The 288,358-nt window shown below is 32.6% G+C and overlaps 6 protein-coding genes and 3 long non-coding RNA genes across 9 annotated transcripts in view; 5 read left to right on the top strand and 4 right to left on the bottom strand.

Moving 5' to 3' along the window:
• The first annotated feature begins 18,392 nt into the window (after positions 1-18,392).
• Positions 18,393-20,090, top strand: LOC126889860 (uncharacterized). Its single transcript, XR_007700198.1, has 2 exons — positions 18,393-18,902; positions 18,957-20,090. It is a non-coding gene; the product is annotated as an uncharacterized LOC126889860 (long non-coding RNA).
• LOC126889858 (uncharacterized) lies at positions 20,087-22,176 on the bottom strand. Its single transcript, XR_007700196.1, has 2 exons — positions 21,980-22,176; positions 20,087-20,388 (listed from the first exon to the last, which is right to left on the bottom strand). It is a non-coding gene; the product is annotated as an uncharacterized LOC126889858 (long non-coding RNA).
• A 9,571-nt stretch (positions 22,177-31,747) lies between these two features.
• LOC126889853 (uncharacterized) lies at positions 31,748-35,517 on the bottom strand. The gene is made up of 2 exons (XR_007700191.1): positions 35,246-35,517; positions 31,748-32,029 (listed from the first exon to the last, which is right to left on the bottom strand). It is a non-coding gene; the product is annotated as an uncharacterized LOC126889853 (long non-coding RNA).
• A 3,024-nt stretch (positions 35,518-38,541) lies between these two features.
• LOC126889849 (zinc finger MYM-type protein 1-like) lies at positions 38,542-60,218 on the top strand. The gene is made up of 2 exons (XM_050658535.1): positions 38,542-39,156; positions 56,580-60,218. Exons 1-2 carry the CDS (start codon positions 38,922-38,924, stop codon positions 59,054-59,056), a joined length of 2,712 nt encoding a protein of 903 aa, XP_050514492.1. The 5' UTR covers positions 38,542-38,921; the 3' UTR covers positions 59,057-60,218.
• Positions 60,219-120,211: 59,993 nt separating this feature from the next.
• LOC126890752 (zinc finger protein 25-like) lies at positions 120,212-197,951 on the bottom strand. The gene is made up of 6 exons (XM_050659923.1): positions 197,600-197,951; positions 187,364-187,766; positions 179,058-179,606; positions 151,216-151,420; positions 138,968-139,399; positions 120,212-121,637 (listed from the first exon to the last, which is right to left on the bottom strand). The coding sequence occupies exons 1-6, from the start codon at positions 197,759-197,761 to the stop codon at positions 121,391-121,393; spliced, it is 1,998 nt and encodes a 665-aa protein (XP_050515880.1). The 5' UTR covers positions 197,762-197,951; the 3' UTR covers positions 120,212-121,390.
• On the top strand, positions 128,650-131,105 carry LOC126890754 (uncharacterized). The gene is made up of 4 exons (XM_050659925.1): positions 128,650-129,351; positions 129,447-129,646; positions 130,291-130,530; positions 130,588-131,105. The coding sequence occupies exons 1-4, from the start codon at positions 129,116-129,118 to the stop codon at positions 130,896-130,898; spliced, it is 987 nt and encodes a 328-aa protein (XP_050515882.1). The 5' UTR covers positions 128,650-129,115; the 3' UTR covers positions 130,899-131,105.
• Positions 134,539-136,090, bottom strand: LOC126890753 (uncharacterized). Its single transcript, XM_050659924.1, has 3 exons — positions 135,539-136,090; positions 135,273-135,481; positions 134,539-135,195 (listed from the first exon to the last, which is right to left on the bottom strand). The coding sequence occupies exons 1-3, from the start codon at positions 135,789-135,791 to the stop codon at positions 134,578-134,580; spliced, it is 1,080 nt and encodes a 359-aa protein (XP_050515881.1). The 5' UTR covers positions 135,792-136,090; the 3' UTR covers positions 134,539-134,577.
• Positions 197,952-203,500: 5,549 nt separating the features above from the next.
• On the top strand, positions 203,501-255,136 carry LOC126890819 (WD repeat domain-containing protein 83). Its single transcript, XM_050660011.1, has 5 exons — positions 203,501-203,664; positions 210,333-210,546; positions 232,551-232,807; positions 236,730-236,838; positions 252,568-255,136. The coding sequence occupies exons 1-5, from the start codon at positions 203,598-203,600 to the stop codon at positions 252,827-252,829; spliced, it is 909 nt and encodes a 302-aa protein (XP_050515968.1). The 5' UTR covers positions 203,501-203,597; the 3' UTR covers positions 252,830-255,136.
• An 11,047-nt stretch (positions 255,137-266,183) lies between these two features.
• Positions 266,184-288,358, top strand: part of LOC114336298 (uncharacterized) — a 233,738-nt gene continuing 211,563 nt past the window's right edge. The window contains exons 1-2 of the mRNA XM_050659806.1: positions 266,184-266,369; positions 280,179-280,445. Coding sequence (XP_050515763.1) covers positions 266,309-266,369; positions 280,179-280,445 — 328 coding nt within the window. The 5' untranslated portion in view covers positions 266,184-266,308. The remainder of the gene's footprint in view (positions 266,370-280,178; positions 280,446-288,358) is intronic.

Below are 288,358 nucleotides of genomic sequence, written 5' to 3'. Positions count from 1 at the left end.
ATCACATGAACAGAGAGAGTTGATACGCATTCCTATTTTAGCTAAATGTGCAGGAAAATTGCCATGGTTTAATCTTAAGCGACTTAGGGATGTGGAATAAAACCGAGTAACGTGATAATCAAATATATGTGGGATATTTTGCGGAAGTTGTGGGTATATGTAAGTGTATGGATTCCTCGAAGTTTGTACAAACTTAAGCCAAATAGTTTCCCATTTCTTTCTTAATTTTTTATGCAATTCTGGAATGTAATCTCTGGAGATTGTTAAATCTACTATTTCATTTAAAGTTACCGAATTCTTTGCCATTTCATCCACTATCTCATTTTCTTTGATTCCAGCATGTCCTTTTACCCAGATAAAGACTAAGTCACTACTATTATTTTTAAATCGAGCGATTGTCTTTCTAATATGGCATAACAACTCATTGTTGTGTTTTTTGGTTATTGGTTGTGATATTGCCTCAAGAGCAGATAAAGAATCTGATAGTATAACCGTGTCTCCAAAGTTCTGTTCAACCGCGTAAGTTAGGGCTCTTTCAATAGCATAAAGTTCGGCAGTGAAGATAGATGTATATTTAGGTAGTCTAAAAGAACTACCACTTTTTATATTAGAAACATAATAAGGGCTACCTACACTATTACATGTTTTTGAACCATCTGTATAGATGTATTTATAATTAGAAAATTCAGATAAGATTAATTTTATAATTTTATTGTTTTGGCATGGTAAGTTTCTATATGTAGGTTTTATGATCTTTGGAAAGATTGCGATTTCCTCAATAGAAAGGTTATATATGGGTAATATTTGTTTAGTGTTAATGCTAAAGTTGTTAGTTTCTAGATAAGCATCTGTAAGAGGGGGAGAAGTTTTAATTCTCCAATAAGAATTTGTTAAGTTATATTCAGTGAGACTGTTAATTTTACTTAATAATTTATGTGAGTCTAAAGTCCTGGTCTTTAATAGAAACTTATTAGACAAGAATTCTCTTCTAAGGTTTAGAGGAGGTTCCTGCGCTTCTGCTAGAATTGCAGCACATGGCGTTGACTTAAACGCACTAATACATATACGTATTGCCTTATACTGAATATGATCGATTTTTGATAAATTAGATTTTGACGATGAACCATATAAAAAGCATCCATAATCAATGATTGACCGAATATACGATTTATAGAACATTAATGCTATCTTTGGGTCGGCACCCCATCTAGCTTTACATATGCAACGAAGCATGTTTAAACCTTTTTCGCATTTGTTGATAGTGTGATTCACATGGAGTGTCCAGGTTAGTTTTTTGTCCAAAACCACGCCCAGATACTTATGGTGAGAGGATACATTAATATCAACATTACTTAAATTTATACTGGTAGGGGAACTTAACCTATGTCTAGTGAAAAAGGTGATGCTAGATTTTTCAGGGGATAACGTGAAATTAAAAGCCATAGACCATCTTTTTACACATTGCATTATCAGTTCCAAATCGCATAAACACTCATTATATGATTTACGGCTGCTGTATATACAGAAATCGTCTGCATACTGAATAATTTTAATTGTATTATTTGTTTCATTTAACATGTCATGCAATTCTGCAGTATAGATATTAAAAAGTACTGGACTTAGGACTGAACCTTGCGGAATTCCGACTGATAATAATCGAGGGCCGTAAATGTGATTTTCTGAATCTCGAATGAAAACTTCTCTGTCCCTATACAAATCTGTGATTCTTTGTGCGAATTTATAATTTAGACCGTATTTTATGAGCTGAACAGTTAAAATATCAATATCCAGAGTATCATAAGCCCCTTTAATATCTAAAAACAAGCATGCCATTATAAGATTAACGGAAAGTGCATTCTGAATGTCGGAAACTAATTGAGCTAATGCTTCAGAGGTGCCTTTGCCTCTGCGATATCCAAACTGATTAATAGGTAATAAACAATTACTTTCAAAATGCAATTCCATTCTTAATTTGATAATTCTCTCAAATGTTTTTGTAATGTATGATATTAATGAAATTGGTCTGTAAGAGTTAGGTAGACTTAAATTTTTTTTGGGTTTAGCAAGTAAGCAAATTACAGTTTTTTTTAAACTTTGGTCATATAATCCTTGCAACCACCAACTATTAAAAATATTTAAAAGAATTCCTTTAGCAATTTCAGGCAAGTATTCAATCATTTTATATGTAATGCTATCAAAACCCGGTGCTGTACTTTTAGATTGTTTGATTGCTAATCGTAATTCCTCCAAACTGATAGGCATATAAAATGATTCATTGCATGCTACATTACTATTGAATTTACTGAAGTCGATTTTATTTGATGCAAATTTGGGAATAAAAAACTCAAAAAAATCGTCCACCATATCAGCTGATATACTGCCCGATCCCGTTGAGTCTTTGTTTGATATTTTTTTTATAAATTGCCAAATTTTAGTAGGGTGCGTGTTTTTATTAATATTGCTTATGAAAGATATCCAGCTATCTCGAGCTTTTTTAGAAAATAGTAATTTAGTTTGACTAGCTACATTTTGATATTGACAATAGTTTGTATAGTTTGAGACACGTTTATACTGGTTCAGGGCTTCTTTTCTGCGACGAAACATATCATAGCATTCGGTCTCCCACCATATTGGACGTTGAGTTACTTGTTGTCTTGCTCTTTTTAGGGGAATAGTTGCGGATGCTGCCTCTGAGACCTTTTCCATAAAAATAGAGAAGCTTAGTAGATTGGAGTTTAGATTTTGGTTTGTACTAATTAACGAATTTTCCAGTATAGTGGAGTATGCAGACCAATCAGCTAATTTATCATTCCATTTAGATGCTGGATTTTTATTTATTATAACTCTATCCCTAATAATTTCAAATTTGATTAAGCAATGATCTGAACCTAACGCATCTGGTACGACATCCCATACACAACAATCACTAGCCAAACTAGCAGAGCAAAATGTAATGTCTACCGCCGAAGGTAGCTCTTCTGGACGAGAAATTCTAGTTGGTTTACCATTATTGAGAACAACATAGTTATTGTCATCTAAGGCTTCTACTAATTGATTACCACAAGCTTTATTAATATGAGATCCCCAAAGTGTATGATGGCTGTTAAAATCGCCACAGAAGATAACAGGAGAATTAAATTGCCGAAAGATATTTGACCAATCTGATTTAGAAACATTTAATTTAGGTGGTTTATACACCGATACTATGATATTTAAGGACGGAAATTTAACTGCGCAAAGTTCTAAATCTTTTTTATATGCAAAAGTAATAGGAAAATTTATAAATTTAATGTCTTGGCGAACTGCAATGGCAACACCGCCAAAGCCATTTGCACGATCCTGTCGGATAATCTTATACCCTTTTAGTTTAAAAGAATGGTTTGGTTTTTTGAAGGTTTCTGATAAAGCTATAATATCTACAGGATTATTGTGTAAAAAATTTAATAAACTTGGATGGTTTTTAGAGAAAGAACGAATATTCCATTGGATAACTTTAATGTTTTTACTATTGGGTGTACTTATCTTATTAGTGGATTGAATCATCAGAACAAGATTCAATATCGATTTCTGGAATTAGATTTGAAGGACTTAATATAGAGGAGATCATATTTCTAATATTTTCTTCTAAATTGTAATTTGTTTCGGATGAATCTGAATTAACTACTTGTTTAACTACGGTTATTATCTGACTTGTTAGTTTTTCCTTATATTGAATAAAGTCATCTCTGTGAGGATTTGGTATGATGGGATTATGTGAAGATTTGGTTTTTTTTTTATTGAAAATGGGAAGAAGTAGGCAGAGACGGAGAAATAGGTGGAGACTCCGGAGCAGGATGGCTTACGTTTTTTCACTTGTCTTTTGGGTGAAGTATTTCGAACAATGGGTTTACGTAGCAAAAAGCTAGAATTTGGAGTTTGGGACGCACTGGGGAGTGGTAGAGAGGGAAAATTAGTGGAATTATTAAGAACAGAAAATCTATTATTTGTAGAAATCTTGGCATAAGATGGATTATCATGCAATCTTTCAGCTTTTTTAAATGTAATATTTTCTCTGGCCATGAGTTGTTTGATATTTTTTTGTTTCTTATATACTGGACAATCTCTGGATGTAGAGCAGTGTTCATTATTTTGGCAATAAATGCAGAATTTTTCGCAAGAAGAGTCTGACGTATGATTTAGGCTAGAACAGTTTCGACAGTGAGAAGATTTGGTTTTACATTGCTTGGCAGAATGCCCATATCGCAGGCAATTAAAACATTGAACAACGGGGAATATATATGGTTCTCCAGAGAAATTGCATAAATTAATTGTTATATTTTGAGGAAGTTCATTTCCTACAAATTGAACAATAACCATTTGTCTGTTTACATATGAAATATTCCCGTCTTTATCTGTTACCTTTCGTTTCATGCGTTGAACTTGAACCACCTCTTTATTAGATATTATGGCATTTTTAAATATTCCTCAGAAAAGTATGTGTCAATATTCCTCAACACACCCTTCTTGTGTGTAAAAAATTTGGGTATATACGCTACTAAGTTATTATTAGACATAATTTTATTATTAACTAGATAATTAGCTTTTTCATAAGACTTAAAAATAACTTTAACGCGATTAAGACCAATCGATTTGATATCAAGAACATCGGATTTTATATAATTGTCAGTCAACAAAACGTGACCAATCCGGATTGGGAAAATTCTTCCCAAATGCTTATCAGTACTCTCAATATATACAAAATATGGACCTTTATCCTCAGTTCTATATCTATTATTTAAATCTATAAAATTATTTACATACCTATCCTCCTCTGCGTCCTTATTTTCGGGTGGCGAAGTGCCACCCGAGGTCTCATCCATTATATATTTTTTTAATCACTTACCTAACCTACCTATTATAAACAATAAAGAAAATTAACAAAAGGAACACTAATTAACACAATAACACACAATACACCGAGAACTGCTCGTTTGTATCGTTAAAATCAAACTATTAAACTGCGGAGAATAAAAATTCGTGTCCACACTTTGACAGTTATTTGACAAAATGATGAAAATCGGTAAGAACGTAAATTCTATTTAATATCATTGACATCATTTTTGATGTGCTGTCGTTTTAGGTTTGCAGAATGAAAAGAAATTGTTCAATGTGATAAACTTTCTATGAACAGTCCTCAATATTGTTATATTAACTTTTAAATATGTACTTTACATCTTGAGGAGCAGGCCTTTGCAGAAATACTGAAAAGTAGGTTGAAAAACAACGCAAAATAAAATAAACGAAATATGTCTTGAGATTAAACATTCCAGTTGAAGGTGTGTTCTTTTTTAAACTGGAATGATAATTTTGTAATTCTGTAGGCACATCTATTGAGAAGTTACAACCAGTGGCAAAGTGCCTTAAGGGAATCTATGACATATGTAATTGAAGGTATGAGTATATAGGTTTGTTCTAGCAAACAGTCAAACTAGTCAGAAACCGTCAGCAAACAGTTGGTCAGTGAGAGAACAATACAGTCACCAGTGCTATCCCCTCTACTCGCGCTGGTCGACTATTCGCTAATGGTTTCAAACCGTTTGAAACTGATGCTAGAACAAACCTTATGTTTCAAATTAATTGTTGAATGATTCTGAGAAAGTGTAAATTTTTTTCATGAATTTGGTACATAACTGTCTTTATCTAAACTCTAAAAACCATTGACATCTGTTTTGAAAAACCATGTTCCTAAAAACCATTGATAACAAATATAGACGGTTACTTCTGCATTCGTTGTATCATCTTACTACCCTATCCATAGTGAGTCTAATTTTTAAATCTATAATTGTTTACGTGCTAGTTTTATAAAGATGCTTCAAAAATCTATATGGGTCTTACTAGGCAGCACAGCCATGCCTTTAATAGCTTTTCCAATTATATTTTCAATATGCTTATTCTTGTTAAGATTGCGGGATAAAAAGACCACTAAATATTTGAGTTCATTTTTAGGTATCAGCATTGGCTCTACAGTCCATGGTGGGTCTTGGCCTGTTCCAGAATCAGCTTCCACTCTTTCCTATCCTTTGCTTGGCTTTCCAATTTCTCACTCAAGCATGAATTTTTGGTATATATGTCATTATATTGTGATAACGACCAGATCTATGAAAGAATAGTATGTTGTTAAAGAAGATTGTGGTGACAGTATTCATGAATATCTGATAATATTGGTTAATGTGAGTGGAGTCCAAAATAGGGTTTAGGCTGTTATATAAAAAAACTAGGTCATTAGCATATGGAAGTAGGGCGACATTATCTGGTATTAAATTATGTGAATGAGAAGAATTAAACCTAAAAACTCTATTTATTCTGCTAATCAATATGATTTTAATATATTTTAATATAAAACATATGTTATTCTTTCTAGGGACATTTCCTCTGAAGGAATTACAATTATTTGCCAGTATGTCAAATGAATTTTCAACATCAGTCATACTTTCATGAATTTATTGATGAAAATAAAACTAGTTACATGATTTATTATTTACTTCTAAGGGATTCTAAGATAATATGTGTAAAAAGTCCAATATGCAGTGATAAGCATGCTAATAACTGGCAAAATATGGGATATAACGCCAAAGATGGGAAACATGGGTTGCATTCTGAAGTGAAAAGAGATGAAACCGAGAGAAATTATCGATATAAACATATAAATTAACATTACATTACATAGTTTCCCACCTTTAGATGTATCAGATGAGTATGAGAACTGTCACTATGACAGGAGAATTTTATAAAATACCCCTGTCACAGACATCTAAAGGTGGGAAACTGTAATGTTATCGTCAGCTAAGAGTGTTAACCTGCTAACTCCATTTTTCACTGTGAGTGATATTGGGGTAGTTTCTAGGTCTGTGTACCTTCATACCATGTCCCACAAGCCCGCTGGTTCCACTGTAGTTTAGAGATAGCTATTTCTATAAACTACATTGGTGTCGGCGGGTTTGTGGGGTGATGTATGAAAATACACAGACCCAGAAACTAGCCCAATATCACTCAAAGTGAAAAATAGAGTTAGCAGGTTAAAACTCTTATCCGATGCTATGTTAATTTATTCGTTTAAAACGATAATTTCCACTTCTACCAGTTTCATCTCTTTTTATCTCACAAGTTAATATGTTTTCCATCTTTTGCGTTATTTTGCCGGTTATTAGCGTGCTCATCACTATATATTTATGATTCTGTGATTTCTCAATATGATGCTGAGTAGGTATAGATGAGCATCTACAACCCTTTCAAAACAGAAATTTATGAGTACATGTTATGTTTTATGTACGTAATAAACTTTATTTTAAGGATGAATTTGAAGTGCTTGTAGGGAATATATGGGTAAAAAATAAAATTGGGATTGTAAAATTGAAATTCTCAAAAATATAAGTTATAATTCGAATGTATTATTTTTTTCTTCTATAGAAAAGTCCTCATTAGTTTCCTCATTAGCTCTTTTGACAAGACATCAGTACTTCGTTTTTTAGATTTCTCACAAGGATTCAGATCCGGAAGATCCTGCGTAGACGCCAGTACTTGCTTAATTACTTATTCCTCTTCACTCCATGCGGAGCATAGGGCGTCAACTGTCTGCCTCCATTCTGTCTTATCCTTTGCACTGATCTTTATTTATGTCCAAGTTTTCCCAATAGGGCTTTTCATTCACAGTCATTTGTTTCGAGTTTCTGTCATATGTCGTATAATCCGTGTATATTAGTATTATACAACATATGACAGCAGCTCGAAGCAAATTAATGACAATCGATGAAAAGCCCTATAGCATTAATTTCTTTTCCACGTTTCTACGGGTCTACCTGGTCTTCTCTTTCCATGTGGTGTATATTCTAGGGCTTGCCTCGCTATGTCTGTGTCAGGTCTCCTTAGTGTATGCCCCATCCAACTCCATTTCCTTTTGCATATTATTGAAGTTATACTTCTTTAGGCGCGATTGAGGGTGAAATTTTATTAATCTGCGCGCATGCGCACACAGACAGTACGGAGTTCGTTACTAAATGTTTTAATTTATGTATGTATCAGTCCAGAAAAGGTGTGGAAAGAATATATTATTAGTGTTTTCAAATATATTTTTCTACAAACGTGTTAAAAATGCAATTTATAGCACTCCATAGGAGCGTTAAAAATGCTGCTTTAAAGCACCAGTGCTTTAAAATTTTTAAGGCACTGCAGTTAAAAGTGAATTGTCAAATTGTGAAACGTCAAAATATTTATATGGCTTGCAAATTGTAGAAGCCTCGGAGGTGTAACCAGAGAAGGTTCCCATTGTTTTCATTCTGGTAGGATGTAGAATAGCACTACATATGTTGTTTTATATGCCATTAGAGTGAAAACTTATTATTTTTGGTAGCAGTTGCCGCTAGGGCATCTATACCATTTCGTTCGTTGCAATCCGGGACTGCACGCTGGGGTTTGTTTTGGTTGGATCAGGGAGAGCAGCACTCTCTGATTGGACTAGAATATGGTTCGGCTGTATTTTCGTTTTGCAACGAAATTGAAAATGGTTATTCATTTTTGATTTACATTTACTCTGTGTGGAGTATGAAGGGAACCATTCTCGTTGGAACTTTACCGCCCTGAGCAGATGGGACGTGAATTGTAAATTGTAGAATTCCCTCATCTTCCTTAGTCTCAGCATCCGTATGGCTTGCAAATTGTAGAAGCCTCGGAGGTGTAACCAGAGAAGGTTCCCATTGTTTTCATTCTGGTTGGATGTAGAATAGCATTATGTTGTTTTATATGCCATTAGAGTGAAAACTTAGTCTTTTTGGTAGCAGTTGCCGCTAGGGCATCTATGCCATTTCGTTCGTTGCAATCCGGGACTGCATGCTGGGGTTTGTTTTGGTTGGATCAGGGAGAGCAGCATATGTGCCTCCTGATGAGAGACTAATAAGTTTCGAAACCGGTAGAGGTGCTTGCAGCACTCTCTGATTGGACTAGAATATGGTTCGGCTGTATTTTCGTTTTGCAACGAAATTGAAAATGGTTATTCATTTTTTTTATTTATATTTCATTTATTAACATTAATATTAATAACACAACTTGCGCAATTTGAAAAAGATGGTTTAAAAGGTTTTTTAAAATTGAACTTAAAACTGTATTATTGCATTTTTAACACGTTTGTAGAAAAAAACTATTAAAATTTGTTAGAATGTACAAAAATAAAAGTAGATGTTATTCTACATATAGTTGTTATGATTACGTATTGACAGTATCCGCTCCGAGCTTCGCTGGTATCGCCACCTACCTACAGGATTACTAGTATAACTTTTACCGGAAATTTTCTGGAAAGAAAAAAGTGTTGCCTATACTCTGAGTTTCGCTGGTATGGCTGCTATCGCCATCTAACGGTTGACTAGTGTTCCTATTTCGGCCGGAATTTTAAAGAGGACAGTAGAAAAGCAAATAATAGCTGTTTCAAACTTATTATTTAATTCTTATCGTGTAATATTTACAACGTAAAGAAGTATTTGGATTGTAATCGATAATTAATAGCAGTAAGTACAGAATTTATTATTCATTATGATTATTTTTAAGATTTTGCTTATCGTTTTGAAGTTTATGTTGACAACTATTAGAAAAAATTTATTCTGCAAAAAAGTATAATAATTTAATATAATTATAGTATAATACTTTTTAAATATTAACTTATGAATGACAGTTACCGGCATCCTACGTTTGCTGTGATTGGTCGTTATCTTCACTCATTCAAATTTTTTTTTTCAGGATTGGATTGTAAAATTAAAACCGTCAAAATTCGAGAGTGTGCTAACTGATCCTTTAGCTCAAATTTTTCTACCGTTTTAAAATTAAAATTGTGTTTACTTACTTTTTTCTAATTGCATCAATCCATTTTTGTCGTTGAATCACCTTATGCTTAGCGACAGGAAAGTTGTAGAATACACAGTTACTATTGTAACCAGTATTTCGACACTCTTTAATACAACAACTTTCGTGAGACATTTAAAAGCTATAATATGCAACTCTTAAAGCAGAACGTCAAAAAGCAAATTTCCAGTAAAGGTTTACAAACTTGTCACTACTGGCGCTCGCGAATTTTTAATTATCCCCTCTACCTACGAGCTCACAGCGTATAGGCAGTTTTGATGTAATGTCAAGAAAAATATAAAACTGGAATGTCAGTCAAGTTCAAGTAAAAGTTTTTGTAGGTATTGTCCTGTAATTGAGAATGAATAAATTATAATTGTTGATATATAAGACGTTTGTAGAAAAAATATTGTATGATATACGTGTTAAAAAGTACATTTTTAAGGCACTCATGTGAATTGCAGAATGAGCGAAGTGAATCTTTCACACGAAACTTTCACATACGTGCCTTAAAATTGTACTTTTAACATTTATATCATAAATAACTATTATTATAATTTTTGTGTATTTGGACTTGTCTACCTCGGGAATAGGATAAGTAATATTTAAAGTATTTTATAATTCACTTCGTCTGTTTTTCACTATGTCTGAGAAATCTTGTAGCTCGGATAAACAAAAGGGTATAGCTCAGTGGTAGAGAGTTGGACTGGAGATCAAGAGGTCCCCGGTTCGAATCCTGATGTTTTCTAATCTTTTTTTAATTTTTGGTATTGTTTTAATAAAAAATTTTGGAAAGTAGTAAGTAAAAATTAATTTAATCTTTAAATAAAATACAAATAAACTGTCCGAAAGTATATTTATTTCATTGAAATCATATTTAGAAGTATAACTTCTTACGTGCGTACAAAGTACACACACATTCTTTTTCTTAGATATACATAGGTTTCTGGTTAGTTCTTGTCCATAGCTCTTGGTTTGATATACGGTTTGGCCAGTAAATGTTAAGAATCTTCCTTAGGCATTTATTTATGAATACCTGCATCTGTCCAATACATTTTCTTGACACTTTGCAAGTTTCTGCTCCATATAGTAATACAGTCTTCACGTTGCTGTTGAATAGTCTTTCGGTTTTAATTGTCATCTGATGTGAAGACCACATTTTCCTTATCATATTGAATTCGTTTGTAGCGTAGACGCCAGTATTGTACTATTTATTTTTGTACTAAGACAAATCACAGAATAGGCCATCAAGTACAATAAACCAGCATATCTATGTTTTATAGACCTGACAAAGGCTTTCGATCGCATCACAAGTCGAAGACGTCTTACACTTACTGTATAGAAGAGACATGCCAATCAATATTATACGAACCATCGAAAACATATTTCCATAATCGAATACAGGCAAAGACAAATGGAAAACTAACACAGTTTATACCAGTACAAAGCCGAGTCAGACATGGTAACCCGTTAAGCCCACTGCTCTTTAATGTATCTAATAATGGACGAAATAATAGAAGCAGTATGTAAAGGTCATGGTTACAGAATGGGGAACAAACAACTCCAAATATTAGGTTATGCAAATGACGCCGTATTAATCGCCGAGACAGAAGACAATCTCCAAAGATTAACTTCAATACAACAGCCAAGAAATACAATATGATAATATGAGCAGAAAAAACACATGTGTGACATCTAAATACCCACTACGAGGTAAAATCGAAATTGATGGGAAAATATTAAAGCAGGAAGCAAGGTTTAGATATCTGGGAATAGATATACACAGTTACGGAGATGTTGAAGAGGAAGTACGACAACAAAGCTTAAAAGCAAGTAAAGCGGTGGGATCTCTTAATGACATAATCTGGAAGAACGAGCACATAAGACAAGACACAAAAGCAAGAATCTATAAAGCAGCAATTAGACCTATATTGACATACACGGCAGAGACAAGACCTGACACATCTAAAACGAGACGACTACTAGAAACAACCGAGATGAAAATACTTCGACGAATATCAGGGAAAAGTCTGTTGGATAGAGAGAGATGCGAAAACATAAGAAGATCATGCAATGTAGAAGACATAAATGGATGGGTGACAAAACGGAAACTGGAGTGGAACGAACACATTAGTAGAATGGCAGAGGATAGGATAGTACAAATAGCACGAGATAAGTCACCAAATGGATGAAGAAGTATTTGCAAACTAAGAAAAAGATGGTGCGATAATTTAAACAATTTAGGAGGCTAATATTGAAGAAGAAACAATCTTTAAAGCCTACCTACAAGAAGGAAGAAGAAGAAGATTATAAGCTGTCATTCGACACTTCATTGTCATTCAATCTGTATTAATAATGGAAGAGTTATATTTGCGGACAGACAGTCATGAAACCAAAAATATATATTTATTCTCCTCTTGCTACGGCGCGTCGAATAATATATCGCTTGTACTATACCGGAGAATTTAAAACCTTATTTCCGATTGCATTTTTAAAACTGGAAGTCCTATGCCAAATATCTCACCTTTAGTACCATCTTTGGATTATAAGCTTTCATCCGACACCTCATTTGTCATTCTACTTGGTATAATGACTGAGAAGTTGTGTTTACGGACAGACGGACGTACATATATAATTCAAAGCTTTCACATTTTTTTCAAAATCGAGTGAAAACAATGTTTCTTTAGAAATCCATAAATAGATTCGCTAATAATGAAGAAACTAATTTGCAGTAGTTATAGACAACCTTCATTAGTGGAGTAGGCACTAGAAGAAGAAGATCAATGAAGATAAACTAGAGCCCATTGTTAGACCAAAATTTTGTTTATATAGAAAAAATTATTTAGTTGAAAATAGTAGGTACATACATAATCTCAATGAATCCATTAAAGCTGATACATTTTCTTCAGAACAACAATAATAATTATTTAGGAAACTATCGATAAATTGTCAAGAGCTTCGTAAACATTAATTGTAGAAAAGTATTCCTTATTTCGAAAAATCTATTTCAAATTTGTCCTATTTATTTTCGAGCAGTGTATCAAAAATAATGTTGAGCAGTATAACACACGCTGTTATGCGCTTGCGTCCGGCTGCAAGGTCTCGAGTGGTCTCGATGCGCAGTGGGAAAAATGAAACATTTTTCCACGTACACGTACTTCACGGCAAGTGACTATTATACCACAGCACACCCCCACATAGCAATGCAAGTTCCGTGTTAACGAGTGAAACGACGATTGTCGCATCAGTCAGTGGTCGGGAGCGTAACTATACGCCATATGGCGGTAAATTCAAAAGACCTGTAAAATTAACTGGGATTGAGAACTCATTTTAATGTAAAGGATAATCAATATAACCTTAAAATAACAAAAGAAAACAAAATCCTTATCCTATACGATAATATTTATATCGTTGATTGATAAAAATATACCTGTATGTATTTATCAATCAACGTTTATAATTCGTATTCGCGGTGTGCAAGTACTTGGAAGGGAAACGAGAAACGACCGTGCGCGAGTCGCGGAGAAATATTGCAACTATCTTAAATAATTCATATTGTCAATTGAAATTGTCAAATTGACGTATATTTCATACCTTCTGTCATTGAAGCAGAAAAATTATATATTGCTCCACAATATCGATATGATATGCAATTATTATATAAAAATAAATTTAATTAATTGTATTTTGCTTGCAGTACTGCATTTTAATAACTAATTTTATTTACTACATACAATTGTTTACGTTTGCATAACATAACCTACATCTTATTTTTCTTTCTTATTATTTTTTTGGACTATGGCCTTGACAATTATCCAGTAACCAGGACTAATATAATTGGCCAATATAATTAAAAGTGCGAATAAAAGTACAGAGCGTAGAAATAGGGGTCGCTTTGCCGAACTTGCACGGTCCCAATCTATTTGGATTTTCTTGTGTTATTTTGAGGTTACATTTATTTTCCATTACATTAAAATGCCAAAGTGGTTAAAAAATTAAAGAATAAAACATAGAATACAATCTTTATTTATAAAAATGTTTATATGTATGTTCATAAAATATGTTTATTATCAATGTAAAAACTTAAAACACAACTACCTTATTACACATTTATATTTACACAATATTATTTATTCATCAGTTTAAACCACACCAAAATTGTACACATTTGGAATAAAACACAACTGCTGTAATTCACTTTACACTTTTTATTGTTGGATGCACTATTTAAACTCTATATATTAAAAAATAAAACAAATAAATATGGCGTCGTATTTTTCTCAAGGAAATGAAAACACAACGAAACGAAAGTGACAGTGGTGACAGAACCTGCTGTGGACAGAACGAGCGAACGAACAACGTGCAGAAATGAGACTAGTATCGCCATCCCGTGCCAGGGAGCGAACTAGCAAACGTGCGTTGACCTTGAATATCCCTGTTACATTGCTAGCTATTATACTGATTGTTGTATGTATAAACCATGGCCATATGGCCATGAGCCGATGGGTAGAGGGGATTTGACAGCTTTCGCCAGCGCTGTTAGTGGCAGTTTTGTGCATTTATCTGATAAATTTAAATGGCGCGCCATGGGTAGAGGAGAGGGGATTTGACGGTTTTCTCCAGCGCTGTTAGTGCGGCGTTGCCACATTTAGTAGATTTCTACATTTTTGGTAGATTTTCGATATTTTTTAAAAAATTCTAGTAGGCAATATTTTTTAGTAGAATTTTGGTATATTTCAACATTTTCTTATGACTAAAATAAAATTTGCTTTTTAATAGTATTTACCCCATTTCTAAATTAATTTTTAGACATTTTGTTACAATTTCCCAATGTCATTACCGAAAATAAGATTCAGGGGTGGGATTCTGTGTACAATCGCTAACACCGCCGACCGCTTTCTATCAATGTCAATATATTTGAATTTTTAGTTTTAATTCAAATATTTTCTTGTTTTACTAAGTGTCACTTCAGCATTCAGCAAAAATTCAAATATTTTCACGACAATTGACATCGATAGAAAGCGAAGTGTAGATATCTACAGTGCACGGAATCTAGCCCCAGCACGTAGATGATGAATATTAAACAGAAATGAAACTGGATTCTGGTGTAACAAACTTGCAGATTTCAAGTAGCAGTGCAATCAGTACCTATTTCAGGTGTTATTGAAGAATTCTGGCATTCGGTGAGCCTGTTAGAAGCTAACGATGGAAAACTAAAATATCTAATTATAATATATGTAACTTTGCAAAACAACAAATGTTGTGTTTGCGTATTTCTAATGTAAAATGCGAAATAATTGTTTGAAGAATGTGATCCAGACATGCAGATGTTAAAATCAGTGGATGACAAAATATTATATACAAATATTAAATATGAAACTGATAAAAATTAATTATAGTTGGTCATTTTGTTCCCCAGTTAAAATATAAAAAAGTTTGGTTTTTGTTTACAAACAGTCATATTAATTTCTAGTTAAACTCCCTCCGTGGCTCAGTGTGCCTACCTTTGGATCGAAAGGTCCGAATGGTCGTGAGTTCGAATCTCACCAGGGTAGAGAATTTTTCGTTTATTATAAATTAATAAATGAAAATAGTTTCTATCCTTGTGGGATTGGTACCCACCGGAGGGACCGCTGACGTTCGGATACAATTAGCGTCTCTGCAAAGACAATGACATCGACTTTGCAAAGTAACAAGACACTTACTCAACACACACTACACATAACACTAGCTACCTAATTGGTAAAATCCACTGTACCATCACCATGCCAATACCCATTAGTTGTCGAGGTATTGGCTAAATAAAACAAATTTCTAGTTAGTCAGCTGTTATTTTTATTATAAAATGTCCTAAATTATATACAAATATATTAATAAAGTTTTATATTAGTATAAAGTTTTATATTAATAGTATATTTTAGTTTTTGATAAGTAGATTACTAGCTAAACTTTACAGTAGATTTTCTAAATAAAATGTGGCAACGCTGTGTTAGTGGCAGTTGGCAATGTCAAAAAATATAAAAATGGAATGTCAGTCAAGTTCAAGTTTTTGTAGATATTGTCCTGTAATTACGTTTGTAGAAAAAATATTGTATGATATGCGTGTTAAAAAGTACATGTTTAAGGCACTCATGTGAATTTGCAGAACTCGCTTCGCTCATTCTGCAAACTTTCACATGCGTGCCTTAAACGTGTACTTTTAACACTTATATCATAAATAACTATTTATTCAAAAGTTTATTGCGATCATCAGTTGTAATACGATTAAAACCGGAAAAAAATCTTTCTCATTTTACGTTAATAGAAACGGGTTAACACATTATTTTTGCAAAGTTACATTTTACATACATATTTTAGTTTTCCGTCGTTAGCTTAATTTTAATAGCCTCACCGAATGTCAAAACTCTTCGTTATATAAATATTACCCGAAACAGTACTGCACTGCTGCTTGAAACAAGAAAGTTTGGTATCAGACTCCAGTTTCATTTCTCTAATCTCTGTATTCATACCTACGTCCTGAATCTTATTTTCGGTAATGACATTAGGAAATTGTAACAAAATGTCAAAAATGTAAATATTAATTTCATTTTAGTCATAATGCATAGCACAGAAAATGTTGATATACGCTCTGAGCTTCGCTGGTGTCGCTCCTAGCGGTTACTAATTCAACTTTCACCGGTAATTTTTAAATTTATTATTTAATTTTTATCGCTTAATATTTACAACGCTAAAAAGTAATTAAATTGTAATAGATTTTTTTAAGATTTTGCTAATCATTTTGACGTTCTATTGATGAAATATTAATTTCTTACTTCGGATACTTTCACAATTATCATGTAGATGGCGCCAAGATTAATTTATAATTACATATTACAGAACATTAAAAAACGCAAATTCAGTATTTAAAACGTAAGTATATTTAAGGTAAAAATATATACCACAGCTTTGATCAACTAATATTTTTTTATAATTAATGTTTTTAATTTTAATTTAAAATTAATCACTTTGACATTTATGTCAAATTTCCGGTAAACTTTTAAAGACTTGTCACTACTGGCGCTCACGAATTTATAAATATCCCCTCTACGGACGAGCTCACAGCGTATACAGTGATGAGAGCGCTAATAACCGGCAAAATAGCTCAAAAGATGGAAAACATAATACATTGAGAAACAAAAAGAGAACTAGTGCAGGTGGAAATTATCGTTAAGGCCGCGTCCCGCGATCAAATAATTTGAGCAAACTGAAAGTGACAGTTAGTGACGTCACATCCTGAGTGTTCATTGTGGATAATAATGAAAAATTTTAATTTTAAATAAAGTACAAACAAGTTAGACAACTCAATACAAAAAATTTGATCAAACTAGACTGATAGTGAGAGCACAGATTTTTAGAATTTCAAAAAAACTGCAATTGTGACGTCACTTTGACGTACTTCCTCAAGTACGTCAAGTTTGCTCAAACTGTTTGATCAAATTATTTGATGGTGAGACGCGGCCTTTATAAACGTCTAAAATACCATTACATTACATAGTTTCCCACCTTTAGACGTATCAGAGGTATGACAACTGTCACTGTGAGAGTAGAATTTTATAAAATACTCCTGTCACAGACGTCTACAGCATAGAGTTATATATTAGCATAGAGAGAGTGTCATTCAGAGCGAAGTGACGACACCATCTTTTTTATTTGGATTAGTGCTGTTTCACTCTTATGCATATTAAAGCTGCTACAGTTGTCCTCCTCTTCCGTGCCTATCTTCACACTGAATGTCATCATAGATTTTCGATACAATGTGTTAGAAAGAGATGCAGCAAACCAGTCCATGAGATCTTGTCGTCAGGAAGCGCGGAAGGTAGGCTCCCTCTATGTTAATATATACCTCTATGGTCTACAGGTGGAAAACTATGTAATGTAATGTTAATTAATACGTTTATAACGATAATTTCCACCTCCACTAGTTTCATCTCTTTTTGTTTCGCAATGTATTATGTTTTCCATTTTTTGAGCTTTTTTGCCGGTTATTAGCGTGCTCATCACTGTATACCAAAAACCTACTAAAAAATATTGCCTACTAGAATTAAAAAATATATATCAAAAATCTATCCAAAAAGTAGAAATCTGCTGAATGTGGCAACGCTGTTACAAAATAAACGAAAGGCTAATTAACCCAGGCGGTACCGACGTTGCCAGATTTTCTTAACTAGATTTTAGGCGCGATTTTTGAATGCGAAACATCCTCTTTCAGGAAACATTCTAACCATCAAAATGAAAATTTTAGAAGTGAGTATTTGTTTTGAGTAAAGTCTTCTCCCTTCTTAACAAATAAAAATGAAATATTTTTGTAGTTATTTCTTAAAAGTAATAAATAAGTACTTTGCATATTTCATTCCTTCATAGCAAGGAAGACTTTATTTAAAACTTCACTTGTAAATTTTTTATACTGACAGTTACGATGTTTTTCCCGTATGGGCTCAATATTAAAGCAATAGCTATTTGTATAACAAGGGAGGAAAGTGCTACTTTTCCTCCCGAGAATGAAGTTTACTGCCCGACGCGTAGCGGAGGGCAGTAATCATTCAAGGGAGGAAAAGGCACTTTACTCCCATGTTATACATATGGTTTTTCCACCTTCCTCAAATAACAAGTCATTTTTTCATTTTTACTTAATTTATTTATGTAACTAACCAACAAAAATTATTAGAACTAAAACTAACAAGTACGTACAATATAACTGTCAACTGTCAAATATAAGTCAAAATAATAATGTAAACATAAATCAAAATAAAAATTTACGGTTTTTTACCATTCTGCAAAATACAGAGTGTTTTATAAATAAACGTTAAAATGTATAGAAACTTACGTAATAGAAAATAGATATTGTACAGGGCGTCAATAAGTTACATTTCATGAATGAAATACCATGACGTCACTTTTACTTTTCCTCCCTAGGGAGGAAAAATATTTTCCTCCCTAGGGAGGAAAAGTACAACTTTGCTCCCTACAATCAGGTCCGGGAAAGTATACTTTCGGTAGAGGTAGGTGGAAAAAGAATTTTCCTAACGTTTCTGTTTGACTAAAATTAATTGTAGATTTTTCAAGAATGAAGAATTAGTGGCGCACACAATATTCCTGCTACAAGAGCTGATATGAATATTACGAGGCGCAAAAATGTATTTTCATTTTGATAAAAAATAAAATTATAGACTTATTTTGAAATATTTTCCATAGGTAGTATTTGCTAAATTTTAAGTAAAACGCGCCACAAACTTCATGAAAGGTACTGTATTGTGATACTCCCTGGCTATGTTTTAAATACTTACTAATATTTTTTCATGTCTACCTACATATTTTTTATGCCAGATATAAATAATTCTGTAGTATTGCTATGATGTTTAAATTCAGATCATTCTGATTATTCACTGAAGCCATTATTAATGAGTCCACAAATACATTCCTTTTTGTATATGGAAGAAAACAAAACAATTGAATCTCACTCACTTACAGTCGGAAAAATGAAAGAATACACATGAACGAACATATAAAACACGCTGTATTTTCCAGTCACCGTGTCACAAAGAAAATTGTCCAGTGCAAGTACATGTAACAATAATTATTACATGTACTTGCGCAGGCCAATGTTTTGTGTGACACGGTGACAGGCGTGTTTTATATGTTCGTTCATGGGTACTTTCATTTTTCCTACTGTACATTAGCTAAAACAGGAAAGGTTTTCTATTTTAGTCAATGTAAGTGTACACAGTTAAATTGATTCAATTATTGTTCTATCCTACAGAAATATACTATAATATAGAGATTGAGAGAGATTTACCAAAGTTAACACATTGACGAACAGTGCCTCAAATGGATAAGTAAGTGTTGTGACACTCTATTGAATTTTGCGAAGTAGAATAGGAAAATTGCTAAATTTCTTAGCGCTTATAGTTTATGGAAACAATTTTGACGTTTTTTTGTAAACATGTGGACGATGACCATGATTGTCATGTCATATTTCATAATAAGCATCTGTAGATATATTGTGACAAAAATCTAGTGATTTTTTGTCATAACTTGTTATTTAAAAAATGTCTATAGACCTTGTGTCACATTTCATCAATGGAAATTAGACGTCTATAGACATTCTGTCCATCAATGTGTTAAAGATGTTTGCTAACCTTATAGAATATTTTTGTGTTATGGGGAAATAAAAGAATCATTAATATACATGTTTGATTTTTTTATTCTTTATTTAATTGTCCTTTGCATAATTTAATTTTTAAATTTAATAAATTAATTTCTTTTCTGTGTCTCTCTTCTGTCATTTTCTTTTGTCTGGCCTGCTTCTGTTGTGCCCTTTGTTCCTCCATTTCTATGTGGATCAGTTGATCTATGTTGAGTATTAGCTTTGTTCTTTGGTGTAATAAATTCTCTACTTTATTATTGGTAGTTTCCTTCTGGGACTGGCTTTTTTCTAAGAACGCAGGATTGGCATCTCATCAAAAATCTCCTAGATGTTTGCGTTATCTGCAATTAATTTTTTTATTTAGAATAAATTCAGTTGTATAAATATGTGAAAAGTGTCACTAATAAATATTAAAATTAGCATATAATAATTAACTCCTGAAAAAATATACCAGGATTCTATATTGTTTTGCAAAAAATTACAATATAACCCAGAACATTAACAGTGTAAATTAAGTTTGAAAACGGTCTTTATTTCTCATTTGTTGCATTTTGGGCTTAGGCCACTTCATCTCATAGCGTCGTATATAGTATTGGATTTAAATAAAATAGTATATGTGTCACAGTTCAAGTTGATTCTTAGTTAGAGTTGACTATTCCTAGTTTGAGTCAACTCAAACTAAAACGAGCAGTAAGAGTTGATTTGAAAAATTAAATCTTTTACTAGCTGAAGTACATTCTTCCTAACTCTTGTTAGTAAAAGTAGATCCCCGGAAAAAGAGAATCAGCTCTTACTAGTTTGAGTTGACTATTCATGGATCTATATTCAGTAAATGTACATTCATACGTGCTTTTTTATGCATGCGCATCTCTTTGTGTTGACTATTATTAACTTATCACGATTTGAACATACAGTAACAAAGATGTAATATTTTATTTCATGGATCTATTGTCTGTATTCTTGATTGTTCCGCTTCCTGAGATTTTTACAATATTTGAAAGCTTAGATATCGATACATTTTTGGTGAAAATCATGTTTTTCCATTAAACTAATGCTATTATTGTTTAAAAGGTACTGCCAAAGTGTAGTAAGCCTAGACTTACTTTAAACATAATATGTATGACTTACTTACATTTTACTAAACATAGGCTTACTACACTTTGGCAGTATCTTCTAAACAAGAATAGCGTTAGTTTAATGAAAAAAAAAAAAAAATGATTTTCGCCAAAATGTCACGTTACTTTGCCAAAAATGTATCGATATATTAAGTTTTTATTTCTTTTTTAATTTTATATGTTTTAAATAGTTTTAATAAGTTACATTCCTGTTGATGGTTTTTAAAATGTAGCACACCCATGTGGATATTTTTCAGGAGAAGCTAAAGAGATGAGCGTTTGAGGGCAAAAGTAAATAATTTGACACTATCAAAAGATTAGTATGAAGAATACATTAAAAAAGTAAGAACTCTGAAGGATGAATCTACAAAAGATAGTAATGATCACATATTGTTAAAAAGATAAATGTTATTGAAGTGCATAGTGCTAGTTGACTTAAACTAGGAATAGTCAACTTCAACTGGATAATCAACTTGAACTGTAACATATAATATAAAGTTACTTGAAAACCTTTATTTAAATTCAACAATCCAAGTGGTAACAAGATTACCACTTTTTCTGTTTCATTAGCTATTTTGTCTTCTTTACCTACAAATCAACAGTTTCCACTAATTTCTATAGATTTATCTCTTGTTCAAGATCTTCACTCTTCAATAAACTTAGCATATAAGTAATTTTGTTTTACTTCTTCACCATAATCAACCTTTTCTTTCTATTGTTTTCTGATTATTATAATATAGAATTGTATTTTTGAATCTCATGACTAACATATAATTATTCTTTTTAAGTTTTAATTCCATGATTACTGATTACTTACATTTCCTTCTTCCAATTCCACAATAAAAATAAAATCATCTTAACATTTTGCTAGCTCTGTGACTTCTGTCATGTACTGTGCTCTGTGACAAGAAAACAACAACAAATAACTCATAACCTCACATTGCCTGTGACTTTGACAGAAGGATGAAGATATCAACATTTGGCAACGTCGGTACCGCGTGGGTTAATTAGCCTTTCGTCAAAATAAACACAACTGTCCAACTCAAAATTCAATTGTCAAATATTCTTCTTCTTTTCAAGTAGCCTTGTACCACATATATTAGCGATCCACATTATGTGTCGCCATCTCTAATTCCGGAAGCTCACTATATATATGGAACCAATTTTTTCCATTGAGTTCGCAGCCCATGGAACCAATTTTTTCCATTGAGTTCGCAGCCCATGATCATGATGTCATTGCATTTGATAAACTTCATAAACTGAAATGGCGGATAATATGGATTTTTCAAAAAAGAAAACAAGATATTGCAGCTGTTGTATTGATTCATGTAAAAATATTGAATATAACAGTACTGGATGCAGTTATTATATTCGGAAACATTGCGTACATGTCCTGCATCAACTAAATCCTTTCCTTTTGTGGTGTTGCTGATTGAAATTGGAAATCATGGGAAATAAGACTTGAATCCAGTATAATGTTTAATATCCATTTTGATAGAATTCAAACAAATTACAATTCATACAAATTACAAATTTTAATAAGCAAAGCAGTAAGCACACAAAAATAAACAGAGGTAACCACAAACTATACATACTCATAGACGTTTCACGTAAATTGTCAAGGTCAAGACAGCAAATTAGTTACCATTCCAATCCAGAGATGTCGCTGTCAGTCCATTCTCTTGTCATATTTAACAACTGACAGTTGACAATTAAATTAATTTGTTATTTATTTTTATTTTACAGTTTGTGGCTTAAACATTTTATTATAGTGGTGTTACGTTTTTAATTAGATTTAATCACAATTTTAATCAATTGTATTAACCTCCTCTCCGTTTTTGTGAGTATAATTTTTAGTTTACATTGATCATCCCGTGTTGTGTTTCTCCACATTTAAAAAACAATATAATAATAGATCCTGAAACAGTTTATTCCAATAGACAAGTGTGTCATCAACACTTCGGGCCTATATATTTTTGGAAGTTTGTAAAAGATTATAAGGTATTTATCTAAACAATCATCCTACAAGATTCTTTCAAAAATTTTCATTCAACTCAATACTTAGAGTATGGAAAATTTTTTACCCTCTCCCTGGAGTGACCGCAACGAGAACGAAACTGAAGCCAAAACCAAGTTAGAACCAAACACGAGTGCCAGTGGCGTATCGCGTAGGCCAGAAGAAACTATATAAAACTACATAATTAAATAATATTGCTCGTAGGTTTAGTTCAATTTTCTATTTTTATTAATTACACAATATTATGCATGGCTTACATAGAAAGATTGAAACAAATAACAGTATTTTAGTATGTTGAACTTTTATACCCACTCAAAATAAAACAGGATTAGGAATTAGGGGATGTGACGAAAGCAAACTTTTTGAATTATTGATTTATGATAGATATCTTTATTTCACATAGGTCGCAAAATTTCGGCTCCAATACTATATTTAAATAGGATTTATTTTTTCGAATTCTGAGACAAAAGTTACAGGGGTGAAAAACTAAGAGACAATTTAGTGTGATTTTTATTTTCAAAGATCTCATTCAAAAGAAACTTTTTATTTATTCTGAGGGACTTTCAGCCCTCGGTAATAATTTAGTCTTTCATTCTGCGTTTAAATTTTTCAAAAGTATTACTTTTTTCAGTATAGGGCTTTTCATTCACAGTCATTTGTTTCGAGCTTCTGTCATGTGTCACATAATATTAATATATCTACGTCATACGTTATTGATATATAACAATGATACAAACTAGAGACGTATGACGTAGATATATTAATATTATGTGACACATGACAGAAGCTCGAAACAAATGGCAATCGATGAAAAGCCCTATAGGGCTTTTCATTCACAGTCATTTGTTTCGAGCTTCTGTCATGTGTCACATAATATTAATATATCTACGTCATACGTTATTGGTATATTGGCTGTGAGTTTCGACGGTAGCGCTATCTCGCGGTTTGAAACTTATACTTTTCTGATAAAATTTATGTATGTGAAATATACAAAACGAGAAAAATAGATACTTATCTAGAAAGACACAAATTATGAACTGAAATATTATTGTAACCTGATTACTAAATGAATACACAGATATAATAGTAAAATTAATTATGTTTTTTTATTTTATTCATTATAATTTTAATATTTAATATATAAGTTCGTGCGACTGGATGACTGCTTACGCAAGAGACCATTGAGGAAAAGAATAAGTTTAAATGAATTATTTAACATTTTAAATGTTACCTCTGTTTATTTTTGTGTGCTTACTGATTTGCTTATTAAAATTTGTAATTTGTATGAATTGTAATTTGTTTGAATTCTATCAAAATGGATATTAAACATTATACTGGATTCAAGTCTTATTTCCCATGATATCCAATTTCAATCAGCAACACCAAAAAAGGAAAGGATTTAGTTGATGCAGGACATGTACGCAATGTTTCCGAATATAATAAATGCATCCAGTACTGTTATATTCAGTATTTTTATATGAATCAATACAACAGCTGCAATATCTTGTTTTCTTTTTTGAAAAATCCATATTATCCGCCATTTCAGTTTATGAAGTTTATCAAATGCACAAAACTGCCAACTGCCACTAACACAGCGTTGCCACATTTTATTTAGAAAATCTACTGTAAGTTTAGCTTACTAAAATCTACTTATCAAAAACTAAAATATACTATAAAACTTTATTAATATATTTGTATATAATTTAGGACTTTTTATAATAAAAATAACAGCTGACTAACTAGAAATTTTTTTTATTTAGCTAATGCCTCGACAACTAAAGGCCCCGTCTCACCATCAAATAATTGACAGTTATTTGATCAAACTTGACAGTCAAACTTGACTAGTGACACAAACTATACATACTAACTGTCACTTTGTGTCACTAACTGTCAAGTTTGATCAAATAACTGTCAATTATTTGATGGTGAGACGGGGCCTTAATGGGCATTAGCATGGTGATGGTACAGTGGATTTTACCAATTAGGTAGCTAGTGTTATGTGTAGTGTGTGTGTTGAGTAAGTGTCTTGTTACTTTGCAAAGTCGATGTCATTGTCTTTGTAGAGACGCTAATAGTATCCGAACGTCTGCGGTCCCTCCGGTGGGTACCGATCCCACAAGGATAGAAACTATTTTCATTTATTAATTTATAATAAACGAAAAATTCTCTACCCTGGTGAGATTCGAACTCACGACCATTCGGTCCTTTCGATCCAAAGGTAGGCGCTCTTACCACTGAGCCACAGAGGGAGTTTAACTAGAAATTAATACCTGTTTGTAAATAAAAACCAAACTTTTTTATACTTTAACTGGGGAACAAAAATGACCAACTATTATTAATTTTTATCAGTTTTATATTTAATATTTGTATATAATATTTTGTCAACCACTGATTTTAACATCTGCATGTCTGGATCATATTCTTCAAACAATTATTTCACATTTTACATTAGAAACACGCAAACACAACATTTGTTGTTTTGCAAAGTTACATATATTATAATTAGGCCCGGTCTTTTCACCTCCGAATAAATATTTATTAGGAAGTTTATCCGGAAGATTACATGTAAATCTGTCAAATAAACCTCAGAATAACTTATTCGAAGGTGAAAAGACCGGGCCTCAGATATTTTAGTTTTCCATCGTTAGCTTCTAACAGGCTCACCGAATGCCAGAACTCTTCAATAACACCTGAAATAGGTACTGATTGCACTGCTACTTGAAATCTGCAAGTTTGTTACACCAGAATCCAGTTTCATTTCTGTTTAATATTCATCATCTACGTCCTGGGGCTAGATTCCGTGCACTGTAGATATCTACACTTCGCTTTCTATCGATGTCAATTGTCGTGAAAATATTTGAATTTTTAGCTTTAATTGAATTATTTTCTAGTTTTGCTAGTTGATGCTGAAGTGACACTTAGTAAAACAAGAAAATATTTGAATTAAAACTAAAAATTCAAATATATTGACATTGATAGAAAGCGGTCGGCGGTGTTAGCGATTGTACAAATAATCCCACCCCTGAATCTTATTTTCGGTAATGACATTGGGAAATTGTAACAAAATGTCTAAAAATTTATTTAGAAATGGGGTAAATACTATTAAAAAGCAAATTTTATTTTTGTCATAAGAAAATGTTGAAATATACCAAAAATCTACTAAAAAATATTGCCTACTAGAATTTTTTAAAAAATATCAAAAATCTACCAAAAAAGTAGAAATCTACTAAATGTGGCAACGCTGCACTAACAGCGCTGGCCAAAAACCGTCAAATCCCCTCTGCTCTACCCATGGCGCGTCATTTAAATTTATCAGATAAATGCACAAAACTGCCACTAACAGCGCTGGCGAAAGCTGTCAAATCCCCTCTACACATCGGCTCATGGCCAATAACAATGATACAAACTAGAGACGTATGACGTAGATATATTAATATTATGTGACACATGACAGAAGCTCGAAACAAATGACTGTGAATGAAAAGCCCTATGTCATGTGTCACATAATATTAATATATCTACGTCATACGTTATTGGTATATAACAATGATACAAACTAGAGACGCATGACGTAGATATATTAATATTATGTGACACATGACAGAAGCTCGAATCAAATGGCAATCGATGAAAAGCCCTATAGGGCTTTTCATTCACAGTCATTTGTTTCGAGCTTCTGTCATGTGTCACATAATATTAATATATCTACGACATACTTTATTGGTATATAACAATAATACAAACCAAAGACGTATGACGTAGATATATTAATATTATGTGACACATGACAGAAGCTCGAAACAAATGAAAAGCCCTATTGGAAAAAAATGAACGCCATGTCAGTGGTAATATTTTCCAAATTGAATATTCGCTATCTTTGTCGTACAACGCACTCAGTCGAACAGAATGTGCTGACAAGACAGCGGCAATTTTAGATATTTGACACGGCTTTAGGAATAATAATAACGTTTGATCCAAAATTATTGTCACCATAGGTGGCTCTCAACGACAGAGATAGATATACAGTGCATGTCTGTTCTTAATTCAGATATACTACTTTCCAGTTTACGTCAACTTTGCAGTGCACGTCAACTTAACAAAAAAAGTTAGGTTATGTAGAGATTTTGGTGGTGGACATATACACCATCCTGTTTGATTTTATTTATTATTGTTACTTATAATTGTGCTAATTCTTTTTATTTTAGATTAAAGTTCTGTGTTAAAGGTTTTGACTGATTTTTTATGTTTTATAACGTTAATCAAAATTAATTGATAAAAATTCAGATTAAAACAAGACATACGTAATTTTTTGCACGGCTAGTTTTGATCCAATAATTCTGTATCGCTCGTTATCGTGAGTTGTTTATTAAATAATATTGATATTCTTGTTCTCATGATCATTTTTCAGTGCGTCACAGTTTTTCGATTTCTCTCTAATGAATTAAGTTAGATGAGACGGAAAAAGCGGTGGCTCCGTGATTAAACACAAAAATAATGCAGCATTACAATGGTTATATACATAAGATGTCTATTCCTAACCTACGTTTGATTCGTTGATATTTAGAATGCGCGTTTTTTCTAGCCAATCAAATACACGTATTACGAACATTTGACGAAAACTTCGTCCATTTTGGCCATTTTTTAGAAGTGTCAAAGAGTCAAGTGACGGTTATTTGTCAAGTCAGTATTTTGTGTACCTGTCATTTTGAAATTTCGAATTCGACTTCCCTTGTGTTTCATAACGTTTTTGTGCATTATTTTGTGTTTTGGTTTAGAATTTAGTTCGTTAAAAGTTAGTTTTGTATTTTGGTTTAGAATTTAGTTCGTTAGAATAAATATATTCTAATACTCCAGGTCATTATGCAAGAAAAAGATCCATAGTAAGGAGACGTAACTCATGGCTGAAGAACCTTAGGAACTGGTTTGGATGTAATAACAATGAATTATTTAGAGCCGCGGTTTCAGAAATAAAGATCGCTCTGATGATTGCCAACTTTTGAAGCGGAGACAGCACCTAGAGAAGAAGATAAAAACACAGTTTATGGATAGTTTTGTGTCATTTTTTAATGTTTCCATATTTATAAATTTAATGAACAATATTGTTTACTTTTTAATTTTATTCTCCTTTATAAAAAATACCTACATGTTAACATATTGTGTAAAAATCAAATCTACTAAATTACTAATTAATTTAATTCCACGAGCTTTTCACCTATGGCTAAGTACGATTCAGGCATCTGTCAGATTCGTCAATAATTACATGAAATAAGTCTCGACACACCCAATACAGTATATGACGTCATAATTAATGACGCACTGAAAAATGATCATGAGAACAAGAATAGTGTATTGGCTAAATAATTTAAGACGTGAAATTAATAAAAAGTTATTTATTGTTTATTATTTATGGAAGATCCCAAGCAGAGACTACACCAGGATATATATTGTGATATAAGCATTTTGTTGTTAAAGATATTCAAAATTTATCTAAGCGTTCCATAGTAACAATATATTATTAAAAAAATCACTTTTCCTCTTTTCTCGATTAAGTATTATCTTTTATGGCATAGTATATAAATTATTATAATCACTGAATACATAGTTAGTGAAAAATTATCATATTAATTAATTTAATTAATAATTTAAGCGATGATACAAGTAACAGTTATCCAAGAACATTCAAAAGTCATCTCAAGTTAATGGTGACAATGTCATTGTCAAGTAATGTTTATGTACGTATCCATACCAGTGAAAACTTTACTATAGTATTTTTACTACAAAAGCTATATTACGTAGGTCAAAATTTTTGACGTAAGAGAACTGTCAAAACATTAGATTGTGACTTTTCATTATTGCCATGTTAATTATAAACATGGCAATAATGAAAAGTCACATTCTAATGTTTGACAGTTCTTTTACGTCAAAAATTTTGACCTACGTAATATCGCTTTTGTAGTAAAAATACTATACATATATAATTTGCCGTGTAAAAAAAGAAAAGTAGAGATAGCCGTAAAATATTTGCGCCTGTGCTCTTAAATAATTTTTTTAAATATAAACAAAATAAAATCAAACAATAAAATATTTAACCACAAAAAAAGTCAATAATATGTAATAACAATATACGCTATTAATTCCATTTTCGAAGTTGCCACAATATATTTTATAATTTCATTTATTTCGTACCGTTTCGTACCTACACCACTGGTAAAATGGTGATTTTTTATGTTACTTTTAATTTTACATGTAAATTTTTCTCATTTTATAACTTAACCATGTAATTTTAATTATGTAATAAGGTACATTGAAGTGTTAATTTTCAAATTATTAACCATTTAAGAGGCAATATCTAAGAATATAGGAGTATTTATTGAATTTTCATCTACGCACACATAACAGAAATATTTATTTACCTGTAAAATGTAGTTCCCACTTATTTCCTACTGCTGTCGCTTTTACAACCGTAAGCCGAACACATCACCACTATAAAGAGTTAAAAAAATTGCTAGTTTTCACTCAGAAATCGCACAAAAATCACTAATAAAACAAGTGATGTCAAATCTCAATGAGAACCAACCGTATTAAAATAAGGATTCACTTTCGTTCGAAAAACAGATTGCGTGTTAGATCTCCGGAGAGGGTAAAAAATTTTCCATACTCTAAGACTCATATCAGACGCGGCTAAACACAGTATAGGTATTTAGTCCATTCCGAAGTTGTAGTTTTGTTTTGACATTTCCCTTCTGACATAACCTATATGTGTATCATAAAATAATATAATATATTATATACATGCCTTTTTTGCCTTTACACTTACTTGTGAATTGATTTTTTGTTTTATTTATTTACTGAATATAGAGAGACTTTTAAACTGTCCAAGGTTGTTCTAGCTTTGTTGTTTTAAAATTTGTGATGTTTGTTATAATGATAATAGGAGTCTTATTTAAATTGGTGCATTAAAAGGGATTTATTATATTATTAGCACTAATTCCAAATGCGAATATTAGAGCAGGGCATTTAGCACAAAATAAATCGATTTTTAAATACAGCACCTAGAGATTTGCAACTTTTTGTATTGTGTTTAGGATGGTGTCAGAAAAAAGGTATACTATAGAAAAATGGGTGGAAATGACCCCCGGTGCTCAAAAATCCTCCACACTCCAGAAGACAACATGTCTTAGCAGTGATCTTGGGCACCAGGTAGTGCATCCAGAGGGTGACGTGACCATAGACATGTTTAAGTCTCTAGACACGAAAAGTTTAAAGTCTCTAGGTGCTGTATTTAAAAGTCGATTTATTCCTATGTTTTTAGTGCTAATGGTCTATATGTTTCAACACTATATCATGCCCAAAACACGCCATAATAATGTGTTTTGAAATGTCATAGAAACCTCATTTGTGACATTATTTACTTTTAATATTATATGACTACTGCATATGCATCCAATTTTCTGTAATTCTTGACGTTTTCGTAATCGAATTTTATCTGCACATTCTTTTGGCACCATCCCTAATTCCTCTAATTTAATCTAATAGCCTTTTAATAGTCTAATGAGATATGATGTAAGGTCCATCTGCACCGATCTGTTTAATGGATTAAAATTATTTGATGTAATTTAGTATGTTTACAAATTATAAAAAAAAGGGTGCCCGATATAATTTTGTTTTGACTATAATTAATGAATAATTAAAAAATTACTTTTTTTATATATTAAACAGTTATTTATGTATCAAGGGCATTAAATAGATGTTTATACCCTAAGGGCGACAAGCTTATAAATTACATAATTATGCATGTGGTGAATATAAAATTTTATGTCATAGCGGTTCATTGCGTCAGTTAAAGTTTTAATTTTATAATATAATAAATTAGAAGAAATACTGTATCGCAGCAGGTATTTAGTACTGTTGGTAGAAAAGTGATGTTGGTTAGCAATTTGGTATTAACATAAACAAAGTTTTTCTATGTGAAATTGTCAAAAAAGTCAGAATGCAAGAGAAATTCGATATTTCTGAAAAAAAGCCAATAAAGCGACTGAGAATCTATTACCAAATAAACGTATCTATGACAAGGAATACGCTAAATTTCAACCATGGATGACAGAAAATAATACTGAATGCGTAAATGAGACTGTACTACTGGCATACACTGTACAGGACGACCAAGAAAAACATGGAACAATAGGATAAGCAAGATTCTCAAAGAAAGAGGGAAGACATAGAGTGAGCCGAAGGAACTAGCTAGAGACAGAAAAGAGTGGTGTACATTTGTAGAAAAAAATTTAAGAGAGCTTGTACACCTCGACACCTTCGGGTATAAGAGGTTTTCGATTATGTATGCATGTTAATTATAGTCAGAACAAAATTATATCGGGCACCCCTTGTTTTTTATAATTGTTACCATACTAAATTACATATCCAATAATTTTAATCCATTATTAAACAGATCGGTGCAGATCGACATTATATTGGATCCTCTACTATAAATAAAAGATCCAAAGTACCAACAATACTGTCAGTAGTCTTAAAATATATTTATTAAAACATACCAACTGTAGAAAAATAATATAACTTATCAAATCTGTTTATTTAAAAAATACAGCTACTATTTATAATTATTATAAATATGATTTATACGTAATCATTTGATTTTAATTTCACACTATCACTTTGGACAGTTATAGTCTTTCTGGCATTATTCGAATTTCACTTTTATCCAATTGCGGTTGCAACTCCAATAGAGTCATGTAACAGTTTTGTAACTTGATTTGTGGACGTCCGTGAGAGCGGTTGCAACTCCACTGGAGATTCCTGTGGCAGTTCTGTACTGGAAACTGTGTCAGAGAAATCCTAAAAAAATATTTTTGTTAGATTCCAAAGCCACAAGAATAATGGAAACATATAGCAAAGGAATTTGAAGCAAGATTGAACTTTCCCCATTGCTTCGGTGCCGTTGACGGCAAATATGTGCAGAGTATTCTACCAAATGGGCAAGGTTCCTATTTTTATAACTATAAAGGATTTCATAGTATGGTTTTGATGGCAGTTGTAAATGCTAATTATGAGTTCATAATATACGAATTTGGCATGAATGGGAGAATTTGTGATGGAGGTGTTATAGAGCAAACAATATTTTACAACAAATTAAAAGAAAATACATTACAAATTCCAGTCTTTGATCGCCTCAGTGGTTCAGATAAAATGCTTAGTGACGTGTTTATTGGTGTTGAAGCTTTTGCCTTAGCTCCACATTTCTTAAAACCGTTTAATCAAAGAGAATTAACAAATGAACGCAAAATATTCAATTACCGCCTGTCAAGGACAAGGCGAGTTGTAGAAAATGCCTTTGGTATTTTAGCTAACAGATTTTGAATTTTCCATACCACTATTAATTTAAATCTAAAAACTGTATATATCATTGTCATGACATATTGTGTACTCCATAACTTTTTGAGAATTAAATATGCTTCAACCTATACTCCCATTGGAAGCTTAGACGTTGACAATAGGAATGGTTTAAGAACAGAAGATTCTAATCTCATTGATATGCAGAGATAACATTATATAAGTATTTCCAGGGACGCCAAGCAAACTAAGGATAAACTTTTTTTATGGTATTTCAATAATGAAGGTAGTGTACCATGACAAAATAGCCATGGTGTAATTCATAATATAGTTTAATTATAGAATTTAATTCAAGTTCTAAATATTGTGAACGTAGATATAGTTTAATAAAGAAATTTTTTTAAATTAATCATGGTTTTTAATTGATAGAAACTTACAAAATACCTTTTCAGGTAGATATGATTATTCCACAAACGCAAATATGCAACAAATATGTGTGTCAAGTGTCAACAATAGAAATAGCAGGAAATTTCTTAGACAGTTAGAAATTCGATTAGCATCTTTTATTTCGACAAAAATTTGGCATCCATGCCCAAAATTCTGCTTAAATTTTTGTAGAGAGTAGAAAGACTTCCGGAGTGGAAATTGAAACACCAATCAGTAGTAAATTAAGAAATGCAATTTTCTTTACACCTACAACAGTGGCTCAATCCCATATGAACATAATACTACATTAAATATGCCACAAGAAAACAGTGTCAGAACTTAGCAGAAATACATAAGTTGATTAATTATTATATTCTATTATTATAAGTATATAAATTTTTTTTGGCAGTAGTACCCCAATATTGCAAAATTAAATACTAAAATGGTAAAAGAAATTTATATGATTTAAAAGAATTCTCTATTTTAGAATGAACTAAAAATATAAAAATAAAATATTGCCTCTTTTAATTTTTCAATCATTAAAGTGTATGCTTCATTCTCTACTTTTCACCTTCCATAATGCATGCCAGCTCAAAAATTTGTACAACTCTTCAATTAAGAATAGGTTTGCAATGCTTCTAATATCACTCATTTCGACTGTCCACCTTGAAAACTTTTGCCGGACTGAACTTCTGACCACACTTCAAGTAAAACTGCACGGGTAAAATCTTCAGCATGTTGACGAGAGTACAGGCGGCGCTTGGAGGCTTACATGTGATACCGTCTTGCTGCTCTTACCTGCGCAAATGAGTCTCTGCAGACATGGTCTCAGGCAAAACGTAGTGTGTAGCCAGTGTATTATACTACAGACCTCAAGGCTCTGAGGATAGTCAGCATAATTTAGATTGCACAGATTTCTGCATTATCATTATGAATGATATATGTACAACGTTATGCTGTCATGACATTTGCAAAAAAAATTGTTTGTATTGATGGTACCTATGGAACTAATATTGGTGAAGGCGTTGCTGTGACATACATGATTTCAAATAGAATGAATACTACAATTTCTACCTAATAATATCACTACAGATATGTTTATGAGAGATATAATGGAAACTTTTTATAACGGATGGACAGCAGTGATAATGTGACAGCTGTGTCTAATCGATTATTTTGTTCCTGGTACATTGATTGTGCCTGGAAAACTAATCTAACAAAAATTTCTGTAGTTGAAAAAAGAATGGAAGTATGTATACAAGTGCTTGAAATTTATACAAAGTACTTTAGAAGTTAACAACTTTTAAAAAGATTTGTTGAATTTTCCAACTGGAGAATGATTCTGGTACTGTTAAATTTTATGAGTACCTGAGTAAAAATTATAGTTTGAATACTAAGTCGGGGTTCTACTGTTATAGAAAGGAATTACTAACAAATACAAATATGTACTTGGAGAGTATGCACAGTATTATAAAAAGGTGAAACAACTAGATAAAAGCATGCATAATTTGACACACTACACTCGAGATAAACAAGTGGAAAGACTAATTCAGATAACAAAAGGGTTGTAAATATGTTTTGATTTAATTTTGTCAACATTTTTGTGGCTTTCAGGAAAAAGGACTGATTGATTGACTGCCATTAATTGTAGCCACAAATTATAAATTTGATATTGAAAGTGTGGAAGGAAATGATGAATTTAAAAAATGGATAATTAAAAATAAAACAAACTCAAAAATATGTACTGTTACAGAGAAACTGTTTAATGTATGTTATCTTGTCAGCTACATACTATGTAAAATATGCTACCATTCCTACTCATGTACTTGCCTTGATTATTTTATTAAATTAAATTCAATCAAATATTTGCCAGCACATTCACTACCTTTGTATTACATGAGTCACACTAAATAATTAAGTTCCAAGCAGTGATATTTGGGAAGAACTGGAGTCTTCAGCACCTACGCACACATCAAAAACCGAGGGATAGATAGAAATTACATGAGATACTATCTGCTCAGCACTGTAAGTAATTGCATTAGGTCAAAAATGCAACAGTGAAGATATTTTAATGACAGCCGTTAATCAAATTAAAGCTGTGAAAGCCAACAAATTTCACGTTGATCCAAATATGAGACTTGAGAAAATTCAGAAAGGGTGAAACAGGTGTCATTTTCTACCAAGAAAAAGACAGTGTCTACGTCTGGTAAACTATTAAGGAAGCCCAATATCGCAGAGTCCTCCAATTTGAATGAAGTATCCTCTAAATGGTATGTATTTGCATAATGCCTGTACCTATGTGTTGTGAGTACACAATTAAGTAATCAGCAAACTGCATGTCCATTTCTTGTTTAAGTTCACCATTATCTATAAATAGTTTTTCGCAGATTTTAAAACAACAAAACTAGAACAACTTGCAACAGAACAACTCCTCTATATTCAATGAAACAAGAATCAATTCAATTTCAATATACAACTCCTTGTATACAACACAATAAAACACAAAACATAGGTTAGGTTAAATAAAACGGAAATGTCAAAACAAACTACAACTTCGGAATGGACTAAATACCTATTACCTATACTGTGTTTAACCAAAGAATACATATCTCTCACAAGAACCGACACGGACGGCGATTCTTTTGTTGTTAGCATGTACTTAATTTTAGTATCGAGTTGGCAAGTGTACACGCGAGTACACTGAGAAAAGTCTCGCACATTTCTGGCGTGTATCAATAAAATTTTAGTTGCACTGAGAGAAAGGTTGCATGCAGGGCCGGCTTTTGTTGACATTCTTAATATGGTGGAATTATTTTTGATTTACAAAAGGTTGCAAATACAACACAAAGTAATGGTGAGAATTATATTGATTAAAACCATGGATAAAATACCTTTTTTATCCTGATTTTAGCATTGAAAGACCAATAATAAAATATATTATAGTGGCGTGACATTCACTAATTATTCTTTTTGGCTTATATTGATACAACGATACAAAATATAATTTGTTGTTTTCACCAATTTTGAAAAAGTGTGAACAAGTTGGTGAGAATTTGAACGACTTGGTGTGACCTAATAGGCTGTCTGTCCGTCCGACCGCGAATATAACTCCTTCAGTCACTATACCAGGTAGAATGACAAATGAGGTGTCAAATGAAAGCTTATAATCCATGGATGGTACTCAAGGTGAGACATTTGACCTAGACTGTCTGTCCGTCCGACCGGAAATGTAACTCCTCCGTCACTATACCAGGTAGAATCACAAATGAGGTGTCGAATGAAAGCTCATAATACATGGATGGTACTAAAGGTGGGAAATTTGACCTAGGACTTCCGGTTTTAGAAATGCGACCGGAAGTACTCTTTTTATAGTGATATATTATTCGACGCGCATTCGCAAGACGAGAACAAATATATACTTCTGGTTTCATGACTGTCTGTCCGTCCGACCGCGAATACAACTCCTCAGTTACTAATACAGATAGAATGAAAAATGAGGTGTCGAATTAAAGCTTATAACCCATGGATGGTATTAAAGATGAGAAATTTGACATCGGACTTCGGTTTTAGAGTTACAACCGTAGGTACTGCTTTAAAGTCACTCAAAATATGATATGAATGTAAAACAAGATGACAAAATTAGTAAAATCGTAGATCAATCGACGCAAAGTTACACGAAGAGTTCCAATATCGACTTCCAGTTCTACTTTCGATTACTTTGGGTGAAAACCTAGGACCAATTACTTGTTTGTCGAGGTATTTCCTAATTCATTATATTCGTTATTTCGTAAAATAATCGAAAAATAACAGCCGTTGTAACCGTCACGGAATCCAATTCTTTTTGGATGACAAATGTTCGTGATTAACAACAAGAAACTGTATGTTAAAATCGAATGTCAATATTTTCAATTTTTATTGTCTTGGAAACCAGCCAAAACATTCCGTACATTCCAGCCAAAACCAGCCAGTACATTCTTTAAAGTCGAATATCGGGGTAAATAAATAAAAAACCAATAAGTATTGTACTATTTTATTTCTATAAATATAAAGATGTAATAACTGAAAAAATATATATAGTATACAATAAAAACTAATAAGCAATCGAGAAAAGAGAAAAAGTAATTTTTTTAATTAATATATTAATTAATATATATATATATATATATATATATATATATATATATATATATATATATATATATATATATATATATATATATATATATATATATATATATATGGAAACGTTTTGATCATTATGGTCAGAAGCTTATATTCCATATGAAAGCAGCCTTTAGCTTTTTTTGTTGGATCGCAAGTATAATCAAGATAATGTAAACCTATTATGAAGAGTGTATTGTCAATTATCAAGCATTAACTTGAATGTTGAAACAATTTCAAGTGATATTGGATCAAACTTTTTGAATTAGCTAAATTATATAATGTTACTCCTGAAAATCCTGAATTTCAAGTAGTCAGTCATAAACTGTTTTATATATTTGACCTAAGTTATTGTTTTATACAAACTACAGAAACAATTTAATGACACATAGTTTATTAAATTTAATTTAGGTTTGCTGATAAGAGTACTTTATGGAAGTTTTTGTGAGTATTGGATTCTCAACTTTTTAAACACAGCACGTGGCTTGTGGAATGAACACATATAAAATATGACTTTGTGCTCTTCCTGCAGATGCATTTGGTACAGTAGAGGTCAAAGAAAGGTTAGAGAATTTGTATGATATTTTAGATTCAAATTCTTTGTGAAATCCCAATAAATACAAAATTAATTTTTTATACGTTAGTTTATAGTTCATGAAAAAGCTTAAAATAATTAATTCACATAATCAAGATATCTCAAAAAGAATTAAATTGTATAAATGTTGGAAAATAACAATTAATAGTTGTAGGCTATATAAGAAAATATATATAGAAAATAAGTCTATACAAAATATTATGAGCTACAAACTGATACAAAAACAAAATACTAACGCCAAGCCAAGCCAAACAAAAAACTGTGACAACAAACGCCGATCCTGTACAAGACAAATGTCACCAAAATTATTTGCTATTCATACAAATTGAGAAATGGCCGATCTGGCACATGCGCATAAAAATTTAGTTCATAGATAATCCGTTTGTGTCGGTTCTTGGGAGATATGTATTCTTTGGTTTAACCGTGTCTCTCATATCAGTGCTTTCACGTGACACATGGCAGTAGTGTTTATAGCATTTTGAAAACAAATTGGAACATTTGAAGTTTTCAGTAAAAAATTGAATAAAACATTGAATTGTCTTTCTGTTGTTTTAATTTCCTGCGAAATTTCATCAAAAATCCCGCAAAATTTATAATTTGAAATTCCTATTAGTTCCCATTCCAATCAAGAGATGGCGTTAATTCGATCCGAAAGATTAACATGGGCCCGGATTACGTACACTCGCTACGCATCGTATCCGCCATGTTTTACCGTAGCTCCTTATGGGAAAACATGGCGGATACGATTCGTATCGAGTGTTCGTCCGGGCCATGGTCGTGAAACGTCTATGAGTATGTATGGTTTGTGGAGGTAACCTTTAAAATGTTAAATAATTCATATAAACTTATTCTTTTTCTCAATGGTCTCTTGCGTAAGCAGTCATCCAGTCGCACGAACTTATATATTAAATATTAAAATTATAATGAATAAAATAAAAAAACATAATTAATTTTACTATTAATTCTGTGTGTTCGTTTAGTAATCAGGTTACAATAATATTTCAGTTCATAATTTGTGTCTTTCTAGATAAATATCTATTTTTCTCGTTTTGTATATTTCACATATTTCATTTTATCAGAAAAAGTATAAGTTTTAAACCGCGAGATAGCGCTACCGTCGAAACTCACAGCAGCACAGCAATACTGTGCACTGTGGCTGCACATGTGGCTGTGGCTTTTTGGTTGGATTGGAGTTGCTGTTATAAACAAATTAAAATGGAAATGGAAGTAAAACAAGAAATTAGCGAGGACCCGTGTAAAATACAAATAGAGAATAATGAGTTGGGTGATGCTCTTTTGGATGGCTTTAAGTGTGAAATTAAGCAGGAATCCAATAAGCAACATGACTCCTATGATTATTTAGACATAAAGGAACATTCAATAAAGACTGAAATAGAACAACATGCAAGTAAACTTAACCCATTTGAAGAAAACCAAAAAACTGAAAAAGGTTAGTAGCAATATATTTAAGTAGTCCCATAACTATCATCAATCGGCCAATTAGGGAATCAGGTCCACTGCTGACATAGGCCTCAATCAGTAGTGTCCTGTACACTGAGCCACTTGTCAGTCCATCTAGTCCATGGTCTTCCTCCTCTTATTTTATAGTTTCTGGGCCTCCATTTCATGATTCGTCTTGTCCACCATCCACCTTGTATTCTAGCTAAACACACTGCCTAGTTCCACTTAAACATCATGATTCTTTTGATGACGTCTTGAACTCTTGATCTTTGTCTGATTTGTTGGTTTGTTATGTGGTCTGGAAGGCTTACGTTCAGCATTGCACACACCATGGCTCCTTGTGTAACACAAATGTTCTCAGATTTTTTGCCGTTAAGTCTCTACTCCATAAGTTTGCATGGGCAAAACACATGTCTGGATTATTCGCCTCTGTATTTCATGTGCTTGATTGTCTCTTCTTATTTTGATCTCGTATCCCAGATATTTGTAAGTGTCTGTTTGTTGTATGGTATTATTGTCAATAGTTATATTTCCATTCATTATGAGATTTGTCACAAGTTTAGTTTTCTCAAAGTTTTTTTTTTCATCCTCTTATCTCAGATAGAGGTGTAAACGAATATGTCATAGAAACTGTATCTTGTAAGTTGTCTGCTATTAATACAACATTATATTATATTCACTTCAAATCGTGTATTTTGTTTTTTTTGTAAAGGTTAAAACAGAGTAGATAATGGGGAATTTGCATAAAATTTTAAATTCGAAAAAAATGTTATAAATCACAACAGAATATAATTTAAAACATGTATCAAAGAGAAAAAAGTTGTTTTTGTGTTCCGTTTGGCCCCTGAAGACGATTCTAAATTCAAATTAAAGCAGCTAGCCCAAAACGCATAATGACGTCATATGGTTAATGTTTACATTCTGCACCAACCAAGTAAACAAAATTGTATATAATTTTAAATTAGACATTATAAAGGTCAGTAGAAAATACAGTTATGTGACGTCACAAGTGTTTTTGATTGTTTGAACTATTCATAGAAAACTTGTACTTTTACACAATGGTTTTATTTTCCATAGTATACTTTCTTTCCTTTCCTTCAAAAACTGTATCAAACTCCAAATTCAACAAACTGGCATATACAGTAAATCCTCTATTAACTGACATAATTGGGGCGGGGGGAGACCTTTCGGATAACAAGAATTTCGGTTAAAAATAACATTGTTTTCTGTATTCTTCTTGTATCAAATTACATAGTATTCTTGGTCAAAGTTGTCATATCAAGGTAATGTGTTGTATATTTAATTGTGTTTTTTTGGTTGTATGAAAGAAATATTGACGATGTTGACAGATTAACATTCAAATTGTTTCCGTTTTTCGATAAAAATTTAATTTTTATTGGCAAAATTGTTGAAACTGTCAGCCATTTCGGTTAAACGATGTTTAGGTTAACAGAGGTTTTACTGTATTATTACAATAACATACAATAAATGTCATTAGAATATAAATATTTTTCCCTTATTCCGCAACGATGAGCTGGCCAAATATCCAAGTAGGTGGAGGCCAATAAACTAAAGAAGGAGAAGACGAATATACCTAAACATAACCATAAATATAACCTTATAGTAAAACTATGTGACGTCACGTGTCCTTTGAACTATTTCGATATCACAGAAGATTTTAAATTTGTATTTGTATAAGTTTTTATGAGTTTTTGAAGCGTGAAATTTTGGACATCTCGTTTTTAAACAAATCAGAACATTATTATGTAATAAAAGAATGTGCAAGTTCCCTATTTAATTGTTTATAATTCGAAAAATGGTACATAACATACTTCATTCTGCATCAATTATTTGTAAGTAAACAATTAAAAATGAATATAATTTTTTAAAATATAAAAATTTGAGACCTTACGATTAGAATGAGACCAAAAAATCTCTTCTAAGTATTGACAAAGTGACTGTACAACCATTTAAAAATTACCTTTTTTTTCTCAAATGGGATAAACTAATAGAATTGTTTAAAAACTACTCAATAAATCGGGCCCATATTTTGCAGCTATAGTAACTACATAAAGACTCACATTGTGAAATGTGCTTTAAATGTTTATTGCTTATTTTAATAATTACAGTAGACTCGCTCTATAACGAGAACTGAAATGGCGTTTGATGGAACAGTTTAATAATACTACAAATTCCTATCTCAAACAGTATTACGTCTATTGTTCAAGTATTTAAGTCTATGGTTAACCAAAATCAACAATGCACCGAACATAAACAGTGTCACATATCGGCTTGTGCAAGGTTGTTGTCCATCTAAGATTTTTATAAACCATAATTTTATATTGCCCTTTGATAAATAAATAGATAGTTTGTCAAGTTAGACTGTATATTATATTATTGAAAAAAAAAGACTTAGTTTTCACTCTAATGGCATACAAAACAACATATTGCTATTCTACATCCCACCAGAATGAAAACAACTGGGAACCTTCTCTGGTTACACCTCCGAGGCTTCTACAATTTGCAAGCCATACGGATGCTGAGACTAAGGAAGATGAGGGAATTCTACAATTTACAATTCACGTCCCATCTGTTCCGTGTGGTAAAGTTCCAACGAGAATGGTTCCCTTCGTACTCCACTCAGAGTAAATGTAAATAAAAAATGAATAACCATTTTCAAATTCGTTGCAAAACGAAAATACAGCAGAACTATATTCCAGTCCAATCAGAGAGTGCAGCAAGCACCTCTACCGGTTTCGAAACTTATTAGTCTCTCATCAGGAGGCACATATGCTGCTCTCCCCGATCCAACCAAAACAAGCCCCAGCGTGCAGTCCCGGATTGCAACAAACGAAATGGCATAGATGCCCTAGCGGCAGCTGCTAGCAAAAAGACCAAGTTTTCACTCTAATGGCATACAAAACAACATATTGCTATTCTACATCCCACCAGAATGAAAACAATGGGAACCTTCTCTGGTTACACCTCCGAGGCTTATACAATTTGCAAGCCCTACGGATGCTGAGACTAAGGAAGATGAGGGAATTCTACAATTTACAATTCACGTCCCATCTGCTCAGCGTGGTAAAGTTCCAACGAGAATGGTTGAAAAATGAATAATATATTATTGCTTTATTCAAAACTACGATCTTGGAGAGGTTAACTGGGACATGATATTAATAAAACATTCTAATCAATGATATGCTTAATATTTTTTACAATGTTCTTTACTCAATTATACACATTGTATTACCATAAAATAAAGTGTCTCACGGGTAGTTTCCAAGAACTCTATAGAATTAAAAAATGTTATTATTTTAAAAAAGTAAGCACACAAAGTATTTAAGGAATCTGGGAGTAGACATGATTATATTACTTTTTCAAGTTTAAGATCACAATGTAAAGTCTTATCTAAAACTTGTTACAATGAATTTGTGTCCAGCTCGGAAAATTCTATTGTCAATGAGAGTAATGTGAAAAAATTCTGGTCCTCCTATATCCATTTACAACGAAAATCTAATTATTTATTTATGAAGAGATTTGTAATCTAAAAACTAACAAGAGTCCAGGACCAGATGGAATACCCCTCATTATTCTAAAGGCATAACTAGACAAGGCGAAAAAGGCGGGTTCGTTGGAGAAAATATTCCCATAAGATTTTTTTGCACAATCACATTCGTGAGACATCCCAGAATAGACAAAAACACATTTTGGACAAAAAAGATCTCTTATAATTTTTCTCTAAAGTTGATCGTTTTTGAGTTATAAGCAATTTAAAATTGAAAAACACGAACAATGGCGATTTTCAAGGCTTAATAACTCGGTTAAAAGTTATTATTATGAAAGTTAGAAAGTGACTAAATTAAAGTTTAAAGCCCCCCTACAAGATCCTGAAGAAATTTTTGTCATTATTTTATTACTAAGCTGTTATTTCTAAGTAATAATAATGAGCACTATGCACGTATTAGGCGGCCGTCTATGGTGAGTGCGAGAGAGATGCCATTCCGGCAGTTCAATGGTGCATCTTACTTGCACTCACATTTACAGCCGCGTCAGTACGATCTTACCGCTCCTTGATAATAATTAAAAATATGAGCTTAGTAATAAATTAATGACACAAATTTCTTCAGGATCATGTAGGAGGGACTTTAAACTTTGATTTAGTCACATTCTCACTTTCATAATGATACTTTTTAACAGAGTTATTAAGTCTTAAAAATGACCATTTTTGCGTTTTTACATAGAGATTACAGAGACCTTTTTTGTCCAGAACGGTCCAAAAAACCTAAAAAAAATTTTTCGGACCAAAAATATTGATTTTTGCAATTTGTTTTAAAAAAAATTGTTAAAAAAATTTGGACCTCTTTTCACGTGGGCGACTTTTTGAACCTTATTCTGGGATGTCTCACGAATGTGATAATGCAAAAAAATTTTATGGGAATATTTCCTCTAACGAACCCGCCGTTTTCGCCTTGTCTAAACAGATAAAAGGCATAAAGGCAGATTATAACGCTTAGGGCAGAACACTAATTTATAAATTTATAATTATATTTAGGTATATGTAGCTAAGCGATTCAGTGTTAAATGGCCAAATAATTGTCAATGTTTAATATTGTCTGTGATATATTATCATTTTGTGATTTAATTAAGTGTATTTACATATTTTTATAATATATTTTGAGGTTATAATGTATATTTTAGCTTTTAAATTATTTTGTAATAATGGGTAAGGCCCGTAACTAAATAAAAAAACAGTCTGCGAATGTGCTCACCTTTATATTTATTTAATTTTGTTAATTATATTTAAAGTTAGATAATTAAAAAGTATAACTCTCTCAACCAGATAATAATATTATATTCTGTACTGCTAAAGGCTAAAGCCACTTTAAATAAATAATATTTCGTAGATTTGTCGTTATATTGTCTGCACGGTGTCACAACTTTAAAAAAATATTTTTTTTAAATATTTTTAGTAGATTTAATACCCTATTTGGTAATTTTACGCACCCACTAAACTAGTTATTATTCTAATTTTAATAATTCTTGAATTAAACTTGGAAAAGTTCTAGCACAAAAATTATAAACGTCGTTTTATCAAAAAATATGCAATACTCTTAAAACCCACGAAATTTCATTTGCATATCTTAATCAGTTTTAGAGCAATAAATAAGTAAATTATGTCAGTTTGTATGAAAAAATTCAACACTCCCTATCTCAGAAACGAAGTATTTGTAGACATACGTTTATAAAGCAAACTGCCATTATTTTTTCATGAAGGATTACCTCTTAAGTTTACCATTCTTATTTAAGAACACCCTGCATTGACGAAAAACAAGGCTAGTTGTTAAAGTACCTAACTTTTTTATTATCCAACGTAAGCGAATGAATCAAAAAAACAAAATGATAAGAAAACATGAGGCTATAGTTGAGTTTTAATTTCAGTATACATATTATAAATTCTAGAATACATACGTTTCACCGAATTTTCTATACAAAATAACGCAAGGCATTTTTGGAAATTTGTAGGTAGCAATCGTGAAAACAATTGTTTACCTGACTCAATGATCCTGAATGACTCTGTAGCTTCATGTGGCAATGATATTGCCAACTTATTTGCAGATCACTTTTCATCAGTTTATAGTGATATTACTTTAAATTGCAATGTTGACCATATTCAGTGTCAACTCAATATCTCATCATATCATATCCAGATTTCCAAAATTTACGAAAAGCTTTCATCATTAAGTGTCAACAAGGGTCCTGGGCCTGACGGTATACCACCTAATTTTCTTAGGGAATTCAGTTTTGTACTATCGCGACCTTTGTTTCATATATTTAATAAATCTTTGGATGTAGGTCAGTTTCCTTAGGGAATTCAGTTTTGTACTATCGCGACCATTGTTTCATATATTTAATAAATCTTTGGATGTAGGTCAGTTTCCAGACTTTTGGAAACTTTCTTATGTCACACCAATATATAAATCTGGTAATAAATCTAATATTAGTAATTACCACCCCATATCTATTCTTAGTGATATACCAAATGTTTTTGAGAGTATTATAACTGATTTCCTCACCTTCGATAGCTCCAGGATCCTAAACTCTCAGCAATTTGATTTTACTACAGGTAAGTCTGCTGAACTGAGTTTGTTGACCTATGTTGATTTTCTGTATGGAGCCTTGGAAGAGGGACCAAGTTGATTCAATTTATACTGACTTTTCCAAGGCCTTTGACAGAGTGAATCATGAACTCCTGATTCAAAAGCTTAGCTCCTATGGCATAAGTGGACCTTTGTTGCAGTGGTTACAGAGTTATTTAACCGAAAGATTTTAACAAGTCCGAGTAAACCACTTTTACTCACAAACTTTTTCAGTTAAGTCAGGTGTACCACAGGGGTCCCATTTGGGTCCATTACTCTTTAATATATTTATTAATGATATTACCAACTGTTTTCACGATTGTAACGCCTTGCCATTTGCTGATGACTTGAAGTGCTTTAAAGTTATAAAAAATCATGATGCTGCCATATTGCAATTAGAACCGAATAACCTCTCTGCATGGTGTTCACTTAACGGTATGAACCTTAATTCAAGCAAATGTCATGTAATTAACTTTACGTACTCACCACCCAATATTATCAAACTATTACATTGATGGCCAATTGCTCAACACTGTAAATAAAATCAAGGACTTGGGGATTACACTGGAAAACTATCTTTGTTTCAATACTCACATCATCAATGTCATTCAAACATGTATGAAGAGGCTGGGTTTTGTAAAAAGAACAACTCATGATTTTACAAACATATCCAGTATTAGAGTTCTTTACTTCTCTTTGGTCAGGTCTCACCTCGAGTATTGTTCTTCAGTGTGGTCCCCACACTACTTGGTCTACATTAGGAAACTTGAAGAAGTCCAAAATAGTTTCTTCCGTTACATTGCTTTTAAGCTGCAGGTCCCTTCTCCTGCAAGCAGGAGAAAACAAAGGGACCTTTTGCTATTATTCAAGATCTTAATGGTATATGCAGTTGTTCTCAACTACTTAATAATTTCGCACTGTTTGTACCACCTCGCACCACTAGACAAGTGCGAACATTTTATGTACCATTCCACAGGTTTAATTATTCACTTTTTTCGTTCGTACCCAGTGTCTTGAATTTAGCAAACTCCCTTTACAATTTACAACTGTTCGACAACTCCATCAGTCGTTTTAAAAGAAATTTACATGGGATCAATATTTGAGTGAAACGTCTGTAATTTGTTAACTTGGTTTTATGATATTATTTCCTATTACATATTTACTTCTATATTATATTTATATTTCTGTATGTCTGTTTTTTATATTATATTATGTTATTGTTTTTATCTGTACACTATGTATTTATGTAACACTTTATGTTCAATTAAAAAATGTAATGTATTTTTATAGAATTGGGCTTGCCCGTAAAATAAATAAATAAATAATCAACAGGGTGATTGTCAAAACACCGGTTTTCGGTTATACCGTTTTTTTTAAGGTTAAACCTGGCGGTTATAACTGAGCCAAAAAATCGGTTAATCCAAAAACCGGTTTTCGGTTTCTTGAATCATTATTCAATACCTAATAGGTTACAACGTTACATTTATATTGCACGTTAGTTTGTGATACTCCACATATCCATTTTGAATATCAAATCCCTAATAGTTTTCGATATATTGGATAAAATCAATTTTCATTTGGTAACTCTAAAGGGCTGCAAATTTTTTAAGTGCGCATTTGTACTAAGGAAAGTTGGTTTAAATCGATCTATTTTTGGTCCCAGAATATGTGATTTAATTTATGACCTACCTTTTTGTTACTCCCTTTTTAATAAACTAACTCAATGAAAATTTCGACTCCAAATAATATCAAATAATTATTGAAAAATACAAATGGTAGTGAAATTAGGTAAATTTATAAGGGCACTACCCCTTTAGACATATATGTCAGAGAGATGGCGCTGATGACGATGATGAGATTACGCTCAGCGGGTGCAAACCTTGATGTAGGAATGGGACAATTTAGATGTCGTTTCTGGCGGGGTGAGCTGGAGGCACTGCCCCAGCTACATGCGGGCCATGGATGCGATAAACACTACAAAATCGAAACAAGACAACATAGGGTGTCAAACGTGGCAAATGCATATTGCATCTACACCGATGGCTCCAAAACGGAAGAAGGCTCAGGATGTGGAATATACTCCAGATCATTGAACCTTCGTATAAAATGGGATATGGGCAAAAATCAGTCGTGTGATGGATGATCGAAGTTAAGTTTAACGTTTGAGTTAAAGTTAAGATAACTCTCAGGAATAACGTTCCCATAACTATATAGGTGAAATTTGGTGTGATGTATCGCTCGCAGTTATGAGATAGTTATATCATCAACGTTATATTAGAAAGAAGTTTTGAGGAACAAATTCTGAAGTAACAAAGAGAACCTTATGTACAAATAGTACAAGTTAGAGTGAGCGCGAGAGATTGTTCCGAACATACCCGTCGTCGGCTACGGCCGATGACCGAACAGCAAACAGCTGTTTGGGTTCCTTGGTGTTTCTAAGTTGCTTTCAAACGGTAGATAGAAACAGGGTTGCCAGATTGGTGTATTTTCCCAAAATTTTGGGTTAATTTGAAAGCGTCTATTGAAATTTTTCTAAGCAGAAATTGTAGAGGGATTTTTTGGGGGCGGAAAATTATGGATGATTTTAAGGGGTCATGGTAAATTAAATTTGCGAATGTACATAGAACTGTATATTATACTCCCATATAATCGAAGACGATAGGAACTATGAATTATTTCCATGGCCCTCGTTGATATTGTAGTATGAATTTTGCTTTACTGTTCTCTTCATTTGACTAATAATTTATTAAAATGCGGCAACAATTTAAATTTGGGGACTTTGGGGTATTTGAGCTTCAATTTCAAGGAATTTCAGTTTCTAAGTGGGGAATTTATAAAATATCATTTGGCAACTCTGGATAGAAAGCTCAGTAGGTACTTAAAATAAAATTTCAACTTATATCGCTCGATTTGATTTTTGTATAATTTTTAAAATTGTATTACCCTTATATTCTTAATTATTAAATTACTAGCTTCTAAATTCACTTGATTTCTGTCTAAAAACAAGTCAAAAGATGAACCTAACCTTGCATAACTACAGAGTTATCTCATAACTTGAGGTTTAACGTCGCGTTATAAAGTGACCAGATAACTCAAGAACTGTCAAGAAATAACGCAAATAGTTAAGTTAAGTATGATACATCACACCAATTCGATGGTTATAACATAACTACAGGATAACTTTACGTTAACGATAACTTCGGTCTTCCATCACAGGGCTGAATGTCAGCGTAGTTCAGACTGAACTGGCTGGTATCTCCATAGCCGCAAAAGAGATAATCGGGAAAAGTATAGCCGCAAAACTGTAATTATCTGCACAGAAAGCAGACAAGCGCTACTAACCCTGAACAGACCACGTGTCATATCAGGGCTAGTAATGGATTGTCATGAATCACTAGCCCAAGCTTCGAATGGTAACAACATCTTCCTGAGGTGGGTTAAAGGACACAACCGAAATAAAGGCAACCGCATTGCTGACCAGCTGGCTAGAAAGGCAGCAGGCCTAAGACTCTTAGGACCTTGTGATCTTTTTGGCTTGTCAACTGCAACAATCGCGGAAACTGTCAAATGTCACTTCCACACGCAAACCGTAAAAAGATGGGAAGAAGGGCCAGGATGTAGACTTGCCAAGGTAACACTAAGGAACCTTGGGAAGTCAGCATCAGAAAAGTACTTGAGAATGACAGCTACGCTTGACAGTTGGTTTTTTAACTGGCCATTGTCAACTAAGAAAACACCTCCACACACTGGGGCTAGTAGACACATCTCTATGCAGGAGGTGTGAACGATATGACGAAACTGTCGAGCATGTCCTATGTGAATGTCCGGAGTTTTCGTCAATACGAGAGTATGCGTTCGGCGAGCCTTGGCCTACACCTGCCGATATATGGGAGATGTCACCAGGTGATTTGTCCACCTTCCTGGAAATGGCAGGATGGATAATGAACTAAGGACGAAAACCCCCTGGGAGGATGTACAATGGGTCAATTGTGGCCTAAGTGCTGTGGGACTTGACTCACACTCCCTACTCTACAGATACAGAAGACTATAAACGTAATAATGTAACGTATTTATAAGACTATCAAAATTCAATGTAACATCAATACATTCTTAAAATTCTGAACTGGATGTATTGTTTTAAATGTTTTTGCTTTGTTGTATATCCGAAAAAAAAAGTCCATTTTACAGAACATATACAAAACAATTTTTTTAAGTGATTCCAGAGGAATGGTTTTTTTCTTAATTTATTATTGATAAAATATAAGTCTATTGTAGTTTGTGTTGGTATAGTATCTATACAAATATAAAATATAATACAAAAACTAAGACTGCACAACTTATTGATAAATATCATTTTTAACTAAGATTCCGCAATTCAACAAGCAAGACATGCTTAAGCCTGATTCTCATTAGACGTGCAAGGAACCGAACCGGCAACGGCAAGGCACGGGCAAGGTTTTCGGAGCCAATTCACACTGCGAAAGGCCTGTCTCGGGTTGGTTGCTTTGTGTAGTGAACAATGTTGAAATTGAACGTTAAGGCTATGGGTACATAATTCGCAAATATTTTACGGCTATCCCTACCTTTTCTGTCTTTACATAGCAAATTACGTGTAGTAAAATTCACACTGGTATGGATATGTACACATTACTAGAATGTCATTCTACTTGACAATGTCATAACTAGCTTAAAGAGATGGCTTTTGAATGTTCTTGGATAACTGTTATTTTTTGTATCATTGCAAATTATTAATTCAGTTAATAAATGTGATTATTTCATTCATAGGAGATTCTGACCAATAGAAAGCTACAGACATGCAAATTAAGGTGATAATTTTTTATTATTTCATTCATAGGAGATTCTGACCAATAGAAAGCTACAGAAATCTGAATTAAATCGATAATTTTTGATAATCTCCCGTCGTTAAGTATATTACGTCAGATGCCCTTCGTTGCTACGAAAAAATACATTCAGTGACATTAATGACAATTAATGTTTTAAAAATTATAAAAGTGATGACTTTCAATCGTCAAATATTTATAAAAACTGTGTGTTTAATGGTACTTACATAAATAAATTACAATAAAATTTTGGTTTTGAACAGTTTTATTCATGAAATAATCGCAACAAATTGCACTCGACCTCTGAAATTAATATAGAATTTGTGCTCTCGTGACACTTTGACATAATTTCACTCGCCTTCGGCTCGTGAAATTAAAACTGTCAAAGTGTCACTCGGGAAAAATTCAATAATTTCAGAGCTTTTGTGCAATTACTACTGATTATTTCATTCATAGGAGATTCTGACCAATATAAAGCTACAGACATGCAAATTAAGGTGATAATTTTTGATAATCTCCCGTCGTTAAGCATATTACGTCAGATGCCCTTCGTTGCTACGAAAAAATACATTCAGTGACATTAATGACAAATGTTTTAAAAATTATAAAAGTTATGACTTTCAACCGTCAAATACATATTTATAACAACTGTGTGTTTAATTTCACTAATTGGTACTTACATATATAAATTACAATAAAATTTTGGTTTTGAACAGTTTTATTCATGAAATAATCGCAACAAATTGCACTCGAACTCTAAAATTAATATAGAATTTTTGCCCTCGTGACACTTTGACATAATTTCACTCGCCTTCGGCTCGTGAAATTAAAACTGCCAAAGTGACACTCGGGAAAAATTCAATAATTTTAGAGCTCTTGTGCAATTACTACTGATAATTTTTTCACTAGCTATGTATTCAGTAATTGTAATAATTTATATGTACCTACAACAAAAACTAATACCCAATCGAGAAAAGAGGAAAAGTGATTTTTTAATAATATATTGTTACTATGGAACGTTTACAATTTTGAACATTTTTAACAACAAAATACTTGGATCACAGAATATATTTTCATGTATTCTCTCTGCTTCTATCTTCCATAAATAATACACAATAAATAACTTTTTATAAAGTTCACCTCTTAAATCAATTATTTATCAAATACACTATTCAATATTAATTTAATCAACAACTAAAAATATTCCCGATTCATGTCAAATAATTATTTAAAATTGTTACTGATTGTCAGTGTCTGACTGACAATATTCTATTCGACTGAGTGCGTTGTATGACAAAGATAAATTTGGAAAATATTACCACGGACATTGTGTTCATTTTTTTCGAATCCTGAAAAAACTAATAAATATTTTTGAAAAATCTAAACGCAGAATGAAAAACTAAATTATTACCGAGGGCCGAAAGTCCCTTAGAATAAATAAAAGTTTATTTTGATTGAGATATTTGAAATTAAAAATAACGCTAAATTTTCTCTTAGTTTTTCACCCCTGTAACTTATTAAAATAAACATTATAGAAGTTCTCAGGGACTTTCGGCCCTCGCTAATAACGTAATCTTTCATTCTGCGTTTAATTTTTTTTAAAATACTTAATAGTTTTCTTAGGATTCGAAAAAAATGAATCCCCATTTGAATAGCATGGCAGCCGAAAAAACGTACCGATCCTCTTAATAAAAATTGCTCTAATATTAGACGAAGAAACAGAAAATGGAAACAAATATTGCAGAAATAGAAAAAGACGTTGTTGGGTGCTTAAAATGCTAAAGAAACGCACAAAAGAAGGAGAATTTGCAACCTTCGAACTTTTAGACGACCAGACAATTTTTTTTAAATATAACCGAATGACAGTGAATGAATTTAACAACTTATGGCTGCATATTGAACCATAATATTCAACCTAGTTCTTGAGTCACCCATCAGAAAAACCAATGAAACACCAAGACAGTACAAATTACTGCATATGCAGACGATGTAGTTCTACACTTTAACACGACTAACTGAAGCGTTCAAAAACATTGATCCTGAAGCACGAAAAAGGGAGCTTTAAATAAACGAAGCAAAAACGAATGACATGACCGTCAAAAGAACACCTGACAATGAAAATTATATAACAATAGACAACACTCTTGAACGTGTGGATGCCTTCACATATCTAGGCACAGATATCAGAAGAATTCCGTAAGGATTCCGTATTTCCAGAGGGGAATCGTACATACTATGCTAATAAAAGATTGATGACATCGAAATTATTAGACAAAAGAATCAAAATGACTATCTACAGAACATTGATTAGACCCGTATGGTTGTGAAACCTGAGCAATGACGAAAAGGGATGAAGCCCAACTCGGTTCATTCGAGAGAAAAATACTGAGAAAAGTATATGGCCCGGTGCAATCAGAAGACGGCACATGGAAAATCGGTAGAAACAACGAGTTTAATGAATTGAATGAATGTTACGATATTGTACAATTTGTGAAAAGTCAAAGACTGTCATGGCTGGGACATGTGCAGAGCAAAGACAATGAATAAACAACAAAGAAAATATTACAATGGAAGCCGATAGGAAGGCGAAAAAAAAAAGAAAGGGCCAGAACGAGAGGGATGGATGACGTGGAAGACGACATGAAAACCATGAACATAAGACAATGGAGAAAAAGTACACAAGAGAAATCCGAATGGATGGACACAGCCAGACAGGCAAAGACCCCATCCAGAGTTATGATGCCAAAAGAAGAAGAAAAATTGGCGCATATTGAAGAACCTCTTCAAAAACAAAATACTTCTTTTCTCTATCGTCTTTATAAAACTGATTTTAAACAACCAAGATTGCAGATTGCTTGCCGGTAAGCTATTCACACTGTCGTGACCTTCACGGCACATGCTTGGCAAAAATTGTTTCGAAAAGAACGTCGCATGCAAAGCCCGTCGCTTGCCGGTGCCTGGCACGCATGGTGTGAATTACATCCCGTGAAGTGCATAAAGGCTGATTCTCATTAGCATTCAAGGCAAGTGCTCGGCATGGGCAAGGCATCGGCTCGGCAAAATACATTTTACATAAACTCTTATGCACTTCACGGGATGTAATTCACACTATGCGTGCCAGGCACCGGCAAGCGACGGGCTTTGCATGCCATGTTCTTTTCGAAACAATCTTTGCCGAGCACGTGCCTTGCCGTTGCCGGTCCGGTTCCTTGCACGTCTAATGAGAATCGGGTTTAAGATTTTATGTAAAATGTATCTTGCCGAGCCGATGCCTTGCTCATGCCGAGCACTTGCCTTGCATGCTAGTGAGAATCAAGCCTTATTCCCAAATTCATCAAAATAGCCAATTTAGCTTATCAGATTTCTTGAACGAGATTTTAGTGAGTGCGAGAGTCATTAACGAATATAAACATTAAACAAATCAAGAATTATTGATGAATTTAAACAAACAATATTTTTTCTTGGAATTCCTTATTTTTTCAGAGGTAGAACTTTTAACTTATCCGGTTTTCACCGGTTTACTGTAAAAAGGAAAAACCGGTTATAACCGGGACAAAAAAAACAACCGCCAACACCGGTTATTACGAACTAAAAAAAGCGATGTTAGGTTATAACCGGTAGGTTTTTCCCATCCCTAGTAAAAACACAGTTTGATTGATACACCCAATATACAATGACAATTTACCTATCTAGCAACAATATTATTACAGCGATATTGTTAAAGAATAAAGTTATAACATGCAGTGTTGGAAAATTCTCGAGAATGAAAAATCGGAGAATGTTCTCGATATGGAGAATTTTCTGAGAATGAACCCCATGACGCAATTAAGAATATTTTTGAAGATGAAAAATAGGGTTTTAAAAATCATGATCTTATATACAAAATTATGAGACGAAACAACAGTGTTCTTTGTATATAAAAAAAATAGAAAAACAACAGAAAACACAAAATTTCTTTGATAAAAAATGAAATTTTCTTCTTAACGGCAAATAATCGATGTGGTATGATAAAAGATGAGACCTCAGATTCAGAATCTATTTCTATCATTAGCTCATCCCAGTCATCTACAATATGCATTTCAATGTACTGATGAGTTTTGGGATTTTGTTTTTCACGAGTGGCCAGCTCAGTCATGGATTGGTCACGTCTAACAATTTTAAATTGTGAGCAATAAAAGTTGCCTTACGAGCCCGTTCAGCAGTGAGCCGGTTTCTTTTAGAGGAGTGGATAAAAAAATCATAAGTACTGAAACTTCTTTTAGTCGCTGCACTGGATGAAGGCATGATTAATATATCAACTACTATTTTAGTTAATTTTGTTCCGAAACATGTACCTTTTCATCATATGATTAAGTCTAGTTTTTCAATTGATTTTACAACGTATTGTTTTCCAAAAAATCCCTCCTTAGACCGATAAAGTGCCAAATCTGTTATTATTTCAGCCGACTCATCACCATATTTTAAAGTTGCTAAATTATCTACAGACTCAGTTCCTCAACTTGTTCTTCTCTGCTTAAGGGGGGGGGGTATGGTTTGAAATCAACATATCAAGCACATTTTTGTGAATTTTTTTCGAAGCTATGGTATAATTATTTTATTTTTAAATTAAATAAATATATTAAGTACAATTCAAAGAATATTTTGAAAAAATTCAATCCCAAATATTGAAAAGGTGACTTGAATTTGGTGACAAATTTTGACAGGCAGCTCACAAAAAAATGGATTTTGCGGTGGACATTAGAACTCGTCACTAGATCATACGAAACAAAAAATTCAAAAAAATTTAATTAGCTTATGAGTTTTACGAGGTCACAACGTCGAGTTTTTTTATTTTTAATCATTTTTGAATTTTTGGTATCACTCAGAAATAAAAAAAATTAAATTTTTGGCAAAAATTTTGTGAAAATCAACAGATTTATTATTGTTGAACAAAAAATAAGCAAAAAAAGAAAAAATATCTCGACGTTGTTACCTCATGAAATGTCTCAAGAAAATCTGTGCCAAAAAATGCGTTTAAAGTTTTAACAACTGCATCTTCATCTTCTTATTTGTCTGCCAAATCGTAAAGTAATGCACATTGGAATATGTTTTTTGAATCGAGGAGTAATCTACAAAAAAGAAGGCGAACAGTTGTTTAACGTTTCTCACTACGCTCAAGCGTGCTGGCGCGAAGTCGCGGCAAAGCGAGTCGAAGGTAGGGATATTCAACACGCTGTATCTCTGGTAATTTTACTCCGATTATTTTGAAATTTTCAGAGAGTATTCTTGAAAGTATGCACTTTTATTTGAAATAATAAAAAAAACTTAAATATTCCAAACCATACCCGCCCCCTTAAATGAACACCATTCTAAATATTTGCACGTTAATATTGCACCAAAACAATAAATATTGACACTTTAAACACCCTTGCTAGTGGTTCATGGGATTGGTAAAAACAATATACCTACATATTTTTTAAATTATAATAATTTGACCCTTATCTAGTTTTTATTTTTGTTTCGGTTTTTGAAAATATAGAAAATTTTTGCCGAGAATATTCTCGAGAGAATTTTCTGGCCGAGAATATTCTCGTTCTCGAGAACATTCTCTTCTAACATCACTAATAACATGTTAAAACAAGAATGTGTGTGTACTTCGTACGCACGTAAGAAGTTATACTTCTATTATATAATTTGAACGAAATAAATATACTTAACAATTACAATACAAAAAATTAACAATAATTACCAAAAATTAACAATGCCAAATATTAAAAAAAAAAAAAGAAAAAAGTATGAATCGTCCGGGATTTGAACCCGCAATCTCGCGATTTCTCGATCTCTGGTCCAATGCTCTATCAACAAGGCCATCAAGGCGCATGCTAATGACGTTTCAGATATACATAATTACACATCACACAAAATTATAATAAAAAACCTTTTAAACCACCTTTTTCAAATTGCGCAAGTTGTATTATTAATATTAATGTTAATAAATGAAATATAAATATTTTGACGTTTCACATTTTGACAATTCACTTTTAACTACAGTGCCTTAAAATTTTTAAAGCACTAGTGCCTTAAAGTAGCATTTTTAACGCTCCTATGGAGTGCTAAAAATTGCATTTTTAACACGTTTGTAGAAAAATATATTTAAAAACACTAATATATTCTTTCCACACCTTTTCTGGACTGATACATACATAAATTAAAACATTTAGTAACGAACTCCATACTGCCTGTGTGCGCATGCGCGCAGATTAATAAAATTTCACTCTCAATGAAATCGGGCCTAAAAAAGTATCGGAAATCACATAAATCGGACAGGTTTAGGAAATTCGAGACATCAAAAATGGCTCATTTTTAAGATGGTGCGTTAATTTCTTGGAGAAGTGTAGCATTTATTTTCATCTACACTCAAATATTCATATTATAGTTTATTTGTATTTTAGGTTATCTCCAAGACGAGCACAAAATGGAAATTACGGAGACACTAATTGAGGGTTCATCTTGCGAAGGGAATTATATGACTCAACACGCTGAAGGGGAAACATTAAATAAAAATACGACAGTTGCGACTAGACGAAAACCTTACAAGTGTGAAACTTGTTTAAAACAGTATTTTAGTCCAAGTGGTGTGAAAATACATTTGAGAGTGCACACTGGGGAAAAACCATACAAGTGTGAAATTTGTTTTAAGGAGTTTAGCAATAAAAGTAATTTGAAAACCGTCCGAAAAAGTGGACCGTCCTGTGGATTTATGAATAATATAGAAAACTGTGTTTGTATTTGTATTGTGTGTAGTTTATTAAAAAAAGGATTTTCAAGTCGAAGTTATCAAGAGAAAGTGGACATTATTAAGTCTGGTAGGTCAAAGGAGCCCATTAATTTGGAGGCAAAAGTGGAAAAATCGGCAAAGAAATTTACCAGACATTTCCATGTGGGTTTTTATGAAAAATATGAATGGTTAACTGGCTGCAAAATTGTATCAAAATTATTTTGTTGGCCCTGTATTCTTTTTAATACAAGCGAAAAAACACATTGGAACTCGGTCGGCATTACAGATTTAAATAATTTTCACAAAAGTGTAAAGCGACATGTAAATAGTAAGTGCCATTTAAGTGCTACAATTAAAGAAAAAACATTCGGGACATATCGCATTGAACATAGTTTGGACAATCATTTAAAAATAAGCCATAGACTTCACAATGAAAGCGTTAAGAAAAATAGGGATGTGTTAAAACGGTTGATTGATGTAACTTGTTTCTTGGGAGAATATGAATTAAGTTTCAGAGGTCATAATGAAACAAGTGAATCGGCCAATCGAGGAAATTATATAGACCTTGTAAATTTTTTGGCAAAATATGATGAAACCCTAAAAAATCATTTTATTAATTCCACAGTTTTCCGAGGTACCTCAAACAGAATCCAAAACGACTTAATTAAATGTACTGCTGACGTTGTAATGGATCATATTAAAAATGAGATAAAAATAGCTCCATTTGTTTCAATTGCACTTGTTGAAACAACAGATGTAACCAATTTTTGTCAGTTATCCATTGTTGTGCGATATGTGGTTGATGGTATTCCTCAAGAGAGATTTTTAGAATTCGTGAACATAACTGGCGATCGGACTGCAGAGGCTATGTTTCAAATTGTGTGTGATACTATTTCTAAGCTAGAATGTAATTCCAAGCTTGTCGCTCAGAGCTATGATGGTGCTGCAGTAATGGCTGGTCAGTTAGCAGGTCTTCAAGCTAAAGTAAAGGAAAAGTTTAAACATGCAATTTTTGTTCACTGTTTAGCACACAGACTTAATTTGGTTTTATCTCGAGGCATGGACAATATTAAAAACGTTAAAGTTTTCTTTTCGACGCTAAGTGGCTTGGCATCCTATTTTTCAAAATCATCAGAAAGAACGCATGCTTTGGATATGCACGTTCAGAAAAGGTTTCCAAAAGTTGCTCAGACGAGATGGAACTACAATGGACGCTTAGTGCAAACGGTGTTTCAATACCGTGATTCATTGATAGACTTTTTTCAAGACGTTTGGGATAATAAAGAAAAATGGGATGCTGAGACTGTTACTGCTGCTAAGGGGTACTTACATTGGCTTAAAGAAAATTTCGATTTCAATTTTTTGCTAAATGTTTTTGTAGAGATTTTTCCTTTTACTGATATTTTATTTGACATTTTACAGACAAAGTCAAATGACATTGGATTTTGTATAAGACAAATAGATGAGTTTCGAAATACACTAATTAAAAAACGAGAGCAGTTCAAAAATATTTGGGAGAAAACTGTAACTATGGGGTTAGAACATGAAAGTAAAAGAATAAAGATTGCTAATGTCGGCGATAGAGAGACCTCCTATCGACGATTATACATCGAAATTTTTGACAATATCATACAACAACTGAATTCTCGATTTCAAAATTTTAACGAATTAAAATTTGTAGAATTATGTAATTTTAATATATCCAATTATAACTCATCAAAATTTCCCACAGAGGCATTTAATTCCCTACAATTAAATTATGGAAATTTTTTTGATGTCCCAGCTTTGAACTCTCAGTTAAGTGTCGTTTATGAAACAAGTGACATTTGTGAAAAAGAAATTCCCAGGAATCTGTTAAATTTTTTAAACACTACTGGTTTAAATAAGTCCCTGTGTGAAGTGGTCAAATTGTGTGAATTAGTACTAACTATCCCAGCCACAAGTGCATCAGTTGAACGCAGTTTTTCAGTGTTAAAACGCATTAAAAGTTTTACACGAAATTCAACCAGTGAAGACAGACTTTCCAAGTTAGCCCTATTATCTATTGAAAAAGAATGCATTAAACAATTGTCAGAAAATCCAAAATTTTACGACGATGTTATAGACAAATTTGCACTGGTTGATAGGAGAATAGATCTCAAATATAAATAAGTGTTAAAAGGTGCGTGTTGTGGAAATGCCTCGGAATATAATAACAATTATAAATGGAACTGTTCTTTTTAAGTTTAAAGAAACCAAGCCCGGAGTCGAGGTCCGAGCAAGCAATACAGATCGATAAGTCACTAGAAACAGCGGGAATAGAGCGCCTCACGCTGGCCTGCATTGATCGGGGTAGGATTTCGTGTGTGAGTCCTTGTTCCCAGGACTCCCACATGATAAGCACTTTGCTGATAGAGAGCCCCTATAGCGCATCAGACTGCTATCGGGGGGGGAAGTGGATAGGCTGGAGCATTGGGACGGGATGGAGTGACGGCCGCTTCTAGGAGTAAATCCTCTCCCCAATGAATTGTATCACCCGAATGTCTTTCTCAAGGGGCGTGCAAGTCTGGGTTAAACACTATTGCTTGCTTGCTTGCTTCGTTTTGCAGGTAATTTTTTATAGTTTTTGTTTTTAATCCATATAAGTTAACAAGTAGTATAATATTAGGTATATACCTACTATTTACCTATTAAGTAGGTACATATTTATCACATAGTATATATTTTAATCTCGACCCCCGTAAGAAAATAATTTTATACTCTTACTGAATCGCTTCCCCTTCCGAAAATGTCACCGCACGCCACTGGAGTGTACACTGGGGAACAACCTTACAAGTGTGGCATTTGTTTTAAGCAGTTTTCTCAGGCAGGTTCTTTGAAAATACATATGAGAGTGCACACTGGGGAAAAACCTTACAAGTGTGAAATATGTTTTAAGCCGTTTAGTACAGTAGGTGATTTGAAAAAACATTTGAGAGTGCACACTGGGGAAAAACTTTACAAGTGTGAAATTTGTTTTAAGCAGTTTAACACAGCAAGTTATTTGAAAGTACATTTGAGAGTGCACATTGGGAAAAAACCTTACAAGTGAGAAATTTGTTTAAGACTGTGTACTACTGCAACTAAATTGAAAACACATTTGAAAGTGCATACTAGGAAAAAAACATACAAGTGTGAAATTTGTTTTAAGCCGTTTAGTACAGTAGGTGATTTGAAAAAACATTTGAGAGTGCACCTTACAAGTGTGAAATATGTTGTAAGCAGTTTAGTACAGCACGTGACTTGAAAAAACGTTTGAGAGTGCACACTGGGGAAAAACCTTACAAGTGTGAAATATGTTGTAAGCAGTTTAGTACAGCAAGTGACTTAAAAAAACATTTGAGAGTGCACACTGAGGAAAAACCTTACAAGTGTGAAATATGTTGTAAGCAGTTTAGTACAGCAAGTGATTTGAAAAAACATTTGAGAGTGCACAGTGGGGAAAAACCTTACAAGTGTGAAATATGTTGTAAGCAGATTAGTTCAGCAAGTGATATGAAAAAACATTTGAGAGTGCACACTGGGGAAAAACCTTACAAGTGTGAAACTTGTTTAAAACAGTTTTCTGAAATAAGTACTTTGAAAAATCATTTACGGACGCACACTGAAGAAAAACCTTATAAGTGTGAAATTTGTTTTAAGCAGTTTAGGCCCGGTTTTTCAGTGAGCGGTTAAAATTTTGGTTAGCTAACCTAGTTTAAATTTTAACCCTCATTGCGTTTTTCAGTGCTTTAAATCAAGTTTATGAAAATCTCGGTTAGCTAACCAGTTTTTTCTTCTGTTGGCAGCAGTAACTGTACATGCGCATGTGCAATTCAAGAAATAATGATCAATTTGACAGAAGAATAAATAAACAATTTCATAACCAAATTAAAAAAATGATTAATACAATGCAATATCAAGTTCGGAATCTTTGTTTAGTTCATAACGTCTACCTCGGTTTCATAACAGAAGAGAATTAGAATTCCTGAGACGATTTGGACTTTTTTTTCCGATTTTGTTTGTCAAAGACCACGGTCTTATCACTATGTAGTCAAAGATGGCGCCGGGCATACAGACGTGTGTCCAATGTGCTGATAATTTTATTGTAAATACTAAGTATATCGTTTGCGATTTGTGTATTAAACCATATCATTTGCATTGTGCTAAAGTGAAAGATCAAGTGTTAAAAATTAAACAAGATTGTGTTAATTTAAAGTGGTTTTGTGGCAATTGTTTTACGATAGCTGAAAATAGACTTAACAAAAACGAGTCTGAATATCAACTTAATGAAAAGAAAACAAAAGAAGTATTGGAAAAAACTTGTAAGTTAATTGATCTTGTTGAAAATAATGGTACACTAACAAACAGTCAGCGTCAATGGAGCGATGTTGTAAAAACGAAAAAAACCGAACCACTTATTATAAAACCAAAAAATCAAAATCAAACTTGTTTAACAACAAAAACTGTATTAGCACAAAAATTTAGTCCAGTTGATATAAATGTGTCGGTTGAAAATGTTAAATCTTGTGCTAAAGGGTCGATTGCAATTCACTGTAATAATAAGGAGTCTTTGGATAATTTGAAAATTAATGCTGAAAAAGTTCTTGGAGCAGATTATGAGATAAAAATTGCAAGTATATCTAAACCTAAGATCAAGATCATAAATGTCCACGAAAAAGACATTGAAGATATTGACAGCTTTGTTGATAGTTTTAAAAAACAAAATTTGATTGACGGTATAGAAACTTACATTAAAATATTACGTAAATATAAATCGAAAACTAATAACCGTAATGCACTTAATGTAATAGTGGAAATTTCAGCAGATATATTTAATTATCTAATTAATGAAAGGGAAAAAATACATATAGGATGGAATAGCTACAGATTTTTTGAACACGTAAATATTATTCGTTGTTTTCGGTGCTGGAAATTTGGGCATTTTGCAGATAAATGTACTTCACAGGATGTTTGTCCATTATGTGGAGGTCAACACAAAAAAGATGAGTGCAGAATTACTAACGATAATTTTACTTGTGTTAACTGTAAATATGCAAATGAAATTCTTAAACTTAAACATGTTAATTATAACCATAATGTATTTGATAGAAATTGTAGTAGTTATCAAAGACAGTTATTAAAAGCCAAAGAAAGAATAGGGTATAATATCTAGCCATCAAAGACGCCTTCAAATATTACACGCACAAATAAAAAGTGTACAGATAATCTTCTTCTTTCTTGTATTAATGCTGAAAGTTACTATAAACATTGCGATGAAATCAAACTTTATGTTCAGGTATATGACCCACACATTTTATGTTTGACGGAAACTTGTATCACTAGCGATTTTTCAGATTCAGAGCTACAGATCCCTGAATATCTAATGGCGCGTTGTGATTCTAGTAGTCGTCATACAGGAGGAGTTCTAATTTATACGAAAGAATACATAAAAGTCAATAATATCAAAACATTTATTATTGACAAGAGTTTGTGGGTTTTGTCTTTGGATGTTGTAATTAATGGATCATATTATGGAATAGTGGCTATTTATAGATCGCCAAGTGGTAGTATAAGTGAATTCATTGATGTATTTTTCAAGTGGATGGATGATTATTATGAATCACATAGTAGTTGTAGTATAGTCATTGCTGGAGATTTCAACATACATTATGATAAAAATTGTCAGGGTAAAAGTAAATTGAAAGAATATATAGAAAATAATGGAATGCAGCAACTTGTAAATGAATATACAAGAATTTTTAAAGATTCAAAATCTATGATTGATCTTGTCATAAGTAATGACTATACGTTAACTGCTCATGTAGAAAAAATTTACATAATATCTGATCACTGTATTGTCCATGTGCTCAATAATAAAGTAACTAAAAATGAAGTCATTGAAACAAAACAAATTCGTTCTAAAATAATATATAATATGGTAAACATGTTGATTGAAAAAGATTGGGCATATTCTTCGGTAAACATCGATGAGGTTACTGATACTTTCATCAGTAATATCGTAGATGTTTTGGATAGAGTGTCACCAGTTAAAACTGTGGAAGTTAAGAACTTTGGTAATAAATGGTTTGACAACACTTGTAAATTGGCAGTTAAGAATAAAAATCTTGCTTATAAAAGATTTTTGTTTACAAACGATTGCGTAGATTGGAATAACTATAAAATTGAAAGAAATAACTGTGTTAGAATTTTAAAACAAGTTAAAATTAGATTTTATGAGTCAAATATTGATAGGAATAGGGGTAATTCTAAACAAATGTGGAAACATCTCAAACAGTTAGTAGGAACTAATAAAACTATATCACAATTTCAAAGTCTTGAACATGAAGGTGTAACATATAGTGTAAATTTGGCAAACATATTAAATCAATATTATGTTGATAGTATTAAAGATATTATTGTAAGTTTTGACCAAAATAGTGATATTAATTTAAATTTGCAGACAGTTGTTTCATCTGATGTAAATTTTGAATCTTTTGAGAGCATATCACTAAACCAACTATATGATATAATCAAAGTACAATATAAAAAAAATAGTACGGATGAAGTAGGTCTTGATATTATCAAAAATCTATTTCATGTGTTAGTTATCCTTTATTAAATTTAATTAATATGAGTTTAGAGAAGGGCCTGGTGCCCAAGCAATTTAAAATATCAACTATAGTTCCTGTTCCAAAAGTTCCTAATACTAATAAACTTGATCAATTACGTCCAATAAATATGCTCCCATTTTGTGAAAAAGTTTTAGAAATTGTGGTGTACAATCAGCTGATTAAATTTATTACTTCAAATAATATCCTGTATAATTACCAGTCTGGATTTAGAAATTCTCATTCATGTGAGACCGCATTACAGTTAGTTGTCTCAGATATGAAAAGTATTTTAGATACGACAGGGGTCGGTATATGCGCAGTTTTTATAGATCTCAAAAGAGCATTTGAAACAATAGATCGTCATATACTTCTTTTGAAATTAAAGAAATATGGTTTTAACGGGACAGTTTTTAATTGGCTGGAAAATTATCTGTCAAATAGGTACCAAAGGACTAAATTAAATAGTGAAATGTCAAATCCACAGTTAAATGATATTGGTGTGCCGCAAGGCAGTGTACTTGGACCTCTACTTTTCATATTATACATTAATGATTTGGGAAACGTATTAAGCAAATGTAAAATTCATCTTTTTGCTGATGACACATTAATATATTTTTATGGGGAAGATTTTGTTGATGTAGTGGACACGATGAATCGTGAATTGCATTTATTAACTGAAAGATTTAAGTTAAACAAATTGAAAGTCAATGAGTTAAAATCCAAATACATGTTTATTGGTAATAATACTCTTTTCGGGAAATTCTTAAGTTCGGATGTTCACATTAAATTAAATAATGAAAAAATTGAAATGGTTCAGGAAATAAAGTATTTGGGATTCATATTGGATATGGAACTAACTTTTAGTAAACATGTTGATTACATTTGCAGAAAGATAGGGAAGAAAATAGGTTTTTTTCGAAGAGTATCACCATTTTTGACATTTCAAACTAAATTAACAATTTATAATTCGTTAATATTACCTCACTTTTTATATTGTTGTTCATTGATTTATACAGGATGTTCTAATTATGACAGGCTTCAAATTCTCCAAAATAAGGCTATGCGAGTAATATTGAGATGCAATCGATATACTCGAATTCAAGATATGCTGAAAACTTTAAATTGGTTAAAAGTTGAACATTTTATGTATGTCCAATCTATGACATTCTTATTTAAGATGGTAAACCATTTATTGCCTGAGTATTTGAACAGTCAGTTGGTCCCGATAGGAAATGTTCATGAGCATAGCACTAGAGCTGCAAATTCAATAAATTTTTATGTTAGAACAACCAACAAGTCCAGTTCAATGAAAAGCTTGTTTCATAAAGGAATTGTACAGTTCAATAATATACCTTATCACATTAAAAATAGCCATAATGCAACTATCTTTAAGAGATTATTAATCCATTATATTAAAACTAAGACCTAGAAACCAATTGGCAATGTTTGTTGTTCTTCCAGTGTTTTTATTTGTATTTTATTTTTTCTTTTTTTATTTATATATTGAATGTTTCTGATTAATTTAATTTGACAATGCTTATTTCTTTATTTGTTTAGTCTCATGTTTTTAATTTTTGTAATACTTTATGATAATTATACAGCGCTCCTTGTCTTGACAATTCTTATGTAATTTGTACAGGTGTGGAGTGCAATGTTTTTGTGTTGTGTATTATCTATTATGATAAATAAATAAATATCTAACTATTTCAACAGATTGACCAGGAAATACGAAGTGAGACTGTTTGGTAAATAATTAAGTATTTTGATGTATAGACAAATTTAAAATAATCTTTTTAAAATATTACTAGGAATCATGCATTAAATCCTGTTACAGTGTCCGATTTCACCAACGATGCCTAAACAGTTGCCTTATTAAGTAATGCTTATCGATATGAACTTCCTAAGTCAATACTTACGAACAATAGCGTTTCACAATTTTAAGAACTGCTTATCTAGGAAATTCTTTCCTAGGTATTAATTTAGGTACGTTTGAACTATTTTTAATAAATAAAAAGAAGAATAAGATGACATTACCTTACTTTTTGTCATTATTGTTTGTTTGCCAAGTTGGTTTTATTCAGTTTTGTACTGTGATATTTCTCCGCAGACGTTCGGAAACAATTAGCGTCTCTTTGCAAAGACAATGACGTCGACTTTGCAAAGTAACAAGACACTTACTCAACACACACACTACACATTACTCCCCTGACTTAGTGATAAATTATACAATTACGTGGCTAAAGGTTCTAGTTCTAAACCAAAGCCAGAATCAGAGAAAAAAAAATATTTAGATATTTTATTTAGTAGTTAGTTACATAGAAAAAAGTGTTGTGTTATTTGGTAGAATGCGATCTTACCCTTCAAAAAATATGTCACGTATTTCAGCACCTGGAAAATTGGAAGGATACTACAAATCTGGCCTCCACATAAGTGGTCTGTAGCTTCGACATGATAGGTGTGAAATTTTAAACGTTCTTGCTGTTGATTGGATAGGAAGGGTAGCGTTATCTAGCCTCCACGCTAGGTACACCATAGCCTCCATACGGTACTTCCAATATTTAATATTATTTTATTCAAGTGGACAATAAAGGTAAAACACAAACAACTTTTGTTTCTTAATTATTTATTTATACAATAATGTGACATTTTACATAGAAATATGAGTATTTAATTTCGTTTAATTATATGTTTACTTGTTGAATTTATCGGCTGCACACAACAGCTGATCGGCCATTAGACCCAACAACAAAACGCGAAATAAAATGTGTATTTTAAAACTGTTGGATAAACAGTACCTACAATCAGAAAAACTTACCTTTAAAAAGGTACTCGATTATGAAATAACAAAAATATCAAAAAACACGACTGAATATCAGCTTTTTATGGTGACACAAACTAAACACAAACACATCACATAACCGACCATATAAAATAAGTGAACGACAACGAACGAAGAACACGAACACAGCATAGGGATTACGTACACTCGATACGCATCGTATCCGCCATGTTTTCCCCCATAGCGCCTTACGGGAAAACATGGCGGATACGATGCGTATCGAGTGTACGTAATCCGAGCCCTGATTACAGATTCACAGATAGCGCAGGATTTGTCAAAAGTCATGTTCCACCAATCACAATGCCGACATCAGCGCCTCTGACTAAACGGAAGGAAAATAAATACGATTACATGTTTTTTATTAGAGTTAGCGGGCATGGTTAGTTATTTGTGATTTAATTTTTCAAGTCTTGTATGTTATTTGTATAGGTATGTACAGTGAAATGGAAGAAAAGAAAAGAGTTGTAAATTTCACATATGACGAAAAATTAAAGTTAGTTGAATTGTCGTTAATGAAATAATTTTAAAATAAATAATATATTGAAAATTGCTTCTTTTGTTATTAATTTTTAATGACATACTTTTAGTGATATCATGAATGGGTTTTTGAAACACAACACTAGTTTGTTAGGTAGTAGGTAGACTACATAATTTTGTCAACAGACCTGTAAAAAACTCCAAAGGATTTTCTATATTTTCCAACACATATTAAATTGATAATATAAAAAAAATACAAAATTACAACTAATAATATACCTAATATTACAGAATAACAGGAAAATTAAGGTAAGAAGCAAATTATTGACAAACGTCACAAGTACATTAGTCAAAATTGTAAAAATATAACCCGACTGTCAACGATAAGTAATACCTAAAGTTTAGGGAGATCGAAATCCGTATCCTAACGTAAGGTAATGCTTAAGCGGTTTAGGCAATTCTTATCGTATGGTCAAATCCGTTTTAGAGTTAGGAAGTACCTAAACCCACTTAGGTAATTCTTAAATATTTAGGTATCGTTGGTGAAATCGGGCATTTAGTGTAAACATAGGTACATGTTACAGTTATATTTAAATATATTTCCTTATAATTCCTTCCTATATAATAACGGTAATAATTTATAATTTTAATAATAATAATTTCCTTATAATAATAAGGAGGTATTAGAATACTTCCCGCGATGAAAGAAAATATCATAACCCAACTAATCCTTCTGTCACTGTTAGGCAGGTACTCAAAAAAATAAACATGATGCATTCACTGCACCAATGCGCAAGCGTAACCGCAAAATTCGAAGTTAAACCATCTAACGAGGATCGGTTAAAATCGTGGTTAACTTAAACGAGTTTAAGCTCTAATCTAGTACTGAAAAACTGATTAAACATAATTATTTCGGTGACCAAAAAATAAATAGGTTAACCCAGCACTGAAAAACCGGCCCTTACTAGTGCAAGTGTGTTGAAAACACATTTGATGGTACACATTGATAGTGCAAAAAAAACGTTGTATCATAAACAGGGCCTATTTTACCACTAGGCCCTTGAAGCACCTACCTTACCAAATAAATAATATATAATAAAAATAAAAATGTATATCATTTTTATTCAGATGCAATGCGAAGGCAAAACAATCTTATTTTTCACTTAGAATACGGAGAGCAGTCCAACTTTACCTACCTTTTAATATAAATATAATAACTTACCAAATAAATTACATGGACAAATCTCGTTGTCATCTAAATATTCGAGAGATGACACAGTAAAATTTTCAAAAGGAAATATTTACAGCGACCAAAGATACAGTGAGTTAAAGTTGAAAAATCATCAACATTGATTTTTCGCATTTTTGCTTAAAATTTGATTTTTGAGCATGTTCCACCAATTCTAGATAAAAAAAGAATGTGTGTGTACTTTGTACGCACATAAGAAGTTATTCTTGTATTATATTATTTTAACATAGTAAATATACTTAACAGGTTATTTGTATTTTATTTAAATATTAAACTAACTTTCTTATCTACCACTTTCAAAATTTTTTTATTAAAACAACCAAAAATAAAAAAAAGGAATCGTCCAGGATTAGAACACGGGTCGTTTCGATCTCTGACCGAACGCTCAACAACTAGACCACCGAGTCTTCTGTAATTGACACGTAAGTTTCGGATATAATTACACAACACGGTGACAAATAGATTGAGTGGTATCGTGATAAAAATGTTATACCTACATATTTTATTATCTTGCTACAGAAGAAGAGAAATTCAAAGGCACAAAAATTATAATAAATAATACATTTACTAAAAACACTAATATATTCTTTTAATGACTTATTTGCGCTGATACAGATACTATCTTGAAAGATTAGAAACGATCTACATACTGTCTGTGTGCGCATGCGCGCAGATTTATGAAAAATTTTACTCAATCGCGCCTAAAGCAGAATAACTTGAATAAACTTCATATTCGGATTCAGCGACCTCGAAAACATCCAGAATGACCAAAATTTGCCATTCAGTTAGCATGGTCGCTTTTTCGATTTTGGAAGCCTTAAATTAGGGGTGTGCCGCTCGCCTAATAGTTTATAATGTAGGTTTTCCATGGATCAACGTTCTATATGTACTAGTTTAAAAATAATGTACTACTTTATGCATAAAGTATATTTTTAAGTTAATGCATATGCATATAGTAGGGGAGAAGGGGGAGACTTGATCACTCTTAAAAATTTCAGTAAATAAGTAGCATAAAATTATAAAACCAGCAACAAAGCGTAGCTGTTAGTATGTCTGAAGATCCCATTTAATTTCGTTTGTATTAGAATACACAACGAAGAGCACGTGTTTATTACAAGTTTTTTGTCCCTACCGAGAAGTGTTTTCAGAATTATTTCAAGTTGATTTTCTTTAATATTCGTTAAGGTGAGTTTTTCGTATAATTTTTATTTAACACCATAATCATTCAGTTTACGTTTTGCACAGTTTGCAATGAGTTCTAGTTTGTCGTCATATTTTTATAGACAAAAATGTTAAAATTTCGTCTTGGGGGAGACTTATTCCATCTTATCTGGGAGATATGATCCCGGGATCAAGTCTCCCAGAAACTCCTTATAGATGAGTATTTTTATTTTATAGATATGCCACGTGAATTAATACAAAAGGAGGGAAGGAGCAAAGAAAACAGCAGTCGACAGCCAGAAGTTAAAAGAAGCTGTTTTAGACGTTATTAATAACGGGACGTCTCCGGGAAAAGATACGTTCGCCGACAACGATCCGAAAATGTTGAAATAAACTATTATCCTGATTACAAGAAGGCTCAAATATTTAGAAATGCAGAGGAAATATGTTTAAAGATTATTTAGATGTTGCCAGCAAATTACACCATGGCCTTACAACCAAACAAGCAAAAGAACTAGCGTACGAGTTTGCCGTAAGAAATAATAAAAAAATACCTGCTTCGTGGAATAACCATAAGCAAGCCAGTTACGACTGGTTATACGGATTTCTGAAGAGGATGAAGACCTTATCACTACGATCTACAAGAATCTACAGGTCGAGCAAGTCTCGTAAATTTCACGATTGCGAGCCACGCTTCACGCAACCGTGTTTGCGTACTTGTGTTTCGAGTTGCGTGGTCGTGCGGAGTTATATTTACCAATTCGCGCAATCGTACTTGAGACGCTGTGTCAGGTGAGGTGTTTGAAAATTTGTGTAACTTGATTGCTTGATTCTGTGGTGTGAAGGTGGTTAAACTTTTGTTTTATTTTTTTTTGTTTTGTTTGTTTTTGTTGTTGCGAATATATCGCAGAAAGTTTTTAGATGAAGTAATTGTATGATGAAGATAACACAGAAAATACAAGAGGGCAGCACACTTTGAAAAACAACTGTCACAATTTGAAATCAACAATTTGTTAAGTTGTTGTCTTGCAGGTAAAAAAAATGACTTTTTAAAAAAATTATATCTTGGAAACTAAAAATTATTTTTATTTATAATTGAAACATGTAAAAGTATAGTACTCTCAAAAAAATTTCAGCCAAAAATATTCATTTTTGTAGAGTTGACTGCAATTTTTCGACAACAGCCCTTTTTTGCGTGAGCAGCATAACAAGTCCAGTCTCATCTGAAATCAAAGTTTCTTGTAGTTTATACCTCTGGCTAGTGACTAAACAAAGGATTTTTTATTAGATGAGGTCATTTTTGTTTTATAAAAAAAACTACTTTAAAAATGAGAAAAATTGGGGTTAAAAATGTGTTTAAACTTATGTAAAATCTTCAAATTTCATTTTTTTTAATTCCTTCGTTCATATTCTAGCCAGAGGTATAAACTACGAGAAACTTTTTGATTTCAGATGAGACTGGACTTAGTTATGCTGCCTGCAACGCAAAAAAACTTAAACTCTACAAAAATGAATATTTTTGGCTGAAACTTTTTTTGAGACTACCTTAAGTACTATACTTTTACATGTTCCAATTATAAATAAAAATAAATTTTAGTTTTCGAGATATAATTTTTTTAAAAAGTCACTTTTTTTACCCACAAGACCTATGTAACCCCTTAAAAAAATGTTTGGAAGAATATGTTTGATGGCCAAGATGCATACATATATTTAGAAGGAAAGTTCCTGATTTCTGTAGTATAATACATAATACCGAAGAGGAAGTAGCCCTAAGCGCCGGACTCCACTTGCGATTTGTAGTTGTGAAGATTGAACACATTCTTTCAAATAGAAGTCAATCCATGATTATTTAGTCACAAATAGATTGACTTGTATTTGAAACAATGTGTTCAATCTTCCTGATTACAAATCGCAAGTGGAGTGCGGCGGTAATAACACCAAAATATTCCATATATGTCCATAGAAGGTACACAGACATTGAAAAATTCCTGGAATATCCCCGAAAACATGTTCCCTGAACATCCCAGGAAAATCCTGTGTCAGCATTTTAAACATTACCTGAATGTCTTATTGGAACATTCCATGAATGTTCTCTGGACATTCAAAATATATTTTGTAGACATTCCCTGGATATACCAGAAATACAGTGATGAGCGCTCTAATAACCGGCAAAATAGCACAAAAGATGTATTAAGTAGTGAGATAAAAAGACATGAAACTAGTCGAGCTGGGAAATTTAGCGATATTAACTTATACATTTAGATTGTATTGATTGTGTACCACCTTCAGACGTATCAGACGAGTTTGGAAACTACCACTGTCACAGTGACAGTTTTAGTTGACATACTCCTCCGATATGTGTAAAGGTGGGATCAATATAACGTAAATTTAAAGGTTAATTTCGCTAAATTTCCCAGCTCGACTAGTTTCATTTCTTTTTATCTCACAACTAAATATGTTGCCCATATTTTGCCGGTTATTAGGGCACTCATCACTGTACATCCTTGCTGATGTGACAATACCTCCTATCTGTTTTTTCATGAGTTTTGTATGAGAGATGGAAAAACATGTTTTAAGGTCACCTCCTGTGTTCATATGTAAGTTTTGACTTGTTTTGTAGTTCATAGATAGTTTAATTTACTACAAAACAAGTCAAAAAATATCATATGAAAACAGGAGGTGACCCTAAGACAAGTTTTTAGTCTCTCTTACAAAACTCATGAAAAAACAGATAGGATGTATTATTACATCACTGACGATATGTGGCCATACCAAATAATACATCCTTGATAAATATAAACATTTTTATTGAACAAAATCTTTTCATACATTTTTTTAATGCAATTTACTGATATTCCTAAATATTTCAAAAAAATGTGTCACATTTGCTTTGTAAACCTTTCTTTTGCCTTTCGTAGCCACATATTCCGTTTCCTTCCTGGTTTTTTGTAGACCACTTCTCTCAGCTGATTCTAAAAAAAATAAAATAAATGGTAATTTTTCTATCCTTTACATTTAACAATCAGAAGAAATATTATTTACAGATAATGATATGCATAATAATAATAGGTTTGTTCTAGCATCAGTTTGAAACCATCAGCGAATAGTGGACCAGCGCGAGTAGAGGGGATCGCACTGGTGACTGTATTATGTTCTTTTACTGACCAACTGTTTGCTGATGGTTTTTGACTAGTTTGACTGTTTGCTAGAACAAACCTAATAATAATGAATATTTTGTATTTTGACAATGACATCTGATGTGGAAGTCAAAACATTAATAAAATTATTTTTTCAAGTTAACTTTCACATGCGTGTCTTAAAATTGTACTTTTAATACTTATATCATAAATAACTATTAAAACTATCTTAAGAGGAAACAGTATCGATCAACAGGTAGCGAAAATGTGTTCCAAGATTGCGGCTGTAATTTTGAATATTGTTTCAAGATATTTGGCACACATATTCGTAATATAATAAAGAATGGCGGTACAGAGCCCAATTTGAAAAATATATTAATATGTGGAAATTACTCTGTAATTAAATACAATATAAAAAAACGAGCTTGTACCGCCATTAAGAAGAACAAAAAAATACACTTTTTTCAAATACAACTTTTTTATCCGATTTTGTGTTATTTTGGAACTACTAAAATTTTTTATTTCATTAGTAGTTCCAAAATTACACAAAATCTAGGCATCGGATAAAAAAATTTATTTGAAGAAAGTGTATTTTTTTGTTCTTCTTATTGGCGGTACAGGCTCGTTTTTTAAATATTGTATAATTACAGAGTAATTTCCACATATTAATATATTTTTCAAATTGGGCTCTGTACCGCCATTCTTTATTATTTTACGAATACGTATGCCAAATGCCTCAAAAAAATATTCAAAATTAGTGACAATCTTGGAACACGTTTTGGCTACCTGTTTATCGCTACTGTATTACCTTAAAACATTGTAATTTGCTAAACCAGTATATTTTACTCTACTACTACTCTACTAGCTACCTCATTTTCCACTGTTTCTAAAGACTTGTTTACATGGGTAGAGTTTTGAGGAGAGTAGAGTAGTGGTAGTACTCTACCAAAAATGGCTTGATACCATTCACATGAGGAGAGTACAAGTATAGTACTGATGCTAGTATAGTGAAACCGATTTTTGTATTTTTAAACTCTCTTGATTATAAGTGCACCTTAAATTCTTAATTTTTTGCTTAAGCTCGTTTACTCCAAAGCCCCCTTTGCCATTCTTTCGACGATTTCATCCTCCGCAGCTTGCTGCAAACTTTTATTTCTGTAGTATACACTACCTAAATTCCATAAACACTGGTATTCGCCATATTATAGCTCTACAAGTTTTAAAGTTTCATCTTCGGTGAACTTCATTTTCACTATTTACACAAAACACAATTCCAGCCAGAATGACAGCGCCCCCATGTACTCTCCTACCTACTCTATTCTGCCATAATTGAGCGTGTTCCATGGGTAGAGTGTGCAGCCGAGTAGACATTTTGGCAGTAGTGGTGGTCATAGAGTAGTTACTTTGCCATAGGTTGCTAGTCACTCTACTTTAACTCCAACTATACACTCTACCAGCTATTCTACTGTGCTGAGCATTTTTACAGGTAGAGTTACTCTACTCTATCAAGTACTTGCATCATTACTCTACCCGTGTAAACAAGTCTTAAATCTACTGAATGAAAATCTACTTAATCTTAATCTACTCTTAATGAAAAATGTCTAAAATCATTTACCCACCTAGTATTATTGTAGAATTTAAGACAGTCCAGTGCCTTATAAATAATTTCAATATGAATATTTTTCCCTTTAATTCTCCTTTGATACCACTCCATTTTAGATTTTGGGGAACTTATTTCATTGTGTTTATAGACCATATTTATTGAAGGAACCCAATCTGGAGATTGTTATTATCGATTAAGTCGGCTGGTTTTCCTATAAGATTAAAATGTTAACATCTTCAAAAATCGTTACTGTTGTAATTGTAACTTACCAGATATAAAATGATTACAGCAGACAGGACAGGAAAATTTTCATTTCGCTAGTAAAACCTGTACATTGAGATAAAACCATTGTTGTCTCTCAGATACCTTACTTAGTTCTGTTTAAAAGTGAACTTTATCTTGACTTTATCACAATTACTTTGCATTTCACAATTCAAAACACAACACCAATGAAGCATATTATCTTTCTAAATTAATACTTCCAGAGAAAATGTTAAATTAATCTTTGTACAACACAAAATTACAAAGAAATACAACTAAAATTATCTAAAACTCGTTAAAATAAGATTTATCTTTTACACCCAGTAGCCATATTGACGTATTGATTTAATTTTGAAAACGATTATATTGCTTAAGGCCAGTGTGGGAGACTTCTGTATGAGCTTTCCTAACGTTCGGTTGTGTGACAGTTCAGTGTGGAAGTGATAATTCAAAAAAAAAACGCAGGCGGCAAAAACAAAATAGGAACTACATAATAGAGGTAACTAACAAATTTCCTATCTGTTGAATTCCTAAATTTCCTGTACTTTCTTTGAATAAAATAAATTATACATTATCTAGTTAGGTAAAAAAGAGACAGCTTTGCATTACAGGGTTAATTATGGGGGATACTACGGGGGGGGGCTATCCCCCCCGGTGATGAGGAGATGTTAGATAATATAGAAAACACTGAAAATAATAGTAGTTTAAATAATACACCATTGCTTGATAGCAATGCTAATTCAATCACTAATAATAACAATGAAATAAAAAAAGAAAAAAAACATTTCTATTATCAGTACACTGATACCGGTCCCTTTGAGGTATTTATGGAGTCAAAAGGCGATAACGTCGGTAATTATAGTTTTTTGAAATTAGCAAAATACATAAATGACAAAAAAATCGAGAATGTACTTAAACTTAGCAAAAAAGGAAAAAACCGAATTAGCGTTGCTTTCAAGAAATGGGAGGATGCTAATAAATTTGTTTTAAATGACGTGGTCAGAAATGATGGATATGAATTGTTTATTCCGGCAAATAACGTAACATGTAGGGGAGTCGTTGATAATGTAGATACTAGTATATCTGATGCAGATCTAATCAAATTTTCGGGATTGGCTTCGGTCAACATTAAAGTACTAGAAATAAGACGATTTAAACGAAGGTCTAAATATGACAAGGAGAAATATATTGATACAGAAACGGTCGCATTTACCTTTTCGGGAAAAGTAATCCCGAAGGAAGTGAATATATATGGGATCCCTTTTAGGGTAAAACCATACATGATACCAGTGGTTCAATGTTATCGGTGTTTTCTTTTTGGACACACAAAAAATCTTTGTAGAGGGGGAGAAAAATGCAAAAACTGCGCGGAAAAAATACATGAAGGGGATTGTTCGATGAAATGTTTACATTGTAATAGCAGCTTTCATATAAGTACCTATGAGGAGTGTCCAGAGTATGTGAGACAGCGGAATATTAAGGCTGTCATGTCTCTGGACAATCTTTCATACTACGAGGCATGCGAGAGATTTCCTTATGTTTCTACTAGAAAATCGCAAGAGAATAATATATTCAGAATGAGCCAGGAGGAATTCCCAACATTACATAAAACTCAAACAAATAATTTAGAGACAATTCCCATCAATATGCGATGGATAGAAAATGTAAAGAGTAACCCTGAACACCTGTTTAGTAGAAAAATTGAGAATAACTCAAACAAAAATAAAAGAAAGGCTAATGAAACAAATAAGACATACAATAAAGAAGTACACAATCAATATTTATTATCTCCAAATGGGAGAAGCGAAGAGAGAGCTCGTGCAGTAAACAATGAGACTCCTGGATGTTCCCGTACAGAGCAACTAGAGAGGGACACAGAAAAAACACTGAATGCGATATTAAAAAAACTAGATTGGAAACATAAGGAACATATAATCAATTACTTGAACCAGCTATTTATACATGAAAGCTCATCGAACCAAAAGTTGCTAGATTTAGATGGATATCAAGAATCCACTTATTATCCAATGGAACATAAAAAGTTTAAGCAGTAACTATAACAGTCTGAAATATTTCATAAGCGAACATAGACCCAAATTAATTCTATTAAATGAAACTTGGCTAAAAAATAATCATCACTTCTATCTAAGAGGATATGAAATACATAGGTTGGATCGAGGGGATGGTTATGGTGGCCTAGCTACTGTGGTTCATAATAGTCTGGATGACAAAATAGTATATAGGTATAATAACAATGTTAGTAAAATTCAAATTTTAGCAACAAAAATAATAGATTGGGACATTACAGTTATTAACATTTATATCCATCCTAGGGCAAAAATAAATTTAAATAGTTGGGTTGGACGCATAAATAAAATCAGGGGAAATAAAATTTTAATGGGGGATATGAATGCACATAATGCACTTTGGGGAAGTCAAGTGTCTGTTAATGTTAATGGAAGAATAATTGCTGAATCCTTAGAGGATTTGGATCTAGTTTGCTGCAATGATGGGAGACCCACGCGGATTACCCTACCTGGACAGAATGCCTCAGCGGTAGACCTAACACTAATTTCCTCGGAAATTGCAAATATATGCCAATGGGATGTGTTAGAGGATTCTGGAGGCAGTGATCATTTTCCAACTTCTTGCAAAATCGCAATTGTAAATGAAAATATAGTAACACAAAAAAGTCATAAAAGAAATACAAAGAATGTCAATTGGGAGAATTATGCTTCAAAAATAGAAGACTTGATGAAGAATGGGTGTGAAGACTATAATTCATTTACACAAATTATGGAAATGGTGAGTGATGAGGAAATACCTCTCTTGAAAACAGAAAAATCTATAAGAAAAAAGAAAAGCCCTCCCTGGTGGGATACGGAATGCTCTAATTTAATAAAAACAAGAAAAGAAAAAATTAAAAAATATAAGGAAGAAGCAAGCAATGAAAATTATATTGAAATCAAAAAAATATTTGCATACAGTAAAAAAATATTTAAAACAAAAAAAAGAAATAGCTTCAAAAGCTTTTGCAATGGATTGACAAGGGACACACCTCTATCTGAAATATGGCGAACAGTTAAGCTATTCTCCACATATCAAAATGCTGTAATCCCTGCTAAACTTCCCAACAAAAACATAGCTCAGAACATATTAAATAATTTGGCAATTGACATAACAGATCCTGAGTTCACGGTTACCCTAACTAACGAGGATGTGGAGGACATTTCAAGGCAGGAAATAATAAGTGTCATAAATAAAAAGGATAAGGCTACTGGCTTAGATCTTGTAACATATAGCATGATAAACAGACTTCCCCTGGTGGCGCTAGATGCATTGTCAAAAATATTTAATCAAATAGTTAAAAGAAACACAGGTTTTCCACAAGAATGGAAAAACACCCTTGTCATTCCCTTTTTAAAACCTAATAGAGACCCTTTATGTGAGGATAATTATAGAAACATAGCTCTAGAGTCATGTGTAGGCAAAATTTTGCAAAATATAATTAAATTAAGAATAGAACAAATAACGGAAAAAAAATCGATACTAAGCCCTAAGCAGTTAGGTTTCAGAAGAAACAAAGGGTGCAACGATAACTTAGCTTTAACAATTAATTATATTAGAACTGGATTTAGTAAAAATTTAAATACAATAGGAATTTTTTTTGGATATCAGTAGGGCATATGATACAGTCAATATATATTTGCTATATAAATACTTATTAAAGTATGACATCCCAATAACTTATGCAAACTTGATCTTGCAATTTTTGCTCAACAGAAATATCTACGTTAAAGACAAATCAAATAATATATTAGGCCCAATGCAAGCATCCACTGGATTGCCTCAAGGGTCTCCACTCAGTCCAATATTATTCAATCTCTATACTAGATCCCTACATGATTTAATTAACCATGAGATGGAGTGTTTTCAATATGCAGATGATTTTGTAATTCTGGTGCAAGGATCTGATATATACAAGCTAATTAATTCCTTAAATACCCATATAATAAATTTACAGGAGTGGTTTGAGAAACACAACTTTAAAATTTCAGCACACAAATCAAAAGCAATAATATTTAGAAAAAGAAGTTAGGCTTATAACTTCCCACATTTGATATATCAAAATATGGAAATTCCATGGAAAAATGAAATAAAGTATCTGGGATTTCATTTACAGTGCAATTTGAATATGACATTTCAAATTAACGACATGATAACTAAAGCAAACAAAGGAATAAATGTCATGAGAGCAATTTGTGGTACAAAATGGGGAGCTGACCCGAACATTCTTTTGAGTTTATACAAAGGAATAGTTAGATCTCATTTAGATTACGCAGCCAATCTTTTAAACCCCTGCAGTAAAAGTTTGATGATGAGGTTGGAACAAGTACAGAATGTTGCCTTGAGAATCGTAACGGGTTGTCTACGTTCTACACCCATCTTAATATTGCAAGCAGAGTGTTCAGTAACAACGTTACAAGTTAGAAGGGAGATACTAGCACATAAATATATACTCAAACAAATGCCGGAAAAAAACAATATCATAGTAAAGAGTCTAAATAAGCTAAATGAAGCAATAAATGCAAACAATAGATTCTGGAGGAACAAGGTCATACCAGATTACTCACTAGCATATACAAATATACTCAAAAAAACAAAAAACATAATTAGATATAAAATCAATCCTATATATGAGGTAGAAAGAAAAACTCTTCTATACCCCATTACAATTAAAAGTCTAGAATTTGAAAAATATGAAATTGAATCGAACGAAAAGTTCATAGCTAAATATGGTGGAATATATAATAATCATACCCACGTATATACAGATGGATCAATAGACCCACAAACAAATCAATCGGGATTTGGAATTTACATCCCAAGCATCAATTATAAATATTCGTCACGACTCCATAACTATACACAAATCTGCACAACTGAAATAATAGCGGTATACAAAGCCATGTCGGTATGTATTGAAAAGGAAATCATGAAAGCAGTGATCTTTGTAGATTCAAAAAGTGCCTTATCCAAAATATCTAGTCACAAATGGGACCAAATGGATTATGTAACTATAATGACCAAAAAACTACTGGTAGATGCAAATAATATGGGATTTTCAATAGGATTAGAATGGGTACCGGGACATCAGGGGATTAAAGGCAACGAGGTGGCAGATAGCTTGGCCAATATTGGGAGAGAATTAAGAGTACCATATGATGTAAAAAACATCAGCGCAGATATCTTTTGTGTTACAAAAAAGAACATCTTGACTCAATTTTACAATAACTGGTATTCCCAAATTAAAGGTAAATATCCGGACTATTATGGACTGCAGGGTAGTTTCCCTATAAAACCTTGGTATAACAAATGTGGATATTTGGGTAGGAACAATATTACTAACCTTAATCGTTTACGAAGTGGACATTGCAAAACTCCTTGTTATCTCCACAAAATAGGCAAAACGGAAACACCGATATGCGAATGCGGTACTATGGGAACATTGGTACACATCATCTTTTGAGTGCCCCATAAATAAACATAGAGATATGGATTTGTATCTAGAACTAATAAAAGCTGGAATAGACAGTCCAATATCTTTACAGAGCATTTTATATAAACCCTCGAATAAAGTTATTAAGATAATCAATAAATTTATCAAATTTTTTCAAGTAGATCTATAGAATTTTCAAAAAATAATAATAATAACAATAACAATAAATAAATACTTCAGAAAATACAGGGAATCTCCTAAAATGTCAAAAATTATATTTGTATCCTTAAAATCCTTAATCCTAACCGAAGGTAGCCAGCCCTAAACCTATGTGAAAATGTTTGGAAGCTACCCCCAAACGAGAAAAGTCTTAAGTTAACCTTAAATGTTGTAACACTTTTCCCCCTTGTTTCCCCCTCTATCTACAGAAAAACAAGAAGGACAAGGACCAAAAAAAAAAATAGATCTGAAGTTGACAGGACACCTGGTTGTGCATTGCCTTGAGCAAGACGCGCATAACCAATAACATGTACTGGGTAAATCTTAGACAAGGAAAAAAGAGAGGACGGGTAACTCTCATTTAAAACACACGTTCCAAAAGTGAAGCCAGTTTTTGGTTTGTTTGTCACCAGAAACATGGCGGTCACGTCAAAAATAACAATGGGTTGCCAGTGGTGGGTGTTCGTTGAAGGTTAAAATTTCATAAAAAATAAAGTAAATCATCATCTAAAATTCGTAATAAAAACATATGTATGTATTGAAACATATGTACGTAATATGAGCAACTTAATAAAACATTTACCGTACACAAATTCTTCATTTTAAATACATTTCATGTTTTTATTTTAAATACTCAATGCATAACAATACCCCAAAGATACGTCGATGATCAAAATCTCTGGTGTCAGTTTGGCTTCACTTTTGGTCAAGGATTACTCGTCCTCTCTCTTTCCTTGTCTAAGGGGTAAATGATTAAAAAAAAATCGAAACCCAAAAAAAAAGGAAGAAGAAGAAGAAGAAGAAAACGATTATATTTAAATTTGGTAAACTCCGCACGACCACGCAGCTCGAAACACAAGTACGCAAACACGGTTGCGTGAAGCGTGGCTCGCAATCGTGAAATTTACGAGACTTGCTCGACCTGTAGATTCTTGTGTACGATCTCCGGAAGCAACCAGTCTTACTAGAGCAAGTAGCTTCAACAGAAACAAGGTATCAAAATTTTTCATAAATTTAAAAACAGTTCTTGAAAGCAATGGAATTGGACCAGAAGCAATTTGGAGCGTAGACGAACCTGGCCTTTGCAAAACAGGTTGGTAAAATTACGCCAGGGGAAGGTGGAGCAACAGTAACTTTGTTGTGCAATCAACGCAATTGGAAACCATATACCGCCTTTTATGGTTTTTCCTAGAATCTAGAAAACTTTGGTAAGATCTCATGATTGATCTTAGCCCACCAGGGACCACCGGCGTAGTTTATGAAAGTGGATGGATGACCGCTTCTAATTTCATCAAATTTTTGCAACATTTTCAAAAACATGTAAAGGCGACTACCGACAATAAATCTTTAATCATAATGGACAATCACGATAGCCACGTTAGTCTGGAAGCCATAACGTATGCCAAAGAATACGGAATAGTTCTTCTTACCATACCACCACATACGTCGCATAAGCTCCAGGCGTTAGACAGGGATGTATTTGGCCCTCTCAAGAGTTTTTATAATACTGCCTGTGATGATTGGATGGTGGCCCACCCAGGAAGGACAATTACAATATATGAAGTCGGAGGATGCTTAGCTTACGCTTTCCCCCTAGCTTTTACTCCAAGTAATATCGAGAGTGGATTCAGAGTTACGGGTATACGGCCTTTCAATTCCAATATTTTTACCGATGAAGATTTTATGTCAGCGTATGTTACTGATCGCGAAGATCCGGAAAACAAATCCACTTTATCCCAGTTTTATGTTGCACAACCAGCCATAGTTAACAATACCAACGCTCCACTTCTACTGGCACTTTTCACCACCCCTGAAATTATTAGACCACATTCCTCAAGTCGATCCATTTCACATAATCGACAACTACGACGAACACTAATTGAGGACAAAAATCAGCCTTCTACTGGCACTTTCACCACACCTCAAAAATTAGATCCCATTCTGTAAACGGAGATACTTCACAAAATGAACAGCTACAACAAACATCAAAAGAGCACAATAACCATACTTTCACTTCTGCCACTTTTGCTAGCCCAGAAATGATTAGACCCCACCCTAAAGCCAAGCCCAGGACTTCAACAAAGGGTAGAAAGCGAGCAACTATAAAAATTCTCACAGCAACACTAGAAAAACTTGCGCTTGAAGCTGAAGTTAAGGCTAAAGAAGATAAAAAATTAGAAAAAGAGCAAAGGGCCAAAATAAGAGCACTAAAGACCGCGTCCCACCATCAAATAATTTGAGCAAACTGAAAGTGACAGTTAGTGACGTCACATCCTGAGTGTTCATTGTGGATAATAATGAAAAATTTTAATTTTAAATAAAGTACAAACAAGTTAGACAACTCAATACAAAAAACTTGATCAAACTAGACTGATAGTGAGAGCACAGATTTTTAGAATTTCAAAAAAACTGCAATTGTGACGTCACTTTGACGTACTTCCTCAAGTACGTCAAGTTTGCTCAAACTGTTTGATCAAATTATTTGATGGTGAGACGCGGCCTTAAAAAGAATAACTAAACAAAAACTTAAGAATTTGAGGGAATCTTCAAGTTCGGGGGGCAGTGACATTATACTACCATCGTCAGAGTCTGAATATGATTCTAATGATGAAATGCAAGTAGAGACAGATAGTGAATGTGAATCGGAAGCAGAAGGTGACGAGTTTGAATTGAGTGTGCAAGATTGGGTAATTGTCAGCTTTGTCTCCGAAAGAAACCTAGTCCATCGTTACGTAGCACAGATAATGGGAAAAAAGAACGACGATTTTAAAATCAAATTTGCCCAAAAAAGGGATGAAAAAATCTCTAAGTGGCCAGAAACAGAAGCCATGGGTGAAGTCGCACGCGACCAAATTTTAAAAAAGTTACCACGCCCGACTTTTAGGAGCTACAGTAAGCGCATAAGATGTTTTGTCTTTCCTAAATCACTAAGGATGTTCAATATTCGAGAATAATTTTTTTCTTTTATAATTTTTCAGTATAATTTTCTGCCAGAAAGTGTTACATATTTTTAATAACATTATTTGTTATAAGTCATGACTGAGTAAAGTTAGTTTTCAGCATCCAATTTTTGGTTTTATTTTAATATCGTAAATCTGGAAAGACATAATCAAGTCTCCCATACACAAGGATCAACATGGGGAGACTTGATTAGTTTCTCCATATTACGAGATTCTACAAAACTCGTTATTTATTAGCAGTATATTTTTCGGGTGTATAATACCCAAAACTGTGATAAATTTGTAATGTTCCACTAAATTATCAAGGTTCTAGATTGGTTGTAAAAATAGTTATCTGAAAAAATGTAACGGTGGGATCAAGTCTCCCTCTTCTCCCCATTCTCATATTAAGGTGCATTTAAATCAAAGCTAACACAAACAAACGAACGAAGGAACGAATTCGTAGGTGTTCGCTTGGTTATTTGTTCTCTACAAAGTAGAACCATTTACATTGTAGCAAACATTCGCATTCGTTGATGATCCATCCGCAATGTCGGATACAGATTTACTTTGATGATTCGCTGTTTTACCGACATCAGTTGGAACATATGCGAACTCGAACGAATTCGTTCGGTCGTGCTTGATTCGCTGTACAAATACAATAATTTTAAAGAACGAATTCGTTCTTTCATTTGTGTTAGCTTCGATTTAAATGCACCTTTACGCTCATAAAGATTCCTTTTTTCAAAATGATCAATTATAACATGTTTTTTTTTCAATTTGTCGACAAAATCTGATTTGGCGTTTTCAACGTTCCAACATAGCGTTCAGTTATATAAATCTGTATTAGTCATTTAAATAAACACAAACAAATTTGGGAGTTTTTTTTTACACTTGGATGTAGTTCCGGTACTTTATGTCCCGGTTAAACCTCTGTTAGCTAACCGGGGTTTAATCGGGACAAAAATATATGCATAACATAGACATAAACGCAATTATACTTACTATTATAATCAAATAATTATAATTATAATTGCATTTATTACACCGCAAGAGGCCCTAAGAGGTACTTTTCTGTCCCGATTAAACCCCGATAAGCTAGCCGAGGTTTAACCGGGACATAAAGTACCGGCCCGTAATGTTTGATGTTATCCATTGATCCAAACAAACCCTACAATAACTTTTACAATAGGTGCATTCGCGGGTACCTGTCGGTGACAAATTATGCGCACTTTAAAATAATATAAATAATACCGTTTATACAGTTGAGTCCGCGAGTCTTTACGCGTGTGTCATCATTTAAAGCATACGAAATAAGTCGGAAATTTACTAAACGCAACGGCAAGTGGATATTATTCCGATCACGGGTTATAGTGTAAAATTTGACGTTATCAAATAAATAGAATCTCAAATATAAGTTTAACTTTAAAATTTTGGTGCATAATTACAGCTACATTTGAAGTAGCTTAATAAATTATTTTATTATCATTGATTAATAAATAAATAATTTATAAAAAAATTCAATAACATATATTTTCTTTTTGTTATTTTATTCACTTTGGCGGAACCTTAAACACAAGCATTCAACTGTGTCAACAATGAGGTTAGCTTTGTACGTTGTCAAAATTTATCGTAAAATAACAAACTTATCAGAAAATTTCTAACTCCAATATAAGATTAGTTGTGAAAACAACTGTTTGTATATTATAAAAAACTTCAAAATGCAAAAATTCGACAAAATAACAGCAAAAAATTCAACAAAATGACAGCCACAAAAGTAAACAAACCAAAACGTCAGAAATTGTACTTAAAATATGTGAATACATCCCCAATCATCTTTCTTTGTACCTACAGTCGGAAAAATGAAAGAATGGGGCTTTTCATTCACAGTCATTTGTTTCGAGCTTCTGTCATGTGTCACACAATATTAATATATCTACGTCATACGTTATTGGTATCTGGAATGATACAAACTAAAGACGTATGGCGTAGATATATTAATATTCTGTGACACATGACAGCAGCTCGAAACAAATGACAGTCGATGAAAAGCCCTATGCACCGAGTCTAAATCGTTCATAAAAATAACATGTGTTTTTACTTAATAACAGACGGCAGCTGGTTTGTCACTAATTTCATACGTGGAAAATAATGATGCTAAATAAAAAGTATGTGTTTTATCTCGCCAGGTATTAATGACGCACGGGTAAAGACTCGCGGACTCAACTCTAGATAAATATACAAGGTATATCTTTAGGTTTGCTTTTAAACCAAGAGGAGTGATTCAAATTTACCGCGCTGTAATGCTTGTTCTAATGACATTTATTAAATTTTGATACTTTTGGCATTTCAGAGGTTATTTAAGTTATATCGGCGATTTTTTCTGTTTTCGGTGTTATTCCTTTAATTTATAGATTTTTAGTCTGCTTTTATATAAAAAACAGTTGTTTTTAGAACTGTTTAGCGACGTATTAATATAATATTTATGGATTACCGTTGAGGACCGACATGATCAACCAAAAAAGAAGATGTATTTGGTGATTTTTCTAGTGACTTTCTTGGGTGTGAATCTGTCTTTTTATTTACTCCTCCTGGGTAAAAAATAAACCATAGTATAATTTAATAATTAGTTATTAATATTAATTAAAAGTAAATATATCTTGTATTTTTATCTATTAACGGTATTATTTATACTAGGTGAGGTTAGGAATTGTCGGCGACAAATTGTCCAGGGTATCCGCGAACGCAACTACTACGACACCAGTGGCGCACCCAGGGTGGGGGTTAAAACCCCTCCCAGAGCATATAAAAAAATATAAAGAATAGTAGGAAACTAGGACAAGCGAAACTAGGAAAAATAATATATATATAATCGGTTTAAAACGTCCTCCGACGTCTTCCGATTCCCAATCTCCATGCATCTCTATCTTCCCAAAGGTCTTCGTCTAAACCTCTCTCTCGGATCTCTCTGTCTATTCCTTCTCTCCAGCTCTTTCTGGGTCGGCCTCTTTTTCTCTTTCCATGTGGTGACCAATCTAGAATCTGTTTTGGTAGACGGTGTTCTGGCATTCTCTGCACATGTCCATACCACTTTAGTTGTTGTACTCTTATATCTTCGACAATCGTATGTGTGACTCCCATAATCTCTCGTATACGTTCGTTATTAATTCTTTCGAGTTTTGATTTTCCTGCGGCACGTCTCCAGTAGTCCATCTCCGTGGCTTGTAGTGTTCTTTCAGTAGTTGTCTTTAACTGCCACACGTCACTTCCATACATTACTATGCTCTTTATAATAGTGTTGTATATTCGATGTTTATTTTTTTTTTGATATATGTTGATCCCAAATAATACTACTTAGTTGAGATATGGCCCTTCTACCTTGAGTGTTTCGTTTTTTTATAGCCTGATCTGATTTGCCGTCGTCCGTGATTTCTACTCCTAAATAAGAATATTTATTGTTGTATTTAATGTGCTGTCCGTCGTTTAAAACTAGATTCTGTTCGTTGCCACCGATGTTCATGTACATTGTTTTCTCTATGTTAACTTCTAATCCCCATTTTTTGTACTCTTCGATTAATTTCCGAGTCATGTATTCCAGATCGTCATATTCGTTGGCAATCACAATTTGATCATCGGCAAAACATAGAGTGTACAGGTTGTTATTATTTAATTGTATACCCATGCCGCTGCACTTCCGCTTCCAAAGTTTTAATGCTTGTTCCAGATATATTTTGAAAAGTGTCGGCGATAGGCAGCATCCCTGCTTCAGTCCTTTGTCTACTACAAAACCTTTGGAAACATTCGTTCCTATTGTAACTTTGGCGTTGGCGTTAACATATAGTTTTTCCACTGCTGTTATGAGATTTGAGTTAATGTTCGTTTGTCTTAGAGTGTTCCATAACTTGTTTTGGGGGATGCTATCGTAGGCCTTTTTTAGATAAACAAACAAAAAGTGGACTTCTTGATCTACAGCAACCTTTTTTTCTATAAGTTGAGTGATACAAAAAAGGTGGTCTATGGTCGATCTACCAGCTCTAAAACCCGCCTGTTCTTCTGCCTCCATATCAGTGCATTCTCTTTCTATTCTATTTTTGATCATTTTCCCATAGATTTTACTAATGGTACCAGTAACTGCTATTCCACGATAATTGTCGCAGTTTTGTTTGTTTCCTTTTTTATGTAAAGTTGAAATGGTAGAGGTTTTAAATTCAGCTGGAACCTCTACTTTGTTTATGCAGTTTTGAAAGAGTATTGTCATACATCTAGTATTTATAGATTTGAGGAAAGCCTCAAGACAGTGTACCGGTAAATAGACTTTGGGAATCTCTTATAGAGAACAATGTACATCCACAGTATATTAATGCGGTGAAAAGTTTTTACCAAGGAAACAGTAGTTATATAAAAACGAGAGATGGACACTCAGAATACTTTCAGGTTAACAAGGGTCTAAGACAGGGATGCTGCCTGTCCCCTACCCTCTTCAAAATTTATATAAACACGGCTCTGAAGAAATGGTTCAGAAAATGTAAGAAAATGGGAGTACAAATAGAAGAGGGTAATCTGACTACTTTGTTATTTGCTGACGATCAGGTGGTTCTAGCGGAGGATACAGAGGACGCTGCTTATATGGTTCGAAAACTGATAGAGGAGTATGAAGATTGGGGTCTGGAAATAAATACAAACAAAACAGAATATATGACAATAGGCTGCACAGGCGAAGACCTAGACTTAGAAGGAAAAATAATAAAAAACACTAAAGAATATAGATACCTAGGAGTTACATTGACGGAAGATGGAAACGACGAAACAGACATACAACAAAAATTAGGTAGAGGAAGAGCCATCACAAGTCAGATAAACTCATTACTATGGAGTAAAGATATACGAGAAAGTACAAAAAAACAACTATATAAAACATTTATTGAAAGTACAGTTACATATGGCTCAGAAATCTGGACAATAAATAAGAAAATGCAGAACCGAATAAACGCAGTAGAGAACAATTTTTGGCGAAGATGCTGTAGATTAACATTACACGATCATGTTAGAACCGATAGAATAAAAGAAATGATGAAGGTGGAAACAACATTAACGGATACGATAGAGAGAAAACAACTATCCTGGTACGGACACATGAGAAGAATGAATGATGAGAGATTACCAATTAAAACCTGGAGGTGGATCCCAAAAAGAAGAAGGAAAAAAGGAAGACCAAAAAAGTCTTGGGAAAAAGGGATCAATATAGCCATGAACAGAAGAAATATAGAAATAGATTCATGGCAAAACAGAAAACAATGGCGTTCGAATTGCGATAAACGGCCTATGATGCTGTAAAACAGTCGCTATATATATATATATATATATATATATATATATATATATATATATATAACCAAACAAATGAAATAGAGAATGTGGAAAAATCCCCTTACGAATAACTCACACATCCACTCTATATATATATATATATATATATATATATATATATATATATATATATTGTCATGTGTTCATATAGTTTTTCAGTTCCATATTTTATTAGTTCTGAGGGTATATTGCCAGGTCCGGGTGCTTTTTTGTTTTTGAGTGAAGTACAGATATCCTTTACTACCTTTTTCGTGATTCTTATAGGAGATGCTTCGACGCATATGTTTTGGTTATTTTCTTTTATTTTGAATTCCCTTCGATCTTCTTGTAACAGTTTACTGAAGTACATGTCCCATGTTTCTAACGAAATTGGTGAGATTAAATCTTTTTTCTTGTCGTTGGTCCTAAGAGATTTAATAAGTTTCCAGCTTTCTGTACTTCTGGTTCCTCCTATATATGTATTTATTTTTTGACAGTTTTGATCCCAGGATTCATTTTTTTTTCTGTCTTATCATTTGTCTTACCTTTGCTTGATGGTTTTTGTAATTAGACCAATTGGTATCTGTTTTTACACTTAAATAGTGTTCATACTTTTGTTTCTTTTGTTTTATCGCTGTGTCTATTTCTTCATCCCACCAGTATGGAGTATTTTTGTTTTTCTTTTCGTAATATCCAAGGGCTTCTTTTGCTGCAGAGTGAATACTTTCTTTAATGTAATTGTAGTGGTTTTCGATGTTATTGAAATTTATGTTTTCAACTTCTCGTTAAGTCTGTTTTGATACAATCCGGATATTGACCGGATATTATTTTGATACAGTCTGGAAAAATAATCCCCGGACAAATAATCCCCACAAATTTTTTTGGACAAAATAACCCCACAAAAAAATCCCCAAGGAATATTTGCTGCCGAATAGTTCTCTAAAAATTTTCCCGTGAATGCAATCGACTCAAATGTCTGTCAGCCTCAGTGCGTGAGAGCTATAGCAATCGCCATGAAGCCGCTTTTCGGCACGAACATAATGATTAGCAATTAAGATTAAGCCTGAATTGTAATTTCGATTACCAAATTTCGAATTTCAATCCCATGCCAAAAATTTCAAATTTTACATGACAAACGAGTGCGAGTTTTTTCAAAAATCGTGGAAGATATATGTGCCTGTACCTGCTTTGAATAACTATGTTCAAAACATTGCCTATTCCATTCGTGACGAGAACTGCTGGTCCTGAAAACCATAATCTTGATTATAATGGTAAGGCAATAGTGGTTTACTATTGCCTTCCATGTGTCGCTCCTGTGCCACTATTTCCCATTGTCTCACTCCTATTTTTTCCAGATCTTCTCTGACTGCATCTTTTCACCTTTTTGTAGGCCGTCCTACAGACTTTCTCCAATTTGGCCTCTCCCCGAGCAGCTATGTCTGGTTTGATTTTTGGATAAATTTTTCGCATGGCATATTCTAAGGCCAGGTTAAACAACAATGGGGACAACGGATCTCCCTGTCTCAGTCCAGAATTTACACAGAAAGCATTTGATATTTCCCCACCTCTTCTAACTTTTGCAAAGAAGTTACTTACACATATTTGCGTTACCGCAGTTAGTTTCTTGGGTACGCCCAGCTCGACCATTGTATTCCATAGTGTAGGATGATTAATTATTGAATCATAAGCCTGTTTGAAATATATGAAGATCTGATGCACGTCTTAATTATACTACCAATCCTTTCAAGCATTTGTCTAATAGATAAATATTTGATCAACAATCGATCTTCCGGGCCTGAAATCACACTGGTAGTCACCAACTATTTCATCAGCGTATGGTAGTAATCTTTTTAGTAATACATAACGAAAAATATTTATCCATCAGTTTCAATTCACTGCAAGAAACATTTCAGAAACCTGCTTCAAAAGCTATGTCAAAAACCTGTGTTCTGCGTTTTCGTAACAAAGCTAAACATTCTTAATAGCGCAAAAAATTTTCGTGGATGCACACAGATAATAGGCAATGTTTTGAACTTAGTTATTCAAGGCAGAGTGAGCAAAAGCAAGCAAAAGATTTAAGCGAATAATTACAACATGATTCCCACAGCCTTAGATCATTCCCCATATCTTCCACGATTTTTGAAAAAACTCACACTCGTTTGTCATGTAAAATTTGAAGTTTTCGGCATTTAATTGGAATTCGAAATTACAATAATTCATGCTAAATCTTAATTACATACTAATCAATATTGTAGTGCCAAAAAGCGGTATCATGGTCATTGCTATAACTCTTATGCACTGAGGCTGAAAAACATCCGAGTCGATTGCATTCACAGGAAAACTTTTAGAGAACTATTCGGTAGCAAATATTTCATGGGAATTTTTTGTGGAGATATTTTGTCGAAAAAAATTTGTGGGTACTATTTGTCCGGGATTTTTTGCCCGGTGATTATTTGTCTGGGGATTTTTTGTGCAGAGATAATTTGTGGGGATTTTTTGTCCGAACCCCGCCCAAGCCAACCCCCCCCTAAAGGAAAATTCTGAGTGCGCCACTGTACGACACTATACAATATCAAGCACTATTTACAGTTCTCTTACCCCCACTACAGTTCTGTTAGCAGAAACAGGGGAGATGACCCTGGAATTTAAGAGGAGATGGCTGGCTAGCAACAAAATTCATGTCAAAAATATACAGCAACCAATATAATCACCCACTGTTGGAATTAACAGATGAAGTGAACCAGGCATGCACATGCAGTTAAAATTTTGGTCACTGGAGATAGAAAGAGCGTCCATATTTAGTAGATCTAAAACCATATAAATAAATAGTTCATAAAACAGATGTGATAGCTGATTTCATACCAAAATATGACACCTTGTATGGCCGAATCCCCACACAGGCAGTAATCAAAATACAATATTTAAAATAGTAACTGAGAAGTTCTCTAGAAAATACACACTTGTTACACTGATGCATCAAAATGCGAAATTGATCAACAAGTACAAACTGGTTATGGAGTGTATATTCCTGAAAGATTTCTCATTTTCATCTAAGTTGCCCTCAACTATGAATATATGTACAGCAGAAATACATAGTAGCAATTTAATAAGGGTATAAATGTATGCTTAAATAGGGGCATCACTGACATTATTGTCTTTAATGATTTTAAAGCGTTATACAAAAATTAAGTCAAATACATCAAAATAATCTAGGGGACAAAAACAAAATGTGAGATTACAGAAGGATTTCCCTTCGTTGCGGGGTATGCCTCTCAGAGGAAAGGGGGGAAACTTATATGCAAGCGAAAGTTGGTAACAATGCATTTATAGCAAAATACTCGAATCATATCAATCATATGTTTCAGTATTGAATACTTTATAAAAATAAATTATAATAAATTGCGGAATTAATTATAATACATAAATTAAAAATAAATGCTACGGTAAACAATCCTCATTTTTTAATATGTTATTCCTTACAAAAAAAACCTTTAATTTAAGCACAAATAATTAAAAATCGTAAATTTGGGTCAAAAGTTATTAACTTTTTAAGAATTCCCATAAGAGCCCATGTTAAAACTTAACTTTGACCCTTAATAGTAATTAAACGGCACGGTAAAACAATTTTTAAAAAATCAAGTCTTAGTTTTTTGAAGTAAACTATAACATACTAAAATTTCATGCAAATCCTTAATTCTTTGCCGAAGGTGTAGAACGTCGTTAAAAAAGAAGTTACAAACAAGTGCCCCGAATACAAAATAAACATTTTTCTTAGAATTATCGCAATAGCTCTTAAAAAAATTAAGAGAGAACTCCATAAGTCAAAAAATGCTAACATAAAAAAATAAAAAAACTAATTTGTTGGCCCTCAACTCCCAACAAAGTAGTCTTTAGGTTAAGTTAGTATAGTGTATGACCTCCACGGTTATGGATTACTGCCCAACATCTGTTAGTCTAACTTATGATCAGATGGTCAGTGACTTTCTGCGGTATTTTGCTCCACTCCATTGAAAGGTCCTCAATCAAACAGTTGCTGTCTTGTATTGAACGCAATGTTTTGTTGTAAAATACATATGCCCAATATGTCCCATATATGTTCAATTGGATTTAAATCTGGCAATTGTGCAGGCCATGATAAATCCCCAATTTCATTATCTTAAAGGAATGTTTGCAAGACCCTGGCATTATGTGGACACGCATTGTCGTGCGTTAATTGAAATTGGGAACCAGCTTGTTATGCAAAGGTAACAAGGTTCGAGAATAATACCGCGGTAGTCTGTTGCATTTATAAACCGTTCCAGACAAACGAGATTGGTTATTCCACCAAGAGTGATGCCACCCCATACCATTATACTGCTGCCTTGCTGACTATGAATCTCCTGCACGGCGACCAATCGTTCAGCATTGCCAGATCGTCTCCAAATTGTTGTCCGACTCGTATCTGGTGCAAATCCAAATCGAGACTCATCTATGAACAAAGTAGAGGCCCACTCACGTCTAACCCAATTTGCGCGTTCTTGTGCCTACTGAAGTCTATGAGCGCGATTTCCTCTGGATAACACAGGGACTCTCACAGGTCTACGAGCATCTAATCTAAACCTACTGCATGCAGTTTATTTCTAATAAAGATAAAAAAGATCAAGGCAGGTTTTGTTTATATTTGATTCAGAGTTGGACCACCATCTCCATATAGCTATTTCAGCATCCTTATGCCTCATCGGTGAAGCTCAGAAGTCTCAACTCTGAAGGAAATACAAACAATTCTGCCAATTTAAGGCAAACCATCGCAATGCAATGAACCCACCTCTTAAGACGCAATTCAGCGACATCTCTCGTATTACGAGGAAAACAACGAAAAGCCCCAGATGCAAAGTTTACTACCTTTTAAACAATTAGAATAATTGAAATAAAAATATAATAAACAATATTTTAAATCCAAGACTTTTCGTTAATAAACTGCTTTCTGGCTGCATCCCATATCTCCGGATTTTACAATATATAATCACAAGAGACGACGAAAGTAGGAGAAAGCAAATAGAGGACGATTAGGCCACGCATTTACCTTCCCTTCGTCAAGGAAAAGGACCGAAAGACAGTTTCTAAATACTCAAACTGAGTAAAAATGAAAAAGATAAAAAAGATCAAGGCAGGTTTTGTTTATATTTGATTCAGAGTTGGACCATCATCTCCATATAGCTATTTCAGCATTCTTATGCCTCATCGGTGAAGCTCAGAAGTCTCAACTCTGAAGGAAATACAAACAATTCTGCCAATTTAAGGCAAACCATCGCAATGCAATGAACCCACCTCTAAGACGCAATTCAGCGACATCTCTCGTATTACGAGGAAAACAACGAAAAGCCCCAGATGCAAAGTTTACTACCTTTTAAACAATTAGAATAATTGAAATAGTTTTTTTATTTCTAATAGTTTGGCAACTTACAAACACGTGATGGGTCTCTTGCAGCCTCATTTGTAATTGTGATGCAGTTATAGTGAGATCTAGCAAAGCCTGCAACTTAATAAGACGGTCTTCAGCCTGGTTGATTATCCTTGTACACTGCGCAGAAATTTAATATTTTAGTGGGGATATTGAATCGATCTTTGCGGCAGAATCACGAGCTATTTATGAGCTTTCGAAGTGATATAGGTTCGATTTTTGAGCTCATCCCCTTCACCCCCAAACAACCCTTTAATTGATTCAACTGAAGAGAAAAATTAAAATATATCATATCGCTGATATAATTCGTATAACGTATACACTTTAATAAAAATAAACTCTTAAATCACGCGTATTTTGGTTATTGAGCTACAACCCCTTCGCAAAAAAACCACCCCATCTTCCCGGCTTAAGACAGAATTGTACTTAATAGTTATTTATGATATAAGTGTTAAAAGTACACGTTTAAGGCACGCATGTGAAAATTTGCAGAATGAGCGATAGCGAGTTCTGCAATTCACATCAGTGCCTTAAAAATGTACTTTTTAACACGCATATCATACAATATTTTTTCTACAAACGTAATTACAGGACAATATCTACAAAAACTTTTACTTGAACTTGACTCACATTCCATTTTTATATTTTTTTGACATTACATCAAAATTGTCTATACGGTCAATAAGAATTGCAGTGCCATAAGAATTTTTTAAAGCACTAGTGCCTTAAAGTAGCATTTTTAACGCTCGTATCATCATCAATGGTGCTACAGCCCTATGAAAGAGCCTCGACCTTCCCAAGTCTATTACGCCAGTCAGTCCTATCCATTGCCAACCGTTGCCAGTTTGCTGCGCCTATTTTTCTCCCATCCTCATCTACACCATCTTTCCATCTAAGTTTTGGCCTACCCCTATTTCTACTTCCCACAGGTTGTGACAAGGATTCTTCTAGGAGGGTTGTTATGCTGTGATCTTGCTAGATGTCCTGCATATCTTAGTCTTCCTATTCTTATAAGAGATACTACGTCTTTACCACCAAATAATATGTTTATATCTGTGGTATACCTCGTAGTTGTACCTCCTCCTCCAAATACCATTTTCACAGATGCCACCGAATATTCCTCTCAGGATCCTTCGTTCAAATATAAGCAGAAGGTTTTCATCTGCCTTGGAGATGGTCCATGTCTCCGATCCATATGTCAACACTGGTTGTATAAGGGTTTTGTATATGGTTATTTTTGTTTTTTGGCTTAAGTTTCTGCTTCTCATATGTCTACTCAGTCCAAAATAGCATTTGTTCGCTAAGATTATCCTTCGCTTGATTTCTTCCGTCATGACGTTCTCCTTGGTGATCAGGCAGCCTAAGTATGTGAATTCGTCCACCACTTCAAAGGTAGAGTTATCAACAGAGAATTGGTGACCGATGTTTCTGGCTCTATTGTTGGGTGTTGATGCCATCATCTTAGTTTTCTCCTCGTTTACTTTCAGGCCTATATTTTTGAGGCATTAGAGAAGGTGGTATACATTTCTTCTAGTTTGCGTGTTGTGCGGGCAACTAGGTCCACGTCATCGGCATATGCCAAAATTTGGGATGATTTATTAAAAATATTTCATCTGTTGTCTATTCGGGCATCTCTGACCGCCTTTTACAGAGCTATGTTGAAGAGGAGACACGCTAGCGCATCTCCCTGTCGCAGCCCAACATTCGTTTCAAACGCCTGTGATTGTTCGCCTTGTATTTCGACTTTGCAAACAACTTTACGCATTGTAGCCTTAACCAATCTTATCAGTTTGTCAGGGATGTGGAATTCATCCATGGCTTCATACAATTTATTTCTTAGGACACTATCATAGGCCGATTTAAAATCTACGAAAAGATGGTATGTGTCGATATTGAATTCATTGGTTTTTTCCAGTATTTGCCTTAGCACAAAGATCTGGTCTGTTGTTGATCGACCAGGCTTAAAACCACTTTGATATTCTCCAAGAAGCTCCTCTGAATGTGCACTTAGGCGACCATATAAGATGCTCGAAAATATTTTGTAAGCTGTATTAAGGAGGGTTATTCCCCTATAGTTTCTACATTCCAATTGATCACCCTTTTTGTGTAGCGGGCAAACGATTCCAATATACCACTCTTCCGGGATTTGTTCCTCATTCCAGGCTCTCAGTATTATTTTATATATTTGATTAGTCAGAGTAGCACCTCCATATTTAATAAGTTCCGCGGATATACCATCACTTCCTGGAGATTTATTATTTTTTAGGTGTTTTATTGCATCCCGTACTTCTTGAATTGATGGAGGCTCTAATGGTGTATTGTTGGTTGCTCTTGGGTTCGATTGATTTGGATCTTCTACTTCGATGGTAAGTAGTTCTTTATAGTGCTCCACCCACCTTTTCAATATTTCTTCTTTTGTATTGAGTATGTGCTCCTCCTTATCCTTACATAGTCTTAGCCTTGGTTTGAATTCGTTTCTTGCATTATTCAGAGTTTTATAGAATTTTCTTGTTCGATTTTCCTGTTTTAATGCCTCAAGTTCTTCCAGTATTCTATTTTCATAAATTCTCTTTTTTCTTCTATGAATGCACTTCTCTTCCCTTCTAAGGTCTTTATATTTTTGTTGTTTTTCTCGGGTTCTTCTTTGCTGCATCTGTTTATATGCATCGTTCTTTCTTCTTGTAATGTCCTCACACTCAGCATCGAACCAGTCATTGCGTGATAGTGGTTTCTCTGGCCCTAGAATATTATTTGCTGCGTCTTTTATTACTTTTACATATTTCCCATTGTTCGCTGGTTGTTAGATTCTCATTAATTATGCAGTTAGTTTCGATATAGTTTTGAAACCTTTCTACCGTTTGCGGATTTTTGAGGAGTTCAATATTAAGGCGCGTTGTTTTGGTACTTCTCTCCTTCTTCGCGTTTGAGATTCTAGCTCGAATTCTTGTGCCAACTAGAAAGTGATCTGAATCAATATTGGCGCCTCGATAGGTCCGGACATCCATCAAGTTTGAGAAATGTCTAGCATCTATGAGCATATGATCAATTTGATTGTTCGTTAATCCATCGGGCGAGGTCCAAGTTCCCATATGTATTTTTTTGTGTAGAAAACATGTGCTTCCTACGGTCATGTTCTTTGCGGCTGCGAAGGTGACTGCTCGGTGTCCATTCGAATTGGTATTATTATGGAGACTATATTTACCGATGTGTGGTAGATATATTTCTTCCCTTCCGCTTTTTTGCATTCAGATCACCGATTACTATTTTAACGCTCGTATGGAGTGCTAAAAATTGCATTTTTAACACGGTTGTAGAAAAAATGAATTAAATTAATTATTTGACGACTACATATCGTTTAATAATTTATGAGCTCCCAAAATACGGGCATTTGGATCATTGAATTGCAATTTATTTTGTATAATGCAGTCAATAAAGGAAAAAATCATCTATTACCTTCGATTTCGGTGAACCTCCATCGATTTTCACGAAAATTGATGAGTTGTTAGAGTTTAGAGGATACCTCAAGTAACAAAAGTGATATGGTGCCACCTTGCGCTTTTACTCTAGGGGTGGATAAAACCTCTTCTCGGGGGTGAAAATTGTTTTATTAAAAATAATTCCACAAGTAGATAAAGGGATAAATTCTGAGCAAAATTTGTTATATAAAGTTATTAAAATAAATCAATACTTTTTGAGTTATTATAGATCAAAAATTTTAATTTTCGTGAAAAATGTGCATGTTAAAGGGGTTTTCCATAAATAACTCAAAAACTGTAAGTTTTTAGAGAAAAAGTTGTCATTACCAAATTTGAAGCTTTGAAAAACCTATTAATAGATATTAATTCAAAGTGAGTTATACTTAATTGAATGTATATTTTTTTTTCGGCGAGTACTGAAATCTAAATATTTGAGCATAAATAACGGGAAAATGATGCATTTTATAAAATGAAAAATAAGACGACCCCTTCGAAATTTTTAGGAAATAGTAAAAAATAAAAATAGTGAAATACGCCATTTCCACAAAAATTTATAACCCCTATGAGACTTTCTTTACTTTGGCATAAGTATCTAATGACCTCAAACATTTTGACCGTTGTAGAATGCATATTTTTGAAGACATGTGATTTAAAACAATCAGCATTTTTCAAATTTTTGTAAATTACATTTTCTTTTGATAATAACTCCAAAAATACTCCACACACATAAAAATGTTAAACAACAAAATTAGAGATTTTTGTTAGCAACTATTTTACAGTGGAACCTCGATAAGTCGGATTAATCGGAACCGCGGTTGATCCGGGTTATCGAAAATCCGGGTTAGCCGGAGAATATGGTAAAAATTAATAAAATACAAATAAGTATTAAACAAATACACATTATAATTGCAAAAACAAGAAATACATATGTACAATACATCTAACTTACGTACAGTTGTATTGGGACCGTGCAAGTTCGGCAAAGCGACCTCTATTTCTACGATCTGTACTTTTATTCGCACTTTTAATTATATTGGCCAATTATATTAGTCCTGGTTGCTGGATAATTGTCAAGGCCATAGTCCAAAAAAATATTAAGAAGAAAAAATAAGATACAGGTTATGTTATGCAAACGTAAACAATTGTATGTAGTAAATAAAATAAGTTATTAAAATGCAGTACTGCAAATACAATTAATTAAATTTACCTTTATATAATAATTGCATATCATATCAATATTGTGGAGCAATATATAATTTTACTGCTTCAATGACGGAAGGTATGAAATATACGTCAATTTGACAATTTCAATTGACAATATGAATTATTTAAGATAGTTGCAATATTTATCCGCGACTCGCGCACGGTCGTTTCTCGTTTCCCTTCCAAGTACTTGCACACCGCGAATACATTATTGTTTATTTCTTGGTAAAAACTCACTCAAAGTGAAAAAATGTTTGTTTTGTCAAATGAAAATCGGTCCGGGTTAGCCGGACTTCTGGGTTATCGAAGGCCGACTTATCGGGGTTCCACTGTACTTGTTTTTTATTTTTGTAGCATACAATATGACCGAGATAGAAACGTTTAAAGCCTAAATTTTACTGCCAAAACCATGTAACCGGGGGCCTTTAACCTTTTATCTTAAAAAATAATTGATTTAAAAGATTAAATTTAATATAATTTTATAGCCCTTGAAATTACCTTTTAAATGGTTTTTGTATGAACCTGATAATCATATAAAAATTAACGGAGTTATTCTAAAAAAAAAATAACATTTTCTTGGAAACATTTTTGAAGCCTACGTTATCAACTTCTTCTGGAGCTCATTTGATAGGTATTTCTTTTCAAAGTACTTTGACAAGTATTTAGTAGTATAGTAGTGTCAAGTAAGTATATTATAGAATGCATCGTTTCTCCGTTATTTAAGCTTCAATACTTAGATATGAACAGTAACTTTTGGTACTAGCCGAAAAAAAATATGTACATTCTGTTAACTAACTTTAAATTAATATTAAAAGGTTTTTCAAGTAAGGAGTTCATTCTATTTTTTATTAGCTTCAATTTTGATAATGAAAACTTTTTTGTAAAATTTTGATCTTTAATAACTCAAAAAGTATTGATTTATTTTAATAACTTTATATAACAAATTTTGCGTAGAATTTGTCTCTGTATCGATTTGTGGAGTTATTTTTAATAAAATAATTTTCACTTCCGAGAAGGGGTGGTATCCACCCTCTGGGTAAAAGCGCAAGGTGGCACCACGTCACTTTTGTTTCTTGAGGTATCCTCTTAACCACTCGCCAATTTTCGTGAAAATCGATGGGGGTTCACCGAAATCGAAGTTAATAGTTGATTTTTACCTTCAGTAACTGCACAGTAATTTATACAGATGGATCAAAAAAAGATGAAAGTACTGGTTTCGCATTTTTTGTTTCAAACAACAATTATGCAGAAAAATACCGAATTCCGGATTGTTGTTCTATTTTTACAGCCGAGGCTGCTGCCATACAGAAAGCACTAACTTGGTGTGCTTCTAATTATTGCGAGAACGTTGTAATAGTCTCAGACTCTCAGGCAGTACTACAAGCTATTTGTAGCCATCCATTAGATAATTTCCAAAACTCCATTATTCTTGATATCAAAAAAACATTACATAATCTAAAATCCACAAAAAAAAAACAGTGACTTTACTGTGGGTTAAAGGACATCAAGAAATCGTTACTTTCTATTCACCCACTATTACCCAAAAGTATACCTCATTTTAACTACAATTATAACAAAGTACATTCCTCATTAATCTTCTTCTTCTTAACGTGCCCTATCAAGTCCCCTTGACGTTGGCGATTAACATGGCGAAACTGTCTCTGTCTCGAGCTATTCTAAATAGGTGTTCTGCTTTCTTTATTCCTGTCCACTCCCGGATATTCTTCAACCAAGAGGCCTGCTTTCTACCAATTCCTCTGCGTCCTTCGATTTTACCCATTATAATAAGTTGAAGAATATTATACCGGTCTCCCCTTACTACGTGTCCAAAATAGGCCATCTTTCTATATTTGATGTTATCAAGCAGCTCGCGGGTAGCATTTGCTCTCTTAAGGACTGCCACATTTGTCAGCATAGCCGTCCATGGTATTTTTAGAATACGTCTGTGCAGCCACATTTCAAAGGCCTCCAAACGGTTAATGGTGGATATTTTTAATGTCCATGCTTCGACACCATACAAGAGGACTGACCAAATGTAGCATTTAATCATGCGCTTTCGAAGTTGAAGTTGCAAGGTATCATTACAGAAGAATGACCTCATTTTTAAAAATGTCGTGCGGGCTATCTCGATTCTACATTTTATCTCTTTATCTGGATCTAGTTGTTCAGTAATATGGCAACCAAGATATTTAAAACTGGGTACTCTTTGAATCATATGACCATCAACATATAACCGTGAATCTTGATGGGCCAAACGGCTAAATACCATGTACTTTGTTTTTGAACAGTTTATATTTAGGCCAAACTCTCTTCCCACTCTGTCAATGGCATTTAAAAGGTGTTGTAATCCATTCATATCATCACTTAAAATAACTGTATCGTCTGCATATCTGATTGTATTTATCAGAATTCCATTAACCTTCACACCCCATTCCAAATATCTGAATACAAATTGAACAACAGTGGGGACAGTATACAACCCTGTCTGACGCCTCTTTGTATTTTGCATATTTCTGTTGATTTTCCATTTATGCAAGCTGTCGCTGTTTGACGCCAGTATAATTTTTCTATGATTCGTACATCTTGACTATCAACTCCTTTATCCTTTAGTATTTTAATTAATTTGTGATGTTGTACTTGATCAAAGGCCTTCTCATAGTCAATAAATACAGCAAAGACGTCTTTCCTTTGATCTCGGCATTTCTGCAATAACACATTTAGTGCAAAGAGTGCGTCCCGGGTTCCCAGTCCATTTCTGAAGCCAAATTGTGTTTCATCCTGGTCTTCTTCACATTTATCTCTGATTCTACTGTGGATGATACGTAGAAAGATTTTCAAGGTGTGGCTCATAAGGCTTATCATTCTATAGTCGCTACAGTTTTTCGGACGTTGTTTTTTGGTAGGGTTATGAATTCGGACTTTAACCAATCTTCAGGGATATCGCCAGTCGAATAAACATCATTGAAAAGTTTAACTAGTATTCCAATGTTTTCCTCATTTATGAGCTTCAACATTTCTGTAGGTATGTTGTCGGGACCAACGGCTTTCTTGTTTTTTGCCAATTTTATAGCATGTTGTATTTCTGATTTTAGTATTTCTGGTCCTTCACCTTCATCTAAAGTGTCCAGTTCTTCGGGTCTGTCATCATTATACAGTTCATTTATATAATTATACCAGGTAGTTCGGATTTCGTGTTCGTCTATTATCATTTTTCCCGACGAATCGGTTATAGTATGTGGAGTTTTCTTATAATAAAGACCAGCTACTTCTCTAACTTTTTTAAACATATTAAACGTATCATGTTTTTCATTCAACTTTTCTAATTCCTTGCATTTATCCTCCATCCATTTTTCTTTAGCTACCTTTATTTTTTGTTTAATTCGTTTTTGTTTTTCTTTGTATTCTGTTTTGTTATCTTTCAGTTTTCTTCTCTGCTCCATCAATTCCAGGATTTCATCAGTCATCCATTGTTGTTTTTTGTGCCTCTGCATCGTTGTCGTATATTTTTCCATTACTTTCCAGGTAAGATCTTTAAACGTGTTCCATATTTCTGTATTGTTTTCATTTGTTGAATTCTTTAGCTGATTATTCAGGTCATTTTCTATTAGCGTTTTGTTGGATGCTGATATATGTAATTTTGGTATTTTGGGGTTTTCTTCGACTTTTTTGAGCTTCACTTGGATGTCAGCTATTAGAGGGTTATGGTCTGAACCGATATCTGCACCAGGATATGTCGTTGATCTCTTGACACCATTCTTAAATCTCTTGTTTACTAGAATATAATCTATCTGATAATCTATATCTAATCTATCCTCATTAATAACCCGGCTAAAACTTAACCATGGCCTTTTTCCAGAGCATCTACATAGGATTGGAATCTATGAAACTCCCTTCTGTTCGTGTAACAATGAGTCCATCGAGGATCTGAACCATGTATTATTTGATTGTCTTAATCATACGGATCAGACTCGAAACTTATATTTAGGTTTAATTGACCTTAACATTAGCCTTGCAGTTAACATCAGCAATCTTTTATCTTATTCTGACAAATCTATATTTAATATCTTAATCAAGTTTATAAATGATTCTGAGATAAAAATTTAAACATATTTATAACAAAATTCTGTGGCAAAAAGACTCTTTGCCTAATGCCATCTCTTTCTCTCCACACACACAACTGCACTATACGAAAGAAATTGCAATTCAATGATCTAAACGCGCGTATTTTGCGAGCTCATAAATTACTAAACGATATGTAGTCGCCAAATAATCAATTTTAACTACAATTCTCTCTTAAGCCGGGAAGATGGAGTGGTTTTCTTGCAAAGGGGTTGTAGCTCAATAATCGAAATGCGCGTGATTTAAGAGTTTATGCTTAGAGTGTATACGTTATAGGAATTATATCCGCGATACGATTTATTTTAATTTGTCTCGGCATCTTTCCCTTAAGTAGAATCAATTAAAGGGTTTGTGGGTGAAGGGGATGAGCTCAAAAATATATCACTTCGAAAGCTCATAAATAGCTCGCAATTCTGCCGCAAAGATCGTTTCAATATCCCTATTTTTAAGTAGTGCTGAGCCAGCCCTCCCCCCACTAAAATATTAAATTCCTGCCCAGTGTAACAAGCTAAAAATTTTTAATTTGCGGAACATGAAAGCTCATATATCAGCGCTATTTGCTTTTTAATTTTTGTAAGTGGGGCCAGCTCAACAAGGGATACTCTGCATCATTTCCTTGTAAATAAAATAGACACGTTATACATCATTGATTTATTACTGACAATTACTGATTTAATAAAAATAAGTTCAGAACTACTTAAAGCTATTAAATGGATATGACAATAAATTAATTGGAATTACAGCGTAATAAAATTAAGAACTAAAATTATCTGTACATGATATTCAAGTTTCTTGAGCAATTGTTAAGATGTTAATTGGAATAAAACCGATTTACTTTGCCAATTTTTGCAACAAAATTAAAAGAAATGGGCTAATATGCAAAAAAATTTCTTTACATATAAAAAAACAATCTTTACATATAAAAAGGAAATAATTGTATTTTCTAAAAAGTAAACAAGATATAAAAAAATAAATATGTGTTTTTCTCTAAATAAAAATCAATAGATTTACGATTAATATTTTAGTCCTCAGTACACAGTCCTGTTTTGAAAATAATTACAAACGTCTTAAAAATGGTTTAAACTGCTTCTTTTATTGTAATATAATTTTTAATTGTAATCAAAAGATTATATAAAATAAAAAAATATATTTTTGTCAGACGCCAGCAAGATGTCAATTTAGCGCGTTACAGTTTTGTTATTACAAAATTCTTAATTTTCAATTAAAAGCATCTGCTTATAATTAATTACCAAAGATTGTCGACCTCTTGTCCGACAAATTTACAGCCTCGTTTCTTTAGTCCGACAACGTAAATATGGTAATTATAGCAGGTAATGTTTTGCGATTACAAAGTTTCGGACACGAATCACAAGTGATTGAAGTGATAGACTGGAGGGTCCTTTATGCAAATATAACACTGTCGGATAAAAATTCGGTATCAGATAGCCCGTCTATAAATTAATTTTAATTAATTAAGTTGACGTTTTTCAATTCTCTAGTTGTTTTTACTAGTCTAGTCAACGTGGACTTTTGACAATAACCATAGGCGGACGTTTGAATCATTACACTGGGGAACACATTTTTTGTTGAGTTAGATCTGACACTTGTTTTTTACTAATTTTTGGCGTCTGAATCTGAGAATAACCTTAGATTTTGTCTATCACGTCAACTTTTTAAACTGAGGTGCCCATTGAGTGGCCATATCTCACTTTATGAGGTGACCATGCTTTATCTTGATCACCAAATTTCGCTTTAAAATCGGCAAAATATGCTTGTCTGACAAATGTACTAATGTTTGACCTTTGACTGGGAATGGTAAAACTGCCACATATATAAAAAAAACTAATGGGGGCTGTTTTCGCACTTACGACGTGTAGGAGCGGAGGAGCCATAAGGAAACGTTTCAGTTCAAACACACCAAGTAGTTCTATACACTTTATAGTAAAGAAATACTAAATACTGCTAACCGACACACAACGTTTTACCACAGTATAACTGAGTATAACGGACGTAACTGAACAGGAACAGGCAAGTCTAGACCAGTTGCGGTTATCGGAGCGTCATTCCCCCCACCCCCCTAGAAAACAAACGTGACATGATAGAAGAAAACTAAAAACAGTTTTGACACCAGCATGCCTAATTCTATAGAAAACAGCTAAAAAATCTAACTCGACAGAAATTGAGTTTCAAATTGTTCCCCAGTGTTATTAGTTCAATGTTAAACTACAATTTATATATATATATATATATATATATATATATATATATATATATATATATATATATATATATATATATATATATATAGGGTGTTAGTAAATAAGTATGAAAAACTTTAAGGGCTAAGTCTACATGAAAAAATAATGCCGGTTTGCTCTATAAACATATGTCCGCAAATGCTTCGTTCCCGAGATAAGAGCTGTTGACATTTTTATTTCAAACTGCCAATTTATTTACTGATCTAAGACCAGTTGAGCTATGAAAATGAAATTTGGTGAGTTTTACGAGGTAGTTATTGCGCATTTTTTGACATACAATTAAGACTTTTATATTCACCATTGGCGCGCATACGGGTAATAGTCTGAATTTAAAAAAAAAATAGTACGTCACTGAGATAATTCAAATTAAAAATTATTTTAAATTCCATGTTTAATTTTTGATAAAAAACCTTTCTTGCCTTTTTTTCACATGGTGCACCGTTTTTATACAGAAAAATAAAACATCCTAACGGCTATTTTTCATTTTTTAATACATTATATAATAATACTAAATATAAATATAATATGTAATACTAAACTGGAACAATAACAAAAAATATTATTAATAAGTTTTAACTAGGTGCAAAGCTGCAAGAAATGTTTAAAATGATCTCCTTTACAGGTAACAGAAGAATTTTATATTCATCATTGGCGCGCGTACGGGTAATGGTCTGAATTTTAAGAAAAAATAGGACGCCACTGAGATATGTCAAACTAAAAATCATTTTTGAATTCCTTGTTCAATTTACGACAAAAAATCTTTCTTGCCTTTTTTTCATACGAGGCGCCGTTTTTGTACAAAAAAAAAACATCAACGCTTACAAAGTATTTGAGGTAGTTTCCATATGCATAGAAACTTAGTTCAAATACTTTGTAAACGTTAAGATGTTTTATTTTTTTGCATAAAAACGGCGCCTCATATGAAAAAAAGGCAAGCAAGATTTTTTGTCGTAAATTGAACCAGCAATTCAAAAAGATTTTTAATTTGACATATCTCAGTGGTGTACTATATTTGGCAAACTCAGTTGGCGTAGGGGCGCCAATGATGAATATAAAATTCTTCTGTAACCTCTAAAGGAGGTAATTTTTAACACGTGTTGTAGCTCTGCACCTAGTTAAAAACTTAGTAATATTTTCTATTATTGTTCCAGTTTAGTATTATTATATTGGATATTTCTTAATAATGTATTAAGAAATGAAAAATACGCGTCAAGATGTTTTATTTTTCTGCATAAAAACGGTGTACCATGTGAACAAAAAGACAAGAAAGGTTTTTTATCAAAAATTAAACGAAGAATTTAAAAATAATTTTTAATTTGAAATGTCTCAGTAGCGTACTATTTTTTTCTTTAAAAAAATTCAGACTATTACCCGTATGCGCGCCAATGATGAATACAAAATTCTTAATTGTATGTTAAAAAATGCGCAATAACTACCTCGTAAAACTCACCAAATTTCATTTTTATAGCTCAACTGGTCTTAGAGCAATAAATAAATTGGCAGTTTGAAATAAAATTTTCAACACCCCGTATCTCGGAAACGAAGCATTTGCGGACGTTTGTTTATAGAGCAAACCGGCATTATTTCTTCATGTAGCCCTTAAAGTTTTTCATACTTATTTACTAACACCCTGTATATTTAATTTATTCATCAAAATTACGTTAAACCCAAAAAAATAGTATTAATTGAATAGGTATTTTAAATATCTTTCAAACGAGATATCATTTGTCATCCCATTTAAAATTATCGATCAAAGTGGCCCTGTAATGTCATCTGTGACTATTACGTCACTTGTTATGACTATTTGAGAAGCCTACGCCCGTTTATTTCCTCCCTCCAAATTTCAATATTATAAGTATAACCGTTTAAAAAATATGTGTAAAAAAAGTATACACTTATAAAAAAAATACTAATAAATTGAATAATTATTTAATTAAAGGTAAGTCACTTTACGAGGGTTTCTTATGAGAGTTATCTATCATCTTCCATTCATTGTCTAAGCACTTCTTCGGGTCGTTTTGTTGCGCGCGGTATGGAACCAAATTCAAAAATACGGAAAAATAAAAAAAAATCGTTTTTTATAAGTTTGCGTGATTTTTTTGTCAGACATTTATTTTTAAAAAACATGTTTTATTTGAAAGTTACAAACATTAAAATTATGACTTTTGTAATCGCGAAACATAACCTGCCATAATTAACATATTTACATTGTCGGACTAAAGAGGCGAGGCTGTAAATTTGTCGGACAAGAGATCGACAATCTTTTGTAATTAACTATAAGTCCTTTCAATTGAAAATTAAGATTTTTGTAATAAAACTGTACCGCGCTAGAGTGACATCTTGCGGGTGTCGGACTCAACGATCGCTCCCTCTTTTTTGTCCGACAAAAATAATTTATTTTATTGTAACATATAATGTTTTGATTAAAATTAAAATTTGTGTTTTACAACAACAAAACATAACCGCGACAGAGCCATAAATTTAGGGATTGTGCGTGCGGAAACGAGTCCAACCTGCACTCTGAAAATTTTCAGAAAGTGGTAGACACGCTCAAACGAAGCAGTTGTACAGGATTTATATTAGCATTCAAAAAATAAGAGTAATCCATATCGATTTAATTTTTAAGTCTCAAACAAATATTATTTGTATGCATTGTTTTGATTTCGTAAATTAGGTGACATTGCTTCTGCAATGTAGGCCACTCGTTTTGAAAAACAACGGAGTCAGCAATTATGTACTATTAGTATTTTACGGCCACAACGGTGTCGTCAATCATAACAAACAATTGGGATTTATTTATAGATACGTAGAAAGTAAAGAAAGATCATTCATATTCATCATTCATTATTTAGACATCAATGTAGTTAGAATATAGACTTTGTCCACCAACTAGTTACTAACGTATATAGTGATTAAATAAACATAGTAGGAGTATTTAGTGTATTCCTGACATCCAACCCCTAGCAGAGGAGGGACGTTCTCCTCCCCTTACCATAACGTATTATATTATATGGCGTATATATAACGTATTATATTATAAAACCCATTTAAAACTTTTGTAACCATTTTCAAAAAAGGTCAGTGTACAATGGACTAATACATACATTATAGCCCCATTGTCGTGCAAAAAAAGTTGCAAGAAATTCACAATGAACACTATTCAAAAATATGTATATAGACAACTCGAAAACTGCGGCTTCGTTGGAAAAACTAATCACATTCGTGAGACAGCCCTGAATAAGGTTTAAGAAGTCGCCCACGCGAAAAGTGGTCCCAATTTGTTAAAACAATTTTTTAAACAAATTGCAAAAATTAATATTTTTGGCGGAGTACCAAAAAAGTTAATGGGCTGTAAACACGTAGTGTCTCGGCTCTTGATATTTTGCCTATTACCAGTGAAACTACTAGTTTCTAATTATACTTAAAGTGATCAAACTAACTTTAAACTGTAAGTTTTATACCACATATTATTTAATCGTATATTTGCGTGTTTAAACCAGTTTTGTTAGTTTATATTCCTGTCTACTACAGCAGTTGTTGTAAATAGACATAGGTTTATGGATTATAATTAATAAACCAGTTTGTTTTTTGCGGGAAACGAAAGTAATTAGTTTCGGTAGTACCGAAAATAAATTATCAATATGTCATCAGATGTTACTATACAGACTGTCACAGCGAATAAATCTTATTCTAACGCAGCTGCACAGCAAAATTTCTTCCTAGGAAAAGAAAACGCAATACTTTTTAGCGCTATTAATAATACACCACTTAAAGATTACCTTATTTCTTTAGGTAACTTAATAAATCCTAAAAATATCTTATTCTCGTCTCGCCTATCTAAATATCGAATATGCATGTATTTAAGTAGCAAGCAAGCTGTTGATGATTTTATGACAAACTATGGTTCTACAGAGGTACATGGGGAAATAGTCAAGGCCAGAAGGCTCATAACGCCTGCAGAAAGAATAGTGCTATCAAATGTTTGTACAAGTATCCCACACGAAGTAATCATCCAACAATTAAAACATCTCAGCGTACACTTAGTTTCTCCAATCACTTTCTTAAAGATCAGTGCCTCTTTTCCAGAATATGTATAGCCATATAAACAGTTTTAGAAGGCAAGTGTTTAGTAGTCCGCATAACACGACGATCCCAGATTCAATTCTTCTAAATTATGATAATACTAATAATAGAATATTCATTTCGCAGGATAGTATGACATGCTATATCTGTAAACAAATAGGTCACATTGCTAGTAACTGCCCCAGCAATAAAAATTCTTCTTCTCAGCCTTCAGGACCCTTAGCCCCCACCCCTACTGTTCAATCTTCTAACTTTCCTACCAATGCTGGTAAACAAGTAGACCAAACTTCTAATAATAATCGAAATAAAAATACCGAAATATTTCCACAAGTATCCACACCAAACACCTCTAACTCTACATAAGTGGAAATTATACAGCCCGTTTCTGAAGCAACTCAAGATTTAAAAACTAACGAAAATACTCCACTGGAATCTACTGCTACAGCCGAAAATATAGAGATAATTTCACAGACTTCACTAGCGATCACGAAAGAATCTGTCCCTCCTGTCAGAGAGAAAGAAACCCTGTCCCTCCACCAAACGAACCATAGAGGAAACATTATCTCCACCTGTCGAAAATATTGTTGATAATCAAACATTTCTTCATCCTGCTCAGCCTCATAAAACCAAAACTCAAAAGAATAAAAAACCTAAACGCTCATTACCTATCCCCGAATCGCTTAAATCATATCTAAGTAAACAATCAACATTGCCCATTTTAAGCTATGACCAATTAATGATGCTTATTGAAAATATTCAAGGCAGCCAATTCCTATCGAAATTGTCAAAGAATTCACATGATTTCCTTGGCCTCATAAATTTGCTTACCGTCTCTTATCAATATATTCCAGACGGAGCCACAAAACAACATCGTTTTACAAGGCTAAAAACCCTACTGATACGTTTTCTCGGCCAAGACGCTACTACTGAGAGTGAACTCTTTTCACCTGAAACATAACATTCAAGTCAATTTTACAGTGGAATATTTATGGACTTTTCCATCGCTTGCCAATGCTCAATATCATTCAATCAGAACACTGTCCCAAAATTATATGTCTACAGGAAACTAATCTTGTATCTTCTAACCCATATTCGCCAAAACATTTTACATGCTTTCGTAAAGACCGAACTAACACAGCTCGCGCAAGTGGGGGAGTTGCAATTTTAGTACCACTTATTTCGACTTTCCCGCATTGCAGTATATACATAGCCGAATTATTCGCTCTCTACAGAGCACTTAAGTTTTCTAACGACAATAACATAACTAGAGTAGTGATTCTTTCTGATTCGCTTAGTGCGATAACATCGGTACAAAAGATATATCCAAATCATCCAATTGAAAAAATGATCAAGCTGGAGCTTCACTAATCTCAACAAAATGGTAGAATAGTCAACTTCATTTAGATTCCTTCCCACGTGGGCATTAGTGGAAATGAAGATGCAGACTCAAGTGCGCGTAGTGCAGTGACTGGTGCGGATTCAGAAACGATATTAAAATGTGCCCCCAATGACTTGAAAGTGTTGTTAAAACAATATGTGTTAAATGACTGGCTCGATGAATGGCAAAATTCAAATTCAAAACTCAGGCAAATTAAAGACACAGTAAAAAAAGTCAAAACAGTTTATAAAAGTTGTTATGAGCAAGCAGTTTTCAACCGCCTACGACTAGGCCATACCAGGCTTACTCACTCATATTTGTTCTCAAGATCCGAACCACCTATTTGTGAATTGTGTAACACACAACTAACTGTCAAACATATTCTCATTGAATGCCAAACACACAAGATACACAAGAACGTATTGATTTTAATATCGTGTCAAATATGCCAGTTCTGGGTGACAATAATAAAGAACCAAAAAATTTGACTGATTTTTTAAAAACAATTGGTGTATTCAATAAAATCTAACAAGTTTTTGTAGATAATGCATGTAACCTTACCTTTGTACTATACTTATATTGTACCACATTTTTGTTTAACCTATGTATTCTTCCGTCGCTAATAACTATTAGGTGGATGCGACTTTTTCTTAGGTTTTTTGGACCATTCTGAACAAAAAAGGTCTCTCGTAAAGCTGATCGTTTTTCTGTTATAAGAAATTTAAAATTTAAAAAAAAAAACGAAAAATTTTTAGGGTCCAAACGTACCAGTAAAAATATTATTTTTGAGTTTACCAAGTGCCTACATTAAAGTTCAAACCTTTTTGTATCCGTTCCCGATAAGTATTTTGAGCTTATTTTATTTTAAACTATTGTTTTTTAATTGTTAACGCAGCGCTTATGACACGGCGAGCGCTCGGGCTGTCGCGCGTCTGGTCTATATTATATTATGTGGCTCAGGCGTTCTCGGCGCTTTTTTTTATACTTTTTAAATATACATACGTGTTTGGTAACCATGTTTTTTAGTTTTTATAAATCAATATAATTTTTTGATGTTTTTTATAATTTTTGAAAGTATAAATAACAATTAAAAAATTAATAAAGCCTTCAAAAGTTTACAAATGTGTAGCAAAATTTATTTGAAATTCATATTTTTTGCATTCATCTACATTGCAAGCAGATAAAGGTACACAAGCAACATTATTTTTCTTACAATTACATGCTTTAGTTATACAATTTTTTGTACATTTGGGTGCATTTTGTACATTTTTTTACATACATTTGGGTGATTATTTCATTCATAGGAGATTCTAACCAATAGAAAACTACAAAAATAAAAATTACAGTGATAATTTTTGATCATATCCCGTCGTCAAGCATTACATCAGATTTCCTTCGCTACTACGCTAAAAAGTAAAAAGTGACATTAATGACAATTAATGTTTTACAACTTGTCACGGAGAACACCAAGAAACAGGTTTAGCAAATATTCAGGTGAAGATATCAATAAAATATTAGTTAAAATGATTTAAAAAGACAGTTTATTCATGAAATAATCTCAGCGAATTACACTCGATCTCTAAAATTATTATCGACTTGTTGCCCTCGTGCCACTTTAGACATAATTTCACTCCCTTTCGGGTCGTGAAATTAAACTGTCAAAATGTCACTCGGGACACAAATCGATAATTTTAGAGCTCTCGTGCAATTACTACAAAGAATACTCCTGTTTCATCTGCCACGTAACCAAAATCTTGAACATTCAAAACCTGACATTTTGTAAATATGGCATTTCTCCATGTTTGCAATGAAGATCTCAATGCATGAAACTTAAAAGCATCAGATGTACAGCGGGATAAAATATTTAGTCTAGCTTCATCTATTGAGAAACCTTTTTTAATTCATATTTTTTGGTAAACTTTTATTTACTTTTTAAATTTAATGCACTCTAGTGCATTAAATTGCTCGACAGTAAGCGGAAATCCATTTCGTAGATTTTTTTAGATTAGAAAAAAATTAATTTTGCTACACATTTGTAAAATTTCGAATTCTTTGTTAATTTTTGAATTGTTATTTTATACCTTCATATACATCAAAAAATCATATTGATTTATAAAAACTAAAAAACATGTTTACCAAAAACGTATGTATACAGGGTGTCCCCGAAAATAGTGCGTTCCTTAAAGGTATAGGTCGAAGGCACCGTGTAGAGCAAAAAAGTCTTATAACATTATTTTTCTAAATGCAACCGTTTGGCTAAAAAACCAAAATACATTTTGGTATACAAATTGAAATCTGACAACTATGTATACAAAAATCTAAACATAGACTATCACAATTCAAAAATACACGCAACGCAAAATTTTTGTTTTGTTTATTTTTAATTTTAGTCACTTTATACCATTCTTGCTTAATAGGTGAGTTAAAGATACAGTAGAGTCTCAGTTATCCGCCATAAACCAGCCAACGGAAGGGCGGATAATAGAAAGCGTTAAATGAAACACAACAAGTTTAGGCCTTGATGATTTCCAGTCTCCGATAGGACTGCCACAAGAAGAAGAAGAAGAGAATAAGTTTTAAAAAATTGAAGAGTCTCAGATGCAGAATCCACCAATTTAAATTAAAATGGTAAATAGTAATTTAAACCTGAGACTTTTCGCGTTGAAAGTTCTTACTGGTACATCCTTAATCTGCGACTTTTTCAATTAAAAAGACAGCAGACGACGAATATAGAAAACGAAAGGGAAACGATCACATTCCGCCTTCATTCGTCTAGGAAAAGGACAGCAGAGGAACTTTCAGTACTCAAACCGAGTAAAGGAAATAAAATAATAAATGATGGTTTTGCTTGTTTTGATGGTTTGAGGTGTGCACGCTAACAAAAGCTACTGAAGACGCCTGAAATGGTAGAAACAGCCTGTCTAGCGGGTGTGCAACCCTCTGAATCGAAAACAAGCAAAACCATCATTTATTATTTTATTTCCTTTACTCGGTTTGAGTACTGAAAGTTCCTCTGCTGTCCTTTTCCTAGACGAATGAAGGCGGAATGTGATCGTTTCCCTTTCGTCTTCTATATTCGTCGTCTGCTGTCTTATTAATTGAAAAAGTCGCAGATTAAGGATGTACCAGTAAGAACTTTCAACGCGAAAAGTCTCAGGTTTAAATTACTATTTACCATTTTAATTTTTATTAAATTGGTGGATTCTGCATCTGAGACTCTTCAATTTGTTATGAGATGTCGCTGTATCGCGTCTAATGGGAAGTTTGAATTATTTTTCAGATTCCCTTTAAAATGATGGTGGAGCTATTTTTCGATTCAGAGGTGTGCACGCTAACAAAAGCTACTGAAGACGCCTGAAATGGCAGAAACAGCCTGTCTAGCGGGTGTGCAACCCTCTGAATCGAAAACAAGCAAAACCATCATTTATTATTTTAGAATAAGTTTAATTTTGACTGACATTGGACATTGTAGATAGAATGATTTAGGATGAACGAAAAAAACTAGCGATTTTCATCTGCCTTGCCGATGTATCTCATTTTGTTGCTGCCAATACTCGCCATCTTGTAGCATCATAATATCGACAGCTCTGGCTTCTAGTTTCTCGGCGTACTTTATCTCATCTTAAAAAAATTTTACTCATTCTTTAATATTTCCAAAGTTATATAAATTTGAAAAAAAAAATTGCTTAAATGGTGCGGCGGATAAAACGGAACGGCAAAGAACCGAAGGGCGGATAACCGAGACTCTACTGTATTGTCTTTTTACCATGCAACGACAACATTTAACGTTGGACGAGATGAATAGAGCCGTGGGCCTCCTTCAAGCAGGTATGCGACAAACTCAAGTTGCTGACCAGCTGGGTGTCTCCCCAAAGCGTCGTAAGTCGTTTGTGGCGTCGGTTTAGAGACACTGGGAGTCCAGCCGAGCAACATCTAGGACGTGGTCGCTCTACAACCGTCGCTCAAGACCGATATTTAATTTTAAATGCCAGAATGCAGCCAACAATCCCAGCACCCGAGCTGGTTAATGAATTACAGCTTGCACATAATGTAACAATTAGCTGCAGTCCTGTGAGGAATCGTCTCCATGAAGCCAATCTTCGTAGTCGGCGACCACTGAGATGTCCACCTCTATCTAGAGGCAATCGCGCTGCAAGATTAACCTGGTGTCAAGAGTTTCAGAATTGGACTGACAATAACTGGGCCACAGTTTTGTTTAGTGACGAGTCTAGATATGGATTTCATCCAGATTCTCGTCGGACAAGAGTTTGGAGACGACCCGGAAATGGAGAACGATTACGACATCTTCAAGAAGTGTATGCATACAGAGGTGGTACATTAATGATATGGGCGGAATCATGATTGACGGAAGAACTGACCTCATTTTCCCACGTGGCTTTCTCAGAAGTCAGCAATATTTGGACACTATTCTTGAACCTGTTGTGCGCCCGTTTGCTGCTGCTGTTGGAGAAAATTTTTACTTTATGCATGATAACGCTCGACCACATGTTGCGCATATTCTAACAAACTGGTTGGATAACGAGGGTATTGATGTATTGCCGTGGCCAGCACAATCACCGGACTTTAATCCCATTGAGCATGTATGGGACATGCTCCAACGAAGAATTACTCCACATATGGGCAATATCTACAATGAGTTTCCATTAAAAGAGCTTCTGAGAGAACAATGGACACAATTACCTTAAGCAGACATTAACAATGTGATTCGGAGAATGAACAGTAGATGTAGAGCTGACATAAACCAACGTGGTGGCCATACTTTATTTTAAGGCTATGGGTACATAATTCGCAAATATTTTACGTGTATCCCTACTTTTTCTGTCTTTACACGGCAAATTACGTGTAGTAAAATTCACACTGGTGTGGATATGTAAACATTACTAGAATGTCATTCCACTTGAAAATGTCATAATTAATTTAAAGAGATGGCTTTTGAATGTTCTTGGATAACCGTTATTTTTATAATTGCAAATTATTAATTCAGTTAATAAATGTGATAATTTTTTCACTAACTATGTTTTCAGTGATTGTAATAATTTATTTGTACAACAAAAACTAATAATCAATCGAGAAAAGAGGAAAAGTGTTAAAGTGATTTTTTAATAATATGTTGTTATTTTGGAACGCTTACAATTTTGAACATCTCTAACAACAAAATACTTGGATCACAGGATATATCTGATGTATTCTCTGCTTGGATCTTCCACAAATAATACACAATAAATAACTTTTTATTAAGTTCACGTCTTAAATCAATTATTTATCAAATACACTATATATCAATAATATTTAATCAATTTTTCAAAATATTCCCGATGCTATGTCAAATAATTTAAAATTGTCACTGATTGTCAGTGTCTGACTGACAATATATGCTGACAATATTATATTCGGTTGAGTGCGTTGTAAGACAAAGACAGATTTGGAAAATATTACCACGGCATTGTGTTCATTTTTTTCAAATCCTGAAAAAACCAATAAGTATTTTTGAAAAATTTAAACGCAGAATGAAAGACTAAATTATTACCGAGGGCCGAAAGTCCCTTAGAATAAATAAGAAGTTTATTTTGAATGAGATATTTGAAATTAAAAATCACACTAAATTTTCTCTTAGTTTTTTCACCCCTGTAACTTATTAAAATAAACATTATAGAAGTTCTCAGGGACTTTCGGCCCTCGCTAATAAGGTAAACTTTCATTATGCGTTTAAATTTTTCAAAAATACTTTTTAGTTTTCTCAGGATTTGAAAAAAATGAATCCCCATTTGAATAGCATTGCAGCCGAAAATACGTACCGATCCTCTTAAGTTTATATTTCGTATTTTTGACATTTTATGGTGGTATGTGAAACATGGGTGATTTGCAATATATGTTTTTTGCTCCAATTTTCTGTTTTTTTTTGCAACTTATGGTTTTTGACATATTAAACAACAATTTAAACTACAAATTTTGTATTACTTTTTTTTAAGTTGATTACAGATAAACAAAATACGTCTATTTATAAAAATATCCCTAGACTTTTGCGTTGTGTGTAGTTGCAGCATTTTAGATATAAGTATTTACATTAAACCCTGTCTTCATCTTAAAAAACAAACAAATTCTTGTTTTGTTGGATTTTCAAACATGAGGTGGTACAATTATTTTGCAGGTGTACAGTGATGCCAAATTAGTTAATTTTATGAAAATAAAAGTTAGCTTTTATGGCGAACAATGTATTTTTTTTTGGAAACGGTAAACTTTAGAAAAAAATGTTATAGGACTTTTTGTGCTACATTGTGTATTATATCCATACTTTAAAGGAACGCACTATTTTCGGGGACACCCTGTATTTGACAAGTATAAAAAAGCGCCGAGAACTCCCGAGCGCCCGCCCTGTCATAAGCGCTGCATTAACAATTAAAAAACAATAGTTTAAAATAAAATAAGCCCAAAATACTCATCGGGAACGGATACAAGAAGGTTTGAACTTTAATTTAGGCACTTGGTAACCTCAAAAATAATATTTTTACTGGTGCTTTTGAGCCTTGAAAATCGCCATTTTTCGTTTTTTTTTTTTCAATTTTAAATTGCTTGTAACTCAAAAACGATCAACTTTTTTGTTCAGAATGGTCCAAAAAACCTAAAAATAATTGTCTGGACCAAAAATATTGATTTTTGCAATTTGTTTAAAAAATTGTTTAAACAAATTATGACCACTTTTCGTGTGGGCGACTTCTTGAAGGTACTAGTACACTTTATAAGACCAAAAATAAGCATTTTTTCAAGATTTTTTTTTCTCAGAACCTTTATTAAAAATGAACATAAAACTTTTTGCATATTAATATCTATCTCTTAGAGAATACAAAAAATATATCTTTTTTCATTTATGCACGTACACTAATATTGTAGAGGGCGCCAAAGTCGAGGCCTCGAAAAAAAGTAGTTCCGATGTCGGACAGTTAATCTCAGGATTGGGATCTCTGAAACAAAAAATTCGTAAGGCATTTGAAGAAGGAAGTTTTCTTACGTGACAATTTACCACCGTTAGCAAAAAATTCCGCAAAAAAAATTTTACGGAAACTTGAAAAATTTTTGTGAAAATATCGCCCGTTTTCCTTCAGCTTTTCATGCTTAAAAAATATTTATTTTTTATTTTTTGGTCAAATTGTGTCACGTAAGAAATCATCCTTTTTCGATTTTTTTGTTTCAGATATCCCAATCCCGAGATTAACTGTCCGCCATCATTTTTCGAGGCCTCGTCTTTTGCGCCCTCTACAATATTAGTGTACGTGCATAAATGAAAAAAGATATATTTTTTGTACTCGCTAAGAGTTAGATATTACCATGTAAAAAGGGGCGTAATGAATCTGGTCACATTTTAATACTTTTACCCTCCGGTAAGTGCAGGTAACAAATAAATATGTAAGAAAGTGGTCAAAACAAGCGCAGGTACTACGACCCTAATTAGGTAGGCACTAAGTACCTTTTAATGAAGTGAAATATGTATGGACTGACATCATAATCCATGGGTGCAGCTTTCACCTAACGCAATCTTGGTGGCGCAAAATTCAAAGTTTAGGCTTATCTTGTGAATATAAAGACAAAAGTTCTGATATCGGAAATTGGTTGCGTTTGTGTTTTGGTATGGTTCTCCTAGATAAAAATATTGTTAGTGACTTTTTTGTATTTGAGATGATGGAAGTGATGCCAAATGATACGCGAGTTATACAGTTTGCGGACTATCTAACTGATCATATTTCCGAAGAATCTAATTTCCCCCCAAACATTTGCGCGGATGCTAGTGCCGAATTAAATCAAACAACAAACGCCTGTGAATCTTTCCATTCACACTTTAACAATTCATTTCATTACTGTTCGCCATCAATTTTTGATTTCATGACAGTTTTGACTAAATTTCAAAATGAGGTTTATATCAAATGTAAGAGTATAAATACTCCTATAAAATCGAGGAATTCGCATACTTTACGAAGAAAGCGCTTTTTGGAGAATCTTTTACAAGATCTTAAGGACAATCAAATTACAACCATGCATTTTGTAAAAAGTGTTTCTCACATATATTGTGCTACAATAAAATAAGATATATTTTTTGTATTTTAATATTATACTTGTACCTACTACGATATAAATAAATTTCTATAAATAAAAAAAAATGTTTCCAGTTTCCTTACAATTTTTATTACCTGACTGATGTGACCAGGGCCCTGATTCTAAATCAAATTTCGACCAAAAACAAGTCGCTTTCAATATGGCGACTGTCGAAATTATTTGACACGGAGATGAATGAATGGCCAAAAGCGAGGTTAGGTTTAGTTTAGATGTGTTTTGTTTATTTCTTGCAAGGAAAACTAAATCAAAAGGTATTATAATATAGCTGGGTTTAATTGAAATTTGCTTGTTTTGAGGAATTAGATAGAATAGTATTAAATTAGAAATATAATAATTGAGAATGTCCACAACATGAATCATCAACTCAATGAAAGATGTGAGGTAATAATCTGGGAAAATTAGTAAAAAACAAGGAAAATTAATTACCAGCTATTTTATTGCTGGACATGCTGAAATCAAATCTTAAGATTTCCTATATTAGTAATATAGCTGTGCAAAGTCCACAGAAAGTGTGCTATTTTGTTTATAAACAAATTAGCACTCCGAAATCTTTTTTTTTTATTCTCTATAACTCCGAAAATTTTAACTTTAAACCAAAACACTCACATAAAAATTGACAGTAATTTAATTCTGCACATTGATAATTTATTCCAATTTCCTTCGACGGAAATTTTCTTCGGAAAATTCGGGTTTTCCAAACAAAATCTTTAATTTTCAACTAAAATTTGAGGGAAGTAATTATTTATCAATAATTAAATAATTTGGTGACAGTGACATAAATCTTTTTTGTTATGAGTGTCTTGAAGATATGAAAATTTGTATGTACAAAGAGGACCGGAATTAAAAGGTATCTAATGGTTCAAAGATTAAAATCCTGTTGTTTATAACTCTGTCGCAAATGCCGGTCAAATTTGACCGGTTATACCTGGAATCACTCCTCGCAATTCAATTTGTTTTTCTTCGAAAAGGACACAGAAGCCGTGCTCTTTTCAACAGCGTTAACTTAATTTAATTTAATCTAATATTTTCTGAGGGGTTCTATTTGTTTATAAGCCAAAAAATTGTTTCTTTATAACATTCCTGAGACCGCTCAAATGGTCCAATTTCAATCCTGTAAGGTACGTTGAATAGGTATAGTGCTTTTTTATATGAAAATCATAGTTATTCTGGTGTATCATAATCTTTCTGGTTATTATTTCGACCGAAATTTTTTAATTAACATTTTAATTATTGCTAAACTATTGGTTAGATTGTCGCCGGTCTCCTGATATACAGAGAGGGGCTAAATTATGGAATAAATTCATTTTCTCTAAAATGGACGATTTTAGAGAAAAATCCCGAAACAGGTCGATTTTTATTTTTAAATTAAATTTCTTGGCATATATTTCAAACTAGTGACGTCATCCATCCGAGCGTGATGACGTAATTATTTTTTTAAATAGGAATATGGGTTCGTGTTGTAGCTCATTTACAAAGGCGTTCAATGCTCTATTCAGTATTATAAACATTAATATCATTATTTATACAGGGAGGCCAAAAAAAATTTTGAATTAAATTAATTGACGCAAGAAGAAGAATGCATGTAATTTATTTAACTCAAAATACATTCTATTGCTGTCAGAAAATAGAAAAAAATGTTTATTTTGCAAATAAACATTGCTTTTAGCTTAAATTAAAAGTTCAAACTGCCAATAGGTAGGAGGGAGGCTGTTTGTGATTTAATTTAAGCGAAAAGAAATGTTTATTTGTGAAATAAACCTTTTTTTCTATTTTCTGACAGCAGTACAATGTATTTTGAGTTAAATAAATTACATACATTCTTCTTTTTGCGCCAATTAATTTAATTCAAAATTTTTTTTGGCAACCCTGTATAAATACCTAATGATATTAATGTTTATATTACTGAATAGAGAATTAAACGCCCTTTCAAATGACCTACCACACGACCCCTATTCCCATTAACAAAATTATCGATTACGTCATCACGCTCAGATGGATGACGTCACTAGTATGAAATATATGCCAAAAAATTGTAATTTAAAAATAAAAATCGACCTCTTTCGGGATTTTGCTCCAAAATCGTCCGTTTTAAAGAAATGAATTTATTCCATAATTTAGCCCCTCTGTATAATCTACTATAATAAATTTTTCATGTCTTCAATTATTTAATTATTGATAAATAATTAGGTACTTCCCTAAATTTTAATTGAAAATGGCAGATTTTTTGGGAAAACTCGGATTTTCTGAGTAAAATTTTTGTTGAAGGAAATCGGAAAAAAAATAACTTTGTGCAGAACTAAATTACGGTGAATTTTTATTTGAGTGTTTTTGGCTCAAAGGAAAAATTATAGGAGTTACAGACCACTAATTGAAAAAAAAAGAAGATTTAGGAGTGCTAATTTGTTTATAAATAAAATAACACACTTTCTGCGGACTTGTCATACCCCATATTACTAATATATGCAATCTTAAGATTCGATTTTAGCAATAAAATAGCTGGTAAATAATTTTTCCCAAAAATGGTATTTTTTCGATAATTTTCCCAGACTATCAACAAAATCCAAGAAACCGAAGCGCCAACCCAAATTCTGAGCAGTCTCAACATGATAAGGTTAATATCCCCAAGAATCGCTATACTCTCCGGCTGTCATGGCGGTGTCGAAATGAAATTGCGACTGTCGAAATGAATTAGAATCAGGGCCCAGATTCGTAGCCCTCTTTTTTGGCCAGTGTGACCAGTTTCGTACATCAAAATCCTCATTACCTGACTGATGTGACCAGATTCGTATCGCCCGTAAAAAGTTTTATGTTCATTTTTAATAAAGGTTCTGAGAAAAAAAAATATTATTTTTGGTCTTCTAAAGTGTACTAGTACCTGAACCTTATTCTGGGGTGTCTCACGAATGTGATTATGCCAAAAAATCTGATGGGAATATTTTTTCCAACGAAGCCGCCGTTTTCGCCTTGTCTAATAGGTAATGTGCAAAAATTGCAACTAAAAACAGTTGTTAGACCTCATACTAACTAAATTTATCGCCTTGAATCTTCCCGCTAGATCCTTATAGATGGCCTCTCTGGTAGGGATCATATGTCGTCAGATATTTATCGGCTGTGATTATCCTAGAACCATCCAGAACGGATAAATGTCTATTATCGTTGACGTTAACATTAGTAATGAGTCTGTTATCTTGCGTTATCAGTCTGTTGTCGTTGGTAATCAATCGAGTGTTATCGTTTACCAACAGTCTCAGAGAAGTGGGTTCTGAAACGTTGACTAAAAGTCTCGTTCCTTCATTGGTGATCAATCTAAAACAAAAAAAAAGTATTAAGTTGGCAAATACGACTGTAAAGCCCGTGTCAGACGGTCAAATCTTTGATCAACCTAGTTTGACCAAACTGACGTAGTGACGTCATAGTTACAGTTTGTTTATATTTTAAAAATCTATCTGTCACACCAAGTAAACACCGTCCAAGGTAAACGTGGTCCTGGTAGAAGAAGAACATCCTAGCTGAAAAATCTAAGACAATTGCATGTAATATCGACTACATCGTGGAGGAATTAATTTATTAAACACAATACTAAAATTAACGACCAAAGTGATAACAAACAAACTGAATACAATAATTATAAGATTAGCAGAAGAACAACAAGGTTTTAGGTCGGAAAGATCATGCACCGACGCTATATTTATAATGAGGCAGATTCAAGAGAAATCGTTCGAATACAACAAACCGGCATACTTATCTTTCGACGACCTTAAAAAGGCATTTGGCAGAGTCAAATTAAAAAACGTTATCCACTTATTGTACGCAAGGAAGGTAACTCTAGAGTCTATTAGGAATAATTAAAACGATCGAACATATCTACCAGAACAACACAATAAGAGTTAAAGTAGATGAAGAACTAACTAACCCATTGAAGCTGGCAATGGGATAAGACAGAGAGACTCCCTGAGTCCTCTATTGTACAACCTGATCATGGATGAAATAATAAAAAAGTAAGAACTACAAAAGGATACCAAATAGGAGAAAACCAACTTAAAATAATCTGTTATGCAGACGACGCAATACTAATCTCTCAAAGTGAAGATGATTTACAACATATGCTGCACCAAGTTAATATCCAAAATCGTGTTTTTTTAGTGCTCTGTAACTCCAATTGCGTTGATTGAATTATTGATATAATATTTCAATCAATGAGAATAGTTATTACTTTGGTGGTCAATTTCCGAACTGTATTTAGAAGATTATCGCTTCCATAATAATTAAACAATATAGAGTTTATAAAAAACAAACTAAAAACTTACAATCATATAAGTACGTAGGTACTGAGAAATAAAATAATTTTAGAATCTCAACATTAATATAGTCCGTCCGCTATAACTTTTCCCATGCGGTACGATTCATTTTCAATCAAATTAAGTCAAAACAGAAAGTGAAACGTACGCCGATGTGTGTAGTATATAGTATACGGTATACAAAATGTATATACACATCGACGTTCGTTTCAATTTATGTTTTGACTTAATTTGATTGAAAATGAATCGTACCGCATGGGAAAAGCTATAGCGGACGGACTATATTTGAGTCCACTAGATGCAAAACTCTGTACATATTTGCAAAAATTGTAAAAGTTGAGTTTCAGCTGACAGTTATTTGTTACATGTTATAGCTATTTGCTAGTGTAGAAATTCACCTGCAAAGTAAGGTATTTGCTAAGAAATAGGCTTTAGAAATCTTGAGTCAGATGCAAAATTATGTATTTGTGAGTCTATGCCAGTTGCATAACTGTGTAATTGCAATTGGCCAAGCTTACATTGTTTGAGTCACACGACACGTCACATGTGCCCATGTCAATTACTCCATCATACGACATTCTGACGTAGGGTTCAGCAAGTCTATAATACGAAAAGGGAAAAAGATGTCTTTATTGAAACCTAAGTTACAATAGATTGGATGTTCATTGAAAGGAGATAAATCATCCATAGACACTCTCATTAGAAAACATTTTAGTGAAAATTGGAGAGACCAGCCGGATCTCACATTTTATAAAATAATAGATACTGGCGTACATACTCATAATGATGAGCGTGCTAAAAATGATCATATTGACGATGAGAACCCAGAGCTTAGAGTTTAAGAAAATATAAATATAATATACATAATTTGTAAGACCTTTTGTACTTTGGATAAAAATAAACTGTTTACTCAAAGTTTACTTCCACATGCTTTCTTCCTTATTCGTAACACAGACGTTTGGAAAACAACAGACTAATCCAAGAACAACTAATATCGTTAATGGTTGATTATTATCATGTACTAGCTGACCCGGCAGACTTCGTACTGCCTCAATAGATAAAAACAAACTTTTGCAAACAATAAATCTAAAATAAACAAAAGAAATTAGTAATTAATAAACAAAAAATGCTCGATGTGAATGAGTTTTTATTATTATTTTTAATGAATTACACATGATGTTTGAAGTAATAAAGCTTAGTTAGAAATAACAAAATAAAGTTTGCAGTGCAACAGTTGCAATCTTAAATTTGTTTATCGTATAATGAATATAACAGCTTTATTTTATATACATTCAAAACAACCCTGTATTTATAATTGTGTACGGGGTTGTCCAACGAGATAGGTGTTAATTAATCAAAATAAAATAAAATTAAAATTAAATATCATTAAATAAAATGAAACAAAATTTCTAAAAATTGTATAAAAGTTAATAAAAATAAATAAAACTGAATAAACTCAAATAAAAATAATAAATAAATTTAAAAAAATAATAAAACTAAAAAAAATAGAATCTAATAAAAATAATTAAAATTTAATAAAATGAAATAAAATAAAATAAACGAAAATAAATAAAATACTTAAATTAAATAAAATTAAATAAAATGAAACAAAATTAATTAAAATTAAATAAAATTTTATAATTTGCTGCTCGTTCTTTTCGTGTGCTCAGAACTTTTCTCCTGCTTGCCGTTCGTCAGAAAAGTTCGATAGACATATTTTTTGAAAGTTTCGAAAAATTAAGAAATTCATATTTTGCCCAATTTAAGTCCAAAAGTTAAACAGTTGCACTTTTCTTCGATGAAATTTGTTGCTCGTTCTTCTTCTGTCCTCAGAATATTTATACGGTTTAAGAGATTGTATTTTGGACACCGATTGAGCCAGAGAAAAAATTTTAACACGGTTCTGTGCGGAATTCAGCAAGGAATCCAACTACTTAATTTCGTATTTTTCACGTCATTATTGTGAGACTTATGGCGTCATGGGTAATCCCCTTATGACGTACGGGTATGAAATATAGATAACAACCTACTCCCAGTCCGGTCTAATATACCTGCCAAATTTCATAAAAATCGGTAAAGTCGTGTCGGAGGAGTATGGCAACAAACACTGTAAAAACAGCATTTTATACATATAGGTGTAAAAATTTTGGTGGCTACTAAAATGACTATATAAAACCGTATAAACCTTCCCTGAACTTCTACAAATAGTTCAACATCAAAATTAGCCAAATCGGTCCAGCCATTCTCGAGTTTTAGCGAGACACACGAACAGCAATTGATTTTTATATATAAGATGCAGACATTTAGATGGCTATACAAAAATAGCGGTTGAAGATAGAAAAGTGAAAATTTACGGTTGTATTTACCTTTTCCTTCCACATCACACAAAATTAAGAAAAAACAGTTTGACCAAAAAAATAAAAAAATATATTAGGGGGCAGACCCCTTTATGACGTACGGATATGAAAAATATATAGCAACCTATTCTCAGTCCGGTCGAATATACGTGGTAAATTTCATAAAAATCTATTCAGTGGTTCTCGAGTTATGTGGTGGTAACTGACACGATGTTCTTTTGTTTATATAGATGTAAAATATTTAAATGGCTATTAAAAAATAACTGTCAGAGATAGAAAAGTGAAAATTTAGGGTTGTATGAAACTTTACGTTCTACATCACACAAAAATTAAAAAGAAGAGTTTGTCCGAAAAAATAAAAAAAAATATCAGGGGGGCAACCCCCCTTATGACGTATGGGTATGAAATATAGATAACAACCTACTCCCAGTCCGGTCGAAGATACCTGCCAAATTTCATAAAAATCGGTAAAGTCGTTTCGGAGGAGTATGGCAACAAACACTGTAAAAACAGCATTTTATACATATAGGTGTAAAAATTTTGGTGGCTACTAAAATGACTATATAAAACCGTATAAACCTTCCCCGAACTTCTACAAAGAATTCAACATCAAAATTAGCCAAATCGGTCCAGCCATTCTCGAGTTTTAGCGAGACACACGAACAGCAATTGATTTTTATATATAAGATGCAGATATTTAGATGGCTATAAAAAAATAGCGGTTGAAGATAGAAAAGTGAAAATTTACGGTTGTATTTACCTTTTCCTTCCACATCACACAAAATTAAGAAAAAACAGTTTGACCAAAAAAATAAAAAAATATATTAGGGGGGCAGCCCCCTTTATGACGTACGGATATGAAAAATATATAGCAACCTATTCTCAGTCCGGTCGAATATACGTGGTAAATTTCATAAAAATCGATTCAGTGGTTCTCGAGTTATGTGGTGGTAACTGACACGATGTTCTTTTGTTTATATAGATATAAAATATTTAAATGGCTATTAAAAAATAACTGTCAGAGACAGAAAAGTGAAAATTTAGGGTTGTATGAATCTTTACGTTCTACATCACACAAAAATTAAAAGAAGAGTTTGTCCGAAAAAATAAAAAAAAAGGTGTAAAAATTTTGGTGGCTACTAAAATGACTATATAAAACCGTATAAACCTTCCCTGAACTTCTACAAATAGTTCAACATCAAAATTAGCCAAATCGGTCCAGCCATTCTCGAGTTTTAGCGAGACACACGAACAGCAATTGATTTTTATATATAAGATTTGCAAATGTTAGTTGCATAAATCTGTATTTACATAGTTCACTTGCAAAACACGGTATTTTCAATTTTTTTCTTCCTTTCCTAGCAAACACAATAACTTTCTAAGAAAAAATCATTATATTTTACCTAATAAAGCATTTACTTATCACAAAAAAGTACCATTTATCTAAGGTTTTTTGAAAAAGTTATCAGTTTTTTGCAAATAACTCAGTTTGACTTATACAGTAAATACAAAGTTTTACATCTAGCAGACTAATTTTTAAAATACGTTGACGAGCTGGCAGTTAATAACGGCTGGTTTCACAATCTGTGGTTAACCCCATGATACTATAAATAACATTATTTACTATAATAACATTATCATGATTAATCCTAGCGGTCAACTAACCTTTACCCACAGTTCAACTGACAGATGCTGTTTCACAACCACAGATTCAATCATGGTTAGTTAACCGTAAGTTTTGTTTTATTTTTCTTATGTTGGTAGGAAATTATGGACAATGAATACTAGAAATAACATTTTTATGGAGAATTATCGGATCAGCTGGTCTGTCAGATATGGGTTTTGATTGATTTTTATTAGGATAAATTCAATAAATTGTTATATTTCTTTAGGACTAGTTGTCGTATATATTTTTAGGGATTTTATATTTAGTTGTGCAGTTTATTTTGCAGATTAAGGAAGAATGAATGTGTGTATATGTGTGGTTAGGATATTCACTATTCACTGCGAGACTTGTGGTTTCATTTGGATAATCATATTTTTGATGTTGATTCTTGCTATCTTGCTTTAAATAACCTCTTATGGGATTAATAAAATTTGATATATGAAGGTAGCATCTTAGATTTTGGACCATGATATCTTTTTTCATAAAATTAATAAGTACATATTAAAAATGCTTCCCATACGTGGCCAACTAAAGTACACACGCTGTATATTACATGCACATTATACATTTTAAGTTTTGTTTAAGAATAATAGGTATTGGTTTTAAGGTCTTTTGCCAAAATCGTTACATAAAATTAGATTATAAAAACATGTAGTAAGCAAGAAACTATAAATGTGCATTAATAATTACCCCAGGAAGCAAATCATTTAAAAATCGAAAAATTATTGGCCGCTGAACTGCTAAACGCATTTAAGTACATCATATAAATTCATATCTGTAATTAATCATTTATACGTATATCACTCTACATTCTGTCCTGTCAATAAAACGAAATTAGGTTAGGATAACCTCTAGTTAAGAGCTTAACCTTAGACAAGGAAAAAAGAGAGGACGGGTAACACTCATTTAACACACACGTTCCAAAAGTGAAGCCAGTTTTTGGTTTGTTTGTCACCAAAAACATGGCGGTCACGTCAAAAATAACAATGGGTTGCCAGTGGTGGGTGTTCGTTGAAGGTTAAAATTTCATAAAAAATAAAGTAAATCATCATCTAAAATTCGTAATAAAAACATATGTATGTATTGAAACATATGTACGTAATATGAGCAACTTAATAAAACATTTACCGTACACAAATTCTTCATTTTAAATACATTTCATGTTTTCATTTTAAATACTCAATGCATAACAATACCCCAAAGATACGTCGATGATCAAAATCTCTGGTGTCGGTTTGGCTTCACTTTTGGTCATAGGATTACTCGTCCTCTCTCTTTCCTTGTCTAAGAGCTTAACCATCACTCCAAGCTCTGGTTAAAAATTCCGTCAGTTAACCACTACTTCGCCGTTGACGTGATATTGTGAAACGCATATTTCGGGGTAACCTCTGGTTATCTCTTAACCACAAGTTAACTTAACTTTGTGAAACCGGCCGTAAGTAGGACAGTTCCCACAGTATCTATGTAGGGTCCACTGTTAGTTTCACATCTGCTTTTAATTCTTGCAATCTTGCGCATCATCAGTCCTTCGCTTTTCCTAGAAAACCAATAGAACCTGTTTGCCAATAGAACACCGTTATAATACGTAGGTATATACTAGTATATAGTCCAGGCTGTATCGTCGCCATCGTTAGGTAAATTATTCCGATTCGATTTTTTTGCACAAGGTGACTCAAAAAGAGGTCCTTATAACAAATCCAAAGGGTACCTGGCGGTATCGTGGTCGCAAAATTGTATAAACAATTTTTGTTAAACAAATTCACAAAAATAATTTTTTCACTTCAAATTTTTTAGATCATTTGGGTCATTCTGAGTAAACAAGATATTTTATGATTTTTCTCTAAAATTGATTTTTGTTGAGTTATACGCATTTAAAATTTGAAAAATGGTTAAATATAATTATTACGAAAGTCAGAAAGTGATCAAATCAAAGTTTAAAGTCCCCTCTACAAGATCGTGAAGAAATTATGGACATCATTAAATTGTAGGGTCCGAGAAGTTGGCTACAGATATAAGGATATGAAGGCATGACAGTGTTGCCATGTGTTTTTACAATAAATCGGAAAAGAGCATGTGATATATTTTTAAATTTATTTATTAACATGGAAAACATTAACTAGAGAGTTATCAAGTAACTTTAGGAGAATACGGTAACGTTATTTTAGCAATGGAGCATGCGCAGTATGAATATTGAATAACGGAAATGATTTTAACGTTAGCGGGCTCCGTTACGGTAGGTCGAATAGCGGGCTTGAAATACGGTAACGTTAGCAGCGAATCGCACCAATTCGGTAAGACTCGGACACACTGGGACATATGACATTTCTGTACGTAACAGGTGTCAGGTGTTTTGTCTTTGTTTTCTTGGCTTGATTTTAGTTGACCATCTGTTTGACATTTGGAGTTTGTGTAAATTTGGAAGAAAACATTATATTTTAAAATTTTTTATTTCATATAATAAATATGAACACAGATTTATTGAAAAAGGCGAAAAGGCTGCGCTTTACAAGCGAGGATGACCTTTTGTTGATTAGACAAGTGCGAGGAGTCAACCCATATTTTAACCATGAAAGATGGGGAGACATCCAAGAGTCTGTCTGTGAACAAACAGGAAAAAGATTTTCTATTAGATGCATCAAAGAACACGTAGAAAATTTAATTAACTCCTGGATTAAAAAAGAAAGAATAGACAAGGCAAAGTAAGTCATAATATAATATCTAAATCAAAGAGTTATTCTACTTAAGTGGCTTTTTTGCATGTAGGAATTTTTATTACTAAAATGGTAATTTTTAGATCTGGCATAGAGGAAATCCAAACAGAAATGGACTTTCTCTTGCAAGAAGTAGCAGACCTGATGAAAGAGGCGAAACTAAAAAAAGAAACAAAAGGGAAAAAAAGATCTAGTTTTCAAGTTGCTAAAGAAGTCAGGGATATGTGGGCTGCGACTTCATTAAATACAGCAATAGAATTAGAATACCCAAATGATCAGGATTGTAAGTAAATAGATCCATACTTCAGCATAAAAATGTATCCAAAATATCAATTACATATCATATAATATATCAAAAGTATAATATCTAAGATATACTTTTGATATTACTTAGTATTTTTAAAATTATTATAACTTCCTTATTTTGGATGTAATTTTACTTCTTATTAATATCTATGTTACATTATGAAGACCAATATTATATTTTTAAAAAATCATACAGAAGTAAAAAACTTGACATTTGTACAATGGTATAAAAAGTTTATTAAAAACTATTAAAAGTCATCCAACAGGATTTGCAAAACGTTTTCGATCTAGATCAGATCATCTTCAGTGCGTTCTGCCTAGTACATGGAACTAGCAACCTTATTAAAATGGTAACATCGAGAAATATGGTTTACATGATAATTCTATAATATTTATAGCGACTCCAAGTCGATGTTAAAGGATTGGTTTATGTGTTAGGAGTGCTCAAAGGGCAACATGGTTCCCTGCTCGATAAAAAATCGTGGTTCTTGCCTGTTCAATGGACACAGACCAACAATATTTATACCATTGTACAAATGAAGTTTTTGACTTCTGTATGATTTTTTAATTATGGTATACAGCCAGCTACTGGGTATTTTCCCATTGATTTTATATTTTTAGCTCATACTTTACCTAGTGATCATGATGCTACTGAAATGGTGTTAATTGAAATAGAAGAAGGCAATGCAGCTTATGAGCAGCAATCTTTGGATGCTTCCTCTGCTATAACTGATGGAAGTCTATTAAATCAGGGAGAGGAAAATAATGATCATCCAGTAAGAACCCCTCAAAAGAGGAAAATTGATGGAATTCCTCACAAAAGCAGAACTACCTCCACACCAGTACACAGCAGAGTATTAGGTAAAAACACATAGGTAACAAAGTATATTATATTTAACCCTTTGTCTTTTATTTTAGGTCCCAGGCAACAGAAACAGCATAAAAAGAACCCCAAAGTTGAAGCAGCTCTAAGTTACTTAGAGGATAAGGCTAAAAAAAACGATGAATGGAAAGAAAGGGAATTGGCTTTAGAGGAATCAAAAGTTGAAGTAGAAAGAATAAAATTGAATTTAGCAGAGAGAGAAATAACACTGAAAGAAAAACAGTGGGCACAGTGCGAAAAAAGGTTTGAAATGGAGATGACAGAACGGAAACAATTTTTGCACCTAGTTGAAAATCAACAAAAGTTGTTTTCAATTATATTAGATCGGGAAAATGCCTCCAAATAAGTTGTATATAAGTCTTAGTTAGGTTTAAAAGTTTTTAATTCATTTTAGTTAAATTATGTTTTTAGTATATTAGTTTAATTATATTTATAGTAGATTAGTTTAGAAATAATTTTAAGTAAATAAATAAGTCTTAGTTAGGTTTAAAAGTTTTTAATTCATTTTAGTTACTATATTTTTAGTAGATTAGTTTAAAAATAATTTTAGGTAAATAAATAAGTCTTTTAGTTAGGTTGTAGAGTTTTTAATTCATCATTCAGTTTTACATTCTCACTATATCCTAAAATTCACAAAATTATATAATATAAAATATTTAGTCACTAATAAATAGCAAATTAATTAATTGATTTTTCAATACAGATATCCATTTTATTAAAGTAAATACATAAAAACCTGTGAATAAAAATTCAACACATTTTGGAATAGACCCTAGCCTGTTGAAGAAGTAATATCTTACGAAAATATTATTCAGACAGTTAATTCAATTATACAATATAAACTATAAACCATTTAGTCACTGATAAACAGCAAATTGATTAATTGATATTAGGTACAATACAGATGTCCATTTTATTTACATAAAAAACTGTCAAAAATTCAATACATTTTGGAATAGAAACTAGTCTGTTGAAAAAGTAATATCTTAAAAAAATGTTAGTCAGAAGGTTAATTAAATTACAGTAGGAAAAATGAACGAATACCCATGAACGAACATATAAAACATGCTGTATTTTCCTGTCACTGTGGCACACAAAAAATTGGCCAGAGCAAGTACATGTAATAATTATTGTTACATGTACTTGCACTGGACAATTTTCTTTGTGACACGGTGAAAGGAAAATACAGCGTGTTTTATATGTTCGTTCATGGGTATTCTTTCATTTTTCCGACTGTATGTAATTTTAAACATTGAGTCACTGGTAAACAGCAAATTAATTAAATGATATTACACTACAGATATCCATTTTATTTACATAAAAAAGTGTCAATAATAATTCAATACATTTTGGAACAGACAATCCACTAGCCTGTTGAAGAAATAATATCTTAAAAAAATGTTACTCAGAAGGTTACATTCACACAAGTTTAATAATTAATGGGTTAATACAATTGGAAAAGAAATATCCACTTGGCAAAAAAAGTGTTTACAATCTCACTATCTATGCTAAAATTTACAATCAAAACATTTAGTCACTGATAAACAGCAAATTAATTAATGAATATTACAATACAGACATCCATTTTATTTACATACAAAATTGTCAATAAGAATCCAATACATTTTGGACCAGAACACTAGCCTGTTGAAGAGTATCTTAAAAAAATGTTATTCAGAAGGTTACATTTACACAAGATTAGCAATTAATGGGTTAATACAATTGGAAAAGAAATAACCACTTGGCAAAAATTGTTTACAATCTCACTATATGCTACAATGAACAAACTTAAATAATACAAAACAGTTCAACACTAATACAGTGAAAATTAACTAACAATAGAATAAAATAACACGAGGATTTTACTGTCTTCATTTCATGTGGTTGTCTTTATGAAGACAAATCACATGCTATGATTTTTGTGATCGATATTCTTAAGGTAAGGTAAAGTTGATTTCATGTACTTGAATGAACTATCTTTCAATAAAGTCGTCCCAGGAACGCAACTCATAAAAATTGGCAATATTATTTTAAAGTTTTCTACTTAAAAATGTATAATATATGTCTAAATTGCCGATATGAATGATTCAGATTAAATTAAATTATTAGAAGAATTTTTTTACTAAAGAACAAAATTTGTTTAATTTATTAATATTTTGTATTTTGATAACAACGTCAAAGATGATAAAAGTTATAAAATATATATATATATATATATATATATATATATATATATATATATATATATATATATATATGGAAGTAGAAGGCCAAGTACAAATAAATGAAGAAAGATCAGGCACATTTAAATGGGATAAGGGAATTAAACAAGGAAATAGGCTAAGTCCTCACTTGTTTATAATAGTCATGGATATCCTAATAAAAATAACAAAGATCAAACAAGAAACCTTCAATACAGTTGAGTCCAGGGTTCTTTACCCGTGTGTCATCATTTAAAGCATATGACATAAGTCGGAAATTTACTAAACGCAACAGCAAGTGCCAGGAAGTAGCTACTGCTCCGATCACGGGTTAAAATTTGATGTTATTAAATAAATAAAATGTCAAATGTAAGTTTTGCTTTAAACTTTTGGTGCAGAATTACAGCTACATTTGAAGTAGCTTAATAAATTCTTTTAATATCATTAGTGATTAATAAATAAATAAACAATTTATGAAAAAATTCAATAACATATTTTCTTTTTATCATTTCATTCACTTTGGCAGAAACTTAACACAACCTTATATTCTTATTCCTTAACTGCCACTTAACAAAACTTCCTTAATAAAATAAAATATATTTACCATAAAATTTCAAACTCCAATATAAAGTTCGTTGTGAAAAAAAAACTGTGATATCAAAAACTTCAAAATGCACAAATTCGACAAAAAAACAGCAAAAAATTCAACAGACTGACAGCCACAAAAGTAAACAAACCAGAAACGTCACGAATTATTGTACTTAAAGTCTGAAAATATTCCTAAGCGTCTTTTTTTGTACTTATCACTTTTCAATATACTGAGACTAGAGCGTTCATAAAGATAACATGTGTTTTTACTTAATAACAGGCGGTAGCTGGTTTGTCTTTAGTTTCATGCGTGGAAGAGAATGATGCTAGATAAAAAGTATGTGTTTTATCTCGCCAGGTATTAATGACGCACAGGTAAAGAATTCTGGACTCAAGTGTATATAGAAGGATATAAAAACTTAAATGCAATAAGGATCAACTCCCTTCTATATGCTGATGATATAGTTTTAATCACAGACACAGTAGAGAAAATGCAGGAAACTAATAGATATTTGGCAAAAAGAGATACATAATTTAAAAATGGAAGTGAATGGAAATGAAGATGAGAAAAAAGAAAGAAATACTGATATAATAATGGAACAAGTAATAGAACAGGTATCTACTTTTGAATATTTGGGAAATATAATAAGAGATGATGGGAAAACCGACATATGACAAAGTCAGAAATAGACAACAAAACTAAATTCAGAGTATATCACGGCATAGTCAACCTAATGACATATGGGGCGTGAACATGGATTAGGCAAAAGAAACATGAATCAATGATAAACACGACAAAGATGAAACATGAGAAGGTTAGTTGTAATTACGAAGTTTGATAGATTCAGAAATGAAGATATAAGAAGAGAGCTGGAACAAGAACTGATAATAAAGAAGATCAAAAACAAACAATTGAGCTGGTTTGGACACCTACAACGAATGGAGCAAAAGAGACTTACAAAGAAGGTACATGAAGCCAAAATGGGAAACAAAAGAAAAAAGAGAGGCTGAGGAAGACATGGATGGACCAGAGCCAGGATATATGTGAAAGGAGACAGATACATGGGTATAAGGGATATGAAGAACCTGGCTACCTATAGAAGCGCTTGGAAGAAACGGATAAAAGGCGGAACCCGACATCTGACAACCTGAAGGGCACTAAGGATTATGAGAAAGAAGAAGATAATAACATCTGAATTATTTTCCCAATTCGAATAGTAAATAAATAGAATAAAATTAGTGCTCTAAATATGTTTCTAAATTAGGAGGAATTACGTTAAAATATGTGGCAGCTTGGTTTCCATATAAACATGTGTGACAGTTTATCAGCAATACTGCACACTTGTACATTTTACCTAGGTCTTGCAACAAAAGTTTTTGATTTTTGTGAAAATCTAAAAAGGCAAATTCCCTTACAATTTTTGCAAATCCCCACTCTACAGCTAATCTAACCTGGCACATGCTGTTGTTAAAGTTTTCCTGTCTCAACCTTTGTATTCCATTGGGTAATCTTGCTGGGTTTGGGTAAGGACATAGCAAAAGATTGGACAATGGATAAGCCTGATCTCCATACAAAACAAAATTGACATTTCCAAAAGTACATTTTCTTTCCAATTCCATATATATATTACTCTCTTCAAAAATGCCGGCATCATGGCGCCTGCCTAAATAAGGTCCTTTAAGACTAATAATGATGCCATCAGGACATACAACAGACTGGTATTTAAGACAGTGCCACCTCTTATGACCAGAATAATACGCTTCTTGATTTATAGATGGTCGACAAATACGCCTTGCAGTTCCATCTATAAAACCCCAACAATTTTGAACCGCTGCCCCTTTTGCAGCTACTGCCTGTAGTAAGAATATAAACAATTATTTATTTTACATGATTACTAGGCATACGAAGTATAATCTCTATAAGTACATACCTGTGAATAGTACTCCAATTTTTCTTGTGTTAACCAGGGTACATTGTCCAAATCTTCTAAAATTGATCTATGACCTTCTAAAATCAAGTTTACTGTTTTATTAATAATTTGTGACAAGGACTGAGCTGATAGTCCAAATATGACTTTTAGATCACTAAGTCTGTTAGGGTATGCTAGACGACGCAATAAAATGCACAGTCCGTCGAGTCCTACAATATGCAACATGTCAGTTATTTAAAGTTTTAGTTCCCATCAGTATTACTTACCAGTACAGGTATGGCCAGTTTCTGTTACAATTATATCTGGTATCCCTAACAACTGTACCAGCCTTGGAATATCCTGTTTCTCAAATCGAAAGTACTTTTTGGCTTGCTCAGCTTCTAAGGTATCGAAATTGAAGACAGGAACATTTTGAACATTATTATCATTACCATCATTTAAAATGTGATTTAGTATCACATATTCTATATCATCATCATTAGCTTCAAGTAATATTGCCTGTTCTAAGATATCTTCCATATTTTATTATATTTCTTTTGTACAATACAAAACAAGGAAAAAATTTCAAAATATCTATCTTCGTGAAAGAAAACAAAAACAGAAAAAAATTTAAACAAATTTAAATATTTTGCTGTCAAATACGACATTTGACTGACAGCTGCCAACTATTAACGTGAAGCAGGAATTCTGCCACTTGATAACTCAAAAATTACATTTACGTTAAAATATATACCGTAAAAAAATAGCGTTTACGTGTCAAAATAACGGATGAATAGAATTTTACTTGATAACTCTCTACTATGTAGATAAAATAACGAGAAGAAATTTTAAATATCTCTAATTATGTCGAAATACCGATTTTAGTATAAATAATAAAGTTAAACAGTGAAAAACTTTCACGTGGTACAATATAGTTGTAGACACTTGTATTTTAAACTATTATTTATTACACACTACACTACACGCACTATTATTTTAAAAAGGCACACAATAAACACAAAAATAAAGTATTGACGAAGTGAACATTTCATTGACTAACAGCATATCAGTATTCAGGTACATTCATTCCAAATAATAAATAATAAAATAATAAAAATAAAGTCATAACTTTATATCTGCGGAACATCTGTGCAATCTGGCAAACGCAAATTTAGACGTTCTGACTCTATTGCCAAATCTATCCGGTAATCTATCAGGGCAATTGCCACAAAAAATTTTCTAATAATTAACTGCAGTTAATATCAAAACAAACAACAAATATTTATTCTTTCGTGTTTTACATAAATTAAAAAATAGCAAAATCCATAAAATAATGTAAAAAAGATAGTTTTCAAAGTAAAAGCTTTCTCTGTATATTTGAAGCGTGCAAAATAATTATTATATACATTATAATCACATGGCAACACTGTCAAACTTAAATTCAACGTTCTGTGAAAATCTAATGTGGCTAACTTCTCAGACCCTCAAATTTAATAATGTCCGAAATTTTTTGTCATTATTTTATTACTGATGTTTATTATTATTAACAATGGACGCTAAGCGCATATTAGGCGGCCGTCAAACAACATCTTAGTAATCAAATACTGACAAAAATGTTTTCAGGGTCTTGTAGAGGAGGCTTTAATCTTTAATTTGGTCAGTTTCTGATGATGATATGGTCAGTATGATTATTTTTACTGAGTTATTAACCCTTGAAAATAGTTATTTTCGCGTTATTCAAATTTTAAATCGCATATAACTTGACAACAATCAATTTTAGCGAAAAATATCACCAGACCTTTTTGTTGAGTATGACCCAAAGAATCTAAGAAAAATTTGTCCGAAGTGAAAAAATTATTTTTGTGAATTTCTTTAAAAAAATTGTTTAAACAATTTTCCGACCGCGGTACCACCTGGCACCCTGTGGATTTGTTATAAGGACCTCTTGTTGAGTAAGTTTGTGCAAAAAATTTATAAAAATTAAATCGAATAATTTACCTAACGGGAACGACGATACGAGCTGGACTAAAAATATTTTAAAGGCAAACCACGTATTTACGATACTTGTTCATAATTTTCTGTGACGAATATTTCCAAATTTCAAAACACTTAGAACTGGCACCGCTGTCGGCACTGGTACCGCTGGCGGTGAACGCAAGTTTTAATTGAAATAGAATGGACTACAGAATTTTTTACCGACATGGCGGTAAGAGATTCACATATCTGCTCACTAGGTGGCTTTTAGCCTGCCGTCTATTAGGCGAATATAGCTGTGGTCTCATTTTATTTCATATCATGGGATATCTACCCCCAATACATCAATCAACGATTTCTTATTACTTTTTTTGTTTAAGTTAGAAAATAAAAGTATTTATTTACCTTCGCAAAGAAATATATAGTATAAAAACTGGTAACATCGGCGAAGAGTAACACTATCTAACAACATCTCACCTGACAAGATAATGTATGGTGGACTTCTACACGGAAATGCACGGCACCTTAACAAGAAGAATACAAAAACTTAACTGGTATCATTAATCAATCCTCGATGATCGCCAAGAAGTTGTGAAGATTCCGTAAGAATTCTCGTACCATTACTGAGTTGCTGAGTTTGCACTAACATCCGAGTATCCTGCTGTATCAATCTATTAGGATCTTGTTGCTGCTGATGTTGCGCGGTATATTTCTGGTCATCAATGGTAGTATACTTTGACGTTTTTTCTTGATTGTTCACTACGCATATTTGACGTACTAACTGAAGTCAGACAGGGATGCGTGCTTTTTCTATTTCTTTTTAACATAGCTATAGACTATGTTCTCTTCAAACTAGACTCCGACGCAAGAGGGATACAATGGATGTTAACCACACGCCTAAGCGATCTAAAATACGCCGACCATATCTGCTTATTAGGACAAAGGTTCCAAGATGTGGCTGACCAATTGGAAACACTTTCCACTGAAGCCAATTAAATAAGGTTTGAAAATCAATATTAGTAAAATCAAATCCATGAGAATAAATGCAAGGAACTACACGCTATTGACTATCGACAATATGCAGATTGAAAATGTGGAAATCTTAAAAGTGTCATAACAGAAAACGGAGGTACAGAAGACGATATTCGTAAGAGGATACGAAAAGCTCAAAAAACATTCGGCATACTCGAGCCTGTTTGGAGGTCTGGCGAGTATACTACAAGGATAAAGATCCGAATATTTCAGTCAAATGTCATGTCCGTTCTACTCTACGAATGTGAAACTTGAAAAGTGACAAAAACCCTTTCAGACAAACTGCAGGTATTTGTTAACAAATGTCTACGAAGAATTGTCCGTATTTTCTGGCCAAACATCATCAGAAATGAAGATCTACTACTCCTGACCCAACAAAAGAGGGTAGAAATTGAAATAAAGTTCAGAAAGTGGGGTTGGATAGGTCACACCCTCCGAAAAAATAGTTCCAGTATTGCAAAGACAGCCCTAGAGTGGAATCCCCAAGGAAAAAGAAGTCGCCCAGCACAAACTTAGAGAAGATGAATGAGATAAGAGGTCAAGGAAAGTCTTGGAATGTGGTGAAGGCCTTAGCGCAAAATAGAACCCGAAGGCGCGTTTTCACTGAAGCTTTATGCTCTACTTAGTTCAGCTCACCTGACAAGATAATGTATGGTGGACTTCGACGCGGAAATGCACGGCACCTTAACAAGAAGAATACAAAAAATTACCTGGTATCATTAATCAATCCTCGATGATCGCCAAGAAGCTGTGATGTTTCCGTAAGAATTCTCGTACCATCACTGAGTTGCTGAGTTTGCACCAACATCCGAGTATCCTGCTGTATCAATCTATTAGGATCTTGTTGCTGCTGATGTTGCGCGGTATATTTCTGGTCGTCAATGGTAGTATACTTTGACGTTCTTTCTTGATTGTTCGTATTGGAAGAAGCGTGTACTTTCATGTGCGTGTTAAGCGTACTGGATTGTGAAAATGCTTTCCCGCATGTCACGCATACGTATGGACGTTCGCCGGAATGGACACGCATGTGACGTAGCAGGATGGTGTTCACTGTAAAACCTCGACCACATACACTGCATACGTATGGACGTTCTCCTGTATGGTTTCTCATGTGGTATTTCAACTTCATTACGGTTGTAAACCTAAAATTTAATAAATAATAAATAATTTTTTATTCACCTTTTTTGTCATACATTTATGAAGGTAAGTCAAGATATAGCATTACATAATATGTATAAAAGTTACACAAAATCACGTTGCACACTTAAAATACAAGAAAAAATACAAAGATAATATAATATTCTCATATCCGCGACTACCCAGCTGTCTCTTGGATAAATTTTTCCGAGGAGTGAAATGCATTACTCAACTTTAAGTAAGCTGTTTTTGGAATTTTCTTAAATTATTTTGATTTTTTAAACTTAGCGGTAGTCTATTACACTGGCGGGCAAAAAATTTAGGTCACTGGATGAATTATATAAGTTTGATGCCTCGAATTTCCTAAACTTGTTGTCCGATTTGAGTAATTTTTTTAGTATCTTTAGCTTTATTATACATACATACATATATATATATATATATTGTTTTGATTCTACTTATTGATATCTACTTTGATTGGACTAGCTCAATTTAATAAATTTATCTCAGGGTTTTACATCATCCAATCGCAGAAATGCAAAACCAATACTCAGAAAAAACTCATGGAAAAATAAAAATAAAAAAAAATAAAATATAACCGTATATTAAAGAAAAATTAATTATACCAAATAATTCAAACACAAATGTTTAATAATAGAATAAACTGTGAAAACAGACAATCTATGAATCTAGAAATGCTTGTGCAAAATAATGAAAACAATTCTGAAAAATACCGCAAATTATTTTGAAATCAAAATTACCCAGTATGAATACAAATTAAATTATAACTAGTAAACAAAAGTCAATTTAAAAATCACGAAAAGGTTTCTGTGAAAGTTTATGTCAATTTAAAAATCACGAAAAAGTTTATGTCCCATTTCACTTGAGTCTCCACATAGAGGTCGATGCAACCAAAAAAAAAAAAACAAAAGTGTGGCAAACAGAGACTATTGACGGAGAGAACAATGTATTTTGGATACCTTAGTACAGCTGCTTTCACTTGACATTGAATTTTCTTTTTACTTTGTGCTTTTTATATACGGGCACCTATAAGGCTTTTTAATTTACGAAGACCGACACTTGTTACTCATTCTTCAACAGTACCTTCTATTTCAGCTCTCTAAAACACACCGCATCTCGTTCTTGTCTTGTCAAAAAGCAAAAAACCATTTTTTTGACATCCTTCAATCTATCTCGTCCCTGCAGTTCCATTCGTCCAAACAAATATCCTTACTACGTCATATCAACGCCTCCAAACGCTTTTGCCGCTAATTGTTCTTAGAAACACTGTCTATTGAATGTAACTGCACTGTTAACATGATAAACGCATTTGTCCAAAATTCATAGAATTATTTTAACATTATGAATAAGAAAAACTTATATCTTACAATACAATACTGGGTAAAATCGGTATCTATTTTACAGGGTGAATAAAAAAAATTAAATATTAGAAAATAACTATTTTAACGTAATAAAAATTAGCATACAATTAGATAATTAGATTTTCTTCTTTTTCCTCTCTGCTTTTCTTTATCTATGACAACTTCCCCGACCTTGGGTATGAACAAAATTTTAGATAGAAAAAAAAATTTCTTTTATACCCAAATTACTCAATCCTTTTGCTTTTATCCTATCTCCTATTTCTATACTTAGTATCTAAATTATTTACATGTTTCTACAAATTTTTATTCAAAATACCGGTATATATCGTTTATATTAAATATACCCCTAATATTGCCATTCTCTATGTACCCTATCCTATAGCTATTTACCCCATTTGCTGTTTGCACGACGTATGGACCTTCAAATACTGGCATCAATTTCGCACAAACACCGTTATTCAAATTGGACACTCTGAGTGCTCTCACCATTACTTTATCACCTTGTTGAAATGTAACAGATCTTCTTCGCCGTTGTCTTTGCTTTCTTTGGATGTATTTTTCTCCACTTCTTCTTAATCTTGTAGTTACTTTGTTTATTACATCTTCATATTCTCTTTCTGTTGGTTCTTCCCATGGTCTAGGTGGCATTCTTCCTTTCATCACATACATCGGAGACTCTTTGGTTATTGTGTTTGGAATAGAGTTTATGTATTCTTCTACTTCTTCCATCTTTCTATCCCATCCTGTATGTTGTCCATTAGATGCAATTCGTAAAAACTTTGTTACTTCCTGTATATATCTTTCCGATGGATTGCTCTGAGGATGTCTGATGCTTGTAAATACAGTGTCTATTCCTCTTTGTTGTAGCTCACCTGTAAATCTATCGTTTCTAAAATACGTAGCATTATCTAGCAGTATTTTCCTGGGTGTCCCAACTTCTTCTAAAAAAATTGTCTATTTTTCGTAATATTTCATTTCCTTTTGTTGTTCGACAAAGGTATAATTTTACAAATTTCGAAAAAATATCCACCATCACCAAAATGTGCTTATTTTTACGGGGAGTTCTTATCAGTTCGCTCAACATATCGATGGCTACAAGATCTAATTTTTGGCCAGATGTTATATTCTTAGGTATGTTTTCATTTTTAAAGTTCCTCGATTTATATTTTTGGCAAACCTCGCATCTTTTCACAATGTCTTTTGCCAACTTATGATCTCCTTTGCAAATATAATTTTCTCGGAATACCAGAAAGCTTTTCCTACTTCCAATGTGTCCATTGTTTCGGTGTATATCAATCAATATTTTGTTAGCCAGTTCGTTTGTGATCATATACAGTTCTCTTTCCTCCGTTCTTTTTATATAAATTCCATTTTCTTGTATTGCTCTGTTTTTTTCCTGTTCTTCCAGATTCTCTTGGTCTCTCATGACCTCCTCTAATGAATAGATTCCGTCGTCGTCTCTTAGAATGTTCATTCCAACCTGAAATTCCATTTTTTCTTCTTTATTGAAGTATTCATCTCTGGTGAGAGCATCGGCGATGATATTATCTTTTCCTTTGATATATTTGAATTCAAAATCATATTCTTGTAGTAATAAAATACCGCGGTGTATTCTGTTGTTTACTACTCTATTCTTCATGATATTAACGAGAGCAGCGTGATCTGTTTCTATGGTGAACTTTGATCCCAATAGATAAAAACGTAGTTTATTCACGCAGAAAAGAATACTGGCAAATTCTAGCTCGGTCGCACTATATCGTCTTTCGTATATTTTTGTTACTCTGGACACAAAGCATATTGGAACTTCTATTTCTTCTTGTATTTGGGATAACACCCCTGCAAACTTATTCATCGAAGCGTCTGTTCGTAAAATAAACGGTGCTGTGTATATCGGATGGTATATCTTACTTCCACTTGCAAATTCTGTCTTAAGATTTTGAAATGCTTCTTCCTGCTCTTTGCCCCATTTCCACCTTTCATTTTTCTTCAAAAGACCTATCAATGGCAGTTCCTTTTGGCTGATGTCTGGGATGAGCTTCTTAAAATAGTTTATCATTCCCAAAAATCCTCTCAGTGTTTTTAAATTTGTTGGACGTGTGTATTCTTTTATGATCTTGACTCTCTCTTCGTCTAGGCTTATGCCTTGCCTGTCTAGTTTGAAACCTAAGTAAATCACCTCTTTTTGAAAGAACTTGCATTTTCCTATGTTTAATTTTAAACCTGCTTCATCTAGTTCTTTGAGAACTATCTTTATGTGATTCATATGGCTAGACATATCATGAGAATAAATCAACAAATCATCGATATAATGTAAAACAAAATCACCGTGTTTATTTAAAATCGTGTGCAATGCCCTTACCAAAGCCGCGCATGCACTTTGTAAACCAAATGGCACTACCCTAAACCTATATACCACTCCGTCGATAGAAAAAGCAGTGTAATCCCTACATTCATTTGCTAAAGGAATTAACCAGAAACTATGTTTTAAGTCCAATTTGGTAAAAAAACTAGATCCTGTGATTCTACCAAAAATTGAGTCTATATTCAACGGGGCCTCGTATTGTGGCACTGTACATGAATTCAAATTACGTGCATCTAAACAAATCCTTATGTCCCCATTACTTTTTTTAACAATGACTACTGGATTTATGTATTGTGAATCACATCTTTCAATTATTTTATCCCTCAACATGTTATCTATTTCTTGACCTACATCTTTTCTATATTTAAATGGAATAGGATATGTCTTCGAGCGGAAATTAGATAAGTTTTTCATTTTAATCGTGTGTTCGTATTTTGTCGCTGCTCTATTTTCTGTATTGATTAATCCCGTATGTCTTGCCAGTAATTTTTTTAAGTCAGACGTCATTTCTTCTCCACAAACTATTGATGTCTCTTCTTCACTTTCGCAATTCCTTGTCGTTGTACACATATTGAACTCAAATTCTCTCTCTTCCTTCTCCGATTCTTCTTCTTCAAAAACTACAGCTTCTTCCTCATCCAATATTTCAACTTCCTTTTCCGTCATGTTTGTACCCACCTTTTGCGGCGCAGTACTGACATCTAAATTTCCTTCTTCCTCTTCTTTCTCTTCTTGTCCTAAAGTTGTGTCCACCTGTATCGGCGTCACACTTCTTTTTTTCCTATTTCTTCTCCTCCTCTTCTTCCCCTCTTTTCTTTCATCGGTGTCCATCGTTTGCGATGCCACACTTCTCATTTTCTTATATTCAAAATGTGTTGTCAAAACATCTACTTCATTTCCTGTGTCATCTTCTTGCACCTCTTTATTTTCATCTTTCTTGTCAGTTATTGATGTGCGTACCTTATTCGGCGCTGTACTGACGTCCTGCTCATCTTCTTTTTCCTTTAAACCTTCTTCCATTATGTCCTCTCCAAATTTTATATATTTGTTTGCAAAATTAATTTTCGTTCCATACTTATCCAATTCATCCACTCCAATGACAATATCATACTTCATGTCCTCAATTATAAAACAATTAATCAAATATTCTTTATTTTTAAATCTCAATGTCAAAACAATAGCCTCATTCGTAGTCGAAATCTTTTTTGAATTAGCACTCACTAATCTTATTCGAGAAATATTATACCTTTGAGAATCTAGTCCTAAATCCTTTATCAATTGTTTATTAACTAATGATACCTCTGAACCAGTGTCCAAAAGTATATCAACCTTTTTATTTTTAATATACCCCTGTACCATAACCAAATTATTACGCACGTATTCAATCTTTTTTCCCGCTAAAGTGATAAATTCCCTAGGGTGAGTATATATTCCTGAATTAAATTTTATCCCTGTTTTTAGTGAGTGCCCTCCTGAAAAGACGACCCTGCTCTATTGATTTCTACTTCCACATTGTCCATTTCTTGGTGTCCTTGTTCATTTTCTCCTTCTCTGGTGAAACTTAGGCTGTTTATTTCTCTGTTCTGTTCTCTTCCTTGTCCATTGTTGTTGTTATATTGGTTTCCTCTATTAAAATTTTCCCGACCTGCATTTGGCTGATATGGTTGATTGTTATAATTTCTCCCACTGTTTTGAAATCTATTTTGATGATATCCATTTCTATTCTGTTCATATCTATTTTGATTAAAATTGTTTGTATATCTTTGTCCCTCATTATCCCTATATCCATTGTATCGGTAAGGATTTTCATTACGAGACTGTCTGTAGTTGTTTGTGCGGTTTGCTTAGTTGTTCCCATTGTTTTCCGTTTGTCTACCGGTCCTTCTTTCTTTTCTTCGAGCCTCTCTTACAACTAAAAACTGGCATAAACTGTCCATGTCCCTATATCCTTGCAAGGTGACATAGTCTTCCATTGTATTGTCAAAATGTCTTGCTATCAATTCAACTAGCTGTTCTTCCGAATAATTATAATTTAAATATTGCCCACCGGCGTATACTTGCAATGCATATTTCTCTTCGGATATTCCTAGTTTCTCATCATATTTTCCATTTTGTAGTTCACTATTCACGACCATCTGTTTTCTCTTTTCCCCAATAATATCTCAAAAATTTTCTTTCAAATTCTTCCCAATCTTGCAACTCATTTTGCTTACTCTCGAACCATAATGCTGCTCCATCCTTAAAATGAGTCCTTATCATATCCTTAGCCTCTTCAAACTCTTTATATCCTTGTTTTTTATTTTTAAGCATCCTAATAAACGGGACTGGGTGCTGTTTCTTTATATCCCCGCCAAATTGGACCTTATTTTCTGCTCCATTGTGTATAATTACTTGTCTTCTTTCTCCAGTATTATGTTGTGATTTTACTTCCAATAGTTTCTTATCCAATTTTTTAAATCTATCCTCTATTTCCTCGTCTCTATCTTCTACATGTTTCTCCAAATTCTTTAGTTTCTTGGTATGTTTTTCTAAATTTTGGCTAATTTCCTTTGTTTTCTGCTCTACTTCATGTTTCATCTGTTTTAAATACATTTGTACATCCTCTTTATGCTGTTCTAGTCTCTGCTCCATTTGTTTAAAACCTAGATCTTGTCGTTTACTGTTTTCATCTATACTTTTTTTATTTTTTCTGCTTGTCTTCTACTGTTTTCTTCCTGTATCTGTAGCATTTGTAATATCCTATCCATTGTTGACATTTCTGTGGTACTCTCCTTGATTGTTGTTTCTGTAATACTAATTTCTTCGTCTACATTTTCTATTCCTTCCTCGCTATAACGTTCTTCTGTTTCCTTTTGTTTTTTGTTGAGTCTTGTCTCCATTTTCTTTCCTTTTTCTGGACTTAACAATGTGAACGTACAAACCCACCGAACTATTATCTTTGCCTATTCCACAAGAATGTTGATCAAATAAAAATATCTGGTTATGTAAAAAAACTGTTCCAAGATTATTCAAAGCGAAAAAGGTTTGAATAATAAAAATCAAAAATACTTTGTCGAAATTTGGCAGAGAGAAAAAAAATTAGAAAAATCCTGTAAGAATTTATATATTTTCCAGTACACTTTGTCTGGGTATTGGTGTTTCTGCTTTTGCCTCACACGCTTGGGCGACAATATTGTTTTGATTCTACTTATTGATATCTACTTTGATTGGACTAGCTCAATTTAATAAATTTATCTCAGGGTTTTACATCATCCAATCGCAGAAATGCAAAACCAATACTCAGAAAAAACTCATGGAAAAATAAAAATAAAAAAAATAAAATATAACCGTATATTAAAGAAAAATTAATTATACCAAATAATTCAAACACAAATGTTTAATAATAGAATAAACTGTGAAAACAGACAATCTATGAATCTAGAAATGCTTGTGCAAAATAATGAAAACAATTCTGAAAAATACCGCAAATTATTTTGAAATCAAAATTACCCAGTATGAATACAAATTAAATTATAACTAGTAAACAAAAGTCAATTTAAAAATCACGAAAAGGTTTCTGTGAAAGTTTATGTCAATTTAAAAATCACGAAAAAGTTTATGTCCCATTTCACTTGAGTCTCCACATAGAGGTCGATGCAACAAAAAAAAAACCAAAAGTGTGGCAAACAGAGACTATTGACGGAGAGAACAATGTATTTTGGATACCTTAGTACAGCTGCTTTCACTTGACATTGAATTTTCTTTTGACTTCCAAAAATAACATTTTTACTTTGTGCTTTTTATATACGGGCACCTATAAGGCTTTTTAATTTACGAAGACCGACACTTGTTACTCATTCTTCAACAGTACCTTCTATTTCAGCTCTCTAAAACACACCGCATCTCGTTCTTGTCTTGTCAAAAAGCAAAAAACCATTTTTTTGACATCCTTCAATCTATCTCGTCCCTGCAGTTCCATTCGTCCAAACAAATATCCTTACTACGTCATATCAACGCCTCCAAACGCTTTTGCCGCTAATTGTTCTTAGAAACACTGTCTATTAAATGTAACTGCACTGTTAACATGATAAACGCATTTGTCCAAAATTCATAGAATTATTTTAACATTATGAATAAGAAAAACTTATATCTTACAATACAATACTGGGTAATTGAAATCTGTATCTATTTTACAGGGTGAATAAAAAAAATTAAATATTAGAAAATAACTATTTTAACGTAATAAAAATTAGCATACAATTAGATAATTAGATTTTCTTCTTTTTCCTCTCTGCTTTTCTTTATCTATGACAATATATAGCTTTATTACTTAAGAATCTCACTGTATTAATATTGTTGCTAGACAGGTAAATGTCATTTTATACCGGGTGTAATAATCATACTGTGTTTTTTCCTTAAAGTTCTGAACACTCTGTGGAATAATGTAGGATAGATAAAATACTGAAATTAAAACTCAATTGTAGCCGAAGACTTTAACATTTTCTCTTTTGATTCATTTGCTCATGCTGGATAATAAAAAAAGTTAGGTACTTTAACAACTAGCCATGTTCTTCATCAAAACAGGTTTTTTCTAAATAAGTGCGACAAAGTTTAGTAATTCTGCATGAAAAAATAATGACCGTTTGCTTTATAAACATATGTCCACAAATGCGTCATTTCCGAGATACGGGATGTTGAATTTTTTCTTACAAATTGACGGTTTATTTGTTGCTCTACAAACGGTTGAGATATGCAACGGAAATTTGGTAGGTTTTAAGAAGCAGTTATTGCTCATTTTTTGACATAAAATTTAGAATATTATATTTACCATTGTCGTGCATACGGGATGTATCTAGAATATTTATACCCGTACGCACGCCAATGGTAAATATAAAATTTTTATTTGTATGTCAAAAAATGCGCAGTAACTACCTCTTAAAACCTACCAAATTTCATTTGCATATCTCAACCGGTTTTAGAGCAACAAATAAACTGTCAGTTTGTAAAAAAAAATCAACATCCCGTATCTCGCAAACGAAGCATTTGTGGACATATGTTTATAAAGCAAACAATCATTATTTTTCATGCAGAATTACCTCTTAAAGTTTGTCGCACTTATTTAGAAACATCCTGTATTGATGAAGAACATGGCTAGTTGTTAAAGTACCTAACTTTTTTATTATCGAACATAAGCAAATTAATCAAATAAGAAAATGTTAAGAAAGCCTAGGGCTACAATTGAGTTTTAATTTCAATATTTTATCTATGCTATAATATTCCACAGAATGTTCAGAACTTTAAGGAATAAACACAGTATGATTGTTACACCCGGTATAAAATGACATTTGCTTGTCTAGCAACAATATTAATACAGTGAGATTCTTAAGTAATAAAGCTATAAGATACTAAAAAAATCACTCAAATCGGACAACAGGTTTAGGAAATTCGAGGCATCAAACTTATATAATTCATCCGGAGGCCTAAATTTTTTGCCCGCCAGTGTATATAGAGAAGGGCCAGTATAGTGAGGGAATTTTTTAAAACCGGCATGGTTACATTTCATCAAACGAATTTTGTAACAGTTCCGGAAAATAAAAGTTAAAACAGTTTATATACAGGGTAGCGAGAAAGTATGGAAACACGGTAATTTCTCGGAAACTGCTAGACCGATTTTTGTAGATTTTGGTGAGCAATGGTCTCCTAATGCGAGCGATATTATAGTGGTAATTACACTGTTGTCACATCTTCCGTTTTTCTGGAAATCTAATGAACTTTCTTATTTTAAATGGAACACCCTGTATATTTTTTGCGTTTTAAAGTTTATAAGAAATACTGATTATGTTTCATGTTATATTCCCTATACCTAAATGCCATAATTTCGGAATTATTGCTACATTTATTAAAAAAAAATTTAAACGAATTTTAAACATCACATTTTTTCGGCCCGTGTAAAAACTATTTTAGGGAACAAAAAAGATCTTTTATAATTGCCCTCAAAAGTTAATGGTTTCCGAGTTATAAACAATTTAAAACTGAAAAAAATCGAAAAATGACAATTATCAAGGTTCAAAAGCACAAGAAAAATTTTTTTTTAAATTACAAAGTACCTAGATTCAAGCCCAAACCATCTTCTATCAGCTCCCTATAAGAATTTTTGGCATATTTTATTCTAAACCATTGTTTTTTTTTGTTAATAAAGCGCATATGAGAGGACGTGTGATCGGTCTGCATTAACAACTAAAAACCAATGTTTTAAAATGAAATAAACAAATTACTTATCGACAACTGATAAAATAAGGTTTGAACTTGAATTTAGACACTTTGTGGTTTCAAAAACTTATACTTATGTACTTATGTTTTTTGAACCTTGAAAATCGTCATTTTTCGATTTTTTTCAGGTTTAAATTGTTTATAACTCGGAAACCATTAACTTTTGAGGAAAATTACAAAAGACCTTTTTTATTTCCAATAATCCAAATAACCTAAAATAATGTCTATCCGGGCCGAAAAAATTGATTTTTATAATTTGGTTAAATTTTTTTTTTTAATAATAAATATAGCAAGTAACTCCGAAATTATAGCATTTAGGTATAGGAAATATAACATGAAAAATAATCAGTATCTTGTAAGAACTTCAAAACGCAAAAATATACAGGGTGTTCCATTTAAAATAAGGAAGTTCATTAGATTTACAGAAAAACGGAAGATGTGACAACAATGTAATTACCACTATAATATCGGCCGCATTAGAAGACTCTTACCCACCAAAATCTATAAAAATCGTTCTAGCGGTTTCCGAGAAATGACCGTGTTTCCATACTTTCTCGCTACCCTGTATATACACGGAAGGTACCGTAAGAATTCTTTTCTTTCTAAAAACTTCCCGACAGTTGCCACGGTAATTTATGCCAAAAATTCGTCTGATAATCCTCTTTTGTAAAAGAAAGATGCGCAGACTTTCGGAAGCTCGGCCCCAAATAATGATGTCCTGCGCGATACGGGAATATACCTGCGCATAGTAAACAGAGGTTAATGTACTTGATGGCATATCATTTTTTAATGCTGCTATCGCAAAATACATCTTATTGAGCTGCTTACATAAATGATCTATGCGTTTATCGAAACTAAATTAGCGTCTATAACTATGCCTAAAAATGTTGTATGTGTTACTGTGTTGACTACCACATCTCTGTTACTGCTTTCAAGTTCAAAAACGAGTTGGGTGGTCCTTCTCTCACCGTATGAAAAGTTTACAATCTTGGTTTTTCCAAATTTACAAATAATCCATTCCTATCACACCATTCCTTGAATCGTCCAATTAAATATTTTACTTTTATACCTACTTGCTCCAAAGTTTCTGCGGAAACTATCATGCTGGTGTCATCGGCATACATAAATAGGTCTTTTTATTCTCTAAAATACTCTGGTAAGTCATTAACATATAAAAGAAAAAGTAGTGGACCTAATATTCCTCCTCGAGGAGTTCCTAGGCTATTGTGAAAGATATCAGAACATTATATTGTTTATCGCAACCTAAAACGGACGATTACAAACATATGAGTGTCCAAGAATTCACTGGATTTCTTATACCAACTGCTTCAAGTTTTAAACAGTTATTTTAAATGACTACATTATTACTCCTCTATAATTCTCTTCAAACAAGGAGACAGGGAGATTTGAAGAACTGTAGGCCAATCTCCCTGCTGTTAGAGCAGTCAGTGAGGGTATTTGGCCCGAATTCCATCCTACTGCATGGATATTAATGAAATTTTGGGAATAGCCTATATTTATCTCCTAATTCAAAATCTACCCATTGCCGATGTGCGCTTATATCTTAGGGGGTGGTTCCCGCCCCTACAGACCTTCCCACCCGTGGATCAGACCATCTTTGGAGTAATATCAAAACAGCATTACTGACAGCAGCAGCGTCCACCCTGGGAAACAAGAAAAGGGAGAGAAGGGTCTCCTTGTTTTAAGTCGCTACTTAGATACTCATAAACCTAAGTGTGCTCCTACGATCATTCTCCATAGACGAAAAGCGAATTAAAATAAAATTAAATCGTATTAAAACATCACAAATATTAAAAAATCTGCTTACCTCTTTTGACACACTGAACATTCTATAGGCTTTTCTGTTCCGTGTAGCCTTTTGTGGCTTGTTAGATCTCCAGACTGTCTAAAAGCTTTTCCACAAAAATCACATGCAAACGGGCGTTCGTTGGTATGAGTCCTCATGTGAATTTTAAGACTAGCCTTAGATACGTAACCGTTTTTGCAAATTTCACATTGAAATGGTCGTTCACCTGAAAATGATGTTTAGTTAGAGATATATTATCGCAGTATTTAAAAGCCAATAATAAAATAAGATATTTTATATGCCATCCACTCTCCGTTTCAATAGTTACTCCGTGTCCCAACCCTCTAGCTAGATAGTATCTCAAATTACATCTTCTTAAAACGATTTTATATACTTGGCTCGGCTCGTATGAAGAGCCGAGCTTCTAGCTCACGTCGGTTTGTTTCTTGCGAGCCGAGTTTTCGAGCCGAATCAAATTCTTTTCGAGCCGAGCCGAGTTGAACTCGAAACGAGTCGAGCTTTCCCTAACGAGCTCGTCAATATTTTAGCTAGTACTCTAATACTTTTTCTAATACATTTATTTCTGCTACGACTGATACTTTTGTTTGAGAATAAGTAATTCAGACACCGGAGGGACCGCAGACGTTCGGAAACAATTAGCGTCTCTTTGCAAAGACAATGACGTCGACTTTGCAAAGTAACAAGACACTTACTCAACACACACACTACACATTTACTCCCCTGACTTAGTAATAAGTTATACAATTACGTGGCTAAAGGTTCTAGTTCTAAACCAAAGCCAGAATCAGAGAAAAAAAAAAGTAATTCAGACTACAAATACAGGGTGGGGCATTAGTGTGACAAAGTCCAATTACTCGTTTGTCGTAAGAGATACGAAAAAAAGTTATTTAGGTAAAAGTTGGGGTACAGATAGGACTATAATTTTAAAATATTTTCAAATATACACGGCCGTCCGTATTGACAGGGTGACACAAACTTATGTTTTTTTAAATGGAACAGCCTGTATATTTTTAGATTTTTGGATTCTCCTCGATACCTTCTTTCTAGCCCAATAAATGACCCTTTTGGAGTATAATTTTCAGGGGCAACTCGGAATTGCATGAAAATTTGGATTTAGGTTCTTCTTACACTCCACTTCAAACTTGAATTTGTGCCGTTGGTTGCTTTTACTTGGGGGGTGACAGTCACCCCTTCTCGGGGGGTGAAAAAGGCGTGTTTAAAATAAGCCCGGAAATGGATAAATTGACAGATTATAAGCAACTTTCGTTCTATAAAGTGTTTTACGTAAGTTAATACTTTTTGAGTTATTCGCGATTGAAAATATTGATTTTTCGCCAAAAAAACTACGTTTTCAGACAGTTTTTCGCCAATAACTCAAAAAGTAAATATTTTATCGAAAAAAATATTCTAAGCAAAAGTGTAGCTTATAAAAAAACGAAAAATGTGGTGTATCGGTAAAGTCTATAAATTGAGTAAAAGCAAAGTTGTAGCTCATGAAAAATACGTTCTTATTCGTCTAATTGCAAATCGAATAATTCAACGCGAAATGACCGAAAAATTAAACATTTTTCGGGAAAAGCTTATTTATATTTTTAAAGTATCTAAAAAAAGCTTTATATTTGTTTTTTACAAAAAATTTTATCGTCTAAAATAAACGAGTTACACTGAAAAAAAAGTTGGCGCCTTTTTTTGGTAACAAGAATCGTGGAAACCTCCTTCTATTTAGCACCCTAAATAAAATTAATCGTTACCGCTTTATCCTTTATTTTAACTGTATGTGTATTGTTTATATCATCTGTAAGTTTGATTGGTTTAAAGTGCTTATTTTTGAAAAAATTTGGTTTTATAGTAAAAAAAAATTTTCTAAAAATTTTTGAAAAATTTCTTTTTTCCAAAATACCTTAAACAGTATTAGCGATAAGAACAATCTTAAAGAGTAAAAAAATGTAGGTTTTGCTATTGTAATTATGCTAGTTTCATTTTGTTTTTCCGGGAGACAAAAATTGGTTAAGATATGGCTGTTGAAAATTTGCATACACTCGTGGATAGTGACCCGTTCAAGTTTTTTCAACTATAACCCTTTCAAAAATAAGCACTTTAAATCGGCGAGACTGACAGATCATATAAAAGATAGATAAGTAAGTAAATTGTTTGTAAAGAGGTAGAGATTAATTTCATTTGGGGAGCTAAACACGGGGAGATTTTCATGATTTTTTTACCAAAAAAAAAGAGAACCAACTTTATTTTGAGCGTAACTCGCTTAATTTTAAAGCTAGAGACTTCTGTGAACAATTAAACTAAAGCTTTTTATAAACACTTTAAAAAAGTTTTAACGGGTTTTTCCCGAAAAGTGCTTAAGGTGATACAGTAGCGATCAACAGGTGGCAACAAACGCGGTCCAATATTGCGAAAGTTCTGCGAACTTTCAAAAGTGAGGCAACACTGCGTCGGTAATTCAACACTGACAGTGACGTTTATACTATCAAAAACAATAATTTTTATACACATAGGCGCGAAATGTTGCGAAGTCAGTGACGTTCGATTTCTTGTTATAAAAAAATCGATTTTTAGTAGTTCCAAGATTACACAAAATCTAGGCATGGGATAAATAAGTTTATTTGAAGAAAGTGTATTTTTTGTCATTCTTATGGCGGTACAGGCTCCTTTTTTCAATATTTTATTTAGTTGTAGAGTAATTTCCACATACTAACATATTTCTGATATTGGGCTCTGTACCGCCATTCTTTATTATATTACGAATATGTGTGCCAAATATCTCGACAAAATATTCAAAATTAGAGCCGCAATCTTGGAACGCGTTTGTTGCTACCTGTTGATCGCTACTGTTTCCTCTTAATTTTTCGGTGATTTCACCTTGAAATATTCGATTTGGAGTTAGATGAATAAGAACGTATTTTTCATGAGCTACAACTTTGTTTTTACTCGGTTGATAGACTTTACTGATACACCGTTTTTTTCGGTTTTTTATAAGCTACACTTTTGCTAAAAATATTTTTTTCGATCAGATATTTACTTTTTGAGTTATTTGCGAAAAACCGTCTGAAAACGTAGTTTTTTTGTCTAAAAATAAATTTTTCCGGTCTTATCTTGAACCTATGGTTTTTTACCCCCGAGAAGGGGTGACTATCACCCCTCCAAGTAAAAGCAACCAACGGCACAATTTCAACTTTGAAGTGGAGGGTAAGTAGAACCTAAATCCAAATTTTCATGCAATTCGGAGTTTCCCCTGAAAATTACACGGTCTCGCCGTATTTCCCGTTCATTTACTGGGCTATTCATAAAATATGCGGTTTTGTAACATTATACGAGGTGGTTAAATAAGCATTTTTTAGATTTTTTTCTCAGATCCTTTATTAAAAATGAATATAAAACTTTTTACATATTAATATCTAACTCTTATAGACCTGGATCCCGCGTAAGAAAGAAAAGTTGAATAATAGCAAGCTGAAAATTTGTTAATAGCTTAACGGTGTCTAGTCGGACAAACATTGATGCACGGGAACACTGAAACAGGGGAAGTTTTAACGGTGGAGCATGATAAACGTGTCGTCCTGACAAGTTTATGATGGTGAAAAATAGCATGTTGTTTTAAGTTTATTCAATAGCCAACGTTATACAGGGTGTCCCGAAAAGATTGGTCAAAAATTATACCGCAGATTCTGGGGTCAAAAATAGGTTGATTGAACCTCACTTACCTATATACAATAGTGCACACAAAAAAAGTTACAGCCCTTTGAAGTTACAAAATGAAAATCGATTTTTTTTCATATATCGAAAACTCTCAGAGATTTTTTATTGAAAATTGACATGTGGCATTTTTACGACAGTAATATCTTAAAAAAAAAATTAAGTAAAATTTGTGCACCCCATACAAATTTTATGGGGGTTTTGTTCCCTTAAACCCCCCCAAACTTTTGTGTACGTTCCAATTAAATTATTATTGTGGCACTATTAGTTAAACACATTATTTTTAAAACTTTTTTGCCTCTTGGTACTTTTTCGATAAGCCAGTGTTTATCGAGATATTTTGAATATTTGTCGAATCCACCACATATTTGTATATGGTTAAGTACGGTTATAGAGACCTGTTAATAATCTGAAAATTTATTTATAATTTACATTTTTAGGTATATTTTGAAAAAGAAGCTACATCTCGATAAAAGGTGACTTATGAACAAAAGACTAAGAGACAAAAGTTTTAAAAACACTGTGTTTAACTAATGGTACCACAATAATAGTTTAATTGGAACGTACACAAACATTAGGGGGGTTTAAAGGAACAAAACCCCCATAAAATTTTTACGTAAATATATTGAAAAAGAAGCCGCATCTCAATAAAAACTGGCTTATCGAAAAAATACTAAGAGGCAAAAAAGTTTTAAAAACGTTGTGTTTAACTAATGGTACCACAATAATGAATTAATTGGAACGTACACAAAAGTTTGGGGGGGTTTAAGGGAACAAAATCCCCACAAATTTTTATGGGGTGGACAAATTTCACTATAATTTTGTTTTAAGATGTTGCGGACATAAGAATTATACATGTCCATTTTCAAGAAAAAATCTCTAATAGTTTTCGATATATTGAAAAAAATCGATTTTCATTTTGTAACTTCAAAGGGCTGTAACTTTTTTTGTGAGCACATTTGTATTAAGGTAAGTTAGGTTCAATCGAACTATTTTTGACCCCAGAATGTGTGGTATAATTTATGACCATTCTTTTCGGGACACCCTGTATAATATATGAAAAAATGTTTGTCCGACAAAAAGGTTGGGCATTTTAACGAGTCCGACACGTAGAACATGTCACATCACAGGAATTATGTTGGTGATGAATAGCAGTCTGATTTTGGCATGAGAGTTTAATGAAAGGTTAAAAAAGCAATTGGAAGTTCTGTCCGACAAAATTAATGGGAAGTTTTCGTAGTCCGACATTCTAAACAGGTAAGATATAGACAAAAATGCTGGTGATAAATAGCTTTCCGACAAAGACGAAATTTAATTAAGTAAATTATTCCTTATCAAGAATGACTGTTGTCGGAAAAAAATAAGGGGTAGATTTTGTAGTCGGACAATTTAAAAAAATAATTTTTGAAATTTCAATAAGGGGTGATTATTCTATGTCAAAAGTACCTGCAATCAATTACAATCGATATCTTTCGATTTATGTCAACATCATTTAGATACCTCACTGTAATACATTTATAGTAGATCAGGCAAATTATATTATGGATTGAGTGGTCTAGCTATCTTTGTCTGCCACATGCGCGGGATCGCTTGGTTAAAAGAGATAGATAGACCACCTATCGACTTTTTGCACTGTATTCCCTGTCTACCCTTATGTCTATGGATACATTTCCATTTAAGAAAAACTGTCACTTTTGACAATAATTCATAATAAATTGCAATCGTAACTTCAAATTTAAACTAATCGATTTATTTTGGCAGCAAATTATTTCTTGCCATGTGACATATTAATTATATTATTATTATTATTATAAATATTATTATTACATTATTATTTCATTTGTAGAAAGTTGAGAAAAATTACGTTATACAATTTTAGTAATAATTTATTTAGGTACCCTTTTTCAATCAAGCAAAGCATTATAGCACGAAGAATGATATTCAATAGAACTTTCACAATTATCTTGCAACTGAACCTCATTGAATTGATGACCAAGTATTTTACTAACTTTGTAAAATGTTCGAAAATTACTCAAAAATTTTCCGTTGAATGGTTTCACTTTTGATTTGGCGACTTAAAATTTAAACTGTTGACACTCAAAAATAGACACAAAAACACTCCATAGTTAATATAAATTTTAATTTCCAACACACGTTGCAAACAGAAACTCAGAGACCATGTACAGTGGAACCCCGTTAACTCGGATTAATCGGGACCGCGGCCGATCCGGGTTATCGAAAATTCGGGTTAGCCGGAGAAAATGGTAAAAATTATTAAAATATGGTATGCTTACAGATAAACTCCGTTATAATTGGCACACAGACACTTGTAAACCACGTTCGCGTTCCACACATACAAAGCGTCGTCGAGAGTCTCATTTTTAGCTTTCTTATCTTTGCACCGATTGTCCAAACTGTCTTTTGTTATCATTTTGAAACAAAAACAACATTTTAAGTTTTATTGCCATTACCTAGACAAAAAATCACTCAAACACAAAACCTGAATATATTTACGAACGATTACAGAACGGAACGAATAATGCGACTTTACTACACACAATACCGTCTCGCAACGAGAACGAACTTATGTTATTTAATAAGAGTGAAGACTAAGACCAATGTTTGAAAAATAATTTTTTAATAGTTTTTTCTAAACAATGCTAAGACAGTTTCAAGTAAATAAAGGATACTACAGATGCCTGTTGGTTTCGATAACACATTTTTACTAAGATATATTATGTATCAAATTACACAAATACGCATTATCTCTCATTGTATAATGTGTTTGACATTGAAAATTGAAACGAATGAACTACATAGGAATTCGCTAAAGCGACAAATTTTTACGAAGAAAGTTTATTATGATAAATAAAATTAGCCTGAAAAATATAAGATATTATAGTATTCGAACAATATGTTTATAAGGAAAGATAAAAGAAAATATTTTAAGATGTTGAAAAGAAATTGGAAAATCCAGCATAAAGGACATACATTTTTATTGTTGTAATGTTTGTCTGATAAAAATCGGTCCGGGTTAGCCGGACTTCCGGGTTATCGGGGGCCGACTTATCGGGGTTCCACTGTACTTTCAAATACTACTTTGTATAGCACAAAGTGTCACACTGACATAGAAAAAAGTGTTGTGTGATTTGGTAGAATGCGATCTTACCCTTCAAAAAATATGTCACGTATTTCAGCACCTGGAAAATTGGAAGGATACTACAAATCTGGCCTCCACATAAGTGGTCTGTAGCTTCGACATGATAGGTGTGAAATTTTAAACGTTCTTGCTGTTGATTGGATAGGAAGGGTAGCGTTATCTAGCCTCCACGCTAGGTACACCATAGACTCCATACGGTACTTCCAATATTTAATATTATTTTATTCAAGTGGACAATAAAGGTAAAACACAAACAACTTTTGTTTCTTAATTATTTATTTATACAATAATGTGACATTTTACATACAAATATGAGTATTTAATTTCGATTAAATATATGTTTACTTGTTGAATTTATCGGCTGCACACAACAGCTGATCGGCCATTAGACCCAACAACAAAACGCGAAATAAAATGTGTATTTTAAAACTGTTGGATAAACAGTACCTACAATCAGAAAACTTACCTTTAAAAAGGTACTCGATTATGAAATAACAAAAATATCAAAAAACACGACTGAATATCAGCTTTTTATGGTGACACAAACTTAAACACAAACACCAAACACATCACATAACCGACCATATCAAATAAGTGAACGACAACGAACGAACAAACACGAGCACATATTACAGATTCACAGATAGTACAGGATTTGTCAAAAGTCATGTTCCACCAATCACAATGCCGACATCAGCGCCTCTGACTAAACGGAAGGAAAATAAATACGATTACATGTTTTTTATTAGAGTTAGCGGGGCATGCACACTGACAAATGCAGCCTTCTAATACATACTTCTAAGCATAATGTGTCATATTTACGTCTATTCTTAAAAGCACCGAAGTTTTAGACTCTTCACATTTTTCAATGTCGTTTACAGGATTAAGATTTGAGTATGGAAAAAAATGTATACAACGTTTTTTGTAGGAAATTTTCCGTACTTTCTGATGCGCCTAATTAGAAAACCCTAAGAGATTGCTTTCATATGTTCTTTAACATTTTTTATTGTCATTTTGAGAATATCTAGAACAAACTCAACCCAAAAAAATAATTGTTTTGCAATATATACATGCATTGATACTTACCTCACTGTTTTTGGAGTGTGCATGTATATATATGCACATGCAAATATGTGAATATAAATAATAATATACAACTAAAATAGCTTTATCAATATGTGACTAAGTCATTCTGAAAAAATGTTTTTTATTTATTTCCTTCGATTTGCCCAAACTTTTTGTCCGACATATAACTTTTTGCGTTACAAAATATAATTTGTACATAAACAAATCAAAATTAGCTTGCTATTTATCACCAACATTTTTGTCTATATCTTACATGCTTAGAATGTCCGACTAGGAAAATTTCCCATTCATTTTGTCCGACAGAACTTCCAATTGCTTTTTTAACCTTTCATTAAACTCTCATGCAAAAATCAGACTGCTATTCATCACCAACATAGTTCCTGTAATGTGACATGTTCTACGTGTCGGACTCGTTAAAATGCCCAAACTTTTTGTCGGACAAACATTTTTTCATATATTATATAACTTTGGCTATTGAATAAACTTAAAAACAACTTGCTATTTTTCACCATCATAAACTTGTCAGGACGACACGTTTATCATGCTCCACCGTTAAAACTTCCCCTGTTTCAGTGTTCCCGTGCATCAATGTTTGTCCGACTAGACACCGTTAAGCTATTAACAAATTTTCAGCTTGCTATTAATCAACTTTTTTTTCTTACGCGGGATCCAGGTCTATTAGAGAATACAAAAAATATATCTTTTTTCATTTATGCATGTACACTAATATTGTAGAGGGTGCCAAAGTCGAGGCCTCGAAAAAAAGTAGTTCCGATGGCGGACAGTTAATCTCAGGATTGGGATCTCTAAAACAAAAAAAATTGTAAGGCATTTGAAAAAGGAAGGTTTCTTACGTGACAATTTACCACCATTAGTGAAAAATTCTGCAAAAGAAAGATTTTATGGAAATTTGAAAAATTTTTGTGAAATAATCGCCCGTTTTTCTTCAGTTTTTCATGGTTAAAAAATGTTTATTTTTTATTTTTTGGTCAAACTGTGGTAAATTGTCACGTAAGTAACCTTCTTTTTTTCAAACGCAGTACGATTTTTTGTTTCAGATATCCCAATCCTGAGATTAACTGTCCGCCATCATTTTTCGAGGCTTCGACTTTTGCGCCCTCTACAATATTAGTGTACGTGCATAAATGAAAAAAGATATATTTTTTGTACTCTCTAAGAGTTAGATATTAACATGTAAAAAGCTTTATGTTCATTTATAATAAAGGTTCTGAGAAAAAAATTCTTGAAAAAAATTATTATTTTTGGTCTTCTAAAGTGTACTATGGTTCTTTTCACGAGCATTTTTCAGTGCGTCACAGTTTTTCGATTTCTCTCTAACGCATTAAATTGTATGTGACAGAAAAAAACGCACGTCTCTGATTACATTTCGTCGGTGACATTTATAACATTTAATCTAGTTGTCAATAGATGGCGCTAATAATATAATATTAAATAATAATATATTATTCTATACAAAAAAAATTTAATCTGTACAATTTATAAAACTATACAAATCAAAGAAAATACCATTTTGTAAATGCAATAAACACAATTGATTTGTTTTTATACCAAATTGCAAATAAAATGTGACAACTGTCAGATTTAACTAAAATGTCATGTTAGAATAAATGTCATAAATGTGTATTTACCACGGACTAACCTTTTTTTCTATCATTTGTGACGCACTGAAAAATGCTCATGAAAAGAACCATAGTACCGTAATAGCCCAGTAAATGAACGGGAAATTCGACGATACCGTGTAATTTTCAGGGGCAACTCCGAATTGCATGAAAATTTGGATTTAGGTTCTACTTACCCTCCACTTCAAAGTTGAAATTGTGCCGTTGGTTGCTTTTACTTGGGGGGTGACACTCACCCCTCCTCGGGGGTGAAAAGCATACGTTCAAGATAAGACCGGCAATGGATAAATTGACTGATTTTAAGCAACTTTTGTTTTATAGAGTTTTTTACGTAAGTCAATACTTTTCGAGTTATTTGCCATTGAAAATGTTTATTTTTCCACAAAAAAAAACACGTTTTCAGACGGTTCTTAGCAAATAACTCAAAAAGTAAATATTTTATCGAAAAAAAATATCCTTAGCAAAAGTGTAGCTTATAAAAATCTGTAAAGTCTATCAATCAAATAAAAACAAAGTTGTGGCTCATGAAAAATACGTTCTTATTCGTCTAATTCCAAATGGAATATTCCAAGGTAAAATCACCGAAAAATTAACCACTTTTCGGGAAAAACCTATTTAAGCTTTTTTTAAAGTGTTTATAAAAAGCTTTGTTTTAATTATTAATAAAAGTTTTAGCATTAAAAATAAGCGAGTTACGCTCAAAATAAAGTTGGCCCTCTTTTTTTTTGTAAAAATCATGAAAATCTCGCAGTGTTTAGCTCCCCAAATGAAATTAATCGCTACCGCTTTACACACAATTTACTTATCTATCTATTTTTTATATGATCTGTTAGTCTCACCGGTTTAAAGTGTTTATTTTTGAAAGGGTTATAACTGAGAAAGCTTGAATGGGTCACTAATCACGAGTGTATGCAAATTTTGAACAGCCATATCTTAACTAATTTTTGTCTTACGGAGAAACAAAATAAAACTAGCATATTTATAATAGCAAAACCTACATTTTTTTACTCTTTAAGATTTTTCTTATCACTAATACTTTTTAAGTTATTTTGAAAAAATGAAATTTTCCAAAAATTTTTAGAAAATTTTTTTTTACTATAAAATCAAATGTTTTCAAAAATAAGCACTTCAAACCAATCAAACTTACAGATCATATAAACAATACACATACAGGTAAAATAGATGGTAAAGCCAAACGATTAATTTCATTTAGGGTGCTAAATAGAGGGAGGTTTTCACGATTTTTTTTACCAAAAAAAAGGGACCAACTTTTTGTAACTAGTTTACTTTTGATGCTGTAAACTTTTGTAAAAAAAAACAAATATTAAGATTTTTTTCGATACTTTAAAAATGTTAATAAGGTTTTCCCGAAAAACGCTTCTTTCTTCGGTGATTTCGCGTTGAATTATTCGATCTGGAATTAGACGAATAACGTATTTTTCATGAGCTACAACTTTGCTTCTACTCAATTTGTAGACTTTACTGGTACACCATTTTTTTCATTTTTTTTATAGGCTACACTTTTGCTAAAAATATTTTTTTTGATAAAAGATTTACTTTTTGTGTTATTTGGGAAAAACGGTCTGAAAACGTAGTTTTTTTTGTCGAAAAATCAACATTTTAAATCGCGAATAACTCGAAAAGTATTGACTTACGTAAAAAACTTTATAGAACAAAAGGTGCTTAAAATAAGTAAATTTATCCATTTCCGGCCTTATTTTAAACACGCGTTTTTCACCCCCCGAGAAGGGGTAAATGTCACCCCCCAAGTAAAAGCAACCAACGGCACAAATTCAACTCTGAAGTGGAGAGTAAGTGGAACCTAAATCCAAATTTTCATGCAATTCGGAGTTGCCCCTGGAAATTACACTCCAAAACGGTCATTTATTGGGCTATAAGAGATACTAACGTTTTTTTGTTAATCTCGTAGCAACATTAACACCCTGTAGAATTGTAGTGATTTGACATCAAAATTTCTGTTTATGTTTAAACGATTTTCAATATAGTCTACTATTGTCGAACCGTATTAATATAGCGAAATGTTTAATTTTAGTATACAGGGTTGGTCAAAACTAGGAATTAGTATTGTAATAGTATTGTAATGAGATGATATTTTATGGTACTTTTTTATTTCTTAAGCATTCCCTATACCGAAGTGCTTTAATTTGGGAGTTATTCCTAATTCTTTAAGCCAAACATTAATTGCAACAAAAATTAGGTGAAATTTTATTAGATGGCCGTGAAACTATTCAATCAAAAATAATTTTTCGAAAAAAAATTCAGTTTAATCTACACTGATCCTTACTTTATTAATATTGGATGGCATATCAATTACCTACGTACCTAGTTACGTAGCTTGTTGTTACATAACATGAACATACAATATTCTACCTAGTAGGCTATGACGCTAAATTTGCTTAAAATTTGTTATTATACTATTTTTATAGTTCCACTTGATTTTTTACCATCACTATAATATGAATTTTTCTAATGAGGAACTGATTAATATGGCTTTTGAGCTAGAACTGTATAACAAAAATGTGCTACTAGCAATAAGAATTTATCTTCAGCAAGTTTACTAGAACGGTTTCAACGGACTGGACACTTAAGATTACGAGACAAAACTGATCCAACTATGTTCAGGGAACTTCAACAAGGTCATGAATCCCGAAGTTTGGCCTCACGGAGCTGTTGTAAGCAGTTTTTTTACCACAAGAAAAAACAGACAGAAGAAGCCTAGTTTTTGATCCAGATATTACATTATTAAATATCCCAAGTGTTAGTCAGAAGACTGGTTTTACATTGGATAAGTTAGAAGTATTCAATTCTCCTAATTTTGACACAGTTGGTAAAAATGCTTCAACTATCAATCAAAAAAGTTTTGGCTTACTTCATCAAAATATACAATGTGTATCAACAAGCATTGAAAAACTAGAGTTCTTCCTGCAGTGCGAAGGTCTACATAATGTATGTGTCTGTTTAACTGAGCACTGGAAATCTAAAGAACAACTAGAACTACACCATATAAATGGATTTTCTCTGGCTTCATCTTTCTGCCGTGACCAAGGGGAACATGGAGGGTCTTCAATCTATGTGAAAGAGGGTGTAGTTTGGAAGGAACGTCCTAATATATGTTCTCAATCTGAGAAATATAATTTTGAAGTGAGTGCTGTTGAAATAGAATATTGCCTTTTTAATTGTGTTGTGTTGTGTATTTATCTGCCTGGACGTGGCTCTATTTATGTCAAAATTGGATCTAATAATTGATGTGCTAGTCTCCGAAGGTAAGGCTATAATATTAACAGGTGATTTTAATATAGATTTCAAATCAAATTCACTAAGTAAGCAGAACTTGGTAAATGTTTTAGATTCTTATGGCTTAACCGTAACTGTGAATGATTATACAAGAGTAACTGCAACTAGTAAAACTCAAATTGATTATATCGCTACAAACATAAATCACCAACAAAAAACAATGGCTGTGGAAGGTTTTATCTCTGATCATCGTGCGCAATTGTTCGAATCTAGCATTAACACCGACAATGATGCCTATATATTCATCCGTTCATATAGTGAAAGGAACATAAATCGTTTTGTTCAAACCCTTGAGTCAACAAATTGGTCAGAGGTATTTAATATAATTTCTGTTGAGGATAAATCATTAGCTTTTTTAAATACTATCCAAAATTACTCTCGGTTCCATTTTCCACTACTTAAATGTAAAACTAAAAAATGTACACGTTCGAATTGGTTTACGCAGGAACTATACAATTTAAGGGATCAGCTAAAACTTTTAGAAACGATCTGTCAGCAAAATAGTAATCTTAGGCCAGTCCTTCATTTGGCAAAGACAGAATATTCAATTAAATTAAAAGCAGCTAGAAGGAGTCACTTCATGAGACAGTTAAACGAATCATCAAATAAAATGAAATGTATTTTAGACCGGGCAGTATCGTCGTCCCCGCTAGCGAAATTATTCCGATTAGATTTTTTGCACAAACTTACTCAAAAAGAGGTTCTTATAACATATCCACAGGGTGCCGGGCGGTGCCGTGGTCGAAAAATTGTTCAAACAATTTTTTTTTAAACAAATTCACAAAAATAATTTTTTTATTTCGAACAATTTTTTTTAGATAATTTGGGTCGTTCTGAGCAAAAAAGGTCCCTTGTCATTTTTCTCTAAAATTGATTGTTGTCGAGTTATATGCGATTAAAGATTTGAAAAATGTGAAAATGGCCATTTTCGAGTCTTAATAACTCGATTAAAAATTATTATTATCAAATTCAAAAAGTGACCAAAACAAGTTTTAAACCCCTTCTTCAAGGTCCTGAAGAGATTTTGGTCATTATTTTATTACAAAGCTGCTATTCTTAATTATAGTTAAAGCAGCCATAAGTTTCTTTAACAAACTGCCAATAGATATACGAATGAATTTACATCAGCCAAACTTTCGGAGGTGTGTACATCAATACGTTTGTGAGCTAGAGCCATATTCTAAAAATAACTTTTAATTATGTTTTGTCGTATTTATTAATTTATATACTTTCAACATGTATGTCTGTAACTTTGACTTGTCTCATACATGTACTTTGTATAATGTCGCATGTGATGAATAAATTTGACTTGACTTGACTTGACAGAAATGAATTACATAATGTAATCCTTAGTGTCACTGAGGATTTGCATGTTAGTACGACCGTTCTCATAATTTAAGTGTCTAGTCTATTGAGACCGTTTTAGTATACTTTCAAAAGTTTGTTTTCCTGGTTGTCATATATCAGGGAATTATCCTAGTACTCCTAGTACAAAAACCATATTAATCAGTTCCTCATTGGAAAAATTCATATTCGTAATGGTAACAAAGCTACTGGAATTATAAAAATAGTATAACGTCAAATGTTAATCAAATTTAGTGTGATAGCCAACTAGGTAGAATATTGTATGTTTTTGTTAATATTTTACGCACCAACAAGCGTAACTACGTAGGTATTTTGATATATCATCCAATATTAATAAATTAAGGATCAGTCTAGATTAATCTGTATTTTTTTCGAAAGATTATTTATAATTGAATATTTTCACGGCCACCTATTAATGTTTCATGTAATTTTTGTTTCAATTAATGTTTGGTGACTGTAAAAATCATGAATAACTCACAAACTAAAGCACTTAGGTATAGGGAATACTTAAGAAATAAAAAAGTACCATAAAATATCATCTCATTACAATACTAAAATACAGGGTATTCCATTTAAGAAAACTCCGAAAATACTCATTCCGAGTTTCGACCAACCCTGTATACTAAAATGAAACATTTCGCTATATTAATAATGTTTAACTATAATAGACTATATTAAAAATCTTTTGAACATAAATATAAATTTTGATGTCAAATCAAATTCTACAGGGTGTGAATATTGCTACAAAATTAACAAAAAAACGTAATTTTATCTTTTAAACTTCCTCGTATAATGTTACAAAACCCTATATTTTATGAAAGAAGGCATCGGGAGAATCCAAAAATTTAAAAAATATAGGGTATTCAATTTACAAAAACATAAGTTTATGTCACCCTGTCAATACGGACGACGCTGTATATTTAAAAATATTTTTAAATTATGGTCCTATCTGTACCCCAACTTTTACCTTAATAACTTTTTTTCATATCTCTTATGACAAACGAGTAATTGGACTTTGTCACACTAATGCGCCACCCTGTATGTATTTTCAATATAAAAGGTGTCTGTAAAATATGGAATAAATTCCAGCCGAGCCGATAGGAGCCATGAGCTCAACATGCAGCTCGACGTTCAAGCCGAGCTTTTATCTCGAGCTCGGCTCAAGCTTGTCAAAAGCTCGATTCGGCTCGAGTTCATCCCTAATTTAGACCAAATTTAGAAAATGACTCGGAGGATGCCTTTTTTACAGAAATGATAAGGTCATAGCCTAAACTTCACAAAATTTTGAGAACGACTAAAATTATTTTTAGAAAGAAATAAAACGTTGGAAATAGTCTTATCAAGTAAAAAGAGCATCCCGAATGTATTTTTCTTATTGCGAACAAATGAGGAGAAAATAACAAAAATCCTACATTTTCTTACAGCTAAGTTAATGTCAAACTGATCGCAAACTATCCTTGTGTTCCTTTTTAATTGTTTTTAATTTATGTGCCATTTTAAAAAACATTACTCAATGACTCAAGTATGTTCTTAATGATTAATACAGGGACAATTTATTTGAGATATAAATTAAATGATTGCTTCACATATAAGTATACTTTATTCTAACAGACCCAATTAAAGTATGCAATACATTTTTATGATTGTTAGTACACTGCACCCATCGTTGGAATGCAGTGTAATAAAGTTAACAATAACATATTAACCTAACAGTTTATAGACCAGTATACTTGTGATAAGGAATAAAAATACATTAAGTGAATCACCTGGTAATTATTCACAACGAATTAATAATAATTAATTAAAAATGAATAACCATTTTCAATTTCGTTGCAAAACGAAAATACAGCCGCACCATATTCCAGTCCAATCAGAGAGTGCAGCAAGCGCCTCTACCGGTTTCGAAACTTGTTGGTCTCTCATCAGGAGGCACATATGCTGCTCTCTCTGATCCAACCAAAACAAACCCCGGCGTGCAGTCACGGATTGCAACGAACGAAATGGCATAGATGCCATAGCGGCAACTGCTAGCAAAAGACTAAGTTTTCAAATCTAATGGCATATTTATTTTTATTTAGCGTATGGACTTTCACAGTACGATAAATACACAAATATAATATTATTCAAACACTAAAATATAATGAATGAATCTAAATATTAATGTCCAATTTACATAGTCATTCAATTGCTTCTGGGGAGCATTCCACAAAGTCCTGGAGATTTCCACGGTAGGCACGATTTAGGCAATCTGAAACACAATGACTTATGGTCTGTCTAGGTGATCCACAATCGTACTTTGGACTTTCTGCACGACCCCATTTGAACATAGAATCAGCACATTTACCATGTCCGGTATGTATGCGATTAAGCCTCGCCCAGGTGGACCGGGACAGACCCGATCCGATGAAACCCCTGGGTTGGGGTGGATATCTGAATATAGTCTGCTGCTATTGTTGGCATCCATCTTGTGGACCATTGCCTTTGTATATCATAGGAATCACCAATTGTTCGGGCAGATCTGATTGGAAGATTTCTAGACCTCAGTCGCTGATGCTCTTTTGAGATGTCTGGTATGTCTTGATGGATTGGTAATAATTGTATGTGGATCCTCTAATATGCTGCTCTCTCTGATCCTCTTGGATCAGAGAGGGGTTTGTTTTGGTTGGATCAGAGAGAGCAGCATATGTGCCTCCTGATGAGAGACTAATAAGTTTCGAAACCGGTAGAGGTGCATGCTGCACTCTCTGATTGGACTAGAATATGGTGCGGCTGTATTTTCGTTTTGCAACGAAATTGAAAATGGTTATTCATTTTTGATTTACATGTTTACTCTGATTGGAGTACGAAGGGAACCATTCTCGTTGGAACTTTACCGCGCAGAGCAGATGGGACGTGAATTATAAATTGTAAAATTCTCTCATCTTCCTTAGTCTCAGCATCCGTTATGGCTTGCAAATTGTAGAAGCCTCGGAGGTGTAACCAGAGAAGGTTCCCATTGTTTTCAGTCTGGTGGGATGTAGAGTAACGTTATGTTGTTTTATATGCCATTAGATTGAAAACTTAAGAGTCTTTTTTCTAATAATTAATAATTAATCTAAACTAAAACCTAACAAAATAGTTTAGAATTGTCTGTATATACAAACTGTATATTTTGGTGGAGGCATTGAAGGAATGATTTGTTGTCAGATCTGAACAGTCATAATTTGACAAAAAAAATAAACTAAAATTTCTATTAGTATTGTTTAACCTTCGAGCGGCAAGCCCTTCTTCTCCACTGAACACATTGGGCACGTGTCCAGGGCCTCGCGATCGATTGGGGTCCCCTAGTCCCTACTCGACTACTTAATGATAACTGAATCGGTTATCTAAGCACGGAAAAAAATACGTTAAATATAAAAACATACATACTCAAATAATAAACAAACAAACTCCGAGGGGATAACTAAATTCCTTCTCCATGAACATGTCATTCCAACACAACATGGATTTGTGTCTGGTCGCTCTACTCTAACCAATCTCATACATTGTGTTAACGATTGGACGTCATCCCTTAACAGTTCGCAGACGGTCAACGTTGTTTACCTTTGACCGTGTTCCTAAGCGCAGACTTCTACATAAGCTTGAACGTTTCGGAATTCGCGGTACTTTACTTCGCTGGACAGATGATTTCCTGACGGATCGACATTACAAAGTTAGAGTTGGCGAATATTTCTCACAGGACAGGTTAGTGGAAAGTGGAGTACCTCAGGGTTCTGTCCTTGCACCTCTGCTTTTTACGGTTTATACCAGCGATGTTCCTTATTATGTTTCAAGTAAAATATCGTTCTTCGCTGATGACACAAAAATATATGCCAATCCTAGTTAACCCTCCAAAAAGACTTTTTTGGACTTTTCTATTTTTACCAGCCATGTTCTTTATTATGTTTCACAATATGTGTTTCAAAATATCGTTCTACGCTGATGACACAAAAATATATGCCAACTAGTTAACCTTTCAAAGGGACTTGGACTCTATTTTTAGTTGGTGTTCGTAGTGGTTACTCCCCTTAAACGTGGAAAAATGTGTAGTGCTTAGAATTGGTAAAAATAACCCACTTGTGCCGTACTTTGCTAACAGGTAACCATTAGATTCAGTGTTCTCGTATAACAACTAGTGTTGCCCAAATGCAAGACCAAGACGAGACTTAGACAGTCTTGGTCTTGGTCTTGCGCCAGTACACCTGGTCTTGGTCTTGGTATTGCGCTCCCGGTCTTGATCTTGGTCTTGGTCTTGCAGCAAGAGTCTTGCAAGTCTCGCAGTTGCATATTAGCCTATTCTATTGCATATCTTTGAACAACGTGACAGAGATGTACATTTTAAGCTAGAATATCATAGCCGTAGTAAAGACCAGCCAAATTAATAAATATCTAGACCAGCGGTTCTCAATTTGGGGTGCATGTACCACTGGTGGTACATATCATTATTTGCTGTGGTACACAAAATTCAAACACAACTAAAATCAGCACCACAATTATTATTATACTTAATTAGATTACCTAGCTAGATACCTATTTCAGTTAGTTGGTAACAAAAATAATAAAAAGTATTTTGTGGTTCATGACTCAAAAAGATTGAGAATTACTGATCTAGACAACTGATACCGGGTGGAGTTTGAACCCATCTAAGTGATCCGTGCCTATGTTCTAACTAACTAAAGTTTATTAGAAACTTATATATTATTTTATTATATTAATACAGGGTAGAGAAGCCATATCCATGATGAATGGCATTCTGTGGGACCAGACAATATCTAAAGCGAACAAACAGCTCATATACAATAGCATACTTAAAAGTATAATCACATATGGCAGTGAAGTTTGGCCACTGAAACAAAGAACGGAGAAAATGCTACTAGTAACAGAAATGGACTTCTGGAGAAGAGCAGCAGGCAAATCAAGAAGAGATCGGATACCAAATGAGAGAATACGAGAAATGATGGGAGTCACACATACAATAATTGATGACATAAAAACAAAACAACTAGTATGGTACGGCCATGTACAGAGAATGCCAGATAACAGGATCCCTAAGCAGATTTTGGCATGGACACCACAAGGGAGAAGAAAAAGAGGAAGGCCGAGAAGAAGCTGGAGGGAGGGAATTGAAAAAGAACTAGAGGAAAGAGAAATCCCTCCAGGTCTATGGTTAAACAGAGAAGAATGGCGGTTAGGAGTCGGAAGGCGTCGAAGAACGCTGTAAGCCGATAGTAATAGTAGTAGTAGTGTATTTTATTATCCAATATAAGCGAATGTAATGTCCAATATAAGCGAAAATATGAGGTTATCGTTGTAATTTCAGTATTTTATAAATGCTAGAATATTCCACAGAGTGATGCTAGTGTGAAAAAACACACTTTTATTGGTACACCCGGTCTACAGTGACAATAATAATTGACCTGTATAGCAACAATAATATTACAGCGATATTTATAAAAATAAGACAACATATTAAAAAAATCACTTAAATCGAACAACAGGCTTAGGAAATTCAAGACATTAACAATGACCTGTTTTTAAGGTGGTGAGTAAATTTTTTGGAGAAGTGTATATCGTTAATTTCGGTATTTTATTTACACTGTTCCTTTGTCTCGTTATCATACTTTTAAATAATAGCCGCGCTGTTTCGGCAAATTTTCTGTAACCCAGTGATCTCATAGCATAGGTCATAGCAAATTCAGCAAAAACAATACATAATAGTCTTACTATTCTATATACCGATAAGATTAAATTTGTGGTGTTTAAATTCGGAATTTGCGACGGCGTCGCAAAGCAAGAATGTTATGTTATGATTAGAAGGCGACTATTCTCATAATAGGTCTGGATCCCACGTATGAAAAAAAAGTTGATTACATAATAGCAAGCTGAAAATTTGTTAAAAGCTTAAGGGTGTCTAGTCGGACAAACTTTGATATATGGGAACACTGGAACAGGGGAAGTTTTAATTGTGGAACCGGTTAAAAATTTGGAACAGTCAGACCACAAAAACGTCACATGTATTTTGTCCGACAGAACTTCCAATTGATTTGTTACCATTTCATTAAACTCTCATGCAAAAATTAGACTGCTATTTATCACCTGTCATAATTCCTGTCATTTGACATGTTCTACGTGTTCCACTCATTATCATGCCCATTTGGTGATAAATAGCAGCCTGATTTTTGCATGAGAGTTTAATGAAAGGGTAACAAATCAATTGGAAGTTCTGTCGGACAAAATACATGTGAAGTTTTCGTGGTCTGACCGTTCCAAATTTTTAAACTGTTCCACAATTAAAACTTCCCCTTTTCCAGTGTTCCCGTATATCAAAGTTTGTCTGACTAGACACCCTTAAGCTATTAACAAATTTTCAGCTTGCTATTAATCAATTTTTTTTCATACGCGGGATCCAGACCTATAACCTGGACAACTAATTTCAGAGAAGTCGTCTGATGGGAAGGAAAGTACAAAATGTTTTATTTTTACATTGTAATAATGACCTGAGTACGTGTCAAATGTGTCAAGTGTTCTTTAAATGGATATTTTGACTCGCTATGTATGTTTATGGTATTGTTCGTAGTGAACATAAGTCCAATTTTCAAAATTTTTGTTACAAATTTTTTTTTGTTTCTCATAAAGTATGTAAGAACATAGCCGAACTAATATACATACTCCCTAAAACGACCCTCAGTTCTAACTGCAAGACGCAAGAGTCTCGCAGGCTAAGTCTTGTTCTTGCTTAAATCTTGCACGGCAAGTCTTGGTCTTGGTCTTGCTAAAATTAGGCGTTCTTGGTCTTGGTCTTACGAAAACGCAAGAACAAGACCAAGACTGCAAGACCAAGACCGATTTTGGGCAACACTAATAACAACCTCGGTGTTTTCGTAAACAGCAGTCTAACGTGGTCCGACCATATTACTTCTATTTGTAAACGTGCGAAATCCACTTATATCTTATTCGGAGGTGTTTTTCGAGAGTTTCAATGCAGTCATTCTGTCAACTTTACACTATTTACGTAAGATCGATTCTTGAATATGCTGGTCCAACGTGGTCTCCTGATTTGGTTCGAGACAAAACATTGTTGGAAAACGTCCAAAGAAAAGTCATTAAAATTCTATTGGAAATGAGAAGCCCCTCCTATGCAGAGAGACTTAGTGTGGCCAACCTAACTTCCTTTGAACTTCGCAGACAACGTGGAAACTTAGATAACCACATTTAAAATATTTAAATTCAATTTCAGAAATCTTGACGAAATGTTTACCATAAATCAACATGAACGCCTCAGAGGCCACCAGTTTAAACTTAAGAAGAGAACTTTTCTACGAGAGCAAGGCAGAACTTCGCACCAAATAGATTGTTAGAGATTTGGAATAACCTTAGTGATAACATGTTCGGCCCTCTCAACCAACACGTTTAAAACAGACTTGACCGTTTTTTATTATAGCTGAACTATTGTTTTTTTATGTAAACCAAAATTGTATCTTTTATTGTTTTTATATTGTATCTACTAGTAGGTTACTTATGTAATTTCTTTGTTTTTGGGACTTGTCCCTCTGCCCTTGCTTATGTATAATAATAATAATATATATTAATAAATACTCATCAATAATCATTTCGTTGTGAAGCGAAACAAGAGCCGTCTCAATTTAAGTTAGTTCAGAAAGTAAATACCCGTAACATATGCACCATTCAATATCCAGTCTCTGCTGGCTACAGGCTCGCAACAAATATACAATATCATTATAAATTTCTTGTCAGACACATGCACGGTTCTATCAGATTTGTACGAGGATATGAAATTTTTCATGTTCTTATAGAAATTTAGATTTGCATCCTTTGTTTATCCTAAATGTTAACACCTTATCCGTGGTCCAATATTGTTTGTCTACTAAAAATGTCTTGGTTCCCTAGATGAGAGAGGCAAGTGACCCCGTAGTTTTCTTATCGTATTTTCTTTTATTAATTATCCGTTAATTTCGTATTAGAGATAGGATTGTGCATTTGTCTCACTGGAGAATCTATTGAAACTGGCTGAATGACTAATGTCTATGCCATTAAAAAAAGGCGCGATAGCGGTATAAAAGGGGTCCAGACAAATAATCACCGCACAAATAATCCTGGATAAAAATCCCCACAAATTATCCCCGGACAAAAAATCCCCAGACAAAATATCCCCGGACAAATAATCTCCGGATAAGAAATCCCCACAAAAAATCTCGTACAAATAATCCCCACAAAATTTTTTGGATAAAATATCTCCACAAAAAATTCCGGACAAAAAATTCCCCAGAAATATTTGATGTCGAATAATTCTCTAAAATTTTTCCCGAAATTTTACCAAATTTCGAATTATAATTCCATGCCGAAAACTTCCAAATTTTACATGACAAAAAAATGTGAGTTTTTTCAAAAATCGTGGAAGATATGGAGAATGAGCTAAAACTGTGGGATCATGTTGTAATTTTTCGCTTGAATCTTTTGCTCACTCTGCTTTGAATAACTCTGTTCAAAAATGGCCTATTATCTATGTGCATCCATGCAAAACTTTTGTTGTATTACGAATGTTTAGCTTTGTTATGAAAACGCAGAAGACAGGTTTTTGACATAGCATTTGAAGCAGGTTTTTGAAATGTTGTTTGCATTGAATTGAAACTGATGACTAAATATTTTTCGGTAAGTATTACTAAAAATATTACTACCATACGCCGAACAAATAGTTGGTGACTACCAGTGTGATTTCAGGCCTAGAAGATCGATTGTTGATAAAATATTTACTGCAAATTAGACAAATGCTTGCAAGCATAATCAAGACGTGCATCAGATCTTTATAAATTCCAAACAGGCTTATGATTCAATTAATCGTCCAACACTATAATATATGGAATACAATTTTTACGTACGCCCAGCCCAAAATGGCCAAGCTGGGCGTACCCAAGAAACTAACTGCGGTAACGCAAATGTATGTAACTCCTTTGCACAAGTTAGAATAGGGTGGGGGGGAAATATCAAACGCTTTCTGCGTAAATTCTGGACTGAGACAGGGAGATCCGTTGTCCCCATTGTTATTTAACCTGACCTTAGAATATGTCATGCGAAAAATTTATCCAAAAATCATACTAGACAACCAGATCAGGGAGAGGGCAGATGGGAGAAGGTCTGTAGGACGGCCTAGAAAAAGGTGGAAAGATGCAGTCAGAGAAGATCTGGAGAAAATGGCAGTGAGCCAATGGGAAATAGTGGCACAGGACCAAGAAACACGGAAGGCAATTTAGTCCAGAGTAATAAGGATTTTCTCGGGACACTCAAAGATCCAGGTAGCTGACTACTTTTTTAGTTATTGTAGACCTATAGGAAGAAAACCTACCTGTTTCCTGCCTAGAGTTCGCGTCGGTTTTTTAATTATTAACAATGTAGTGCAAAAAATCCCGATTTTTTCGATTTTTTGCACTCCATTCAAAAGCTAAATAGTTGACATAAAATTACAAAATTCAGTTTTTTAGAACATTCAAAAACCTTCAAAATGCCGATTTTTGAAAGTTAAAAAGTTAATTTGTTGCTACGCAAACTCCAAAATAAATTAAAATTGTTATTTGTTAATAACTTTTACTGAAACTACCTTAGAACTTTAGTGTTTCACCCAAAGTTGGGTACTGGCATACAAACCTTCAAAATTTGAGACCGATCCATTAATTAGTTTAAGAGTTATTCTATTTGTTTTTCCCAGAGACCTTTATTTTGCAATAAGATAAGACAGAAAATAATGAAGATATGGCAATTCTGAGTATGCCAAAAGAAAGTAGAAGAGTGATAGTATCAAAATGTATTAAAAAAGATAAAAAAAATAATTAATATAGTCAAAAATCCTAATGCCAAATTTTTGAAATTCTCTAGTTTATAAACATTTAGAATAATTTTAAAAATGTTGTCCGTAGAAACAATCTTTTTATATATTCGAAAAGATAGTATTGTAACACGAATTTTCAAATAAAAAAATTTAGCCTGGGTTCATTTGGGACAAAGTTAGCCATATGTTTTTTTTTTTAATTTACGGCTAATTTGTTTATAATAATTAAGGAATCTCATTAATGCCATTTTAAAGAATGGGATTTGTATTTTTTCTTAAAAATTTGCACAAACATTGTACCTTCACAGCACCCTCTACGATTTTTCAAAAATGTAGTTCAAACGGTTACTAGGGGGAACCTACAAATCCACCGAGTTAAAATACCGAAAAAGCAATTTCAAACGAATATAATTTTCTGTATCTCCGGATCAACTCGATGGATTTTGATCTTTCTTTTTTAATTTGTATGTAATTTCTACGTACATTATAAATATGCAATTTGTTTATAAATTTATTAATTAATAAACAGTCTAATTTGTTTAAACAATTCTTGGAAAAATATTTTTTTACAAAAATCTATTTTTTAATCGTAGCATCATTAATGATCATAGAAAAAGTTAAAGTACACTTTAATAAATAAATGATTTTTATTAGATAATTATTGAACAAATTTTATTTATTAAAGTATACCTTAACTTTTTCTATGATTAATAACAATACTACCTATGATTAAAATCATGGATTTTTGGGAAAAATTAATTTTTCAAAAATTTTTTAAACAAGTTAGACAGTTTATTAATTATTATTAAATGTCTAGACAAATTGCATATTTGTAATGTACAGAAAAATTACACACAGATTAAAAAAAGAACGATCACAATATATTCAGTAGATCCCGAGATAGAGAACTTGATAGTAGTTTTAAGTTGCCTTTTTTAGTTTTTGAACTCGTGCATTTGTCGGCTCCCAGCTCCCCTTCACTTACCACGACTAGTCACCAATTGAACTACATTTTTAAAAATTCGGGTAAAATACCAGCTTTTCTAATATGTAAAATGATTTTTTCTACGGACAATATTTTTGAAGTTATTCTAAATGTTTATAAATAAACTACAAAATTTCAAAAATTTGGCATTAGGATTTTTGACTGCCTATTTTAATTATTTTTTTATCATTTTTTAATACATTTTGATACTACCACTCTTCTACTTTCATTTGGCATACTCAGAATTGCCCTATCTTCATTATTTTCTGTCTTATGTTATTGCAAAATAATGGTCTCTGGGATAAACAATTAGAATAACTCTTAAACTAATTAATGGATCGGTCTCAAATTTTGAGGGTTTGTTAAGTACCCCAATACCCAACTTTGAGTGAAACACTAAAGTTCTAAGGTAATTTTAGTAAAAGTTATTAATTAACAAATAACGATTTTCACTTATTTTGCAGTTTGCGTAGCAATAAATTAACTTATTAACTTTCAAAAATCGCCATTTTGAAGGTTTTTTAATGTTCTGAAAAATTAAATTTTGTAATTTTATGTCAACTCTAGCTTTTGAATGGGGTGCAAAAAATCGAAAAAATCGCGATTTTTACACTAAATTGTTAATAATTAAAAACGGACGCGAACTCTAGGCAGGAAACAGGTAGGTTTTATTCCTATAGGTCTACAATAACTAAAAAAGTAGTCAGCTACCTGGATCTTTGAGTGTCCCGAACATGGTCTATTTCTAGCTTATTGCCCTGGAGTAATTGTAACGCAGCAAATAATCTCGAAGAGTTATAACGACATTGATCATGATGACTAAATATTTTTGACGTTAGATTTACAAAAATCAGGTTTTTGAAGTTATACTTCTTTACCGGCGATAGAGGGTAAATTTTTATATGGGAAAACCTAGCGACCGGGCGCATGCGCATTATAACTTTGTTCTGATTGGATGTTCAAATGACATGTCAAAAATTATTCAATATGGTGGCTGTGGCACAGCTGTAGTTAGATTATTTATGGTTGTTGCGTTTTAAAATTTGTGTGAAAAGAAACAACAAACAAAAGTTAGTTAATAGTTATACTGCCTTTTTAAATAGTTTTCATATACCTATATTTTTGGACTTTTGGACTATTTTGGACAAGGAAAACTCATTCTAATTTGGTAAGTACCTAGTTTTTATTATAATCATATTGTAATTATACATTTGGATTAGGTTGAAATACATACATTTATTTTCTCAAGAATGCGGATTTTAGAGAGAAATCCCAAATTAGGTTCGATTTTTATTTTTAAATTATGATTTTTTGGCGTAGATTTATTTATCTAGTAGGTATGTAATGCTTTGATTTACATACTTAATTTGATTACCAACAAAAGTTCTACCAATCTTCATCTAATATATTGTTTTCTTACTGTTTTGTTATATTTTTATATTTTCTTCCACAAAATTTAAACTACATAATTTTCAAAACAATTGTCAAACAGTAAAACGTTCAGTTACCGTATTTTTCCACATGATAAATAATGTGCGATTGGACGAGTGAGTCTACACTTCGATTACGAGTCAAAGCGGCACGAAATTCAAGGGTTCAATTCCCGATGCAAGTTTTATTTTTTTATGCATATTATGATTGTAAGTATATTTGTTATATAATTTTTTTTTTCAGCAAATGCGTATTTAAAATTTTTGCCAACAATTATTATCGTCCAGAAATCATTTTTTCTTTGTGGCATTTTTCAATGTGTTTGTGTGCGTTTTATTCTTTTATTTTTTTAAATTTTTGGTATAGTCTTAAAAATCACATAATATGTAGTAGAAGTATAACTTCTTACGTGCGTACAAAGTACACACACATTCTTGTTTGTAACACAATCAAGATTATTGTTTTCAAAACCAGCGGAAAAGGAACAGGTTTTTTTGCATTACAATCAAGATTATCATTTTCAAGAGCAGCGCAGTTATCATCACGAATACGCAATGTTTTGAACATAGTTATTCAAAGCAGAGTCAGCAAAAGATTTAAGCGAATAATTACAGCATGATGCTCACAGCCTTAGCTCATTCTCCATATCTTCCACAATTTTTGGAAAAACTCACTTTTTCGTCATGTAAAATTTGAAGTTTTCGACATGAAATTGGAATTCGAAATTTGGTAATCGAAATTACATATATATACTAAGGATTTCCACAGTTTTCACTGTATTCCTTCACTCAACCGTTCTCTCCATCTCTTTCTGTCTTGCCAGTCCCCTTCCTGTAGATTTCTTCTCTCCATTGCTTCGTCTACTTCATCTCTGAAGGATCTTCGGGATCTGCCTCTCTTCCTTTTTCCTATCAGGCTCCACTCTGTTATTCGGTTTATCCACCGATTTTGGTCTGCTCTTCTGACAATCGAAATTACAATTCATGCGTAATCTTAATTGCTATTCATTATTTTTGTGCCACAAAGCGGTTTCATGGCGACTGCTATCTATAACTCTCATGCACTGAGGCTGAAAAACATTTACGTCAATTTCTTTCACGGGAAAACTTTTAGAGAACTATTCGGCAACAAATATTTCTTGGGGATATATTGTCCGGGATTTTTTGTGGGGATTTTTTGTCTGGGGATTTGTTGTCCAGGGATAATTTGTGGGGATTTTTTGTACGAGATTATTTGTCCTAGCTTCGTATAAAAGGGAGACTATTATTATTTAGCAATTTTAAGATTACTTACCAGTATGCGTTCTTGCGTGCAACTCCAAGTTAAACCTTTGTGGAAAACACTTCCCACAAATATTGCAAACGAACGGTCTATCCCCAGTATGCTGTTTAATATGAATGGAAAGACTTTGATTATCAGGGAACTCGACTTTACAATAATCACAAATATGTTTCAGTAATCCCGGATCCCCTTCTTTTTTCTCGTGTATTTTCATGTGCTTTAGAAGACTGTTTTCGGCGTAACATCCTTTGTTGCAAATTTTACAAACGAACGGTTTCTCTCCGCTGTGTTTTAACATATGTTTGGAAAGCAGAGTACTGTGTATGAACCGTTTTTTACATATCTCGCATTCGTGAGGCTTTTGCTCGTCCGGTACGTGAGTGCGCATGTGATTGTTCAAGTAATTTTCTTCGGTAAATCCCCTAGAACATATTTTGCACTTGAAAGGACGGTCTTCTATATGTGTTCTTAGATGTTTTCTGAACGATTTTAAATTGATGAATTGCTTCTTACAGACGTTGCATTGGTTTGAGTTGCGCTTCATTCGTTTGGCGGCTAACACTACAAAAAAATGATATTAAAAATGTTAAAAATGATACACAATATTTAATAAAACTTATTTTTCTTCTTCACGTGTCATATTCTCCAGACCCACATATTTTTTGAAATTATACTTCTTTAGGCGCGATTGGGAGTGAATTTTTATTTTACTGGGCGCATGCGCACACCGACATTATGGTATTAGTCGTTATACGGGCTCTGATTGGGTGTTGAAATGATCTGTCAATAATTGTTCAATATGGAGGTTATCGGTAAACAAAAATGTTGTATATTATATTAGTTTTTATTGTTGTGAGGACAGAAATAAAATCAAATTTATAATTGTAGTGACTTTTTATCTTCATACCTATTTGGAAAATGTAAAAAAAATAATGTACTTACCTATTAGTAGGCAATGCTTTAATTTACATAATCTGATTACGAACAAACTTTCTACAAATCTTCATCTAATATATCGTTTTCTTACTCTATATTTTGTTGTATTTTAATTCGACAAAAATCAAACTAATAATTTGATTAAATTCATATAAATAAACAAAATGTCAAAAAGTTTATGGTGTAAACGTTCAGTTTGTGTATATTCCCACATGACGTATACGCGAAGGTGGCGCAGTGGGAAATCGCTTTGACTTTCGTACGGCGAGATAGACGGGAAGCGGGTTCGAGCCCCAATGCGAGTTATTATTTTTTTATTTTTTTTTATACATTTTATGATTGTAAGTATATTATTATATAATTTTTTTCATAAAATATGTATTTAATTAAAATTTTTGGCAACAATTATTGTTCAGAAATCATTTGTGGCATTTTTCAATGTGCTTGTGTGTACAGTAAAACCTGCCATATCCGGATCAATGTGGCGACAGACCGATCCGGATATGAAAAAATCCGGATATCAAGACCGCTTCTGTGACCACTTCTTTTATAGTCTCTGAAGCGTTTTCTCCTTCATACATTCCAGTAATCAACGCCGTCAATAACTTTCGTCGATAGACACGTTTTATAGATTCTACAATAAATTAATTAGCCATCTTTTAGTTCTTTTAGGTCGGGATGAGAGGGTGCTTTGTCCAACAGCAGGACTGCATTTCTCGGTAGATCCGGACGGCAGAACCGTCCGGATATGGGGAGGTCCGGGTATGACAGGTCCGGATATGGCAGGTTCTACTGTATTTTATTCTTTTATTTTTTTAATTTTTGGTATTGTTTTAATAAAATTTTTTGGAAAGTAGTAGAGAAACTGTTTAAAGTATATTGATTTCGTTGAAATCATATAATAGAAGTATAACTTCTTATGTGCATACAAAGTACACACATTCTTTTTTTTAAATACGTTTTTATATAATCGTATAAAAAAGCACAAAAGAATTGTGACTAATTGAATAGCACAGGCGCAGAACAAAAAATATTGAAATATCCAGAGGAGGCCTATGTTTAACAATGGACAAATCAAGACTGATTGATGATGATGATATAATTCCTTCTCCCTTTAAAATGCGTATTTCCTCCGATGTATTTCTATCAATTAGAACGGAAGTACGAACTTTTAAAATTGATCATTAATCCAAGCGTGTTAATTCGCGGTGTGCAAGTACTTGGAAAGGGAAACGAGAAACGACCGTGCGCGAGTCGCGGAGAAATATTGCAACTATCTCAAATAATTCATATTGTCAATTTAAATTGTCAAATTGACGTATATTTCATACCTTCTGTCACTGACGCAGAAAAATTATATATTACTCCACAATATTGATATGATATGCAATTATTATATAAAGGTAAATTTAATTAATTGTATTTTGCTTGCAGTACTGCATTTTAATAACTGATTTTATTTACTACATACAATTGTTTACGTTTGCTAAACATAACCTGCATCTTATTTTTTCTTCTTATTATTTTTTTGGACTATGGTCTTGACAATTATCCAGCAACCAGGACTAATATAATTGGCCAATATAATTAAAAGTGCGAATAAAAGTACAGAGCGTAGAAATAGAGGTCGCTTTGCCGAACTTGCACGGTCCCAATAGATGAATAAATTGATAATATGATTTTTGATGAAGATGATAATGGTGCGATGTGTGTTTTTTTATAAAAAGGAAATATGAGACGAAGACTTATATATATTACGATAAATAACTATATTAGCATGCTGAATTATAAGAAAATTTTAGACAATAACACACAGCCAGAAACCCACTGACCTTGTCACAATAAGAGAGGTACTAAATAAGCTTATAAAACTACCTATTCGGTATTTTTTTGAAGATAACTGTTTCTCGCTAAGGATAAGCATACCGATCAAAAAGAGGATTAAGGATTGTGACAAGTATAAGAGGCACTAGAAGCGCATAAACTATCCATTCTGTCCTTTGAGGATAACTGTGTCTGGCCAAGGATGAGCACAGATAAAAAGCAGGATCAAGGGTTGCGAAAAACTATCCACTGATTTTAACCACTTTGATCTAGGTCAAACGTTGGTAGCCGAATTAGCTTACGGAAGCTAGAGAAATTAAAAGAATAAAGATATGGATTATATTATTTTTAAAAAGTGCACTGTAGAAGAATTTATGGAAGAAGGAAATAAAGCATTAAGAAGTGTAGAAATATGTATTCATGGAATAACTGTGTAAGAAAATAACTAAATAATAAAAAAGCTAAAATCAAATTTTAAATGGAAGAATATGAAAAGAAGATGTAAGAAGATAAATAAAAAATTATCATTAACGTCAAGTAAACAAGCCAAAGAATGGCCAGCAAAGCCAAGAAGCAAAAAAAGGAAACCGATACTGCATAACAATGCTCTGTGAATTAACAACGTAATCATTGGAATAAAAATAGTAATCAAAGTAGTAGTGTAGGAAACAGAGGTTGAACCTTGCAAAATGGACCCAAGTCCGGTTTTATTATTTTTTTTTCTATTATAGCAAGGGGTGCTTATTATGAGACAAACTTTTTCTTAAAAAATTTCGTCCTGGAAACCCCCTTTTCATCCCTTTAAAGGGGTAATTTGTGGTTTTTGCGAAACGTAGCCCTTCCTGTACGTTTTGCAAAAAATTTCCTTAATAGAAATATGAAGAGAAATTTCCTTAATAGAAATTTATTTATATTTCCTACTATTTATTTCCCGACAGCATATGTCTATCACCCACCGTTTAGCGGGGGTGGCGCCCCAAAGTTGACAAGATGTTTAAAAAAAGTGGCGGATTTTTTGGTATGGGTTTAATTTAAGGAAAATCGCCCATTTTTTAATTACAGGGTGTTGCATTAATCGTAAGTCAAAATGGGACAGGAACTAAAATTCGAACTATTTATCCTCTGCGATTTTTAAGATGGACAAATAAAACAGAACAGAGTGGTGAAATACTCGACAAGGGAATCTATAACTGCATTCACGATCTGTTGTTCACCGTGATAATATTCTTTAGCGAACTAGTTCGTTTTATACCCACAAAAGCCAATAAAAATATAAATTAAAAGTAAAGATGATTCAGATTTTATTACAAAACAGGGCCTCCACTATGAACTTATACGTATTTCGAATTCAATTTATTCTCATCATAGCACCTGTGTAGAGGCACTGAACTGATATCAAATATTTTCATCTCTTCGGCGTAATTATTAAAATAATTACAAAAGAAGCAATTAGCACCATCTATGAATATTGTAATTGAAAATGGAACAGGATCTAAAATTCAAATTATTTATCCTCTGCGCTTCTTAAGATAATAAATAATTCGAATTTTAGTTCCTGTCCCATTTTGACTTACGATTCATGGATGGTGCTAGTTGCACCTTTTGTAATTATTTTAATAATTACACCGAAGAGATGAAAATATTTGATTCTAGTTCAGTGCCTCTACATAGGTGCTCTAATGAGAATAAGTTGAATTCGAAATATGTATAAGCACATAGTAGAGGCCCTATTCTCTAATCAAATCTGAATCATCTTTACTTTTAGTTTAAAAGCTATTAAATTCAAATGTACAGTTGAGTCCAGGATTTTTTACCAGTGCGTCATTAATACCTGGCGAGATAAAATACATACTTTTTATCTAGCATCATTGTCTTCCACGCATGAAACTAAAGACAAACCAGATACTGCATGTTATAAGTTACTGGTGGATATTAAAAATGGATTCGATAGGGACAATGAGACTAAAAATATTACAAGTCAACGCCGGAAGAGCAAAGGTAACACGCGAAAGCCTTGGAGATAGAAGCAGATCTCTTGATCGTCCCAGAACCTAATAAGAGAATAGCTACGAATAAAGGTTGGATATATGGTAATAACATCGACGTAGCGATAAAAATACTAAATAGAAACGTGTGCATCAATAAAATAGTAAGAAAAGAGGGGCATGTAACAATAAAAATTGACAAAAAAACCATCATAGCATGCTATATTTCCCCGATTATTACTAGAGAGCGTTACAGACAACACGCGGAGAATATAATAGACACGACACAGAGGGAGAAACATTTTTTAGTAGCCGGAGACATAAATGCAAAGTCCATTCTATGGGGATCCCCCCGAAACGACGAGAGGGGTGAACTTTGGAATGAGTGGATCTCCGCGGCGGACCTCATAGTGCTAAACAATGGAAAACCAACCTTTGTGAGAGGTACATCGAAAAGCCACATAGATGTCACCATAGCTAGCGGTGGTGTTGCCAAAAAGATCAGGGATTGGGACGTACTGGACGAGAACCTTTTCACCTTTCACAGGTACATTACCTACGAAATTGGCACCAAGGTCACGAAATACGGCAGGAAGAGAGCAGTATTCGACAAAGAAAAATTTAAAAGATAAATAAATAACCTACAAGAAGAAACTACCAACTTTAAAGAGCTCCGAGAAAATATCATAAATGCACACAGAAGAAGTACCATAAATAGGCACACTACATATACAGTACCCTACTGCTGGAATGACCAAATCCAAAATAAGCTAGAGGAATGCTTAAGACGCAGGCGAATAGCACAAAGGCATAGAAACCAAAAAGAACATAAGGAGGCATATAAGAGAGCCAAAAAAGAATTAAGTAGTGAAATTAAAAGGGCTAAACGCACATGTTGGCAGGATTTGTGTGCCGCGCTGGAAGAAGACATATGGGGCGAAGCATATAAGATCGCCATGAAAAGTCTAAGGTTCGAGTCCCCATATAACCTTTGTGCAAAACGAAAGATGGAAATAGCGAACACTCTATTTCCAAGGAAGCCCGACAACACATTCCTACGGATAGACAATAATATTAGACCTGCAGAGTTCACTACTGAAGAGATCATACAAGCAGCAGAAAGTATAAAGCCAGGAAAAGCACCAGGTCCAGATAAAGTAACGCCAGAAGCAATAAAACTGGCAGTAAAAGAGAAACCTGAAGTGATGCGCAAATTATTCAATGAATTGTTGAACACACAAGAATTCCCAGATAAACTGAAGTTGGCGAGACTCGTATTATTACCAAAACCAGGAAAGAACCCGGCCGAAGCCAACTCATATAGACCTCTATGCTTACTAGATTGCATAGGAAAATTATATGAAGGTCTTATAAAGAAACGTCTTGAAGACGAACTTGAAATTCTGGGAAAAATTTCAGATAGACAGTACGGTTTTAGAAAATCCAGATCGGCTATAGGTGCGGTGAAGAAGATCTCTGATACTGTAAAAAGATCAGAAAAAAGATGGGCCATTCTTGTGTTGTTCGACGTGAAGAACGCCTTCAACTCTGCAAATTGGCATCACATACTTAACGAAGCTCGCAGTGGCAGGAGTGTCAGACTACATCATAAATATTATAAATAAATACCTGACAAACAGATATTTAAATGTGGCATATAATACAGACATGAAACTCTCATCAGGAGTACCGCAAGGGTCCGTTTTGGGACCTACTCTATGGAATGTACTGTACAACGGGGTATTGGAAATATACTATGGGCAAGACACCTACGCCATAGCATATGCAGATGACCTTGCAATCCTAATAGAGTCTAACATAAACGGGGATATTGAAGAAAAGGTGACAAGTTGTTACAGAAAAGTCAACAGGTGGATGACAGAGAATGGCCTAGAGTTGGCAAGTAGTAAAACAGACATAGTAATATTAAAGGGACCAAGACAGAGACCAACTTTGAGCTTTGATTTAAATGGTAGCATTATAGAACCGAGTAACTGTGCTAAATATCTGGGCATACACCTTGATTCAGGTTTGAGATACACGAAACACCTTATAAATACAGTTCAGAAAGCTGAACAGAGAATTGCTGCTATGACAAAGATTATGCCAAATATAGGCGGACCGAGCAACTATAAAAGAAAATTGTATCTCCAGGTAGTACAATCCACCCTCCTATATGGGGCACCTGTATGGCTTGAAGCGTTGAGATTAAAAAAATATGAGGAAATATTAACGAGAAGTCAAAGAAAACCCCTCCTGAAGGTAGTAAGTGCATACCGGACTACATCGACGATAGCCCTACAGGTGATCGCGGGTACGCTCCCCATTCACCTCCTAGCAAAAGAGCGTAAGATTATATACGAAAATGATAACGGTCACCTAATAGGAGTGAAAGCCGAGGTAAGAGAGCAAATGCTAAACGAATGGCAACAAGAATGGGAGCAACAGATAGAAAAAGCACAATGGACGAAAACACTAATTCTAGATGTGAAAGAGTGGTACCAATGTAGGTTTAAAAGAACAAATTACTTTTTTACTCAATTCCTGACCGGGCACGGCTATTCAGGACTTACACATATCGTATAAGGAAAACTGAAAATGACTTATGTATATAATGTGGAGTCCGTGATGACGCAGAGCATTGTGTATTCCATTGCAACGTTTTCAAACACTAATTTCTTGGGGTGCTGCGGTCTACCCTGACGGTCTTATGAAGATTTCCTCCTTCCCAAAAAAAAGATACTGCATGTTATTAAGTAAATACACATGTTATTTTTATAAACGCTCTAACTCAGTACATCAAAAAGACACTTGGGGATGTTTTCAGATTGTACAATTTTTGACGTTTCTGGTTTGTTTACTTGTCACAGTAGTCAGTTTATTGGAGTTTTTGCTGTTTTCTTTGTCCTGTTTTTGCATTTAGAAGTTATTTACTTATATCAAATAAACAGTTGTTTTCACAATCAATTTTATACTGGAGTTTGAAATTTTATGGTATACCCTATTCCACGAATATACGACTGTTTTGGATTATCGTGACAACAAATATTTTACTGTGCAAAATATGAAGAACGAAAGTAAATTGTAAATTACATTGTTGTTTTTTGGAATAATTATTAGAGCAATCTACTTTCGTACTTCTTATGTAGCACACTGAGATATTCGTTGTCGCGATAATCCAAAAGAGTAGTATGTTCGTGAAATAGACTATAAGTGTATTTTATTTTGCCATTACATACAAAGTTAACCTCTTTCACAGTTAAAGAATATATAAAAATATTTTATTTTTCAAATATTTATATCATAACAAATATTTAATATCACTAATGAATGACATTAAAAGAATTTATTAAGCTACTTCAAATGTAGCTGTAATTCTACACCAAAATTTTAAGTTCTATTTATTTGATAACGTCAAATTTTATAATATAATCCGTGATCGGAGCAGTACCCACTTCCTGTTGCTTGGAATAGATTTCCGACTTATTTCGTATGTTTTAGTTTAGATGGTGCCGCACGGGTAAAGAATAATGGACTCAACTGTAAATAATATATCTTGTTAAAATACAATACCTGCAACTTTTCCTCCTTTAGCCAACATTTTCCTCCTAGCCTGTCGACTTTTGTGAAACTTGGCAGACTTCAGCAGTTGCTTTTGGGCAATTACCTTCTCGTCTTGTGGATTATCTGACAGGGTATCTTGCAGAGCAAGCAGCTCATCTTTGAAATCATCCTCGTCGCTACTATCGGAAGACGATTCAAGTCCCAGGCTGTCCAAAAAACTACTCGTAAAATCTGTTTGGTGTGTTGTTATCTCCTCCTTAAAATGTTTCGGATTCGTCTCTAGTGGTTTACCCAGATATGTCCTGAGATTGATATCGCTTTGTTCAAAGAGTTGTTTAAAGGAATATGACCTCGATACTTCATGGGAACATTGTAAGCAGATAGAATTTGGCAACCCATCGTCATCTTTAATCTGAAAAGAATGTATGATAAAACTTAATGTACATTGTACACCAGTCAATTAGAGCAAAAATAGATTTTCTATCCTAATGCATGATTGGATGAAATTTTGGGAATAGGCTCTACCTAATTCAAAGTCTACAATATGCCGATATTAGGTCTGGATCCCGCGTATGAAAAAAAAGTTGATTAATAGCAAGCTAAAAATTTGTTAATAGCTTAAGGGTGTCTAGTCGGATAAACTTTGATATATGGGAACACTCTAACAGGGGCAGTTTTAATTGTGGAACAGGTTAAAAATTTGGAACGGTCAGACCACGAAAACGGCACATTTATTTTGTCCGACAGAACAGACTTAAACTCTCCGAACAGAGATTAAACTCTCATGCAAAAATCAGACTGCTATTTATCACCTGGCATAATTCCTGTCATTTGACATATTCTACATGTTCCACTCCTTAAAACGCCCATTTGGTGATAAATAGCAGTCTGATTTTTGCATGAGAGTTTAATCTCTGATCGGAGAGTTTCAGTCTGTTCTGTCGGACAAAATACATGTGCCGTTTTCGTGGTCTGACCGTTCCCCTGCTCCTATGTTCCCATATATCAAAGTTTGTCCGACTAGACACCCTTAAGCTATTAACAAATTTTCAGCTTGCTATTAATCAACTTTTTTTTCATACGCGGGATCCAGACCTATATGCGCGTATTATTTTTTAGGGGTAAGATCTACCCACACAATGAGAAGAGATACAGTAATGAAAAACAAAAGCAAAATTCTTATCTAAAACAACCCTACATTTTTGTATGGTATCTTTTTTTCGTATCTCTTATCATTTTCGAGTTACATGGAGAAAAAGGAAGATTTTTAAGAAAATTTAAAAATGCGCTCTATAATTTTATCTTATTTTTTCCAAAAACCATTTTATTTAAACCCGTCCAACTTTCTAAACAGAAATAACACTATAATAAAAGGTATTGTAGAAGGAAAACGATGCATTTAAATTCTAGTGGATGAGGGATTAAACATACTTCTTATTTTTTTCTTAAAACACTAATAGTCAGCACAGCCCTTGATTTCATGAAAATACATTGAGCAGTGATAGTGTTAAGGTGGCTATTATTGGTATAATTGCTATCAAGATATTTAAGCAAACCGTAATCTCAAGCTTATTACAAAGTCATTTGTGTTTGAATGAATGGTGTGGTTAAGTTTCTGGTACAGGTAGACAGTAATCTCTAGTACTTTTAATTATTATACCTATTCAGTGTATTTGCTCTCAAAATTTAACAATACAGTAGAACGTCGATAATCCGGACGTCAAAAATCCGGACCGTCAATAATTCGGATTTGTATCCAGTAAAAATATCTGATTCTTTTAAAATAAATTAAGAACTTAGCTGCGAAAAACGAACCTCTACCGTTACACATTTTTTTAAAAGCCCAAAAAGTGTCTGATGTTTTACTATACACATGCTGCTATTATAAATTAATTACAATAAACATAAAAAAATGTTTTGACTTATTTCACCTCTAGACACTTTACTGTACAAGAGAAAACATAAAATTTTAAAACGTTTGTTGTACTTTAATGTGTAGACTGGCCTTTTGAGGTAATTTCGATAATCCGGATAATTTGATAATCCGGATGTGGTCCGGTCCACATTAATCCGGATTATTGACGTTCTACTGTACTACTCAAATACAAATGATTTTATTATAGGATTAAGATACAGTTTTCTCAAATATTTTGTTGGCAAGTATACCTACATTTAGCTTAATATTTTATAAAATGAATATATTTAGAGGGTTTTTGATATGTGCACATTTTGTTTAAATAAATGCATATACAGTCCGTCTAATTTACTTACCGTTGCACATCATTATTTACGTTAAAGGTCTAAGTTGACATTGTTGCCCAATTACAAAAAATTATTGAATTCATTTTAAATAATATTCATCACACAATTTTTGCGGAAGTGGATTATACAGCAAAACAAAGTAATATTCAATGTAAATAAATAAAAACTTTAGAAATAGAAAACAAGAATTAAGTTATAATCTTATGTTAAAGTACATAATAAAACAGTAAATATAATGAAACAAATAGATACTTATAGTAAAGAATATAAACAAATATGAAGTGTCATCACCGCAACTGTCAAATAAATGTTACCAATTTATGCCAAAATATCACCTTCGTTCGATTATAGTTACAGTGTATTCAGAACAAATGTGCTTCAAAAAACGCTTTATAATCCATTTATACAAATTAAATGAAACATATTATTGTGTATTTCTTTAAGTTAACATTAAGAGAAATCTTTAAATATTATTTCTACGCGTATATAATAAAATATGCCTAGTGGCTGTAACGCCAGTGTACTCGGCAAAGTGATTCTAAAAAAGAACACACCTACCGCCTAAATATTTCGTGTTGTTATCATGTGACGTCTCGGGCTATGACGCGGATGACGTGCAACGGTAAGTAAATTAGATGAAGTATATATGCATATTTGACACAAATAATATGCATATTATACGTCCATGTATGCATATATCTTACTTCTCAGCCTGAATATTTGCCTGACTCTGATTATATTAGCATATTATTTATGTTTATTGTATTTAATTAACTTTTTCACATAAATACATCTGTGATATGTTTTTATTTATTTACTTATTTACCGGCAAGCCCAATTCAGAAAAGATTATTAAAAAAAAATATTACAGAGACAAAAGCAAAAACATAAACAGTGTCAACACAAAGAACATTACGCTATAAAAAACAAACAAAGTTTAAGCTTAAAAATTGCTGATAGAAATTATATCATTAACATCTAGTTATATTTGTATGCTCAACAAATGGTTTTTTAATCTATCCAAGGAATTGTAGAATATATTTAAGTGATTTAGAGAATTCGCAAGTCTAAGTGTTCGTGGTAAAAAATTGTTGTAAGTATAGTTATATCTATGGAAGCTTATGTAAAAAGTTTGAGTTTGTCTTGTTGACCGAGTAAGAACAAAAAGACTAATTTTTGACAAAAGATCGGGACAGATTTGTATTTTGTAATTGTATTTAAAACATTACAGGTACCTATGCAAATGCTATCATTAATAATAGATAGTAGGAATAGAAATGATACAATAAGGAAATGAATGAAGCATATTGGGACCGTGCAAGTTCGGCAAAGCGACACCTGGTTTCTACGTTCAGCAACATTTTTCGCACTTTTAATTATATTGGCCAATTATATTAGTCCTGGTTACTGGATAATTGTCAAAGCCATAGTCCAAAAAAATAATAAGAAGAAAAAATAAGATTCAGGTTATGTTATTAAAATGTAAATAATTGTATGTAGTAAATAAAATTAGTTATTAAAATGCAATACTGCAAGTAAAATACAATTAATTAAATTTACCTTTATATAATAATTGCATATCATATCAATATTGTGGAGCAATATATAATTTTTCTTCTTCAATGACAGTAGGTATTAAATATACATCAATTTGACAATTTCAATTGACAATATGAATTATTTAAGAAAGTTGCAATATTTCTCTGCTATTCGTGTCCGATCGTTTCTTGTATCCCCTCCAAGTAGTTGCACACCGTGAATAGAAAAGTAAGGTAATAGTAAGTAATTTCGAGGGTATGTAGAATGAAGAGTGTGTTGCAAGGCATATATTATGTCCTGTGAACCTTTGCCACTGTGTGTTATGACACAGTTGACACAGCCAACTGTTAGTGTAGTTTAGTATGAGGTCTATTTGTTCCGTAACGCAGCCAAGGTGCTAATATATACTTTATTTATGCATCAATATTAAGACATTGCGTGCGGATGTCTAATCAATGGCATACATGCGTGCCATCCACACATTGGTGAAGGCATCATGTGGCTCACATGTATGCCATCTGCAGGGAACATGTTAAAAAATACTAGTCAGCACAGCCCTTGATTTCTTGAAATAGCATTGAGCAGTGATAGTGTTAAGGTGCCTATTATTGGTATAGTTGCTATCAAGATATTTAAGCAAACCTTAATCTCAAGTTCATTTGTATTTGAATGGTGTGGTTAACTTTCCAGTACAGGTAGAAAGTAATCTATTGTACTTTTAATTACTATACCCGCTATTCAGTTTGTTTACCTCTTGAAATTTAACAATACTACTCAAATACAAATGACTTTATTGTGGGATTAAGATACGGTTTTCTCAAATATTTTGTTGACAAGTATACCTACATGTTCCTTAATATTTTATAAAATGAATAATATTTAAAGAATTTTTGAGATGTGCATATTTTTTTAAATAAATGCATATACATACATGCATATTTGACACAAATAATATGCACACATCTTACTTTTCAGCCTGAATTTTTCCCTGACTTTGATTATTAGCATATTATTTATGTTTATTGTATTTAATTAACTTAACGAATGTTTCACATCAATACATTTGTGATATGTACTAATTTAAATTGTATTTAAAATATTACAGGCATGCATAATTAGTAATAGATATATGTTACAATAAGGAAATGAATGAAACATTTAGGAAAAGTAAGTTAGGAGTAAATAATTTCGGGAGTATGTAGAATGAAGAGAATAATGTTTAAAACTAAAGAAAAAAGCATCCACCTGTAGGGAGGTACATTCCATTATCATTTCTGCCAGGACCAACGGCTGTCCTGTAGAATCATCTTGCATGAAAATTGGCCACATTTCCCCTTTTCCGTCAAACAGGCCCTGAAAATTTTGTCTATGTCGAAGAGGTTAACAGTGTCCACTTTTAATTCCATAGTTAAGCTTCGAAAGTCAAAAACTAGAGCATAAACACAACAAAAAAGATGCACAAGCAAGTGGATACCATGTTTTTGATATGGTGTAATTTAGCTTCAAAGGAGAGGAATTCTTCATTAAAGCAAAGAAATCTAACTGATTTTTTCAAAAAAAAAAGTAAAATTTTAAAGGTTTATTACAGTTAAGTACTTGAAATAATATTTTATTGCCATTTTGAGATATATAAGGTAGTCGTTCTTAGAGTAAATGCATATTTGTTTTCCCACAAATCTATTGCCAAAATTGGATTACCAGATTACCGGATTTTCAGATTACCGGAACTCTACTGTATAGCTCATGACTTAGATTCAAGTCATTTCTTCAAAACACTTACAATATAAAATTTGTTTAAATTACCCTTCATTTAATATACTTTATTATGCATCAATATTTACAAAATACCAGTCAGCACACCCCTTGATTTCATGAAAATGCATTGAGCAGTGATAGTGTTAAGGTGTCTATTATTGGTATAGTTGCTATCAAGATATTTCAGCAAACCTTAATCTTAAGCTTATTACCATGATACTATAAATAAAGAGATAGTATTTTCCCCGTAGCACAAATACGTCCGAGTTCGCGCATTGATGACGTAACTGGAGACCAGAAGTTGAATTTGAATTCTTGTTAAAGTTAAATGGGATTTGTATGCATTATGTGATGAAATTATTCAATTAGCAAAATAACATTAAACTTCAATGTATTCGAAAAAAATTTAGTGTCGAGATTCCAGTCAAAATAACTGTCAAAGATAAAATATAAAATACAACCGTGAACAATTCAAAGTAATCAGATATTACGAATGAATACGAACCATTACGAACTTGCCGGTCTCCAGTTATGTCACGACTTCCGGATGTGCAATATATTATCTTGTTATTTATAGTATCATGCTTATTACAAAGTCATTTGTATTTGAATGGTGTGTTTAAGTTTCCAGTACAGGTAGAAAGTACACTATTGTTAATCTATTGTACTTTTAATAATTGAATCGATGAGAAGAGAAAGCGGGCATGTCCATAAACAGGCATTTTTGACATTTTGACAGGAATTCATTGTAAATATGAAGAAGTACCGTTTTGTAGAGAAACTAGAAAGTTTTGTAGAGAAAGCATTGTTGGTACGAAGATAGGTTTCTCTATAAAACAGTGCATCTTTGTACTTGCCCATTTATGGAGATGTCCGCTTTGTCTTTCCACTGATCCAATTATGGCTGCTGTTCAGTGTGTTTACCTCTCGAAATTTAACTATACTACTCAAATACTCTTATAGAATTGAGATACTGTTTTCTCAAATATTTTGTTGGCAAGTATACACATATTTTATAAAATGAATGTAATCAAAGGGTTTTTGCAATGTGCATATTTTGTTTAAAAAAGTGCATATACATGCATATTTGACACTAATAGTATGCACATAACGCACCCTCAGTGCAAGACTGCAGTAAGTCAAAATAAGTAAGTTTCGAGATAAAGACGATTTTGTTTATTTTCGTGCCAATATCAGTGAAATAAGACACAAGTTTTAAGAAAAATTAACATTTGATTATGATTTTGCATGCTTTTCAGCCTATATTACATTAACCAAAAATAGCAATTTAAATATGTAGAATAATATTAATTCAAAAAAAATTAGGAATTTCAAAGTTACAACACTTTTGCACGGAAAAAATTGTTAATCACTACACATTTAGTATTAGAATTTCAAAGTTACAACAGTTTTGCACGGAGAAAATTGTAAAAAGTGTAGACACATTTACTTTTACAGTAAAACCTGTGTTACCGGCCACCTGCCAATATCGGCCACCTGTACTAACGGCCAGTTTAAAAATTCCCCAAACCAATTATGTATATCTAGACTACAAAAACTGGCAATGCCGGCTACCTTTCTATATCGGCCAATAGTTCTTTTATTTTTAGTGGCCGTTGCTGACAGGTTTTACTGTAGTTGTTGTCCTCTTCTCGTACATCATCTTGTGCCAAAATATTTTTATAAAAACTATGGTGGGCTTCTGGTATCATACCCGAATGGCATAAGTATACCAAATCTTTCTTTTTGGCCATTTGAATTTTTGGCTGTATTTTGGCAAGTTTTCTGAGAATAGATATTTTTGACCTCTCAGTATTGTCAATACACAAGTTTTAAGATAACTGTTTTTCCTTTCATGAGAAAAAATACTTTTTGGTCGTAAATAATTAGTCTTAATTTATGTGGTTTTAATCCAATCTAACAAATAAATGGTCAAACCACATCGCACACATCTTATGGAAACTAAATATAATATCACATAAAGGACATAAAATTTACATGAATAGATTGGTCTCGAAAATCTTTGTTTATTGTCTCAGCCGTTAATGGATTACATAGACGCGCTGTATATTAAAATTAAACACCACAGATATAGATATTTAAATAACAAATATCTTACTTTTTTCATTGCTTGTTATTGCTTGTTATCGAATCCGTTGCAATGTTCCGTGCAAAACTGTTGTAACTCTGTTACATTAGAGTTACAACAGTTTTGCACAGAACTTATGTTCAAAAACACAAAATAGTTAAACTGTTGCTGTTGTAATATTTATTTATTTATTTATTTATTTATTCACGGGCAAGCCCTATTCAGATATAAATGTTACAGTGTTCTAAATTATATAACATAATTATACAATTATATAACATTAATGTTAACCAATTATATAACATAAATTATCATAATATAACATAGCAAAGTGGTTTGAGAGAAAATAATTCTATGAGTAGTACAGTTACAAAAAAGAAAAAGAAAAAAAGAATAAGATAACATATAGGTCAGTACAATTACAAACAAAAGATATCACCTAAATCAACTCAGAAATGTTCCAAGGTATAACGGTTTTGAGTTATCTAATACATACATGTCATGTAACACCAACCACAATACAAAAGCTCTGACCGAAAATATTAAAAAGTTAAAAAGTTAGGGAAGAAATATGGTTTTTGAAGCGGGAAACTGATATATTAAAAATTTCGAGGTTATTTAATGAGTTAGCTAATCGAAGAGCTCTAGGAATAAATGTGTTGTAAGAATAATTGAATCTATGAAAAGAGACATAAAAGGTTTGCACCTGCCTAGTCGAACGACTGGGGACAAATAGAGATATTTTGGAGAGAAGCTCGGGGCAGTTACACAGCTCGTTGATAATTTTAAATAAAATTATTAAGTCTCTTTGTTTTCTGCGTACCTCAAGAGGAGGTAAGTTCAGTATGCGCTCTAATACAGAATAGTCATAGTATACATGCATCTTAGTAGCAGTATATCTCAGAAAATTGTGTTGGACAGCTTCAAGTTTCAGTTTATGAGTAAAATAATAGGGGGACCAAATTGTGGAACAGTAATCGAAATGAGATCTAACCAGGGAGAAATAAAGTGATTTAATAGCTGAGATGTTTGTAAAGTCTCTGGTGGTTCTTTTTATAAAGCCAAGCATCTTCATAGACTTCTGTATTGTACTGGAAATGTGTGATTTATAGCTAAGGGCGGAGTCAAGGATCACACCTAGATCCCTAGTTTCAGAGGCAGAATGTAAGGTCAGATTATTTATACTATATTCGAAGATGATTGGATGATGAGTTCGATGGAAACGAAGAATATGGCATTTGGATGCATTCAAACACATACCATTTTGCATACACCAGTTAGATAGGCGATCAATATCACCTTGTAGACTAAGTGAATCAGCCTCACATGTGATTATTTTAAAATATTTTAAATCATCAGCAAATAACAAAGTTTCACTTACTTGGAAACAGGGTGTTAGATCATTGATAAATATATTAAACAACAGAGGTCCCAAGTGTGATCCTTGTGGTACACCTGAGGTAACAGAGATGGTATGAGAATAGTGATGATTAACCCTAACAATTTGCTATCTTTGCGTAAGATAGCTCTTGAGCCACTTCAATATAAGGTCATCAACTCCATATAAATAAAGTTTATGAATCAAGAGCTCATGATTAACTTTGTCAAAAGCTTTGGAAAAGTCAGTATACACAGAGTCAACTTGTAAACCCCTCTCAAGAGCATCTGTCAAAAAATCAACATATGTTATGAGACCCAATTCTGCTGATTTTTTGGATGTAAATCCAAATTGTTGGGCCCCTATAATTGGCGAGAAGTCATAACTTAAATAATCGGAAATAATGCTCTCAAAAACTTTAGGAATAGCACTAAGAATACAAATGGGACGATAGTTACCTATATCCGATTTTCGACCTGATTTATATATTGGAGTGACATAAGAGTTTTTCCAGTAGTCTGGAAATTCCCCTGTTAATAGAGACTTATTAAATATATAAAAAAGTGGGCACGATAGAATGAAGCTGACTGTTTTAAGGAAAGTAGGGGGAATTCCATCAGGACCAGGACCTTTGTTGGTATTGAGTTCAGACAGTTTTTCGTAGATTTTTGAAATTTCAATGTGATAATTAGACACATTAACCAAAGGTGAAATCTGGGTTACATGCGGATGTAAGGATTGGTTAGTATAGACGGAAGAGAATTGGTTAGCAAAAAGATTAGCAATATCAAGCCCATTAAGCATTTAAAAGTTACTAAAGTTTTACAGGGGATAGATATGCATGTTTACAATCGAATTCCATGACTACTTCATTTTCATAAAATTTTGAGTTACTGCAGTCTTGCACTGAGGGTGCGATAATATCTTACTTTTCAGCCTGAGTATTTCCCTGATTCTGATTATTAGCATATTATTTATGTTTATTGTATTTAATTACCTTAATACCCTGTTTCACATAAATACATAATATGTGATAATGTACTTAAATTGTATTTAAAATATTACAGGTATGCAAATGTTATAAAATTAATGATAGATAATAATAGGAATGTTCCAATTAGGAAATGAATGAAACATTTAGGAAAAGTAAGGTAGGGGTAAACAATTTGGGGGTATGTAGAATGAAGAGAATAATGTTTAAAAATAAGAAAAAATCATCCACCTGTAGGGAGGTACACTCCATGATCATTTCTGCCAAGATCAACGGCTGTCCTGTAGAATCATCTTGCATGAAAAGTGATCGCATTTCCCCTTTTTCGGTCAAACAGGCCCTGCAAATTTTGCCTAGGTCGAAGAGGTTAACAGTGTCCACTTTTAATTCCATAGTTAAACTCCCAAAGTCAAAAACGAGAGCATAAACACAACAAAAAAGATGCACAAACACAAGCAAGGGCACGGACACCAAATGGCGAACAGATTCTTCCACTGGTCGATTGTGGAATAGGTTTGTTGATCAAGCTTCTAGTTATGCAGGTAAATGGCGGACATGGCTCATTCCTAACTACAACTACAATAAGGATCAATTTCGTGTGGCAATTTTGTTGAAGGGTGCTGAATGACGCAAAACAGGACCGTCTTGAGGTCTAATTGCAGTAAATTAATTAAATGATATCAACAGAAAGACAATAGACAAAACGAATTATAATAAATATAAATAAAAATATAAATATAAATATAAATATAAAATTATCATAATAAAAATTATAATAAATATTGCCTTGTCTGAGTCATTTTTTTAATGTCAGTTTTTGACAAAAAAAAATTAGTTTCACCCAAAAAATGTGAAAACGTATCTACAACTTTTTTGAAGTTATACTTCTTTACGATCGAGAGTGAAATTTTATAATTCCTTGGCGCATGCGCGCACAGACAGTATGTAGTTCGTTGCTAATCTATCAAGATAGGTATGTATATATCAGCGCAAATAATTCATTTAAAGAATATATTAGTGTTTTTAGTAAATGTATCATTTATTATAATTTTTGTGTCTTTGGATTTGTCTTCCTCGGTAGTAAGATAATAAAATATCTAGGTATAACATTTTTATACTTCACATTATGATCTATTTGTCACTGTGTTGTGTAATTATATCCGAGATACTCAGGGCCGCGCCGTCCACGTGTGCAATGTATGCGGCGCACACGGGCGCCACTAGAGTTGTTAAAAAAAATTACGCAGGTCAAAACAACACTTACCCATTTAACGACCTTGCCACCCTACATATCTCAACTTCAAAGGTTATTACGTATACTACACGGTTAACTACATTACGTATTGTGTTATACAATCTGCATAAACAAGAAAAATCCTATACCTAAAGATATGCAGCCACCGGTCCAGCAGAATTTATGCTGTCATTGTACAAAAATTTGATAGAAATGTATGATGCTTTATGTGATATAACACATTCGGATAAAGATAAAGGCAGTTTTTGTTTTTATTTGATAAAATTCGGATATTCGGATAAATTTGATCTTGATTCAAAATATCAAGCTAGATGTTTAGGCGATAAAATATCAATATTTAGATTCATATGCTCAGTCCACATATAGTTATGGTATGAAGTTCTGATGAAAGTTAACTTCGTTAGCAAAATTTTACAATCAAAAACAATTAATATGCAGCCTCTGCCTTAAATGCTTTAAGAGTTAAGGGCGTAGTCGCAAAATTTCGCAGCAATGTGTTTTAAATTCATTAATTTTTTTTAAATTCTGAGAAAACTAATAGGTATTTTTGAAAATTTTAAGCCCAGAATGAAAGATTGCATTATTAACGAGGACCGAAAGTCCCTGAAAACTTCTATAATGTTTATTTTAATAAGTTACAGGGGTAAAAAAAATTAGTGTGATTTTTAATTTCAAATATCTTATTCAAATGAAACTTTTTGGTTATTCTAAGGGACTTTCGGCCCTCGGTAATAATGTAATCTTTCATTCTGCGTTTAAATTTTTCAAAAATACTTATTAGTTTTCTCAGGATTCGAAAAAAAATGAATTCATTTAAAACACATTGAAGCGACATTTTGCGCCTACGCCCTTAAAACAATGCTTGTTCTAATTTCGGATAGATAGCAAATTTAATGATGTTATTACTACAGCAAATGAAGCTGCAGAGAAACTGGATGTGGAGCCCAATGGCCAGTTTTCAACCAGACACACAGTTCGGCGTCGGAATAAAAGCAGACAGTTCGATTACGAACATAAAGATGAACCGATTTTGGATCCTAAAATGTCATACAAAGTTCATTTCTTTTATTGTGTTCTCGACCAAGCATTAATTTCAGCAAATGAATAATTTTCCATATAGGCCTTTTCATCGATTGTCATTTGTTTCGAGCTTCTGTCATGTGTCACAAAATATTAATATATCTACGTCATACGTTATTTGATATAACCAATGATACAAATCAAAGACGTATGACGTGGATATATTAATATTATGTGACACATGACAGAAGCTCGAAACAAATGACTGTGAATGAAAAGCCGGAAAATCATGTTGATTCTTTCAAATTTTTATATAATTTAAACGACAGTATAGAACACTCACAATTAAAACTTTTTTGTAGAAATTTGTAAAAAACTGAGATTTAATATGGTTTAATTGAAGAAATTATACAGCTTCAGCCTTTGTTAAAAGATTGAAATAATGTTTGTAAAATTTTAAAATTTATATTTTTAATCGAATTTACTGCAGTTAACCCAAATTTAGTAATAGCTCTTCGCATTCTGGTCACTCTGCCCATATCTGATGCGCTACTGCTGCGAACGATATTTTTATTTAAAAAATTATTTGAGATCGACCATCAGTCAAGGGCGGTTGACTGATTTATTTACCATCTCTATAGAGTCGTCAGTATTAAATCAAATTGATCATTACTATATTATTATAAAAAGATTTTTCGAACTGAAGACGCGAAAAGTAATTTTTTTATAAAATAGAAAAAGTATTTCATGTTTTACTACCTATATCTTTAGTTTTTTATGCTGTTACGCCAAAGATTTATTTTTATTTAATTATTTTAACTTACTCTATTTTCCTGTTGCATGTGTAAGAATTTTTAGTTATTTTTTTTGGTTACATTAAATAATTGTTCATTTTGGGCTCCATTAAATGTTTTGCACACAGGCGCTTCCACGTGCTGGCGCGGCACTGGAGATACTATATGTCACTTACAAGGGGCTCGATAGCTTGGTTAGTAGAGCATTGGACCAGAGATCGAGAGGTCCCGGGTTCCAATCCCAGATGATTCATATTTTCTTTTATTTTTGGTTGTTTTAATAAAAATTTTTTTGAAAGTGGTAGGTAAGAAAGTTAATTTAATATTTAAATAAAATACAACTAACCTGTTAAGTAGGTATATTATTTATTTCGTTGAAATTATATAATAGAAGTATAACTTCTTACGTGCGTACAAAGTACACACATTCTTTTTTTGTATGTCCGTCTGTTTGTTCCTTTCTAAACACAACTCCTCTGTCAATATACCAGATATAATTACAAATAAGGTGTCAAATAAAAGCTTTTAATCCAAGGATGGTATTAAAGGCGAGAAATTTTACCTCGGACTTCTGGTTTTAGAGTTGCAACCGGAAGTACTGTTTTAAAGTAGCCGAAATAGTACACGCGATATATTATACGACGCACCTTAGCAAGACCAGAACAAATATATACTTCCGATTGCATGCATGTCTGTCCGTCCGTCTATCCGCGAAAATAATTCCTTCGTTTTTAAAACAGATAGACTAACAAATGAAATATCGAATGAAAGCTTATAACCAAAGGATGGCATTAAAAGTGAGAAATCGTATCTCAGACTTCCGGTTTTAGAATTGCAACTGTAAGTACGGTTTAAAAGTCGCCAAAATATTACAGGCGATATATTATTCGACGCGCATTAGCAAGGTGAGAACAAATATATACTTCCGGTTTCATGCCTGTCTATGCGTCCGTCTGTTTGAATGCGAATAGAACTCCTCTACAGGGCTTTTCATCGATTGTCATTTGTTTCGAGCTTCTGTCATGTGTCACCTAATATTAATATATCTACGTCATACGTCTTTGGTTTGTATCATTGATATATACCAATAACGTATGACGTAGATATATTAATATTATGTGACACATGACAGAAGCTCGAAACAAATGACAAGCCCTATTACAGGGCTTTTCAACGCTTCTTATTTGTTTCTGGCAACTGTCATATTAATATTATACACAGATTATACAATATATGACAAGTTTCCTAAACAAATGAGAAGCGTTGAAAACATAGACATATTAACCGTAGACAAGGCATACTGAGCAAAAAAGCGTAACGCGGAAACAGTCGATCGGTGGTCTATCTATCCCTTTTAACCAAGAGATCCCGCGCAAATGACAGAACAAGATAGCTAGACCACTCAATCCTTAATATTGGCGTTACACCTCGATGCACAAAGCGGGCCATACCTTGCTTAATCTACGAGTACGAGTTATTATATCTATGGTTGAAAACCCCCATTAAAACAATTAGAATGACAAATTCTAAACAAACGTGTCGAATAAGAGCTTATAACCCAAAATATAGTATTGAAGGTGAGAAATTTTACCTCAGACTTCCCGTTTTAGAGTTCTAACCGGAAGTACTGTTTTAAAATCGCCAAAATAGTACAACCGATATATTATTTGACGCGCTATAGCAAGAATATATAACGCTTTTATATAACTTCCGGTTAAAGAGGTGTAACCGGAGGTGCCACGTTACTGTCGCATAAATAGTACATGGGATATACCAATCATCGCGTATTGAAAAGTTAAGCTTGAATAAAATATTATTTCGGTTTTGATATTATTTCCAGCTAAATAGTTATGACCGTAAGCTTGGCGAAAATGACTCAAAATTAGTGAAATCGTATATAAATCTATGCAAAGTTACACGAAGAGTTGAAATATAGTCTTGCGATTCCACTTTCGATCACATTGGGTGGAAAGCTAGGACTTACGAAGTCCAATAGCAAATTGTAAAAAGTTATATTGGCAACTTCTTCCTTAAAGGGAGTTGATAAGAAACGTTAACCCCTTCAGCTCCGTTTTAATATTTCCAGCCTCAGCTCCTGTGCTGGCAGAAATAATTTGGTTTGAATACTTACTACGTATCACGGACGCGCTTATACGTCGACCACACTGATCAATAGTCATCGTTAGATGCACGTACGCATCATCGAAGCTGAAAGGGTTAATTAGTTCGTTTTAGTATTATTTTTATTTCAACAGACTTATTCCCTTATACGTTCTGCAAAACGATGTTTTCTTTCTTCTGGCCATTTTGGTCTGCGTTGCTTCTGCTGAGTTTGTTATGGCCCATTTATCTACACTATGTCTCTGAAGATATTTTTTATTTGTGATGTCTGTTTTGTCTAGATTTGCGCTTTTAAGCAAATTTCAGTTGTTCAGGTGGGTAACGAAAAGATTCGAAAATAATTAATTAAAAAAAAATAACTACTAATTATAAAGATGTACTATAATTAGACATTATCAGTAAAAAGGATGCAGTGGCTAGGCCACTTGGAGATAATGAATGAGGTGGAGCCGTCGAAACACATTTATAGCAAGAGACCGGATGGGGTGACTTAGCCAGAGAGCAAATTATAAATATTATTTCCTTCATATCATCATTCATCCACTTTCTATTGTTGGAATTATGTACTTCATTCTTGGGGATTTTTTATGACACAAATGTTTAACTGGTCAGATAGTTTTCTGTAGCAAAATGAGTTCTTCCATCTGGCTGAAACGACTCTGTAAACGGTAATAGGGGGGACCACAACCATGGTTCTGTTCTGGGCCAATATTTTTAAATTGAATAAAATTGAATGTGGATTAATAAGTTGTTATTGGAAGTTGGTTAATGTTTATAAGTTCCTAATTTTATAGTATTAAATAACAATAATTTATTATCACTTTAGCCACTTTAGCATATACCTGAAAAAATTTGGTACTATTTAACAGATGTATATTTATATTGGTTATACTGTGCGGTGAGTGGTGACAGCGTGACAGGTAGAGTAGTTCAAATGTTCCAAAGTTTGATTTGTTTTGACGTTTTGTTGTTGTTATGTTATGCATGCATATGCATGTGCTTATGCATGTTGTTATGATTAAATGTTGTTCTGTTACAAATGGATTTACAATGTCTAAATACTATCGACTGCAATCAAGGAGCTGTTAGAGCGGTCAGATTTAACGGTAATATAATCTGATTTTAACTTACCTATTTGTTCAACAATTTACTTTTACTTTATAAGCTATCCCAGTGGTCAGCAAACTTATTAGCCAAAGAGTCACATATGAACAATTTAAAAAAAAATGGGAGCCAAATTTATGACACTAAATAAGTAGTACACTAAATAAAACTAAATTTCATAAGTACCTACTTATTAAATATTAATTTATTAACCCTCCTAAGGCCAGGGCCTTAACTACGATGTTGGGGGACCTGGGGCAAACGTGATCTGGGGGCCCCCTACCGGGGGTTTACCCCCCAGAGGAAGGGTAAACCCTCAATCTTTCATCTGGAATCATCTGGAAAACGTTTTACGAAGTTGATTGCTTTGTTTTGAAGGTCTTGTTCGTTGGCATTTAAAATAAAATCAGGTTGAACAATTCAGTACGTATCTTACACTGCTTTCATTCCTTGAAAGTGAGTGTCTAGCTGATGACATCATAATGTGTCGATCATTGAGTAAAACACTGTTAATCTAAAGCATAACTTGGGATCTTGAAGTCTTTTACCTTCGCACAGTTCATCGAAATATTTTTTCATCTTCTGCATTCTTTTTGGAGTGAACCCTAATGGTATTCCCCAACGTTGACACATATTTGAAGCCACTTCAAAGAAGGTTTCAAATTGTCCTCTCATTTCAGATAGTTTTAAGAGGCTCTCTTTAAGTAAACTGTAAGCAGTTAAAAGGTCTAAAGATTTTGATTGCAGTGTTTTCGAGACTATGTTGAGGATTTCAAGGATTTTATTTTGCAGAACTAGTAACACAACAAATTTGAATGGTTCTATTTTCTATTTTTCAGTTGTGCTGCTTCGTCTCTTTCATTTCTTTTGTTACTTGTCAGAACTAGACTTGAAAGGCACTTCAAAACATCGCAATGTCTGTATTTCAATGTATTGACTGCATCAAATCTTCAGCCCAGCGTGTTGAATTGAGAGGTTTTAGAGTCACTTTCGAGGAACATCTTTCAGATTGGTATGAGGACTTCAGTGCCTCCCAACGAAAGGTTTGAAGAAAGATAAGAAAGAAAGATATGAAGGTTTATTTAGAGAAAATGCAGTAAGAGGTAAACCAGATTGCTGAGAAGATACAGGAAATTGAAAAAGTGGAAGAAAATTCTAGAATGCGTTAAAACTCGATATGGAAAAAGTGGAAGAAAAATTGAAGAAGATAGGATAATATCAAAAAGGAGGAGACTGTCAGAAAGTAATTGTATACAGCTCTAATGAGAGCAGAATTCAATTTGGCAGAGATTTAATTTAGAAAACGATATCCGATACCTTTCATTAAAATCTTAAAAAACAATTTCCAACATATGCTGAACATCAAAGACTGCAAAGAAATTATAAGAAGCCATCTAAAATACGGAGCTGCTTTGTGGTTTGAAAGCAAAGAAAATAAGGTGACTTTATGAAGAGATTTTGAGACAAAATTTTTTTTTAATGGTGCAGGTGAAACAGGTTAAAATCGATCTTTGAAGTTGTTAGAATTAATATGCTGTGTACCTATTTATTACAATCGGACAACTTGAAGTAGAACTTGACTGAAAGTACTTAAAAAGTTTATTTGACCTCGTTACAATCTATGCAAGGCCAATCAAACGGGGGCCCCGGGGCACTGCCCAGGTTGCCCCAATGGTAGTTACGGCCCTGCGTAAGGCGGTGCGGGGTGCAGCTGCACCCCAGACCTCGTTTTTCTCACCTATCTTTTTTAATATTTTTTTTTGATTTTTGTCCATTTTTTTATTAACAATTAATTCAATTCCAAACGCATTCTACACATTACAGCATTTAAAACTCTTTGCGTTTACTTGCTTTTTTTTGGAAAAATGACTGTAGGGTGCAAATGATGAAAATTTCATATCCTGAATTGGACGTTTCTGATATTCCACCTGGAGCTAACAGAGTTACAGGACAAGGTAGGTGTTACTTACGTCAGAGAAAAAAAAACCGAAAGTCCCGGCATAACTGTATTGAGTGTAAAAACTTTGTGTTGCTCACTCTGTGGAAAATTTCATGTGTTGGTTTTGCAACGATAATAATATTTTTAAAGAAGAAATGAGTACTTTGTAAAATTATGTTTCATAGTATAATAATCAAGTCCTAAATTATCTTTCAAATCAATTTCCCCGATGTTCACATATTATAAAAAAATGGGTATACAGATGGGGTGCAAATGCACCCCGCACCGTTGTTTACGTAAGATTCTAAGCACCGCTTTACGAGGGTTAATGCCAACAATGTGCTTGCATATCCTAGGAAAGTTTAAATAAGTCAGGTTTATATGTTGTTGTTTTTGATTTTAGGCATAATTCCAAGTTCTTATCAGTAAGACGATTTCTGAGTTTACTCTTGATAATGTTCATGCTTGAAAAGTATTGTTCTAATATATATTGTAGAACCGAAAAGGCGAAAGAACAGCAAATGTGAGCTATTTTAGCTGATCGTAAGAATTAAGAATGCTATTCTAAGCATTGAAAATGACCATGTCTTCCTTCTCCAGGTCATTCAATGCAGACAACTTGTGTTGTGAACTCAGATCACATTTTTTCTTCTCCAATGTTTCCAATTCAAGACAAAGATTTTCGAATATATAACGCCCTATCTCCTTGTTTTTTTAATCCATCAATGGCACCTATGTACGCATTTGATCCCGCTTGGCGGCGCTAGTGTAGTTGGAGGTCAACGTTTTGACAATTCGTGAAGTTTGTATATGGTGTTTTTGATTACGATTTAACAAATAATAAATTATGGCCGAAAAATACAGATCCGTTTGTGTACAGGCTGTTTGTGTGTTGAAAAACGAATTGAGGAGAAGGACTGCGAGAACTACTGGAAAAAACGAGCTCTTATCGAATGATAAACTATATTAATCATCGTCTCAATGTTTGATTTCTATAGCTCAAAGGGTATAGATCTGAGGGTATTTATTTGGTATTGACTCACTCCCCCCACAAGTCTAGTGTGTATATGATAATCTGCCTTACTTTTTTATCAATTTAAAATTCCCAAGAGAGAAAAAATTGTTTGGATGCGGGTCCGTCAGCCACTATAGAAATATAGAATGTGTTAATTTAATTAAGTATAATTATTTGGGTGTTTGTCTAGGTGAAGGGCGACCTTAAATTCAAGGTGAAATTAGAAAAAATTAGGGTTAGGTTTGATCAGGTTTTAGTCATTAAAGAATATTTAAATGGTACTAGGTCACTTTAATTTTCAGTCAGTAACTTGTTTATATACTGAGATAAACAACAGAATAGCAAGCGCAGCCCGCATATACCATGCAATTAAGAGCACATTTCTATCGAAAAAAGAAGTATCCCAAAAAGCCAAGATAACAATCTACAACACAGTTTTCGTACCTATCCTAACATTTGGATGTGAAAGCTGGACGCTCACCACCAGACTAAAGAAGAAACTGCAAAGCATGGAAATGAAGTATTTAAGAAGAGTACTAGGTGTGACCAGGATGGACAGGATACGGAATGAGGAAATAAGAGAACGCCTTAAAGTCCAACCAATAGAGAAGAAAATCGAAGCAGCCCAGTTAAGATGGTACGGCCACATGGTTAGGATGGATAAAGGAAGGCCAGTAAAACAAGTTTGGGAAGCGAGAAGAAACCTGAAAAGACCGAGGGGCAGGCCCATGAAGACCTGGGACGATGAAATCGCTGCCATCCTAGACAAAAGAGGAGTCACTAAAGAACAAGCGAAGAAAATGGCAAGAAATAAGAAGGATTGGAGGAAGTTTGTGTACGAAGCATAAAAACAGACTTTATTTTAGACTTTATGCCCAACACCTTAGGGTAGAAGGGTTATCGATATATATATATATATATATATATATATATATATATATATATATATATATATATATATATATATATATATATATATATATATATATATAACTTGTTTATATTATTTTTGATTAGGTTAGGTTTGATCAGAGTCATTTTAAAGCATATTTTGAAGGTAATATGTCACATAAATTTTCAGTTATTAACTTGTTTATATTATTTTCGATGATGCTAGGTTAGGTTTGTTCAGGTTATGTTTTAGTCACTAAAAAATATTGAGAAGTTTAGAATTATTTCAAATTATTATTTCATATTTTGCTATATTATTATTTCAAATATAATTTTTTTTATATTGTCACTTCATTAAAAGCGATTGTAGATGTGGCAACAGTGTGAATGTTATATAAAATTGCATATCTTAATCCGTGCGTTTATAATAAATTTTGATCTGAATTTTTTAGTAAAGTATTCTATTTTTTACAGTCGAATCTAGGGGAAATACGTAATCTGTTTCAACAAATTTTTTATTGCAGATACGTGCATTTATTTTCAGCACATATTTATCGCTTCTTATTGCTGCAATCCACTTTTTTCTCATCAGAATATCTTTGGGAAACCTGTGTCCTGATGTTCTTGATGAGCACAAATGCACAGCACAACATTGAGGGATTTTATGCTCTTAAGTTTAATTCACACAGCGAAACAAATATTCAATATTTACTTAGAAATAGATTGATTTGAAGTGTTGACGTAAGTTGAGGTGACCTCCAACTCAGTGGCGTAGCGTGAGTGTCGGCTGCCCGGGGCGGAAGACAATTTTGCCGCCCCCTTATTTAGTGATTTTAATTTAATGTATATTATACATTACATACATTAATTATTATAGAGAACTTTTCGGCGAGAACAGTCATCATTATTTTGATACAGGTTAGATTTTAAATAAACAAGTTTATCTAAGTTTTACAATCCAATTATAAGGTTTATTAATACAAAAATTCTTTTACTTTAACCAATTAGATACATGGATATAACTTAGGTACCTATCACTTAAGATTAGCTACACCTTGACGATCGACAAGATTAAACAAAATCAATTTTTAATTAGAACTAGTACGATAATAAAATGTTATATTTTTATTTTTATTGAAAAGTAATATAAGTATTTGTTACAATTAAAAACAAAACTTCCCGTCTTCAATTAAAAATTTATACGTTTACTTTTTTAAAGTGCAAAGCCTTTTATTGCACCGTCAATGTCTATTGCATCACACACATCTTGCTCAATAAACAAAATAGCCAAATTAGTTGTTAGTCTTAAAGTATTCATTGTCGATCTTAAATAATTTTTAATCAATATCAATTTTGAAAAACTTCTCTCACAGCTGCATTGCTTATAGCAACTGTGAAAAATATTCGGAAAATTATTAAAATATTGGGCAGAGTCTCTCCCACCTTGGATTTGACAATAAAAAAACCAATTAACTTAAGAAAACGATTAGCTTACATAATAAAATAAATATTTATTCTTTTTATAAGAAAATAACTAACTAACATAACAATAATTCTAAATAATTACCCCCTCTGTGGCTCAGTGGTAAGAGCTCCTACCTTTGGATCGAAAGGTCCGAATGGTCGTGAGTACGAATCTCACCAGGGTCAGAAATTTTTTGTTTATTATAATTTAATAAATGAAGATAGTGTCTGTCTTTGTGGGATCGGTACTCACCGGAGGGACCGCAGACGTTCGGATACAATTAGCGTCTCTTTGCAAAGACAATGACGTTGACTTTGCAAAGTAACAAGCCACTTTCTCAACACACACACTACACATGACACTAGGTACCTAACTGCAAAAATTCACCATACCTACCATGCCAATGGCCATTAGTTGTCGAGGCATTAAATAAATAAAAAACAATTCTAAATAATTAAATTAAAATTAAAGGGAGTTAAAAAAATATAAGAACACAACCAACTGAAAAATTTATTCTCAATCATTAAATTAAAATTGAAGGGACCAATTTATTCTCTAATCAATTAAATGTTCGAACAAACCACCCTCTTGCAGTGAACAAAAACCTAATCGATCATACGATGCAAGTATCATTGAATTCAGCTGATCTGGCTGTACCTGACTACACAGTTGAACAATTTTTTCTTGCAATTCGTATTGAAACAATTAAGTGTTTTCTTTGTTCCACACACTGAATAACGTACAGGGGAGTAAAATATTTGCCGATGTATGTAATAGAAGACATTCTCGCTGATTGTTAGTCATAAACGGAGAATTCAGTATAGACGTTGTTGCCAGTCGCTACAGAATGTCATTCAAAGAAAAAGAATTCCCCGAATTAGTCACAAAATAAGTAATGAAAAATGCCGTGCTTCTTTCAATCGGTCCGAATTTGTAGTTGCGATAAAAATATAAAATGGTTCAAATATTTACAAAATATTTTTATTAATGATTGTTAAATTTTGCCGCCCCTAAAAAGTGCCGCCCGGGGCGGATCGCCCTTGCCGCCCCCACTACGCTACGCCACTGCTCCAACTACACGAGCGCCACCTACGTTGAGCTTTTCAGATTAGCTGCCATTGAATTTCAAAGCTACCAATGTCAATTTCAAAAGGAGAAAATTTCAACTCGGTTATTAAGAGGATTTTTGACAAATGCTAAAGTTTGCAAGTGCTAATTTATAAGATGTAATTTTTTCAAATATTATATATTATTACTGTAGTATATTTGTGCCAGAGCTGCACTTAAGGAACCAAAGAGCCACATGGGGCTCTGTAGCCACACTTTGCCAACCACTGATCTATTTTCATTGTTTTTTTAGTTGATGGATCCTACTGTTTGACTTGCGGATCAGATAAAAAATTAAAGCTTTGGAATCCCTACAGAGGCTTGATACTTAAAACTTATGGTGGTCATGGAAACGAAGTTCTTGATGCATGTGGTTCCTGTGATAGCAGTCAGATAGTGTCATGCTCTTCAGATAAATCTAATATATTGTGGGATGTCTCTACAGGACAACCCATTAGAAGGTTAAGGTAAAAATAACTATACAGTTGTCTCTTGATAATCCGACAGGTATGGGACCAAAGGGGTGTCGGATTATCAAAAGTATCCGGATTACCGAAAGTAATTATATATTTGGCATTGCTTTGCTAGCAGTAGCCTACAATATTCTTAAATTTTCTTATGAGTAAAATGCTACCCAGATTAATGTGCAAATGAAACATCCATTTTGGCTAACTAAAACATGTTTATTAAAAGAAATATGTAAGCTAATACATTTAATTCATGTCGCGATAGGTTTCAGTACAAGCAGACATGGCGGCAACCTTGACGGGAGCTGCATCAGACTATCGAGCGTGTCGGATTGTAAAACGTCGGAGTATCAAGTGTGTACTGTATTATAAAATATTAGTAATTTTATTGAAATTATCCCTATTAACACATTGTGTGCCATGTCGCTCATATATGAAATCCAAAGATATTTTGCCAGGGGCCACGTCGCTCATTTTTGATATACACATATGACTTACTTTCTTGCTGTGGATATTAATGGCCTCTGAGACTATTATCCCGATTAGAGTGTGGCATGCAATGTGCTAAAGGTCTATAAGCTGCTATAAGATGAAAACCTACCTGTTTCCTGCCTAGAGTTCGGAGCCTAACAATTTTTAAAAAATAATTTTTTTCCAAAAATCTATTTTTAAGAATTGTTTAAATAAATTAGACTGTTTATTAATTAATAAATTTATAAACAAATTACATATTTGTAATCTACATAGAAATTACTACATACAAATTACAAAAAGAAAGATAAAAATCCATTGAGTAGATATGGAGATCTAGACAATTTTATTAGTTTGAAATTGCTTTTTCGGTATTTAAACCCGGTGGATTTGTAGGTTCCCCCTAGTAACTATTTGAACTACATTTTTGAAAATTCGTAGAGGGTCCTGTGAAGGTACAATTAGCTCAGAAAGCCACTGCGCATCCGCTAGGAAAAATATTCTAATTCGGATTTTTTGCACAATCTTACTCAAAAAGGACTCCTTTTAACAAATTTGCATGTTGCCAGGACCAAAAGGTGGTCAAAAATTTTTTAAACGTTTTTTTTTTGTTTTTTTCCTAAAATTATTTTTATTGCATGGAAAAAAGTTTTTTTAGTTTTTTTGGATCATTCCAAACAGAAAAGGTCTTTAATGATTTTTCTCTAAAAATGATAGTTTTTGACATATTAGCGATTAAAAATTGAAAAATTGCGAAATCGGCCATTTTTAACCCTCAAAAACTATGTGAAAAACTGAAAATTTGAATGTTGCCAAGGTAGATATTCTTTAAACATCGATTGATGAAATCACGAAGAGTTTTTTGCAATACAATATTCAAAACTCCTTTGTTTTTTAATTGCTAATCAAGCGTGCGCGACACTATTTTCCACCGACAGTATGGTGCAAATGAAAGGAATAAATTCGTTATTTCGTAAACCGGCGAGTTTAAGGTAAAATCCCGAAACAGCTCGATTTTTATTTTTAAGTTATGATACTGTGGCATATATGATATACTAGTGACGTCATCCGTCTGGGCGTGATGACGTAATCGATGATTTTTCAAATGAGAATAGGGGTGGTGTGCTAGCTCATTTGAAAGGTTCTTCAATTGTCTATTCAGTAATATAAACATTTACATAATTATTTATACAGGGTGTCCAAAAAATTTTTATTAAATTAAATTATTTGACAAAAAAAAAACGTAGAAGGACACCCTGTATAAATAATTATGTAAATGTTTACATTACTGAATAGAGAATTGAAGAACCTTTCAAACGAGCTACCACACAACCCCTATTCTCATTTAAAAAAATAATCGATTACGTCATCACGCCCAGACGGATAACGTCACTAGTATATCATATATGCCACAGTATCATAATTTAAAAAATAAAAATCGATCTGTTTCGGGATTTTTCCTTAAACTCGCCGGTGTACGAAATAACGAATTTATTCCTTTTATTTGCACCATACTGTCGCGTCGGTGGAAAATAGTGTCGCGCACGCTTGATTAGCAATTAAAAAACAAAGGAGTTTTGAATATTGTATTGCAAAAAACTCTTCCTGATTTCATCAATCGATGTTTAAAGAATATCTACCTACCTTGGCAACATTCAAATTTTCAGTTTTTCACATAGTTTGTGAGGGTTAAAAATGGCCGATTTCGCAATTTTTCAATTTTTAATCGCTTATATGTCAAAAACTATCATTTTTAGAGAAAAGTCACTAAAGACCTTTTCTGTTTGGAATGATCCAAAAAACCTAAAAAAACTTTTTTCCATACAAAAAAAATAATTTTAGGAAAAAAACAAAAACAAAACGTTTAAAAAATTTTTGACCACCTTTTGGTCCTGGCAACATGCAAATTTGTTAAAAGGAGTCCTTTTTGAGTAAGATTGTGCAAAAAATCCGAATTAGAATAATTTCCCTAGCGGATGCGCAGTGGCTTTCTGGACTAAATGTTTTTGAAAATTCTTTAACAACAAATACAAATCCCATTCTTTAAAATGGCATCAATGAATTTCCTTATTATAAATAAATTAATGTTGTTCTGAAGCTATTTCCTTGTGATCTTTTTATGATTACCTATTTATATGGGAAATAAGCCACAATTAAATTGAAAAAAATAATTTTATTAATAATTACTTTAAAATGTATAATATATGTCTGAATTGCCAATATAAATGAGTCAGATTAAATAAATTATTAGAAGAATATTTTACTTAGCAACAACATTTTTGTTTAATTTAGTTGTATGTTGACAACGACACCCGATTTGGGCGTCAAAACGTTAATAAAATTATTCTTTTTAATTTAATTGCGGCTTATTTCCCATATAAATAGTTTATCATAAATAAATTAGCTATACAGGGTGAGTGGGGAGGATTGTGCCAAACTTCAAGACTGTCCACAGAGAACGGCAGTTCTCACCAGTGGCGCACAACACCCCTACATGAGACACTATATATACACGAAATTTTCGATTTTCTAAACCTGACTGAATTGAAAATTGGGACAAATTCCATCTTAAAGTTTAGGAAAAGACTCGTCCATTCATATGTCAACCATAAATTTTGGTCCAAGGGTGTGGATTTTACGGCCCTTCCCATTTAAAGCCTGTTTTTCGTTCTCGTCCCCAACACTCCCAAAAATTTCAAAAATTTAAGCCTGACCTTTGCGGCTCCTGATAGCACAGATAATTACCTTTCCAACGCATGTTAAATTTTGAAAATCGGTTATACCATTCAAAAGATATCGAGCTCAGAAATATGACTCAATTTTTATTTAAAAAATGGAAAATGTTTGTGGATATGTATGTATGTATGTATGTATGTATGTGTGTGGAAAAGTTACACCGATCTGAATGTTTTCTTCTGTGTTTCAAGAAGGTGTGAGGGCCGATTCAGAACCGGTCTAATTTTTGACTTCTGACTACCCTTAAGCCAGCTAGAGGGCTGGGTAGATACAAAATAGCATATTTTTTGGGCGTATATATCTTAGGTTCAAGGAAAGACAGGAAAACCGCAAATACACCAAATCAATAGAGTTGAGTTAAGCTTTCAAATGGCGCCTAAGCGATCAAGCTAAGACATACACACTGCTCACTATAGCCAAAAAACTGAAAAATTAAACTTTGAAAATTTTGGTTTTTCGACAATTACTCAAAATTTCAACCAACGAATTGCGCCAATAACTGAGCGTTTGTAGAAGGACTCAGGACGCGTCTAACGGTGTATACCTCATATCTGGGAAAATTCGAATTTTTAAGTTATAGGCTTCATAAATATGATCAAATCTATTTCTTATGGGAAAAACGGTTCTTCAAGCTCAATAATTCCTGTAATACGTTCAGTTATCACACTCGATCTTGGATGCATCAGATACTACTTGTCAATACGTTTCAAATTCATGTTTAGTGATCAACATCAGGTAAGCCGTTCAGAAGTTATAGAGCTCCAAATTTATAATTAGTCCAGGAACTGAAATTTTTCACTTTGCAATTTTTACAGAATGGATAGATTTGCTTGAAAATTTGACAATAAGTAGTGGATAGTCCAAGGATAGAAATCTATATGATGCAGAAATACGCTTTTACCATGGGGTGGTTGCCACCTCATTTCGAGGGTGGAAATTTTTTATTATATTTTGACCGCAAATGCTGGTAAAAACATTAATTATAAGCAAAAAATGTTCATTATACATTTTTTTGATAAAATTAATAGTTTTCGATTTAGTGGTTATCGAAGCTGTTAGTTTTATATCGAAAAAATTACCAGAGAACGGTAGTTCTCGCCAGTGGCGCAGAAATACACCCCCCTATACGCGACACTATTATATGCACGAAATTTTCAATTTTCTAAATCTGACTGAATTGAAAATTGTGCCAACTCCCATCTTCAAGTTCAGAAAAAGACTTACCCATTCATATGTCAACCATCCATTTTGGTCCAAGGCTGTCGATTTTACGGCCCTTCCTAATTAGGGTCTGTTTTTCGTTCTGGTCCCCAAAACTCCACAAAAACTTCGAAAATTTAAGTCCGACCTTTGCGGCTTCTAACAATACTGATTATTACCTCTCCAACTCATGTCTAATTTTGAACATTACCAGAGAACGGCAGTTCTCGCCAGTGGCGCACACCCACACCCCCCTACACGCGACACTATATAAACACGAAATTTTCGATTTTCTAAATCTGACTGAATTGAAAATTGGGCCAACTCCCATCTTAAAGTTCAGAAAAAGACTCACCGATTTATATGTTAACCATCGATTTTGGTCCAAGGGTGTAGATTTTACGGCCCTTCCTATTTAGGGTCTGTTTTTCGTTCTCGTCCCCAAAACTCACAAAAACTTTAAAAATTAAGTCCAACCTTTACGGCTTCTAATAGAACTGATCATTAGCTTTCCAATGCATGTTTAATTTTGAAAATCGGTTATACCATTCAAAAGTTATAGAGCTTAGAAATGTGACTCAATTTTTATTTAAAAAAGGGAAAATGTTTGTGGATATGTATGTATGTGTGTTTGAAAGTTAAACAGATTTGATATTTTTTCTCTGTGTTTGAAGAGGGGGTCAGGGCTGATTTAGAACCGGTGTAGTTTGTGACTTTTGACCACCCATAAGCCAGCAATAGGACTTGGTAAGTACAAAACGGCATATATTTTGGGGGTATATAAATTCGGACCAAGACGAGGCAGGAGAACTGCAAATACATCAAATCAATAGTGTTGACCTAAGCTTTCAAATGATGTTTAAGCCGTCAGGATCAGACATACACACAGCTCAGTATATCCGAAAAACTGAAAAACTAAACTTTGAAAATTTTGGTTTTTCGACAATTACTCAACATTTCAACCTACGAATTGCGCCAATAACTTAGCGTTTGTGGAAGGACTCAAGACGAATCTAACGGTGTATACCTTATATCCGATAATATTCGAATTTTTAGGTTATAGGCTTCATACATATTATAAAATCTATTTCCTGTGGGAAAAACGGTTTCTCAAGCTCAATAATTCCTGTAATAGCTTCAGTTATCATACTTGACCTTAGATCCATCAGATACTGCTAGTCAACACGTTTCAAACTCATGTTTACTGATCAAAATCGGTTAAACCGTTTAGAAGTTATTAAGCTACAAAAGTATAATCCAATTAACGATTATTCCCGAAATGGTTTATGTAGTTGTAGTGGTTACGACGCTAAATTTAATCTGGCAACGGGCAATCCGACTTCATTTACCGGCCATCTCAATATTTTTGTTTCAATCTATTTCGAATAGAAAAAAATCTAATGTAGGGTAAGGTGGGGCACATTGAAACAAAAAATACTATTTTTAGACTAAAAAATTATGTATTACAATTTATAATATCTTTTTAGTAGGATTGTGTATTTGCATGTATTGGACATATATATTACTGGTTTGAAATCAGGAAAAAAGTAAAAACCTGATTTTTGATACTTATTTTTAAAAATCGTGTTTTTTGTTTCACTGTGCCCCAGTCGTGGGGTAGTATGAAACAAAGCAATGGGCACAGTGAAACATTAGAAATTTTCTAATAATAAAGTAAAATGAACTTTAAAACACAAATTTTTATTAAGAAATAATATGATTACAAATAAAGCTATATCCACCTATATATTAACGTACTTCTAAATTTGAGAATGACATTTCAAAAATTAGATAACTTTGTGTTCTTTTGGATCCTTGCTTCTTTTCTGGATTAGGTAATATTAATTTAACATCCTTAATATTAACGAATGCAATGTCTTCAACTAGGGGATAGGAAAAAGCTCGAGCCACTTTAGCACTTTTTCTTAAAAATGAAATTTCTACTTCATCTTCGTCATTTCTTTCTTTAGTCACTCGGCCAACATAATAAAACTTTTTCTTATTTGTAAATTCAACCAATACAAATTCATTTACTCTTAGAAACTCTACTGGAGTAAAAGATAATTCTACAGCATTTTCCTGTTCTATATCATCAGGGTCAAATAACCCTCCACTTGAGGAAGTAGCTGACCAATCATCAAGTGGATCGTCTTTATCACTGGACTCTTGGAGAAATATTTTTTTTGTTGCTTCTTTTCTTTTAGAAATGCTGATTTTAGAATTTTTGGCAGCAGCTTCAGATGCTGCGTTCTCAATTAGATTTTTTCAGATTCTCAATTAGATTTCCAATCGCCTTTCTAGGATTTGAATTCCGCAAGACTTCTAAAAGTTTTATTATCAATTGTTTTCATTTCACTTGTGTTTTGCAAAACATGTTGGGATTTATGCAGTGAAGGCTCTTCATTTGATTGTGATGATGGACCAGCGAGTAGTGGGGGATCGATAAGATCAATTTCGGTTGAATGTTCAGGATTTGGTCTGTCAGTTACAAAACTAGACATATAGTCGGCTTCAGTAAATAAATCGCGGTTATAAGCAAAAATTCCAGTTTTCCTAAATCCATTGACAATTGTTGTTGGTATCATAGTTTTTTGATGTGCTTCATTTACACAACCAGCAATGTTATATATTGAGAAAACCTTTCCTGGATTTTGTTTTTGCCAAGAATCTACAGCAGCAGCATAATACGTTTTGAATGGAGCATAACATGAAACATCCAGTGGTTGTAACTTTCCACTGCAATGGGGTGGAAGTGTGACTATTGTTACACCATTTTCTTTAGCTAGATTTATGACTGCAATGCATATATGGCTGTGATGGTTATCCATTATTAGTAACGTTGGGTTTTCTTTTGAAGACAATGTATGTTTAATAAAATGCTTAATGACTTGAGGGAAAATATCCGCAGTCATCCACCCACTTTTAGTCGCCAATCCTTAAGATCCTGGGGGGCCGTTTATTAACATATGGTCTTTGAATTTTACACGGGGAAAAACGAGAGCCGGCGGTTGTCACCAGTGTACCTTTTTATCCAGCCGATATAGTGGATACCCCCCTAGATCCCTTTTCTGCGATTACTTTGACAGATTTATTTATTACTGTAGAGGTGGCAGTTTCATCTAAATTCCATATCCTTGAACCATCTGCAAAACTTGTTGAACGTTGTAAGGCTTCTTTTAAGATTATCGTAGCCGATAAAATGATGTGCAGCGAGAAAGAGAACACTTCTCAGGTTGTCTTTTGGACAATGTTGTATTTCTTTTTAAAAAACCTCTTAGCCAGTCCAAACCAGCAGCTAAGTTAACATGCCAGCTTGGAGGTACATTTATCTCATTTATCATAGCCATTTCATTTGCCAGCTCACGTGTATCACGTGTTGATTCTCCGTAGCACATTTTGGAACAGATCAATAAATACTCTGATAAAAGTTTTTCTAGTTCGGCAGTGAATATTAAACGGGAATTATACTTATGAGTAAAACGAATTTTCATATTAGATCCTTCATCGTTGGCAGCTTTTTGCTTTTTTACATACCTGTAAAAGAAAAACATATTAAAGGTAATTATAGATAGGTACATACATACGTAATCTTTATTTCTTTTACCGGCTGACGCCAGTGTCGAAAAACAAATTTTACATTTCTGAAATAAATATAAACTCCTATATCTACATACGGCATAATTAAAATCTAAAAATAAATTATAACTCTTTTATCGTCTTTTAGTGAGACTGCAGTATAAGTTCTTCTCCATTCCCTTCTATTGTTTGTCAAAGTTTTTGCTTGCCTGAAATCTATATTTCTTTTGATTAACGCCTTCTCTATAGTGTTGTTCGATGTTGGCTGAGGTCTGCCGGTTTTTCTTTTGCCTTGCGCCTTACACTCACAGACTAAAGGTAATTATATCAATTTATAATATAAATTATTACTCAACTAAATAATGTAACAAAACTAACATTACATTCGTCTGCTGCTCTTCTTAAGCTAATTTTATTTTCGAGAATAAGTTTAATAGCTCTCTCCATTTGTTCGTCGGAGAACTGTCCAATATTGTTTTCTCTTACACGGTTTCTCATTTTTTCTCTATAAAACAAAATAAGTTGCTTTATATAAATATTAATCATATTACTATTGAATTATTTATGTGTTTTGGGGCACAGTGAAACATATTTCAGTGTGCCCCATAAAATTTGTTTCACTCAACCCCAAGACAAACGCACGTGTTAACATGCATCTCATTCGACAACCATCAGACTTAATAACAAGAATAATATGGCAATTCATGCCTTATACCTATTCGTTTTATATACCCAAGAAAGAAATTTGAGTTTAAAAAAAAACAAAAAAGTTGCAAATAATAAATTATTCGTTATAATATTTACTTTACTCACCCAAAATCTAACACCATCAACTTTCAATCACTAAACTACTGAACTAAGCAAATCTTTTAACATCTGGCTGACCTTGTACACAGGTCGGTGTTGCCACACGAAGTTGTTTGCATTTTTAAGAATTAACTCCCGCGAAATTTGAAACGTTTCAGTGTGCCCCTTGTTTCATTGTACCCCACCTTACCCTACATTCGATATTACATTCGATAATACATTTGGGATATAATGCAACAAATGTGACCATTTATAAAGCTAGACGTGTAATAGGGGAACATTGCATTCAACTTCATACATTTAATTTATAAATAACTTTGAAAAACTCCTGATACAAGAATAAAAAACCGCTAAACGCCGTAAAAATGAGTGGCGCATAAAATATTCCAGCTACAAAAGATCTGATATGAATATAACGTGGCGCGAAAATGGATTTTCATTTGATGCAAAACAAAATTCTAGTTTTATTTTAAAATATTTTTCCATAATATTTGCTAAGTTTGAAGTAAACGCGCCACAAAAGAGTTTCAAAATTCAAACTGTATCAAAGTTACTCTTTTGTGGCGCGTTTACTTCAAATTTAGCAAATATTATGGAAAAATCTTTTAAAATAAAACTAGAATTTTGTTTTGCATCAAATGAAAATCCATTTTCGCGCCACGTTATATTCATATCAGATATTTTGTAGCTGGAATATTTTATGCGCCACTCATTTTTACGGCGTTTAGCGGTTTTTTATTCTTGTATAATATACGTAAAAATAATAAAAAATAACTCATGTTGTTAATCGATTTTCATTTGTTTCCGAGATATGGGGTGTTAAAATTTTTCTTACAAACTGACGATTTATTTATTGCTCTAAAACCGGTTGAGGTGTGCAAATGAAATTTGGTGGGTTTTAAGACATAGTTGTTGCGCATGTTTTGACATGTAATTAATAATTTTATATTTACCATTGGCGCGCATACGGATAATAGTCTGTACTTTTTAAAGATAAACATGGTACGCCACTGAAATATTTCAAATTAAAAATCTTTCTTGAATTCCTCGTTCAATTTTTGACAAAAAAATCTATCTTCCTTTTTTTCATGAAACGCTTCGTTTTCATGCAAAAAATAAAACATCTTAACGCTTACAAAGTTTTCGACGAAGTTTTGTGTATGAATGTGTAGAAACTTATTCCGAATACGTTGTAAGCGTTAAGATATTTTATTTTTTGCATGAAAACGAAGCATTGTATGAACAAACATGAAGATAGATTGTTTGTCAGAAATTGAACAGGGAATTCAAAAATAATTTTTAATTTGAAATATCTCAGTGGCGTACTATTTTTTTTTCTTTAAAAAATTTCAGACTGTATAAAATTCGTAATTGTGTGTCAAAACATGCGCAACAACTATGTCTAAAACTACCAAATTTCATTTGCACACCTCATTCGGTTTTAGAGCAATAAATAAGTAGTCAGTTTGCAAGAGAAATTTTAACACCCCATATCTCGGAAACAAATAAAAATCGAATAACAACATATGAGTTATTTTTGATTATTTTTACGTATATTATACAGTCTTGAAGTTTGACACATTCCCCCCCACTCACCCTGTATATTAAAAAAACTACATGGCTGACTTCGACCCAAATTGACCTAGCTAGAAAATTTTTTTTCTACAGGTAATATTTTTAAAGTTATTCTACATGTTGATAAACTACAAAATTTCAAAAATTCGGCATTATAATTTTTGACTATACAGTAGAACCCCGAGTATCCGTGCTCCTCGGGACCAGACGTGGCACGGATAATTGAAAACCACGGATAGTCCGAACCTATATTTCTTATATAATATATGTACGTACATTCATACATATTGCGACCGTGCAAGTTCGGCAAAGCGACACCTATTTCTACGCTCTGCAACTTTATTCGCACTTTTAATTATATTGGCCAATTATATTAGTCCTGGTTACTGGATAATTGTCAAGGCCATAGTCCAAAGAAAAAATAAGATTCAGGTTATGTTATTAAAACGTAAACGATTGTATGTAGTAAATAAAATTAGTTATTAAAATGCAGTACTGCAAGCAAAATACAATTAATTAAATTTACCTTTATATAATAATTGCATATCATATCAATATTGTGGAGCAACATATAATTTTTCTTCTTAAATGACAGTAGATATGAAATGTACGTCAATTTGACAATTTCAATTGACAATATGAATTATTTAAGAAAGTTGCAATATTTCTCCGCTATTCGCGCACGATCGTTTCTGAATTCCCTTCCAAGTACTTGCACACCGCGAATGTATGTACCTACAATATACATACATATTATATACCTACCATAAAAATATAACAGAAAAAATAAATTATGAGTTTCCCTCTCGGCTTATAGTGTTTCTGTCGAGTGATTTACGGTGACGCTATTTTGATAAAACCTTAAAAATGCAATTTAAGTAATAGAAAATCATAGCACCGATAATCTGCAGCCCGATTAATCCGCACACGGATACTCGGGCTTCCACTGTATTAAATAATTTTTTTTATATTTTTTCAAACATTTTGATAGTATCACTCTTCTACTTTCATTTGGCATACGCAGAAATGCCATATCTTCATTATTTTCTGTCTAATGTTATTGCATAACAAAGGTATCTGGGATAAACAAATAGAATAACTTTTAAACTAATTAATGGATCGGTCTCAAATTTTGAGGGTTTATTTTAAGTACCCCAATACCCAACTTTGGGTGAAACACTAAAGTTCTAAGTAGTTTTAGTAAAAGGTATTAACAAATAACGATTTTCACTTATTTTTCAGTTTGCAAAGTAACAATTTAATTTTAACTTTCAAAAACCGACACTTCGAAGGTTTTTTAATGTTCTAAAAATTTAATTTTGTAATTTTGTGTCAACTATTTAGCTTCTTAATCAGTGGCGTAGCGTGAGTGTCGGCCGCCCGGGGCGGAAGACAATTTTGCCGCCCTCTTATTTGTCCCTATATATTGTATAACATTACATACATTAATTATAGAGAAATTTTTGACATTTGAACGGTTGAGAAGTTTACATACCTGGGAGTAGAAATATATGCCGACGGATCAGAGGATGGAGAAATAAGGAAGAGAATAACGCAGGCAAACAGAGCTTATTTTGCCCTCTCCCATATATTTCTGTCAAAAAGTGTCCACCGAAATACAAAGATGAGAATCTATAAAACCTTAATTCGACCAATAACATGCTATGGCAGTGAAATCTGGGTGCTGAAAGAAACATCCAAAAACAAACTCGACACATTCGAAAGGAAAGTACTTAGCAGAATACTAGGACCTGTGAGGGAAAACGGAATCTTCAGAAGTCGATACAACAACGAGCTTTATCAACTTTATAAGGAAACGCCCCTGTCAGACTTCATTAGATTACAAAGATTGCAATGGGCCGGACATGTGATAAGAATGGGAGAGGATAGGCTACCAAAACGAGCACTGAATGCTAGAATGCAAGGAAAGAGACCGGTTGGGAAGCCACGAAAGCGCTGGGAAGACACAGTAAACAGCGACGCACAAGCCCTTTTAGGAGTCCGTGTATGGAGAAGAGCAGCCACAGACAGGCAAGGGTGGAGGCAAAAAATAAAGGAGGCCAAGGCTCAATTTGGGCTGTAGTGCCGTAGAAGAAGAGAAGATTTAGCTTCTTAATCAGTGGCGTAGCGTGAGTGTCGGCCGCCCGGGGTGGAAGACAATTTTGCCGCCCTCTTATTTGTCCCTATATATTGTATAACATTACATACATTAATTATAGAGAAATTTTATCGACTTATTGTCGATCTTAAATAATTTTTAATTAATTTCAATTTTGAAAAACTCCTCTCACAGCTGGGATTGCTTATAGCAACTGTGAAAAATATTCGGAACATTATTAAAATATTGGGCAGAGTATCTTCCAGCTTGAATTTAACAATAAATTTAAATAATTCAAGTGAGCATGCATTAATCAATTTCGTTGACTGTAGCAGCCACGAAAGTCCGCAGTCGAAGTTTTTCCAGCTTGAAACCCTGCTCGTCAATTTCGTCAGATGCGTAGTCTAGATTACATTCAGTGTTGTCTGGATCTAATGATATAGCCGGCGTTAGACAAACAAATTTATCCGTTAAATTCTGTTGCTGTTGAAAATTCTCACGAATTTCTACAATAACGCTATCTAACGAAGAAAACCTTTCGTCTCAAGTCATTTTTCAGTCATCAAAAATATGCTTTCTTGTTATGCGTCTCTGAGGTTTTATGGAAATTCCATGTTCTTCCCACATATTTTTGCATAACCTTCAGCGCCATTTGCCCATTCCTCTCTTTTCTCTGTCAATATCATCTACAAAGCATTTACTTTCTGATCGCACAATCGTATGTCAAGGTGCATCATTTACTTCATGTAGCACCAGTTGCCACAGGCCCAAAAAACAAAGAAAGGAAAATGACTGCATCGAAACAAGTAAAGCACCTGCATCTATCCTAGTGTACCAGCCTCTGTCAGTTTTTCCAAAGTGACGAGACTCTCTTTGTAATGATGCCATGCCACATTTACGGCATCGCCTTTTGCACTCCACCGCTTGTCTTGAATTGTTCTTTTGCCTGTAGCTGCTATCAGAACTTCCCAAAGATGTGTCGATGAGAGAAAAAATAGCGACGTTCTAAAGTGCCGAAAACAGTTGTGCTGATTGTAAGTCATAAACGGGGAATTTCCACAAGTCAGTATATGACGTTGTTACCAGTCGCTACAAAATATCATTCAAAGAAAAAGAATTCCCCGAATTCGTCAAAAAATAAGTATGTAATGAAAAATTCCGTGCTCCTTTCAATCGGTCAGAATTTGTAGTTGCGATAAAAATATAAAGTGGTTCAAATATTTACAAAATATTTTTATTATTTATTGTTAAATTTTGCCGCCCCCTAAACAGTGCCGCCCGGGGCGGGCCGCCCCTGCCGCCCTTACTACGCTACGCCACTGTTCTTAATAGAGTGCAAAAAATCTAAAAAATCGCGTTTTTTTGCACTAACTTGTTAACCCTCTTTTGCCCAATGTATCTCACAAGATACATGACTTTATAATTGATTTTTAAATATTGAGGGCTTTTTCAATAGTTCAAACCTTGGTTGTCACAATCAGCTGTTCTTTTTCTATACAGTTGTTGGCTATTTTTGTTTGATTTAAACACGGTTTCAAAATATTAAATTATGTTATTTCTTTTCTTGTTCTGCGAGTTTGCGCGTTTTTCAAGCCATCAACACAAGCGGTAAATTCAGTTTACTTACTGTTACTAGTCTAATAATTTTTTTTCTACGGCCGTGCTAAAAGAGCCACTTTCACGCACGCATTTCGTTTCCGAAAGTTGCACTTTCCCGCACGGCGTGCGTGAAAGTAAATTTTCCCACACGGCGTGCGGGAAAGTAAAATACCTTGTAATATGGCATTATAATATATTATAACACATGCAATAAACTAATATTTAGATATTATTTACTAATTTATTTCAAATTTATCTTAGTGTCAGATACACTATAGTTAGTTGACACTAAAAGTCAGATCATTAGACAATTACAGTGGTTTGGAATCGTCGTCATGGAAACCAATATCGTCGTCGTGGTAACCCATTATAGTGAGAGTTTGGTTTTGACAACCTTGTCAAAGAATTAATTTGTGTATTTTCACTTCTAAATAAAAATTGATATAACTCTATTTTTTGTGGCTTTTTTCCAAACGTACGGCTCTAGAAAAAATATTGTTCATAACTCATGCGGAAAGTGTCTTCCCCGCACTCGACTGCTTGCCGCTATCGCGTCGTTCGGGTCAACGGCAGTCTCGTGCCGTGCGTGACAGTATCACTTTCCGCACTAGTTAGGAATAGGGATGGCAAAAACAAATTGTACATCGATATGTATCATATAATACATCGAATGAAGATATCGATATACGATATATATCAGAGAAAAAATATCGATAGGTGCGATATATCGATATATTCTTATATAATTAAATAAAATAAAAGAATTACTAAAATAAACTACTAAAAACGTAAATTATACAAAATAATAAACAAAGGATGAGGTTTTCTTCAAAATTTAACAGTAAAGATGCACTTATTACGTATAAAATCCTATAAAATACCATGTTTTTGTTTTAAGTGGGCGTACAAATTGGAGGTATTTCCTGATGTTTTTAAAACTTGGGAGCAAAAATTGCAGCGAGATTGTTCTTTATTAATTTTCTTAAAATGCAACCAAACATTGCTTTTGGGTGGAGCCATTATTGTTTCTCATTTTATTATTATTAACTATTGGGACCGTGCAAGTTCGGCAAAGCGACCTCTATTTCTACGCTCTGTACTTTTATTCGCACTTTTAATTATATTGGCCAATTATATTAGTCCTGGTTGCTGGATAATTGTCAAGACCATAGTCCAAAAAAATAATAAGAAGAAAAAAATAAGATGCAGATTATGTTTAGCAAACGTAAACAATTGTATGTAGTAAATAAAATCCGTTATTAAAATGCAGTATTGCAAGCAAAATACAATTAATTAAATTTACCTTTATATAATAATTGCATATCATATCAATATTGTGGAGCAATATATAATTTTTCTAAGTCAATGACAGAAGGTATGAAATATACGTCAATTTCACAATTTCAATTGACAATATGAATTATTTAAGATAGTTGCAATATTTCTCCGCGACTCGCGCACGGTCGTTTCTCGTTTCCCTTTCCAAGTACTTGCACACCGCGAATACACAATCACATGACAATCACACAAATTCAATATGTATAATGCCTCCTCTACACATCGGCAGACGTCCGCGGACGGCATCTGCGTATGCATCCGCAGATGTGTAGATGGGGTAATTTGATCGTCTGTTGTTTACCTCGGACATCTACGACGCATTAGTTTTCGCAGTGAATTCATATAGATGTGTACCTACAGATGTGTGGTCAGCGCGTGATGATACATCGGCAGATGCATCCGCAGACGCGTCTGCTGATGTGTAGAGGAGGCATTAGGTACCTACTTGGACGAATTCTCGATGGTAATTGGTAGATGGTAAAAAAACCGAAATATTGGATTCCAACACCAGTAATATTGACATCTTGAGTTTTAGGGTTTTTGTCAATACAATACAATTATTTTAAAACTTTATAGGACGTGAACGTACTACGTGAACGTGACAAATGGTAAATTTGAGATCGTTTTATTAGGGTTTACATAGCCTTTCTCTTGAAAAACATTGTTAAAAGTTAAAAAATATGGTTGTACTACCTGCAACTTGGACAAGTTAAGGGCAAGGGTGGGTATACGACGCGACATTCAAATAAAATAATACTGGTCGAAAATTTTGATTATGATATTTCTATAGTGTAGTAGAATATTTCTTTAGCACCTATAATATACTAAGCGTCTCAAAAAAATAAGGATATGATTTATATTATAAGATTTTATTATAATTTTATATCTTGCCAATATGGCATATTAATCTTGTGTGGGCGATATATTGAATCTCAAATATCGATATATTTTCCGATAAATCGAAAGTTGAATATCGATATAAAAATATCGATAAAATTTTAAAATATATCGATAAATTTAATTTATCGATACATCGTTGCCATCCCTAGTTAGGAAATAGTTCGGGCAAGCAGTCGAGTGCGGGGAAGACACTTTCCGCATGAGTTAGGAACAATATTTTTTCTAGGGCCGTACGTTTGGAAAAAAGCCACAAAAAATAAAGTTATATCAATTTTTATTTAGAAGTGAAAATAAAACCAAATTAATTCTTTGACAAGGTTGTCAAAACCAAACTTTCAATATAATGGGTTACCACGACGACGATATTGGTTTCCATGACGACGATTCAAAACCATTGTAATTTTCTACTGATCTGACTTTTAAATATTATGTCAAAATAATTTTATTTCATCGAATTATCAGTAGTAATTACACAAGAGCTCTAAAATTCTATATTTATTTTATTAATGAATAAAACTGTTCAAAACCAAAATTTTATTGTAATTTATTTATGTAAGTACAAATTAGTACAACTAAACACACAGTTGTTATAAATATTTGACGGTTGAAAGTCATCACCTTTATAATTTTTAAAACATTAATTGTCATTAATGTCACTGAATGTATTCTTTCATAGCAATGAAGGGCACCTGACGTAATATACTTGACGACGGGAAATTATCAAAAATTATCGGGTATAATATCACAAGAGAGTGAGAATAAATTGAAAATAATGCGACAGTTTTTCGAAAATTTGTTGTCTGGCAATAGACACAAGAGCCCGCAGGGCTCGAGTGGCTATTGCATAATGACAACAAATTTGAGTAAAAATGAAGCATTATTTTCTTTTTTATTCTTACTGTCGTGTGATATTCGTAAAATTATTTTTTAATACGTATATTACGGATATTTTCTTAAATGTGACAGTTGTAAAAACTAGGAAACTGGTTGCCATTAAACAGAAACAATCTACATAAAAAAATTCTATCGGTAATTTTCTACAGTAGACAATTCTCAGTATAATTTTAATCTGATTGGACAGAATTGGACAGAATCAAATATCTTAGTATACGATTGGAAGTTAAAATCATTAAAAAATAATCACTTTAATTTTTCTTTCTGTAGCTTTCTATTGGTCAGAATCTCCTATGAATGAAATAATCGCGCTAATTTCATTAAAACATGAACACAATAAGATAAATTTGAAATAAATTATTAAATAATATCTAAATATGTATTAGTTTATTGCATGTATTATAATATACCGGGTGTCCACTTATATTTTCCCCCATTTTAACTACCTATAACTTCTAAACGGCTCAAGATAGAAACATGAGGTTTTCGCTGAAATGTTTTATTTTAGTAAAAGTTTTGTATGAATTAATTAAGTTTTTTATATCGCTTTCAATTACGAAAATAAAAATGGCGGATTTTTGAAAAAAACTTTGTTGACTTTTTTTTAATGGAACACCCAGTATATTTTTCTGTAAATTGAAATAACGATCATTCACCTATCCAGCGATATAAAGTTTTTTAAAATCGGTTGTCAAATCACTGAGTAATTAATTTTTAAAATGAGAGGTGCAACGTGGATATCACATACCTAAATAACATAGCTAAGCAAATTGATATTATGTTATGTTTCCACATTGCATCTCTCATTTTAAAAATTAATTGATCAGTTATTTGACAACCGACTTTAAAAAAAATTATATCGCTGGATAGGTAAATGGCCATTTTTTTCAAGTTAAAAAAATATACTGGTTGTTTTAATAAAAAAAGTCAACAACGTTTTTTTTTCAAAAATCCGCCATTTTTTATTTAAAAGCGATATGAAAAATGGCCATTTACCTAAAAACTTGAAAAAACGGTCATTTACCTATCTAACGATATAAAAATTTTCAAAATCGGTTGTCAAATGACTGAGCAATTAATTTTTAAAATGAGAGATGCAATGTGGAAATCACATAACATAATATCAATTTGCTTAGTTAGAGAGTTGCACCCCTCATTTTAAAAATTAATTACTCAGTGACTTGACAACCGATTTTGAAAAACTTTATATCGGTGGATAGGTGAATGACCTTTCTTTCAATTTACAAAAAAATATACTGGGTGTTCCATTAAAAAAAAGTCAACTACGTTTTTTTCAAAAATCCGCCATTTTTCTTTTCGTATTTGAAAGCGATATAAAAAATTCAATCCATTCAGACAAAACTTTTACTAAAATAAAACATTCCAGCGAAAACCGCATATTTCTATCTTGAGCCGTTTAGAAGTTATAGGCAGTTAAAATGGGGGAAAATATAAGTGGACACCCGGTATTATAATGCCATATTACAATGTATTTTACTTTCCGCACGCCGTGCGGGAAAGTGCAACTTTCGGAAATGAAATGCGTGCGTGAAAGTGGCTCTTATAGCACGGCCGTAGAAAAATATCTGTTTACGAAAACCTATTCAACTCACATTATTTTGTTATTTAAGTTTAATTATTCACAAGTTTTAGGCACTAATACTTTCTGATTTATTTGCAATATACTTTTAAAAATCTATCTTCCAGTATATATTGAGCAGCATATGTGAGAAGGGGGGGGGGGCGAAAATAATTTTAAATATGAGTTTTGCTTAATCGGGCCCTAAAACAATGAAATGCTAAAAGAAAATTATCATGGGTTTGAAGATTTCTTCCTTTGGACAAAAGAGGGCTAATAATTAAAAAACGGCTCCGAACTCTAGGCAGGAAACAGGTAGGTTTCCTTCCTATTGCTGGTATCGCCAACTAGCGGATTACTAATGCGACTTTTGCCGGAAATTTTTAAATTTATTATTTATTTTATCGTGTAATATTTACAACGCAAAGAAGTAGGTAATTAAATTGTAATCGATGGTTAATATCAGTAAGTACAAAATTTATGAGTCAATATGATTATTTTTTAAAGATTTTGCTAATCATTTTGACGTTCTATTGATGGAATATTAGTTTACTTCTTTCTTACCTTCGGATACTTTCACAATTATCGTGTAAATGGATTAATGTAGGTATTAATTATATTACGAAGTATTATAAAAACCAAATTTCATTATTTAAAATGTAAGTATACTTATTTAAGAGCAAACTGTAGCGATCAACAGGTAGCAACAAACGCGTTCCAAGATTGCGGCTCAAATTTTGAAGATTTTGTCGAGATATTTGGCACACATATTCGTAATATACTAAAGAATGGCGGTACAGAGCCCAATTTCAGAAATATGTTAGTACGTGGAAATTACTCTATAACTAAATAAAATATTGAAAAAAGGAGCCTGTACGCGAATTTACAAAACCTATACCATTTCAGTCATGCCAGCGACTGAATTCGAATAGGGTTTGTATGCAGAATATTAGTTACATATCCTATACCATTTCAGTCATGGCAGCGACTGAATTCGAATAGGGTTTGTATGCAGAATATTAGTTACATATCCTATACTATTTCGGTATAGAAATTAACTGTAGTGGTGTAGGATTTGCAAACGAAATTTTTGATTATTATTGAGCAAATATCTATACTGTTTCAGTCATGTACGTAAAACTAATCAAATATTTACTAAGTGGATTTATTTATCATAAAATTTAGATATGTTTTGAAAATTAAAATGAATAGTACATATTTGGATAATATTAAAAATTAAAAACAAATGAATAATTACTAATGTATGAATATATACATTATGTCCCTGTAAGTTGGAACCATATGGAAAAATTTTTTATTAACGATTTTACGCAAAAAAGATATTCTTCATAAAAAGTTCTGCATGGTCTAAAACCGAAGATGCAATCATCTGATATTAAGTTTTATTAATAGTATATGAGAGATGTCAAAAAATATGAATTTCTGTCAAGAGTAAAGTATCTTTATACAGAGAGGGGCTAAGTTATGGAATAAATTCATTTTATCTAAAATGGACGACTTGGGAAAAAAATCCCGAAACAGGTCGATTTTATTTTTAAATTACAATTTTTTGGCATATATTTCATACTAGTGACCTCATTCATCTAAGCGTGATAACGTAATAGATGATTTTGTTAAATGGGAATAGGGATCGTGTGGCAACTAATTTGAAAGTGTGTTCAATTCTCTGTTCAGTAATATAAACAATAATATCATTATGTATACCAATATAAGGTGACCAAAAAAATATTTTTTAATTAAATTAATTGACGCAAAAAAGAAGAATGTATGTAATTTATTTAGCTCAAAATACATTTTACTGCTATCAATAAATAGAGAAAAAAATGTTTATTTCACAAATAAACATTCCGCCTTGCTTAAATTAAATCACAGACAGCCTCCCGCGTAACTCTTGGCAGTTTGAACAATTAATTTAAGCAAAAAACCAATGTTTATTTGCCAAATAAACAGTTTTTTCTATTTTCTGACAGCGATAGAAAGTATTTTGATTGAAGTAAATTGCATACATTCTTCTTTTTTCGTCAATCAATATAATTCAAAAATTGTTTTTTTGGCCACCCTGTATAAATAATGATATTTGTGTTTATATTACTGAATAGAGAATTAAACACCCTTTCAAATGAGGTGCCACACGACCCATATTCCTATTAAAAAAATCATCGATTACGTTATCACGCTCAGATGGACGACGTCACTAGTACCTATGAAATATATGCCAAAAAAATTATAATTTAAAAATAAAAATCGACCTGTTTTCCATATGGTTCCAACTTACAGAAACATACTGTTTACATATATTCGTACATTAGTAATTACTCATTTGTTTTTAATTTTTAATATTATCGAAATATATATTATTAATTTTAATTTTCAAAACATATATAAATTTTATGATATAATAATAAATGCACTAAGTAAATATTTGATTAGTTTTACTTGCATGACTGAAACAGTATAGGATATGTAACTAATATTCTGCATGCAAACCCTATTCGAATTCAGTCGCTGTCATGACTGAAATGGTATAGGATATGTAACTAATATTCTGCATACAAACCCTATTCGAATTCAGTCGCTGCTATGACTGAAATGGTATAGGTTTTGTAAATTCGCAGCCTGTACCGCCATCGAGAAAGACAAAAAAATACACTTTCTTCAAATAAACTTTTTTATCCCGTGCGTAGATTTTGTGTCACATTGGAACTACTAAAAATCGATTTTTTTATAACACGAAATCGAACGTCACTGACTTGGCAACATTTCGCGCCTATGTGTATAAAATTTATTGTTTTTGATACGATAAACGTCACTGTCAGTGTCGAATTGCCGACGCACTGTTGCCTCACTTTTGAAAGTTCGCAGAACTTTCGCAATCTTGTACCGCGTTTGTTGCTACCTGTTGATCGCTACTGTGTGCTCTTAAGGTAAAAATATATAGATACAAATACCACAGCTTTGGCCAACTAATATTTTTTCCTATTAATTTTTTTAATTTGAATATTTTAAATTAATCACTTTGACATTTATGTCAAATTTCCGGCAAAAGTTCACTGACTTGTCACTACTGGCGCTCACGAACTTTTAAATATCCAATCTACCTACGAGCTCACAGCGTATAGGCATACAAAAACTAAAAAGTTGTCAGCTACTTGGATATTTCAGTGTCATGAGAAAATTCTTATTTCTCTGGACTACTAAACATATTTTTAGAGGCCATGCAGCTACAGTCACTTGTGTCAAATTTAATGAAGAATCAACAATAGTTGTGTCTGGCAGTTTGGATAATACAGTAATGTTCTGGGATGTAAAATCTAGATCCCAAGATCCTGTACAAGTTCTGAGAGATGCGAAAGACTGTGTAACATCTATTCAAGTTACAGATCACGAAATATTAGCTGGTTCTGTAGATTGTTCTTTTAGGAGATATGATTTAAGAAATGGAAGGTTGGATGCCGATTTTGTTGGAGGTAATATTTTTAGCTTTTATTACCTTTTGATATACAGGGTGGGGCATTAGTGCGAGGAAATCCAATTACTCGTTTGTTGTAAGAGATATGAAAAAAAGTTATTTCGGTAAAACTTGGTTCATATGAAGAGTACAGGGGAAAAACAAGGAATGTCACTTTTTGATGAATTTTGGCTTTTCTCGCCATGTGGTAGCAAAAACTGAGTACTATCGACTAGACTATCGATTCAGAACAATAACCAGAAAGGTCAGTCAATATAAATTCTCTAGGAATTTGTATCCAGGTAAAGAACCAGGATTGCCTCCACGCCACTGAACAAAAATATCGATGTCAGCAGTTTTTTGGTGCATTATTAAATTAATAAATTGATATGAAGATTATAGCATAACATATAGTCCGTCCGCTATAACTTTTCCCATGCAGTACGATTCATTTTCAATCAAATTAAGTCAAAACAGAAAGTGAAACGTACGGCGATGTGTGTAGTACATATATATAAAATGTATATACACATCGACGTTCGTTTCAATTTATGTTTTGACTTAATTTGATTGAAAATGAATCGTACCGCATGGGAAAAGTTATAGCGGACGGACTATATATAATATATGATATGAAGATTGTAGCATAAGAATTGCTAGAATTCTGCTAAGAATCTCCTATGTGGCTTCTTGATATCATAGTAATTAAACCTTTATTGGTGTTTATCTCGATATGTATAAAATGTGACATTCTTTGTTTTTCCCCTGTACTCTTCATATGGTAAGTTGGGGCATATATAGGAACATAATTTAGAAATATTTTCAAATATACAGGGCCACCGTATTGACAGGGTGACACAAACTTATTTTTTTAATGGAACACCCTGTATATTTTTACATTTTTGGATACTCCTTGTTTAATCTCTTTATTACTCCGTATATCACATTAACGCAATTTGTTATTGTATAATTACAGGTGCGACCTGCTAATTTAGTTTAATTATTACAAATCATAAACAATAATTTAGGCTATGGCTTTTTTTATGACTAAATAAAGAAAAACTTTTGTTTGTTCGTTAGTCGTGTGGGCTATGACCCAATTCATCTTGCCGCTAAGATAGAGTATAGGTACATTAGAATCATTCTTTCAAGCCGATTCAAACGGTCAAGATGTGGTTTTAAATTCATTTCTTCGATTCACTTCAAACAATCAACATGTAGCATCATAGATGATTATCAGTTTAACCGTCAAACCAGTCGCGCAGGAAGGCTCCGTCATACAGTAGAAATTTGAGGCCCCCCCCCCGAATATCGTGTGTTAGAGAAATAAAGTTTCATCTTTAATTTGGTGATTCACTATCGGCGATCGAAGTTTAAGCTGAGCCGAACTTAACACTTCTTGATGTCTTCTTTCTTAAAATATGTGGTTTTGTAATGTTATACGGGGTAGTTTAAAAGATAATTATGTTTTTTTATTAATTTCGTAGCAACTATATTTAAATGGTATATTCGGATGCTTGGTCCGAGTCGTTTTGTTGCTTGGTCCTGAGAAGGTCCATTTAAGTTGTTGGTTGGAGGCATATCTTATTATTGTAATATGTTCTTGCCAGGAGATCTAGAGATTCTAGGTTGTCTGGCTGCCTATTGTGCTAGTTCATTTAGCATTACCCAGGGTGCACGTGTAGTATTCTACTACGGACGCGAACTAGCTTTACACCCCAGCGTAGCAACATTCACACCCTATAGAATTGTAGTGATTTGACATCAGAAACGCTATTTATGTTCAAATAATTTTCAGTATTGGGACCGTGCAAGTTCGAAAAAGCGACACCTGGTTTCATAGCTCGGCAACATTTTTCGCACTTTTAATTACATTGGCCAATCATATTGGTCTTGGTTACTGGACAATTGTCAAGACCATAGCCCAAAAAAATTATAAGAAGAAAAAGTAATATTAAGGTTATGTTATTAAAAGGTAAACAATAGGAAACTTGCACATTTTTTATTACATAATAATGTTTAGTTTTGTATAAAAATGAGATTTCCAAAATTTTACGCTTCAAAAACTCATAATAACTTAGAAGTACAAATTTAAAGTCTTCTGTATTTTAAAATAGTTCAAACGACCCGTGACGTCACACAATTTAACTATATGGTTCCGTTTATGGTTAAGAAGAAGAATATACCTAATTATTAGGTATATTCTTTTTCTTCTTTTTTTAGTTTATTGGCCTCCACTTACTTGGGTATTAATATATTATATTAATATAATATATATTATATTATAATATATATATATATATATATATATATATATATATATATATATATATATAGTATATTATATTACCTCGTCGCGGAATAAAGGAAAAATATTTATATTCTATTAACATTTATCGTATGTCATTGTAATAATATATACCAGTTTGTTGACATTGGAATTTGATATAGTTATTGAAGGAAAGGAAAGAAGGTTTACTACGGAAAATAAAACCATTTTGTAAAAGTACAAGTTTCTATGAATAGTTCAAGCGATCAAAAAAAACTTGTAACGTCACATAACTGTATTTTCTACTGACGTTTATAACGTTTAATTTAAAATTCTGTTTACTTTGTTGGAAGAATTTAAACATATAAACGCATGAGGTCACGACGCGTTTTGAGCTGGCTGGTATACTTTGAATTTTTAATCGTCTTTAGGGGCCAAACGAAAGCCAAACAAAACTTTTTTTTATCTTTGATACATGTTTTAAATTATGTTCTGTTGTGATGTATAACATTTTTTTCGAATTTAAAATTTTATGCAAGTTCCCTATTGTATGTAGTAAAGAAAATTAATTATTAAAATGCACTACTACAAGCAAAATGCAATTAGTTAAATTTACTTTTATAATATAATAATTGCATATCATATCAATATTGTGGAGCAGCATATAATTCTTCTTCTTCATTGACAGTAGATATGAAATATACGTCAATTTGACAATTTCAATTGACAATGATTTATTTAAGAAAGTTGCAAGATTTCTCCGCTATTCGCGCACGACCGTTTCTCGTATCCCCTCCAAGTACTTGCACACGGCGAATATTCTAGAATTATTAATATAGCGAAATGTTTAATTTTAGTTTACAGGGTTGGTCGAAATTCGGAATGAGTATTTTCTCAGTTTTCTTAAATATAATACACTGTATTTTAGTATTGTAATGAAATGCTATTTTATGGTACTTTTTTATTTCATGCATTCCCTATACCCAACTTCTTTAATTTGTAAGTTATTCTTGATTATTTAAACCAAACATTAATTGTTGCAAAACTACGTGAAATTTTATTAGGTTGGCCGTGAAAATATTCAATAAAAAATAATTTTTCGAAAAAAATAAACAGTAATCTAGACTGATCCTTAATTTATCAATATATCAAACTAGTTAAGAATGTTGGTGCGTAAACTATTAATAAAAACAGAACAGTCTACCTAGTTGGCTTATGACTTTGACACTAAAGTTAGTGTCAAAGTTTGCTTAGTTACCATTATTAACATGAATTTTTCTAATGAGAAACTGATTAATCTCTTTTTTGTGATGGAAGAGTGTAGTAATAATGTGCTACTAGCAATAAGAATTATTTGTCCTTAGCAATTCCCTGATAGACGACAACCAAGAAGAGAAACTTTTCAAAGTTTACTAGAACGGTTTCGACGGACTAGACATTTCTTCTTTTTTTGGCCTTGATAAAGCTTCTTCCTCACTTTAGTTATAAATTTCTTACTATTAGAACGGTTTCGACGAACTAGACACTTCTTTTTTTTTGGCCTTCATAAAGATTCTTCCTAACTTTAGTTATAAATTGCTTTTTATTTCCTTTTGATGTGGAAATCTTTACATTGATATATATTTAGATTTGATGGCAGTATTACTTACACAATATATGTTTAATTTTTTAGCACCTGTTGTATCAGTCAGTTTTACCCATGACGGACAATGCATCTTAGCTGGATCTGCCGATAACACAGTACGATTGTTTGATAAAAACTCAGGAGAAATGCTGGGAAAGTAAGTTTATTAACTGAAATGTAAAATAAAGATATATTGTATATAGTGATCCATTTATGACTCTTGAATTGTATTTTTACATTAAAAATGTTTGATATAACTTCTGGAAGATGACAATAAGAGTTCATTCAACGTTTTCCGTATTATTATGAAGTGAAAACAAGGGGTTTAGCCGGCTAATATAGTGAAAAATGCTCCCAGCGATATTCCAAAAATAATAAAACCATGTTGTTCAACATCAAAAATTCTTCGACCAAAAAAGTTTTTTGACCCTAGCCATACTCTTAACCTCAAAAAAATTAAAAAAGGTTTTTTGCGGGGCGATATCTTTATCGACTTTTTAAATGCATACAGTTCATCCCAAACCCCTTTTTCAGTGCGTCATTAATTTTGACGTCATCTAGGACTTTAAGAATGTCGCAAATTATTGGATGGCATTTTAGTTAAATCTGACAGTTGTCAGAATATTTATATAAACATCAATATTTCTATAAGTATTTGCCAGAATATTAATATTTAAAATATTTTAATGTAAAAATAAATAAATACAGAATCAAATTTCCCTATACAATGTCCGAATATACCAATGACAAAATATTTATATTTACAGTATACAGGGTGTTTGGTAAAGAATGGGCCATACTTAACAGGCTAGGGCCTAGGATAATAACACGATAGGATTATAACACGAAACATAGGACATGTTTCGTGTATAGGATAATAACACGAAATTTGTTAAGCGGAGATTTTTTGGGACAAGATTCTAAATTCGCCACCAAAAATGATGTGTTATCCCGAGGGCGCCACATGCGCCTTTCAGCGCTCATTAATAGATTCAATTTTTTTTATTACCCACTCTACATACTTTTTGAATTAAAACTTTTATTCTCTTAATATTTTTATTTAAAAAAGGTGTACTACATTTATCTCGCTAAACTCCACCGTTTTCGAGATAAACGCATTTTAAATCGGCGAGGCAACATAATTTTTGCATAATATCATTGTAGTTACACCCGAAAAATAACTTAAAACCAAAAAAATTTACAAAAATGTATCGCAAATTTCTTCAAATGGAATTTGCGATGCAATGACATAAATATGAGAATTTTCACAATTATTATGGTTTCAAGTTTATTTTTCGGGTCTAACTACAATGATATTGTGCAAAAAATTATGTTGTATCGCAGATTTAAAATGAGTTTATCTCGAAAACAGTTGAGTTTAGCGAGATGAATGTAGGATTTAGGTAGAAATACACACACCGGCAAAATTAGCCGAACACGTTAAAAATGGGACCTGTTTGATGTCTCGTATTTCATAAACCAGTGGTCCGATTTGAGTGATTCTTTTAGTATGTTATAGCCTTATTATTTAAGAATATCGGTGTAATAATATTGTTGCTAGACAGGTAAATGTCATTTTATACCGGGTGTAACAAGCATACTGTGTTTTTTTCTAAAAGTTCGGAACACCCTGTGGAATATTCCAGCATATATAAAATATTAAAATTAAAACTCGATTGTAGAATTATGCTTTCTTAACATTTTCTTTTTTGATTCATTTGCTTATGTTGGAAAGTAAAAAAGTTATGTGCTTTAACAACTAGTCATGTTTTTTATCAATAAATCCTCATAGTAGGGGAGAAAAGTATGCTAAATTTGCAATTACTCGAGCGTTCTTGGGACCTGGAGTGGATTGTGAAGAGTGGGTGCTACAACTAAAAAAAGTTAAGTTAAGTTTTCCATAGAGTGTGGGACTCTCCATTTTTCAATTTAATTGTCCATTTCCACCAATCGTTTTTCCAATAATAGCGCCATTTATCCATAATAGGAAAACATGTTGCGAATAAAAGTTGGTTATTTTTACGTCAAGGATCCAAATCTGCAATAAAAATTGAGGGCTCCTATTTAATATTTTAATGTAACCCCCCACCCCACCTCCGTGGGGGGTCGTGTTTGGTGCCATTCGGTAGATTTTTGAAAAATATTGAATAGGTGTATTTTGCAGTTTTACGATCTGATGTTAATTTCGCAAAATATCGCAGGGTTCGTATTTATAATTTTTAATTTACCCCCCACCCCTCTCCGTGGGGTGTCACGAGCCCCCACGGAGGTGGGGTGGGGGATTTAATTTAAAATCTTAAATAGGAGCCCCAATTTTTTTGCAGATTTGGATTATTTACGTAAAAATAAGCAACTTTTATTCGACATATTTTTTCGAATTATGGATAGATAGCGCTATAATCGGAGAAAAATGATTGTTTCAAATGGAAAATTAAATTAAAAAATGAAAAGTCCCCCACTTTATGGAAAACTTAACTTAACCTTTTTCTGATTTTAGCACATACTCTTCACAATCCAATAGGTCCCCATAACGTTCGAGTAACTGCAAATTTAGTATACTTTCCTCCCCTACTATGAGGATTTATTGATGAAAAACATGGATAGTTGTTAACGCACATAACTTTTTTATTATCTCACATAAGTAAATGAATCGAAAAGGAAAATGTTAAGCAAGCCTAAATCTACAATCGAGTATTAATTATAATATTTTACATATGCTAGAATATTCCACAGGGTGTTCCAAACTTTCAGAAAAAAACACAGTATGATTGGTACACCCGGTATAAAATGGTATTTACCTTTCTAGCAACAATATTATTACAACGATATTCTTAAATAATAAGGCTATAATATACTAAAAGAATCACTCAAATCGGACCACTGGTTTATGAAATACGAGACATCAAACATGTCCCATTTTTAACGTGTTCGGCTAATTTTGCCGGTGTGTGTATTAAAACAATAAAAATTTGGACTCAGAAAGTATGTAGAGTGGGGGATAAAAAAATTGAACGTATTAAATGAGCGCTAAAATACGTATGTGGCGCCCTCTGGGTAATACATAATTTTTGGTGGCGAATTTAGATTTCTCATCCCAAAAAACCCCTTTTACCAAATTTCGTGTTGTTATTCCATGCCTGTCAGGAAATATTCAAGAATAAATAAAATAAAAGTTTAACTTTGGACACCCTGTATTTCGGTTATTACCAACTTTAGTACTAAGGTAAGTTAGGTTAAATCGACTTATTTTAAGCTCAAGAATCCAAGGTTAACCTATGGCCCATTCTTTACCAAACACCCTGTATAAGTATATATTTACAATATTTATACAGGGTTTCCCGAAAATATTGGTCATAAATTATACCACAGATTCTGGGGTCAAAAATAGGTTGTGAACCTCACTTACTTATATACAATAGTGCACACAAAAAAAGTTATAGTCCAGAGAAATAAGATTTTTCTCGTGACACATCCCCCTCCAGGCCGAAACCAAATTTTTTGAGTAGTATGGACATCTATAATAATAACCTATATGTTTCCTGCAGCCGATTTTGATGATATACATAGTTATAAAGAGATGAAGATCAAAAAACTCTAAATTTTCGCTTTTTTCGTCTATTACTAAAAAGTGAAGCATTATAAACAAATTTGAGAGTAAGAAACTGATAAATCATATAAAAAACTTCAACATGGCGTTGACTGCATATGTCTATCCTTATTTGTTGCTTAGAAAATTGCAAAATAAATCATAAATTTTGAGATTTTATAAATGTTCATAACTTGTGTAAAAATTAAGTTAGAACTTTCTTATTACACAGAATGCTGAGACTTCTGGTGCTTAAATTATATTCTAAATTTCAAAGCAATTGGTCAAATAGTTTAAAAGTTATTTAATTTGTTTATCCCAAATTAATGTTATTTGCAACATTATGTCAGAAAACGATGAGGTTATAGTAATACTTCGGATAGTTTATGAAAGAAGAAGATTTATGCTAATAACTTAATTTAAAAAAAATGACAAAACATAATTTTAAATAGTCTAAAACTATTTTGCAAGAACATGTCGATTTTTTGCTTATAAACAATTAGAATAACTTTTTAACCATTACCCGTAGAAAAATTATTTTTCCACATTTAGAAAGAATGAATTTTTATGCACATTTATAAAGAAAAATAATTGTCCTAGGACAATTAAGGCCGAAGTTAGCACGCTTCTTTTTTTTTAATTCACAGCAGCTTTGTTTATAACAATTAAGAAATAAAATTAGCCGCATTTGAAAGATTATAATTCAAAGTTTTAACTTACCAAGTATACAAAAGATTTCCTTTCAAGAAAATCGTCCACAAAGCTTAAAAATGTGTCCCTTAAAATCGGCCGGCGTTGAAACTTGGGATAGCGATGAGAGGGGGGAAGGAGCTGTTAACTGTATCTCTGGTTCTCGGTTATTTATTTCGTTGTTTCTTTTTTAATTATTATGTACTTTTTACGTACATTACGAATACGCGTTATTTAAATAAACTAATTGTTATATACACCATTAACTTTGTTTAAACAATTTTTTTCAATTTTTTAAATAATATTTGATGTAACTTTTATTGTAAAACGTACATATTAGTTATACAGGACGTAACAAAAATACAGGTCATAAATTAAATCACAATTCTGGGACCAAAAATAGATCGATTGGACCTAACTTACCTTAATACAAATGTGCACATAAAAAAAGTTATAGCCTTTTGAAGTTACAAAATGAAAATAGATTTTTTCCAATATATCGAAAACTATTAGAGATTTTTTATTGAAAATGGACATGTATCATTCTTATGACAGGAACATCTTAAAGAAAAATTATAGTGAAATTTGTGCATCCCATAAAAATTTTATGGGGGTTTTGTTCCCATAAACCCCCCAAACTTTTGTGTACGTTCCAATTAAATTATTATTGTGGTACCATTAGTTGTTAAACTCACTGTTTTAAAACTTTTTTGCCTCTTAGTATTTTTTCGATAAGGCAGTTTTTATCGATTTGCGGCTTGTTTTTTAATATGTTTACTTAAAAATTTTATGGGGGTTTTGTTCCTTTACACCCCCCAAATGTTTGTGTACATTCCAAATAAACTATTACTGCGGTACCATTAGTTAAACACAATATTTCTAAAACTTTTTTGTCTCTTAGTATTTTTTCGATAAGGCACCTTTTATCAAGATGTGGCTTCTTTTTTAATATGGTTCAAAATATGCCTAAAAATGTAAATTATAAATAAATTTTCATACGATTACCAAGTCTCCATAATCGTACTTAAATATATACATATACATATACAAATATGTGATTGATTTGACTAATATTCAAAATATCTCAATAAAAACTGACTTTTAGAAAAAGTACTGTGAGGCAAAAAAGTTTTAAAAACATTGTGTTTAACTAATGGTACCACAATAATAATTTAATTGGAAAGTCCACAAAAATTTGGGGGGGGGGGGGTGTAAAGGAACAAAACCCCCATAAAATTTTTATGGGCTGTCAAAATTTTACTATATTTTTTTTTAAGATGCTCCTGCCATAAAAATACCACATATCTATTTTTAATAAAAAATCTCTCGGAATTTTCGATATATTGGACACAATCGATTTTCATTTTGTAACTTCAAAGGGCTGTAACTTTATTTATGTGCATATTTATACTAACGTAAGTTAGGTTCAATCGAACCATTTTTGGTCCCAGAATATGCGATTAAATGTATGACCTGTATTTTTGTTAAACACTGTAATTATTAATATACTAATCATATTCAATTATTTTTAAATCTAACATTGGCTTATAATATTGAATTGAAAATAAAAAATCTCAAATAAACTAGGCTTTATTTCTTGATAAACATGCTACTAGATAAACGAAAAATGAAATGTAACAAAATTAGAGAGAGGATAAAAAGAACAAAATTATTTTCAGAAATTTTCTACAATATTGTAATGATTGTATCTTACAACATTGAAAGTTATAATTTTAAGATTGCAAAAAAACAAAAATTAAGATATTTCATACATTTTGTATTATAACAAGACCATTAAAATAAAATTAAAGGAGATTTATTTAGGAATACTTGTATTTTTATGAAAAACGTAACAATTATCAGTTACCTGTTTATTATAAGTTATTGTAAAGTCAAGTGCATATGATCCACTCCTATGATTGCCAACAAAGTCATCCTAAAAATATCGTAAAAGAATTTCCAAAAATTGTTTACACAATTTACATAGTAATTTAAATAACCACTTTATTAACAAAAAACATATCCGTAACGTACGCAAAGAGTACATACACATTAAAAAAAGAAACTCCAAAATAGATAATAGAGAAAGATAGAGGTTTTGGTTATCGAAGTCCATAAACTATTTATATCTCTGTACTAACAAGTACTCGGTGCAACCAGTTTTGCAAGAGCAGATAGTTTATTTTAATAAAATATCTGGTATAAAAAAGATCTATTGATCGGATCGGTACTAACGGTTCTTAGCTTAATTTCCAACCCCAATCAATTACGTTTATCTATTGTTTGGTGGTTCTGTAACTTCAGTTTTTCATTCATCTAATAGCATGTTTACCAAAAAAATAAAACCTAGTTCATTTGAGATTTTCTGATTTCCATAGACCAATACTATTTTTAGAAACAATTGAATGGGATAATTTGTTTTTTCATACTTTAAATTATTACTAAGTTTAATAAAAATACTATGTATTATTATATTATTCATAAACATTTATGTTTTATGATTAAAATTACTTCAAATATTATTAAAAAAATTGAAAAAAGATTGTTTAAACAAATTTAATGGTGTATATAACAATTAATTTATTTAAATAATGCATACCCGTACTATACGCAAAAAGTACATACAAATTAAAAATAGAAACGTCGAAATCCATAGGAGAGAACAAGAGATACAGCTAACAGTTCCTTCCCCCGTTTCATCGTTCTCCCAAGTTTCAAGGCCGGCCGATTTTAAGGGTCACATTTTGAAGCTTTGTGGACGATTTGTTTGAACGTATATATTTTTTATATTTGGTACAGTAAAACTCTGAAGTATGTTCTTTCAAATGTGACTGATTTGATTTCGTAATTGTTATAAAGAAAGCTGCTGTGTTTTTAAATTTGTATAAAAATTCAGTCTCTCTAAATATGAAAAAATAATTGTTCTACGGGTAATGGTTAAAAAGTTATTCTAATTGTTTATAAGCAAAAAATCGACATGTTGTTGCAAAATAATTTTGCGATACTTAGAATTATTTTTTGTCATTTTTTTTAATTAAGTTATTATTATAAATCTTCTTCTTTCATAAACTATCCAAAGTATTACTGTAACTTCATCCTTTTCTGACTTATAGTGTTGCAAAAAAAATAATTTGGGATAAACAAATTAAATAACTTTTAAACTATTTGACCAATTGTTATGAAATTTAGTATATAAGCTTCCGGCATTCCGTGTAATAAGAAGGTTCTAAGTTAATTTTTACATAAGTTATGAATATTTATAAAAACTCAAAATTTATTAATTATTTTGCAATTTTCTAAGCAACCAATAAGGATAGACATATTCAGCGTACGCCATATTGAAGTTTTTTATATGATTTATGAGTTTCTTACTTCCAAATTTGTTTAAAATGCTTATCCTTCTGGCAATAGACGAAAAAAGCGAAAATTTAGCGTTTTTTGATCTTCATTTGTTTATAACTATGTAGGTATATCATCAAAATCGGCTGCAGGAAACATATAGGTTATTATTATAGATGTCCACACTACTCAAAAAATTTGGTTTCGGCCTGGAGGGGGTTGTGTCACCAACATGATATTTTTTTCCTTATTTCTCTGAACTATTACAGCCCTTTGAAGTTACAAAATAAAAATCGATTTTTTTTCATATATCGAAAACTCTCAGAGATTTTTTATTGAAAATATACATGTGGCATTTTTATGGCAGCAACATCATAAAAAAAATTAAAGTGAAATTTGTGCACCCCATAAAAAATTTATGGGGGTTTTGTTCCTTTAACCCCCCCCCCTCCCCCCCAACTTTTGTGTACGTTCAAATTAAATTATTATTGTGGCACCATTAGTTAAAGACATTGTTTTTAAAACTTTTTTGCCTCTTAGTACTTTTTCGATAAGCCAGTGTTTATCGAGATAATTTGAATATTTATCGAATCCACCACATATTGGTATATGGTTAAGTACGATTATAGAGACCTGTTAATATTCTGAAAATTTATTTATAATTTAAATTTTTAGGTATATTTTGAAAAAGAAGCTACATCTCGATAAAACGTGACTTATGAAAAAAAGACTAAGAGGCAAAAGTTTTAAAAACACTGTGTTTAACTAATGGTACCACAATAATAGTTTAATTGGAACGTACACAAATATTTGGCGGGTTTAAAGGAACAAAATCCCTATAAAATTTTTACGTAAATATATTGAAAAAGAAGCCGCATCTCGATAAAAACTGGCTTATCGAAAAAATACTAGAAGCCAAAAAAGTTTTAAAAACGTTGTGTTTAACTAATGGTACCACAATAATGAATTAACTGGAACTTACACAAAAGTTTGGGGGGTTTAAGGGAACAAAATCCCCATAATTTTTTATGGGGTGGATAAATTTCACTTTTATTTTGTTTTAAGATGTTCCTGCTCTAAGAATGATACATGTCCATTTTCAATATAAAATCTCTAATAGTTTTCGATATATTGAAAAAAATCGATTTTCATTTTGTAACTTCAAAGAGCTGTAACTTTTTTTATGAGCACATTTGTACTAAGGTAAGTTAGGTTCAATCGAACTATTTTTGACCCTAGAATGTGTGGTATAATTTATGACCAATCTTTTCGGGACACCCTGTATAAAGTATGGTAGAATTTTTTATTTTTAAATTAAATAGACATATTCAGTATAATTCATAGTAGTCCAGGAACCGAAGCTTTTCACCTCGCAATTTTTACAGAATGGATCGATTTGCTTGAAAAGGCTATAGCGGGATAAGATGGTCAAAAATGCCCCCGCACCGATCACCCCCGCTACTTATGTTTTCGATAAAGGATATAAAATTATGCCCTTATGCAAATTTTTAGCTTCCCAGAGGTCCTAAAACTTTTTAAATCAAGAAAAGAATAATTTTTTGGTTTTATTTTTTTGTGAGCGCAGTTTTACTTTAAAAACTCTGAAAAAAATCAAGAGGTTGTATCTTTTGAATACAAAACAACCTGATTTTTTTCAGATTTTTGTAATAAAACATAAGCCCAGGAAAAATTTTTTAAATTTTCAATAAAATTTTAGGTTATGATAATATGATTTGGCCAACTTTTACATAGTATTTTTTTGTGTACATTTTGTCGTTCTTTTGAATGGCAGATGCAGAATTTTTAATATCTGAGCGGAAAGAACGAAAAAATCGAAAAACCGTTTTTGGCTGTCACGAGATGCATCTCGGGACAGCCAATTTTAGGATTTAGGATCCTGACTACAACAACTGAAAAAATACTAAAAGTGTGAATTTTGTCATAAAATTTGGTATGTGGGGTTTTAATAATATTTGGAACAAATTTTCCAAATAACTTTTTTCGATATCTCTAACGCGAAGCAAATCGAATCGCATATCGAAAATTCACCCTGTTTGTAATAGGCCGCGTTTAAAACTTAAAGTTTAGTTGACTATTTTAAAAATTGTGAACTATCACCCTGTATGACTGTGCAAAATTTCAATGTGTATATATTTTGACAGCCGAAACATAGGGGTGTCTTCATCTTAAATGAGACAAACTGTATCTTATCAATTTGAAAATTTATTGCAACTAATATAGTCGTATTTTTTATAGATTAAAAATATAAAATCAAAATACTGACTAATTCACTAATTTTATCATAAAAAGTTCAAATTTATTGCATTGAAGTATTGAACCGATTAATGTGTAATAATATAATATAATATACAGAATGAGTTTTATGTATGGAAACCCTCAATTATCTCGGAAATGGCTTGCACAATTTTTATAGATTGTGGTAGGTAGGGGTTTTCTAATGTGGCCGATATTATAGTAATACTTACATTGTTGTCAGATCTTCCGTTTTTCTGAATATCTAATTAACTTTCTTATTTCAAATGGAACACTATGTATATTTTTTGCGTTTTGAAGTCCTTAAGAAATACTGATTATTTTCCATGTTATATTCCCTATACCTAAAGGCCATAATTTCGGAGTTATTGCTACATTCAGTGCTGTTTTTGTAACAATATAGGTTCCGGTACGCAATGTTCCGGGGGGTCTGGGGAGTGTTCATCCCGGGAAAACTTTTTAAGTCTAGCCTCAATAAGGGGGCGTTTTAAAGCTGTTTGGAATCACGGCAAAAATTAATTAATTTGTCTATAATTTTGTTGTTTTTTTATCTTTTTCCCAAAAGGTCCCGGTACGGCGTACCGGCGCGTACCGTCACAAAAACAGCACTGGCTACATTTATTTAAAAAAACTTTTTAAACAAATTATAAAAATCAATTTCTTTGGCCTGGGTAGACATTATTTTAGGTTCTTCGGACCATTGGGAACAAAAAAGTTCTTTTGTAATTTTTCTCTAAAGTTAATCGTTTTCGAGTTATAAATAATTTAAAACTGAAAAGAAATCGAATAATGACGATTTTCAAGGTTAAAAAACACAAATCAAAAATATTATTTTTGAAACTGCGAAGTACAGAAATGAACGTAAAATAATGCCTACACGGGTCTAAAAAATTGATTTTTATAATTTCTTTAATTTTTTTTAAATCAATGTAGCAATAGCTCCCAAACTATGGCATTTAGGTATAGGGAATATAACATACAAAATAATCAGTATATCTTAAGGACTTCGAAACGCAAAAAATGTACAGGGTGTTCCATTTGAAATAAGAAAGTTCATTAGATTTCCAGAAAAACGGAAAATCTGACAGCAATGTAATCACTGTAATATCGGCTGCATTAGAAAACCCCTACTCACCAAAACCTATGAAAAACGTGCAAGTCGTTTCCGAGATACTTCAGTTTCTATATCGGTTTCTATATATAAAACTCACTCTATTATATTATAATAATTATAATAATATTATTATATTAATAAGCATTAATTGGTTCAACATTTCAATGCAATCAATTTGAACTTTTCATGATAAAATTAGTGAATTAGTCAGTATTCTCATTGTATATTTTGAATCTGTAAAAAATACGACTATATTAGTTGCAATAAATTATCGAATGGATAAGATACAGTGTGTCCTATTTAAGATGAAGAGACCCCTATGTTTCGGCTATCAAAATATATACAAATTTGAAATTTTGCAGTCATAGAGTTGATGGTTCACAATTTTTAAAATAGTCAACTGAACTTTAAATTTTAAGCGCGGCCTACTGCGAATCCACAAATAGGGTGAATTTTCGATATGCGATTCGATTTGCTTCGCGTTAGAGATATCGAAAAAAGTTATTTGGAAAAGTTGTTCCAAATATTATTATAACCCCACATACCAAATTTTATGACAAAATTCACACTTTTAGTATTTTTTCAGTTGTTGTAGTTAGGATCCTAAATCCTAAAATTGGCTGTCCCGAGATGCATCTCGTGACAGCCAAAAACGGTTTTTTCGATTTTTTCGTTCTTTCCGCTCAGATATTAAAAATTCTGCCTCAGCCATTCAAAAGAACGGCAAAAAGTACACAAAAAAATAGTATTTGAAAGTTGGCCAAATCATATTATCATAACCTAAAATTTTTTTTAAAATTTCAAAAATTTTTCCTGCGGTCATTTTTTATTACAAAAATCTGAAAAAATCAGGTTGTTGTGTATTCAAAAGATACAACCTCTTAAATTTTTTCAGATTTTTTAAAGTAAAACTGCGCTCACAAAAAAAATAAAACCTAAAAATTCTTCTTTTCTCGATTTAAAAAGTTTTAGAACCTCTGGGAAGCTAAAAATTTGCATGAGGGCATAATTTTATATCCTTTATCGAAAACATAAGTAGCGGGGCTGATCGGTGCGGGGGCATTTTTGACCATCTTATCCCGCTATAGCCTTTGAGAATAAGTAGTGGATAGTCCAAGCATTTTACCATAGGGGTGGTTGCCACCCCATCTTGGGGGTGGAAATTTTTTATTATGTTTTGACCGCAAAAGTTGATAAAAATATTCATTTTAAGCAAAAAATGTTCTAAGTATACATTTTTTTGATAAAATTAATATTTTTCGATTTATTCGCTATCGAAAGTGTTAGTTTTATATCGAAAAAATCAATGTTTTTCGATATTATACTCATTTACGATTCACTCAACTTTTGCTGTAGAAAAAAAATTGTTTATAACCAATTTCTTAGGAATTAAATAACCTACAATTTCATATTCAAACATTTTTTCGTACCTTTGATGCTAATCTTTCTATTCTGAAGAAAATGGCATTTTTTACCAAACTACAAAAATTCGTTATTCGCTTTTAACTCCAGTTTTTTTAAAACTAATCATCTCTGACATTCTTTCATGACCAACATTCTTTCCATAATAAGTCACTTAATTTTTGAGCTAGAGACTTTTTTATTGCTGTAGATAGATATTTTTAAATACTTTAAATTAGTTTAAACAAGTTATCGTCAAAAAATGCACAGTCTTTTGAGTTTGAAACTACAATATTTAGCATTTGACGACGAAGAGCTAACTTATAATAAAGTGTACCTCGATTACTATTGATCTTAAAGAAAATAAATTTATTTTTTCAAAAGGTACATTTTTGTTCAGCAAAGTTGTTTTGATAAAACGAAAACTTTTTGAGTTAGCAGAAAACTGATTAAAAACATTGATTTGTTCGATATAAAACTAATACTTTCGATAGCGAATAAATCGAAAACTATTAACTTTATCAAAAAAATCTATAGAACGTTTTTTGCTTAGAATGAATGTTTTTACCAACTTTTGCGGTCAAAATAAAACAAAAACTTTCCACCCCCAAGATGGGGTGGCAACCACCCCCATGGTAAAAGCGCCTTTCGGCCTCATATAGATTTTGATCCTTGGACTATCTACTACTTATTCTCAAACTTTCAAGCAAATCGATCTATTCTGTAAAAATTGCGAGGTATTGTCCTATTTTATGCTTCATATAGATTACATAGGTTTTCAAAAAAAATAAATTGTGGACTATTATTTGACGAAACTATATGACAATGGGGTTTTTGGGGTCGCTGATCACGAATCCGGGGTCCATTGATCTCTATCACGTCAGGTAAAGGTCATCAAGTTTATTGGCCTCCACCTACTTGGGTATTTGGCCAGCTCATCGTCGCGGAATAAGGGAAAAATATTTATATTCTAATGACATTTATCATATGTCATTGTAATAATATATACCAGTTTGTTGAGATTGGCGTTTGATATAGTTTTTAAAGGAAAGGAAAGAAGGTCTACTATGGAAAATAAAAGAAAACACTATAAAAGTTGTTTAGTGCCATTTTGTAAAAGTACAAGTTTTCTATGTATTTCAAATATGTAGTTCAAACAATCAAAAACACTTGTGATGTCACATAACTGTATTTTCTACTGACGTTTATAATCTCTAATTAAAAATTATATACAATTTTGTTTACTTTGTTGGCGCAGAATGTAAACACACAGCCATATGACGTCACGACGCGTTTTGGGCTAGCTGCAATAATTTGAATTTAGAATCGTCTTTAGGGGTCAAACGGAACACAAAACAACTTTTTTTATCTTTGATACATATTTTACATTATGTTCTGTTGCGATTTATAACATTTCTTTCGAATTTAAAATTTTATGCAAGTTCCCTAATAACACAAGACATTCCAGGAATGTTCCTAGAAGGTACACACAGGACATTGAAAACATTCTTGGAATGTCCCCAAAAGCACACGAACGTCCCTGGAAAGTCCCAGGAAAGTGCTGTGTCAGCATTTTAAACTTGAATGTCTTGTTGGAACATTCCATGAATGTCTACGAATGTTCTTTGAACATTCAAAGTATATTTTTTAGACTGAATGTCTTGTTGAAACATTTCATGAATGTCTACGAATGTTCTTCTTCTAATATTTTTTAGACATTCTCTGAAATATATCGTCAGTGATGTGACAATACCTCCTATATGTTTTTTCATGAGTTTTGCAGGAGACGAAAAACATTTTTTAAGGTCACCTCCTATTTTCATACGTAAGTTTTGACTTGTTTTGTAGTAAATAAATAGTTGAATTTACTACAAAACAAGTCAAAAAATATATGAAAACAGGAGGTGGCCCAAACAAGTTTTTTATCTCCTACAAAATTTATGAAAAAGCAGATAGGAGGTATTGTCACATCACCGACGATATACCAGAAGTATATGCGGCCATACCAAATAATATATCCTTGATAAATATAAACATTTTTATTGCACAAAATCTTTTCATATATTTTTTTCCATAATCATCACTACGATGACGATTCATTGTATTGAATTGTACATTACAATTACAATCTGGTCATAACTCTGACCAATGAGCAATTTTAATTTAACCTAAATTACTAGGTACTGTTCCTTAAAATGAAGAGCTTACCCCATAGCGTCTCTTATCTAATCTAACAGGCACACAAGCACTATGCTCTGCTTTTATAACCGCACTATTGTAACATACACAGGCACACAAGCATTATGCTCTGCTTTTCACTATCACCTATCACTCAAACTAGTTCAAAAGGCTTTGTCCTCTTCAATCTTCTAGTTTGCCCAGCAGTATCGAGGAGCTGGATTTCCTCAATATTCTTGTAAGTATTTACGAAGTTGTTGCTTGTGACTTCCAACTTTACTCCAACTATAAAAACAAATCCAGCTGTAAAATATTTATGTGCCTGAAAGCTTTTGTATGCTTTCATCTGCTGCTTAGAGTAGTAACTGTGAGACTCCACCAGATATGTATAAATATCTATAATAGTAATTTGGTGGAATGCATTTTATGGTAAAATCCAATTCTGACTGAATTGTATATGGATCTAAATCCCCAATTATTTTCAGCTTCAATAAATATCTAAAAGAATAAAAGAAATAATGGCATTGCTTGCAAAATTCATCAATATTGATAAATATCAGAGAAAAATGAACAGTAAATAAAAATTGTTTCCCCTACCTTTCTCAAACCTCTGGAGTTTCCAATAATAATTTCCTTAAATAATCACTTTGCAGTGTGGTAAAGTTTATAAAGTTCACAAAATACAGCAAACGAAATCCAAATGAATCCAAACTAAACAAAATACGACGATAAACAATGAAATGAAATGATATTACAAACATAAAACATAACCTCTGTAACCTGTAACTTTCAGATTCAGAACCAGAAGTCACGTGGTTTGGATTGCCTAAACGCATAATATACACTCGCGGCAAATTTGAAAATGAATGCAAATTGAATAGTAAATGGCTTCTCTTAAAATATAGGACATTGGTAGTATGTTCATAGAATGTCTTGTGGTAACATTCCACGAATAACTTAATCAGATGTTCACCGAATGTTCGTTGAATGTCCAGGACATTCAAACATTAATAGAACTTTGATAGTACATTCGTGGAATGTTTGTGTTGTTAGGGTTCCCTATTTTGATGATTTCCATCGAATGATAAGAGTCACAGTTTACAGAATTTAAACGCTTTTTGATTTCGCTGCTGTTTTTTGCTGTTTTGATCCTATTTTGACATAGGCCGTCTACAAGAACGTATTAGACGATTGTAGATTTCTCTTGCGACAGTAGCGCCATCGGGCGGAGAGGCCATCGCCCACGTACAAGTCTATATAGTATTTTTTCTCAGGTATACTAAAAGGCCGTTGTTTTTTTTCAGGTACACGGGTCACCGAACAGACGACGTGAATATCGAAAGCGCCGTGATCACTAACGACAACTTCATTCTGTCTGGATCAGTCACTGGAGAACTGTGGTGTTGGGATCTAGTAAGCGCAGAGGTAGTGAAAAAGTTTGTTCATACCCGCGGTAGAGTGCTTAACTCGATAAGCATTCATCCACGGAAAGACGTTGTGTTAACTGCTTCAGTAGGTTCAATCAAAGTGTGGGGAGAACCGGAAGTGACTATAACTGAGGATTAGTGGAATGTGTTACTTACAGAGATTGTGTTACAGAGATAGTGTCTGAAGATGCTATCATTGTGAACATTTTTAACTAATTAAGTATGCGGGTTGGCTTTGTAGAATGCGGGGTCGGCTTTGTATAAGGGAACTATTATTGTTGGAACTTTACCGCGCTGAGCAGATGGGACGTGAATTATAAATTGTAAAATTCTCTCATCTTTTTTAGTCTCAGCAAGCCTCGGAGGTGTAACCAGAGAATGTTCGCATTGTTTTCAATCTGGTGGGATGTAGAGTAATATTTTTAATGTTATTTTATGTGCTATTAGATTGAAAACTTAGTCTTTTATCTCTCACAATCTTTACATATTCATCGGGGACTCCTTTCTTATTTAGTGCCATATGAGCGTTTGTTTCTTTATTTCTGTATTTTTCCATCAACTGCTTTCTAATGAAAATTGCATCTGTGGTTGATCTGCCCTGCATAAAGCCAAATTGATTATCGGATATTTCGGCTTTTCCACTTATCCGTCCTTCCTTCCATGAAGGAAATGAGTCTCTCTTCTTTTAATAATAAATTATTTCGTTCACTTAGCCGTGAATTAGTGCACTTAACGCACACCTAGCAGCTGAATCCAATAACTTCAGAAGGCTCTAGCTTCAGACCTAGATCCCATGGATCAGTTTTTCAGACCTAGGCTCCACGGACTATTTTAATCTACACACTTAGAACTATGATTGACCGAACTTTCGTTTTTGACCGGGGCTACTTTTCCGAGTGTTGCGGGGTCCTTTCTCACCTTTAATACCATCTTTGAGTTATAAGCTTTGATAGATCAGTCGTCATTGACCCCGTTTGTTATTCTATATGTGGTTTAATGACGGAGGAGTTGTGTGTTACTGGTGGAGAAACAGACATGGGTAATTCAAGCTTTTCATATCGTCCCTGTCATTTCCGATTATCGAATGTGAAAAGTGGTACTTTTCAGGAGAGCAAAATAACTCGTTTTTAGAGACTCCTAAATCAGCGCATTGACAAATAAGAAAATTTTTATATTTTTTGTATGTAATGTTTAATCCTTGTTAGATTGATACCAAATTTGAACTGCTTATCATTTTTTTCTTTCCAAAAAATCACATTCGTTACTTTGCTTTTTGTATTAATCAAAGATTTGTTTCGGTCCGATGATTCAAAGTAGCGAATGTATAATAGCGAATAACTGTATAATCGAATAATGAAAATCCGTTAAAATTAAATCATAAACTGCCTCACAAGAATTTCTTGGAAGCGATACTGAAACAAAATTCGCCCTAATTGTAAACACGTGCATTTTATTCTTCTCAGGAGTTTAACATTTTCGACAGTTTACAGATTATAATTAAATAACTGTTGAATAAATTACAACACAAACTAACGAATGTGACATATTCGACATTTAGCGTTGTACAAATATACCTTTAGTTATATTTATACAAAACAAATGTATCGAATATAACCATTTTCGTCAGTTGAACCAAATGAATAAATGTTCATATTCGATGGTTTAAACAGCATATTTCCCGCGCTCCTAATCAAGCTACAATAACGAGAATTTGCCACAAGATGTATCACATATAATGCGAGGGCAAGGTATCGAATCTGAATAACCCGATTTTTCACATTCGATAGTTGGAAATGGTAGGGACGATATTGTTTCAAAGTCTTCTTCTTCTTCTTCTTTTTCTTCTTCTTCTTCTTCTTCTTCTTCTTCTTCTTCTTCTTCTTCTTCTTCTTCTTCTTCTTCTTCTTCTTCTTCTTCTTCTTCTTCTTCTTCTTCTTCTTCTTCTTCTTCTTCTTCTTCTTCTTCTTCTTCTTCTTCTTCTTCTTCTTCTTCTTCTTCTTCTTCTTCTTATATTAGGTCTCTTGACCTGCTCGTAACCGATTTTGAGCTTGTATTTGTAGCTGTAATGTTGACTGCCAGCGATCTCACCACTTTTTAAAAGGCCTTTCCTTGCCTATTGGCTTTGAATCTCTGGCTATACGGGCTATTCTCTCGCTGTCCATTCTCGTCACCTGCTGATTCCTCTCTCGTCTTCTCTGTCTTCCCCACAGTACTATGTCTTGTATGTTTCAAAGTGAATGTTTCAAAACCTCTTATCACACAAAACCAAAAAAAACCAGAGCTTAACAATCAGGCATGGACAGAAAAATTGGATTATTATCATAATAATAAGACTGTATGTATTCACAAAATTATACCAAAACATAAGTTGTTTTATGTAACTGTATAAAGTTCTTGTTTATTCTTAAGTTTTCTTAAAAATGTAAATAAATTCGTTTATTTTTAATGTTCAAGGTTTTTTATTTGGTTAACTATAAAAATTAAACTACTTTTTCTTTTGATTGAAAATTCTGGGTATTCAATAATACGACACTACCGATGAATCATTAAATGAGTTGCAGGTAAGTAATCCTATATACGGTATATTTCACGCAACAGCAAGTGACAGTAAGTGACTTGCTGTTGCGTTTAGTAAATTTCAATTTCCGACTTATCATCGACTTATTTCGTATGTTTTAAATGATGACGCACGGGTAAAGATTCCCGGACTCAACTGTACAAAAGATATGAAACTAGTACAGGTCGGTAATTTAGCGATAAAAACCTATAAATTTACATTCAATTTATTGTTTCCCACCTTTAGACGTATCAGATGAGTATGTCAACTAAAACTGTCACTGTCACAGTGGTCGTCTAAATGTGGGAAACAATCAATACAATGGAAATTTATCGGTTTCTATCGCTAAATTTCCTACATCTATTAGTTTCATCTCTTTTTATCTCACAACTTAATATGTTTTTCATATTTTGCATTATTTTGCCGGTTATTAGCACACTCATCGCTGTAACCTTCACAATTTTAAAACAACTTAAGGGTTTTTACCCGTATATCTTGTGGCTTGTGATAATACTGATGATGGAATATTGATTCCGAAAACGTTTTGTTGTGGTATAACCGTTTTTTAGAGATTTTAAATATATCTTTTACGAGATAAAGTTTTTATTTTTTATTAAAAAGAAGTTACTTGCAGTAAATCCTTTAGATATAAATCATGTCACATTTTACTTGAAAATGTCTGTTTGGCTAGCAGTTTTACCTTTATTGTTCAAGGTTAAAGACAGTTCTATATTAATAATAAACGATTTAGATTTTTGAAACATACTTTTATTTTACATTTACCCGCAAAATGTTTGTTAAAACGAGATTAGGTTATTACATAGAATTTAATGTGAGCTCTAATTATCTAATTGTATATCTAATACTCTAATCAGTAAGCTCTGAGATAGCTCTAATCAGTAAGCTCATAAGCGTTGATATTTAGTGAATTCCTTATAGCCTGTATTTGGGTTTTTGACTATTCGGAGAAATTGGTACCTTATTTTAGCGATACTTCCACACCCGTTACAAATTAATGGTAGTCTAATAAGTTCGTCATAACAGTACTTATGATTGGAAGGGGTTTGTTTTTATATTTACCCCGAAAATGGCAAGACGTGCTTTAGATATAAATCAAGTAATATTTAATTTGAAGATATTGGCAACAAGGCATAGGACAACGTCGGAAGACGTTTTGAACCCGAATTTATAAATATTATATTTATATTTATATTTATAAATATTATAAATATTCAATTTGCACGTTTACTTCACTGATAACAAAGTCAGCTTTAAAAAACAGAAAAAGTGAAGTAGAGATCGCACAATATATACCTAAACGAAACCTATACTTTGTTTCACGTTAAGAATAGAACGTTTCGCTTATGGAGATCAGTGTTGCCAAACCTCTCGGGCACGGGTGGTTACTCGACTGCCGATATACGATTTATTCCTATCAGTACGACGTGACATCGGCGCTCTTCTATCGTCCATTAGAAATACATGGGGCTATCTCCGCAATGCTCTATTTTTAACGTGACACGCTCTATAGATCACACCCTCAGACTAAAGATTTTCCTGAGGGTTGTAACTGCTGTAAGTTGAAAAGAATATGCGTGAAAAGAATATGTTTCTGTAAAGACTGTTAAAAATTTAAAACACAAAAATACCTTCGTAATTTCCAGAGTAAGTCTCTGGATAGATTTTAAAAAGGGTTTAAGTTCAAAAGGAAAGACAATAGAAAAGCCTTGTGTCAAAGAGCTAGTGTCATTCACAAAAGAATCGAGTTTTCAATTTTAGAAATTATAATAAAATTAAAAAGAAAAAAGAAAACACTTCATTTATTTATTTAGACTAAAAGTTTGCTAAATGTGAAATAAATTGGATTTGGCAGGACAAGAGATAAAATAATTACACTTTTATAAAAAAGAACTTTTTTATAATAAAACGTTTTTATTATTTATAGGAGAGAATATAAAATAATTTGACAATATAAAATGCTTAAAACTCCAAAAATTACACTATAATAAAAAAGTACTTTTTATAATAACACGGTTTTGTATATAGGACACAACATGTTTCGAAGGAATAAAATATGAATTTTGAGAGGTGTATTAACTGTTAAAATTATAATTCCAAAAATTAAACTAGTATAAAAGTACTTTTTATAATACCTCGGTTGTTTAAAATGGTAGATATATACAGGGTGTTTCATTGGGAAACGGAAATACTTTATTGGTGAATAGAGGTCACCAAGCCGGTTCTATATATACTAATTTTTTGCCCTACCGGCTTTTATAACTGAATTACAGGGTGTTTTATCGATTTTGCCCATTTGTTTCCTAAGCCATAACTTTAGAACCACCCTGTATATTTTTTTGATATTTAGTACACATATGTCTCATTCAAAACCCAAACGACAGACATACTAACCATAAGAAAAATCCAGGTCCGGATTTACAAAAAATTATAAAGTAATTGTGACCTTAAAACAACACCCTGTATATTCAAATTTTGAAAATGTGTTTGCATATTTGAAAATAGCATAAAAAAGTAAGTTTAACGGTTTGCTTAAATTTTTCGGCCAGACAATTTTATGACTTTAATTTTGAAATTATATTGAATTTTTTGAGAACTCCGATATTAAAAAGCAGATATTATTAACTTTTAGTTATAAATTATTAAAGATAATGAATAAATACTCATTTTAAAAATAATCAATACTTATTAACCACATTTGAACGACCCAATTAGTAATCACAAGAACAATCCAGGTCCGGATTAACCAAAAAAATATAAAGTATTTGTGCCCTTGAAACAACACCCTGTATATTGAAACTTCGAAAATTTGTTAGCGTATTTTAAAAGAGCATAAAAAACTGCGTTAAAAGGTGCATGCCAAATTTTTCCGCAGATAATTTAATTACGGCAATTTTGAAATCATATTGATTAATTCTGTTAAGGTGACAAGAAGCTGCTAGAAACTTTAAGAACAATCCCAATGTAATTAGAAAATCGATTCGAAATCTTTTAAAACGAGCAAGGATATGCATCGAACAAAATGGCGGACATTTTGAGCAACTGTTATAGTTCAAATATTTGTAATTTATGTTAAATTGTTGAATTGTCTAAACGATTTTTTTTATTAGATGTAGCTGTTTTTTTTTATAATTTACTAAATCATTAAAATATCCCAATTCTCGCAATTCTAATTTTTAATGATGTGCATACAGCTACAAATCCAGAGAATCCATGAAGCCAGTGTAGTAAATAAGTATTAAGTAATTTTAAAATAAGTATTGATTCATTAACATTAAATTATTAAAAGTTAATAACACCTGGTTTTTAATCTCAGAATTATTTAAAATTTCAATACAATTTCAAAATTGATTTAATTAAATCAACGGCGCAAAAAATTAAAATAAATAAAATAAAATAATAAAATAAATAAAATAAAATAAATCTTTAATCACAGTTTTTTATGCTCTTTTAAAATGCGCAGACAAATTTTCAAAATTTCAGTATACAGGGTGTTGGTTCAAGGTCACAATTACTTTATATTTTTTGTTAATCTGGACCTGGATTTTTCTTGTCATTAGTAATTGGGTCATTCCAAGGTGGTAAATAAGTATTGATTATTTTTAAAATGAGTTTTTATTCATTGACTTTAATAATTTATAACTAAAAGTTAATAATATCTGCTTTTTAATGTCAGAGTTCTTAAAAATTTCGATATAATTTCAAAATTAGAGTCATAAAATTGTCTGGCCGAAAAATTGAAGCGAACCATTAAACTTACTTTTTTTGTGCTCTTTTCAAATATGCAAACAGATTTCAAAATTTGAATATACAGAGTGTTGTTTTAAGGTCACAATTATTACTTTATAATTTTTTGTTAATCCGGACCTGGATTTTTTTATGGTTAGTATGTCGGTTGTTTGGGTTTTGAATTAGACATATGTGTACCAAATATCAAAAAAATATACAGGGTGGTTCTAAAGTTATGGCTTAGGAAAGAGATGGGCAAAATCGATAAAACACCCTGTAACTCGGTTATAAAAGTCGGTAGAGCAAAAAATGTAGTATATCTAAAACCGACTAGGTGACCTCTATTTACCGTTAAAGTATTTCCGTTTCCCAATGAAAAACCCTGTATAATATTTATATATAATAATTAACTTATAAAATACGAATTTTAAGTATATCAATTTCTAATTATTTATTAAAAAAATTAAAGATACGCAACAGCCGTGTTCGAAATAGGGAACTCTCGGTCTGCAGTCTAATGCCACTGACCCACCATCAATTTGTAGATATCGATTTATTAACTTACTTTAAACTATCATTGCATTAGCCCCATTTTTAAAATAGTTTGAAATAAAAAATAGATTTATCCATTCAGGGTGATTGATTAGTGGGGAAAAGCTCCGTAGATCCGTTATAGTAATAGATAGCAATAAAAGTTAATAACAAAAATTGTAGCCAAATTTGATTACAGATTGATAATCAGTAATCGTAAATTGTCAGTTTTAGACAATTCAGTCATGGCTTACCTAAAATTTGGAAAGATTTAGACACGTAATTAATAATTTGCTCTGAAAAATGAAAATATCTCAAAAACTAATAAATTTAGACATAGGGAATGTTATGTATAAATTAAAGTAAGGTAATAGTACTTTTCGATAGTGATATAAAATACAGGTTGTTTCATTTAAAATTACTGAGAAAATAATGTACTTGCGTTTTGACTCACCCTGTATTCAATATAAAGAAAATCAGGAATATCAATCATTTACGAAAATTTTGACAATAAGTAAAAAAATATGGTATCAATAAACCATTGCTGTTGTGCTTATTTTTATTTACTTATACAGGGAGTTGAACTTGTTACGATTTTCATATAAAATTTGTTATAACTTTGTAAATACCCTGTATAACATACCAAACCTTTATATTTTTGTAATGGAGAAGTTAAGAAGATTTCGAATATAAAATAAAATATAGGATGTGCCATTTAAAAAAAAAAACACAAGTTTGATCTGCCACTATGACATCGAACACCCTGTAAAATTCTAACTAATTTTGTAATGTGAAGCTCAAAGTTGGCTACAATTTTTGTTATTAACTTTTATCGCTATCCATTACTATAGCGGATCTACGGAGCTTTACCCTACTAATCAATCACCCTGTATAATAGCAGTTAAATATTGCATTGTTAGCTAGTTCAAAGCTATTCTGAAAATTTCAGGTACCTACGTAGCCTAGAACTATTTTTAAAATTGATTACAAAATTTGCGGAGTCTGTGACACCGACCAAACCAAGTATATAAAAACGTTTTAAAAATTATAGAACCCGTAGATTTAATTTTAGAAAAATCTTTATAGACACCTATATGGTTTTTTGTATAAAATTTTCTGAATTTTTCAATGGTCGAGTCAGTTTTTTTGATAGGTATGATGTTTACCTATTATATATTTCTTAATGAAATTATGAAAAATTCTATATTGTTAGATTTTTTTTCCGAAGTAAAAACTATATTGACTCCAGTAGGTGCAAATATTTTACGGATCCCTACTTTTTCTTTCTTTACACGGCAAATTACGTGTAGTAAAATTCTCACTGGTGTGGATATGTAAACAGTTGACAATGACATTGTCATCATTAGCTTCAAGATGGCTTTTGAATGTTTTGAATGCTTGGATAAACGTTACTTGTAAAATCGCTTAAATTATTAATTCAGTTAATTAATATGGAAAGCTTAGATAAATTTGAACATCTTTAACAACAAAATACTTGGATCACAGAATATATCCTGCTGTATCCTCTGCTTGGATCTTCCATAAATAATAAACAATAAATAAGTTTTTATTAATTTTACGTCTTAAATCAATTATTTGTCAAATTCACTATCAATATTATTTAATAAACAACTCAAAATGTTCCTGAAGCCTTGTCAAATATTTAGTAGCCTTGTTGGTCACTGTCTTGCCACCACATTCTGTTTGACTGAGTGCGTTGTATGACTAAGCAAATGTTCGATTTGTAAAATATCAATGGAATCCTGAAAAAACTAATAAATATTTTTGAAAAATTTAGACGCAGAATGAAAGACTATCTACTTTATTACCGAGGTCCGAATGTCCTTTAGAATAAAGAACAAGATTCTTTTGAATGAGATATTTGAAATTAAAAATCACACTAAATTTTCTTTTTTTTTTCACCCCGGTAACTTATTAAAATAAACATTATAGAAGTTTTCAGGAACTTTAGACCCTCGGTAATAACGTAATCTTTTCATTCTGCGTTTAAATTTTTCAAAAATACTTATTAGTTTTCTTAGGATTCGAAATAAGATGAATGCATTTAAATAGCATTGGACCCGAAATTTTGCGCCAACGCTCTTGATATAAAATACTATTCAATTAATTTTAAAAAGCACGATTTTAGGAATTAAACGCATTTTTCATGTTAATTAGTGCAGAGCATTTTATTTGTGATCCTTTGTCCAAACAAAAACAAAAAAAAAATGTTAATTGGATTGGAGATGGTATTGTTCTGTCCCCTAACCATCATCACTGTGTACGGCCTTGTGCTCTTGCATGAAGCGTAAAGTTATTCCTTAGTTCGTGGTAATCGTACACTTCCGACGCCCCTGCTCGCAGACGCCGAATAATCAAGTGTAAGGGGAAACCATCATGCTATTCTTGCATCTCGGCACAGCAATTTAGGGTCCTGACTGCAAGCGTTTATAGCCGATGCCAGCTAGAATGTCGTGACAAGACTTAAAACAGATAATAGGGATGTTCACTAATTTTTAAATATAGTTAAATTCAATAGATTATAAGGTATATAAAAACGTAGCAATCATAAAACTGTTTAAAAATGTATATTTTTTAAGATAAATTAGTTCATAATGTTGATTTTCTTGGAGGCTAGAAAAACGGTACCCTGTAGCGAGGCTACGGTCTGTGACGTCAGCAGTCGTATCGTCTTTGATCGAGTACTGGTTTTGTATACTTATTTACGAAGTGTATTTGAATGTGTGCAGTTCTTTACGTATTTAATTAGTAAAAATGAAACCAAATAAGTGGTGTTTTATTCCTTGGTGTGTAAATATCTCTAAAAACAATTCTGACAAGATTTCTATTACAGTTCTAGCTAATTTAAATCGTAAAAAAGAAGTATGTACTTATCAATAAAAACCAAGCATTTCTCTTGCAAATATCACTTATTTTTGTAAGTTATGGATCTTTTCCTAAATAAATGAGATTTTAAATAAGTACTTACTCATTTTTACCCAATTATATGATATGTTTTAGATTTAGTTAGCTTGGTTATAAAAAATAAATTATAAAAATTCTTAATACATATAGCCGAAAACTTCGTATTTTGGACTAAATATTTGTTTCTAAATATCCAGGCAATGAAATGGGTTAGCAAGATAAATTTTTACAAAAATAAAAAGTACCCAGTTTATGATCTTTCAATTTGTCTGGAGGTTTAAAAGACTTAACGTAGGTGTCCATAACGTATGGTGTCCCTAACGTAGTAATAAAGTACATATGTATTACCGACAGCTCCTATAAACTAGACATCATTTAAATTAGTAGGGCAAAATCTGGGGCAAATGCTATTTAAATGCATTAATTTTTTCGAATCCTGAGAAAACTAATAAATATTTTTGAACAATTTGAACGCAGAATTAAAGATTACATTATTACTGAGGGCCGAAAGTCCGTTAGAATAAACAAAAAGTTTCCTTTGAATGAAATATTTGAAATTAAAAATCACACTAAATTTTCTCTTTTTTTTTCACCCCTGTACCTTATTAAAATAAACATTCCACTGCTCTGTGGTTGATTTATTTCTTTACAAGATGATAAGAAATCAGACACCATTCACCATTATTACATGTACAGTAGGTAAGTTAAGCGAATCAGCTATTTTAAAACCTTTCCTTTTTAATTATTTCCCTTTTATTTATTTGTACTACCCAAAATATGTCCTAAGAAACAGTCTATCCACTTTAAATTAAACAAATTTACCATAAAACTCCACGTTAGCTCTGGTAAAACAATAGAGAACAACACACCCCGCCCTCTTATCTATGGAACAAAATACAAAATCAAATGACCTGAATCCTGACTGAACTAATGTTTACTAATGTCAAACAGGTACCTAAACACTGTGGATGTGCCGTGGACTGGCATTTCGCGCGCTGGAGTATACGACTAGTGACGTCAGAAGGGTTTTCTTGAAATTTAAAATAATGCTAGATTTCTAATGAAGTTTTTTAATAGACAGACTTTTTTAATTTTCTTAATATTTTAGACAATTATTCCTAGGGTGTTTCTTAATCGTTTTACATGTTTAAAATGACTACTAAATGTGTTGTGAACATCCCTATTCCATCTAAAGTACATCAAAATTTTATTAATTTTATATTTGATTTTATTTTTTGCGTGTTTATTCTTAAAATGCCTCGATAATTATTTATTAAAGAAATAGAAACGTTACACACTTTACAATATTCATTCATATTTTGAATATATACTTACGGACTTAGAAATCGGCCCACTTAAAAATTTGATCATTTTTGATGCCTCTTATTTCCCAAACCTGTTGGCCGATTTAAGTGATTTTTTGAACATGTTATAGCCTGATTCTTTAACAATACCACTGTAATAATATTGTTGCTAAACAGGTAAATTTTCATTTTATACCCGGTGTACCAATCAAACTATGTTTTTTTCTCAAAGTTCGCATCACCCTGTGGAATATTCTAGCGCAGCGATACTCAACTTTTTTGTTTCCTGGGCCACATAGTAGCTATTGCCACAGCTTGCGGGCCGCAATCAAGATGAAGTAGTATACAGGGTGTTTCATTGGAAAACGGAAATAGTTGAGTGGTGAATAGAGGTAAATGAGGCGGTTATAGACATACTAAATTTATTGCTCCACCGACTTTATAACCGAGTTACAGGGTGTTTTATCGATTTTGCCCATTTCTTTCTGGACCATAACTTGTATATTATTTTTTTGATATTTGGTACACATATGTCACATTTAGAACCCAAACCACCCAACTACTAATCACAAGAAAAATCCAGGTCCGGATTAAACACATTGTTATAAATACATTGTGACCTTGAAACAACATCCTGTATATTGAAATTTTCAAAACCCGTTTGCATATTTGAAAAGCTTTCATGGAGCTTCCAGCTTTTGCGCAGACAATTCAATAACTTTAATTTTAAAATTATGTCGAGAACTCGAAAAATTAAGAAAAATTAAGAACTCGAACTTTCAAAACAAAAATTTCGATATAATTTCAAAATTAATGTCATTAAATTGTCTGCGCAAAAAATTGAAGCGAGCAATTAAACTTAGTTTTTGTGCTCTTTTCAAATGTGAAGACGAATTTTGAAAATTTTAGTATACCTACAGGGTGTTGTTTCAAGGTCACAATTATTTTAAATTTTTTTTGTTAATCCGGACCTGAATTTTCCTTGTAATTACTAAATGGGTCGTTGCAATGTAGTAAATAAGTATTGATTATTTTTAAAATGAGTATTTGTTCATTAACTTTAATAATTTATTATTAAAAGTTAATAATACCCTGCTTTTTAATCTGAGTTCTTAAAAATTTCAATATAATTTAAAATTAAAGTGATTAAATTGTCTGCCTCACTCCCAAACACGCCTCAAACACATCGGCACACTATCAAATAATTTGAAAAAGCACGTGAAATTTGACAAATAGTTTGATCACAGGGCCCTTTAGTTAGCCTTCGGGCCGCATAAAAAACGCTAGAGAGCCGCATGCGGCCCGCGGGCCGCAGGTTGAGTATCACTGTTCTAGCGTTTATAAAATACTGAAATTAAAACTCAACTGTAGCCTCAGGTTTTCTTAATATTTTGTTTTTTGATTCATTCGTTTATGTTGGAAAATAAAAAAGTTAGGTAGGTACTTTAACAACTAGACATGTTCTTCATCAATACACGGTGTTTCTAAATAAGTGCGACAAGCTTTAAGGGGTAATTCTGCAAGAAAAAATAGTGACAGTTGGCTTTATAAAAGTATGTCCGCAAATTTTTCGTTTCCGAGATACGGAATGTTGAATTTTTTCTTACAAACTGACGATTTATTTATTACCTTAAAACCAATTGAGATATGCAAATGAAATTTGGTAGGTTTTAAGAGATAACTATTACGGATTTTTTTACATAAAATTAAGAATTTTATATTCACCATTAGCGTGCATACGGGTAATATGGTCGGTCATGCAAAATCTATTAAACGGATCTTAATGAGATTTAGAGTATTGTTCTACTATATCATAGAGTTTTTACGGGTAAAATATGAAGGTCCTAAGTGTAGGATAAATGGTTGAAAAACGTAAAATACGAATACTTGTTTTTATATGGTTTTTTCGCAATTATTGCTATTTTGCAACAAGGGTGACAATTTTTAAAATTTTTGACTAGTCCTATGTTATAGGAAATTTAATTACGCAACTTTTATGTTAGTGCAACTTTTCTCGAAAATGAATACTTTTAAAGTTATAATCAAAAAACGAAAAAAAAAAATCGAATTTTTCCTTAATTTTTTGACATTTTGATTATTTAAATAATGTTCCGGATCTATTTGAGTGGGAGGATAACTCAATTATTATTATATGAGTTAATTTCAAGCTATTTCTGCAAAAAAATATGAGTCACCTCTTAACGTCCATCTCAAAACAGATGCGACCTGGACTAATTAGCGCGTATGAGACTTCGGCGGGCATCAGCTATAAACGTTTATAGTCAGGAGCCTCACTCGCTGTCCCGAGATGCAAGTAGGGGAGACGATCATGCTATGTCGTACGTTCCATTCGGAGGGTGAATGTCTCCCTTTTGACGTCGGATCACACGACGCCGACGCCAGTTTTTGCTTTTCGTTTCAGTCGGCCTCTCGCAGGCGCTATTAGAGTGTCGAATTTCGACAATATTTTACTTAGCATGGCGGCCTTTGTATAGTTTTTTTACGGTCAACGTGTGTCTGTCCATGTTTTGACGAGTGTGTTGATACTTTGGATATGATTGCGAGATGTATCATTTCTTTTTTAAATATATGGCTTAGTAGTGCGGTGTTTCCAGGTAAGTTTAACTTTTTCTTGGAAGATACAGTACGTAGGTGTAAATGTCCTGACAAAAAATGTCTTTCAGGACAATGACGGACAATGTGTTTATAAAAAATATGCATTCGACAAACTACAGAGATGTTAAACAAATTATTTTTTAATTTTTTTATTTATTTATTGTTTTTATTATTAATATTATATTTTTATTTTTCAAATTTATTTTAATTGTATATTTAAGCGTGAATACGAAATAAGATGTAATATTTTTTTAAAAGCTCACGTGTTTTTATCTGTAATAAAATATCTACTGGATATTTAAATTGCAAAATAGAGATAATGTATTTAAATATTAAACTGACTTAACGAACCCAGCTTAACTAGAATGTATGAGTAAATATTACTAGGTCTAAATAAATAGGTTGTTTTTGAGTAAACTTAATAATAAAACTGTACAATAAAAATAAACAAGAAAAAAAGGGAAAAAAAAAGAAAAAAGAAAAAAAAAGAGGAAAAAACTAAGAAGATGTAAACCTCCGAGATGTTGAATCGGGTTTATGTCTTAGCGTAGTAAAAAAACAGTTAAAAATAATAATAATAAAAAAAAAAAACAAATTGAAAATATAATTAAATAAAACAAAAAAAATACACATATAAATATAAAAAAATATATATGTTACAGTTCAAGTTGATTATCCAGTTGGAGTTGACTCCAACTAGTACAAGTAACGTACTGGTAAAGTACTAGTAACGGCTGGTTTCAGTACAAGTTGATAATAAATATAAAATGAAGATTTATATTCAACATTTACTAGTAAAAGTAGACTCCAACTAGGAAAAGTATACTCTTCCCAATGCCATTTAGTAAAAGTTGATTCTGATTCACACAAACAGCCGATTCTAGAAATTAAATGTTCTGAATATATTCAAATTAGTCTAGACTGTATCGTCGCCCCCGTTAGGTAAATTACTCCGATTCGAATTTTTTGCACAAACTTACTCAAAAAGTGATTCTTATAACAAATCTACTGGGTGCCGTGCAGTACCTTGATCGATAAATTGTTTAAACAATTCTTTTTAGACAAATTCACAATAATAATTTTTTTACTTCGAACATTTTTTTTAGATCATTTGGGTTATTCTGAGCAAAAAAAGGTATTTTGTAATTTTTCTCTAAAATTGATTGTTGTCGAGTTATACGCGATTTAAAATTTGAAAAATGCGAAAATAGCCATTTTCAAGGCTTAATAACTCGGTTAAAATCCATTATTATGAAAGACAGAAAGTGACCAAATCAAAGTTTATAGCCCCCTCTACCAGATCCAGCAGAAATTTTTGTCACTATTTTATTACTAAGCTTTATCTTTAATTATTAACAATGAGCACTAAGTGCGTATTAGGCGGCCGTCAATGGTGAGTGCTAAAGAGATGCACCATTCCGGCCGTCCAAGGGTGAATCTCACTCGCACTCACATTGACGGCCGCCTCAATACACGCTTAGCGCTCATTGTTGATAATTAAAAATAATATCTTATTAATGAAATAATGACAAAAATTTCTTCAGGATCTTATAGAGGTAGCTTTAATCTTTGGATTTTTTTTAGTTTCTGACTTTGATAATGACACGGTGAGACGGTTCGTGTCATTATTGGAAATGAAAATGGTTTGTCTTTGGCAGGGCTCGAACCCACGTGCACTGGCGTATGAGGCCAGCGATTATGCGGTTACTTCACGGCCGCTCGCTCGACTTTCACAATAATTTTCTTTAACCGAGTTATTAAACCTTAAAAATGGTTATTTTGGCGTTTTTAAAAATTTAAGTCGCTAATAACTCGACAACAGTCAATTTTAAAGAAAAAAGGCCCAAAGGATCTAAAAAAATTTGTACGAAGTGAAAAAATTATTTCTGCGAATTTGTTTAAAATCATTGTTTATCGCCAAACGTCACTAAAATCATCCATTATTGTACTCATTTGCCCTCATTTTCGGCAGTAAAGTAACATTTTGTTGTATTGAAAGAAGAATGTTACTTTACCTGCCGCGATTATTAATCAAATTAACCGAGATTGAATGTAAGTGGTCAATGGCAGCAATCGATTATTTATTTGAGTGAAATTAAAATTTAGTTACTTTAATTATTAAAAATATTGTACAAAATTTATCTTATTATTAATAAAATTTATTTCAAAAAGTAAAATTCTGTAGTGTAAAGTTTACATTAGGTAGGTATACAATATGCAAAAGTCATCTGTCATTACTGTCATACGAATTTTAACGACCCCCCTAGAAGATACTGAAGAAATTTTTGTTATTATTTTATTACTAAGCGGTTATTTTTAATTATTAACAATGAGTGCTAGGAGCGTATTGACGCAGCTATCAATGTGAGTGCGAGTGAGATGCACCATTGCACCATTTTGACATTTAAAAATTCAAACTTCTGTCAAACCACAAAACTGTCAAAACTTTTTTTGTAATTTATTGCTCACATGTCATCACCATGACAAGGCGAAAGTTCTTCTTCTTGTGGTGCTTTCTCCTTTAGTGGAGGTTAGCGACTACATTGGCAAATCTGTCTCTGTCCAATGCGGCTCTAAACAAAGATGTTGAATCAAGGCCGGTCCAGTCTCTGATATTTCTAAGCCATGAAATCTGGCGCCTACCGGGACCCCGTTTTCCTTCAATCTTACCCTGGATGATCAGTTGCGTGAGGCGGTACTTTTTTTTCTCATTATGTGTCCCAGGTAGCTAACTTTTCTGACTTTAATGATTTTTAGCAGTTCCCTATCTGTAACTATTCTCCTCAGAACATATTCGTTGGTGGTGTGGGTTGTCCAAGGTATTTTCAAGTCTCTTCTATAAAGCCAGAGTTCAAAGGCGTCCAACTTGTTCATCAGTGTTGTGTTGTGTCCAGGCCTCCGTTCCATACAAAAGTATTGACCACACATAACAATGCAGAAAACGACATCTAAGGCTGATATTAATGCTACTGTTACAAAATAAGCTTTTCATTTTGATAAACCCCTGTCGGGCTACCTCTATTCTCGCTCTTGACTTCTTGTTTATAATCAAGTTGATTGTTGAACCAGCAACCAAGATATTTGTACTGGCTTACGTATTTAAGCTGTTGGTGTTTCACATATTTATTGGAAGAGGTAAATTTTTGTTCCTTGATATTCTTATAACTTTGGTTTTTGCAGTATTGATCTTCATCCCCATTTTTCACAACTCTCAGTAACCCTATCCAACAGTATCTGCAGACTATGGTCCGAATCAGTCATTAATACTGTGTCATCTGCATACCGGATGTTATTTACTCTCTGCCCGTTTATCCTGATTCCTTCTGAAGAGTGCGATAAAGAGTTCGCAAATATTACCTCAAAGTAGACGTTAAAAGTATGGGTGATAGCACACAACCCTGTCTAACGCCTCGTTGTATTTCAATTGGCCTTGACGTATTACCATTGGTCTTTATGATTGCTGTCTGATTCCAATAAATAGCCTCTATAATTTTAGAATCTCTTTTGTCGACTCCGATGTCGTTCAATCTTTCTATCAAGGTCTTGTGCTTCACCCTATCGAACGCTTTCTCAAAATCTATGAAACAGATAAAAAGGTCTGCTTGCTGATCTTTGTATCTTTGTGCCAGAGTTTGAAGACAGAATATTGCTTCTCGTGTCCCCATACCTTTCCTGAAGCCAAATTGTTCTTGACCGGTGACCTCATCACATTTTTTATAATATATTCTGTTCTGTATGATACGCAAGAAAAGCTTCAGAATGTTATTTAGTAGACTTACAAGGCGGAAGTCCTGGCATAATTTGGAGTTCTTCTTTTTAGGCAGTGGTATGAAGACTGATTCAAGCCATATTTTAGGGATAGTCCCTGTATTGTAAACATTATTAAATAGTCCAAGAAGAAGGTCTAAGTTTTCCTCGTTGATTAACTTCAATAGCTCAGCTGGTATTTCATCTTTTCCTACAGATTTGTTGTTTTTTAGTTGACGTCCATTAAATCCAATATTTCCTCTGTCATCCATATTTGCTTCCGTGGTGGCTGTCTTGTGAGCATTTCAGTTGCCGTTGCAAGGGCGTGTCTGATTTCCTCCCGAAGGCGAAAGTTAAGGATGTTTAATTATATGAAAGTGTGCTAAAAAACAGTGCGAAAAAGTAAAACCGATTTAAAATACATTGTTATTTCAGACACACTTTAAACCCTTCATGTACTGCTATCTATATTTACAATTTTCACACAATAAAACCCTTACATCAGCGGTTCTCAATCTATTTGAGTCATGTACTATCTAAAGTTTCTTTTATTATATTTCTATATTTTTAGATTGTATAATCAAGACTTACTATGTACATACTACTATAGTCTGTTCGCTAAACTCAGACGCAACTGGCTACATATTTTAGTCGATAATTTTTTTGTTTTTTGCCAATTTTGCAAAAATTGGCGAAATTACTAACTATTTAGTGATTATTAACTATTTAGTAATTATTTTTTGCCAATTTTACTAAAATTGGCAAAATTACCGACTAAAATATCTAGAAAGTTGCGTCTGAGTTTAGCGAACAGACTATATTTTAAGTTTTTGTGTGTTTTGTGTACCACCGCAAATAATGAAATGTACCACCAGTGGTACATGTACCACATATTGAGAACCGCTGCTTTACATAATATGAGATAGAGTAGATAAATAGTTATTTTCCTAACAAGTGCAGAAAGTGTTTCTTTTCCGTACGCGACTGCAGTTTGCCGAACGACGCGAAGCGGGAGTTCGGCAAGCAGTCGAGTGCGGAAAAGAGACTTTCTGCAAGAGTTAGGAACAATATTTTTTCTAAGTCTTTAAAAAATTACCAAATTTTAATCAATTAATTTAGTTAATATGAAAATACATACACAAATTAATTCTTTGACAAGGTTGTCAAAACCAAACTTTCAATATAATTAGTTAGCATGACGACGATCTTGGTTTCCATTTCCATGACGATGATTCAAAACGACTGTTATTGTCTACCGATTTGACTTTCGAATATTATGTCAAATTAATTTTATTTCATCGAATTGTCGCGTTAATTTCATTAAAACAGGAACACAATAAGATAATATTTGAAATAAATTAGTAAATAATATCTAAATATTAGTTTATTGCATGTATTATAATTACTTTAAGGCCATGTTAACATATCAAAATTAACACGCGTGCGGAAAAGTAAAAACCGCGTGCGGAAAAGTAACACGCGTGCGGAAAAGTAACACGCGTGCGGAAAATGAAACTTTCTAAACTAAAATGCGTGCGCGAAAGTAGACATTTTTGCACGCTCGTAGAAAAAATTATTTTTGTGAATTTGGTTAACAAAAATTGGTTAAACAATTTTTTGACCGCGGTACCGCGTGACACCCTGTGTATTTGTTATAAGGATTGTTATACGGATATATTTCTTTGAGTAAGTTTGTGCAAAAAATCGAATCAGAATAATTTACCTAACGGGGGCGACGTTACAGACTATACTAATAAGTAGTTGAAACGGTCAAAACAAAGAAACGCACACTCATCAAAAATGCACTTGAGATTCTCGTATAATCAACATTTACTGAATCGATCCAGGAAGAGTCAACTCCAACTAGTAAAAGTTGATTTAAATTTTTAAAATCAACTTTTACTGCTCGTTTCAGTTGGAGTTGACTCCAACTAGTTGGAGTCAACTCTAACTGAGAATCAACTTGATCTGTAACATATATACAACCAAAACATTGCATTATTTAAATAATAATTGTAGTATGTTAGTTATTATGAATTTCTTGATTCCGTGTCACACATTTTTTCTATTTTTTTTTCTATGATCTGGGTTAAGGACAAAAAGTGGTCAATAGTGGGTCCACCCGCACGAAATGCTGCTTATTCTTTTGCTTCAGAATCTAAATATTATTTCTCGATTCGATTCTTCAAAACCTTTCCATATATTCTACTCATAGATCTGGTTAAAACTATTCCTCGGTAATTTTCACTATTGTTTTTATCACCCTTTTTATTTGTAGTACTGAGATATGATTTTTCCATTCCACATGGATTTCGCTTGTGTTTATGCATTCTTAAAATAGTGTTGTCGAATATTTCGTAGTTCGTACAATTTGTATTTAAACAATTCTCCGGGTATATACCCTAGTCCAGGTGCTTTGTTCCTCTTCAGCTGTTTACATACCTACATTTTTATTTTCTTCTAGTAAGAGCTTAAAAAGCGGTAGCGAGTCTGGATTAGAAATGCTGATTCGGAAAAGTTATAAGCGCTATTAGAGTGTCCAATTTCGACAATATTTTACTTAGCATGGCGGCCTTTGTATAGTTTTTTTACGGTCAACGTATGTCTGTCCATGTTTTGACAAGTGTGTTGATACTTTGGATATGATTGCGAGATGTATCATTTCTTTTTTAAATATATGGCTCAGTAGTGCGGTGTTTCCAGGTAAGTTGAACTTTTTCTTGGAAGATACAGTACGTAGGTGTAAATGTCCTGACAAATGTCTTTCAGGACAATGACGGACAATGTGTTTATAAAAAATATGCATTCGACAAACTACAGAGATGTTAAACAATTTATTTTTTAATTTTTTTATTTATTTATTGTTTTTATTACCTATTAATATTTTATTTTTATTTTTCAAATTTATTTTTAATTGTATATTAAAGCGTGAATACGAAATAAGATGTAATATTTTTTTAAAAGCTCACCTGTTTTTATCTGTAATAAAATATCTACTGGATATTAAATTTAAATTGCAAAATAGAGATAATGTATTTAAACATTAAACTGACTTAACGAACCCAGCTTAACTAGAATGTATGAGTAAATATTACTAGGTCTAAATAAATAGGTTGTTTTTGAGTAAACTTAATAATAAAACTGTACATTAAAAATAAACAAGAAAAAAAAAAGGGGAAAAAAAAAGAAAAAAAAAAAAGAGGAAAAACTAAGAAGATGTAAACCTCCGAGATGTTGAATCGGGTTTATGTCTTAGCGTAGTTAAAAAACAGTTAATAAAAAATAATAATGAAAAAAAAAACAAATTCAAAACATAATTAAATAAAACAAAAAAAATACACATATAAATACAAAAAAATATATATACAACCAAAACACTGCATTATTTAAATAATAATTGTAGCATGTTAGTTATTATGAATTTCTTGATTCCGTGTCACACATTTTTTCTATTTTTTTTTCTATGATCTGGGTTAAGGACAAAAAGTGGTCAATAGTGGGTCGACCCGCACGAAATCCTGCTTATTCTTTTGCTTCAGAATCTAAATATTATTTCTCGATTCGATTCTTCAAAACCTTTCCATATATTCTACTCATAGATCTGGTTAAAACTATTCCTCGGTAATTTTCATAATTGTTTTTATCACCCTTTTTATTTATAGTACTGAGATATGATGTTTTCCATTCCACATGGATTTCGCTTGTGTTTATGCATTCTTGAAATAGTTGTCGAATATGTTCGTAGTTCGTACAAATTTGTTCTCCGTATTTAAACAATTCTCCTCGTATATACCTTAGTCTAGGTACTTTGTTCCTCTTCAGCTGTTTACATACATTTTTTATTTTCTTTTGTTGTTAATCTTATTTGTTAGTAAGAGGTTAAAAAGTGGTAGCGACTCTGGATCAGGAATACTGATTGAGAAAAGTCATTAGGCGATCTTACGCTTGTTTCACACTTAAGAATTTTAAACGTGCAATGGTTGAAATATACATAGTGGCTCGACCAATCATATGGAATCTTTCTCCCTTCACCGAACGTTTCAAGCGGTGAAGGGAGAAAGATTCCATACGATTGCTCGATCCACTAAGTACATTTCAACCATCGCACGTTCAAAATTCTTAGTGTGTGAAACAAACGTTAGAGTGTCGAATTTCGACAATATTTTACTTAGCAAGGCGGCCTTTGTATAGTTTTTTTACCGTCAACGTGTGTCTGTCCATGTTTTGACGAGTGTGTTGATACCTTGCATATGATTGCGAGATGTATCATTTCTTTTTTAAATATATGGCTCAGTAGTGCGGCGTTTCCAGGTAAGTTTAACTTTTTCTTGGAAGATACAGTACATAGGTGTAAATGTCCTGACAAAAAATGTCTTTCAGGACAATGACGGACAATGTGTTTATATAAAAAATATGCACTCGGCAAACTACAGAGATGTTAAACAAATTATTTTTTAATTTTTTTATTTATTTATTGTTTTTATTACTAATATTTTATTTTTCAAAATTATTTTTAATTGCATTTAAGCGCGAATACAAAATAAGATGTAACATTTTTTTAAAAGCTCACTTGTTTTTAAGTGTAATAAAATATCTACTGGATATTTAAATTGCAAAATGGAGATAATTTATTTAAATATTAAACTGACTTAACGAACTCAGCTTAACTAGAATGTATGAGTAAATATTACTAGGTCCAAATAAATAGGTTGTTTTTGAGTAAACTTAATAATAAAAATGTACAATAAAAATAAACAAAAAAAAAGAGAAAAAAGAAAAAAAGAAAAAAAGCAAAAAAAGAGGAAAAAAACTAAGAAGATGTAAACCTCCGAGATGTTGAATCGGGTTTATGTCTTAGCGTAGTAAAAAACAGTTAATAGAAAATAATAATGAAAAAAAAACAAATTAAAAATATAATTAAATAAAACAAAAAAAATACACATATAAATACAAAAAAATATAAGTATACAGTAACAGTGGGTCGACCCGCACAAAATCCTGCTTATTCTTTTGCTTCAGAATATAAATATTATTTCTCGATTCGATTCTTCAAAACCTTTCCATATATTCTACTCATATATCTGGTTAAAACTATTCCTCGGTAATTTTCACAATTGTTTTTATCACCCTTTTTATTTGTAGTACTGAGATATATGATGTTTTCCATTCCACATGGATTTCGCTTGTGTTTGTGCATTATTGAAATAGTTGTCGAATATGTTCGTAGTTCGTACAATTCGTTCTCTGTATTTAAACAATTCTCCGGGTATAATATACCCTAGTCCAGGTGCTTTGTTCCTCTTCAGCTGTTTACATACATTTTTATTTTCTTCTGTTGTTAATCTTATTTGTTAGTAAGAAGTTAAAAAGTGGTAGCGACTCTGGATCAGGAATGCTGATTGGGACAAGTTATTAGGCGCTCTTACGCTTGTTTCACACACTAAGAATTTTGACCGTGCGATGGTTGAAATGTACATATTGGCTCGAGCAATCATATGGAATCTTTCTCCCTTCAGCGAACGTTTCAAGCGGTGAAGGGAGAGATTCCATAAGATTGCTCGAGCCACTATGTACATTTCAACCATCGCACGTTCAAAATTCTTAGTGTGTGAAACAAGCGTTAGAGTGTCGAATTTCGATAATATTTTACTTAGCATGGCGGCCTTTGTATAGTTTTTTTACGGTCAACGTGTGTCTGTCCATGTTTTGACGAGTGTGTTGACACTTTTGATATGATTGCTAGATGTATCATTTCTTTTTTAAATATATGGCTCAGCAGTGCTGTGTTTCCAGGTAAGTTTAACTTTTTCTTGTGTTTATAAGACAAATAAGACAATGTGTTTATAAAAAACTATGCATGCTTAAAATACGGAGATACTGAACAATTTCTTTTTAATTGTATTTAACCGTGTATAACAAATAATACAATAGTCCACGAGTCTTTACCCGTAACGACAAGCCAGCTACCGCCTGTTATTAAGTAAAGACAAATGTTATTTTTATGAACGATCTAGCTCCAGTACATTGAAAAGAGATAGGTAAGTACAAAAAAGACGATTGGGGATGTTTTCACATTTTAAGTATAATTTCTGACGTTTTGGTTTGTTTACTTTTGTGGCTGTCAGTTTGTTCAATTGTTTGCTGTTATTTTGTCGAATTTTTGCATTTTGAAGTTTTTTTATGGTATACAAACAGTTGTTTTCACAACTAATTTTATATTGGAGTTTAAAATTTTATGATAAGTTTACGATATTTTACGATTAATTTTGACAACGTACATAGCTAACCTCATTGACACAGTTAAGGAGTGCTTGTGTTTAATGTTCCGCCAAAGTGAATAAAATAACAAAAAAAATATGTTATTGAATTTTTTTATAAATTGTTTATTTATTTATTAATCAGTGATCCTCAAAGAATTTATTAAGCTTTTAAATGTAGCTGTAATTCTGCACCAAAACTTACTTTGACATTTTATTTTTTGATAACGTCAAATTTTAACCCGTGATCGGAGGAGTAACTACTTACTTTCACTTGCTGTTGTATTTAGTAAATTTCCGACTTATTTCGTATGCTTTAAATGATGACGCACGGGTAAAGACTCGTGGACTCAACGTACAGTTGAGTCCACGTTGAGTTTGACCCCTTATATCCCTGATGGGCACGGATGAAAAAATTTGAAATTTGTCTGAATGGTAGCCCCTAGCAAGTAGAATGAGAAGTAAAAATTTGGAGTTTTAGACTTACGTCATATGACTTACGTTATACAGGGTGTCCAGAAACTCTACCGACAAACGAAGACAGGAGATTCCTCTTATAATTTTAAGACAATTTAACCCAATTCACCTAGTTCGAAAATGCTTCTGAAGGGAGCTAGAGCTCTTTGAAGATGGCGTCATGAAATTAGTTTTTCTTAAATATCTCCAGAAGGCTTCTATTTAGAAAAACGAAAATTGGTATGCGTATTTACTTTTCAGAGATGAATAGATTCCATCGATTGCAAATTTCAAGTACCGGTCATAGGCGTCCGTTTTGGGTATAGCAACGGGTATTTTATCGTATAACTTTTTTGTCCTTAACTTTTATGCATTTTTGACACCGGATTATTAAATTGTGAGGTATTCTAGTACTAAAAGGTACTCTTGCTTTAAGTCGGTAGGATGCACCGTTTTCTAGAAAAATCGATTTGAAAGTTTTTCGTTTTTGGAATTTGAAAAAAGATTGAAAGAACTTTTCAACAAAAAACGAAGTATGTTACCAACATAAAGTAAGAGTAACTTTTAGTACTCGAATACCTCATAATTTAATAATCTAGTGTCAAAAATGCTCGGAAATTCAAGACAAAAACATTATGCTATAAAATAACTGTTGACCTACCCAAAACGGACGCCTATGATCAGTAATAAAAATTTGCAATTAATGAAATCGATTTATCTCTGGAATATAAATAAATGTACCAGTTTTCGTCTTTCTAAACAGTTTTTTTTTTGAAATTTTTTTTGTAATTCAGAAAGTGAAAAATTTTCAAATCGATTTTTCTAGAAAACGGTGTGTCCTACCGATTTAAAACAAGAGTACCTTTTAGTACTAGAATACTTCACAATAATCCAGTGTCAGAAATGCATAAAAGTTAAAGATAAAAAAGTTATGCGATAAAATAACCGTTGCCCTACCCAAAACGGACGCCTATGATCGGTACTAGAAATTTGCAATGTCTGGATTAGATTTATATCTTGAAGATAAATACGCGTACCAATTTTTGTTTTTTTAAATAGAAGCGTTCTGGAGGTATTTAAGAAAAACTAAATACAAGACGCCATTTTCAAAGAGCTCTAGCTTCCTTAAGAAGCATTTTCGGACTAAGTGAATTGGGTTAAATTATCTTAAATTTACCTGAGGAATCTTCTGTCTTCGTTTGTCAGTAGAGTTTCTGGACACCCTGTATATACGTAACAGGCCTGAAAAAATGGTCAAAAATCAAAGTGGTCAAAATTTGAGCTTTTGTGGGCAGGGTAATTAAAATTCAAATAAACTGTCTAATGAAATAAAAATTAATGTATTTTCACCAGATTTCACAATGAATGCAAATTTATACCGAGTGCGCCAAAGAAAAGAGTCCACCTCGTTATTTGGCAATAGTTACCTATTAGATTTTAAGGGAATGCCGAAATAGGTCCATTTTTATTTTTATTATATTGCAACTTTTTGGGATACATTTCATACTACGTGTCGTCATCCATCAGAGCGTGATGACGTAATCGATTATTTTTTAAATGGGAATAGAGCTATTGTGACAACTAAAAATACATTGTACTGCTGTCAGAAAATAGAAAAAATGTTTATTTCACAAATAAACATTTTTTTTCGCTTAAAATAAATCACAAACAGCCTCCCACCTATCTCTTGACAGTTTGAACATTTAATTTAAGCGAAAAACAATGTTTATTTGCCAAATAACAATTTTTTTCTATTTTATGACAGTAACAAAATGTATTTTGAGTTAAATAAATTACATACATTCTTCTTTTTGTGTCAATTAATTTAATTCAAAAATTATTTTTTTGGCCACCCTGTATAAATAATTATATTATTGTTTATACTACTGAACAGAGAATTGAACACTCTTTCAAATGAGATAACATACGACCCCTATTCCCATTAAAAAAATCATCGATTATGTCATCACGCCTAGATGGATGACGTCACTGATGATGACACATCATGGAGACGTATGAAATAAATATAAAAAATTGTAATTTAAAAATAAAAATCGACCTGTTTCGGCATTTCCTTAAAATCTAATAACTGCCTAATATCAAGCTGAACTCTTTTCTTTGGCCCACCCTGTATAAATTTGTATTCATTGTGAAATCTGGTGAAAATAGATTAACTTTTATTTCATTACACAGTTTATTTGAATTTTAATTACCCTGCCCGCAAACGCTCAAATTTTGATCATATTTTTTCATGCCTGTCACTCCTATAAGAGGTAAGTCAGCAACTTCAAATTTTTACACCTTATTCTACTTAGTAGGGGCTAACATTCACCCAAATTTCAATTTTTTTCATTCGTGCCCATCAGGGATATAAGGGGTCAAACTTTGAGATTTTTCAAAAAATTACATTTTTTAGATTTTTTTTTGAAAAAATTTACAAAACGCTCAAAGTTCAAACTTTTTTAATTTAAAGTATGTACGAACGTCTTTTGCAGAAAAAAATTACAAACCATTATTGGCTTGCCTTATGCTGTTAAAAAAATGCTGACAATGGAATTTTATCAGTTTACCTTTTCAAATTTTGAGGTTCATTTAAGGCCTTAAGGGTAGTTTGAAATTGAATAATGCCATAGGCCGTTTTCTTAGAGCTTACTTTTCTAAAAAGTTTGGTTTTTGATTTATTGTTCTAGGACAAACCTCAGTGAAAATATTGGCTAAAGAGCGAAGCCATGTTTTCCGTGAAAATGATCGATACGCTTTAACAAAAATGGCCGTCATCGGCAAACCAAATTTTTTAAAAATACAATAAATGGAATTCTGCTGTGGGAGCACGCCAAATAGAAATCTATTTTAGTGACGTCACGTTGCCTAGTAACCGTCGATTTTCCCATTATGAAATTCTATTTTGTGACGTCAGCAAAATAGAATTCTATTTGGCGTGCTGCCGCACCTGTAGTCTCTATAGACTGAAGTTTAAAAGGTAGAAAAATAAAAAATATTAAAAATAGTCAAGCGACCAACTGAATTTATGTATATTGATGTATATTTATGTATATTTATGTATATGTGAGCTAATATATTTTTATGTTTAAACAATTTTTTTTTATTTAATTTTGGACCTTCTTAGGTTGGACATTTCCTCATTTTCCCTCCCCGCAGATCCGCCACTGGCCAGAGGGCATCTTTAACGTTGCCAGAGGGCTGTTTTATCGAGAACGTGCGTCGTCGTGAATGATGTTTGCAAGGCTGTATCATGTATTATAGATATATAAATAACCTTAAACATTTCAATATTCATTTCAGTACTGTTTATTTTGCCGCATACTGTATTATTAACATATGTTTCAGTTGGTGATGTTCCCGGTATCCAGTTTTCCATTCCAAGAACTCACGTCGCGTTTAGTGGAGATCTTCGAATCGGAATCGTTTCCACTTCTTTTCCACCTTTACTGTTACAGTTGTCGAGAGCAGAAGGAAATGTAGTGCACCCATTGACGACATTTCCGGTCTATCCAAAAGCTGGAGTGCTTCCAAATAACTTTACCGTGAAAATACCTTGCGTATATTTTTCCAGAGAGGGGTTGTATTATATTGTAATCAAAAAACAACCAATAGGTGAGTCTTTATATATTTTCTACTCGAATATTTATAAGAACTGCACAATCAAACTCGTCTTTACAATAAACTTTATATAGTGCGCTGAAATAAGTGTTACCCCCCATATTAACTCAGTTATTTTTAGCAAATAAGCAAAACGTTCGAACAGCTCGATTTTTTAAATAACCATAGTATATTATAGCATCAATGTTTCAAACTTTACGCGATCCATCTTCAGGTGACAGTCATATCTTTGATTTTTTTTAAATGGGAAAGTACATCATGTGATACCTCATTTAAAAGCTTTTGAAGTACTGATCACGAAAATGTATAATATTTGGGCAAAATTTAAGTCAAATGCTTTTTAAATGCATTTATTTTTTTCTAATCCAGAGAAAACTAATGAGTATTCTTGAAAAATTTAAACTCAGAATGAAAAATTACATTATTACAGAGGCCCGAAAGTCCCTTAGAATAAACAAAAAGTTTCTTTTGAATGATATATTTGAAATTAAATATCATACTAAATTTTCTCTTCGTTTTCACCCCTGTAACTTATAAATAAACATTATAAAAGTTTTTAGGGACTCTAGACCCTCGTTAATAATGTAATCTTTCATTCTGCGTTTAAATTTTTCAAAAATTCTTATTAGTTTTCTCAGGACTCAAAAAAATGAATGCATTTAAAAAGCATTGGACTGAAATTTTGCGAAAGTATTATACATTTTTGTAATCAGTATTTTAAAAGCTTTTAAATGAGGTGTCACATGATATACTTTCCTATTAAAATAAATCAAAGTTATGACTGTCGCCTGAAGAGGGTCCGCGTAAAGTCCGAAACATTGATGCTATAATATACTATGAGTATTTTAAAAATCGACCTGTCCAAGCGTTTTGCTTATGTGCTAAAAATAAACAAGTTAATATGGGGGGGGGGGGGGGGGTAACACTTATTCCAACGCACTATATAATAAATTATCAAAGTTTTTTTATCACACTTTTAGATAATAGGGAACTTGCATAAAATTTTAAATTCGAATAAAATGCTATAGTACATTCTTTGACGGTTTTTGCGGTAAATTTTAAAGAACCGCTTGGATTGACTTGAAATTTGGCATACATATAGATAATATGTCAAAGAAAAAAAGTGATATTGTGCCGATGTGTGCTTTTGCTCTGGGGGTGGGTACCACCCCTTCTCGGGGGTGGAAATATTTAACCTCAAAATATCCCCAGAAATCGATAGACATTTCAATTCTGAGTAAAAAATGTTATATACGACTTTTTCGGTAAATTGACATTTCGCAAGTTATTCACGATCGAAATTGATGATTTCCTACATGACAAATGCATGTTTTTGAGTGGGTTTTTAATAATAACTCTAAAATTATGCATGTTTACGAAGAAGTCATTACAATCAAAAAGAAACCTTTTAAATTAATGAATTTAGTGGTGTTCTTTAAATTATTATAGCAGTAACACTACCTAAGTTACAGCCTACTTAAAATCGGCGTTTTTCGAATTAACCTTGAATCAAACATTTTATCATTAAATAACTCAAGAAATAGTGATTTTTGGAAAAAAATTATGGAGACATCCTTTAAAGACTTTACTGATATGTACCTTTAAAAGTTGCTACGATAAAAGTGATTTGGAGCAAAAATGGCCGAGTTATTAAACAAACAAAACGATTATGTCGTTGAAATAACAAAAAAAAATAATTACTTAAATCGGTGAATTTTCCACACAAATAACATTAATTAAGTTAACATTATTCCATATACATTTAGCTTTATTTATAAACTGACTACGTGTTCTGAGATTTTAACCGGTTTAAAGTGCTTAGATTTGAAAAAAAAATCAATTTAGTGTTAAATTATTTTTTGATATTTTATAAATTTTTTCCATTTTTTCAAAATTAGTTGAAAAATAAAAGAAATTTGAAAAATATATATGAATACTAAAATGTAGTATTTTTCATACTGAAACTTTTTCAGTTTTTTCAATGTCTCTATGATAAAAACTGAGTGAGATATTTATATTTTAAATTTTCACGTAAGTGTGAGAAGCAGTTTTATAAGCTCTTTGAATCGCATGCTTTAAAAATCAAAGACCTCCAAAAAGTCCAACTTCTGAGAACTTTTAGCACTTACAATTCCCGATAAAATAAGCTTTGAAACAATGAAATATATTGAAAACTACAGAAGTTATCGTTAAAAAACCGTTAAGCTATTAAATTTTCAGCTTGCTATTAATCAACTTTTTTAGTACGCGGGATCCAGGTCTATAAGTAAAGTAACTTGTGAAGCGATAACGATTAATTTCAAAATGAATCAACTTTATTTTGAGCGTAATTTGCTTACATTTAATACTAAAAATTAAAAAAAGAAATACAAATATAACTTTCTTAAAAACAACTGATAAATTTTCCCTAAAGAGTGCCTACTTTTCATTAGCTACAACTCTGGTTCTACTAGGTCTCCAAACTTCATGCATACACAGATTTTTTCAGTTTTTCATAATCTATATTTCTGCCGGGAATATTTTTTCTATAAAATACTTACTTTTTCAGTTTTTTTTGCGAAGAACCGTCTAACAATGTGGTTCATTTGTTGAAAAATGAACATATTCACTCGCAAATAACTCAAAAAGTATTGACTTAGTGAAAAAACTCTATAGAACAAAAGTTGCTTAAAATTAGTCAGTTTACCAATTTCCGGACTTATTTTGGGCCTATATTTTTTCACCCCCGAGAAGGGATGAAACTCACTCCCAGGGCAAAAGCACACATCGGTACTATATCACTTTTTTTCTTTGACTTATTAGCTAAGTGAATGCCAAATTTCATGTCAACCCAGGCGGTTCTTGAAAATTCACAGGTTTTGCAATATTTTACCGTGAGTGAATGATCTAATAAATGTCTTTGTAGGGGTAGTTTATTAGGGTTGAAAATGTTAAATACTTAATACACTAAATTATGAACATAAAATAAAGTTTAAATCACTATACAATGCATCCTTACTTAATTTAAAGTTACAAATTATTTTTTTTATACAAATTCCTATTTAGAGGGTAGTATTTAAGGGTTTAAAACTATAAAATACATTTCAATATCAGAAACAATCAAATTCCTATATTAAGCATACTATTTAACATACCTACACATAATTTAGATTTGAATAACACTTATATATATGCTGTTTTTATTTTTTGATTAAAAAAGGGTAGTTTTCACCCCTTAAAAATAAAAAGCACACATTGTAGTCATATCACTTTTGAAGAGGAGGGCAAGATGAGCTTATTTGCAAAATTTCAACTAAATCGGAGCGGTTCTTTAGAATTTAGAGGTTTTGCAATATTTTACCGTTAAAGAACGTACTACTATAAATCATAACAGAACATAGTTTAAAATATGTATCAAAGAAAAAAAAAGCTGTTTTGGTCTTTCGTTTGGCCCCTAAAGACGATTAAAATCAAGAGAAAATTCAAATTATAGCAGAGAGCCCAAAACGCACTCCTATTGGTCGTGACGTCATAACGTTATAATGTTTGAGGTTCGCGCCATTAATTCATTACATTGATATTCGTTTACCTGTTGTAATCATTTTATGGTGTATCTCAGTTTTATAAACCTTTAGATAGTTGCTGTGAAGTTCAACGGATCAAATTTACTGACCATGTAAAAAATACATAAGAAAAGTAAATTGTTTGTAAAGCGGTAACGATAATTTTTATTTGGGGTCCTAAATAGGGGGAGATTTTCACGATTTTTTTTACCAAAAAAAGTAGCCAACTTTTTTTTAAGCGTAACTCGCTGAGTTTTGATACTAGAAACTTTTATTACTAATAAAAATAAAGCTTTTTTTGAACACTCTAAAAAAGGTAAAATGGATTTTTCCAGAAAAGTACTTTATTTTTTGGTGATTTCAAGATGAAATATTCGATTTGGAATTTGACGAATAAGAACGTATTTTTCATGAGCTACAACTTTCCTTTTACTGAGTTTATATAAATCATTAATACACCACTCTTTTTTGTTTTTCTATGGGCTATATTTTTGCTAAGAATATTTTTTAGATTAAATACTTTCTTTTTAAGGTATTGGCGAAAAACTGCCTGAAAACGTGATTATTTTGTCAAAAAATAAACATTTTCAATCGCAAATAACTCGAAAAGTATTGATTTTTTGAAAAAACCTCTATAGAACGAAAATTCTTTAGAATTAATCAGTTTATCCATTGTCGGACCTATTTTAAACACGCGTTTTTTCACCCCCGAGAATGTGTAACTATCACCCCCGAGTAAATAAGCAACCAATAGCACAAGTTCAACTTTGAATTGGAAGGTACGTAGAACCTAAATCTAAATTTCATGCAATTCGGAGTTGACCCTGAAAATTACACCGTATCTCCGTATTTCCCGTTCACTTGTAGGGGAGCAAAGTATGCTAAATGTGCAGTCACTCGAGCGCTTTGGGGACCTATTGGGTTGTGAAGAGTAGGTTCTAAAACCAAAAAAGTTAAGTAAAGTGTTCCATTTTAGTGGGGACTTATCCATTTTTAATTTAATTTTCCATTTCCAACAATCCTTTTTTTAGATTATAGCGCCATCTATCCATAATTCGAGACTATTCAAAATTTCACCCAAGGATTAGACAATACATATTTGAGGAGGATTTAGAAAATTATCTTCCCAGATGTCAATATATATTCACGGATGCATCAAAGAACAACAAGAAAGTAGGTTGCGCTATATTTGATCCACATAATAATCATAAAAGATCTTTTAAATTAAATGAAAAGCTTACAATATATACTGCATAATTAATCGCCATATTAGAAGCTCTCCTGCATATAAGTTATATGAAAATTACAGCAGAATCATTTGCAATTTGTTCTGATAGTAAAAGTGCTATTATTATGAAAAAAAAAAAAATAGCCAACAAGTCAGTGGTAATTATATTTTGACCAATATAATTATTAAACTTCATGAATTACAAACAAAAAAGTCTATGTATCATTAGTTTGGATTAAAGAACATTGTGGAATAAAAGAAAATTAAGAAGTGGATGAAGATGCTAAGAAAGGAAGTAGATCAGGATTGCTTTTAAGTTATAAGTGTCCCCACAATGAAATTGCCTGCCACATAAAACCCATAATACTAGCAGAATGGAGAGAAATATATAGTAACAGTCCAAAAGGAAAATTTTATAAAAACATAGTTACCAAGCCTCCTGGTCAGTCTTGGTTCTCAAGACGGTCGGGAAGCAAGCGGCTTTTCTCTGTTTTGTGCAGGTTAAGGTTCAACCATGTTTTAACTCCCCAGTACAAATATAAAATAAAATAATGTGATTCTCCTAATTGTTCATGTGAAGAAGAAGGTTCAGCGGAGCACATGATCTTAGGCTGTTCTAAAATAATAAACGAAGTTAAAGTATTAAACGAAGAAATGGCCAAAATACCCAAAATCACCAGACCATATAACCTAACTCAACTGTTAGGATCAGAAGATTACAATATTTATCAAATTTTGTACAAACATATTTTATGTATTAGATTAAGTTTATAACCTATGTTTTTTTCCCTTCGTGTTATGCCCTATATCTATCCGAGGTCCACCTGTCTCGTCTAAATGCTCTGATCGACCCGTGAGGGTCAAATTGTGTCCTAGTTTTATATCCCAATTTTTATTGGAAAAAAAGACAATGAAAAAAAAATGAAAAATAAAAAAAAATAAAAAAAAAAATAAAAAAATAGTAATAAAAAAATTGATAAATAAATAAATAAATAAATAAATAAATAAATAAATAAATAAATAAATAAATAAATAAATAAATAAATAAATAAATAAATAAATAAATAAATAAATAAATAAATAAATAAATAAATAAATAAATAAATAAATAAATAAATAAATAAATAAATAAATAAATAAATAAATAAATAAATAAATAAATAAATAAATAAGTAAATAAATAAATAAATAAAAAAAATCACAACGAAAGGAAATAATTCCAAATAGAAATAAAGATCGCTGAAAAATTAGATATAGGTATATAAAACAGTTCTTTGTAAAATTGGAGCAGGATTGTGATTGGATACCTACCTAAACAAACCAGTAGAAAGCAGGAAGCACTCCTGTAGAGCTTCCGCATAAATAATACAAATAATTCCAAAAAGGTAAGATGGCGAATGGACATTGACTCCGAAGCCAATAATGATCAAATACACACACACATCCATAATTTTTTTCCATTTTTTCTTGTGAATTTTTGGGACTCACCCATTTCCTTACGCCCCGCTCAAATGGTCAGATTTTTTAAATATACACCATTTTGCATGTACTTAGAGATGTACTAATCTGAGTCGCTCGAGTAACTGCAAAAATCCCCGCTTGGGCTCACCTACCATAAGGAAACAGCTCAAAAATCTTTATTTTCCTTTAAGTCGTCCAAAATGTTCTATCTTATATGCATCTATAAAAAGTTAGTGATTGAATGTTTTGGTAACATATAGAATCAGTCCTGGAGACATGCCAGAGGGTCCGGACAAATAATTCCCGGAAAAATAATCCCGGACAAAAAATCCCCACAAATTATCCCTGGACAAAAAATCCCCGGACAAAAAATACCCAAGAAATATTTGCTGCCGAATAATTCTCTAAAAGTTTTCCCGTGAATACAATCGACGCAAATGTTTTTCAGCCTCAGTGCGTGAGAGCTATAGCAATCGCCATGAAACCAGTTTTCGGCACGAAAATAATTAATGATTAGCAATTAAAATTAAACATGAATTGTAATTTCGATTACCAAATTTCAAATTAAAATTGTGAGTTTTTTCAAAAATCGTGGAAGATATGGTGAATAAGTTAAAGCTGTGGGAATCATGTTGTAATTATTTGCTTAAATCTTTTGCTCACTCTGCTTTGAAAAGAAAAGAAAAAATTAAGTTTTCAATCTAATAATACATTAAACGACAATAAATATCATTCTTCATACCACGAGATTGAAAACAGTGGGAACATTCTCTGGTAACAACCTCCGAGGCATTTAAAAATTATAAGCCATGCGGGTGCCAAGACTATCAGAAGATGAGGGAATTTTAAAATTTGTAATTAACGTTCCATCTGCTCAGCGTGGTAAAGCTCCAACGAGAACGTTTCCTACGTACTCCTAAAAGAGTAAATAAATTAAACATTAAAAATGTATAAACATTTTCAATTTCGTTGCAACCCGAAAATGCAGCAGCACTATATTCTAGTTCCATCAGAGAGCGCAGCCCTTTTTTGCCCTTCATCAGTAGACCCATATGCCAAGGCCCCGAAACCGATATAGACTCTTGCTGCAGATGTTTAATTATTTACTCTTTTTGGAGTACGTAGGAAACCTTCTCGTTGGAGCTTTACCACGCTGAGCAGATGGGACGTGAATTACAAATTTTAAAATTCCCTCATCTTCTGATAGTCTTAGCACCTGCATGGCTTATAATTTTTAAAAGCCTCGGAGGTTGTTACCAGAGAAGGTTCCCACTGTTTTCAATCTGGTGGTATGTCATCATCATCAATGGTGCTACAGCCCTATGAAAGAGCCTCGACCTTCCCAAGTCTATTACGCCAGTCAGTCCTATCCATTGCCAACCGTTGCCAGTTTACTGCGCCTATTTTTCTCCCATCCTCATCTACACCATCCTTCCATCTAAGTTTTGGCCTACCCCTATTTCTACTTCCCACAGGTTGTGACATAAGGATTCTTCTAGGAGGATTGTTATGCTGTGATCTTGCTAGATGGCCTGCCCATCTTAGTCTTCCTATTTTTATAAGAGATACTACGTCTTTACCACCAAATATATGTTTATATCTGTGGTATACCTCGTAGTTGTACCTCCTCCTCCAAATACCATTTTCACAGATGTCGCCGAATATTCCTCTCAGGA

This window comes from Diabrotica virgifera, chromosome 8 (genome assembly GCF_917563875.1).
Source record: "Diabrotica virgifera virgifera chromosome 8, PGI_DIABVI_V3a".
Classification (NCBI taxonomy): Eukaryota; Metazoa; Arthropoda; class Insecta; order Coleoptera; family Chrysomelidae; genus Diabrotica; species Diabrotica virgifera.
Note: the sequence above shows the minus strand (reverse complement) of the source record. Positions and strands in the feature narration are given on the sequence as shown.

Excerpts from the sequence above, each read along its gene's own strand:
- LOC126889849 (XM_050658535.1), top strand. The coding sequence starts at position 38,922 with ATGGAAATGGAAGTAAAACAAGAAATTAGCGAGGACCCGTGTAAAATA. Across the intron at positions 39,157-56,579 it reads AAACCAAAAAACTGAAAAAG|GTTATCTCCAAGACGAGCAC; the intron begins GTTAGTAGCAAT and ends TTTGTATTTTAG.
- LOC126890819 (XM_050660011.1), top strand. The coding sequence starts at position 203,598 with ATGGATTTACAATGTCTAAATACTATCGACTGCAATCAAGGAGCTGTT. Across the intron at positions 203,665-210,332 it reads TAGAGCGGTCAGATTTAACG|TTGATGGATCCTACTGTTTG; the intron begins GTAATATAATCT and ends TTGTTTTTTTAG. Across the intron at positions 210,547-232,550 it reads CAACCCATTAGAAGGTTAAG|AGGCCATGCAGCTACAGTCA; the intron begins GTAAAAATAACT and ends ACATATTTTTAG.
- LOC126890752 (XM_050659923.1), bottom strand. The coding sequence starts at position 197,761 with ATGGAATTAAAAGTGGACACTGTTAACCTCTTCGACCTAGGCAAAATT. Across the intron at positions 179,607-187,363 it reads TAAAGGAGGAAAAGTTGCAG|TGTTAGCCGCCAAACGAATG; the intron begins GTATTGTATTTT and ends ATTTTTTTGTAG. Across the intron at positions 151,421-179,057 it reads GCACGCAAGAACGCATACTG|GTGAACGACCATTTCAATGT; the intron begins GTAAGTAATCTT and ends CATCATTTTCAG.
- LOC126890754 (XM_050659925.1), top strand. The coding sequence starts at position 129,116 with ATGAACACAGATTTATTGAAAAAGGCGAAAAGGCTGCGCTTTACAAGC. Across the intron at positions 129,352-129,446 it reads GAAAGAATAGACAAGGCAAA|ATCTGGCATAGAGGAAATCC; the intron begins GTAAGTCATAAT and ends GGTAATTTTTAG. Across the intron at positions 129,647-130,290 it reads ATACCCAAATGATCAGGATT|CTCATACTTTACCTAGTGAT; the intron begins GTAAGTAAATAG and ends TTATATTTTTAG.
- LOC126890753 (XM_050659924.1), bottom strand. The coding sequence starts at position 135,791 with ATGGAAGATATCTTAGAACAGGCAATATTACTTGAAGCTAATGATGAT. Across the intron at positions 135,482-135,538 it reads AACTGGCCATACCTGTACTG|GACTCGACGGACTGTGCATT; the intron begins GTAAGTAATACT and ends TGCATATTGTAG. Across the intron at positions 135,196-135,272 it reads AATTGGAGTACTATTCACAG|GCAGTAGCTGCAAAAGGGGC; the intron begins GTATGTACTTAT and ends TTCTTACTACAG.